Below are 288358 nucleotides of genomic sequence, written 5' to 3'. Positions count from 1 at the left end.
TCCCAACCTTTTTTTACTCAACGCCCCTTTTAAATTTTAAAAATCTCACCCCCCCCCCCCCCAAATCAATTTTTTAATAAGCTATTTAATTTAAGACAAAATATCATTTAACATTTTAACGCTACAATTTAGTTAATTTTAATTTTAAATTTAAAACCTAACCTAACGTCAAGTACCTGTCAAGATAATTATTTTGATATTATTTAAGTGTCTATAAATATTATACCTACATAATTCTGTGGATTACATTAGGTATTTTATTCTACGCAGTTATACATTTAATTACAATCAGTTATAAACAAAAAAAATTTAAATAATAGATGAGCGCCCCCCTCATAAAAACGCCCCCTTCAAAATAAAAAATGCCCACAAGGGGGCGGTAGCGCCCACGTTGGGAATCACTGATTTAGACAAATCGATATGTCATTCCTTCAAAAATATTATTTTCTATCTTTTTTGTAGTGGGAAGTTTTACTTTAAAATTACTTCAAGATATAGAAAAAATTATTCTGCGTATATGCGTTTTGTCTATGTTACGATTGAGCCAGAAAGAGAAAACAAATAGTGTGCTGACATCCTCTTAAAGATGATAAAGTTAAGATCCCAAGAAATGACTATGCTTTAAAGAAAGAGTCAAGTGAATTTAAATTAGTCATACAAAAATTATACAAGTGATGGGTAAACATAGTCATACCTATATTACCTTAAGAACCTAGCTAACTTCCAACGTATGCTCCACATACACAGGTATGCCCAACCATTGCCTACTCTCAAGTATCATAATATACTATAAATATACATAGTTATAGTATAATATAAAATATAATATAGTCTAATATATATTACGGTATATATTACATATATTTTTTTAACAGGTTTTTGTAAATTATATTTTTCTATGATAGCGGGAAAAAATTATCAGGAATAACTCTCAAGATTAAAGTCAGTTTTCGTCTAATATCTATAGCATATAAATGAGAAAAAAGTTAACTGTGGTACAGTTATCCGTGTTAACATATATAAATATTCTTATTAGCTATAATAAAATTGTAGTTAAGAGAATGTCAACGATATTGTTTTTATTGCTTGACCCACGCGTGACATATCAAATTATACGTTCGCAATAATGATTTAAATCATAATAATTTCTAAAATTAGAGTAACCTCTCATAAAACTTAAAGTAAGATTATTATATAAAGAATCTCATAGAAATTGTATTATATTTTAATTTTAAAGCGGGCTATGGGTATTTAGTAAAAATACTCATAACTCGATTTAAAATTAAGGTTAAAATATAATAAAGAGTGTATGAAATTCCCTTTATAATAATCTTAGCTACTTTAAAATTTATAAGAATACCTGTAATGACTATTGTCTATATATAACTGTTCATTTTTTTAGATATAGAGGAGAGTAGTCTACGGTGAGATATAATGTTTATTAATGAGAAGAAGTGAAATAATTTAGTGATATGGATAACGGTTTATATTTGAAGGGTAAATTTTAAATTTTAATCTTCAACGGATAATCATATTTTCGTCGGTTTCTACTGACAAAAGCACAAAGTTCGAAATAACGATAAAAATTGTGATTTTTGATAATGTAAAGTAATTTTTTCAAATATTTTAGTTTTAGTTTGTACAATGTTAATCAATTCATAATAAAATAATTATATACTCTACAACTAGGCAAGTTATCCATATTTAAATAAATATATGTATATGATAAATCACTATGTTAATGTTAAAGCTAAATATGTTATGAGATGTAAAAAAACCACATGGGTTTCAATGAGACAACATTTTTGGTGTACAAAGGGATGGATATCTAATTGCGATTAACTGAGGTACGTTACGGTGTTTCTGGTGCTTGGTTTAGGTTACGAATTCCAACTTCATGGTTACGAAATACGAATGGTAACTAATCGGTTACTAAATAATGGAACCAATTTAAAATACAAAAGCTTAGGTTGTGGTGCTGGTGTAACGTACCTGATTAACTGCTAGTTATTTCGTACAGCAATTATATTTAGCATTATTACTATTTACAACCTTATTCAATTAGTACAGTTCGATAGTATAAGCACTCCTATCATTATTCATTAATGAGATACAATAATATGAATTTTGTCTCCTTATATGAATTAAGTCTCACTATTGACAAAAGACTAACTTGGGCTAATTACATCAAAGTTACAAGAACTTCGCTTAATCTCGGGCTTCACAAATCCGGTCCAAAACCTCTCTTACTAAAAAAACAGTAATATATAAACAAATATTAGGTACGTCCGGTAATGACATACGGAATTCAACTGTGAGGTACCTCGAAAAACTCAAATCTAATCAAATTTCAAGCATTCCAATCAATATCTCTCCGACGTCTCCGTATCTTTTCTAATGCTCCCTGGTATGTCAGCAACCGCACACTACATCAAGACTTCAACATGCCATCGATATCCTCACTTACCTCTCATCATTATAATAAATTTCATGAAAACACCTTTACCCATCCAAACCAGAGAACAAAAACCATAGAAAAAAAACCAAAAGATAAATAACTATGAACATAAAAACCAAAATTTTATACTTTGCTATATCACGTAATATTTCATTAGATATAAGTTTTAACTATTTAGTTAACTGATCCAGCTACCCTGGTGTTTATCTGCTGAATATTCTAGAAACCGTATTTGTAAATTTTGAATAATCAAAAAAAAATGTATTTTATATATTTAAAAATATAAAAAAATTAGCTCAACTTTGTTATACTATGTTTTGTGAGTAGGATTTCAAATTAAAATCATATATAGTTATTTTTTATATCGTTGTACACTTATATTTCCGTATGGGCTGTATGGCTATAATATATGTACTAGTATATAATATGTCGACTGTCGACTGTAAAAATATAACAATAATTATAGTATAAATATTTTGTTTGGTATAGTGTAATATGATGTTAAATACCATATAATGAAATATTGAAATTACCGCGAATTTCTTTTGTTTCTTTTGTTTATCATTTCCAAAGACTCTATAGTACACTGTATAATTACAACATCTTTGATATAGGAGATTATAAGCATGTCGGTGTGATTACATGATGCATTTTATGCGTTTACCGACGTTCCGTTGTCCATTCCGTTGATCCGTTCTGTTTGTGTAAAGGTAAACTGTAAACTCGCATTATATTACTTTTTGTAATTCAACATTAATTTAGTATAATTGCATTATTTATACACAAATTCACAATCTATCATCTAATGTAAGATGTAATAATTTGTATCATTTGCGTCAACTCAACTTAAGAAGTAAGTCAATTTCTTTAATGTTTGTATAATTATACTATATACACTATAAATAATGAACAAATATTATATTAATTAAGCCATATTTTATACAACAAATATAATACATATTTTCAATTTTAAAAGGTTATGTCTATTCCACCTTTCATGTTGGGTGGAAACCCATGGGCTCAGATCATACAACAACAGCAACAAATTGCTGCCGTGCAAGCACAAGCTCAAGCCCAGGCTGCCCATGCACAGGCAGCAGCTGTACATGCTCATATGCATGTTGCTCAGCAAATGGTCATGCATCAGATGTCATCAGCTCCACCTCACAGAATACCTGAACCACTTAGTGATGAAAAGTTACAAGAAAAATGTAATTTTAATAAATTGTTTGTTATATTCAATTTAATAGTCCTGGTCAAACTATTATTAATTGTTAAATGTTTTAATGATATAGCACAAAAATGGCAACAAATTCAATCTAAAAGATTTGCGCCTAAACGTAAATTTGGTTTTGTCGATGCACAAAAAGAAGACATGCCCCCAGAACACATACGTAAAATAATCAGGGATCATGGTGACATGAGCAGTCGAAAATATCGTCATGATAAAAGAGTCTATTTAGGGTATGTACAACCAAGAAAGTAATGGCTTAAATCTTATATATTTCAAAAACAGTTTTTAAAAATTTATATTTATTTATTTTTTGATCATAATTTGATATTGATTCTACAATTTCTATAACTCCAAAAATATAATTTTAAATTCCCTTCATTTACTTCTCTTTTACCCTTCATACACATACAAAAAAAAAATAACATAATCACTTAAACTTTTACATGTTTTAAAAGATTCCGAATTTGTGAAGTGTGTAAGAAATAAAATTTTTTCATGCGAATAATTTTCTTTTTGTGATTAATTTTTATTGAGCATGAGTCATAATTTTTAAATTATAAGGAAAAATGAATATTAATATATGTATTAACATTTATATTTTAATTTAGAGCCCTGAAATATATGCCACATGCCGTTTTAAAATTATTGGAAAATATGCCCATGCCATGGGAACAGATTCGCGATGTCAAAGTTTTGTATCATATAACTGGTGCCATTACCTTTGTTAATGAAATTCCATGGGTTATTGAACCAGTTTATATTGCTCAATGGGGGTAAGCCAGTTTATTTTTTATGCTGTTTTAGTTAAATAAGTGTATTACGTTTTTATCATTAAAGAACTATGTGGATAATGATGAGAAGAGAAAAACGTGACAGGCGTCATTTTAAACGTATGCGTTTTCCTCCATTTGATGACGAAGAGCCACCCTTAGATTATGCTGACAATGTACTAGATGTTGAGCCTTTGGAAGCTATTCAAATTGACTTAGATACAGAAGAAGATGCTGCTGTAGCAAAATGGTTTTATGATCATAAACCACTTGTTAACACAAGGTATTTAAAAAATATTTCTAATTTATCCAATCATATGTTACCTAATCTAATCATTCATTCTTTCTTTGCAGCTAATATTAACAATTAATGAGTTGATTTTATAATTTTTTTAGGCATGTAAACGGATCTACATATCGTAAATGGAATTTAACTCTACCACAAATGGCTACATTATATAGATTAGCTAATCAACTTTTAACTGATCTTGTTGATGATAATTACTTTTATTTATTCGACCCAAAATCATTCTTTACTGCTAAAGCATTAAACATGGCTATTCCTGGAGGACCGAAATTTGAACCACTTATTAAGGATTCAAATCCATCGTAAGTTGTTAACTTTTATGTGTATTTAAATTTGTTTTAAAAATTAATTAATTTTTTAGTTTTGTCCGCGATGAAGATTGGAATGAATTTAACGACATCAATAAAATTATTATAAGACAACCTGTAAGAACTGAATATAGAATTGCATTTCCATATTTATACAATAATCTTCCGCATTATGTTCATTTATCTTGGTGAGTAACTATTTATATGTATGTTATAATACAATTTAATGCTTAACATTTTTTAAATTCACACACAAGTTTTGAAAATTTCATAAAAATATTTGTTGTTTTTACTAATGTGTGTAATATTAATTTCCATAATCGTTGTAGCAAACTAGATAAAAGGTAATCTAATTTAGCGCTGATAGTTATGAACAATTTATTTAATAGTTAAAAGAACTCCTATGTTTTACTTATATTAATATAGGACTTTCCATGTCGACATCTTTGGTCACTGTGTTAATAATAAGTTCATTATACGCAAAGTTTATCCTTTTTATAATTAATAGGTATCTCTAAAACTGTATGTTTAGGTTTTATTATATTTGTTGATACAAAAAAAAAAAAAAAATGTAGCTTGTAGTAAATTAGATAATATTTACATTATCTAAATGTGGGGTTGTCCTAAATAATGTAAATCTTTTTTTTAATAAATGAAATCTTTAAAAGCCGTGATGAATTGCGTAGGGGCTCTGATATTGGATGCAGAATGATGCCCAACTATTGTATTTTTAATAGATAATGTCCGTGATGTGTCTATTTTGAAACCAATAAGAAAATGCGCCCAACTGAGCATATTTTGTTGTGATGATTAGCACAGGGGTCTGATATATTCTATACTAATGAATATAGACAGATGACATTTATTTTTAACGTGGTCAGTGATCTGTTATTATAAATGTTGTTTGGACAAAACTATATCTGAACAAAGTTGACTTAATGGATCATTTTTAAGTATTATATTTATTTAAGTAAATTAGGATTATATTAAATTTATCAAAAGATTTTAGAGATTTTTATTAAATATAAATATCTTTGAGTACCAAAACAATGCTTTAGCCATTATAAGCAAAATTTTGTCATCATATTTGATTATAGTCAAATTTTAGCTCTTCAAATGGTAAATTAATCATATTTTATTAAATGTTCTTTTAAAGAATTATGGTGTGTTATATGTGTTCTTATAAAATGATTAAGAATATTGTATTAAATTTCAGGTATCATGCTCCAAATGTTGTGTACATTAAAACTGAAGATCCAGACTTGCCAGCATTTTATTTTGACCCCTTAATAAATCCGATATCTCACAGACATTCTGTCAAGGTATTTATTAAATATTTTATTTCTGTAGTAATTATATTTTGCTATCCATTAATGTTGCATTTTATTGTTTTAAATATAAGTTTGAAAATAGGTAGTTTTATTCAATAAAATAATAAAATAAAATAATTATATAGACATAGTATCTACTTACTGTTTGTGAAGTACTAGATTTTCTATTACATAATTAAGAATAATTAACTTTTTATTTGATGTATTCAGGTTATGACATGAAAATTCTTCTAACTTAACTAATGAAGTTACTCGTTCTATTCAATATTAATTTTAATTTTAGATTCTGAGCGGAGCGATGAATGTATTTTTTTTTTTGTGTCTGTCATCACGTTTTGGTGCAGTAAAAATGCTTCGATTTTTGACTTCAGTACCTCGTTTGATCAGAAAGTGAATCTAGTTGGTACTTTGGGGGATCTAAAGTGAAAAATTCTTAATAATTTTCTAAATAATCGAGAAAAACAAACTAAAAATTAAGGGAAAAACGGGAAATTTTACGCACACTCATTATTCAACAAAATCGATTTTGGTTTTTGATGTAACTTTAAAACAAATGACCATAGATACATGAAATTTTCACCGAATGTTTATATAAGTATATTCTATCCACCATGCAATTTTCAAAAAATTTCAACTTAAGTTGAACTATTCATAGGCATTTGAAATTTTCGATCATTATTTGTTTTTTTTTAATTAATATTGATAAAAATTTATTTGTTCGGCAGAAAAGCTTGAAAATTTAATACAAGGCTCTTAACATATTGTTACAATAGCAGTTGAAAAATAAAATAAATTCATAGGCACGATTTTTTTTTATAAGCATTTAAAGTTCAAATTTTGACTAAATACGTAAAAATTACGACAATGTTCAAATTATCTTTGATAGAAATTCATAAAAGTTTTTCTTTTTAATTCTAAGATTTGAAAATTTAATACAAGTCTCCTAACATAATTTTACAATAGCAGTTGCAAAATAAAAGAAATAGTTAATCACAATTTTTTTTTTAAGCATTCAAAGTTTGAGTATTGACAACATATTATGTAAAAATCTATAATATGTTCTAAACAGATAAACCGTCTTTGCTCAGAATCGTTTTTCGTATACAATGATATAATATCATTGGATTCAAATTTAATTCCATCCATTACAGTAACCCACTTGTAACCTATTGTACAGCAGAGCGACATCCACGACTTACCCGCCTTTTTTAATATTTTATTCATAGGCGCTTGTGCTACAATCACAGTGTTACATTTTTCATTTTTATTTTTAGTTAGCGAAATGAAAAAAAAAAAAATGAAATAACTTCATAAATTTGGGTTTAAGATTTTAGTTAATCTTTAAAAATTGTTGAAATCATTTTTTTTTTTTGGTATAGAAAGTTGTACCTGTCATTAAAAACATTTAAAATTATGTATGTATATATATATGTTACGGGCAAAGTAGGAAATCCGGGCATTGTTATACAATGCCCGAACATTTTTTAAAAAATGTTTAGTTGTAAAACCTATACTTTTATCAGAATTGAACTCTCGCTGTCAAGTGGATTTAATAGACATGCAAGCTCAGCCTGATGGCGATTACAAGTTCATAATGGTCTATCAAGATCACCTTACGAAGTTTGTAATTCTTAGACTGTTAACCCATAAACTGGCTGAAGAAGTAGCCTACGTGTTAATTGATATTTTTACAACATTTGGAGCCCCGGCAATTTTACAAAGTGATAATGAAAGGGAATTCGCCAATAAAGTTATTATTGAGTTGTGTAGTATGTGGGAAGAACTTAAGATTGTCCACGGAAAGCCTAGACACTCACAAAGTCAAGGGTCTGTTGAAACGGCCAACCAAGATATTCAAAATATTCTCACAATATGGTTAGCCGATAATAATTCAAGAAAGTGAAGCGAAGGTCTTAAATTTGTTCAATAATTGGAACAAACGAGGGCAGACTACATCAACTCTACAGTCGGAACCAATTCACAATATGTAAAGAAGTGTTCATCCAGGCTGATGATGTACCACCAAAACAAATTTCATTAAGAGAAGTGGCAAGAAAATCTTCTATTTTAGGTGGCCAAGGGTACGATAGGTGTAGGTACTTGCAATACATTGTGTAAGACCAACCGGTGTAAATGTAAAAGATCTGGTCGTCTTTGCAACTCAAAGTGTCATAATAGTGGTGTATGTGGTAATAAATAAAGCAAATACATTATAATTGTAATTTAATAATAAATTAATTAAATATTAAAGCTGTGCAACTTATTTATTTTTAATAATATTTTTAATATCTTTATTTTTAATTTTTTATATAATATTCAATATTTAATCTACTGTGCCCAAATCTAATTGGTAAATTACATTTTATATTTAATGCACAATAAATTAAATATATATATAAAAAAATAGTATAATATTGATTAGAACAAGTTATTTTATTCATTAGATCTTACAAGCATTTTTATTTTGTAATTATTGTTGATTTGTTAAGCTGAAATAATCAAAAATCATATTTGTCATATTAAATACCATATTGTAACAAACAGTATCATGTTGTTTGTAGGTTAATGAACCCGTTTTTGACGATGATGAAGAATTTGAACTACCGTTAGAAGTTCAACCATTTTTGCAAGAAACTCCTGTTTACACTGACAACACAGCAAATGGAATCGCATTACTTTGGGCTCCTAGACCTTTTAATATGCGTTCTGGTCAGAATATTTTCTTTATTGACACTAATTATTTTAAACATAATTAAATATAATATTTATATATATTTTGACTGTAGGTCGTTGTAGAAGAGCTATTGATGTACCTTTAGTAAAGAGTTGGTACAGAGAACATTGTCCACCTGGTCAACCTGTTAAAGTTCGTGTTAGTTATCAAAAACTTTTGAAATATTATGTTTTAAATGCTTTGAAACATCGACCTCCTAAACCACAGAAAAAAAGGTTTGTATCACAACATTTACAATTTTTTTATTCAGTTTCTCTGTAATACTCAACCCATCAATTATTTTTAGATATTTATTCCGATCATTTAAATTCACTAAGTTTTTCCAAACTACAACATTAGATTGGGTAGAAGCTGGTTTACAAGTATGCAGGCAAGGATATAATATGTTGAACCTTTTAATTCATCGTAAAAATCTTAATTACTTGCATCTGGATTATAATTTTAATCTTAAACCTGTGAAAACACTTACAACTAAAGAAAGAAAAAAATCTCGTTTTGGAAATGGTATATTTTCATAAAATTTTTTATATTTTTATATATAATTAAATGTTTTCATTTATTTTGTTAGCTTTTCATTTGTGTCGAGAGATTCTTCGTTTGACAAAACTGATAATAGATTCACATGTACAATATAGATTAAATAATATTGATGCATTTCAATTAGCTGATGGATTACAATATGTATTTGCACATGTTGGACAACTGACTGGCATGTATCGTTATAAGTACAAACTCATGAGACAAATACGGATGTGCAAAGACTTAAAACATCTTATTTACTATCGGTTTAATACTGTAAGTTGTTGTATAGGTTACAACTAAACTATTTTGTGTAAAAGTATTACATTTATAATTCAATTAAACAATGTTATATTTTAGGGACCGGTTGGTAAAGGTCCAGGTTGTGGATTTTGGGCACCAGGTTGGCGTGTATGGTTGTTTTTTATGCGAGGTATAACACCATTATTAGAAAGGTGGTTAGGTAATTTACTGTCTCGTCAATTTGAAGGAAGACATTCAAAAGGAGTTGCTAAAACTGTTACTAAACAACGTGTTGAGAGTCATTTTGATTTAGAACTTCGCGCTTCTGTAATTATTTTATTACTATATATTTTATTTTTTTAAATAATGTATTGTAAATTATATTTTATCTATTTAGGTCATGCATGATATTGTAGATATGATGCCAGAAGGTATTAAACAAAATAAAGCTAGGACAATTTTGCAGCATTTATCTGAAGCATGGAGATGTTGGAAAGCTAATATTCCGTGGAAGGTAAAATAATCTACAAGAATGAACTTCATTTTTATACTTCTAATGTATATTTTTTTACAGGTCCCAGGATTACCAACTCCAATTGAGAATATGATTCTTCGATATGTAAAAATGAAAGCTGATTGGTGGACAAATACAGCTCATTATAATAGAGAACGTATTCGTAGAGGAGCCACTGTTGATAAGACTGTTTGTAAAAAGAATTTAGGTCGTTTAACTAGATTATACTTAAAAGCTGAACAAGAACGTCAGCACAATTATCTTAAAGTATGATATCTTGATTTTCCTTTTTTTCTTCGTAAGTTTATATTTAATATATATTATTATATGTTTTAGGATGGACCTTACATTTCCCCCGAAGAAGCTGTTGCTATTTACACAACAACTGTTCATTGGTTAGAATCTCGACGATTTGCTCCAATACCATTTCCTCCTCTTTCATATAAACACGATACAAAATTATTAATTTTAGCTCTTGAACGTTTAAAAGAGGCTTATAGGTAATAACAAATTTACATAGCTATAATACATTTACAGAATAAAATAATTTGAATATTTTAATATTGATGACCCATAGTACAATTGTTATTCTACATTATAAAATATTTTTATAGTGTAAAGTCACGTTTGAATCAAAGCCAAAGAGAAGAATTAGGATTAATTGAACAAGCTTATGATAATCCTCATGAAGCACTTTCAAGAATAAAACGTCATTTGTTGACTCAAAGAACATTTAAAGAAGTTAGTAATGACATTAAAATGTTATAAAGTAACTCAGTTTATTTTCTATTTTAAGAGTATGGATTGAAATTTAAGTAAAATTAATAATTATTATTGAATTTATATAGTTCCATGACTATTACATCCTTAAAGAATGTTAAAGACCTTAGTATCATAGCTATTTTAAAATATGTAATCTTGTAAAATATGTTTCTGTCAAGAAATATTAACTGATCAAAAAAAGTGTAGCGCCTTCGTAAACATTTAGAATAATTTAAGTCTTCAATAAGTTACCTTTATAGATAAAGTAAAAATCAATTTTGGAACTTAAATAAAAAATCATTTAATACATTGAATCAAGAGGAAGTTATGCCTGCATGTGTTTTCTTCGTCTTACTAATGTACAAAAAATAAAAAACTTAAATTATACAAAAAAGTTATCATTTCAAATCCATTATTCAAGTGTTTTTCAAACTTCAATATATTGAAAAAATTAAAATAATATTTTATAGCCAATGTTCTTATTATGTGGTGAAAATTTCGTTTATCAGCTAGAACTATCCCTCTCAGTTATTTCTTGCACAAACAATATTTTTTATGTCTTATTTTTGAAAGACAAAGACAATACATGCGGTAGTAGTATCTTCTTAATTAATATTTTTTCAATAGCTATATGAATTAATATAACTAAAATATTTAAACTAAACCTTAAATAATAGAATGGTAGTATTAAATAAGCTGTGATGAATTGCGTAGGGGCTCTGATATTGGATGCAGAATGATGCCCAACTATTGTATTTTTAATAGATAATGTCCGTGATGTGTCTATTTTGAAACCAATAGGAAAATGCGCCCAACTGAGCATATTTTGTTGTGATGATTAGCACAGGGGTCTGATATATTCTGTACTAATGAATATAGACAGATGACATTTATTTTTAACGTGGTCAGTGATCTGTTATTATAAATGTTGTTTGGACAAAACTATATCTGAACAAATACATAAAATAATATTTTAATCTACTTTTATTTTAGATTATTAGATTAACATAAACAGAATTTATATCAATAGTAAATTTTATTGTTTTTGTTATAAATATATAAGAACTGCTAAACAACATGCTGCAGTCAGACAAAAATGTATTCTTTTGCACATCCCTACATGCTAATATGCCATATTGAAATCTGCATCAATGACTGACTGGGTATCCTGTTTCTATGTGTAACATCTGTGTTTTCTCTCACTGGATAGAATAGTCTTAAATTGGATAAAAATTGTTGTTACTTATTTTATTTTTTACATATTTTGTATGTGTATCTGTATAATACATAAATAACATTTATGTGTTGTTTGCCAAAAATATAATACTAATAAAATTTATTAACTCAATTTTTCAGGTTGGAATAGAGTTTATGGATTTATATTCTCACCTAGTACCTGTATATGATGTTGAACCATTAGAAAAAATAACTGATGCCTATTTAGATCAATATTTATGGTATGAAGCTGATAAACGACGTTTGTTCCCTCCATGGATTAAACCTTCTGACACTGAACCTCCACCATTACTTGTATATAAATGGTGTCAAGGTAAATAATACGCTACTTTTTGTATTTATTGTTCTACTTCTTTTTCTTTATTTTCTTTTTATTTCGATAGTTATATCAATTGTTTTAATTTAGGCGTAAATAATTTACAAGATGTATGGGATGTAAGTGAAGGTGAATGCAATGTATTACTTGAATCCAAATTCGAAAAAATCTATGAAAAGATTGATTTAACATTACTTAATAGATTGTTGAGATTAATTGTGGATCATAATATTGCTGATTATATGACTGCCAAAAGCAATGTTATAATTAATTATAAGGTTTGTTGTTTGATTTAAGATTAAAAGTATGATATGTTTTTACAAGTTTTGATATATGTACAAAATTGCAGGATATGAACCATACTAATAGTTATGGTATAGTTCGAGGTTTACAATTTTCATCATTTATTGTTCAGTACTATGGATTGGTTTTGGATTTGTTAGTTTTGGGATTACAAAGAGCCTCAGAAATGGCAGGACCCCCTCAAATGCCGAATGATTTCTTAACTTTCCAAGATGTTGTTACTGAAATAGCTCATCCAGTTCGTCTTTATTGTCGATATATTGATAGAGTACACATATTTTTAAGGTATTTATTTATAATTAATGTAGCTATGTGATGTATGATAACTGTTTCTAGATACATATAATTGAGTTTTTTAGTTAAAGTTTTAAAATATATAAAGTTGATATTTTTAATATACTAAAGGTTAAAAATAAACCATGATAACAATAAAAACAATCTATTTCCCTAGAAAAATATTGGTTTTTAATGATTTAAAATAATGTCAAAAAATATTTTTTTTTTAATAATAAGTATCTTATGTTAGTTTTTAAAGTTTTAACCAAAAATAATGTTTGAACTTCTTTTTGATAGATTCACTGCTGAAGAAGCAAAAGATCTTATTCAACGGTATTTGACAGAACATCCAGATCCAAACAATGAAAACATTGTTGGTTATAATAATAAAAAGTGTTGGCCTCGTGATGCTAGAATGCGTTTAATGAAACATGATGTCAATTTGTAAGTTATTTCAAAAAGGTTATAAGTTAATTTTTCCTAAACGTTTTAAATTTAACAGAGGGAGAGCTGTATTCTGGGACATTAAAAATAGATTACCCCGTTCTACAACTACTATTCAGTGGGAAAATAGTTTTGTGAGCGTTTATTCCAAAGATAATCCTAATTTGTTATTTAATATGAGTGGTTTTGAATGCCGAATTTTGCCAAAAGTAAGATGATTAATATACTAAATTGAAAATAATTATGAACTTCAATTTAACTTAAATAAATTTTAGTGTCGAACAATTCACGATGAACTTACTCATAGAGATGGCATATGGAACTTACAAAATGAGATCACTAAGGAAAGAACAGCTCAATCATTTTTAAGAGTTGATGATGAATCCTTGCAAAGATTCCATAATCGTGTTCGTCAAATTTTAATGGCTAGTGGATCAACAACATTTACTAAGGTTGAATTAAATTTTTATCATTAATTTATTTAAACATGCTATTATAATCGAGTTTTAATTATAGATTGTTAACAAATGGAATACAGCTTTGATAGGTCTTATGACTTATTTCCGAGAGGCAGTAGTAAATACTCAAGAACTTTTGGATCTATTAGTGAAATGTGAAAATAAAATTCAAACTCGTATTAAAATTGGTCTTAATTCTAAAATGCCCTCAAGATTCCCTCCTGTTGTTTTTTATACACCTAAAGAACTTGGTGGTTTAGGAATGTTATCTATGGGTCATGTTCTTATTCCTCAGGTAAATATTAATATAATTTTAATTTAAAAAATATTTTATATGGATTGTAATCAATTTTATTTCTAGTCTGATTTAAGATGGTCAAAACAAACAGATGTTGGCATTACTCATTTCCGTTCAGGTATGAGTCATGATGAAGATCAGTTAATTCCAAATTTATATCGTTACATTCAACCATGGGAATCAGAATTTATCGATTCCCAACGAGTGTGGGCTGAATATGCTTTAAAAAGACAAGAAGCAAATGCACAAAACAGGTTAAACTGAATGTATACATATGAATTGGTTTTAAATTTGATATATTTTTGTTTTGTAATTCTAGACGTTTAACCCTGGAAGATTTAGAAGACAGTTGGGACCGTGGAATACCAAGAATAAATACTCTGTTCCAAAAAGATAGACATACATTAGCTTATGATAAAGGCTGGAGAATTAGAACAGAATTCAAACAATATCAGGTAAAATATTGATAAAAAATTACAAATCGTGAAAGTAGTATATGTATAAGTAGTAATAAGTGTATTAAATTATTAGTATTAATATATAATTTATTATTATTTCAATTCAGGTTCTGAAACAGAATCCCTTCTGGTGGACTCATCAACGACACGATGGTAAATTATGGAATTTGAACAATTACCGAACTGATATGATTCAAGCATTAGGAGGTGTTGAGGGTATATTGGAACATACTTTATTCAAAGGAACTTATTTCCCCACTTGGGAAGGTCTATTTTGGTAAAAAAAAAAAAATATATATATATATTTTGTTATATTTCTCAATATCAGTTTCGTTATGTTGTATTGTATTTATTCGATATTTATACTCAGGGAGAAGGCATCTGGGTTTGAAGAATCGATGAAGTATAAAAAATTGACAAATGCTCAACGTTCTGGTTTGAATCAAATACCTAATCGTCGTTTTACATTATGGTGGTCACCAACTATTAACCGAGCTAATGTTTATGTTGGTTTCCAAGTTCAGCTTGATTTGACTGGAATATTTATGCATGGTAAAATTCCTACTCTCAAAATTTCCCTGATTCAAATTTTCAGGGCCCATTTGTGGCAAAAAGTCCATGAATCTATTGTTATGGATCTTTGTCAAGTTAGTATATTTTTGTACTAAACCACTTATAAAATTGTGTTTCTCTTAATAATTTATATTTGTATTATATGTAGGTTTTTGATCAAGAACTTGATGCATTAGAAATTGAAACTGTTCAAAAAGAAACTATTCATCCCCGAAAATCATACAAAATGAATTCATCTTGTGCCGATATCTTACTTTTTGCTGCTTATAAATGGAATGTTTCAAGACCGTCACTTCTGGCCGACTCAAAGTAATAAAATGATAATAATAATAAAAAAAACTATTTCAATCAATTTTGTGTAAACAATTTACTTTAGGGATACAATGGATAACACAACTACACAAAAATATTGGTTAGATGTTCAACTTAGATGGGGTGACTATGACTCGCATGATGTTGAACGTTATGCGAGAGCCAAATTTCTGGATTATACTACTGATAACATGTCTATTTATCCATCACCTACTGGTGTACTCATTGCAATTGATTTGGCATACAACTTACACAGGTAATTATGTGTGATATTTTACAAATAGTTTTTTATCCACTCAATAATATTAAACTATTTAAAAAAAAAATTGAATATGTAATTTTTTATACACTTAATTGTTTTAGTGCTTATGGAAATTGGTTCCCTGGTTGTAAGCCTTTAATTCAACAAGCTATGGCTAAAATTATGAAAGCAAATCCAGCTTTATATGTTTTGAGAGAACGTATTCGAAAAGCTTTACAATTGTATTCTTCTGAACCTACTGAACCATACTTATCAAGTCAGAATTATGGTGAATTGTTTTCTAATCAAATTATTTGGTAATTATATTATTAAATATTTATTAAAAATTGTAATGTATGAATATCATGTTTATGTTCATCATCAACAACAAGAATTAATATTTCTTTGAATATTTTTTAAATTATTTTATTTTATCTATCATCATATGTGTGTTGTTTGATTTAAGGTTTGTGGATGATACAAATGTCTACAGAGTAACAATTCATAAAACTTTTGAAGGAAATTTGACAACTAAACCCATTAATGGAGCCATTTTTATATTTAACCCACGTACTGGACAACTATTTTTGAAAATAATTCATACCTCAGTATGGGCTGGTCAGAAACGTTTAGGACAAGTAATTATTTTTTTTGTTGAAATATATTATTATTTCATATTTATTTAATCTGCTAATCAAAACTTTGATTCTTTAGTTAGCTAAATGGAAAACAGCTGAAGAAGTGGCTGCTTTGATTCGTTCATTGCCTGTTGAAGAACAGCCTAAACAAATTATTGTTACACGTAAAGGAATGTTGGATCCTCTTGAGGTAACTTTTTTTTGGTTAATATAACTCACGTCTTCAAAAATTTTTTTTTATTTTAGGTGCATCTTTTGGATTTCCCTAACATTGTAATCAAAGGATCAGAGTTACAACTTCCATTTCAAGCATGTTTGAAAGTGGAGAAGTTTGGTGACCTTATACTGAAAGCTACTGAACCTCAAATGGTTCTTTTCAATTTGTATGATGATTGGTTAAAAACAATCTCTTCTTACACGGTAAAAATTAAATATCTGATATATTTTATATTAAATTTATATAAAAATTTAATTTTTTATAGGCATTTTCTCGTTTAATATTGATATTAAGAGCTTTACATGTCAACACTGAACGTACCAAAGTTATATTAAAACCAGACAAAACAACTATAACTGAGCCACATCACATTTGGCCTACCCTCAGTGATGATGAATGGATTAAGGTTGAAGTACAACTAAAGGATTTGATTTTAGCTGACTATGGAAAAAAAAATAAGTATGTATTTATATATTTTATGACACTATTAGAAAATGTTGTAGATTAGCTAATTTAACTATTGTTTGTTTTATTTTTAAAGCGTGAATGTTGCATCTTTAACACAATCAGAAATCCGTGATATTATTTTGGGAATGGAGATTAGTGCTCCATCAGCACAAAGACAGCAAATTGCTGAGATTGAGAAACAAACTAAAGAGCAGTCACAATTAACAGCAACCACAACTAGAACAGTGAACAAACATGGAGATGATATTATTACTTCTACTACTTCTAATTATGAAACTCAAACTTTCAGGTATAGTGATATAGTTTATATATGATTTTTAATTTTTTAATTACGAATTGGTGATATTATGTTTAGCTCCAAGACTGAATGGAGAGTTCGTGCGATATCTGCAACAAATCTTCATTTACGTACCAATCATATATATGTATCGTCTGATGATATTAAAGAAACTGGTTACACATATATATTACCTAAGAACATACTCAAAAAGTTTGTCACCATTTCTGATCTCCGTGCCCAAGTATATTGAATTACTTAAGATAATACTGCACTCTCACTTACAGTATTTAACATCTTTATTTAATATTTCTTCACTATCTTAGATTTGTGCATACTTATATGGTGTGAGTCCTCCTGATAATCCTCAAGTGAAAGAAATCCGTTGCCTAGTAATGCCGCCCCAATGGGGAACACATCAAACTATACATGTACCATCACAATTACCCAATAACCATCACTATCTCAATGACATGGAACCACTTGGTTGGATACATACACAGCCTAATGAATTACCTCAATTATCACCACAAGTAAATTCATATCTTAAAAATATTTTTAACAGATTAATAATTACATAATTTATATTTTAGGATATAAGCACTCATGCCAAAATTATGTCTGATAACTCTGCATGGGATGGAGAAAAAACTGTTATAATAACTTGCAGTTTTACACCTGGCTCATGCTCATTGACAGCCTATAAATTGACTCCAAGGTAAAGATAATTATCTAATCCCCTAAACTTTTCTAACTTTGAAATTTATTTGAAATTTAGCGGTTTTGAATGGGGACGACAAAACACTGACAAAGGTAACAATCCTAAAGGCTACTTGCCTAGCCATTACGAAAAAGTGCAAATGCTGTTGTCAGACAGATTCCTTGGTTTCTTTATGGTACCAGCTCAAGGATCATGGAACTATAACTTTATGGGTAAATATAATAAATATTACAGTTAATAAAAGCCACTAAAACCCTTATGTTGCATTAGTAAATATGCTTGTGTATCATGAGTATTCATTATTTTACAAATGTTAATCCATTAATAAATATTTTTACACAAATGTTAGGCGTAAGACATGACGCAAACATGAAGTATGAATTGCAATTAGCCAATCCAAAAGAATTTTATCATGAGATTCATAGGCCTGCCCATTTCTTGAATTTCTCATCTTTAGAAGATGGAGACGGAGTTGGTGCTGACCGTGAAGACGTTTATGCTTAATGTGTATTATAATTATTTGTTTAAGTTAGTTTCTATTTTATACTGAAAAAAATCTGAATGCATTGTATACAATTATAGATTTTACACTCGCAATAGTCAAAATTGTATTAAACAAATTATTAATAAAAATATCAAGATTTTAATATTAACTAATCATTTTTTATTGGAAATTTATTTTAAATAATTACTTAAAAAGTGTCTTATCCACAATAAAATATTATTTACATGTATGTATCAAGATTTCAATATTTTTTACTTATAGCTTTTGGTGAATAAAATTAAATCAATGTCCAAAACATTAGGCTCATAAGAATTTGATTGATATAAACTTTTCCTGCTCATCTAGTTATTTAGCATAAGCTCATAAATAATTTATTCATAGCCCACTGGCCACTGGAATAAAGGAAACATGGTTTGGAATAACAGCTTTAGTTCCTTTAGTTGAAGTACTATTCTGACATCACCGTGTCCTGTTTGGTCTATTTAAAATTAACTTGTTATTTGTCAAATAATATAAAATGATAGATATTAATTAGGTAAAACTATTTCACCAGTCAAGTATGAAAGTTGAGCAAAAATGTAGTACCTAACCACACAGTAAAATGGTTTTCATCTATTTAGTGGTAACCTAACATACTTCAGGCACAAATATAACACATCCGAACAGCAGAAAGAGGTATAATTTCTCTCTGCAGTGACATGGCAAACCATAGGGGGATGCACCATTAACCTGTAGTCTCTGGGTGCGTCAAGGAGTAGTGTATTAATAATGTGTGGTGATTAGTGTCTAGTACCAAGCGTATAATGTCATACATTAGTTATGTCCCTCTTGTCATCACACCATGCTCTTGTAAAAACTTTTTAAATAAACCAACCATCGCAATTAGCATGAGATTAATTACCAAAAGATTAGTCATTATAAAATTTGAAGTTTTCAAAACAATTAAACTTTTATCTGTGAATTTGACATTAAAATTAACCCATACTAAAGAACTACCATAAACTAATTCAAGATATCTTGATCTTGATTGATTGTTGTAATAAACAATGTAATCGTTGTAAACTATGTGTATAGTGACATTAATGTCGATTATTAGAACATCACCAAAATTGCTTTGTTTACAGCTAAAGCATAATTAAAAAAATTAAAAAGTTAGACATTCCTATAGTATACAATTCGTTGAAAATGAATTAACTTTAAAACAAATATGCATGTTAAAAATACAACTTTTTTATATTGAACACAATAACAGAAAATAAAAATTTTAATATGTTAAAAATAAATTGACTCTGCCTTTAATTCAGTAACATTTTAACTGAAAATAAAATTTATTTTATTGAGCTTCTAAAGCAATCTTCTTTGTTGGCAATTTTTCTTTTTCTTTGGTCTCTAAATCATGAAATGTATATTTAAGTATGTTGTATTAAAATATATTAATGTATTAATTATAATAGTTAACTTATAATTACCTGGAACAGCTACTGGTAATTCATCTGATGGTACAGTTGGTAATATATCTACAGCTTTTTGATGTTCCACGGCAATTAATTCATTTAATTCAGCTTCAACTGCTTCTTCATCTTCAGTGGACAAGGATCCACTAAGTAAATCGGTTATTTCCTGTTTGAAAAAATTATTTTATAACAAGTTAATTATTTATGTAATATGTTTAAATATAATATCACTTACTTTTTGTTTATCGATTCCTTCTTTAGTTTCATCCAAGAGTTGCTCAATATGTTCGATATTAAACAATTCGTTTGCTTTTTTAAGCGCTAAATTTCCAACTTTAAGGCCTTCAATAACCTATATATAATTGATTGAATTTAATTTATTGTAATACTATAAAAAAATATTCCAAATAAGTACTTTGGATTCTATTTGAGTATATTCTAAATCTTGAATTAATTTTTCAATTGTATCCAAAGATGCTTCAGTACGCTCAAGCTGATCTGTTTGGTATTTCTTTTTTCTCAACAACAGCTTTGCTTTTCTATAACAATGAACATCATAATCATTAAGTTAAAGAAATTGTTAATGCAACCATCAGATGTGCTGTTCCCCTCCACCCTCATTATAAATAAATTAGTTTTTTGCCTCTAAATGAATAACTATTTTTAGACCAGCTATCATAAACCTTTTGGTTATACATTACATTAAAACCAATTAAAAATTCATTTGTTCAAGATATTTTTCAGTAACATTATCCAAACATTTATTTCAATAAATATTTCATCATATTATATGCATCTTAATTTTTAATGATTTTTATTTTTTTGAACTTTTCAAACTTGGATAAGCTGAAATTTAGTAATGAATCATCTCTGACATACTCTCTTTTGTTTTCGGACAGTAGTCTTTTAGCGAGTTCTCTTTCACTTTCTAGTAATTTTTCAACTCTTTGTTGATATCGCTTTAAGGTGTCTCTTTGCTGTTTCATTTGCTAAAAAATTAAATCAATAGCTTTAAAGACACTGTACATAAATGTTAAATACATTTTAATACATGCAGTAGATAAACAAAACAAAGACCAAATACATATTCATTAGTGAACAAGGAACATTACCAGAACTGCTCGATCGTGATCGGTAATACGAGAGACTTTGGGTTTTCCCAATAACATTCCCATATTGAAAAATAATTTTTGACAAGAGTAATCAGCATAAGGCAATCCAGTATCGATTAACGAAACGTAGAACAGTTGATTTCAATGTAAGAAATTCAAATAATAAATAAATATTAAATAATAATTAACTCATATATCTATGCCTAATCAAAATTCAAGGTTTTGAAATGGAATTCTTTTGTTAGGCAAAATATTAAATTTAGAATTATATTAGATAATTAATATTTAATACATGAAAAAAATAGTACAAATTTAATACAAATATTATCGAACAGACTGTTGAACGATTAAGGATAAAGATTTTTTTTTTATCGTGGTACGTGGTTTATTGACTGTAAGAGTAAGTAGTTATAGTTTCTGTTAAGTGTTAATCACAGTTAATTATTCACATATTAATTTTCTATATATCAAAATAAAATTTATCACATTATTATAATGCGTAATGACAATAATAATCACGAATAAATTAATATGCATAGATAATAATTTTATGATACATTATCTTTGGCTTTAAAAACCCGCGACTATGCAGGGTTACCATTTACTAGACTCTAATAAGATTAGATCACATTGTTATTGTTATTATTATTATTATATAGGTATTGTTATTCTACAAGTTTATGTTTATTTATATATATAACAGAGTACAACAATATATTATTATTATTGTATATAAAAAAAAAGCGCAGAATACAACGACATATTATTATGATACATGACGCATAATTATTGTTTATCAATAATTTCACAACTATAATTCAAGGAAACAAGGGCGCATGGCCGTAACTCGCCGAAACCTGCCAGAGTGCCAAGCCAGCCGGCAGCCACACAACCGGGGTACGCGGTCGCACTGTTATCGACATATCGTGGGCGTGTCTGCGCCGTATAGTTACTACGGCGGCGAATACCATGGACATGATATTTCAATATTTGTTTTTTTGTTGCCATAAGCTCGTGAATTAATATTAATAATATTATCGTAATTCGTGAAGTGTTTTGTTTGCCGTTTCCAATTTCCCATAGAAAAAAGAAGAACGTTCTGCGAAACGGTGCGGAAGGCCGACGGCCACGTCAGTTTCTCTCTCCGGACAAACGAACGAATCGCGTGGACGGTGCCAGCGCCGCGGCTCCCGGACACTGTCTGCCAATCACTGCGCAGTGTTGTTTCGGCGTTGTGGTATACCTACGCGTTTCTTGGTCCATTGCGGCGCACCACCGGTTGTCGTGTGGCACGCAGGGACGCTATTATTTTAGAATCATTATTTTTCCACCGTTGTTTACTCATTGTGTTGTTGTTGTTGTTCCAGTGTTTCAGTTTTGAATTATTTTAGACTACCCACGACGAAAACTCTCGCGAAATTATCGTATTGATTATATAGTTTAATATTAAATAGGTTATACGATAGTGTACTTTGTTTTCGTGTTCAACTGACGGTCGCCAAACCGTGTATCATGTAAGTACCTTTCGTATTTGTTCTCGAAACCCCGAGCTCTATATTATAATCATTTATTAATTTTAACCCGTGTACTATGTTGTGTGAAATGTGTGTGCATGTGTGTGTGATCGTTAGTTTGTGTGTTTACGCTTGGATTTATGTAGATTTATAGCATAATAATATTATGATGTCCACTTGCCAGACAAAGCGATCATAAGCCGTCGGTGACTCGTAAATTTACCTGCTCTTATCAAAAACGAATCGCGTGCTAGTGTAGTACCTATACAATTTACGTCGTTCGTTTACTAATTAGTAATTGCTGTCTACGAAGGATATAGTTTACAGTCATTGTTGTTGTTCAGTTACATTACAACAACAGCAGCGGTATATTTTACGTTATCGTGATCTGATATCTAGTTCACTTCGTTCGGACGAAATCTAAACTTGGACCTTGTCGACCCACTAATATTCTTTAATTTAATAGGTACTACATTATTATTAGTAAACATTGGTCGTCGCGTACAGGTACACCTTTGTCATTATGTTCATGATCATGATATGGAGTTTATAAATATAGAATGTAGATTATAGACACTAGACACCATGTTGTATAACTTGGTCTTGATTGAATTTAAAACTATTTTTGTAATTTTAATGAAAATAATTATTTATTTGGGTAATATTGATTTTTATTGAACCCTTATAATTTTTTAAGTAGTTAATATTATATTTCATAGTTAAGTGTAAATAAATAGGCGCCTATTTCAAACACATAATATTTTATGTAATGAATGTGATTTTGATTGTATGATTGTGTACTCACTAAAAAAATGTTTTTCCAAACTAACTTAATCATTAAAAAAAAAAATCTCCCTTCCTGAAAGAAAAAAAAAATGTTTGAATTTTTGGTTGATGATAACAATCTTAGTTAGTACTGCCAAAATTATCCTGTGTTGCAACTAAATATCAATAAAATTAATAGTTTAGTAAGACAAACAATTAATAAATTAATGTAGTTACTTACATTAAACAGTAGATAACTTGGTCAAATTTATCTTATTTTTACAATAGGTAAATTATATTATGATATACCATTGATAATAAATGCAGTTAAGCTCCCAAGAGATTTTTGTTTAAGAAAATTAATTATATTAACAAATTAAGAATAATGACGCAATAAGTTATTTTCAGTCAAAATTAGTTCCAAGGTTATACTATACTTTTAAAGTTTGTAATTTTGTGTATTTCCTTCCACCTTATTCCTCAACAATATTTTAAAAAAATAAACTCACATTAATACCAAAAAAATTATGTTTTTTGTCAATTACCTACCTATTTTTAATGTGACAAAACATTATTTTAAAGTATTTTGTCCACAACTTCTAGGAGAAAATTTGACTGATTTTTCATCAATTATTAAACATGCTAAAACACATATTTAAAAAAAAAAGGCATTGCATAACATAATATTAAAAAGTTATGTTCCTTATAATGCTATTTAACTATAGATTCATAGAAGGATACTTATGTTACCTTACACATTCTATAACAATTATCTAATATCATCATAGATATATTTTACCATCTAGAAAAATATATACCTACTTGTAACTTAAATACTTTATAAATTCATTAAATTCTTTAAACAATTTTAAAATTTGATTTTGGGCTCCAACAGTGCATTTTATTGAAAGGTAATTCTCAAATCCCCAATCTACACCTTGCCACAATCCAATTCCAGTATGACATGATATCATATGAAGATGCACAAAAAAACTGATTTTTGTCAAGCTATGGTATGTTGTCATGCTGGACAGAATATATGTTGGTTATTAAATTAAACTTTTTTTAATGTAAATATTTGACGGTTAAAAATTATGCAATTTTTTTAAAACTAACAAGTTATGCATTTCAAAGGTTTGTTTTTATTCTTGTCTTTGTACATTGTGGATTCTATCTAAGTTTTCTATAAATAAAAATCATTTAGACAAATATACAGCTAACTTTCAAACCATAGTTATGACTAAAGACCAGATTTAGTAGATATTCCAACTTTTTTTGCTGTTAAGATAACCCAAATTTGATCTAATCTATAGTCGATATATACTTAAGTATTATTCCTTTTAATTTTATAATGCAATTTGTTGCAATCTTACATGTTTTTTTTTCAATTTTTTACGATTTTGTATATTTAAATGAACAAAATATTAAACTCTACTAGGTTTTTTGTATAAAATCGTCGTTATTAGCGGATAGTCTGTATTTGTACCATAAAACCATAACTAAGAATTGTATTACAGTGGAACCTTGATTATCCGGGGTAATGATGGGGAGGGGGTCATACGGATAAATGAAAATCACGGTTAATCGAGACTTTTTATAATAATGAAATTTTTTTTTAATTTTGATTAGAAATACATAGGTACAATTTTATAATAATGAAATTTTAAAAATTTGATTCAATTATAATTAGAAATATACATAATGTACATACAATAATTTTATACAACAAGTTATTAGGGCTTAAAATATGAAGTTATCAGTCTTAGTTTTTTTTGGTTTGAAATAATTTTCCTTACTTCACTTTTAATTTTTCTTAAGCCAATAACGTCATGGAAGTCAAAATTTTCCTGTTCGCAGAAGTTCAAGAGGACATAAACTACTTCCATTGCTTGGCTTGTCAGTATTTTTTCAAAATGTTCTTCATTATCACTCTCAGAAGAAGAATCAGGGTGTTGTGAGGTAGATGGTGTGGTTACGCTGCCATAACAAACTGCTATGTCACTGTCACTCAAACGCTCAAATCCCTCTTCGTTAAGATCTTTTTGTTGCCAATCAACAATATCGTCTTCATCAACATTAGTGAAATCTGGAATAGATGTAGCTAGATCAAGACAAGCTTTTATATCCTTATCGACCGTATCTTCGATACTTTCTTCGTCATCATAGTCTTGATCCAAAATTTTCGCCCAAGAAAGTTTTAACGTAGTTGCAGGTACATTTCCCCAAGCATTACATACTGCAAAAATGGCATCTTTTATGGTCCATGTTTTCAAAAGTTCTTTCATCGAATCAAAACAATCTTCTTGCAAAAGATAACGGAGAAAAATCTTTTTGTACCTTCGTTTCAAACAGGAAATCACGCCTTGATCCATTGGTTGTATTATGGAAGTTACGTTTGGTGGTAGATAGTAGACAAAAATTTAACCATCCAGGGTTTTCAGGGTATTCTGAGGGGTGTGAAGGAGCATTATCAAGTAGAAGAACAGCTCTTTTTGGTACTCCTTTTTCATTCTGAAATTTTTGTACAGATGGTACAAAAACGTTAAAAAACCATTTACTAAAAATAACCTGGTTCATCCAAGCTTTTGGGTGGTGGTAATAGTCACATGGTAAATATTTCATTTCTGTCCCTTTTAAAGATCTTGGTTTCTTAGCTTTCCCAATAACAGTTAATTTGATCTTATGTGAACCGGTCGCATTTGAACAAGTCATAATAGTAAGTCGTTCTTTACTAGATTTATGTCCAGGAGCTGATTTTTCAGATTGCGCAGCAAGTGTTTTCGAAGGTAGCATTTTCCAGAATAGACCTGATTCATCTGCGTTGTACACTTGGTCAGGGGACAAGTTCAATTTTGAAAGGAATGAATTGAATTCGTCATAGTGTTGCAGCAGTTAAATCTCCACTCAGGCTTTTGCCTTGAATGTCCAGCTGTCTTATGCCATGGCTAGTTTTGAACCTAAATAACCAGCCTTGTGAAGCATTAAATGTTTTCTCAATTTTCAAATGTTCATGAAACCATTTTGCTTTTTCACAAACCATTGGCCCTGAAATCGGTATGCCTTCAATACGCTTCTGTTTAAACCATTCAAAAAGAGCAGATCCCATGTTAGATAATGATGACTTTTTCATAGTTTTTCTCTTCTTAGCTGATACTTCTGCACAAGATATGAACTTGAAAATTTCATTTTTTTTGTTTGATTAAGTCATGAACTGTCTGTTGACCCACGCCAAATTCATTTGCAAGTTTTTGAACACTTTCACCATTATCTACAGCCCGGTTAATAATCAACACCTTTTTCTCTAGAGAAAGAACGACACGTTTTCGTTTAGCACTCATTATAAGATTAATATGTTATACCACACGTTACATTCGGCGATAGCGAAGGAAAAAAGCAAACTGAAGGTGATTCGATAAATATAATAATCGATGTACAATATAAGAGTGAGCACGGTTAATCGCAAACACGGATAATCGAGGTTTACTGTATCATCTATAACCTATTGTTCAATATATATAACTATCATTGGTCTACCTACTACTTATGAAGTCATTTAAACTTTAAAAAAGGTTAATTTAAATGTAACACCTTATTGAATTGTTTTAAATATGCACCAATAACGTAAACTATGTAGTATAGACATAGAACACAGTTTTTTTTTTATATATACATATTTTAATTAATAGAAGATTTAATTTTAATGAATACGATTTGGAATTGTACCTAGTTATCAATTTTACTTCATAAAAGTAACTTAAACAACATTTGTTTTTTTAATTATGAGAATTTAAACTTTTGCATTTTTACTATACAGTTTTTACAATTTTTACAATTATACAATTTGAATATGCAATTTTTGTGTTTTAATGCAATTATATAATTATTTTCCATTGTATAATTATATATACTAATAAACTGAATGTGTATATCTATTTTTTATTTTTATTTTAGGACTTAATCAAGATATACTTATTGAATAATCAGATAAAAATAACTAAGTATCAAAAACCAGCATGCCCCAGAGTTCGTGAATAAAATAGGTATCTAGTATCTAAATAACTGTTACATTTTTACTTTAAACTATGCAATGTACTGACTTTTTTGATATCAGTATTTTGTATTAGACATTAAATCAAGAATTTATTTTATATATTAACTGGTAATTTAAACTATTAAAATAGTTTTTTTATTTTTAAATAGAGTATTCCTAAAATCTTTTTAAAATGTATGGAATGACATCGGCAATAAGTGATGCTCTTCCGACAGACATTGATATACAATTAACAAAATCATTAGATGATGCTCTTTCAAGAGAAAAAGTTATTACTACTGATGAAGATTTATCTCAAAGGCTTGAAGTATTATCAATGCTTAATAATTTGGCTAAAGAATGGATACGTGAAGTTAGTATGGAAAGGAATTTACCTGAAATAACTGCTGAAAATGTTGGAGGATTAGTATGCACATTTGGATCCTATCGTCTTGGTGTTTATCATAAAGGTGCAGATATTGATGCGATTGTCATTGTCCCAAGACATATAACCAGAGCTGATTACTTTGCAACTTTTTATAATAAGTTAAAAGAAAACCCTAGTATAAACAATGTTCGAGCTGTTGAAGAAGCTTTTGTCCCAGTTATCAAAATGATAATTCAAGGCATTGAAATTGATATGTTGTTTGCACGTCTTGCTTTAAAAGAAGTGCATGAAGATACTGATTTGCAACAGGACGATCTGCTGAGAAATTTGAATCCTAAATGTGTACGAAGTTTAAATGGCTGTCGTGTAACAGATTCTATTTTACGATTAGTTCCAAATCGAGAATCGTTCAAGAAAACATTAATCGCAATAAAATTATGGGCTAAACGTCATAGAGTGTACTCAAATGCTTTGGGATACCTTGGGGGGGTTTCTTGGGCAATGTTAGTTGCTAGAGTATGCCAGTTATATCCAAATGCAGCACCGGCAACTTTGATACATAAGTTTTTTTTAATTTTTTCTAAGTGGCAATGGCCTCAGCCTGTCTTATTAAAACCATCATATTTTATGGATCTCGGATATCCAGTGTGGGATCCAAGAGTTAACATGGCAGATCGTAATCATGTTATGCCTATTATAACTCCTGTTTACCCTCAACAAAATTCAACTTTTAATGTTTCTCATTCCACTCTAGCCATAATACAAGATGAATTTAAAACAAGTCTAGACATTATGGGAGAAATTTTAACCGGAGAATCAAGTTGGTCAAAAATTTTTCAACCATCTAAATTTTTCACAAAGTATAGATATTTCTTGGCTATAACTGTGTTTGCAAATTGTGATGAAGAATTACTTGAATGGAGAGGGTTAGTTGAATCAAGACTTCGTTTTTTGCCTACATCTTTAGAAGAAATTGAATGTGTCCAAAGATCTCATTTAAATCCTGACCAGTTTGTGCTACCTTATGATAAATCACAAGGAAGGCCATCATCAGTTTGGTTTGTTGGTCTAGAAATATCTAAGTCGAATGGCACTGTGGTTCAATTAGATTTTAGTTCTCATATCCGAGATTTCTGTTTATTGGTGAAAAGTAGAGCTCATGCTATTTTTAAAGATGGAATGGATATACAAGTTAATCATTTAAAAAGAAAAGACTTGAAGGATTATGTACCTGATGAGTTGAAAAAAGAAAAAGCCATTCCAAATACTGTTGGTAGTAAAATTATTGCACGGTTATCGACGGAGGGTAGACATTCTATTTCAGAATTAGAAAAAGAGTCACAAAAAAGTCCTACATCTAGAAAACGTAGTATTGAAGATGAAATTGATGACAATATAATTAAAAAAAGCCTATCGTTAAATGAAGAAATGTTTGTGTTGGGATCAGTAGAAACTCAAAGAAGTCCATCATCTGAAAACAAATCGAACAACCTAGTAAATACTCTACTATCATCTCCAAAAGAAAATCATTCTGTATCAACAGAAAATGAAACCAAAGAAAATATAAATTTTGTAAAAGAATCTCTATTGCTATCTGATGCCAAACATTCCACTATTGAATCAGGGAATTCTCTAACTAGTCCAGTATCAAATAAATGTTGTGCTGATGATGAAACTGATGAAAACGATCAAAAAAAATTAAGGCTTCTTCATCCAACTGTTGCCTAATTACCCATGTGTTCATATGATATTATTCTTCAAATAAATATATATATATATAAATAAATATATTAAATATACATACGAAAAAAAATTAAAAATACAAAAAAACAAAAAAATTCAAAAAAAAAAAATATTTAAAAAATGAACAAAATGCCAGTCATATAAAATTCATTTTTTTTTTTGTAAAATAGTAAATTATTTTATGTTCTGTTATATTGTAATGCTTTGCAATTTAACAACAGACTTAGATTCATATTTAAACAGCATCATGGGTATGTTTTGGTGCGGATTTAACGGGTTCAACCAATTGAACATTGAATCAAACGTCAACTTGGATTTTCATGCTTATTGCAACAAAGAAGATTATGGCGAAGTTCTACAAGTGGATTTTTCTTGGAGTACTGCTTCTATTTTGACAAGTATTCAATCTAATTCACTATTATTTTAATTATTATTTTATTTAATGAAAATTGTATATATTTAATTAAAGGTTCTGGTAAAATTCTTATGAGTGGTCTCATCAACAAAAAAATAATCAATTTTGAAGTATTGGATGATTTAAGATATGGTCCTTTTAAATCTGTAAGCGGATAATAATTATTAGTTTTGACTATTTAATTTATATTATACAATCTTTAGATTTCTTCATCTGAATCAAAAATATTAGCTATTGATTCAATTGGCAATTGTTGGTCTTATTCAAAATGCGATGGCAAGTGGAAAGATATTACTCAAATAATACAAAGGGAAAAGCAAGTCTCTGTGTCCAGAAATCAAAACCAACCATTAATAAATTTTGTATGCTGTAGTGATACAACCCATCTAGCAGCTACACATAATGGTATTTATTAATTTCAAATTGTTTTTTTATAAACATTTTAAAATAAATAAATATTTGAGAGTAAGTTGTTTTCATTTTAGAAATATATTCAATTCCTACTAAGATATTCAATTCGAAATTCAAAGTCACTCAAGTAGTGTGTGGGTTTGAGCATATTGTTATTTTAATGGAAACTGGGTGCTTATATACACAGGGATCCAGCAGGTAAGCTGTATTTACCACATAATCTTTAATATTTTGTATTCTATTGTACTTTTTTGTGTCTTTTGGTACTATATCAAATTCATCAAGCAATTATTCCCATATCATAAATAATGGTATATTAAAGATTTTAAAATGTACAAAAATACTTGCAGTCGAGGTCAATTAGGTCATGGTGAATTAAATGAAGAAGATCATCCACGGCTTTTGAAATCTTTAGATGGTATTCGAGTGATAAATACTTCTGCTGGTGGTTGGCATACTGCTGCAATCACAGAATATAATGATCTCTACATGTGGGGCTGGAATCATTCTGGGCTACTAGGAATTTCAAACTCCCCAGGTACTAAATATACAATAATTAAATCATAAAAATGAAAAGTTAATAATTGTAATTTTAATGTAAATGATATATAATATTATTTATTCAATCAATTATAATGTGTTATACTTGGGGCAGTGGTTCAAAACATCAGCTAAAATATGTTTATGTAATGCGTATTGTCACAGCTAAAATCTTAATGATTTATTATGTCATATTATTTTAGTACTTTGCCATCTTTAGAAAATAATATACAATGTATGTACAATTATTTGTTTAAACATTATAATCAGACTATTTTTAGCATTTTACTGTTTGATGTTGATAATAATTACCAACTAATTGAAGGTTGAATGTTTTGTATGACTTAATTAGGTTTACGGCACTAATAAACGTATTCAAAATAGTTAAAACAGGTGAAATATCATGTTGAATGCTTTTAATATTTTTTTAAAGTTAAAAATTAATTAATGACATTTTTACAGAAAGTGGTGGTATAATAATGGCTCCAGAACCAGTACTGATTAGTTGGACTGAAGAGACAGATATCGAACAAGTGAGTTTGGGGGCAAGACATTCGATGGTTCTATCTAAGAACAATATACTTTGGGGTTGTGGGTGGAATGCTCACAAACAGCTTGGTATTGAGACATACCAATTAACTTGTGACCGAATGATAAACTTAAGTGATTTATCTCCGTTGCTGAAAAACAATGTAAGAAAAATCGTCAAAGTAGTATGTGGCGCATGGAATAGTGCCTTGCTGTTAGGTAAATGACAATTTAATCCATAAAAATAAAATAATACTAAGATTTTTAATATTTATTTTAATGTGTGATTTAGTATTTGGTGTTTCTGGAAAACAGTTTTTAGGAATATAGGATTTGTTGTAAAGAGTTTTGTCCATGTTCATCTTATTACTTAAATTCTAAAACAAAAAAAAATTTTCAAGAGTGTAACAAGTTCGTTTTATTTTTAACAAAAGAGTTAATCTCGAGTAAAAATAAATATATTGTTTTCAAATTATTATCATTTATTAATTTTTATACTAAGCCTCAAATTTAATTGATTGATTCGAGATATCCTAAATATTTTAATTATTTGCTTCATAATATTTTTATTTATACCAACTATAATTTATAATTTGATGAAACATGTATTTATGTGGGTAAATTTTAGCTCATGAGGAAATTAATATTTGTAATATTTTAAATTATCTAGAAAATGAAAAAGAACAATAATTTTATTAAAAAATATATACTTCTTCATTGAACAAAATATGGCGTGGATGGAAATAAGCATTAAACAATTGGCAAGTTTAAATTGACTTATTTATGTATACACGTATTATTGTTATTTATTATTTGATTTTATTATTTTTGAAATAAATGATTTGAATATAATTTGCATAGTATTTTACATTATTAATCATAACCATGTGTCCATGTTAGTGTATAAATGCTAAAAAAAATTCTATTAAATGCATATTAATTTATTTTTGTTCATTATTTTATGTAATTTCTATCACTTTGTTCACTCTTGAAGTTCTATATTCACTCTACACAATAAAATGTTACTTGGAGTGACTAGACTTAGGTAAATGTTATGTGCTAAAAAATAAAAGTATTGACAAAAACTACAGTAGTCCTCAACTTTTAATGTTCTCAGTATATTTACTTTGTAGGCTTTAAAATAATTATACTTATAAATAATTTAACAAATTACTAAATTTTATAAACTATTTGTTATAGTGTATTATTATTTATTTTTTTATTTATGTCTATATACTATATATAGGTGCATCATATTATTTTGAGATAAGAATGATTTTCTATAGGTAACCTAATGTAACCTCAGTTTGTAGTAAAATATAATATCACAAAGAAAATTAATCAATGTGTGCAATGGAAAACTATTACATAGTGTCTTAAGAGGACGTGATACCCGCATGTGTTGTCTCCGTCTTACAAATGCGTAACATGGTACATTTTTCGCTCAGCAGAACACGTGTAGCTCCGTTAACTTAAAAATAAGAGTGAACTGACCTCTTATAAAATTTAAAGGTAAGATTATTATCTAGACAACCTCATATGCTTTTTATTTTATATCAAATTTAAAGCGAGTTATGAGTATTTTAAAATTGTGAATTTTTTGTGCATCTTAAAATACTCATAACTTCCTTTAAAATTTAAATATATTAAAAAGCATATGAGGTTGACTAGATAACAATCATACCTTTAAATTTTATAAGAGGTCAATTCACTCTAATTTTTAAGCAAACGGAGCTACACGTGTTCTGCTGAACGTAAAATTTACTATTTAATGCACTTGTAAGACAGAGACAACACATGCGGGTATCACGTCCTCTTAATGTGTATACATTAGTGATTCACAGGGTAGGCATTCCATATACTGATATGGATATCAACTATTTAGTTATCTGCAAAGATTAAAAACAAGAGTTTCTTGGAAAAAATTTAAATGTGTTTGCTTCATATAAGTTCAACTTTAAGCATTTATAATATGTATAGAAGAATCTATCAATGTGTATCGGACTCAGGCTTTGGTACGTAACTATTCTTTATTTAGGCGTTTGTATTGAATTTGTTTCTTGATAATCTAGGATCTAACTAGTGTTGTAGGTTGTGAGTGTGAACATTTTTGAAAATGAAAATAATATTGGCATGTAAATAGGTAGTTAGGTGTGTGCAGTAGAAATGAATATGTTCTTCATTTTACATTTATCCTGTTGGTGAGTGTATACACTTAATCATAGAACTACAGAAATTGAAGGGATTTGCAGCCATAAGGAAATGTTGCTACATAACCTATTAAAAAGTGGCTTATTGACAAAATAAAAAAATTAATATGTTGATAAAAAATGTCATAAGTTGAGTAATAAGTAATGACTAATGAGTATACTAAATCAATCGGAAAATGAAGCTACCAATATTAACTGTTGATACTCTATAGAAATGAGAAACTAGTAGTTCTTATGGAGCTCTAAAATTATGCATATTCCTATACCTATGTATTAACATTGAACTCAAAACATCCAAATTATCATGTGACGGTTTGTGCATAATGAGTCACGCAAAATGTGATCTTTAAAGAGGCAAAAAACGAGCAATTGTATTAAAAATTTGGCTATTCTCAAGAATCATAGCAATAACCAATTGAATAATGTATCATTTTATTAATTTAACAACTTTCCACAACAAAATAAGCCAACAACCTTAGTAAGTAGTTTAGGCTTTCATAAATATTAAAATGTGTTGGACATTTTTAAAAATATAGCCTATACGTAGCTAGCAGCTACTTTAAAAGACAACACAATTGTATTCAAATACAATTTTTATATTTATATTATGTACATGATATAGCTTTAAGTAATAAGTGTCGGTGGTATACCTTTTATATTCATTATAATTTAAGAACACTTGCCACTAAGGTAAGTAGGTGCCTACAAATAAATGATGCAAATTTGGAAATAGACGGAAAAAATTAGCCAAGTACCTATTTTTTACCAATTGTTCTGTGCTACAGATAGGTAGCCATTCTCTTGTAAGCTGTACCTAAACCTATATGGCTATATAGGTATGGACTATATTCATATTTGAAAAACAATTTTTCCTACAAAAGATGAAGATCATTCAATTTTTTAGTTAAGTACTGAAAATTAAAATTTTCACAAATGTTTACGTTTTTTTTCTTCATAATTTAAAAAACAGCACTGAGAAATATTTTCTTTATCATACTGAAGTACAAACTAGAACAAATTTTCTTTTCACTTTTCAGAGACCTTCCTCATAATTGACGATTGGAGAATTTATCTCAATTAGAAAACTATTAAAAAAACAACATAATTTTTCGCTCTGCCCAGAAATAAAAATATAAAAATTATAGCCAGTATGGTACCAAAAAATGATATGCACCTACGCGTCTACGCTATTTTCAATTATAAATATTTTTCAAAATTTCAAAGTTAAATTTGAATGGCCACTAAATAGACCGCCGATACCTGATGGTAAAATTGTTGAGTTCTTCTTCCAAATAATAACATGTTAAAATACAAATAATAATGTATTTAATTGTTTTTAAATCACACAGTTTTTTAAATATATCTTAAGCTTCTAAAATGAAATTATTTTGTTATTTATCATTTATGAGACATTGTCTTGTCACCTAAATTGTATTTAAAACGTATTTTATTGAGGAAAAAAAGGATTCGGAAAAAAAATTGTATTCCATGAAAATATTTTATAACCTTACTTTTATCTGCGGTCTGATAACGTCCTTGTCGTCGCGTATGGGTATTGGCCATGATTGAGTAATATGGTTTTAGTTTAACCTATTCCATTAAAATTAAAGTTCTCTGTTCTCTCATTGCTCTCCGTTCTAAATACCCCGTATCCGACAATTATTGTCATATTTTTTCTTACTTCACTATTGAAACTATCAGAGCCACTATCCAATCAAAATGGTAAGATGTCTTTATTGTTATTAAAACGTGTAATATGTTGAGATATTTCGTCCGACATTATTTTCAAAAGTTATTGCCAAGCGGCAAACATGTAGGTGTGTGTGGTTTCAACGTTTCGGTACGCCATAATAATATCATACTTGTCTTCAATCAATCGATGCTTCCCTTTGGCAAATCATTTCTTTTTACTCTGTAGCTGGACCTTCTCGTAATTATCATGATTTGTTTCATAAGTTCCATCCTTGGTCTTCCACTTCCAATCACACTTGTATACATATCATTAGAACACACTTAATAATGTAATGTTACACTTAATGTCGAATGTGTAGTGTCCCTTGCGGTTTTGTAATTTTATTTGTTGCATCTGTTGTCTAACTTTGATTTTGTTTGAACAGGCTTCAATTGCAACCAAGTTCCGTCCACTCTTTGATCGAGTTTTGGTCAAACGTTTGGACGCTGTTAAGCAAAGTAAAGGAGGTATAATGTTACCTGAAAGTGCTGCGAAAAAAATCCGTGAGGCAACTGTCATAGCTGTAGGTCCAGGAGCTAGAACTCAGGTACATCAACTATTTCATTAATGAGTACCTTTATTAATGAGAATCCTATGTGCATGATTAATTTTTATTAATTATTTTAATTTTAGGATGGAAAAACAGTACCAATTGATGTTAATGTTGGTGACCGAGTATTGTTACCAGAATATGGTGGTACTGCAATTCAATTAGATGATGACGACTCATACACAATTTTCAAAGAATCAGAATTATTAGCTAAAGTAGAGTAATTATGAAAATATAATTAGGTTACCAAATTATAATGAGACTGATTAATTTAGTGGGAGATAGTTATTTTCACCTTTGTTTAAAATTTAAAAAAATTCCAACATTTTACTTCTGATTGTGCTTAAGATAGCTCTGTACTCTTTTTTTCAAATTTAATTTTATCTGCTGTTTTTTATTATTTATATTTAAAATAAAATAGTTTTGAAAATTTAAGCATTATTTTATTATTATTACGAATATTCCTTATAAAAGTAGTGTCTAACTAATTCACTCATTAAAATATGCACCTACAAAAAAAAATGTATCAAATAAATTAATATGTTATTTTGTTAGATAAATAATATCTAGGCTTTCTTAATTTGTATTTAAGTACCAAATACCTAACGTATTTTATCTGTCTTAGGAAATGTTGTTTAAAAATATTACCAATGTACTAGTTCTAATTTTTCATCTTTTACTCAGACCATAAAATACATTTTAAAAATGAACAACTTCATTTTATTGACATATTATACAATGTTCACTTTAGTAAGTCATTATGTCATTATGAAGATCTATTACAAATTTTTGGTCAGTTATCCAACCTATCACTTGAAAATGTTAACATGACAAAATAATTGTACAAATAGTCAACCGATTTTGTCATGACATTAATATTATATTATTACAACAACATAACATCACAGATTATATTAAATAAAAATCAATACATGTTGTACCACGGCACCATAGTCTTCTAAGACTGCCTTTGGTGTTTGTATCCATGACTAATAAGTAACATATTAGTATACTTACTATACTATACTACAGTTTATTTAGTAGTTGAATGACATGCAAGGTGTTAAATATTGATTATTGGTACAATTAGTATGAAGTATTGATTTATTAAAATTCTTAAATAATTATGCCTATTAAGTTTTATTGAACAATAAAAAAAAATTGTTAAAAATAAACCCATAAATCGATCTGATTTTTTATTTATTCTTTTACTAACAATTGTTGTCTTACGTTAATTATTAAAAATCTACGCTCACATAACATAACGTATGGCAATCGCGTATAAGGTTAAGGGTATCTTTAGGCCAAAACATTTAAGCTCGAATTACCTATGGTAAATGGTGATTTTGGATAAAAAAAGGTACCCACGTGTGCACGCTCAAACAGACGATGCCAGCTTTTAATGTGGTAATATTAGTAATATTACATAGGCGTAATTCGAGATTTTTAGTTAGGGAAGAAGGCTAAACTTTTCAGAACTTCTTACTGATATTAATATTCTCTGTCTCTCTGACCTTAAATTAAAAAAATTCTTCAATTAATATCACACCTCACACAATTCATTCATCATGATTTTATGATTGGTAATATTAGATTAAAATAATAAATCGGGCTAACGTCGACCGCCAATCAAATTCGACGAGTATAAAGGGAACGCGGAAGCAACAAACATATTAATATATCATATAATATTAGTATCTTCTGCAGCTGATCATTGGTTGACATGGTGAATGGTGGGGTAAGCAGTTTCTAGAAGATTCTAACAATACGATAAACTCATTTGGAAGAAAATAATTAAATAACTATCAAAATAAATGACAAAATCAAAATTAATAATTAATTTATTATTTAAAATCAAATAGTAGATTAGTAGACGAGTATTAGTTGTTGGAATATGTGTTAACCGTAGTGGAAATAATTTTGATACATTTTAAATGGGATTTATTGACTTATTGTTGTATAAAACTATTAACGTTATATAAAATTGATAATGAATAGTTAATTATTATTTTAATTGATAACAATTTAATTTTTTTTTAATAACCGTGATGCTGGAGGGCCCATAAGTCCATCCTAGGGGTCTCCCCCAAATTGCACAACGTGCTTCCACCTTAATCATAGCACAGATTATAAGGATTACGCTAGGGGTGGACCCTGGCGATGGCCCACCTTGCGAACTGTACTGTACTTGTTATAAATATTGCGATCTGATAAATTTTCACCATGAAACTTTAATTATACAATTATAAATTACAATTTTCTAAGATAATAATTAGTTGAATACATTAAAAATTGAATTTATGAAATATTTTAAAGTATCTCTAAGTTTCAAAATCGTAATTAGTTTGGCCGACCCTGCCTAAAAGGACTGCGCCCCCTATGACTTTACTGAACCTCGGTCCAACCATGTTATTCTGTGACCAAACTAGGTACTAACAGCTATATAATATATAATATATATCAATGTATATCTCTTATTCCTATTGGCTACTTGCAGACCAGAGAGTTATATAGTTTTCATGTAGCCATCTAGGTATATGGATTAATGACATACTATAAAATATATTATTATTATAATAATATTATATTAATATAGTTTATGGAGATTTGTATTTAACGAGTATATTGTATATAGGCAAATAAATTGGATTGTCGCCGACTTTGGTTTGGAGATAAAATACTTGGATAACTGGGTTCGTTATGATTTTACATGTCTAGCTCTATACTATATTATAGTAAGTTGCTTTTTCTTCTTCGGTCTTCAACAACTTTAATGATTGGGAATTTTCAACCGTGAAATAGTAATGAACATAATATTAAAGTAATATATTTATAGATTTTTTTTATATTATTATATCTATTATCTCATACACCAATAGTCTCGCTGCCGTCGTCTAGATAACATAATTATTAATTGCATTTGTATGGGCCACCCCTAGCCTAGATAAAATGGGTATTGATTTTTGAGTATTAGAATAATAGTAATGGCTATTCACTATTTAGAACTTAATCATGATATTACAGTAAAGAAACCTCTTTGCTAATGAAAGTAGTAAAGTACCACGAAACAAACCCAAGGTCTATAAATAATCATAATTAATTGAATATCTCTCGCAATAAGCGTTGAAACTCTTGAAAGAACCCACGAATAATATTTATCTACAGTGGCGAATGAACTTATTTCCTGATTTCCTCACTTATGGCCAAATAAGATTTTAATATTTTTATTTTTATTTTTTTTTTTTGGGGGGGGGGGGGGGTACAAATTCACCGGATGGGAGATTTTGTGCATATAGACATATAAAACATTTTATATGTCTATGATTTTGTGATAGTAATTAGTATTATGTTGACGTTATTATCGTTATCACTTATCAAGGCAACGTGCGTGATCTACCATCTATTCTGACATCTTTCTACATATTCTACATCTGACTTGTTGACTATTCATTGACATAATCAAATTTGTATTTTATATTATATTATTATATATACGATATTCTACTAGTTAAATAGTTTAGACACATTACGTTTAGATTCCTTTACATAACAATATTATCTGTGCTTCTAACATGGTAATACAATATTGTAATATTATATATTTTGTTTCAGTTTAATTCCTACATGTCTTGTTGAATAGGCTTGTACCTAATACTTTGAGTTTTTTTTTTTTTTTAATTAATCTGTTTAGTAAATTATTTTCAACGTTCTTGATCTGTTATCTTCACTTATATAGTCTTATAATTTTATTTAAACTATGTCTTACTTTTAACATGAATTATAAACATGGATTGTAGACCTTGGTCAAGAGAATCAAAAAAGAAGTAAGTTATGCATTTAATTTTAAAATTGTAGAAGAATGTATTCTTCAAACTACTAGCACATATTATATGAAATATATAAATATAATATATAATTTTATATAATCTGTGCTACTAGTAAGAAGATATCTTAATTTGTTTGAACAATTATATTTGTATAAATCATAAATATCAATCTAGTATTTTATATTAAATGCTGGATATTGATAGTAATTATTGTCCTAAAAATCCTTAAAAAATTTCATTTTATAAATTGTTTTATTAAAGTGATAAATATGATCTATCATAATGTATGTGGTATATTATTATACATTTTGAATATAAAAATATTTTGTTTTTAAATATGAATTTAAAAAAAAAATGTGTTACACAATATGCCTAGTTGTATGTTTAAATTGAATAGCATGTTGTGAAAGTTGAATTTGAATTATTTCTGCATAATGATGTGTTATGAATTAAGTTATTTCTAAGTTTGTGTACTTATAGTATTAAACTTATCTATAAAATATATTTTTTTAACTGCATGACATTCAATAACCAGTAATCGTTCGTCTATTAATTTTTTATTTTATTGTCAAAATGTATTCCATGTGATATGTATGTATTGTAATATTTTAATTTTTCTAACATTACTTACATATTAATGAATATTAAAAAATATGAAAAGTGCAAAATATAATCATTATTATATTATTGAATACGATTGTTGCATTCAAAAGTTTGTATTAACACGTTCGCCGCCAAGTGTCACATATGTGTGACATGGGGTCTCTTTAAAAAAACCCATGTCATACATATGTGACACTCGGTATATGATTTTCAATTATTTATCGTGGGCTTGGGTTTCTTCAAACAAATATCACAGCATAATGGTTTTATTAAGCGCTACCTACGCCATCTAACGGTGTATTTGGTTTTTTGTTAGCGTCACGAGATAGTGAGATAATCGAAATAATATTAGGTTTGGGTTTGTCCTAAGATTTTCAAAAATGTCTTGGGCGGTGAACGTGTTAAACTCACAAAAAAATCTTATGTCTTAATATTAAGTTGAGCAGATAAATCACTAAATAACACATTAGGTAGGTAAATTTGATTATATTTTATATTATAAATTTTGTTTTTGCAGGTGGAAAGATTTAACTATAGATCGATTAAAAGCTAGTAAAACAATATGGCCTATTCCTCAAATAGAACAAGTTTTTTTGCCAGATTTTAAAATAAAATCTCAGATAAATGAATATTCATTTAAGGTACCTATCTAACTAAGAAATTTGTTTCATTTTAATTCTAAACTTCTGTTGCAATTTTAGATGATATTTTTTAAATATGTTTAATAGCTTTCGAATAACTTCAATCGATTTTAACAATTGACTTTCAACTTAATTAATTAGTATCATTGTTTAAACAGTTTAATCAGCCAATATTATAATCTAAACTATAGTTTAAATATGAGTATTGTTCTGTATTATATTTATTGAGTTTTTATAATTGGATGTATTTAACATGAATTATATTTTCAGAGCTTAGAATTAATTAGTAATGGTGCATTTGGCAAAGTCTACAAAGTTGAGAAATTAAACTCCAGTGGTGATATATATGCTATGAAAATATTGGAAAAATCATCGGTAATTAAACAACAATTTAATTATAATTTGTATAAACTCATGATTAGTAAAAAAATTCATCTGACTGCTGTTGTTCAGTACAAAACATGTATTTTGGAAAAGTTAAAAGTAATTCAATTTTTTCAGTATAATTTAAAATGTTTTGATTTTTACAAACAATAGGTTGTATGTGGAAATGGAATACAACAAGTTAAGAACGAAGTACAAATTCAATCATTATGTGGTCATCATCCATTTATTGTGAATTGTCCATTTTTTTGGCAAAATAGAAATCAATTGTTTATTGGTAAGTTAATTATTAATGATATTTTGCAATTGCAATTTATTGTTTTAGTTTTTTTGGTTTGTTACTTTCTGAATTTTTGTAATGTTTTTAAGTTTATTGTTACTAATTATTAATATTGATTTTTATAATTTTTAGTTAGTGAGTATGTTGGAGGTGGTGAATTATTGAAACTCATACAAAAATATGGACCACTACCTGAAGAATTATGTCGTTTATATTTTGCTGAAATAGTTGTTATAATAGGTATTATACATAGACTAATACATTTTTTTATACTATTACTAAATTGTGAACAATGTATTATCAACATTAAACAACATTTTTTGATTCATGTTGAAAACGTGGTTATATTATGATACTGTTTAGAACAGTGGTTCTCAATCGGGATGACTTGTCGTCCAATGGTGACATGGACCCAGTATAGGAGTGACATTAATTATTCAATAAAAAAGAAAGAAAAAGAGAATTATTAATTTTTAAAACGATTAAAATTATATTATTGCCACTGTTGTGTAATTGCTATCAACGTAACAACAAAATAAAATAATAATAAATATGTTAATGATTTAAACATAATATTCTAACACTTAATGTATTCATTATTATTTTTTTAATTTGTCAGTTTAAAGTGATAATCAAATATGGCAAGTCAGATAAAGTGTTTATTTTTCTTCTAAAATGTACAATTGTTATTGTTAAATATATTTATGTTGGGCAACAAAGTGTTGGATTCTAGTAGCTAATGGTTACATGGAATAAAAAAGATTGTGAACCACTGGTTTTGAAGTTTTGCATTCTGTAGAAATATTAATATACTTAACAGATAATATATCTCAGTGGTGTAGCAAATTAAAATTGTTAGCGGCTAACAATTAACATAATTTAAAATTAGTCACCGACTATTATCTTAATCATATAGTTAACTTAAAATTTGCAGGTCTTATAGTGTCATATGATTTACTTCTTTAATTTAGATTTTCTTCTCAATATTAATGTTATTTTAAATTTGTAAGGTTTATGAAAATATGGCAATAAAATCGATAAATAATTTATATATAAATAATAAATATATATTCAAATCCTATACAAATTATGAACCATTTATCTTCTTTATTAAATGATGTTATAAAACTTCATAACTATCATTTGTTTAGTGAAAGAAACATACAGATTCTGTACGCTCACTATTGATTCATTTTGTCAGTCTGCTTCAAACCAATTGCTTTATGGCAGGGTGTTGGGTGATAATGCCATAAGATCCGATTTTGGTTGGATCAGTGTGTGTTCTCTCGTTAAACAGCAAGTGTATCTAAACCTCCCTTCAATTATTTTTTATCAAAGTTTTCATGGTTTTTCTTAGCATCATGTATCTTTTTTTAAAGTTATTTTTTTTTATATTTACATTAAAGCATTTGTCATAGTATATATTATATATTATTACATTATAATATTGTATCATATTATGATGTTCCTTGAATTTTTGTGCAAAAAAAAATGTTCAGGGAGAATATTTGTAGATTAGTTAGCATAATAGCACCATATTTTGACCTTTTTAGCACAAACATATTGGCCTTCAAAAAACAAGTACCTATTTTGCCATACCACTAGACGTTGAACTACTGATAAATTTTTAATCACTTTTAAAGTAATGAAATCCAAATTCACATGTTACTTTATTTGGTACCTAGTTTATATATTTTATACCTACTCTTTAAGACATTAAAAATATTTCAGTATCTAGTTTTAAAAAGCCAGAATGGTAAATGCTCTATATTGCCTCTCTCTCCAGGCTCCTAAGTTAAATAAAACTTTTAAATTATTATCTGTTCTTCTCATTTAAATTGTACCTAATAATTAATATTTTTTTATGAATAAATTTAATAAAACATCCTATATTAATATCTAATTGTGTAAGGTTTTAAGAATGACTAAGAATTTTATAGATTACTTTGCCATTTTACTTTCATATATTATGTATCAATTTGATCGACTAAATGTTTTTATATTATATAATATAATTTTATTAGTATTTAAGAGTTAATTTTTTATCATTTACCTAACAAAATTATTGATATTAAAGTTTGTAAAACTCTTCATACCTATTATCATAACATAATAAAAATGTTTAATCATCTTAGTGTTTTAATATTAAAATTGATAAGATAGTTGTTATGTTAATATTATAGAGTTTAATAGAGGTTCACCAAACTTGCTCACCCAGAATTTTTATTTAACTAATAAATTTATTCTATATGATTTTTGGAATTTTGAAGTTAACTTAAGAAATTTATTTAGTAATTAAAAGTTATATTTGAATACTGTTTATTGATTGTCCTGTGGTAATAAGAACTTTTTTTAATGAGAATTAAAATATAATTGGTTAAATTTGTGTATTTTTTTTTGAAAATATTGATGTATTGATGCATCTGAATCAAAATTCAAAAGGTTAGTTGCTGAGTTATTGAAATTTAAATACTTAGTATACAACTTAAAGTATAGTCCTTAAGATTGGTTTTAAAAAAATACAAATATACTTAATATTATATGTAGTATTTGTTATACTCAAATAATCTTACAAATTATAAACTGTTAATTGATTTATGTTACTTGCTATAATTTTCAAATCATTGCTACCTTATCAATTGTCTTTATTCTTTAGTACAGAAAGTTAAATAACTTATTATTTACATTTCAAATTATATATATGAAAAAAGTAATTTACATTACAATTTATGGGTGAAAATATGGTGATTCTGATTTGAAACGACAAATTTTACAAGATACTTTTCTCAAACTGCATATAAAATATATTCATTTGATGACACGATCTTTAAGTATACTTTGTTATATAAATTAGTCATTCAATTAAAAAATTCGTGTGCACACCCTTTGTTCAAAAGACAAAATTATTTATTTTTATTTTGAAGGAACCTGTAGGTAATTTATTGTTCTAATAATACAATTAATTATCAACTTTAGGGTTTTTTTAATTCAAACATGAATGAAAAAAGAAAATAAGAACTGACATAATTTCAATTTTTTTAGTAAAAAAAAATACTAATAAAATGGGTTAGGTATATTATTTTTAATAAACTTAAGAATGTTTTATTACAGATTTTCTACATAATGCTGGAGTTATATACAGAGATATAAAACCAGAAAATATATTATTAGATGATTATGGGCATCTTCAATTGATTGACTTTGGTCTTTCTAAATGGCTTCCACAAGGCTGTCATACATCTACTATTTGTGGAACTACTCAGTATATGGGTTAGTTATTTTAAAAATATTTAAAATAATGTACATAATATATAGTTTTTTTTTATAGCTCCAGAAGTTTTAGATCCTGAACTATATTATAATCACGCTGTGGATTGGTGGTCCGCTGGAGTACTCTTATTTCAAATGCTAACAAATCAGGTAAGATTTAAAATATTAAAATGTTTGAGTAAAATAATACATTATAATATATTATATTTAGTGTATTCAATTTGTTGGCTATTTTTCCAGTTTTTAATAAATAATTTTATAAGAACGTTTTCTATATTATGTTATCACGAGATATTATTTTTCATTTGTATATGAATGGATGAACTGGTTTTTTTAAACTTGTATAATTTTTATTTGTATTTAAAGAGGCAAACGATAAACATTTTTTTAAATTTTATCGTCCATTATTGACTACTTGAGCCGACGCCAAGTGAAGCTCACGATCTCATTCATTATTTTTTCTTGTTGATAAAATCTCTGAACTAGAATCAAATTTATGATCGCACGTCGTAGATTTGCTACGGCAATAGACGACAGAAAAAAAAAATGACCATAAAGCTGATCCCGCTGTGATCTCATGGCAGTCGGCAACCTGCGGGCGGTGCACGCACAAAATTCCTTTAAAAAAAAAAACGCGACGGTGACTGCCAAGAGAGGTGAATAACCAGTTCTGAACTTGAAGTCCAATTTCAAAACCGGTCCGTTTGACCTCCGTTGTAGACGGCTGTTATCCTATGTTATTTTACAGCTATAATAAAATGTTTATTAAAACGCCTTACTCACTGATTTAACACACTTTGGTTAGTTTAACATAATTATGTTACATCAGCCGTCCGCGTGCTCCGTATATGAATAATATACATAGTATATATTTTTCACGCTCGTTCTTGAAATGTATTTCAAATATTTCAATAGGTACGTTCATACTATCGACTCTACTGGTAATAATATTATAATAGATACAGTTGTCTGAGACTAAAATACGAGTATCTACAAAATACTTATTACTATTGTTAAAAATAATATGATCTTAATATTATACATTTTCTATGGTAAATCACATAAGCTCTTATTATTATTATTATTATTATAACAGTAATGTTCATTTTAAGTAATGTATACACTATACCTACTGACGTAGTTACATAATATATTGTTTTATTTTGTTACTGAGGATACCTATTTTATTATTTGTTTATATTTTAAAAAGGCAAAAAGTTAACACCTCGGTGATCGATGTTTTATCATCATAATAATGTCCACAGTCAAATGTTTGAATATCGAAAAAGTTGTAGGGATAATTCATTTTTTTTCAATATAATATATAGGCATCAATTAAATTATAAAGGTACAAAGTTGATAAATGTTCATTGAACGTCCACGAGTTTTGTTTGTTTTTTTTTCACACATATCCAAGCAAAGAACAATCATTTTTAATTTAACATATAACCGTTCAGATTGTTGGAATGGTTTAACATATTATGATTGTTTTCATTGTATCTACCCCCGACGGATTAAAACAATAAAAACCAATTTATTAACCAATGTAGGTTATTTGTGAATTGTGTTATTCGTGTGCGCCCCGTGACCTGTGAAATTAATGTTGGTCACATTTTCATTATTTATTTGTTGTGATTTTACTCTTCGTTATTAGAACATAGACTATTGTTTTAATTGACGACATGGGTGCACCTAATTTGCCTATTCAAAACGCCTTCTTAAATCGTTTTCTAAGCAATTATAATTTGTTGAGTGTTATTTTAATATGTATTTATTATTATATTATTTATGCAACACGCATGCCCAAACTTGTGGCTGTTAAGTTATAACTGTTTAAGGTATAGTTTAATGGTTTTATAAGATGAATTTACAATCGTGGTTTTTATGTTTTGCTATGATAATATACAGCTAATCAAGTAATCATATATAGGTGCTAATTATTATCTTATCTGTTCATTATTTTTTTTTTTAAATCAATGTGATCAATCAAGGATCTATAAAAAACTAAAAAAAAGACACAATTTTAAGAAATCGCGTTTAATATTCTATTGTTGATATATGACAATCTGTCATTATATAATAAATTAGGTACATAATGTGTAAATAGTTAAATACTATTATTTAACAAACTAATAGCTAAATAGAGACTTAAAACTAACATAGTATTCATGTTTTTGTTCATTTAAATTATTATAAATAAGTTGCCTATAATTAAATTATTTATAAATTGATATCACACAGAAGAATGACTGAATAAATAGCAATTAATTTCACTACAAATTGTTTCCATTTGTGAAAATTTTTTATGATTTATATATATATATGTATATGTAAAAAAAGTTTTAATTAAGTCTAATTAGAAATGAACTTCTGTAGTTCATGATTTTTTTTTTTGGGGGGGGGGAAGGAATGGCACTATAGACGTACATGTTTTTTTTTTGTATTAAATGTGTATGACAAACATTGTTGATTATTTGTTCTGGACGTTATTCTGGTCCTTTTGGTGGCTGGCTCGTTTATATTGCTATTCAGTCTTGTCATTTTTGATTACCTAGTGGGATTTTTTTTGTTCTACTTTCTTTACATTAGGGTCAGTGGGCTTCCTTCCTTTGTTGGCGTTTCCTTTGTTTGAGTCCCCTTTGTTGGAGTCCCGTTTGTCTACGGAATGTTGTTCTTTCTTTTCGTCATTGGTAGATCCTGGTTTTGTTGGTTCTTCCGCGGCGCTTTGTTCTGTCGGTTTCGGTGCTTCAGATTTTGGTTGTTCGTCAGGTTTTGCGGCTTCGGCAGGTTTCTGTTCTTCAACTGGCTTTGGATTTTCTGCGGCTACCATAGCGCCTGATTTTTGGATATCTTCAGCAGGTTTAGATTCGGATTGAACAGCTGGTTCCGCGGAATTTGCTTCTTTGGCGGGTTCAGCGTTCTTTTCAGCTTCAGGTACAGCTACTGGATCGGCGACTGCAGGTACTGTAGGTGATGCAGGTACTCCGGGTACTGCAGGTGCTGCGGGTGCTGCGGGCAATACCTTGATCTCAGAAATTTCACTGGCAGCCGGTACAGTATCTTCCGCTGGCTTAGCAGGCTGTTGTTCAGCTGGCTTGGACGGTTCTTGAGCAGCTTTGTTTTCAGTTGATGGAGCAGATGCAGAGGGCTTGGCTTCTTCGGCAGCAACTGGGGTGGCAGCAGGAGCAGCAGCGGGAGCAGCAGCTGGATCTGCTTGTACAGCCGCAGGTGCTGCTTGTTCAACTTGATTGGTCTCGATGGATTGTTGAGTTGCTTTTGCGTCTTGTGTTTCAGTCGGGTTGAGTGGTAGAGCTACAGGCACCTCGCTGTTGGGCTTAGCTGCCTGTGGTTCAGCCTTCAAGTCACTGGTGGGTTTGGATTCTGGCTTAGCTTCAGCAATCGATTCAGTTTCGGCCTTGGGGTCAGTAGCTGGTTTGCTTTCACTCGCTGGGGCTGCGGCGTTTTCTGATTTAACTTCATCATTTGCGACTGGTACAACCGCGTCATTTTCTGGTTTAGACTCAACAACAGCTGCGGGTTTGGAGTCGCTTTCCGGTTTTGTCTCGCTGGCCACCACAGGCTTTGCGTCACTTTCGGGTTTTTGTTCACCCGAAGGTTTTGGCTCGCTTTCAGCCTTAACTTCGCTGACAGTTGGTTTGACTTCCGCATCTACAGGTTTCGAATCGCTTTCAGGCTTGGCATCGCTCACCGGCGAAGCTGCGTTAGTTTCTGGTTTAGCTTCTACGTGCTTTTCAGGCGCTGCTTCGGATGGTACTGCAGGTACTGCTGGTGCAACTTCACCCACAGGCATAGATTGAGTGCTCCAGAAGAGAGCTCCGAACAGGCATAGTCCCAAGATTACGGTTTTCATTCTGTAATAAATCGATTACAGCGTTAAACTTAAAGATTTTTACAAAATATATTTTAGTTAATTTTTCTAAAATAAAAAAATATTTAATTAGCATAAGTATAAATTCAAAAATGTATTTTTGTGATAGAAATTAATTGGAGGTTTTAATTATTTAAAGCTTATGATTTTAAACAATAAAAACGGATCATTTATATTTAGCTTACACCAAGAAACCCCACATTCTATGTAAATACGTCGAAATCAATTCACATTTTTTTTCAATTTTCTGTGTAGAACATTAGTTTTTAAAATCTCGATGGCATAAAAATTATTTATTCAACAGCGTTCTTTTAATTATTAGTTTTTAAATTATATTATGCACCTATATCAACTTTGTATATCCGCAGTATTAACATAATTTGTTGTGATTCCGAAATTTCAAAAATCGGCATTGAAAAAATATCAATGGATTATTTAGGTTAATAATAAATAATAATTAGTTATATTTGAACACAATTAATAATATTGTTTTAAAATTAGGTTGAGGACATTTTCTTTCAATTGGTTTATTATTAAAGAGTTACTTAATTTAAATTTAATTGTATTTTGTTTTTGATTACAGATTTTTTTTTGGTTTCATTGATAAAATATTTCAAGTATTAAAATTTGAAATGGTATTATAGTATAATTACATTTTAGATAGGTATAAGAGTTCATAAGAAATAAATTAAAATTTTATTTGATGATTTTATAGGAATATAATTTCTATAAAACTATCTATTATATACAACGTTTTATAGCGCTTATTAAAAAAAAAATGAAAAACTATTATTTGAAATTTACTTTTAGTATTCAACTTATTTATTTCTTATTTTATGACTTAAACCAATTGTTGATTATTTCCTTTTCTAGTAATACAAATTTAAAACATTAAACATCACATAGTTGAAATATATAAGTGTCCCAGAGAATATAATATCCTAAATAATGAATTTCAATACTATTTAGTATATTGAATTATATTTATGAATTTTAATATCTTACATACATACTTGTGCATGCAGTTATTAAGTTACATTTTTATTATTATTATTTGGTAGCTTTTACGTTCATTTCAACTACTTTATTTGAGAAAAATATAAATTCCGTTTTATTATAAAACTTATTAGTTTATTATAATAATTTTTTTTTTTTTTGAGCATTCATTCATAATTCGTTTTATTTTGACTATATTATATATAAATTATTGAATTCAGTTATTATTTTTTGCCAGATTAAATATTTACTATTTTTAAATAATATTTCTAAACAAAGTACAATATGTTGGTTTTTTATTACTAACTTGAATATTAAATGAACACAAAATAAAAATATTATTCATAAAAACAAAGACTCAAAAAAATCTACTATTACGCTTGTAAAATTATTTGTTCGTTTTTCAATTACATTTATTTGGTTGGTACAATCTCAAATTAAAATAAAGTTAAATATTGTAAATAGATATTTCGTGTGTTGATCGAATCGAGAAACGTATTTTATCGTATTCATAATCATTGGCGCCCTATTCGATATACCGGACGGGAAAAAACAAACACAAAAAATATAATATGATAGATATATTATACTATATCGGTATTAAAATAATTTTTTATTTTACCTGGCTATGGTTTGTGTGTAAGACGTTGGTCTAAAAAAATAAAAAATAAAAAAAACACGACACCGGAATATATACTATTGTATACGGAACGAAATCGTATTTATTCTATAAACCGCCGTGTTTCACCACTCACTGATCGTAATGTTCTGTCGGCGGAAAAAGTTGTGTCCAGGTTTGCGCGTGATACTTGTGTAACGTTGCGCATACAACGGGCTACCTCTTTATAAGTAGTACCTCGGCGCAACACGCGCACCCCCAGCAGCCTCGCTCATGGTGCACACTGCTGCCACCACTCGGTCGCTGCCTGTCCGAACGACGGAAAAAATTGGAAACCAATAGTTCGTCGCCGGTTTAACGCTAATAATAATAATAATAATAATGTCTATCTGTGCGCGCGTCTTTGTTTCTGATGAAATTACAATATTTGTTCGCCGTTCATCATAAATAATGTATATATATATATATATACTTAGTAGGTAGTACGTAAAATACGTTACATATTGTTATTATACAAAAAGATGTTTCGAATCAGACTTAATTCTCACCAAACGCTGTCAATATTATATATATAATAATATATAGGATCGCATTTCTCGAAATTCGAAAAAACTATATGTTAGTCTATGTGTATAAATTCGCTCGAGCTATTCTATATACTACGGTTTGCTGGTGTATAATAATAATAATAGAATAAACATTATTCCGTGTTTGTGATACTTAAAATGTTAGTGTATAGTAGTGTACGTGGGGTATGTGTAAATGAAGATCGTACAATATAGTAGGTATATTATATGGTCCTCCATCTCAGACGAGTAAAATATTTTGAAGTCATCGTTCAATCAATACATTATTATCATTTCGTTAAAATCATCTGTATGATTACAATAATATTTACCTTTTTTTTTTTTTTTTATGAAGAATCAATTCATTCATTCTGAAAAATTATATAGTCAACTCTAAAATAAATATGATCGGTTCGCATACAAATTGATATATTTATATATTATTTTAATTTTTACTCACGACTTTGCATGATCATTGTTTGAACACGAATTTAACTTGTAAAAGTATGTATGTACTTATAATCGCTTAGTGCAATTATATTTGTGTTGTAATATTATGAACATGAATTAGCTACGCCTTTGTAACCAAGATAACAACTTAGTAAACCAATAGACGCCAATATATCCGAAACATATACTTTGTATTTTGTAATAATCTTTCAAGTAAAAGTTCAGGGCTGTGTTGACCAACTATACCTATTAATGTTATTTTTTTCGATTGTCGTATGAAATATTACACGGCGGCTTTCGACTTTCCGCGATACTTATTTTTCAATCCATAAAATATTTCATCTAAGATGTCAAAACTTGCGGAATAATATAATTATACTGTATTAATGTATAGAATTCGTTTACAGAGTGCAATATTAAATTTAATTAAAGTCTTCAATAATTCAACATTTTACCGTGGACCTCAAATATCATAGTTAATAAATAATTTAGACGATTAAAGTATTAACTATAATATGTTTAAGTAACACTTATTTAACAAACGTATATTGTAACAATATGTTATTTTAAATGGTTTCTCAACCAATTAATTCGTTTACGCTATTATCGTATATAATTTGATCTATTCGTTAGTTTTTAATCAGGACAGCAGATGTGCAAAATATTTTACTAGACTTTGAGATGTTATTGCAATCAGTGTTATGAATATATAACCTCTGAATCGACAAATATCTTCATGTCTTTTCATTGAAATGCTATAATTTATGCGCACAATATAAGATAACTATACCCTGGTATCGAGTTACACGTTTATTTTACGTTTATTTTTACCGTTACCTTATTATTTTGTACCGAGTATAAGAACTCGAGAAGTTTTATTATAAATATTGTAGGCTGTAGCATAACAAAGGTCTGATATCATTATACTAATATATGAAAAGAAAAAAACCTTTAGAATCAAATGAAATCTTCAGCAGACTATATAGATTTCAGTATTTCACGATTTTACGTCGATAACAAGCAGAGTCTGACACATTCAACGGACGAGCGTACTTCAATTGAACAATATTGATATGAAGTTGTTATAAAATGTATATAATAAACTTCACAATAATAATAGAGCACTTGAATAAAAGTATACTTCCCTTAAGCTTGTATAGACGAAATCATCTTGAAAAGTTCTATGCCGCCCTCTGTGTACAATGATGTAGTACTTATGTACCTACTCGTTTTTTTTTTTTTTTTTTTTTAAACAACACTGCCCGTCTGCCCGATATCATTATTTTGAATAAAGTTGATTTAAATCATTTTTATTTTCTAAATGTAAGATCATTATAGAAAAACGTCAATTGAATCGAAATATGGTTTCATATTTTACATATAAATATTAACTTCATGTCTATACTTTCAGGTTGTTCTTAAATTTTAGTTGCATTATCAACATAAATCGTAATTTTCTTACAATACCTAATCGATTTGTTAGTTTAGGATATGAAATATGAAATTTGAAGTATTGTAATATATCATGTTCAATTAATATTCGTTTGTTTATTTTGAATGGGCGCAGCACGTTATATCAGATAGTTTTATGTAACGATAACTGAGTTTCCCTGGAGAGTTTATAGTTGCATGTTGTTTGTGGTTAATTAAATTAAAAAGGCCAGAAACAAAAAGTACCATTAAAATACATGAAAAAAAGAATACTGCAGCGTGTATGCTCAAACAAATTACAACATACACTCAGACAGAAAAAACTTTATAGCTTAACCATTTTGGAATTTTAATTTTTACAAACTCTACTGTAACATTGGCCTAGCTATTCCCCTAACCTGAGTTCAGTACTTTAAAATATTGATTTTCGGTCTTTCGGTGTATATAATTTATGGTTTGTCCCTTTTCTTCGTTGTTGGTCCAAAACCTAATACGTTATACGTTTGCGTGGTATGCTGTGTAAATGAATATAACTTTTATATTATAACTATAATCGACATATTTTTTCGGAACGCAATATAACCGGAAATTCGTTTCACATATTTTAATAATATATTCAATAGGTTATAGGTTAGGTATTATTTGCACTCGCAAAAAATTATATCTTTCTCTTTATAATAAGATAAAATCAACGATGGATATTAGAAATATTTAAGTTTATTGAGAACTGCATGCCAGCGTAAAAAACGTTTCAGCAAAAACAACAATTTCATTTAAAAAATTTCAGCGTTTTTATTTGTATTTACCTATACACTTTACTGATATTATTATTTATTATTTATTATTATTAGTCTTAAATTCAGCCTAGTTAGGTACATCAACGAGAATAATATTTTATATTAGTGTTTACTGTTTAAAAAAACCAATTAATATAATAAACAAATAATGGATTGAGCCTATTCATTATTGTTTTTTCATTTATTCCAAACCGGTTTTATATTTTCTTCATTTGACAACACATACGTTTATAATTGGTTGTAATAGAGAACAGCATTATAGTTCTTTACTATGATAATAAACTTTGAAACTGAACATAAAATACTTATTGACTAGTACCTAGTATAATATTATGATAAATATCTTGTTATAAGAGGAATATGCCATTAAAATATTGTTTTAAAATTCTATGTAACAAATAACTACAAAAGTACAAACAATATATTTTAAATAGTTATTACCACATTTCATAAAACAATTTTCAAATTTGCAATTAGTATTTAATAATAAATTGATAAACTGTCGACTGAGTTACCGTTTTTTGTCGTATAAGGTATAGTTAACATATATTATTGTATATTTGTATGTAACTAAAATTCGGTATTTTTTTTTAATAAAATCTATATCGTTGATTTTTGGAATAAACACATTATGCGCATAACTATTTTCTGTGAAAATGTCACACAATAACCTATTAATATTGCTGTATGCTTTTGTCCTATAACTTGTTTGTAGTCGTTGTGCTTGTAAACTAACGGTTATAAAATTGCATATTAACCGTTATAGTCTGAATTTGTAATTCCTGTATGAAGAGACAAAATTACGATGTAGAATTCAAAATCTGCATTTCAGTGGAACAAGCGAAACGATTCTTAAACCAATGCTTTACCTTTGAGTAGTGTTACCTACATAATAATTATTCACTGAATAAATTTGGGACACTATAGGTAGAGAAATACAAGTTTTACACCTATACAGCTGTCCAGACAAAAACCCATCCAATTTATTGCCTCCCATTAAATCTTGTTATCTTCCGGACCCATCAGACGGTTTTTGTTTTCGGTGTGTGTGTTGAAAAATTCAAAAAATAAACAGAGCTTGTATTCATGATAAATATGTCTTACACAGAAATTCAGCGCTTATGAATATTATATTTCGTTGTTATTATATAGTTCGCGAAGAGAGTGCAGAAACGATTTGATCTAGACACGTGTGTACTCCTATTTTCACTATAGTGGATATATTTTTTTTTTTATATACCTCATATTGTCTAGGTATACGTTCGTTCATATTAAGTTACTTATTTCACCTAACGTTATTTTCACGAATCCCATTAACCTTTGCAGCAAAGAATGCGTATAACGCTGCACACTCGGTAGTGCTACGACCATTCTATATAATATTATTATCATCATCGTCATAAGAACGCGTTATTATATTTACTTGGAGGAGATGGCGTGCACCTATATTGGAAAACATGCAAAACTGGTTTAGTCGGTCCAACTATTATCATTATTATTTATAAATAATTCGCCAGAAAGGTCAAAATTAAACGTAACGTGATCGCAGAATAATATTTTTAATCGGACTAACTATTTTTAGCTCCAACGATAAATTTGTTATTTATAGGCAGGTGGAGAAAATTGAACGTATCTTTTTACTGGTTTATGTTTAGTGGTTACAGTTGCAAGTAGTATCTCATATCATATTCAAAAGTAGCATTTTGCACTTCCGCACTTCCATTCTAAGTATAATTACATAAGTTATATATTATTATATGCCATGCAATTTGGTGCCTTCATTTTTATCAGTCGTGTACGGCTATTAATATTTATTTTATTTTCAAAGTTCAAAAATAATCTTAATGTTAAATTATAATAAATTTGAATTAGATTTCTTTATTTTACATAATGGATTTTGTATTAGCGTGGCCAAAATATTCTTTAACAATAGTTTTCACTATCAAATAAACTTCTATTTTTAAGGGAAAAATTATTTTTTTCCATTTTGTCAACTACTAAATAATGTTATGCATTATTTACATAATATAATATAATGTTTTTTGGGGGAATCGTACGTGATTTATTTTAATCTCCTGGCATTAAAAAAATCGTTACTAATACAATTTTTAAGATTTAAAAAGTGATTATTAAATAAACTATTTTGATTTTTATAAGAGTGATCATCACTGATGACTGATTGGTATTAAGATAACACTTTTTTTCTTTTTTTTTAATACGTTATGCTATTATATACTCATATACTTATACTTCGTCTATGTGACAAATATAATATATCATGTTCGATTTAAACTTATAATAACATTAAATAAACTTGAAAATGTTTTAATGAAATTTAAATCCGTTCTAAAAATTGAATTAGGTACAATACATTTTGTATTAATTTCATGACTAATGGACTATAATGTTTAGCAATCTCATACAACTGAATATCGCATAATAAAATTTATTTCGTATTTTGATTTCTTACAGTTTCGGCGATGATAACCTTAGTTATACATTATATTTTATCTTTTAGATTCTGAACGAAGTGATGAATGTATTGATTTTACAATGATGTGTGTTTTTTTTTTTTTTTTGTGTCTGTGTACAGCATAACTAGTCGAAATAATGCTTCGATTTCAAACTTTGGGGGTGGTTTCCGATGTGAAATTGAAGATGCTTGGTGCATTATAGAGGTCAAAAGTAAACATTTTCCAACAGTTTTCAAAAAAATCGAGAAAAACAAAAAAAAAATGACAGAAAAACGGGAATTTTTACGCAAAATCAGTTTTCGACCAAATCGATTTTTTTATATGGTTGTAATTCAAAAAATAATCACTTTAAATACTTGAAATTTTCACCAAATGTTTATGTTAGTGTTCTCTATATTATACAGTTTAATTTTCAAAAATGTTTGACTTTTTTTGAGTTATTTATAGACCACTGAAATTTACACTTTTTTTGAGAATTTTTTTTTGAAGTGTCGGTAAAAAAATGTAGGACGACCAAAAAAACTTGAAAATTTAATACAAGGTTCCTTATGAGTTTTTCTTATTGTAGCTAAAAAAAATTAAAAATCGTAAGTCACAATTTTTTTTAATAAGCTTTTATAGTTCAAAATTTTACGAAATCTGTCGAAAACGCGAAAATTTGCAAGTAATTTTGAAGTTGAAAAATCATAAAATTTTTTGCGTTTATAACTAAGGATTAAAAATACAACACTAAGTTCTCCATAAGTTTTCCTTCAAGTAGCTATAGAGAAAACTCGAAGTATCATTATAGAAAAAATTTTAAGTGTGTTTGAATTTTAAATTTTTACGAAATAGCGTAATGATAAACGATTTATCCTGAAACGATTTTAAATATTTGTTATTATTCAAAAAGTATGAGTCCTAGATACTTGAAAATTTTACCAGTTATTAATATTGGCATTTTCTTTACATGATTTAATTTTCAAAATATTTTGACTTTTTTTGAGATATTTATAGACAACTGAAATTTTCAATATTTCTGAAAATTTTTTTGGAAGGGTCGATAAAATTTTTTTGGCCCTATCAAAATACTTGAAAATTGAATACAAAGTTCCTCATAAGTTATTCTTATAGTAATCAAAAAATTATAAAAATACATAGGCACAATTTTTTTTATTAGCATTTGAAGTTCAAATATTGACTTAATACGTAAAATCTACGGAAATGTTCAAATTATCTTAGATAGAAATTCATAAAAATTTTTCTTTTTTGATCTAAGATTTGGAAATTTAATACAAGGCTCCTATCATATTTTTACAATAGCAGTTGAATAATAAAAGAAATGCGTAGTCACAAATTTTTTTTATAAGCATTTAAAATTCAAATTTTGACTAAATACGTAAAAATTACGGCAATGTTCAAATTATCTTAGATAGAAATTCATAAAAGTTTTTCTTTTTAAATCTAAGATTTGTGAATTTAATACAAGGCTCCTATCATATTTTTACAATAGCAGTTGAAAAATAAAAGAAATATATTGTCACAAATTTTTTTTATAAGATTTTACAGTTCAAATTTTGACTAAATATATAAAAATTACGGCAATGATCAAATTATCTTAGATAGAAATTCATAAAAGTTTTCCTTTTTAATTTTAAGATTTGAAAATTTAAGACAAGGCTCCTAATATATTTTTACAATAGCAGTTGCAAAATAAAAGGAATACATAGTCACAATTTTTTGTTTAAGCATTCAAAGTTTGAGTTTTGACAACATATTATGTAAAAATCACGAAAATACAGAAATTATTTTAAGCTAGAAATTCATAAAAAATTTTCTTTTTATATCTAAGATTTTAAAATTTAATACAAGGCTCATAATATATTTTTACAATAAAAATTGAATAATAAAAGAAATGCGTAGTCACAATTTTTTTTTTACAAGCATTCAAAGTTTGAATTTTGACAACATATGTAAAAATCACGAAAATTCGCATATTATTTCAAACTAGAAATTCATAAAAAATTTTCTTTTTAAATCTAAGATTTGAAAATTTTTAATAATCTATAATATATCCTAGACAGATAAACCGTCTTCGCTCAGAATCGTTTTTTGTATACAATGATATAATATCATTGGATTCAAAATTAATTCCATCCATTACAGTAACCTACACTTGTAACCTACTGTACAGCAGAGCGACATACACGACTTACCCGCTTTTTTTTTTTGTTTAATGATATTATTAGATTCTAAAGATTTTTATTTTTTTACTTTGGTAGACAGCATTCGTGAATTCATTGATAGACTGCAAACCATATGACAGCCACCTAATACTATAAGAGCTGAAAATACTAAGCATACCTATACTTAAAATTTCATTTTTGTTAATAAATTTCTTGAACAACTAGAAGTGTTATGTATTTTCTAGGTCTTTAATTTTATTATTCAAACATTAATTTAAAAAATGTTAACCTATCATATTGAAAATGTTACTCTTATCGTATTATTTTACATATCTGTAAATTAATGAATAAGTTCATACTATTTAAGAACATTTTTTTTTTTTTTTTTTTTTTTATTAACATAAAGGCTTCAATTACTAGGATTATTAGCCTATAATTACAAAATGATAGTTATACAATATAAAAGTTGACATTGTCTTTATAGATTATCTTATTATTATTATTATACAATGTAAAATATTCTAATATTTACAGTTTTTTGTCTAAATCTATTTGTTTGAAAAATTTAAGAATGTTGTCGGAGTTATGTTGATTGAGAGCTTCTTCGATTGACCTTGGATTGTTGAGAATAAAACGTGCGGTTGAAAATGTGGGGCAATCCATAACGATGTGTTCAATTGTAAGGTGGGTGTTGCATGAGTCGCACATTGGTTTAGGTTCCTTGGTGATTAAGTAGGAGTGGGTGATATTGGAGTGGCCTATTCTAGCTCTGTTGATAATTATTTGTTCTCTCCTTTAAGAACATTTTTATTTTTTAATAATAATTAGACCAAAAATATGCAGAAAATACCAATTTCTCAAATTACCATATTGTCCGTTAGGTACTACTTACTTTATTTTAATGTGGTTAAATATGACCCAATCGTTTTTAACCGTCTGTATATATTATAATATAATTAAACTTGATGATATTTATTCTTGTTTCTTTCGATATCACCTATAAGATTTAATGTCATGTGCCTAATCAGTAACTTGCCAGAATTAACCGTGAGATCTTCCATAATACATAAAAATTTATTTATCGAGTTTAATATAAAATTTGTTTTATGGTTGGTAAAGTAACTACAGTAAGAAAAATTCCCGAAAACCAATTCCCTGCAGCATTATCTAGGTTTTTTTTATTATCGTGCCTGGATTTGTATTGTTTATTGTTTTTTTTTACATTTTAAATAGGTACCGCTAATAATATATATTTTATCATATGGTGGGTTTTTTCTATTTCTTCATGCGGCTACTTCATTGATCAAGTTCATGAGTTACAATGTTAAAATTGCACTAGGAAGCACAAAGTCACGATCGTTCGAAAATTCCAGATAATTATTTATCGATTATATAAAATCGCACCGTCTTGGCGCCCATCGTATTCCTAACAAACAACCCGTTTTAATAGGCCAACACGTATGCAGCCGGTTCATGACTAAGATTATACTCCAAAATACACCTCAAGCCTTGAAACGTATTATTTACGAGTTTGTTAGACAAAAAAAAAAACACACACATTCATAATACATATTTTCTTTCTTCTCATCACAATAAAATTATTACGAAACGATATTATCTTCTGCAACCTTCGGCGATTTACAACACCCGTGATTTAAATGATCAATGCATTTGTACAAAAATCTAATTACCAGTTCTTGGACGAAACCCGATAAACTTGACCTTTGCTCAAAGTTTTCCAACCAAAGTAGGAAGTGTGTTTCTTGACCCATTTTATTTTTAATTATGCCATGTGTCTACAATTCTACATTTTCTTCGAACACTTTGAGTAAAAATTCCAAATATTTCATGTGACCTTGCCTAACAATTGGAAATTGAGCCTGGAAGTTAGTAATTTTCGAAGATGTTATTTTTTAATAGTTTTTGCAAATTTTAGATGCAATAAATAACTTTATAGTTACAATTTACAAACCATTAACAGAATAGATGTAAAAAAGTATGAGGAAATTAGTTTTAACCTTTTTATGAAGGAGTTATTTCAAAATGGTTTTTGCCTGTATTGTATTTTTGTGTTTTCGAATTTATGTACTTATAAAAGGTATTCGAAGTGTGTTACATATGTGAATACATGTGGTCATCAATCTATTTTTTTTAAGTCTCGACATCTGTGTTCATTCCATTTAATTCATTATGTGAAAATATAGCTCAGCTATAATTGTTGTGATAAAAAATTCTTATCCCATGATTAAAAAATTGTTAATAATTTTTTTTCCGTAGGTTTATTTGTTTAAGAAATATATAGGTTACACATGCCCTCCAAAGTGTTGCGGGTAGATAGTTTCTTCTGTATACGCACATTTCATGTTTGATATTTTAATACTTCTCAATATCAAGTTACATTTTTTTATCCGTGAATCATGATTCATGTTGTGAATATATTGTACACGTCAAATAAATTATAAAAACAATATGTGGTATTTAAATTAGTTTTAATAATTATTAATCCATGTTTTATATTATAACGAGCAAATATTAAACAAGTCCACGAAATGTAGATAAAATGTAAATAAACAACTTTTTATCGTTGTGTTTGTGTATTAATAACATTAATAATCATACAATATAAATGAATAATTACCATATTTAATCATATTTTTATGTTATGACAAAATAATTTAATTTTCTAAATATTAATAATGTACGTATTTCTAAAATATCTAAAATATTACTCGTTATGTAGTGTAACCTACCATATTGTATTTAATAATAATTAGTTCAATCGTTATTTGATGTATTGGATTAACTAAAATAAGGTTTGTACCTAATGTACCTATACTGATGTGTTATTATTTAAAATAGTTTTTTAATTTTCCATTTAATTATTAAAGTAACTTTGAAAATCCCGCACTCTTCAGTACAGACACTAGTGGCCACATTTTGGTTAGAAAGTAACTAGGTATTATGAAGTATAGCTAATAATTTTTAATATAATTGCTGTACCTTTGATCATACATTTTTCTTATGATGTTCTTAATAATAATTGCTCTAAACATAAATACACCAACCGGTATTTGCAAAAAAAAATGAGGATCACTGCACACTTGTTAAAATTTTTTTTTCTTCACTTATTTATAATCTCCCATTATATTCAATTAATTTACAAAAATTGAATATATAATTTGTAGAAAAATATCCATCGTTTTTAGATAAAAACGATTTTTTTGTAGATGGTCTAGTGTATACGGTCCACATTTTATGTTATAGGTATAGTGTATACCTATTGGTTATTAGTTTATTACAATACTACAATTGATAAGATATCTAAAAAAAAAACGTAATTTATATTACGTCTTTATTCGGAATAGTAATATGTTGGTTTATAATTTATTTCAAGTTGTTAACAATAATGCATCTATATATATATATACAGTATATTATAGACTATCCCATCATGTCAAGGAAGTAAGGAAATTGAATAAAGTATCAATAATAAGTTATGATTCGAAGTGGACACTTCATATATCCGGCCCAACACTTTTCAATTCTAATCTAATGATTTGTTTCGATTGTATTGTAATATAATGCAGCCAACAATAATATAGGTGGGCACCTATATTCGTATTGATACTTAGTGCAATTTGATTCGTAGTCTTTTGTTTGATGTATTCCTTCTAGAAAATTGCTTTTCCATATTAGAATGCACTTATATATATATTATCATGACTGGTGTATGCATGGACTAGATAGTGTATAATAATATACTGTTTATAATCTTTTAGATAACAAAATAATGAATAAGTATACATTTAAAATTCAATTATTTTACATGGTCAGTAACTTTTGGAAAATGAGTAAGGACAAAGTGTAAGAAGTTTTCCGGTCGTGGGGTATTGTTAATAATAATTATTAATATAATCAATCTTATAAATTAACTACCGAGAGGTCGGGCTCTGTTTATGAGTCTTAGATCCGGGTTAATAATATTTTTTTCACGTTTTACTTTTTGCAACGTCATAACACAGCTATTTATCTGAGAGTTTTTAAATAAAAATTATTTTCATATTTAAATAATATATCGTGTCAAAATTAACATAATATTACAACATATTGTATGACTTTACTTTGTATATATATTATAACAGTACTACCTTTATATCAATTATAAATACGCTACAAAGTGTAATATTATCTAATATATATATATGCATTATACCTACACACGAAGGCCCGGTAAAACTGAATGAATAAATGACCTTAAAGATTATATCATGAATTACTTTTAAAGTTCCGTGAGTTTTTTTTTACATTTTTATAATAATTTCTGAGATTCGAAAAATATGTAAGACCTATTGCAGCTAAAACGTGTTGATTCATATACAGTCATACTAATTTGTCTAAATCATAGGTATCTATTAACAACAATTTTAAGGTATAACATAATATGTAATACATATACTTGCTCATGCGTGTATTTTTTATAATATAGGTATTCTACATTTCTACAGAGAATTCAAACATATCATATATAATTTAATATACACCTACGTACAATAGTGTATGTAATGTTTGAATCGCAGTTTTTTGATACTCAAAAGTCGCAAGAGTTATATTATTGATAATTGTAATGACTTATATATAGTTATGATTTTGGAATAAGGCAAACCTTCATAAGACATAATTAATTTTTTTTTTAGATGTAAAATCCTCGTATATAGTAAATAAATCAACTTCAATTTTATCGTTTAAATACTCGTATATAATAAATCTAAAAGTTATATACATATATATATATATATATATATATATAATAGTGCGGTTTTATGGTCAGTTGTTTTTAATATAATTTAATCTTTAATGTTTATGTCGATTTGGTTCAATTAAATATTGGTATGACTTTAATAAATAAATAATTGTTGTTTAAATTGGATAAAATTCCTCAGTTAATTTGGTTGGTTTGGTTAATAATTTAACGCAGTTGTATAGACATTTTTATGCGATGTGCGGAATTGCAGGCAATAACCTTCAAATAGGTCTTAAACTTTACCGGGTTGGAAGTTGTACAGTTATAATGGCAAAGCTAATATCATATACCATATGGAAATAATCGTTTCACATTATTCCTGTGTAATTTAGTACACACACACAGCCCGTGATGTATACTATGACTATACATAGTGACATACCATACCTATTAACAGAATACCTACAAAATAATAACTTGTGTCAACCGTCAATATATTATATAGTATACAGTGTTTGTAAATTTGTTTAGATCGCGTTGTGCCGAGAAAATTGCCTGGGTATAGAAACGCGTGCGTACAAAAAGACTTGGTGCGTCATCGACGGGTACATTGATTTCGTCGGTGGTATATAATAATAAAATTTATGATTAAAAATATTCGAATAATAATGAATACGATGATGATGGTAATGATAATAATGGGTAAAAATTGCGACTCAGCCATCACACCGCGCTTGTATCAATTGTGTGTGTGTGTGTGTGTGTCCTATGATGTGCAAATTGTGTCGTTTTCGCTCGACTCAAAATCCATTGCTCTATACCATGATCGTCAAGTTGAACAACCTTCAATATTATATTATTGTGTTCCGTCGTCGTTCACGGCCGTCATCGTCTTCGTCTTGTAAGCATATGTCCTGCGCGAACGTAAATAATATTATTATGTAATACAATGATAATATCCCCAGTTCACAGTTTCCTCCCCCTCCCCCCTTTTTTACCTGCGTACACTTCTCTTCAGATATTTACTCGCAAAGGATTAAATTTAAAAAAAAAATCCGTATAACCATGATGCGCCATAAGGGACGATGCATGATCATGATTTATGATGGCGACGGTTGTACCCACATATACGTAATTAAATCGTATACACTGATCGATATGTCAACACGGCTGCGGAGCGGTAATATAATAATAACGCGTGTATATAGTTATTTTCCGGACACGATAAGAAGAAGAAGATGTAGTTATATTATATGACCGAGGTGGGATCGTCATGGCCATAAACGGAACTTGCAGAAAATACGGCGGCCGACAACGCGCATAATTATTATTGTTTTTGTATTATATAATAATATCATATTATTATACCATCCATTGCGATAGATCGGATCGAATGTATTACTTCTTTTGCAGCGCTCGAGAGGACAGCACAATGAATAACCGACGACGATTGTCCGTTGCGCGCTCGCAAAACGTATATTTCATTCCGAATGTTGTCCTATAATATTATAATGTATGTATGTGTATTGTGTATGTATATACTATGTACTTATGTATTTATAATATATTGTATCCTAATATCGTATGTAACAATATGCTAATTGTTGAGCAGTGACGTATTTATACGAGGGGAGGTGGGTCCACCACCCTCTAAAGACTTTACTTTGTTATAAAACAATCGTTTCGAAATCGTTTTACAAGAATATATTTTAATTTTAAGGCATTGCCTTATCATTAATTCACCTTAAGTTAACTTTTGAAATAGATGAAGTGATTGATGAATAAACGATGTTAGAGGAGTATAAAATATTATTATATTACTGCTTCCCTTTCTGACCTGTCTTCTGATAATTTACGCGTCAGTGCCTCTGTCCATCTCTTCAGACATTAATACCGTTACCGTTTGATGGTATACATAATAAATATATGGACAGACATCTCGTCGGATATTCCTGGGAGTTCTGCAATGCGGGAGTTTAAATCTTAACTTTGGGATTGTTTTTTTCTTTTTTACGATTCCGATTGCATATACGTATCAATGTTCGATTTGAACGTCTATACCTGCATAGTACAGATTATAGTGAGCAATATTAATTAATTAATTTTTTTTTTTACTAAAAACTTTCAGTATAAAACTATTATAATTCAGTGTGAGAAATATTAATTGTTTGTTAATAATTATAATATATATTATATATATACCAACCGTCGCGGGAGGACGAACGGCGATTAGAACATATTTTATAGATTGAATTTCCGTGTTGATATATACACACGTAGTAATATAATTTCGACTCTTGTAAGAAGAGACTCGTAAGCGGAGTATATATAGTAGTAATACAGCGTATTGTTAAATTAATCGATCTGGCGAGCGAAGGTCCAAAGCGTAAATGCATTTTACGGTTTCGCGTTCTATTATCGGATTACGTTTTTCTCATTTTCGGCGTTCGGTGCAACCCAGCAATTTGGGGAGTCAATATTATTGCCGTGTTTCGATCGTCCCGCCTATACGATTTCAAGTCGTAGGCTATAATTTTGGGATTTAATAAAACCTGTCATTATACCATTTTCAAAAACATCTGTTTTCGAATCAGCCTTTCGTTATTTCAAAAACCGTCTAGCTGATGCCGTCGTATTATTATTATCATTTATTAGTATATATAAAGCCTATACCCATATACGTGTTCTCTCCATTACAATATAAAATAATTGAAACGCATAATTGATTTTCCAGTCATTTTTTTTCCTTTAGTAAAAACCATTTTGCCTATAAATTGTGAAGGTAACTAAGAACTATATATATATAATAAAACTCAAACTCTGAATAAGAAATTGCGTGTAAAGAATATTTATACTGGTAATATTCTTGTTATTATCGAGTCATTACACCTATAATACGTTATTATACATTTTTTGGCTGTCGATTTTTATTGATGGGTTTTTTATTTTTATTTTTTTCTTTTTACGGAAAACCCATATTGTACTTATTATAATACAATTAAATTAGTATTTTTTTAATTTTTTTATCAATCATATAATTGATAAAACACCATCATGTTCTACTAAAAATCATTAGAATGCTAAGATTTACTCATATTATTTACTTGCCTCGAAATGAGGTGTATAACTCTGCAGTCTCGTATTATTCTTTCGGATAACAAAATGAATCTTGAATACAATTTGGAATTCTAACGTAGGCGAAAGAGGTATTTGTTTTATTAGGGTGTTTGAGTTTTTGTTTCGCATATTTTTTAGATAATAAACGGGCCAAAAATAGCTACATTTTCTACGCGGCTATAATATTATGTGTAGATTTAATAATATATTTTGTGGTAAACCTGCATTCTACATTTAAAATCGTTATTATAATCGATTAGTAATTAGTATGATTTCCGATTTCAAATCTAAAATAATAATACACCATTATCTTGAGTGGCCGAGGTGAGCGAATTTAAATGAACTTTCAATGTAGGAGTTACTGAACACTGACAAATATTGTTATTATAAAGTTATTATTATTAAATATAATATGTTTTTAAGTGTATATTAACGATATTATTAGAGGTCACTTTATTATAAAGTATCTGTTATGTGTATATATTATTGTTGAATGTTAATCATGCGAGTTATTAAGTAATTAAATAATGACTTAAAATTATCATCATTCATAAAATGACTCATAATATAATATCATAAAACATTATTCAAATATGCGTAGATTATATTTTGTCTCTTTATAATTGTAACGTATTTTAGTTTGTACTATTATTTATTGAGCTCCTTGATGTTTGACGTAGATCGAACAGGTAAATACTTAGGTGCAGGGGTAAACATGTTTTACTTATTTTTTATAATTTATAATTTGTGATTTACGATCTCTCCCTCTGAATCATTTTTCGGTGTATGAGACTGGTCCGCTGATGTCATGATGAGATTAGTATAGAATTGCATTTCACAAATCGCTGTCATATTTTGTTGCACCTTAAATCCTTGTTTTATAAACCATTGTCTCTTTTTCCAACATTACAACTTGGGAATTAAAAGCTTTAAAAGTAAATACGTTACGGTCACAGCCCTCGTAAATAGTTGATTCAACAATTATGCCTTTATACGAGTTTCGTTTAATTGTATTATAGTATCGTATTATGCTACGAATACGTAATAAAAATAAATTCATATTAACCATCGACTGCATAGTATTGCATTCCTAGCTATAGTGTATATATTTCTATGTACATATATCTAATAGACTTTTAAAAATTTTTATTCACATTATATTTCTATTTACTCTTGAAATTGAATTTCATGATAAATATAACGACAAAAGTAGTTATATATTACCATTGCATTAATAATAAAACTATTCGCACATAAAAAGTTTAAATCAAGTCTTTGTTTTTATGATATTCCCCTTAAGTGTAAAGTCGAGAAAATTAAATTGTTTTTTAGTTTTATAAGACATAGTTTTCTTACATAGAATAATCACGAAGTTAACTGAAATAATATTTTATACATTTATTTGGAAGATGATTTAAATATAGATAAAGAAATATTTATCTTATTTATTATTGTTCACTAAGAGATATATTAAATATTATAATTAGCGCAAATGTAGTGTAAAGTATTTATAATAAATATTTAAAAACTTTTTTGAACTTGACGTTTAAGCATACCCGAAATATATGAAGAGGTATATATTATCAAATGTCGGTGTCTAAGTATTTAAAACATTTTGTAATTTGTAACTTAACATTTTGGATATTGGAATATTCACAAAACATATTTAAGGTCGTAAAAAGTTTCAAGATAAAGATAATTGATTTTGAAAATCCCTTCCCACCATCCCACCTAACCTACACTTGAATTTGCTTATGAAATTTTGTGGGAATAATCAATTAAGGAATTTGTTCGTTATTTAATAGTTTACGATTACGATTTATTTTAAACGTAATTTAACGATTGCACTCGAATGCCTACTAGCAATAGGTATATGGTACTGATTGGTGATTGATGTTCTGCATGTTGGTGAAAATTACGCGATAGATATATCGCAAATATAATGTTGTGAACTAAAAAAAAATTCAATTAAAAATATATTCCGTGTGTCTATCTTTATACGTACGTAAGCTCGACATGCATTTTAAACTATTATACAGTATTATAAATTAAATACATTTTTATACATAAAATTGTATTTTGCGATGAAATGTAGCTTAATATACATATTGAAAAGGGTTATGGTTAGAATTTTAGTTGTATATTATGTTTTTTTCATAATAAAAAAATAATATGTAAATCTTCAAATATCAACATTCCTCATCACGTGTTTTGACTTTATGAAAAAAAAAACATTTACGTACATTTATATTCTTACATTACAAATATTGTCATATTGAGATTACAATAACCAGCATTTTGGGCGCAAATCTCTTATTTTATTAATTTCTTTTTATTGCAACACGGAAATACTCAAATCAATATTGAGATAGTAAATACATACAAAATAAAATACATAAAACGTACGTAATACACTCATAGAATTGATGGATCATTATTCATTAAAAAATTGGTTTTTTGAATAATTGGTGTAGCATATAAGCAAATAAAACAAGCGAGTACATATGGCGTGCATTATAAGTTTATACTTGAAAGGTAATTTGTGTCAATAGTTCATACAAGAATCAATAATATACGATCAATAAGACGTCTCAGAAATGCTTTCTGTCTGCAGCTATTGGCCTTAACGTATTAAGGCCAATATACGATTTATGACTAAAGAGTAGAAAATAGTAGTTATGGGTGATCAATATTTGATTTATATAAGTAAAAAAGTTGAGAAACTTTCGTTGAACACGTTCGATTTGGTTCATCTCACACGAGGTATTAAGATCATATACAGCATCAGCAATATTCCAAAATTGACCTCACCAAGAATACATAAAGATTTCATAGGAGTCCAGTCCACTAGTTATTTTTTTTTACAAAAACTAAGGCTTTTAATGCTTTATAACACATTTTATGTAATTAAGCATGACAATTTAACTCACGTTCGAATTCAATACCCTGCAAACCTGCAGTAATCTCATTATCCGCAAATAGCAATACATATCGCATACGAATAATCATAAATCAGCGCGTTCATGATGAGTTCTCCACGAAAAAGATATCGAACGACATTTTGAAATATTAAGTTCCAACCCACGACCATCATCATCAATGATGAATTGAAATCATTTTGTAAAAGCAAGCCAGTCACTTATTGAATTGATTTTTTCAAATAATTTCAAGTCATCGAATTTTTTTACCTCCCTTCACGTATTGAAATCCTGAATCACGCCTGCAGGTTATAGAAGTGGTAAAAACTATAATATAATATTTATATTATCCACCGACACTTTCAACGAACAATAAGTGCGGTGGATATGACATATTATATTCTATTTTAGGGGTTGGAGTGTTATGATGATGGCAAATAATAGGTACAGTTACCTATACGGTCGATAGGTGTATTGATAATGATATGGTTGTACAAATATTTGACACAGATATACAATATCATTCGTCGAGTGCGTGCGAATATCTCTATACATCATAAATGTCATATGTCGACATGTCATCATACAGGGTGATTGATTTATCATAAAACACTCATTATTTCAAAATGTATTGACTTTTTTCAAAATATTTTTTTACATGGTTTCAAGTTGTTAAAAAAACCTACGTTTTTATCAAAAAATTATATTTTTAAATATTTTTTATCCTTATCATTTTTTAAGTTTTTTTACTTTTTTGAATGACAACATAGAGTTTTAATTTCATATTCCAAAGCAGAATATTTTTCTAAGTATTTTGATACATAGAAATCGAATTTGGGGCTAGTAGTTTATGAGTTATAAGTATTTAAAGTTTTGATTGGCAGAGTGGTGTGGTACGGGGTTACCCCGCAAAATGTTTGTCCACTACTCCGCTTGTCTAAACTTTAAATACTTATAACTCAGAAATTACTAGCCCCAAATTCGATTTCTATGTATCAAAATACTTGGAAAAATATTCTGCTTTGGAATATGAAATTAAAACTCTATGTTGTCATTCAAAACAGTAAAAACTTAAAAAATGATAAGGATAAAAAATATAATTTTTTAATAAAAACGTTGGTTTTTTAACAAATTGAAACCATGTAAAAAAATATTTTGAAAAAAGTCAATACTTTTTGAAATAATGAGTGTTTTATGATAAATCATCACCCTGTGAGCATGCGCACTTATAGATTTTTTCTTTTTGTAATGTATTAACTATGATTTTTGGAATTTTTAAGTTCCTTTCATGGAGCAAAAAAATATTTTCAAATGCTTGCATTTTAATGCAACTTATTAAGAAATGTATTATGACAATACTGCAAACTTTTTATGTTCAAATTTGAACTGCATTTTTTGTTGTGTAATATTTTGAATCTTTAAGTATAGGTACAAAGGATTATTGTCAGCGTGAGAATAGAAGATAACAATATAATACGATGAATTGAAAATTATAGTAATCAATAGTCAATACTAGTTGATCAAAACTTGAATTTCGATTTAGGCTTGTCAATATTTTCGCAAATCATCTGATAAACGGACATATTAAAAGTAGAAAAGAGTGTTGGTCAGCATTCGGAAAAAAAAAGCTTACAATATTATCGGTACTAATAATACTGCTGCAAACTTGTTTTTTCTTTTGTGGCGTCAAATGGTACGAACAATCTAAAATATATAGATGGGTACTTATCCATCTATTTGAAAACACAGTTAAAAGTAACAACAAGATTTGAGGATACGCATTGAACGTTATTAAATATGTTAACGAGTAGTATATTATTATCAAAGAAATAGGGCATGTTTGCCGAATCACCCTGTTGGAACATAATATGCGTACATACACTCCGTCTCGCGTGCACAAAATAATACCTACGTAATTGTATATTAATATTATATCGCACACTCCGATTTGCGCATATCGCGTACGATAGTCGCGTCGACAATAGCAGGTCGGACACACACCCGGGCTCGATGATTAATCGCTATAATAATATCGCAAATTATATTATTATTATTATTATTATTATTATTATATGGTATAATATGTTTTATATATTATTATTATTGTGAATTCAACGGTGGCAATTGTTTCGGATAATAATATTGTACCTACTACAAGCGCACCGCATATATTATAATATGTATCAAATATTACACAGTACGTAGTTTGTGCGCATGCGCCGCACATAGCCGGAGCCCGTTCGACGGTCGCCCGCGGGGTGCACGTGCATTGTTCGCGATCCGCGCGTTGTCCCGGTGACTGCGTGTGCGTGTGCGTTTCCCTCGCCCTCGCCGTCCGATCGTCGTTCATCGCAGCCTCCCGTTTCAATTTTCAAAGTTTCACCAGCCGCCGGCAGTTCAACGCACTCAAAGGCGGAGCGAGCTATTATAATTTTATGTGCGTGTGCCGCCACCGCCGCCGAATGACTCGCGGAAAAAGGATGACTGTGCACTGCTCTCTATGCGATGATGTGCGCCTATGATATGATATTATATTATATGCCATTATTATGTATCGTTTTTGTGTGTGTACATGCAGGTACAATGCGCTAAATCTAAAGCCAGAGACACTGTGCAGTGTATTATTATTATAATAGTATAAATATTATATTCTTCAGTGACGTTTTCGCAGATTTTTCCAGAGTACTACACTATACGTACCTGCGTAATACGAGACAAAGAGAGAGAGAGAGAGAGTAAAATAAAAAAATAAATTGTTCGCATTATTCGTCATCGTCACGCTTCACCTATTCGCGCATACAAAGTTCCAAAGCGCATCTGCAAATCAAACGAATCAAGTCTACATTATAAAATCGGTGTCTATTGTATAGATACCTACCTATACTTGTTCCGCATCTATTTTTTCATGTTATTTCCAGCCATAGTTTTTGAACTTGTCGATAACAAGATACAGAACATCGTTATAACGCGGTTGTTGCCCAATCCTATAAACTATCATCGGTATATACGTTAACTGCAGTTTATTTTTATATGATGGCTACAGACTATTTTATAGAACGGGGGGGGGGGGGTGGAGGGGGGATTATGATCTAAGGGCTTAGAGCCTCTCAGATAAGCAACCGCTCGAGTTTCAATCGCTATGTGTGGTGCAGCCCTTAATGTCTTAAATTCTTTTCATACAACTTTTAATTGCTCATCATTATACAATTTATATTCAATTTCATTCGAGTTTGTTTTAAGAGGACATCGTAAAATCTTTACCGTTTTACTAGTTTTCGTCTTATCCGCAACGCATATCATGACAAATTATGTGTAATATCTTCAAAATAATCAATTTTAATCCTTTATTTTAGATTCTGAGCGGAGCGATGGATGTATTGATTTTACCATGATGTGTGTTTTTGTTTTTTATTTTATTTTTTTGTCTGTCATCCCGTTTTGAGGCAGTAAAAGTTCTTCGATTTTTGACTTCAGTACCCCGTTCGATCAAAAAGTGAATCTAGTTGGTTTTTAGGGGGGTCAAAAGTAAAAAATTCTTAATATTTTTCTAAATAATCGGGATAAACAAACTAAAAATTAAGGGAAAAACGGGAAATTTTACCCACAATCAGTTTTCGACAAAATCGATTTTGGTTTTTGATGTAACTTTAAAACAAATGACCATAGATACATACAATTTTCACCGAATGTTTATATAAGTATATTCTATCAATCATGCAATTTTCTAAAATTTCGAATTAAGTTGAACTATTCATAGGTATTTGCAATGTTCGATCATTATTAGTTTTTTTTTAAATTAATATCGATAAAAATTTATTTGTTGGGTAGAAAAGCTTGAAAATTGAATACAGTGCTCTTAACATATTGTTACAATCATAGTTGAAAAATAAAATAAATTCATAGTCACATTTTATTTTTATAAGCATTCAAAATTTGAATTTTGACAAAATACGTAAAAATCACAACAATTCGCAAATTATTTTAAGTTAGAAATTCATAAAAAATTTTCTTTTTAAATCTAAGATTTGAAAATTTTTAATAATCTATAATATATCCTAGACAATGCAGATAAACCGTCTCCGCTTAGAATAGTTTTTCGTATAAAAGGATATAATATCAATATAATATCATTGGATTCATATTTAATTCCATCCATTACAGTAACCCATTTGTAACCTACTACTGTACAGCAGAGCGACATCCACGACTTACCCGCTTTTTTTGTTGATATATTAGTGTGTCGCGGTATCCTGAAATTTTCTAAAATTTAAATTTTAGAAAATTATTTCGGGCACCGGTTGGACTTTAAAAAAAATATTTATTGACTTGTTTTTCGCGGAACTGCGGTAATCACCAAGAATCGAGATGAATGCTAATTCCGTTTCAAACGCGTCGGGAGATTCAGCGCGCAACAGTCACTTTCAAAATCTTGACACTATTGAGCACATTTGTCAAAGGTTATAGAAATACAAAAGAAAACCTATACACGATTGCAGAGCATAAAACCTCTGCAATGTTGTCGTTTTCAATTTTGAACTATATATTATTAAAAAAATATATATATATATATTTACTTTTAATAATAATAATTCAAATATGCAAATATGCAGGTAAGAGTTGAAAATCTCCAATAAAATTACCTATTGTTATAATATTTGGTAAATGATGGACATTTCACTTAATTTTTTTAAACATACTTTAGATACTTTTTTTTAATATAAATAAATGTATTTACAATCTGTAATATTATAAAACAATAAGTAAATTTGAGATTTTTTTTACAAGGTTTGGTGGCTTGAGTGAAGGGTGCGTCCATTGACTCTACCTACTTCAAACTGTTTTTTTTATTTAGCGAAGTAAATCAATTTCGTTTTAGTCGACACCGGGGAGGGTTATCCTGGAGAGTCTTAGAGAAAGGATTGGAGAAGATTTAGGTTTGAGTTTTTGGTTGAGCCCCAGATTTGAATACCGTATGTTAATGCAGGACGAATTAATTGTTTGTATATAGATACAAGAGTTTTGTCATTAATTAATATTTTAGAACGGAGAAGTTTATGAAGTTTATGTAGTTTTAGTTTCATTGATTTTCTTTTGGTTTTGATGTGCACATTATTACTGATTATTATTATTATTATTTTTATTAACCCAATAGCAAATTGAATACAATATTTTCTAAGTGCCAATGATCAAAAATGTACATCTATAATTTATTAATCAGTAGCATTATATTCGACAGAGCTGGGTTCAGCTCATGGGCGGATAGGCCATTTTTGACCTACCGGAAAATTTTTAAAAATGGGGGCCCCACGTGAAATTTTTTTTAATAATATATGATATTAAAGGGCCCCATGACCGAAATACGAAGGCGGGGGGGCCACCGGGAAATGCCCGGTTGCCCGGTAGGCCTATCCACCTATGGTTCAGCTCACTTAAGTTTGTATCTTAATAACTGATTGGTGAAACAATACGTGAAAATAATTAATTAAAAAATGTCGGCAATGTGAATGTGACAATATGCCGCACAAAATATCCTATACTCATTGCTCAATAATCGTGTTGCTAAAAAGTTATATGCTCAATCGGGTAAACGGACACTTTTTATTATATCTATCGCGATCGCGTTTAGTGATGGTCACAATAGATCAGACTAGCACATAATCTATACGTTCTAACCTAATCTCTTTATTTTTATTTAAGTATTTAACTTAGTATTAGACTTTTAACAAAAATTTAAAAAAAATTTAAATTAAATTATGTTTTAATTGTTATTTGAGATAATATTTAGACAAATTGATATGTCATTCATCCAAAAACATTAGTCTCTATCGATTTTGTAACGTATAATTTTACCTACTCTAATAAGATTATACAAACACATGAAAAACAATTTTTCTACGTAAATACGATTTGACTATGTTGCGCGTTGACCAGAGAAAACAAACAGTGCGCTGTCATTCTCTTAAGACGATATTTTCAAATTTACGGGCAACCTATATATACAGTTAAGAAGAGCGTTATGTGGCAAAAATAGTACTTATCTCAGAAAACACTCGTCGTCAATGCCGAATTTTGAATTAGACAATGCATCAACGTTTTCTAAAACATTTTATCTGCTTAATAATTTATTACAATGAAAAAGGATGGTTCTCGTTTGGAATCAATATAATATGGTATACAACATAATTAATGATGTAAAAAATCTCAGTTATTTAAAACAGTACAGTGTAATTATGATCCTTAAGTATATTATATACCTACTTACAAATTCTAATGATCTTCTGAATTCTAATAAATCATAAAGGATATGAAAAAATGGGGGTGAGCACACATGATGGATATCAGATTTATATTATAGGTATACTCGAAACGGTCGGTTTGCAAGGTCGCAAGCGCGCCCGCTTGTTTTAATTATAGAAAGGCATTATATAGTGCGAAGTGGAGGTAAAATATCATAATTTAATCGCGAAACCCACTAATAAGTCGTCTGGCTAGAGTTTTGCGGCCGAATATATTATTGTAATACACTCACGTATAGTAAAATTGTAATCAGGTGACCACCGATCATAATATAATATCGTATTAGATTTACGCATATAAAATACTTAATGCTGGTAATAATATTGTGTTTCGCACTGCGAGGATTAATATTGTATATTTATAACGAATACCGTCTGTACAATTTATTCTACATCCTCTCGCAAATTAAATGCATATTATAAAAGTAACTATCCGCATATTATTATATATGTATTGAAAGTGGGTCATCGTCATGATTTGGCGATTTTTCAAACGAACGCGAAATATATAATATACGCCAAATTTCAGGTATACTGGTACCTACATAAATTGTATTGCAGTTAATTATATATACATACACAATATTATTACATTGATCGTAATGACCGGTGACAATATTCTACAGGTCTATATATTATTATTATTATTATTACCATATCCGTCGGGTATTCGATCGTCGTTTACACGAACATTGTAGCTTTAACTTACTGATAGAGAGAGAGCTTCCGTCATAAAATACGATTCAACAATTACCAATTTCAATAATTATATTTTATGTAATATACTATATTGCTGTATTTCCCTGCTCCGCTTGCAGGATTAATGTTAATCCATCTTTATATACCGTTTTTCGTTTTGGTTTATAGTTGAATTATATTACCTATATAGTATAATATACAAACTCATGAACATAACTAAACATTATTGGTTAATGATTACTGCTATGCTATGATTTTGGACATATTTTTAATATGAACACGATACCGATGATATGGTTCAACGAAAGTTGAAAGGCCGATGTAAAAATATTCAATATACCATTCAGATTGATGGTCGTCTTGACATCAAGAATACAATGCATCCAGAATTAAAAAAGTTGCGAATCATAAAAGTTATCATTGTAATTGCAATATTGAATGTTCATATAGGTATTTGATCTTGATGATTTGACAATACTTACCATACTGCAGTTTATGATTTCTGTATTTTATTAAATTAAAAACAACCATCTTATCGTTTAGCGTATTAGTAGTATTTGAATTTTGAGTCGATATTAATTTTTAATTTTTTCGTAATAGAGCATAAATTGCATTCATATAAAATTACGATTAGTAAATATTTTCTGAAATTATTATTGGCTATATATTATGTTTATTGGAACACAGTATATTTGTTACAACAGTGATGCACATACAATGAATACTTTTTAAAAATATTTACTTTCCGAAATATACTAATTCTAATCATACCTAGCATGCGATTGAAAAAATCTAATAATGATATCTGAAACAATATCCAAAATAATATAATTAAAATTATATATAGGTATAGTACTGCTTTAATACGTTTATTATTTATAATACATTTTTATATAATTTTCGAAGTAAAAATCATACAATATCTTATATCACTAATATTGTACTTAAGTACCTACTTACTATTTACTAATTAAAATCATATACCGAACTATTTAATTAATTTTTTTCTTTAACCAATTGGTATAACCACATTTATTATGTAGTATATAAAAAAAAATATTCGATTTCCGTTTGTCAAAATGAAATGCCTGTATGAAGCTCATCTTAAATTTGTGACTTATTATAATACTAATCTCTTAGTTTATCCATTGTAGTATCAATGTATCATACAAAAGGACCATGTACAAATTTCAAGTCTCTATTTGTCATTGTTTTTGCTGATTGTTGTTTATTCAGTCAGTATATCTTCTCTTAGATACCTATTACCTATTACACAGATTTTTGCTTTTAACCTTTTTAAGTATGAAACTTTATATTATACTTCTCCATCGCGATCGTATAATATAATACATATCTATTTTATATCAATATAAAATGTTAAAATGTTTATTAATTAACACAATAACGCTTGCTTTCTATATATTTGGGTTTGTTTGAATTCGTTTGTTCAAAAATCTGTTGGATACCTACGTATAAATATTTTACCGCGTCATTTAAAATTTTTTTTCAATTGTCTTGATTTCAAAAGTGTAGAAAATCATATTGTCTTAGATTAAAGTACAGTCATACCTATTCTTGAAGTTCTCTCTGTTTTTAATTTAAATTCATAAAAGATATTTTGCTTTACTACCTATAAGTAATATATTTTTGTTTATTCAAAACAAATTAAATTATAATTTAGATTTATTAAATTGTATTTTAAATTCATTTTACTGATAATTTATTGAGCGGATTACGAAAAATACTACCTATATGTTTTATGACTTAGGACTGTATAAACTAAAACTAACTACAAATATTTACTTTAAATTAAACAAGTACCGATATTTAATTTTTCCCTCAATAAGTTCAGTATCAAAATAAAAATGTAAATAAAAAAGGAACAGCCTCTTTTCGATATACCTACCGAACTTATATTATCGTTTGCTAATATTTTGTAAGTTTCACATTTAGTCTCACTAATTTCATCTTGTGAAGTTCACATTTATACGGTTCTCGTATCTCGTAAACGGGCAAAACTTTTTGATCGATAATTCTCCGCAAAATTACCTTCACTTTGCGGAACGTTATTTAAATAATATCCACAACAATTTGGATAAACATTCCATCCATAAAGCATTAAACAAATTCCTCAGTGTTTACATATGTATTTAACATAAGTAATTGTGTACGTACGTATTGTTGTTGACGTAAAGATTTTTTTTATTTTTTTTTAATGACTATAGATAAAAGCTACATTTTATAATATAACCCAGTCATTCGTCTTTTATTTTTATTTTCTACTACGTACCTAGCAATCCATTCGTAGTTTTTATTATCTTTCCAATATTCGTCCATCACATTGCAGGCGTTTTCTATTATTTTTTTTAATATATATATTATGTATTGTGTTTTTGTGATTTCTAATACGGAGAACATAATTAGATATTGGATACCTACTACTTGATTGTTGATTGATTAAATAATTTATTTTTGTGTGACAAAATAAGTTTAAAAGTTTTATGAAAATTGATTTTTAGTGACGGTCCTCCACAATGAATACATGCTATTATTGTGTGTCATTAATAGTATTATATTTCATTACAACGTACATAATAAATCCATTAGAATTATAAATTAATCTGTTTGTATGGGTTACACAAGTTTGACAAACACAGACAATCTTCAATCTATTTTCACTATATTTAGTCATTTACTTTATCGATGGTAATATTATTTTGTTAATGAAATAGATTACTATAAGTGGATTTTAAATTTTAAATCATCTAGATATGTTTTACTTATAATGTTGTTTTAATGAACGGTAATATTTTTTAAGAACATTATTAAAATTTGAACCTTTTATTTATATTTTGAATAATTAATTTTAAATTTTAAACTAAGATATAGGTATATACTATATTGCATTATAAAGCATTTTATTATTATATTCTATTTTTAATAAAGTTTCAAAATATTGTACGCTCGCGTTCAACATTCTTTTACTATACCTACTATGTACATTGGCGCACATACGGGGGTGACAGGGAGTGCTTAGCACCCCCAAAATTCAAACATAGATTTTACAATTTTTACATAGTCTATGTACTATTATAGTGTTATTACTAATTTAAAAAAAAATCCTGTAAATTGTAAATATAAGAACATTATAGTAGCAAAAAATAAATAATATGTGTTTTATGTTAGATTTAAAAAATACTGTAAAGTTAAGGTTGCTTAGAATCTAATCTACTTGGTATAACTATTAAAATATATTATTAATGTGTGTGTTTTGTTTTGTGTGCTCAGCATAAATACAAAATATGCAAATTACAAATAATAATGAACGTGTGATATTAATTAAAATAGAAAAAATTATTTACAACTATCCTAAAAGTTTTCAATCAAACAAAAAATGTATTATAATTTTAATTATATTTCATAGAGTTAGCGTACGCCTCTTCTCTTGTTACATTGTCGCTTGTTAAATAATATTTAGATTCAATCGATAAAAGCTAACATTAATATTATAAATTCCATGTTTCAATCCGAAAAATAAGTAGTGTATTATAACGTGTTAATAGCCAAGAAACATATTTTATAGAACATTGTGTAACACAAAGAACTGGCATATTTAATTAATTAACTATGCCTATGTAACAATTTTTATTCTAATACATTTTTTTTTTTTTTAAATTTATATGTTACATGATATTATGGTTATTACTAAAATAAATATTGATAACAGACGTTATTGCACGGTTATTTAATTAGTAATTACATTTATCAGCTTTTTTATGTTACATTCCATATATTTTTACAATCTACATAATATTATGTAGATAATGTAACTATATAATTAAAATAATTAATTATAGTCACCATTCGTCATTTTTAATAGATGAATTGAAATAGACGTCATAAAAATTAGCTTTAAAATAATGCAATGAAATTAAATTATTCTGTCTATTATTATTTTTATCATATTATTACAATGTTATGACGTGGTGTACTATCGAAATTACATTAAAAGTCACCACAGTAATGTTTTGTTGCTATATAACCATTCAAAATGACAGAAACAAAGATTTAAATACCGCAGTGTAACTTAACAATGTAGCTTAATATTTGGCCTAATGTTTAAACTTTAGTTTTCACAATTTTAGTAAGCGCAGTTCCTTCTTATATAAAACCGATCAATAGCTTGGTTGTTGGAAAAAAATAAAACGAACTCGCATGTCTTTTGATAAATATTTATTTTGAAAGACTGTATTATTGCATTATTTTTCAATTTTTATTTCCATTCAAGTGGTTATAGTGCTTGTACTGAAAAAATATTTATTTTATTTGCGCATATAGAAGCGTTTTTATTTTCTAATAAGTAATTAAGAATATGTGTTGTGTTTAAACCTTAAATATTTGAACACCTTATGAGTTAATTTATTTCCCAAATAAGAATTTTTAAAACTTAAATGTTTTATGCGAGATAATTCGGGGATTGCAATATAAAATAAAACAATTTTAATATCATATTTTGTAAATATTAAAAGAACATTGAATTTTCATCATTAACACACTAAACATATTCGATATTGATTTTGTTATGAATTAAGGTGCAAACTCTCATGTTTAACGTTATTGTTTTGAAAACTGTTAATATATTTAGGTGAGTAGGTATAAATAATTAATATCAATCAAATAACTTTTCCCGCCATGTTATATTATAAACAACATTTTGGCATATTTTTAATCATCTAAATAATGTACCACTATATGTATAAATGTTTTACTAAAAATTTGGAATTATTTTTGCATATAATATGTTATTTTCAGCACATTCAATTATTTCGTATCGTTGCAGTATAGGTTCATAAGCAGATATAAATCGGAGTATTATTTTTATTTTTATTTCTTTCTTTCTTTCTGCAAACGTTATTTCTTATTGCCTGTAATCCGTCTCATAATGTCGGCCTAAGGCATTTCAAAATCTTTTTACTGCAGTATTTATCTTAATTCAAAAAAGAAAAAAAGAAATATTACCTTTTTACTACGGCGTATACCGCAGTTGTTGGTGTAACCGTTATTGGTGTAACCTTATTATAACATTCTGAGGGTAGTTCTTTATTATGACTGCACAGATTATAATTATTTCTGCAGTGAACAGCTAACCGTGTGGGGTTTCGTGTTTAAAACTTGCAGCACTGTATAATGCAGTCTGGTGAGTAAAAATCGTTTTATTTTTTTTTTTAAACCCAATAAGTGTGCTGCAGCTGTTCAAAGGGTCGCCCTGCACTATACAATACGCACAAAGATAAAATTATTATTATTATTATATTATATGTTATCTCGAACAGTACTACAACTACAATGATCGTCTATACTCTAATACACTGCACTGACACAGACACACACCAAGCTCACGACCTATGTAACAGACGCAAACCGTCGTCAACGACAGAGTTTCCGAACAAGCTGCAAACCTCGGTGGCATGTGCAACGACGGCCTGAGCCAACTGTGCGCGATGTATCCGTCAACGCGTATATAATATGATTTAAAGGCGGACGCGTATAATACCATTCCAGTGTACCAATACCACCAATATAGAGATAAAAATCCGCCGACGAGAGTATTATCACGACGATAAATTTATATGTATTTGTATTATGAATGTTGCTTTCGTAATCATTTACTAGCAGCTGATCCTGCCCGGGATGACAAATTAATAATTTTAATGATCCCAGTAGATATTTTGCCTAAACCAAAATGTACAGTTATTTGGGCGTTTTTAACTAAATAAAAAATTCAGGTCAACAATAATTTATCCTCGGTTATTGTAATAACTGTTTTAGTTACTGAAATAATTTGCAACCCTTATGATGGTGCCATATATATGCAACAGTACAATATGCAGTGACGTCGAATACGTACTTCAAGTACCCATAGTATAGTTTGTATAAATTGAACTGCCTTCAAAATTTAATGGTATATATAGATAAAATAATTGAGTATACTTCTTAATATTGCCGCGCTATACAATTTCACAAAACACACAGGAATGTCATTAAATTAGTATGTATATATATGATAAGTTATCATTGATAACTATTAAGCCTGTTTCACCAGTCGTTCGAAGGGATGATGGGTGTGGGCCAATCGAACAATATATTTGAACTGCCGGTTTCGATTTCATTCGGCGCCACTGCAGTGAGCAGGCGCATGTATATATTACGGACAAAAAGATATTCGTTTTTCGTAAGCCGGCAAATGTCAGCTCCACTTTGGAATGCCGAATTTCACCGAATCGACTTCGTGGTTCACACCCTCGGATATAAGTAGGGTCACTCATGTACCGAATTTCTAAACCATCATCCGTGTGATATATATATATACAGACATGGCTGCAGAGTGGATCGTCGCTTACGCGTCACTGCAATGTTTATGCGCGCACAAACATTGCCTTTTATTAGTACATATTATTATTATTGTTATAAGTATAACAAACGCTGCAAACTTCGGCGACGCGAACGGGTTATTTGGATATTCTCGGCCGGTCGCGTCGTGTCTCCCCCCGCTGTCGTCGTCGTCGCATTATCGATGCGCATATACGGTGGAGGCGGCCGCCGTCACTGCAAGATTAATCGTTTTTCACCAGTGGCGGCGACGGGGCTGACGAGGGTCGGTCGGCGACGAGGGGTGGCGGTGGCCGTGGCCGTAGGACATTATATTATTATTATTATTATTACAGTACCTAACTACGGCGCACATGTGCGCGGCGGCATCCGTCGTCGCAACGCTACTTTTTATCATAATTTTTTTTCTTCCTTTGAAAAACGGAATGCACACACAAAACCGCCGCGCCGCCGCCATGTGGTCGCCGGACGAGGGAAGAAACGCTGTCGCCGACGCCGCCGTCTCTTCCGACCGGTTCTATACGCGCGTCGTTGTCGTCATCGTCGTTAGTTTTAATATTATGCTTGCTATTTTACACACACACACTCGCCTACCGTACTGTAAGACCGATATATTTATATGTGCGTAAAAATAATAAACTATGATAAAAATAGCATTGAACTTGCGCGCCGTTTTGTCGTGCGGACGACGCGCTCAAACCTGCTCCGTCCGCGTATCGCTGCTGGTCCTCTCTCTCTCTCTCTCTCTCCGTCGTCTCCGATGGGTCGATGATCCCCGCGGCATGTCACGATCGACCCCGTCGATGACCGCTCGACTTTTTTTTCTACCTTTTTCGTTTCATTGCTCTGCTCTGCTGCGCCGATGAGATATTCGTTCGTTACCGGTCCCGGCCGACCGGCCGACCGCCGCGTGTCCGGCCTGCTGCGCGCTTCATGTCTCGCCGGCCGCCGCGTGCAGCGTGATGATGGTGGTCATCGGCGCTCCAATGGATGATAATATTATTATTATTATAATAATAACACGTTCGTACACGTATCATTATATCGTTGCCCTAAGCGTGTGCGCAGTGGTTGTGCGCGCAGGTGGTGCATTCCTTCCCGCGATCTGTTATACATATTTATATAATATGGTAAATCTGCAAACATTCCTCTGTTCGAATCAAAAATTTGGGCAATTTTTTTTCCGTTCAAAATCTCCGCTGTCAGAACAACAATACCTAATTATTGTTACGACGTTATAAAACGATAGTTACCTAACCGCGTTTAGTGGTGTGAGTTATTTTTCAAAACAAATCCGTTACCTCACACCTAACTATAACAGTAAAATGCCTAAAATAATCTAAGACCTGCAACCTTAAAGTGCGTGTTATAAGTAATTACTAATTACTAATTGAAATAGTTCATATATAGTCCAACTACGATGAAGCCGCACAAGCGCATACCGTGCACGCCCGTTACTTGTATGTATATACGAATTCCACCTAAAAAACCACCTGTATTAGTGCAGATAGCTTGTATTAAGTGATATTTTCTTATAATGATACTTAACAAAATGTTTTTTTCATATTTTTTTTTTATCGATATTATAAGTATATAATATTCTTACAGTATTACACGCGTCTTATATCATGGTCTTAACATTACTTCAGTATATATTATTGCCTAAATACGAATCACTACGAAAAACGAAATAGCTTGAATATTTTCACCAGCCTCCAATTTTTATTTTTTTTTTCAATACTCCGAAAAAAACGCCATATTTATACTTTATATGCAGACCTTATATGTTCAACAAGCAGCACACTGTGTGCGGCGGTACGTATGCTGTAATAATATACCTATACATATATAGTTTTTATTACATACCTATTTGATATAACTTACATGGACTCGAACAAACTGCAGTTCGGTCTTCGATGTATATGTGGTATATAGGAATGTTTTACAATGTCTATATACGATGATCACGTTCGATATTATATTAATTAATATATTATATTACGATATAACGTTTGCGTATAAAATGTATATATTAGCTATACTTACGTCCTCCCGGGTCATCGTGCTCGTGACCGGCGGCCATGCACTGCTGCCGTATTATATAATATATTTATATCTGATGAAAAAATCCCTTTTTTTTAAACTATATATGCAATCGAGATGATTATTATTGTACCGTTCCACCGTTCCGCCGAAACGTCGACGACCTTATAAATACACAACCCAATAACTCATCGATCACTGTAGTGCAACAGCAATCCAGCTGTCTGTATTCTGCCTTATGCAGTATGTGTTTTGTTTTTTTTTTTTACAAGCGATGCACTAATTTAAATAATACGAGTATAATATCAATAGCATTGGCGTAATTCCATTAAATTTCAGCAGGTGCAACATTTTATTTGTACAATAATCGTAATGATAAATTAAGTCATATTATTCATATTTAAAACTAATTGCATTGTAGTTGCATTGGTCGCGTGTACTATAGGTATCTTTTTATATTTGATAACAATATAACATAAACAAATTTCAAAATCTGTATGTACCTATATTTTAAATACTATATGTGCTGTGTCTGTACTCTATGATACATTATACATATAAAAATATAATAGGTATTTATATGAAATTAATTAAAGTGATAACAAAATTTTTAAATATAAGTTAAGAAAAAAATCAACAAATCAATGAAATTTAGTTGGTATTGTATTTCAATAGGTAGGTATAAAGTTCAGCATCTGCAGGTGCAAAAGCATATCTTTGCACCTGCTACATAATACCAGGGGGTTCAAATGCACCGTCGCGCATCCCCGTAATTACGCCACTGATCAATAGATTCTACGAGTGTGTGGGCTAAACATTTTTTACCCGGGATTAAATCCTCGAAAACGATATTTCGCGTATACAATTATTGTCCCTAAGGCCTAAATCCCGCGTTCTCGGAAAATTTAAAAATGAAATAGAAATTTGCGTATACGTACACACACCCGTGACCCGTTGCCGTCCAGTTTTTACATTATTGGATTTTTTCGAAATCATTTTGCATGCCGCGGACCACTTGATATTTACCTATATAGTAATAAAAATCTATGTTCATATATTTGTCCGGACTGAGGTACATCATCATAAACCGATTTTTTCATCAAGTTCTAAGTATTTCACTCCCATTTTTCACCTTCATCGGATTTGTATACAAAACTAAGTGCAGGTGAATCCAGCTACTATAGTCCCGTTCTGGAGTAGTCACCCAAAAACCTCTATATTATTATTTTGGCACACATTGTATTAGAGTATCGACGAGTGCTAACAAATATTACATGAAAATTGGGAAAAGTCTTGTGGTATCTAAATATCTTGTATAAAAACGTTTGTCAACTTTATTAACAGATAAAAATATGTAGTATCACAATTTTACTTACAACTGTATACATGATTTATACGACTTATATAATGTTTGACGTATCCCTGGTTGCATGAACAATCGCTAAACATTTCATGAATCCATATACGAGAAGATGTGGCAATGTGGCTATAATATTATAGCTCCTTATATATAGATATGATTTTATTGTGTCCAATGATCGGTAGGCATATATTTTAAACTTTATAATGAACAATTAAATTGTTACATTTTTTATGCGATTCGACTGTAATCAATTATATTATTTTGATTAAGTCAAACGATAACTATTGTGTTTCGTATAGTTGCTCGACAAAAAAAAATATGCGAATAACGCGGTTTTCGTGTACTTATACAAATTGCAGGTAAAATGTAAATTAGTATAAATCAATCTCTGCAGTCCACTCTGGCTGCAAAGCCGGGTAATTGAGCTATATATTATAGTGTATTATATTATAATATACAATATAAAATAGTTTTTAGATTTTATTGTGGTGTACGCGTCATTTGCAGTCGAGAGAACCACTATACAAAGTATTATTTTTTTTTTTTAACTCGTCTACGATTTTCGTGATTATTATTATTAATATGTATTGTACGAGTATATATATACGATAATGTAGCCGGAGGAATCGGAACGTATAAAGTCCATATAATAATATTAGATCGATAAACGGGTTTATGACCGCGCGTACCTTTATAAATATAATATAATATTAATATGATATGAAATGTAGTACGTTTTGGCGCGGTTGACGTGAAATTTTCTCAATAATTTCAATCGTTTTAATAGAATGCATTATATACATTACGAGCGTTATTGTGCTGTTTGTAATAGGATGATGTGTATTAAATATCATTTCTACCTTCCGTGCCCTAAGGCTTTTCTGTCTAAGTGTTTTTACTGCGCAACAACCATCACGCTACTATTACGTTGCCGCGTATTATCGTCGTTATTTTCCTACCCGATGTGTAAGTGCGTATATTATAATATTATGCACCTACATTGCCGCCGTATACCTATCAGTGAAGTGTGCCCACGCTTTTTATTATTATTTTTTAAATTCCACTTATATAATAGGCTATAGCGTCTCAACACTCTCAACGACATCATTTACATATTATTATAATCATCCGCGATGGTAATTTATTATATATATCACGCATAAACGCTACGAAGAAATGCCATTTAGCGCATATAATAATAATGCACACCATGCACAATATTTTAGACAGTATATTATTATATTTGATGAGAATTATACGATAACAATATAACATTAATATAACTTATTATAGTATGTGTGGCGAATAATCGATGTTGTTAATCTCTATACACTTTTACCGATGTTTAATTATATATTTTATTATTATAGTATACGGAACATCCGCCATTGTACAGTCTCATTATGATTGTTAGTTCGCATTACTATATATATATTTTTTTCGGTGTTGTTTTCAAACGTTCGAATATAATAATTATTAATTATATTACTCGTATATTATATCATTATTATTATTATTATTATCATCATCATACCCGCTGTAGTCATTATACTAACTATACATTTTTACAGCAACGCGACAATGATCTATATTGTTTTAGAGTCCTATTTATGTACGTATGCATATCTATATCTTCCCATCTAATAATTTTCGGATTGAAGACGTTTTGATTTTTAGGTAGTAATACTATGGTTTACATATTATCAGTAGGTACACCTAGGTATACGTATGTACATAGGGATGTCCAGTGTATAACATTCTCGCCAAAAAAAATTATTACCACCGTAAATATTTTCTTTGGATTTTGGATTAAACATTTTGTCCATATAAATGGGTTTTTTTGGAAAGTGAAAAGTAGAATTGTCGAAGTACACATGTTTATAAAAAATCAAATGTTGAACTTTTTATTGGGGTGAGCAAAATAACTTACTTTTTTTTGAAAAATAACAACATCAATTTTATTTCAATAGATTTTAATAGACTCGTTAAACATTTTTTGAATTGAAACGAATTTTTTCAAAAAAAAATTTTAAATATTGAATTTCATGAATAATTTGTTGTTGTTTTTTATGAAGGTTTACGCTATTATGATCAAATAACCATAAATGTACGCGAGTTATCCCCGAGATTGTTTAATTAATACAAATTAATGTAACTTTATAAATCTACCAAAATCTAAATAAAAAAATGTTGTAATTTTTATGATTTCTATTTCCTTAAATTAGTATTTATATCCCATATTTTTAATTGGTATTTCTTGTAGGTATATGCGAACGCGAGTATGCAATTAGCTCAAAGTGCGAAAACAAAAAAAAAATTGTTAAAAACCCATTACTCGATCGATTGTATCCTAACTTACTTATACTTTTATAATTTTGTAATTAGAAAAAAACTTTTTATACAAAAATTGTTTAAATTAAAACATCCATCCGAATCTGCGTAGAAATAAATCTTCGTCGCTATATATAAAAAAAAATAAGTAATTTGTAATGCGTATGCGCTTACCAAAAGTTTTAAAAAAAATGCTCAACACTATTGCATTCTGATACTCCCGACTTATATATATTTACTTCATTTCGATTTTATAATGTAGTCATTAAGTAAAATATTTAGTAATAGTAGCTCTTAGCGTGCTATGTGCAGATTACATTTAGTCGAATGATAACGAACACGAATTTAGGGGCGTAGTCCGTTTGGAACATTAGTGACCCATTTGTTTGTCAAATGGAATTCAAATATCGACGGAAAATAGATGTTTTAAAAAAAAATAATAAACACGATAATTATATATTGTTGCCGATTTGACCAATTTTACGGCCAAAGTCATTGTTTTGTTGGCCGTCGTAAACCAGGTTTTAGTTTTTCCGGCGTGAAAAAAAAATAATAATAAATAATAACCGTAAATATTGTATCGTTTTATGACGTTTGCGTAAATTACATTCGCTCGCGCCGCCACAAACTATAAATATTTTAATAATATCACTTCCGACGTTAATTAAAGTTTCAAACATTCATGCTGTAATTTTTCATCACAAATCCGGCGGACGAAATCGATGTTGAAGTTATTTATTTATTTTTACATGTATATATAAATTTTTTTTTTTGTTGCAAGTTTTCACTTGGCCTGCTGTGTATATATTATTAATATAGGGAAAAAGTTTTTTTTCGCGCGTATATAGAGACTTTTTTTGTCCTGGACTGTTATATTATATTGATTTAACTAACTCGAGCTAATTCGGCCGGGAAGTCTCAGTTTTTGGACACGTCCCAAAATCCTCGGACAAGGTCTTAAAACTGAGTATAAGCAATTTCGCCCGAATGTTTCATCTATATACGGTGCACTAATATAGACAGGGCCTTAAATCGAATAACGCGTTCCACCAAGTTCGATCACGTTTATCAATTAGCGCGGATAGTGTGACGTGCACGCATGTGTGTGTGTGTGTGTGTGTGTGTGTGTGTGCACATCACGTTCATTCGGCGAAGGATTTGCGAATTATTTTTTTTTTTCGATTTTAAAACCCGATGGATTTCATCTATACAATATATAATATAATCCATACAATATATATATGTGCCGTGTGTAGGGGAATATATATGCGCGCTCAGCTGCAGCGCTCCACGACGTCCGGCCGGCCGGTTCGTGACAGGTATATTATATTACGATGATATTTTGCATTATAAAATGTGTTTTTCGTGATAACTGCGCGATGGAATTGGTTTGCAGAAACCCCATCTATTATTCGAGTAAAAAAAAAAAAAAACAATTTACTATTGTGCACGTGCGTGACAATTTAGTTTTGTTTTAGCCGAAAGCGACTTGCTGCGGCACATATGTTTTTCGTTATAGTCGCGACAGTCATCGCATGTGCAGTGTGCTTTTTGAGACCCCAAAGCGATGATAAACACACGTGAAACTCCGTGCGATGTATCCCTGTGGGGTGTTTAATATGTACGGGAAAATATTTTCGACCCTCTGCAGAGTGTGATGGTGATAAGGCTAATCGAGTGTCACGTTTTTACTATTTTTGGTGTCTATATAATATATAGAATGTGCACGGCGTACAGACGCCACGTGTTTCTAAAAATTCGAAATCCAAATCAACGCTCGAGTGTTTCCACGGCAACGGCTAACGAGGCTGCGTAGGTACTATATAATAAAGTGATGTATATAAATACAACTGTACGAAAATAATATGACCATAATATATTAATTGTGGCCCTGGGTTTCTCATGTTAACCTATCCGAGCTGTGACTCGAGGGGCCGATCAATATTTACCATTTTAAGATGTGTATAATATACTTTGGTATACCTACCAGATAATTCACTGTTGAGAATCTTAAAATATTACCTTTGTATCGTATTATTATTTTAATGTTTTGTTATTCATCGTTTTCAGACTTTATACTCGTCCGTTCAATGCCACACTATTAATTTAAAAAAAAAAAACATGTATAATATGTGACAAAATAAAAACCGTAAAACAACATTTTTAACCTATCTATACCTGTAGCAATAATGCTGTACAGACAGTCTGTGTAAAAATGGAAAAGAAAATATAAAGTTCCATAATAATAGACACTGGCCCCTACCCCCTTATAAACAAGTGTTGTTAAAAACAATACCTTAAACGGGGTGGATTGGCCTATAGGCTTAGCCCCTAATGGTCATTAGGACCTTAAAGCTGCTCATATAACGTAGATAGTATAATATTATAAAAATAACCTTCACATTTTAGCAACAGCATATTTTTAACAATGGCGGATTTGGTTTGAATATTTTTGGTGCCACTGATAATAGATATTATAAAGGTTATCATATTTATTTATATATTATGCAGACAATTCTACCACGCAGGGCGCAGCAATCATTTAGCGCATCCGTTTTTGATCTCGAACCACTACACTCTTTACCATCCTCGCCGGCATCATTCAAATTAGTCTCGATGGTTCGATATTATAATATCATCGTTCATCGGCGTATTATTATAACAACAATACGACGTTTATATCACTTGTTATATTGCATTCGCTCTTTGCGTGCACCTGCAACGGGGTCATCAACTGCATCGGTAGCTGGAGCACCGCATCGCCCCCCCTCGCCCCCCTCCCACCGAGAATGCAGATCGTCAACTTTTGATACAGGAAAAATCGCCAACGATGACCAATACAGTTCGTGCATCGAAAACCGGTATACAGTATATCGTATTGTCGGGCTTTATACGATGATGTCTATTATAACGCATAATAATATTATATTATACGGACGTATATTTAATCTTTTCTATACTAATAAAATATTAAGAAAAAACATTGTAGGTTTGTTCGGGGTATAATCACTAGAACTACTTAACCGATCTAAAAAAAATTGTTTCCATCAAAGTTACACTATCACAGGGGTCAATTGGCCATCACATATTTTATCCCGATAATGAGTGATCCTTATTTTTTCCTAATTTTCTATAGAAATAATAATATATTTTTGTTTATCGCTATTATTTACAAAATTTAGTATATAGATAAATAAGAAATTATCAATTGGTTATTAAGTTCCGAATTTCAAAATTATTCCAACTACGCAAAGCTAAAAATACGAGAAAAATAAGTAGTTACGGTTGGATATTATTTTAGACCTGGTATTTTATATGACTGCAATGTTAGACATCTGTAATGGAGATTAAGGTGAGATAAATCCACGGGAATTTTTCAGTTGTCACGTTAAGTTTTGAACAGACTGGAGAAAAAACCATTGCTAATATTAAGAAGATTGTCTATGTGAACTGTTAACAAAACCCTAAATTGTTACCTTGTAATAATAATGTTTTTAGCCCAAAGAAAAATGATATTAATTTGATTATAAGTAATGGCATTAGTTATTATGATAATCAGTGTACTGTTTGTTAAGATATTGACGACAGATTTTTGAAACTGTTATACTGATCTTGTTATTTTCGTGGACATAAAATATAACATTGTATACGTTATATTATGATATAATAATATGTCTATGATTACTTTAGGTCACGTACAGTTTCGATATAAAGTCTGGATTTTGCCAGAAAACAACTGCAGCGTCTTGTCATCGTGATAATGGCTTATGAAAATATTATCACAGACTGTAAAAAATATTATGTATGCCGTTCTACAATTCACGACTGTTCATCTATACTGCACTCCAATATACGCGGGCTGTTATCATTTTTGAGCGTTTTATCGTTCTCTGCTATTTACTGTTTAGTCGTGTCGCTGTGTTATCACGTTAAACGGTTAGACCATAATTTTTTACGACTTAAGAAGACGCTTCATCCGCATGTGTTGTCCTTGTCCTTGTCTCCGTCTTATACATTTGACAACATACCAAAAACCATTTTGCGCAGTTTAGAACCTGCACTTAAGCTGTAGTGATAGCACAGAATAGATTTAATATATTCCATGGTGATAGCTAGGACTCCGAATTGATATAAAATACATCTATTTGAGAACATAATCTGCGAGATATCGTTTTTATTTATTATTATTATTTTATGTTTTGATATCACTTATACGAAAAAAGTTCTTATCGTTTCAAAATCCTTTATTTTTCAAACTTTTATTAAAACTTTTATTGCAGTTCCGATATCGAAAAAATAAAAACGATATTACACAGCCAAAATTCTCCTTTTTATGTGAAGGAAATTTCCTTTTTTTAGTTATGTTTCGGTTTTTTTCCGCGCAAAACATTTTCCACTGTTTTACATATTTTGTTAGACGAAGACAACACATATACTAATAATATCTACCAATATAATATAATAATAATGTAATATCACATAATGGTGCGAGTATTTAATATAGAAATGAGTTATACTTAGCCATAGATTCGTACAGTGGCTTATATTGAAATTAATTTCGGGGGGGGGGGGGGGGGGGGGAGATTATAGGTATAACTGGATACGTACAATCGTGCGCGGGATTAGGGATCTCATCGTTTTCACAAGTTCAGTTGCTGCAATGGGGTATTGACCAGTTGCCCTCACATGTATATATAAATACTAGATTTCAATATAAAGTTCGTAAAATAGGCGAGGTAAATACATAAAAATAATAAATAATATATAATATTATTTTTACAATTAGGTAATGCAAAACGGTATAAAAAAATTAAAAAAAAATTCTAACGCTGAATGAATACAATAATTAATAAAGTAATAAATATTGTAATCATGTGGCATTCATTCCATAATAGGTACTATTATACTTTATTTTATATCTTATTTATCATTTGTACCTTCCCCTATTTTACGGGCTATATATTGTAATCGTGTATGTATATATTAACATATGTGGGCGACTACTGGTACATTCGGTTGGAGACCACCGATTTGGTTGAGGGAAACCGGTGCATTTTGCTCTAGATAGGTTTTTTTTTTTTGGGGGGGGGGTGGAATCGGTATAAAAAGGTTGTTTTGGAGAGCAACTGCAGCTACTGCAGGTATATGCCCGCTGCAGCGTATGCATGTATAAGATTAGAATATTATCTTACGATGCATAAATTCGCGTTTTTGTGGTCATACACGTATTGCCGTATTGGACGATTTACGAGGCATATTTTATAATGTTATTACCTATTATGTATATATATATACGTTTCGCGCTGCCACGTGTGTAGGTTAGGTAGGTAGGTCTATTACGTTATATAGGTTGAAACGCCTCTGCACCGTTCGACGTTAATAAAAATATAAGTTCGTAATACGATACACAAGTGCATAATATAATATTTTAATATGCGTCTGCGATACGTGTGTTCGATATATATAGTATCATAACGATCATTATATACCTAAGAGTAGGTAATAGGTATTTACGCTGCGCGCGTTCCCCGAATATTTAAAAACGTTTTCCGTTAATATCTCGGTTTTTTTTTCCATCGATACCATGACTTTAACGATGAGCAGCGCTCGCGACTTTAATATTACAGGTATCGATGATGATGATGGTTGTAAAGAAAAAAATAATAATAATAACGGTCCTCTCTCCGATGGCCATTATAATAATATTATTATTATTATTATTACGGGCAATGGGTATAGTACTTATATATTATATTATATTATCATAATATATTGCACTTCGTATTAACAGTGCGCGTTAACTGTACGCCAAGTGGTTTTTTCCTCTTCAAACGACTACGATAATAATAGTAATAATATGTGAAATGTAAAATATATTAATATAATAATGTATAATACTTAACGCTTATTGAGACGACTGCGTTCGGTTTTTATGTACGGCGACCACAATTTACCCAGACCTTACCACACTGATGCATATTTTGGTCGCCAGTATATTATTATTATTATTAGATGGTGGAAAAAAGAGACGCCACTACGTGCCCCGTTACACCGGTTAGAATTGAATAAAAAACCACACCAAGACCGTATTATAAGTTGTAGTCTCATAACGTCATATGAGTTACAGGGTATATCCGGAGGATTTAACGGGACACAAATTCAACCCTCTCCGAGTAAATAGATAATGTATTTAAGTCTGACAGATTTACACTGAAAAAGCATTAAAAATGATTTTAAATCTTCGAAATACTCACTCTGTATGGCGCACAGTGACGCGCCCCTCACACAGCCACTCGTTTCTATAAACGTATATATATATGTATGTATATGATGTTGCACAGTCTTTTGTGCGTTCATATATATATCATATACTTATATATACAGCTGCTACACTTGAACGCAAGTGTTTTTTTTCGTCTTTAACACTTATATACTGCACTATATTTTATAAATCATTACTATTGTTGTTATTATTATTTATATAAATAAATATATATTATTCGATCGGTATTAGGTATTTCTTTCTCCCCCTCCCCCCCGTCCCTCCAAGGATGTCGTGTGTATGACACTGTAACGCACGTTAACGTTGTAAACAAGATTTAAAATTCTATATACATACAGCTATAGTCCGCTTTTGTAAGTAAAGTATATACGTTGTGGGCGAAACATTATCCGCTGTCATAAGAGTGTATAAAATACTATTTCCCTTTTTCCTTTTGCTGTCAGATTCGTATCGGCGGTCGCCGCCGCTGTTTTTGTCGTCGCCGCCGTATTCGACTCGTATATATATGAAACACACACACACTCACTTTATACAAGTCCTATATTATTATATCGTGAGACGAATGACAGCAACAACAACTGGTAAATATTAAAGCAAATAACAGTCGCGGCTCACAGACGACAGACGACCGGATGGGTGCGGGTGTTGCTTAAGGGCGTGTGTGTCGCTGACATGTGTCGTATACGCCACGCAAAGGCTTGACGTATATAACAGATATATTTTCAGTTTCCAATTCTCAGAACAAGTAAATTATCGACACCTGCTGTATGAGTTTTATTTAAGTTATTTTGGTGACCACGATAACGAGTGCTGCGCAAAAGATAATTAAATAGAAGTCCAACAGGATTTACACTATACAACTCTATAAGGTAGTAAGGTTCTTAACTCCCGAACAACTGACCACGATAACGAGTACTGGATGTTCGAGGGTGAGATATCTTAAACCTAGACAAAGTTTTACTCTTTCTCGACTGACCACGATAACGAGTGCTGGACGAGAACATAACTACTGCAGTGTCTTACTACCTGTTTTTAAAAGTGTTATTCACCACAACGTCTCCGTGTCCACTCGTAAGATAAAATATTCTAAAAAAAAGGAGTAAAGAAAAACAGTGACACTTGGTTTTAAAAAAAAAAAAGGAATTAAATATAATGGAATATATCAAAAAAACAAATAATCAAATGAAATTTAAAAATACTGCTCGTTGACTATGACAATAATAAGCGAAACAAAACAAAAAGCCTCGTTCCCGCCGCAGACGTCGCCTTATGTAGTGGTAGCAATTTTGATGACTCGGCTTGATTGCAGACTTCTGCTTCGAATGTTATTTTAATATTTATAATTTTGTTATATATACAACACATGTTTTTACATTTTGAGAATAAGCATGCAGTTTACGCATTTAGAGACACCAAACTGGTATAACAAGAAAATTTGTTTAATATCAAATTGTATATCACGCGCCTCTAGCGCATCTATCATCGGGATGATGAGGTGAGCAGCGGCCGTGCCAGGGAGACCTCAACAAATCTCCTTAAACACGCGTAGATTATATTTTTTGAAATGTGTTTCATTAAAATTATATTATTCTATGACGTGTATAAGTACAGTCGGTTGTAACTTTTGACATTGTAAATGTCGTAGCTATTAGTTCTCCTTCAATACTTTTGTCATTTTTAAATTTTGGCTCGAAAAATTATCTATTAATGTGCAGTATGATGATTGTGCGTGTGAAAGGTGAGTTGGAGGTATACTCCCATTATTACCATCCCATACAGAGTTCTGTTATCCGCCAATACTATGGAAGTTATCTAAAAATTTCGAGTTCTTAGAAATTTGAACACTAAGGCTGATTGTGATGGCTGGGGTGTCGGCAAATTGGGTTTCGGCGACGTGGGAAGACACGGATTGTGATTATTATACGGATACCGCCAGCCCATCTGCACAATGGTATTATATGACCTGTAGGTCACCTCTGAAGGCGATACAACGCCGTTGTTCGACCAATATATATATATAAACGTCGCTCAGTTCTGCTCGCAAATTGAAAGACATATAATTTACTGTTTTTTAATATATTATAATATTTTAGCACACAGTAGTATACTTATATGTATATTATGTCTCTATATAGGAGAAAAATTCAAAGTGCTCGGAGACGACTAATAAATGTATATAGTACATATACATATAGTGGCGCCACGTTTTGGCGTCGTAACTAGGGTGTCTCGCCTATATATATATATATATATAATCTTATATTTTGATCGAAGTTAAGCAAAAAAAAAAAAAATCAAAAACTGTTATCGCGAATTCCGGTTTTTCGTGTTTGCAAATATATAATATTCACCTCCGCGGTCGCTTTGTTTTGCTCGCACTGCACGTCATTATTATTATTATTATTATTATTATTATTACTATTATTATACTGTACAATCGGGCCCGCGTGCGAAATGTGTGTCAAAGGAAAGGAAACCGGGTCTGCTCGGTCAAAGTCGTCGTCGTCGTTGCAATAATAATAATAATAATAACTAGGTGTATTATATACTAGGTACACGCAGGCGCCTTTATTTTTTCATTTTCTCACTCCGGCCATCGTCATCATCATAATAATATTATAATAATATCGCCACAATAATGATAAGATACGATAAGGAAGGTACCGCCGTCGCCAGGCCAGAGCAGCTATTGTGCATACTATTCCACACCACCGATCGTGCCGGAGTTCGAGTCCTGCCGCTGGTGGTATTACTGTTGTGCGCGCATTGTATGTATTATATCTATATATTATACCTAATAATATTATGTAGGTAGGTTAGGACACGCGAAAATGGTTTTAAATGGCTGATGTGTGTGTGTGTGTGTGCGCGCACGCTCAGAGAATATGCCGTTATGTTTTTTATAATGCAATTATTATTTATTTATATATATGTATATATATGCATATTATTAAATATAGGCACTCGCGAGCGAGCGCGCTCACACACACATGAGTCGAGTTCTTTGACAGGATTGACCTCGTTATGTCCTCGAAATGGAGCTGCGGAAGGAAGGAACGATGAGGGAAATGGTTGAGAGAGGGGAGAAAAGAAAGAATGAAAGAAAGAAAGGAAAAAAAAAAAATATATATATATATATCAACTATACCGAGCTGGGTCAACAGCCCCCTCGTGGTATATATATATATGTATATGTGTGTGTGTGTGTGCGTTACATACAGTAGGCGCGCCTAAGTCTACTTGTATATATATTGTATAGTACTCGCATATCGTTGTTTTTATAAATCTCAGCGCCGAATAACGGGATGAGTTGTTTGGGGCGGAAAAAAGTTTATTTTTTTATTTTATCTTGAATAACAAAACGCCGCCCGCTCTCCTCCTACCCACCCCGTCACCGTTCCACGACTCGAGATCGTTGCTGTTTGCGGCCGCCTAGTGCGCCGAATATATATATATATATATATATACACCAAGTATACGGCGAAATGATTTATGGCGTCAAATGAAAAATGACTACGAAAATACAAGAAAAACTATATACACACATAAACCAGCGGCGCCCAATGTGGGTGTGTGTGTGTACAGCACATGAGAAACACTCAAGCTTATAAAATATTTAATATATATATATGAGTTTTAATTAAATTAAACTTAATGTGTATGACGCTGTACAATGTATATTTATACATCGTCATCGTGGCATATAATGTTTTGTACAGCGTGATGTTTATTTTTATTTTTTTTTTGCGAGCTTCTTTTAGTAATATTAAAAATTAAATATTATTAAGCGCCCTGAAATTCTGCGGTTACTCGGATGAGGAACAAATGGCTTTCCAGACTCAATAACGGGGTGTATGCACAACGCATGGTCATGTGCAGGTGGGGGGAGGGGGGTTCGGGTATGCCATGCAAGCGTCCCATGCAGAGTTATCACAATCAAATAGTTATTAGTTGACAATTTTTTGATCAGAATCATTTATTATGTACTAGGTTAGTTCATCATATCGACTCATATAGTATCTTAGTTCATGATTTGAAATTGCATATTTTTTCGATTTTTCCTTTCGGAAATATTGGGTGTCGATAGAAGAATTAATCGAAGTATTTCATAATTATATTTTAATCTAGAGTCATGTTCGCATTATGAGACGAGTGTTATTTTATATTGATACCTGTTGCAGGTTTTGGGAAGTTATTTTCTTGTATTGAGTTTCCTAAGTATGTTTAAAAACACTGATATACCCTGCGAAAGAAATCTCCGCACGTAACCGGGTGGCGTCATTTAGTCGGCGCCATCTCCGCGTACATTATTCGTGTATATAGGTATTTAAAATCTGATACAATTGCGATGTGGCCCACTTTTTAAATCGGCTGGCCTAAAATAGTGCTACATATTCTATACGGGGCTCGTGGCCTTCGTATACACGAATATTACACGTTGGATCGATATTGATAAAAAAACAAAACAAAAATATTTAATGACTCCGCCGCAGTGGGCTGTGCCAGTGTATATAGCGCCGACAAGTGTGGGGCTTGTTTGGCGTAGGAATATAAATAATCATGATACATATGTGTACTCAAGTACTTAGCATTCCTAGCTGTATATATGTATAGTAGCTTACATGGTATAAATAATATGTGTCCTCATAACTTAAGAGTCCTCCAGTGGTCACGGTACTGTTTGTTTTTGTAGGTATAGTATACGCCAACGTTGCTTACCCGGAAAAATAGAACCTCTTGCTACCGTTAACTTTTTTTTTTTTAACGTAGGTAGTACGCTAAATTTTTGACAATTTTTTTTTGTTAATGTTCTTCTTTGCTTATATTCGCCAATTTTTTTATTATTATTATTATTGGTTGAGCATCAACTACATAAGTTATTAGCTTTAACAAAATTATTATTACATGTTTACATTATTATGTGTTAATGTACAATTCAATTTTCTTTTAGACATAAAATTATGTTATAATAGTTAGAAAATGGATCATAATTGCTTCGCACAGGTTATCAGAGATGTTGAAGTCTTTCCTAATTTCATTGAAGTTTGGGCAGTGGACGATGATGTGTTTGATAGAGTAGTTTTTATTGCATGATAGGCATAGAGGTGGATTTGTCTTTGTCATAAGGTGTCCATGTGTGAATTTTGTGTGGCCTATTCTAAGTCGATTAAGAATTACCTCATTTTTTCTGTTTAGGTCAGTGTATTTCGGCCAAAGTTCAACAGAGAGCTTAATTTCTCTTAACTTATTTTCCGTGGTAGTGTCCCTATTCGCTTATTATATCGATTATCATCAGTTTATTTTCTCGCAGTTTTAGTCGGTGATAGGCTACTATTCCGTGTATCTCATATATGTATAATTATGTCACCATATTGTATTTTTTATATAAAATTAAAAAAAAAAAATTAACATTGCTGTCATCTGCAGTTGCGGTACTGCAGATATCTGCTGCAGGTCACTGCAGGAACCGGATGTGACCAGTGAAGTGATTAGAAAAGAATTGTGAGTTGTTCGTCATGCTTTTATTTTAAGTTGATAGGCCATCATATCATCGTACGATAATAAGACGTAAAAAAAAAATTTTGATTTAATGATGCTTGATACGATATTATAAGAGGGTTATTATTGGAATAGCGGACAAATTACATTTTTCCGTTAAACGCAAATCGTATACATTTCTAGCGCTCTGTTTAGTATTTCCCTTACATATATATATATAGTGATTTACCTATTTACAAATTATGTGTTGGTACTGCTCATCCCGACCACTGCCTTTCATCTTTGTATAATATGCTAATTTCGTGTGCAATTTGTGCGGTGCGTGTGAACCTTGCAGGTAAACGAAAAACGTATGAGCATATAATTCGTGCGTAATTATAATATAATATTATAATATATAGGTATAGTGGTAATTAGCGCCGCTTTTTATTACCCCTACGCCGTCATTGGCGGTACCTTCGAGTTTTTAAATAAATTACTGTTATACTTGCACCCAACTCTAACATTTTAGTGACTAAAAAATCTGATCTGTCCGCAACAGATGCATATATATGTTATATATATACAGGATGGTTCATTTAACGTAAAACCTAATTTTTTTCTTTTCAAATAACGTTTTTAATGGCATTGCGCATTTGTAATTGCTTACTACAGCAGAACAGCACTTCAAGCAGTACCTACTCCGATGTATGCAAATCGAATTTCGGACGATTAGCTTACGAGTAAGGTATAAGTAGATATTTAATTTTTGATGTGGTGTAGTGGAGTGATACAATAGGGTTGACTGAAAAATATTGGTCCATTACTACTCTCATCTAAATTGTAAATATACCTATAATACTTACATATACCTAATAAATTACTTGTCCGAAATTTTATTTGTTTTAATCGAAATACTTCAATACTTGGGTAATATTCTGCTTCAGGATAAAAAAAAAACAAATGTATATATGGTTTTTTCTAGGATCACTTGCAGTACAATATAATTTAATACCATCCTATTCAATTATTTGTATTCAAATATACATTATATTATATTAATATACTTTTTCTTTGTGTACTGTTCAAACAAAAAATAACAAAATATAGTCCGCGCGCCTTTTGTGTTCGTATTGTACGATTCTCATCATTTATTCATATCAGGTTTAGATTTTCAGACAAACGCATAATTATTTTTATATTATAATCAGCGTCGGATTTCCCATATGGTTTACGCTTAATCGAGTAATCTAAGGCATCGCTGCAATACATACAAAATCTGAAAGAAATAACTGATTATTTGTGGCGGTTTGGGGGTAGTTGAATTGAGATTTGAGTGTAGTCAGTATATATACGTCAAATGTTTGAAGTGTGGTCAACGCCTTATTATCATCCCTTAAGTATTCTCGAGGCAGAATACTTGTGGGGTTATAGATTAGGTTATTAGGTTAGTCCCTGGAATCTTCGGAGAGGTGTCGTATAATTTTCAGCACTGATTAAAACTGCACCCCTCAGAAACAATTATTATTAATGTTACTAGTTTATGCGATTCATTTAGCCGCATCATAAAATTATTAGATATTGTGATTGTTCAAAGTTTACCTCTCAAAATGTCGTTCGATTGTGTGAATTTGTCAAAAAAAATATGCATAATATGCATAATATGCTTATAGTGCATAATGCCTGAGTTTTTACTTTTTAATTTTGTGAATTTTCAAAACCATCATAGGTACTCGAGTTATGATATAAATACTAATTATTATTATTTCATCGCGTTACGATAATGCTAGTCGTAATATGTTAATAATGATAATATAAGTACGTAGGTATAATTATACCGTCACACGTAGTATAATTATATATGTTTTTCTGTTAATGTCCGCAATTGGTGAATGTTGACAGTCATCAGGCGAATGTGTTAACATACACCTAATAAATTGGCGAATGTTGAAAAATTAAAATAATACTGACATTTACGTTAGAATTTTGGTCAATGTTGACATACACAGCAAAGTTTTGGTTAATGTTGACATAGGTAGGTTCGTATTCGCACATATAATATTATAGTATTATAGTATTATATAGAATATATCATATATCATAAAATAGAAACGACATATTATGTTTAATTAAATCAAAAAATTATTATTATATTTGTATTATTATACGGTATTTAAATTATGATTATTTTATATTATTATTTATTACATCATTACTAACTGTCATGACAAAATGTACTACATAAAATCGCAACATTTCCACAGCTACACTTTTTTGTAGGTATAATTTTTTATCTAGATATAATAAGAGTAGTTGGGTAAGGTAATAAAACATTTTATCGAAATTATCAACTTGTACAATACTTTATACTGCATATAGGTAGGTACTAGATAGTAGATAGTATATGTAACAAAACATTTTATCAAAATTATCAATTTGTACAATACCTTTAACTGCAGCATAGGTACTATAGATAGTATAAGATACTATTTTTGAATTGCGACCATTCCGTTATTCCTAAATTAGATTAAATAATATCGGAATTACCAATATTCACCAATATCAATGTCGACAGTCACTAGTGAACGTTTACTAAAATTTTAACAAACTTTGAAAATTGTTCAAAAACCAATGATGTAACCAAATTAAAAGTTTTATACGCCAAAATTGTTTTTAAATACTTATTTATAAAATAGCCATCTTGGATTAAAAGAAAAAAAATTAAATTATTAAATTTTAGTAGTAAAACAATAAAATAAAATATAACATAATAATTATAAAGCAGAGCTCTAGAAATCATAACAAAAAAAAAAAACCATTGGATGGGAAAAAAGTGATAGCATATTAGTCAAATAAACCTTTGTATGGTCAACGAATACTGACTTATAAGTGTATTTAATGGCATATGATGCAATTATACGAACAATTAAAAATTCAAATTTAATAAGATTTTTAAATTGTACCTATAGCTCCAATTTAGTCAATTCATATGATTTTATACAACAAAATAGGTTGATTCATTAAAATGTCATGGAAAAATCGATCAATCCAAAAATGATGTATTTTAAAATGGCGGTAGCCACTTTAAAAAAATGAAGCTTTGTTGCGTGTGCGTAAAATACATGAATTAAAAAAATTTGAAGTCATGTAGGAATTTTTTATTGATCATTCTATAGTTTAATGTCCCGCAAACAGAATTGAAAGATATTTGCACAGGGTAATGAGTGATAAAGTGTACCCAGTTTTTTGGGACACGCGGTTTAATCAATGTCATTACGCACCATCATAAAACCATAATTATTATTATTTTTCATATTTCGCTTTGTTCTTTTGCTATATTATATTATGTATAATATATGTGTAAAATTGTTGTCTTGTTATTATATAATTTTCGAAGGTTGTACGTGAGATCGTAATCGAGCCGTTTGTACCATCATCATCGCCATCGCGTGTGTGAGTGTTCGCGTACACAGTCTGCAGTGTACGTCTTGCTCGAAATTCGACTTCAACCTTGAAACTATGATAGACACGGTCCTTTTTTTCACGTGGAATACAAAAACAACGCAATTACTATGACTGATAACCCATCATTTACTCAAAGTCAGAAAAAATCAATCATTCAACTTCGTATATAATATATTATAATATATTAAATAGGTATAGTCTCTGTTTTCGGATCATCTTTATTTCCCTAGCATCGATGGCGTCATTTTTTTTTTTTTTTTTGTCTTCTGTTAGACGCTATAAAAACGACGAGTGTAGGAATATATAATTATACCTGCAGGTACTTGTTTCGAAATTAATTTTAACTAACCTGCAATTCGTTTTCAAATCTATTTTTAAAGCATTCGTTTACATCAATTATGGGTATATTATTATATTTATTATCGAAAATTGTTGCACGCAGATTGTTCTACTCGTTTGCATACTGAACACTACATCACTATACTCTCGAATCGTATATGATGTACCTACGCCTGTCCCAGATGTAACGCATCTGCCTAATATGGTTGTCAGAATAAACATATTTTATCCTGTGATAATAAAATATTACCTCAAAATAATAACAATAATAATAATAAGCAATAGAACTTTTATGTTTCAAACCTGCAGCACTGCTGCAGTTGTACATTTTTATCCGAAGCTCATTTTTGTTGGAACATAATTATTACATAAACACTAAGAATAATGTGTTATTCAATAAATATATACATATATAGGTTATATATAAACTCGTTTCCCGCGTTATTGATACATTTATATTGCTTAAGAATTTAAACTTATACGTTTTATACTGTGTGAAATATATTCAAAACTTAAAGCTCATCTATACATTTTTTTTATCTAAATTTATCGTGTGCGATGAAACATCTTTGTACATTTTTTTTTTTTTTATATCATAATATCTTTGCACGCATTACAAAGCTTCGCTGTATTGATATATTTATAGACGAGTGCAGCTATTAACGAATTTTGATTCGTGGTTGATAAATTAATATATATATATATAAAATATTATATGCATTATATTTTATTTGAAGCGGAAAAAAATAAAAATCAATACTTTTGAAAACTGAGGGTTGTGTTTTTTTTTTAGAAAGTTGAAAAATAAACTTTGTTCAAAACTTATGGCTCAACTGTATATATTATTACGTAAAAATGTAAAATAAAGTTTTCGACATTTGTACGATGATAAGAATTTTATTTGCATATAAGATAGGATGGTGATGTAAACTTTAGATAACACATTCATTTCGAGAGAAAAATATATACCTAATAATATTCAAAATTATTTACATATCCGTTGCTTTGATTAATATTCTAATTTGAAAAAGTTGCATAATGATTTACTACACAGGATGGTCGTCAAAGTTTTTCATTACATTATAGACATGTCTTAAGGATTAAAATGATAAATTGATAACCATATAGAAAAGACATCCGGCAGATTTATAAACGTATATAATAATAATATTTATATTTTATATGTGTGTGCGCACGCGCTCGTGTGTATTGCTATTTGTATCTATATTGCTAAATATAAAATTATATGAAATTATAAAGATGATTGAATTTTATTGATTTTTTTACGATTTTTAATATTCATTTCTTACGCGTATATTTCTTATAATATTATGTTATAAGTGTTATTAATTTTTTGTTTTTCATTTATCTAACGGAATTCGACATTTCCTCAGACAGACTATATACATATTCCGTTTTAATAGTTTTTCCCGTTTTAATTAACATATTTTAGGTTGTACATAATAATATACTAAAACCCTACACATAAAAGTGGTCTAAAAGTGCTTAAATAAGCGTATTATATAATTTTGTTCGGTTTAATGTTTTTTTTTTTTTTTTAATCCCATTAAACAAGGCCGAGTATTATATTATGACTGTTATGTGGATAGTCATGCAATTCATTATTTTATTACGGGCGAAATAACGGATGTTCATAAATTGATGTTTTGTTTTCAGTATCCGCCGAAGTCACACGATGAAATCAATATCATGTTGGAAAATGTCAGTAAAGGCGCCACTGATATGGTGTTAAAGCTTTTGGAAACGAATCAGCAATACCGACTTAAATCCTTTCATCAGATTAAAATCCAGTCATTTTTTCATAATTTTAATTTCTCAGACATAACATTAAAAAAGGTTGGTATTTACACGTGTGTTTTTTATGTGTCTGATGTTCTTGTTTTCTTGTTTGTAATAATATATTTAGTAATAATATTATTTAATTATAATTTCCAGCACAAACCAAACGAATTACTAAAAAAACTGTTTGACGAAACAACTACAGGAAACAATCAAGTGTTATCTCATTTTGACGAATTTGACGATTAATTTATGAGATAAATAATTATATGTAACAAACAGTGTATTAAATATTATAATCTTTTTAGTTAAGTACCTATAAAATTGTTATGTATATTAAGACGTTATTAATTTTTTTTTCATCATGAAAGTTGTGTTAAGTACCTATCGTTTTTATTTCGTTGTTCTCGAAAACACAGATATTTGATGAAATACCAAAGATGTTAAAAAATAATATATAATATATATTGTTAATTGTGCCTTTTAATAATAATTTATATTGCATTTAATTTACTGCGGTCTACATTTTGAGATATTATAAAAAACTTTTGCTTACGTTAAATGTTTATAAATTATAACACCATCATGTTACATCGATATACATGTATAGGTCCATCGCTATAGGGCACAAGCAAGGTGCTCTAGGGTGGCACACAATTTTAGGTAAATCAAAGGCCACAAAATTCAACAAATATCGGTGAAGAAAAGTGACGTGTTAATATTTTCGCTTTATTGCGAAAAACATCTAATGACGGGCCTAGCTGGCTCTATGTGTATTCGTTCTATCGTCGTCCATATAATATAGTTATGAATAGGGCCTTGATTTAAATGCACTCGAAACCATACAAATATGCTCTAAAAAATTGCCAAAAATGTAATTTAAATTTTTTTATACAATTTGGTATTTTAATTTGGAATTTATTGTTAAAATATTTTTAATATTTATGTTACTAAAAAAAATTGGAAAAATTGACTTGATGCTATGATGTTAACACGCGTATGTTTTGGGGCAATATTATTCTTTCTAAACATAAATACTAAAATACATATTAATAAATACACTAAATTTGTATAATACCTATATTGGATATATGTGTATGCATTAAAAACTATAAAAAATGACCCAATGATCCTGAGATAAAAAAAAAAAAACGCCGAAATATGGAAAAATAAAATTTTTATCTTTGAAACAATCGTTACACGAAACGAATTATATACTTGGAAAGCGTTGTCTATGATCAACTAAAAAAAAAAAATGCACTTTGCATTGGAATCCGGGCCCTAGTTATGAGATATTATTAATTTATCCATCGTATATCTAAAAAAAATAAATCCAATTAATATGATATAAATTTTATATGTTTGTCGAGTGTTTGTGCTCATAATCGGATATAATATTGTAACAAATTGAATAGGTAACCGAGATTTTAGTTATTCGTATATCTATTGTCTACACATGACACTCATCAGATGTCAATGATCTCAAAACGTTTAAACAAGTTCGAATATTTAGACGACTTGAAAAGAGCTCCAGAAAATATGAATATATAAGATAGGTATATGAGATGATAGATGATGGAATTTATAACTATCCAGCTGAAATTAAATCGACATACACGACACAGCAGCGAGACTGTAGGTAATCAATTTAGGTCAATCTTGAATGTCACATCTGAATAAACTGACCCACCCAAGGCAAAACAACATTTTATAAAACAGTTACAATATCTGAATATTTTTTATTACCATATAGTACCGCACGAACGTATAATTAAATACACTCATTCGTGTGTACCTAAACAATAAACATATAATATATTATACACATTTATGATACACAACGAACACCAAAAAAATAGAATTTACATAGATTATTTTTCATTGAACCTAATAATAAACAACAAACGGCTGTGACCAAATTAGATGTGATAGGTACAGACGATGTCTATTATATATTTATATACCTAATGATAATTTTTTTATTTTTTTTTCAAAAACCACAGAATTATTTTAATACATACAACAACGCGTTTTTTAACAACCACACTGGTACACTTTCAACTGAAATATATTTTTTTTTTATTGATCATATAAACTCGGCAACTATGACCATTAGTTAAAATTTAAATTAAGTTATGGTATTTACAGTTTTAACAAATATTTTTCTCTTTTAAATAGTACAAAATTAAAAGTAAAATATGATTAAAAATCGTATCCACGAATGTTTTACATATATTGTTTTTAGATTAGATTGCAGTAAAGATCTGTCGCTTTCGAAAATTGCATCATCTGACTATATTCTCCTCGGCGCGGTGTAAGGCCTCAGTGCAACGTCGAGGTTCCTGTCCAGCCCGTTGATTTGTCGATATCTTTCGCATTCATTTGTGTTTTACTGTTAGTTGGACTCCAGCTGATATATTATTATGTGCGTTGATGTATGTTATCCTGTTCGAGTCATGTGACTGTTCTAAGGTGATATTTGTTCTGCGTACTTTTACCTATATAATGTATATATAATATGTTATAAACACTTGGAAAATTTTACCATAGGTATCAAGCGCCAGCTCTGCAGATCAATCGAATTCGGTTGACTCGTAGAGGAGATGCAAGTGGGACAGTATGGTACTGATAATTATTTAAATCTGCAGCTATGGTATTATAGTGTACGATTGGTGCCTTACTGCATTATATTTATACGACGTTTCCTGTTGACATTACAGATACGTTACATTAAACCGCGGGTACTGAGTGCATGTGCTGCAGTAATAGTAAACTGAGCAAAGAAAGTGAGAGAGATTATTGCGGGAAACGAAACTGCCGTGGGATTTGTAACTGCAACTTAACATTTCTAAAAGAAAAATACAATATTAAGCGTAAAAAGTTAATTCTAATATAGCTAAGGAATCGAATCGATATAAGAAATGTGTCACAAATTACCGTTTCGTGATTGTGTATAATATTAAATTACGTAAGTACCTACGGGTGTTTGACACAAACATTATAAATTAAATGTAATTTCTGTAGTTTTTCACCATGGAGGCAAACATTTACAGTCGTCAATCTCTATTTATAGGCAAGTCGTAGGGTTTATTAGGAATTGCAGACTACTTCTATTAGTTAAATACTCGATAACGCGTTTTACTTATATTAAGGACCACGACGATACCACTTTATTACCATCGGATAAATGATTATTTCATGGTTGGACGGCGTTCGATTCTTATAAGAAAAAAATTGGCATTAATTCGGTTTAAAAGCATCAGAAATATAATTGCGTTATTCGCGAATATAATAATATGATTTAAACGGGACAGACATCATTCAAGAAAATTAGAATCCAAAAGAATACGAAATAAAATTATGATCCAACTATTCTGAGTCATTCAAAATTTCAAACCACACTTTTGCGTATGATATTTAAAATATATAGGTAATCATATCATAGAACGTATAGGTAATAACTATATAATAACTTTTTAATAACTTATAAAAACGATGAATAGCAATTTGCTTACATACAATTTTCTTATTTGATGGATTATGTTTTTTTTAATAATTGTAAAGGTATCTTATTATAATTATAATTAATAATACGAATAAAGCCTCGATGGCGTGACCATTGCATGGCTTTTTAACATATTATGGTACTTAAATATTTAAAACTAGATTGCACAATTTAATAGTTTTCATAGATAATAATATAGGATGTAAAGGTATCTGTTAACGTTGGTATTTTCAAACAATTTAAAGGTGAAAATTGTAATTAAATAGGAAAACTATAGAGATAATAATATGTGATTCATACTATTTATTATTGTTGGGAAATTATCTGTACGTAAGCTGTTGTGTATACATATTTTCCGTACATAAAGACTATTATTAAAAGTGTATACTAAAATAATATGTACCTAATATAATGAATTGTAATGATGAAAAAAAAATCAAAAGTATAATTTATATTTATATTAATTTAATTTTAATTTTTGAAAATGTTTAAACTTTTTTTTTGTCTAACTTTTAAAGTTATAAATATGGATTAATTTTTTCAATTCTATCTTATTAATTTTATTTTTTTTTAAAAGACCACCTACATTTAATAACTATGTCAACATTGTCAACAAATCATAAAGCCATCTTTTCCAATTAAAAAAATCCAATTTGTTTGTTCAGACGATGCCGTATATCAATATCAATTAATATTTTCTGTAAAATAACTGAGGTTTGCGAAAACATTATCACAATGGCCGTGGAACAGCAATCATGTAACTTATTATATCCACTACATGAATGTCTGAATCACTGCACATTATTACTAAACATAATACGTCGTATGAAATGTATACAAATAAGTGTTCCGCGTTTGTCTTTCTATATACACATTATCACCAGTTACCAGTTATTACTGCATATGACGTACCGCAATATGTCGCATACAATAATATGTGATATTTTTATAAAAATTGAATTAAATACGTATTATTTATTAAATAATCGACTTTAAAAAAAATTTCGGAACATGAATATTAATTGCGGTTAGAATTTCATGTTGGCAAAAAAAAAGTCATAAAAAAATGTGTTATCTGTGCGTTAACTATAATCAAAAGAATCGCTCGGATGTTGATAATAATGATAATAAATCTCTTCCTCGTTTCCGACTTCATTTAATTAATCATGACGATATATTGTTTCGTTAATCGTGAAGCTTTTCTGTTGAAAGGAAAGCTTAAATATATGTGGCGACTCTATTGGGGAGAGACACGATATATATATATATATATATATACATATTATAGGTATAATTAATTATATAGATAAATATGGCTTGCTCTTTTAAATTCTTTGCTTCTATTCACGCGAGCGCTGTTTAAAATATTAGGATTCAGCCGATTTAAGAACAAAATAAAAGTTTTAATTTCCAAAGGGTACCTACAGTAAAATATCTAAAAATATTTTTATTTCATTTTTTTTAATGTAATAATGTAATATCCTCCATCCACTTTGGGTGTACGGAGTAGTAATATGGAATTATGCTTCAAAAATCCAATAAAAGAACTTAAAGAACTATTCAAGCGTTCCAAAATATCTGCGGTCGCATAGTCACTGGAGCGCCCTGCAGGTATATCTCCGACAATGCATTAAAATCTGACCTAAAAATCTGCCCTGTCAACGAAACTGCTACCCTACACACTAAATATATATATATACAAACGTTTCCATGCATCACTACAATCCAACCCCAACCAGCTCATCGTGAATGGTCTTGCCATACCAGAACTACCCGGAAACCCAGCCAGACGACTCAAGCTATTATACATATAGGCTTGGGGTGTTTACGAGCCAAAAAAAATAATGAAATATTTCTTTTAATTTTTAGATAGTGGGCTTTACCGATGAAGATTTTTGCAATATGTATGCACGTGTGCGTTAAAAAATATGCATAGAAATCATAATAACTGGAAAATTAAAATTAATGACAATAAATCCCCTCAGGTAAATTTTTCCCTTAAGAAAAAAGAATGTCCCTCACTCAAATTTAATAACGAACCAATTCCTCTTCATCAATCAACTAAATACCTAGGTATCACTCTAGACAAAAGGCTAACCTGGGCAAATCATACAAAAAATAAACGTAAACAACTTAACTCCCGCCTCCATTTACTCCGACCTCTTCTAAAATCAAAAATAAAATATTAATTTACAAATCTATCATAAGACCAATATGGACCTATGGTATTCAAATATGGGGCCCAGCGAAACCAGCTAACATCCGTCCCATCCAAGCCTTCCAATCCATCTCATTAAGACTCTTAACCGGTGCTCCGTGGTATAACACAAATTCAGCTCTCCATAACGACCTAAAACTTCCAACAGTTAATGAACTTGCTAAAAGCTACTATAAAAAATTCCATTCCAAATTGATTAATCATTCTAACCCCTTTATCAAAAACATGTCTTCTCTCACACTACCTCTTAATATTCCTCGAAGGTTAAAAAGAAATTGGGCTAGAGACCTTCTAATCTAATAAAAAAATAATAAAATAAATTTCAAAGCCCGAACTCAAATTTTCTGAGGTTCTGTCACTGGACAGTCTCCTCTTCATGTGTGACATATCTTCCTTAAATCACTCATCATTGTGTAAACAGATTGTAATATATTTTTAATAAAAAAAAAAAAAAAAAGAAATCATATGTTATTAATTCTTATTATATATACGCAATATTTTAGCTATTCGTTATTGGTTTTAAAAAAAATGAATTACAATCTATTCAAAGTGTATTGATTAATTATTATTATTTGGAGATATGATATGAGTATCAAACATAATTAGCAGCTGGATATATAAGCATTGTGAGTAACAATTTGCAATTTCTGACAGTAAAGATCATTTTTAAACTCCAATCTACATCAATTTAGGTATTTGAAATCAGATTCATATTCAATTATTTAATAAAAATATAAAATAACTTTTTTTTCCTTTATCAGTTTGTACTGTGAAACCTCTAAAATAAGTGTATAAAAAAAAAGCAAAATTAAGCAAAAATTTGCAAAATATCAAAAAATATGCAAATACTATATAATCTATACATGTAAATTAAAATGTTTGTGCTTATTTTGAATAAGTATATTAACCATATTTTTATACGATTTCGGGATTTCTATCAAACAATGCTTTCAGCAAAAGACCAACTAAAAAAAAAAAAAAAGATCATGCTAATTCATATAAATAGGTACCCTATATAATCGTAGTCATAACTCAATTATTATAGATAATAAGTGAAATAATTAAAAACTGAAAATTACTTTAATCACTGTCATGTTAAATATATCTACCAGTCAAACGCTTGAAATTAATTACATGAATTATTAATTGACGTAATCATATAATTATAAATTATGTATGATAATATCTACGAGTAGATTTTGAGATATTATGAGACAGAATCGGGTCTAGATCACGTCCGGGCGATACTTAACACACATATTATGGACAGTATGCTATAAATAATATTATTATTCGTATTCAAGTGCGGCGTGCCTTCACTCTTCAGCTTGTCCATAATAATAATACAATATAATACTTATACACGACGAACACGATGACGCGCATTTTCGGCAAAATGGGAGCCGACCTTTTCGGCTTAATTATTTTTCAATCGCCGACCGACGTAATAATATTATCCGCATAATATATACCGCCCTACAGTGACTTGGCAAAAGCGTTCACACACGATTATGTTTTTTTTACAGGACGTGAGTCGCAAGCAATAACTAGGTACCTATGCCTATATTATACAATGTGAAACGGATAGAATTGACTTTTGGAATAACTTCTGTTCAAATTAATATTTTTCATTTTTTTTTTTTTTCATTAAGTGATCCTAGTGGTACATATATATTAAATTTTGTTTATGTTTATGTTTATTTTTTAGTACTAAAAATAAAATAATTTATATTTGATTCAGATAAATTCAAAAACGCCCATTTGTGAATCAGTTTGTAAGAAGAATTTTGATGGTAAAAACATTCATCTAAGTCAAATAGTTATTTTTTAAAATTCTTTTAAGATTCAATATTTTTTTGGTTAAATTAATTTAGAACGTATAATAACGTTTTTTTAAATATGATTTTTTATGAAATTTGTTGTCATGAGTACATTTCTTAAATTATTTAGTTATCATATAGGCGTATAGTATTAACAATTTTTGCCATACGTTTAATTAGCATAGTTCAGGTCATTCTGTGACACTCTGTATACAATATATGCGTTTCAAAAATTTATATTTATTTTAAAAATGAAGATAATATAAGGGTAAAATAAAGTAAAATATATTCTTAAAATAGTCGAGTTTTAATTAGGTTCTTTGGTTACAGATATTCAATATGGCACCACCGGCCGCCCGACATAGGTAGACATCAATAACGTGGTATTTAAATTCCTCCCGAACGTCGCTGATCATCATATCTGGTGAATGCCAATTCATAACATCTGTGATTTTGATTTTAAGCTCTTCGAAGTTTGTATAATATGTAATAGTGGTGTATACAATTTATATTTTACGTAGCCCCCCCCCCCCAAAAAAAAAAAAAAAAATCACACACACTGTGATGAGATCTGTTGCAGTGGATGAACGTGGTGGCCTGCAGGGATGAATCGCCAAATCGTCGTGTCTTCTACGCCCAACCCACCGCTGAAGCAGTTCTCTGTAGTATACCTATAAACTAATGAATAATGATTATACGGTGCCAAATATTTATCAATTATCAGCTAGATAACCGAAAAGTATAAACTTGGTTGTCTTTCCTTTCCATTGCCTAACACATGGGTCGTCTGCAACGTGCGATTAACCGTTACCTGCAGCAAAAACTATATCAGTTTATCGGCAGCTTTTTCTTGACCTTTGTGCCCAGCTGTACGTTCTTCGTGTATTGCATTATTTGTTTTGCACAAAATAATTAATTAAATACATTGGGAAATTGAAAAATTGATTAAATATCTTTAAGTACCTATCTATTTAAGCACCCATGTCTAAAACATAACTTGGTTTGACCAAAAAGAAAGGTTTGCGCACGCCTATATGATCAGTTCGTAATCGGACGAAGACTTTTGAAACACCGCGCGAACATGCTGATCGTTTGCCGGCTGTTGAAGTCTCTGATCTCATCGTCTGTCGTCCGCCGGACCTATAGCTTTCCACGAGTGCACTACAGCTATAGACGATCGCTTCCGATATTATTATACGTATATCGTAACAGTGCGCGGTGTCGCATCATTACCTGCCGGTGAAACACGATTGCGCCCGTCCTACCTTTTTACATGCCAAAAACGTAACACGATTGCGCCCAGCAAATTAGCACGATTGCGCCCGTTTTACCTTTTTACCTACAAAAAACGCAACACGATTGCGCTCTGTGAAATATATGTCTCGCCCTCAAAAAATATTGGTCTTTGTCCAATACAATTTTTAAAAATACAGTAGAAGTAGTAAACTCAAAGTTGAAGTTAAAAGTTCGAGTTAACCAAGTTCGACTGTATTAATACATGACAAACATTGTTATGACATTATTATTTTTTCATAAACGTATTTTTCCAATGTCTATGCAAGTATAAAACTAATACACAGGAAAATTTAGCTACATGGAATATTTGAAAGCAATGGGACCACAATTTTGTGCCATAAAATGTAATTTGTAATTCTATTGGGTTTTTTTTATGGTACATATTTGGACATATTATAATTTAAAAAAAATATATATTATTAGTGTATACTAATGTGGACACATAATATCAATATATGAAATATGATATAATATTATAACTAATGAAAAAAAAAATGTAATTCGTATTTTTCGTAATTTTTTTTTTTTTTTAATTTGCCTTTTATTAAAAAATAATTATAGCAAAGCAATTATAAACAGTACCTATTTTTCGTAATTGTATTGAGTTATTTTAGACATATTGTAAAAAAATGTATAAGAAACAATTTTTAACCAAACCAACAATTTAATTTTGTTGCCTAAAAAATTAAGAAGAAAAATTGTTAAACTTGTCGAACTTGAATAACTCGAACTTCTAAGTTCAACTTTGAGTTACTACTTCGACTGTATTTTTAAAAAGTGTATTGAGCAAAGACCGATATTTATAAGGGCAAGACATATATTGCATGGAGCGCAATCATGTAGCGTAAAAAGGTAAAACGGACATAATCGTGCTAATTTGCTGGGCGCAATCGTGTTACGTTTTTTGAATGTAAAAAGGTAAGATGGGCGCAATCGTGTTACAGCCTTACCTGCAATAGAATATACCTATGACACATCTACTGACATATACCTATAAACGCCTGCCGCCGCCCGGTAGGTAATTGACGTTAAGTGCACGAGACGGCAATTAAATACTGTGAGAAACGGTGTCCTTGACCTAGGCTGTCGTTACAATCGTTATAATTCCATCCACGAGGTATATAAAGTACACTTGGCCAGAGTTCAACATCTCGCACGGGTAGGTATCTTTCAGGCCGAGTGCGATCGATTCCGGTTTGGTTGCTCCTATATGTCGTATATACCATATTCTACCTCTCTTGCTCCACTTTAGCTCTTTTATTGTCAACAACTCGTCTATCTCTTTATCGACATATAATAATGGTAATGTTCGTGGTCGGATCAACTCTATAATAAAAAAAAAAATAAGTTAAAAACAAGTTTTGGTTCGTCATTGGCGGTGGTACACGACCAGTTTGGGCACCGAAAGTTATTTTTAGCTCGTACCCCATACCTTTTAATAGATATACATACAACAGTGCTTAAGTACTAAAACATGTCGTTCTCCGTATACGTGCAGGTATACTGACTAGTAACAACTTAAAAAAAAAAACACTCAAGAGCGTATATATCACTGTATCGGATTGTCGTAGGCCAAGATGTATAATGATAATAATTATATATTTAGGAATGGCCTACAATTTAACATGATATTCTAACAAAAAATAATAATTATATGTTTGCTTAATCTAATATTTTATTAAAACATTGTTGGTTCAAGGTCAATAAGTATAATAATCATTACAGACTTGACACATATTAAAATACAAATTAAATATAATTCGTTTAAATTCTTAAGAGATGTTATACATAGTAACCTATAATTTATTATAATTTTTTTAATATTATTATTATGTATTATTAATTACACACGATTTAAATCTTATTTAATACAAAATTAAATGCGAAGAAATCACTTACCTATTCATTTTAAATTTTTTAGAGTTATACTAACGAAGTTAATTATTAGTTCAATAGGTGCCTACTCAAGTTCTGAACCACTACTGAAAAACTTAAGAAACAATCAAGCAAATAAAAATTTCAATATTTCAGTTTGGTTTACATATTTAATACGAATATAATATAAATATAATCATTAATCAACTAATCAAGCGAGTATTTAATTCATTTAAAACCAGTGCACAAAAATAATGCTGCATATAATATCTTCTTGAAATATTGTTTTCGTCTCGATGTGGAATGATTAGTTTTTTTTAAATAAAAACAATATTTTAACTCGAAAGGTTAAATCAAATACTTATAAAAAAATTATAAGCATTTACTAAACAAGAGAAAAATAATGCTTTATTAATATTATATTTTCACTTTTCGAAAAGTATCGCACTTTATCCACTTTGTGATATGCCTACTCAAAACTAATTAACAACATATTATAAAAGCTACCTATATAATTGTTATTGACGTATAATTAACTGAACAATTAATAGCACTTGGCAGTAGGTACATTGTGAAAACGATACGTTAAAATTTAACACTAAAACCCCTTCAAAATGTTCAGCTCTTTTTTTAACTATACTCAAAGCCTTTCAAGCATTCAACAATTTAACGAATGAAACATGAAAATAAAGATAAACGTTTTCGGTTAATTATTTTATACTTTATAACGACGTGCTTAGTATTTTTATAATTATCGTACTTTTCGTCATCAATGAAAAATTAACTTGTTCAATTTGAAGAAAAAAAAAACCTCTCCGTAATGGATCATTTTTTGTATACACATATATAAAGGTAATAAGGTGGATATTTCATATCACAAACAAACATAAAATATTGATTAATAACTCAGAAATATTCGTTTTTGTAATACAGTCAATATCAATATTACTTTTATCTTTTAATTTGTCTCATTTTATTTTTTATTTCGCAGTAACATATATAATAACTAATTGTGGTTGTGTTTATTATAAACAATAATTTCATTTTTTTAAACTTACATCGTTAACTTTATCTTGCTGTAAACTTTAATTAAATTAACACATTTTTTTTTGTGAGTTAAAGATAACTAACATAAATAATTGAAAAATATAAGCTCGAAAATGAGTTGAAGATGGTCCTTATGGTTTATATTTTAAATTATTAAAACATCTGTTCCAGTATTCTCTATGTAATTAAGTAAATTAGTTGAAACTGACAGTAAATTTAAATTAAAAGCTGAAAACCAAAAAAAAAAAAAAATGTATTTATTTTGAAAAGTAAGTGCCTGTATAATATTACCTTGACATTTTGTAATATGTAAATAGCATACTTCAGAAATAAAAATAATTATTCATATAATTATAGCATTAAGTATAAAACCTAAACATAAAGTAATCAGTAATCACTAATTACTTATTTAATAACTAATTACACCATACAAATTTTATTACAAATTTATTATTTAAATAAACTAAACTTTGTTTCCAATTGTTTATTATAAAAATTCAAAGAGTATACAAAAACTAGGCATATATATGAAAGCAATGATATATTATTATAAGTTACTGTAAAATAAAATAAAAATAAATTAAAAGATTAAAGTAATACAGTCGGTGTTACAAAAACGTAAATCGCTGAGTATTATTAATCAACTTTTTGTTTATTAATGATATAAAATATTCACCTTCTATATTTATATAATATAATAGTATAATTACTAATTAGTACCTGTATTAATGCATCGTTATAAATTTCTAAATCGCCTTTGATCTTTATTGTGGTAATATTTTTCGATTACATTAGCTAGGTACTTGCATTGTATTACAAAAAATAAAATACATTTTTAATATTTAACAAAGTGTCTTCACTGGAAGGCTTCTCAAATCTGTTATTTATCCAAGCCATCTTTTATTCATTCATCCCTTTTACTTATTGTTCAATTTCATTATGTAACAGATTGTAAATATAAAAAGATAATTAAATACATTTTTAATATTAAAATTGTTTTCAAATATAATAATATACTCAGGTATGTATGATAAATTAATGTTTTTAATATAATTCAAATAATTTTTCATTTGTGGCTCAAAAATGGTTAGAACCTAGGTAGTAGATTTAAATGTATCTAATTTGTTTATCGTATATTTCGTTTGTATTTATAAAGTTGGTTTGATATTTTTTTTTTTTAAGAAAAAGCGCTTATTGAATTTTTACAAGACGTAAAATTGTAGTGACAAGCTTCAATTATCGACTTTTAAAGAAGATTCACATCAGAGTCATTACAATAAAGAGATTAAGAGGACGTCATACTTCGTCTTAACGCAATTAGTTTAACGTTGTTTTAATATAAGAATAACTTTACCAATTAAACAATTTAAAAATGAGAATATTAGCGCTCGGCCCATCAAGGTTTTTTTTTTTTGTATTTTAATTATCCTTAAGAGAGTTATATGCATTTTAAAACCAACAAAAAATTTACAATTTCATAACGTTCATAACTTGCTTCAAGATTAATGTTCCATAAAGTATGCTCACGTGAGGCCCTGGATAATATTTTTATCTATCACTAATTATATTACATACTGTATAGTGTATACAATATTAATTTTTACTACTAGATGGCCAAATAATAGAATCTCCTACAGTCCTACAAGTCTTGACCTGCGGGATACAAATATGCAATTCATATAACAAAACATAATATAACTATTTTATATATAGGTACCTATATTAACTTAACTGAATGTCGTAAATATTAAGTACAGAAAAAAAAATATAATATATATAACCAATCAACTATATACACGAAACCCATGATCACAAATTGAACACAATAAATAAAATAACAATTTTTTAAGACTAACCATATTAATCTATATGTATAAAATATAATACCTATATAATAATATATAGTAACTTAAATTTAACACTGATAACCGATTAATGTAAGTCGAAGCTTAAGAATAAATAAAAAAAATAATACTTTTATAGGGTTCGGGTATAAAATGTTTACTAATTCAGTATTATAGGTATATAAATTAAATAATATGTGCTAGGTAACTGGTAAGTAGTACATTATACATAATAATTTATATATATAGAATTGGTAATGGTTGCAAACTGACTTATAATAAATAATAAAATTAGATTAGAATTAGGTGATGCGCAAACAACATATTTTTAACTAAAGTACAACAGCCCCTGTCTTATCATACTACTTAAAGATTATATTGGAGATCAACATTTACACGGTAACGAAGATTTAAGTAATACAATAAAATCAGGCCAAAAAGAATTCTGGACCTATAAAATTTCCACATTTAGGAAAATCTTCAGGTACCTGAGGAAAACTTCCATCACTGGGATTTATCACTCTAAAAATTAATGACAAGCCACTGGACCATTCGGAAGTTTTTTCACTCCTGAATAACCAATATCCTGAAACACACAATTAATTTATTCAAACATTTTTTCTAGTTTTAGTTAATATTTATCGACGGTCTAAACTGAATTCAGGAAAATCTTGTATTTATTATTATGTTAGAGTTTTGTTATTTCACCTATATGTACCTATGTCATTTGGTATATATGTAACTTTTTAAAATCTCATTGATTGGTATTTTTATAAAATATTAGACTTAAATCTTAGTTAAGGGTTATCAGGTTGATTTAATCTCAGACCTAATTAAAATCACTTTTTATTTTTTTTTATTTTAAGTGGTTTATTATATAAACGATTGTAGGACTGTAGGTATTACCGAAATTACTCGTACAATAAAAAATTTTTTTCATACATAAGTAAATATTTTTTTTATAAATTGACGAATCGTTAATAATTTAAACACAAGAAAAGAAGTTAAAATGTAATTTATAACCGATGGTGTTGATCGGAATTAAGAGTGCCATTACTAACTAATTGAAAATAATAAAGCCTAACACATTATTTCAAATTTTCTCATAGACAGTGAACTGATGTAAATACAAAATAGATTAAAAAAAAAAAATAATTCCATAAATATTTATTTTACAAGATAGATTAATATAAACAAGATTAAGGTACGTTAAAATTAGTTTTTTTTAATCGTTAATTTAAACTTTAAATTGAATATTTGAAATAGCTGATCATAAATGATAAATTATAATTTGGACTTTCCCTTTGTTAATATGGAAAAATATAATTATCAAATAAATTATTACCATTAATTTTTTAACAATTGTTTTATCTGACAATAAAACATAACAGTAAAACTTTTTTTAAAGATATGATGACATTTTATATATTTTTTTTTTTATACGAGATATTTTAAGTTTATAAAAGTGAAGATAAATACATAAAACTTTGAAACAATGATGAAACCAATCTAAAAAAATTTTAACTCATATTTTTAATCTAAATGTGTTTAATGTTTAAAAGTTAAACGGCTAAAGTTTCGCACATTTCCTTGATTCTCTCGAAGTTATGGAGTAAAAACTTACAAGTAAACTGTATACATATATGTACGTAAAATGTATACATTTATTTGGAGACATTATTTAAAATAAGTTTTTAAAATTTTTAATAAAATAAAAAAATCTTAGATGGAATATAACTCTGCATGTATAGGATATATATATATATGTGTGTCAACGTTTTTAAAACTACTTTTCATTTTATAACTGTTTACAAATATAAAACGTAAAAATACTTTTTTTTTCATAAGTATTCCTCGTGATAAATTAACGCATAATACCTATAGCGTAAAATATATCTAGTTTAAAATGATGAAAATAACTCACTGTAGGTACTTCTTATTAATCTAAAGAAAAATTAATATGTTTTTAATGAATTCTTTCATAAATGTAAAGTGCACTTTTTATAAAATTGTCGTCTTTGGCAACTCAATGATATGACACAAAAGCGTTTATATAAATACAGGGTTTTCAACCCTTTCGAGTTTCTATAAATTTACAAAAGATCTGTTTGTGTAAAGACCCCTATTGCGTATTGATATTAACATGAATGTTTCTACTCAGGACACGGTTTCCTTATTTCATAAGATTGGAGTCTTAGGTACTATTGAGGTTGGGGTTAGGTTAATGGTAGATCATTACCGGGATTGTCAGCGATAAATCGCACGACTGATACACCTGCTGCTGGCACGACAACGGTGTTCTTCAGCACCGATCTATCGAGTTTCCTTTGCACTAAGTGCGAATCACTGTCTAATTTCTTCGCATGATCTGCTGACTTGACGAATGCTTTGCTTTTCTGACCGACCACGTAGAAACTGTGTCCATGCAGATAAAACGAATGAGATCTGTCCGTTTTGAACAGCGTGTGCTCTAAGAAAAAATATTATCACTTTATAGAACGATTATCAGCATAGTTTAGCAGTTTAATTCTGAGATAATCAAGGGAAAATATTATGATGTTGAAAACTGAGCATAAAATATGCATAACATAAATGCAACTATAAGCGGGCTGTGGAGAGCTTATTCTTTTTTAAAACTTGTAAAAGCTCTTCCAAAATATATTATTAAATTGCTTCCTAAAATATTAATAAGCCTTTTAAAATTCTATACTGTAGTTCATTTTTTTTTTTTAAATTTTTTTAATTTAATAATACAATAATTTCATTTTTTTTTTCAAAAGTTTATACCTAACCATTTTTTATTGGTTTAGATTAAATAAATATATGGTAATTAACTGTATATATGTATTCGTTTTTAAGGAAACGATTTATGTCGATATATCGGTACGATATTATACACTTCATTTTAAAACGTATACACTGCAGGGCTATAATATACAGTCAGTACATTATTGGTATCGTGAAAAATTAAATTTGACAAAAAAATTTTTTTTTTAATTTTTAAATGAAAATAAATGGAGTTGTTACTTTTTATATAATATCAGTTGGGATTAAAGTTCAGAAGCAATAAGAAAAAATTCTGAAGTAATATTATTAAAAAAAAAATGTTTACTTTTAAATGATTGAACACATTTTTTTTAACTTAATATTTATTCGCATGTTTTTAGTATTTCTAGCGTATATTTAAGCGTTTGAATGACTATTATTGTGCTTAACAAGATTTCTTAGACCTATAAGTTATGAAATCTACGCCTTATTATAACATAACAAACAAAATATAACTATGTTGCGTCGCACCACATGTGTTAAATATGTGTTTTTTTTTTAAATTAATAACGATCTATAGCAATATGCGATTTATACAAATAAATTTCAGGAATGATTCGATTTTGATAACATAATATTCTATATGTGTGAGTATACTGTGATATATATATACCTGTATCGAAAATAACTAACTCCGTAGCAGAGCCCAACGGCAAGTCGATGACATGTGTACACTCGCAAGACGTAATACTAGACCGACATTTGAGTGGCACATTTTCCGCACTACACAGTATCACGTCTTCGGGCTGTCGCAATAGCAGCGGGGCGGACGGTAACACCATCGACATGTTGTTGAAATTCGGCAATGACCAGCTTCCCTCTGTAAACGTTCGTATAAGTATTATTGACAGTTATATGCCGACCGCCTGATGCTATTGTGTTTTTATTGTTTCGTTTACCGCTGAGTTGATATTTAATCGAAGAAAATCCCAAATAAATGGTATTTTTCAACTTGACTGCAGACAACTCGTAGGGCAAGCTATCAAGACTTGTAATGGACAAATGTCGATCCCCGTATTCGGTCTTTTTAAAAATTCAAAAACATTAAAAATTATTAATATAAAATTGTAAGTTATTATATTTCAAGATGATATATAGGTATTAATTTACTATAAGTATATATCAATGGCTATAGCTGAAAGACTCAATTTTGAAGCAGCTGCGTCAACTTTTCAAAGGAGGTTAGGTTAGGTAACTTATCAAATAGCCCCACGGATTTGTAAGGTTAGACATTCGGGGGTGGTGGTGGTGGTAGTGTTAAGTACTTAAATATAAAAATGCGTCATTTAAAATTTAAATTCAGTCCGCCACTGCTATATACCCTAAATTTTGGACAAGATATCCAACGCTCATCGTGAGTATAACAATCATAGTAAATTATACCTATAAGGTTAATAATTAACTCTACAGTCACAAGTCCACACAAAGAAATAAAATTAACTAAAACAGTGTTTGTGTTTCTAAAAACAATTTCGACAGTCTCGTCTTTGATGAGAAAATTGAGTTTTTATTTGAACATGTTTTTGCAATGTATTATTTTATTATATGTGATGATGTGATGATGTGAACCCGCGGACAACTATTCAAATTTATAACAATAATTACAACAACAAAATTCAATAAATGGAATATAGATACTTTTTAATTATAATAATTCAAAAAGTATATAGTGTTTGATTTAGGTCTTGTAACATTTATTAATTATTTGATGTTTATTAAATTGAAAATTGTACAGTACGATAATTCCATTGTTTATCCAGCTATAGAAATTAATAACTATCATCGACTGATATGAAAGTGCACAATCAGCCGAGAATAATACGTATTATATTCACACTCGCAAGCGAAATTGAATGGACTAATAGTCTGTAAATGTAATTTGGAAGAACTCCAACATATAATAATATAACGAAGAGAGATTCCTGTCTATGGTGAGCGTTCTTTTTTAACGATTTAGCTTATTTGTTTATCCAGAGTATAATAAACTCGTAGTTTGAATTACAACGGATGTTCATTAACCTACAATTTTCAAAACACTATAGACGATAAAAAAACTAAAACTGATTGTTAAAAAAAATGTTAATAATTACATATTATAACTGCATTAAATGGAATAATACATATCACACAGAATATTTTACATCTATAATAATATATAGAATAAACTTATAGAATAAGTACTTAAAATTTCTTAAAATTTAAAGTTTATAAAAATGATTTAATGTTTATATTATATTTACGAACTTATAATGAGTCTATAATTCAAAATTAAGAACATACGAGATACATTATATTAAGTATTTTTTATAATGCTTAATTTATAGAGTATATTAAAGTGTAAATTGTTATATAATCATACAATTTAGTATAATACAATATATATTTTTAATCTATAAATAAACATGACGTATGATAATTGTTTGAACTTAAAAATGTTTTATTTATCATAGTTTTTTCATATATGAACTCAACATGTTATATACTCACCGGTTTTACAAGATTTTCTGTGTCTGAGATAGAGTTATATAATGTCGAGTTGTATTGTATGTACAATGTGTGTGGGATGTGATTGGAATCTTTACAGTGACCCTCCGAGCTGACCGTCATGTCATAAATTCCTTGGTTTCTGTTTGTCGTTAAAATGAAGTCTATCGTTTCACCTTTAAACAAATAGAATAATGGAGATTTGAGACGATTGCATTTTACGAATTGGTGAACATGTTCATTTAACACTTAACCTGGTTCAACTTGAATAACATCGACTGGTTTAGGTTCGATCGCATGACCGTCTATTGATATAACTGTTAAACGATGTTTATGTACTTTTATCTCGATTGGACATTGCGAAACTCCTCCTGTATTTATTGTTCTGAATCTATACCTGCTATTGTTTTGTACTGTGATTGACTGAAATCAACAAAATAAAAATTAATATATTATTTTTTAATTTATAGTTTTGCAATTATTTAGATATAATAGTCGTAAGTCGTATTTAATTTTTCAAGGTTTTTCGATAAATCGTGTTTTATTTTGATCACTGGCGGCCAAGTGTTGAGACGAGCTAATTTTACGGTGCAAATACTGCTTATAATTTACTAAATTTAAAAGTGATTGCGAGTGCAGCATGTATGCACATATATACTATGTGTTCTTGGAATATAAGTTTGCCGTTCACTAGAAATGTTTGTTATAAATATCATAATATTGAATCGTGTTTGGTATGAAAATATATATAGGTTTTTACGTTTTATTTATCGGATATTGGGTGATAACCTCCAACCACGGTAAAAGTGCGTTATAATTTTAATATTTTTTATTACGTGTATAGTAAAAATTTACTATAACGTCGCCACTGATAATACGAATTTTTAATTTAACCCTAAACATGTCTTTCAGTTATACAACCTCTATAGATTCCACTCATCATATTACACTAAATAATAAATTACAATATGTTTTGTATATCGTTCATTCTTATTAGATAGGTAATTTATTTAATTATAGATATCTTGAAAAGTTTCGTTTACCGAGTTCGATTCCATTCCATTTACACGCATTTCTTTGATACCTCTTTGAAAGATTGTCGTGTGTTCTACGAGTAAAACGTGAGGAATTTCATCATAGTCATAAATGGAAGCATGCGGTTCTTTGCGTTTCGACTGCTTTACTATAAATGCTCCGAATACTCCATCGGACAACTCGTCGCCTGTTTATATAAAAATATGATCACAATATAAATGTGCGACGTGTATTGCAAAAGTTTTATATATTGTAATGGCCAAGTGTGAAAACTATAATATACAGTGCACAAAATAAATAAATACATTCGCAATGTGACTCTTACATGCTTTTAACGACTTGTCTAACGAGTAAATTCAATATTACGTAATACGTATATAGTGTACTTGTAAAATATTGTAAAAGCAGCAGTGACGTAGTGAAATGAATTATTTCATGGAACAATTCTTGTTTTGAACGACCTGCCATCCCTTGATAGGTTAATATAATATACTTATTATTATTGCATTCTAATTGATATCATATTCAGATGAAGTTGTTGATCTTGTACTACAATTTCTCATTAAAAATTAAATCTAGTATATTCACCCAACCACCAAATTATCGGGCAACTGCCCTTCAAAATCATGGTTAACATGCCACCGCCGCGTGTACAAGAATAATATAATAATCACGCAATTATTAAAAACAAACGTTCAAATAAGAATTACTGTTATTTTTTCGTCTAATTGAATATCCTGCAGGATATAAATCAATCTTGTTACGTAGTTTTAACCCGAAAATTCTTTCGATCAGTCTATATAATAAGTAACTACCGAAATAAATTATGCACTCTAACTATAGGTTTCTGTAGCTTATTGATTTCAGTATATATTTTACCCGATAATATCTGCCACCAGTGAGTTCCTGCTTGAGCGGCTCTAAATTTATATTGAAATGTAGTGTGCGGTAGTATTGGACATTGTGTTACCATAGGTGCTCCATCCATTACCGGTGTCTCTTTTTGCCATTGACCTCTCCAGTGTACCGAAATACTATGACCGGGTATTCGATTAACAATGTCTATTACCATTATGTCATTTTCACATACCTATATAATAAAATAATAATTTTTATTATTTAATATTAACAGTTACAAATCTATACTAATATAATGATATATCATATTTTTTTATCAAGAACTATTTATAAACAACACGTTTTATAATTACATTTGATAACAAAACAGTGGTCTTCTTAGAAAAAAAGATTAAATCATCTACGCCATATTATTATGTTATATACTCATATCGTATATTTATATTCGTGTGATAATTATATTATACGAGTATATATATACAGTAGAAATCACTACAACGAGTACCGGTTTGAACGGGTTATTTTTTGAAATGTTAAAACGAACAAAACTATAGGACCGGCCACAAACCCATGTTTACATATCGAGTGTGAATATAACGAGTAAAATAATACGAAATTGCTAACTAACGACCTTCCCTGTTACTACGAACACGTACCTGAAATATATGAAGTTTTGGCCATTATTTAGGTCGATTAATCATTGACATAATATTATCTTTAGTTATGTAAATATGGATTATTTATTAACAATAAACACGATTCCTAATCATTCCAAATTTTGGTGTTTTCGAGTTAATAAAAATTACAAATAGCATCAGTTCACAGTTTTGTGAGGACGCTCACCGTGTCACGTCGTCAGTTTACATTGGACAAAAAAATCGGAATAATCGAAAGTTTAGAAAATGCTGAGAAAAACAGCGTAATCACAAAAGAATTTGGCACCTCTACGTCGACGATTTCAATCATATTTAAGAATTGGGATACGTTAAAAAATATGTTTTAAGCCACTTCGCTTAAAGCAAAACGACTGCGCACTGCACAACATAAGGACCTTGAAGAAGCTGTACTAGTATATGGTTCAAACAACAGCGGTTATTTAATGTGCCTACGAGTGGTCCTATTTTGCAAGCAAAAACTGACCAAATGGCTGAAAAAATAAAAATAGAAAATTTCAAATGCAATGCATCTTGAATTCAGCGTTTCCGACCACGGCACGATATCGGTTTCGACATGAGTTCAGGTTAGTAATTTGCAGTTAACACTGAAATGTGTTCAAATTGGTTTATGGTTAATAACATCGATGAGGACTACGTCCAGATTGATGACAATCTCATAACGTCAGAAATTTCAACGGATGAAGATATAGTCAAAAATTTCATGGCCAGCCAACAAGTTGAGGCAAATAATGATACTGATATCGATAAGTTTGATGATGAGTTTGAAACTATTGCGTAAATACCCAAAGTCCGTGCTGAATTAAGGACACTATAGAAAAATTTAATTATACAAAATATAAAGGTATATACAGAGTGATCATTTTATCAAACAACACTCATTATTTCAAAAACTATTGACTTTTTTCAATTTTTTTTTTTTTTTTTAATTTTGGATCCATCTTGTTCTAGAACTATATATTTTTTTAAATATTTTCACCCTTATATTTATCAGGTAAACCATTATCAACTTTTGATTTTCAAATTACAACCTAGCTATACCTACTTAAAATGTCATAAACTAAAAAGGCTATTTTTTCAAAGAATTTTCACGTTTAAATTTTCAATTTTCGTTAATCCGTTTACGAGATATAGCCTCACAAAGTTGGGTGGTTTTGGATGGTGTTTGTGTGTTATAGGTGTATGTTAGGTGGTATTACACACGAACACCATATAAGTGTTGTTTGATAAAAGAATCACCCTGTATATATGTGTATTAGAAACATCGATCAACACTAAATACATGAAGCGTTCGATCAAAGATTATTTTAAGAAATTAAATTCAAGTGTTTTATAATTATGTTTAAGTAATATGTATTGATAAATAAAGTATTAAATCTCCAATCATAATAATTAATAAAAATAATTCGTTATAACCAATTTCTACTGTATGTAAAATATAATATAATATGATATATGTTTCAGAAAGATCCGAAAAAAATATGCTAATTAAACGTATGACAAAAATTGTGAATACTATATAATAAGTAAATAATAAATTTAATAAATACTCATATTAGAAAATTCTCAAAAATCATATTTTTAAAAGTGATTTGGTTCCAAATTAATTTAATTAAAAAATATTGAAGTTAAAAAAAAAAAATCTAAAAAATAAACTACTTGACTAACATAAATCTTTATACCATCAAGATTGTCCTTATAATCAGATTCAGAAATAGGCTATTTTGAATTATCCAAAAATATTTTTTATCAATTTTTAAGTTTTTTATTTTCAGTATTGAAAATAAAAATTAAAAATTTAGCACAAGTGTCTATGAATTATATACGAAAAAAAAATGTTTAAATATTGTATGCAACAAAAGTTATTGCATAATGTCAGATCATCGTAAGACAACCTATACAACAGGTATTTAACGTATATTAGTGTGTTGTATTTACTTCACGACAGATATGTCTTATATAGTTATAGTTATTATGTATAATACAATTATTTAATAAATTAGATAAGTAATAAAATCATTAAACATACTCTTATTGGTGGACCAGTAATTTGTCTATTAGCAGTAATAATTTTTTCTGAATATCTGTCACAATAAATTTCATGTTGGCATTCCGTTTGATTGTTGGAGGAACACTTTTGACAATTGCTAAAATGTGATTATTTTATCATCAGTTAATTTATAGCTAATTATAAGTGACAATAATTTCGAGGCATGTATAATAATATATTTTATGCATACCGTATACTTCATGTAAGAGATACCTACTATATAATATCTAAAAATTAATGTAATTTGCAGTTAAATAAAAATGTATTGGCTTTATGTGAATCTAAGTATTATGTTCAAAAAGGCGCAACATTAGCATGTGTCGTATACGTCTTACAAATATTCAACCTAAAAATTTGCATTTAGCAAAACCAATCTCGTTTACCCTTTTTTATATCGAGTCCATCATGCTTGAACGTGTTCAACAAAGACTCTTATAATTTGTTTCGCACTCTCTGAAAGTCTGAATATACCTTGTCCTCCATGGCCCAACACATTCATACTCTGTTCTTACACATTTATAATCTACCTTTGCTGACCTCATAAAGATAGCTAATTTCAAATTTATTTCCAAATGTATACAAAATTAATTCACCAAAATCGTTATTTAAAATGAATTTCATAGTCCCTCCACATGATCCATGTTGCACAAGATATATTCTTTACCATTTTCTATTCTGGTTTCCAGCTGCAACTGCTTATAGCCAATGCTACGTCTCATGAGCATAATAAATGAAAAACCTAACTTTTGTTTTTAATTTTTGCTCCTCTTCCTAATTAGCAATAATTTAATTGTATGTTTTATCTTCTTCAATTATAATTTATTATCTTTCTTATTAGGTACCTACTTAACTCTCATATTCACTTTATTATTGTTATTGCTATCTATTTGTTGATCATATTGTTATTTTCTTTTGGGCCTTGGCCTAGCTTGTAATAAAAATAAAATGTTGTAAGTTATAATTGCTCTACTATCAAACTTAATGTAGATATTAGAACATTATTTATGTGTCTAAATTGGTTTTATTTTGTTATATTTTAATTTTTACACAAGTTAAATAATAATTTGTATATCATAATATTTTACATATCTCATATATAACCACTCATAATTAATAAGTGGCAAGTGATAGACATTTTAATATAAAAAAACAATGTACAAGCCCACTACACAGATAATAATTTTTTTTTTTACAATAAAGTTTGATAATAGGTCAATTTACTTTGATGACTAATAAGTTAACAACACATAAAATGATTATATTCAAACATTTTTACTTTTGAATTTTTTGAGTCTCCAGCACAATTTTGTATCTGCAAATTAACGGCCAATCCAGTTCATGACATTCTCTATCACAATTTTGTTTTGATGCTTCTAAAAAATATATAAATATTATCATTATGATTTTATTTAACTGCCGTTATCACTTTAAAACTATATACTAAATTTTCGAAACAAATACCTATAAGCCCGATATCGTTAAATGTACCTTTATTTCGTAATTCTTTAATTGTATAATCATTTAATTCTTATGGAAACACTAACAAGTGGTTGTAAGTACTCACTTGGTAACTCAGTATTCCATAGAACTATCCCAGTAATCATAACTACGCCTAACACCGCTGAAATTCTACTTTTAAGACTTTTTAACTGCCTTACTGAAGCCATATTTCACTGCACTATTATAGCTCTTACACGTGTATAGTGTGCTATCCTCGGAATGCGACTATTGCCGTTGCACACAATTTCCACGATAGTAAGAATAGTACCTATCTAATACATAAGTATACTACTCTATTGATGCATTGTTAAGTCTTAACTTTCTCCCACTGATTATATTACTTTTTTCAAATCACAATAACGCAAATAAATAACTGTTGCACCTATTGTACATATTGCATTGTACTTTGTACGGTTATTTTGTGGACTTATAATACAAATGCGAATTATGCACAAATTAGCATTATATTGTAACCTATAATTACACAAGAAAAGTAATTGTCACTCTTCCATTAAAAATACAAAGGTCCTATGCTCGCACATTTGATTAAATAAGTTTTATAATATTTATATTATTTATATTCTTTCTTGTTACCATATAACAAACACGGTAATAATTACAGTACCTATATCAGTTTACCCAAATGATTGATTCGTGGCGATTACAACACTCCTGACAGATCATCTTTTATAATTTACAAAATTAATGAAAACATTAATTATAATAGCTATAGTTCTCATTAAGGTCACACGTGTGTGTTAAGAAAAAAAAAATATTATTTAACCTTGAATATCTCAGGCTGCCGCCATAACATAATGTATTGTATAACTACACATCTGCCACCCTCTGACAAATAAGAGTTCCATAGTCGTTAGGTGGTGTGAAATAAGTACTTATATAATATGTTCACACCCCAAATCTCAATATTCTTAATCCTTAAAAAGTATGATGAAAAATCGTTTCAGACGCTTATTTGTACCTACGTGATATTCATCAGAAAAAATATTATTTTTCAATACCAATAATATAAATTTTACTCTGTTGTAATTGGCTAATTTAAAATGAAAATCCTAATAGTACCGGTCATCTGAATTATGTTAGAGAAAAAATAAATATAATTTCATTTTTAGTTATTCAATAACATTTATAATATAAGTAACTTAAAAAATTATTATATTGTCTGATCAAATAAAGTCATCACATGTAAAGCGCGTAATTGGTATACATATAGTAATTTAATAGTAATATGTAAACAATATACTGCAATTAATATTCAATGGTGAAAATATGATGGTACATTTTTTTTTTAAATCTTGTTGATGTGTACCCACTATTATAAAATAATTATAAATTAAGCATAAATGTATAGGAAACGTCCAATATGGCTGTTAAAGTATATCATGATTTATAAAATCAACATAACATATTATTTTGTATTGTGAAAATATTATAAGTTATCTTACTTTTTAAATTTCATTAAAATATCCATTAATCGTCAAGATATTATCCGATTTTTCATTCATCCATTATTGGCTGTCAAAAGTAGCCCTTTGAACCGTATTCACGTACATAAAATAACCAAATATAAAATATAATTCTTACTGATTTTGAGTTTTTTTTTTAATCATAAAACAAATTCGATATTGTATAATGTTTAATATCATATTAATATCTTATGTAACTGGTTACAACTTACTGTAAACTTAATATTATTCAAACACTATGTATATGTATAATATGGTTCTCGTATACTTTTGTATTTTAAATGTACTGAAGCAGTGTAGCCTTCACACTGTATACACATATCTCTACACAAAAAATACCTATATTGAAATTTCAACCTAGGAAAGAAAGTTTTTATAACATAATATATCATATCAACTAGATTAATACATTCAATTATGTCGGAAAAATGGTAACTCAAACAAGAAAAACCATATAGCAAATTAACTTATGTTAAGGATATGAATATGTATATTAATTTTGAGCCAGAGGGATTCCAAAATAAAGGATTGCGTTGAGTAATAATTTAATTTTGGTATAAAAAAAAGATTCAAAAAATGTATAAAATACTATTTATTTTTAGTGCACTGGCTCATTCATATGCAATTGTTTTTAATTAATTAGATTAATGTACCTACAACTAAATCGAACCATTAATTATTATTTTTTATATAAATGTGGGGTATTTTTATCACTGTTCTCGAATACTTGAGCAATTTTAATAGGATTGTACAACCAAATAATAATTTTATACTTAGTAAATTTAAGTACCTTCGAATACTGCAATCTTTAGTAGATTCTATAAAAAAATAATGATGCTGAGAATCCGTAACAATCTATGATTGATTCTAAAATAAATAAGTCCATCTCTTAGCTCTTTTCCACACACAGACACGGATTACGCCGTACGGCTGTTAACACGCAATATCTACGCGTAAATCTTTCATTAATGACTTCAACATTAAAGTGAATATTCATCTAATCAAAATAATAATATTTTTTTTTTTTTTATTGACGATAAAAGTTTATTTACAATCTATACATACAGTGTATAATAAGTAAGTGTGGTGACTTAAAAAAAAAATATATAACATTAGTTACAGAGAAGGAAGGCTCCCAGCAGTGCCACCTGACAAGAAGTTAGGGTTTGAGTTTATTTATTTTATTTTTTATAATTAGGGTTTTTAGTTTTTTTTTTTTTTTTTTTTTTATTAGGTATTGGGCAGATCTCTTGGCCATTGCCTTTTTAACCTTATAAAAATAATAATATTATAATTAAAATAATATTCATCTAATCAAAAAATGAATGTAGATTTTCTGTAACTGTGTGGTCTCTGTTTTAATTTCTATTGGACCCATACCACGGTTAAAAAATCGTATATACAGGGTGATCCTTTTAACGTAAGACACTTATTATTTTGAAAAGTTTTAACTTTTAAATTTTTTTTTTTTTGAAATGTTGAAATTTAATTAAATATGAATCATTTTTGGATTTTTAAATGGCAACACCTAATATATATACTCATGCCAACAAATTATAAAACTATTTTTTTTAAGAACTTCTGCATTTGAATTTTTTGTTTCAATTTAATAGATTTTGAGATATAGTCAATTCAAAATACGACATGGGAGAAACTTTTCGTGTTTTTTTACACTTGTCCTTAAAATCAATAATCTTTAAATTAGAGTTATCAGGACAGCTTATAAACACTTATTACATTACACACATAGATATTATTAGATAATAGTCATGGACATGATCGCGATATATCCTCTTATTTTATAATTTATAATTATTTATTATAGTATGAAAATAAATATTTATTTTAAATACCTACTATGGTTATCTATTAACTTAATTGGACATAATAATATGTTAACTTCTGGTCTTTACTAACGAAAATCACAATACCACCTAAAAAAACACGTAACTTTGAGGAGCTATACCAACGGATTATTCAAAATTATGATTCATAAGAAAAATAGTTTTGTTGATAGTGGTTTCACCTAAAAAATAAGGGTTAAGATATTAGGAGCCTAGGAGGTATGGAAAATGTTAGACTATTATAACATTTTGATATTTAAAAAAATTTTAATACTTTTTGAAATAGTGAGTGTTTTACGTTAAATGGATCACCCTGAAATATTATGTGTTAACATTTTAATACCATAGTATAATATTCTTTACCATTATACGATATTGTGACTATTTAGGCATAGATGTCACGTAGTATATGTATTGTATTTTTGATGAGCGATTCTCATTGCAATCGTTAGGTAAGGCTTTCTCTCGTTTATATATTGATACGACACTATGATTGTATTTTCACCAGCTAGACTTCAATAGTTAAGAATTAATATAATTCGTAATAATAATATCTAATATTTTTTTGTCACTGTCACTTTCTCAATATTCATTACTCATCAATCTATCTATACAACTATAGAATAAATACTAAAAATACTATTTAAGCTTAAATTTTTACTATTTAAGTTTATTTTATTTTTACCATATAATTTATTTTTAATTTAAGCTAATATATAGATTAATAACTGTTTAAGTCCCAGAAACTAACAATGTTCACATAACCCTGCAATTATGTAATGTCTGTTTGTTTACTGTGTCACTATAGGCAACCTATTCGACAAGCAGTCTTGTACTTTTATTTTTTCTTAAATAAAGTTGTACTCTCTCTAGTATACAACACACAAAATCGAAACCTTGCTCTCTATCAAAAAATAATAGAAACGAAACGAACACGGACCAGCTTGTAGTATAATATAATTATTGAAAAATAGTCATAGTCATCCATAATAAATTATTAAACACCATATTATAACATCGACGACCATCTATGGTACCTACCAAAGTATTGACATTAAAGAAGAACTTCAAACGTGAATGACCAAGCGTTTAAGTCTCTGTATATTTTACCTTGACGAAATTATCAAATTGGTACCTATAGTTAGTTTGAAAATATGTATTCAAAGAAAATCATGTATATAGTTGTATGATAGTATAAATCGTATAAATTGTATACGAAATGTAGCCAAGCGTATAATATATAAAGATAATCTTAACTATTATCAAACGCTGTCAATTACAATAATTGTGTTTTATTTTCTTTGAACTTAAATACTCATCATAATATAATATTATATCACATCAAAACGTCTGGATATAATATCCAAGTTAGTTAGGCATTGCAGTATAAGTGATTTTTATTTTAATATTTGCAGATGCATAATATAGTATACTAGATACATACTGTATGCATACATTTATAATTATAGCTACTTATCTATATTTAAAACACGTAGACATGTGATAATATGAATTTAACTTTTAGTTTTTACACTTAAGATATTAGCAAACATAATATCATACTCTAATATTGTGTTAATTAAACATTATTAATTATGTTATGCATAACGCACATAATGATTATTTAAAAATATATAGGTACATATAATGCGTATAATTACCAAAATCGGGAACAGGCGTATAATAGATTATAGTGACCACCACTGATAGAAGACCGACTAGAATAGATAACCGTAGCATGCAAGCGCACAGAAGATTACTTTCGGTCATTTTTAAAATTTTTGATTCGCAGTCTGATTAAAATCTATAAGTGTTAGTTTAACAGCACTACCTTACTTTAATTTTACTTTTATTCGTATAAGTCACCATTTATTAATTCTCAAGTACATAATATCAATTTTGTTACGAACGGTCGTATTTGTTATTACATTACTTGTTAACGCGTTGAGCAAGAGCAACTCACTAGTGAAACTTCAACGTGATGCATAAAGACTGGACGGTGCTATAGGTACACAATAATATAAAAGTAGGCCAACCGTACAAACAACAGTCTATTACAGTATTACATCAATATCCAATGATATAACACTAAATTATACACCAACTACCGAATACATTTCAAGGGTGATGTTTACAACATGTAACTTATTTTTATTAGGCCAAAACAAGCATGTGTTAATTATTGTAGGCGTATAAGCCAGTGTGGTTACGAGGGGGGCGGTAGGGCAATCACCCCTCCCCTTGGGCCGTATTATTTTCATAATTTTTAAACCACAAAATTGGGATAAAAACTGATATCATTTAATATGTAGAAAAAAAATAAGAAAATAGGAATGAATTTTCTTTTTATATTTAAAAAATACAATTAAAGACTTTTTTAATGGCTTTCATAGACCACTAAAATAATTTTTAAGTTTTCTCACCATTTCGAGGGGGTAGGAGGGCTGCAGCCCCCTCAACCCTCTTCTTAGCTACACCTCTGATTAACAAAATAATATTTGATTTGATAGTTGATACTTGATACCAAAGTTCATAAATGATTAGCTGCTGCTGATCTATGATAGATACAACAGCAAACCATAGACATGCGGTTTCAATTCGCGATAATCACTGATGAGAACGGAATTTTAAAAAACTACAAACGTTAACATTTTACAGTCACAAACACTCAAATATTTTATAATTTATTTATCAGTTGTGGATTGTGATATTATGGTGTTCTGACATGAACATTTTTTTAAATTGCTTATCAAGTTCTTTATATAACTTTATAATAGACATTATGGTACTATAGTCTATACTCTATATAGAAGGATAAATTAATTTTTATCGAAAAAATTGCATTTAAAAATCTCATTGCAGTGTACATAAAAAATATGATATCTACTCTAAAAGTGTCAAATACCCACGAATCCTTACAAGCAGAACTGACTATGGGACGGTTTAACCTTGGAGGACCCTCTCAATCCAAGAGAGCACTGCTAATTTCTGTAGTGAACAGCATGCTCCTGTACGCAGCGGTAGGGTTCTAGGGTTCTGACCCCCCCTGAAATTTTTCATTTTACAAAAAAACCTTATTTACCACCATTTCAATACACATAGTCGATACATTGTTGGTAGTTTTTAATAGATATAAATTAAATTGTTACCTTATTATTAATTATAGTTTGTATATTATCATAACTAATTATACAAAAACTGTTAAATAAATTATTTAAATTATTTACTCATGCAAAACCCTAACTGAACTAAAATTCTGCGTACGTTACTGACTGTACGCCTCTCCAACGTGCAGGGCGGAAAGAGCAAATAAGAGCAAATTGTTATCAAAAAAGTTAAGCCTGCGGCGACGGCGAATTTCGGTAGGTGTAGGTATCCCAAACCATAAACCCGGTTTAAGTCGACTTACGTGGCGCGTTTCAGTCACTCATCAATTTGTTTATTATAAACAGTGGCGTATCCAGAATTTTTTTAAGCCCCCCCCCCCCCCGCACATACTGTCTAAAATTTTACCATATACAACCTACTACCAAAAACAAAAAACAAAATAAACCAAATATTTAATGTTTTTAATGCAAATAATATATTTATATTTTCAGTCAGTCATTAAGTTAATATTATATATATATATACATAATAATAAATAGTAATTTAATAATAAAAAAGGATTAGTCCAAACAAAATTAAGTGTATAAAAAAAAGTAACAATTGTATAAAATTATTTTGACCAATCTACGAATTGCAATTTTCATGGTGTTTTTTGTTTTTGGAAAATCCTCAATTATTTCAGATTTTGAAATGACCTCTTTTTTATTTACGTTTATTGTTTACTAAAGCTAATCCATTTAGGTAGTCTATTTTCAATCAACGTTGATCTTATAAGTATGTTTTCAGTCGTTTTAAGGTATAAAATGTACGTTCTGGCGTAGCTGTTGGAACAGGAAGAGTCGTGAATATTTGTAAAAGCAATTTAATATTAGGCACAATATCTATACAATAAAGGGTAAAGTCTCATTGGCGATTTGAGGTTTATTCACTGTGCTATTTTCAATTTTGCCCATCGTCTTTCCATCGATTTTGCCATATACATAACTCAGCCTAGGTTAGAATTAACGGAAGATCATTATCGTACATTTTTGCAGCCTCTAAAATAGTTTTAGTATCATATTTATTGAAATGTGATGGGATTAACCCTTCAAGTGGATTAATTTCTCTTTGATGAAATCGTGTCCTTAATTCACATATAATTTGGTCAAGAAATGGAATGACTTTATTTTGTAATATAACTGTAATGTTAACTCTTTTATTTTGTTTTCCATAAACTCGAGGTATTTTAATATCGACGTCTATTTTAGAAACAATCTTAAGTACTTCACTAAATGTATTTCTGAAATGACTATCAACATCTTTACAAATAGATTCTAAAGATATTAGTGATTACTGAATACTGGTATACCCACAGAGTTTCATTGGTATAAGCATGTTATTGTAGTATGCGTTCGTGTATACGAATAAATTTAAATCTTTAAAGCAAAATCTAGTAAATATGACCAACGAGGGAGGCATGGCCCCTGTGACCTCCCCGCTGGATACACCACTGATTTTAAATTTATACACATACCAGTTAAAATCACAATCAATTCATCTCTTCAATCTTATCAGTTTAATAATTCACTAATTAAAGGTAAACCAAATTGGGATATATTCTCTAATCAAATTAAAACAAATTTAAAAATACCAAATAGTATACCTTCTATCCAAGCGTCGGAACAAACGGCCGAACATCTAATTACAGTCATTACAGAAGCCGCACAAACCTGCTCCAAACCCACGACATATAATAATATCCAAAGTATCGGTTTTTTACCTCACCATATACTATCTATAATCCGACAAAAACACATTGTTAGACGGAAATGGCAAAACCAAAGAAACCCGGCAACTAAAAAACTATTAAATCAACTCACCAAAGACGTAAAAATAGCGCTACAGAACCACCGGGTATCATCTTATAATAATTATTTGTTTAATATGCGACCGGGTGACACCAATCTATGGAAAGCTACGAAAAGATTGCTAAACCAAGAAATAAACACTACCCCCCTCTTCGTACAGACAATCATCTCGCGATATCCGATGCTGAAAAATGTAACGTCTTCTCTGAATTGTTATGTAACACATTTTCTGATAACCAAATCATTAATATAAATAACGACCGTCGAGTTGCTGAATTATTAGAACTACCCGATTACTCTGTTCAAAAACATATGGTTGATGTAACACCTAATGAAATCAAACTAATTATAAAAAAATTACCAAATAAGAAAGCACCAGGGCACGATCGCATCACTAATTTAATGTTCAAAAAGTTACCCAATATAGGACTAGTCTATATGACAGCATTATTTAATTCTCTGTTAAGACTTGAACATTTTCCACTGAAGTGGAAAATAGCAACAGTCATACTTATCAAAAAACCTGGTAAGGATAAATCAAATCCGGACAGCTATAGACCAATAAGTCTTTTAACCACCTTATCCAAAATATTTGAAAAGGTTATTCACACTAGGTTACAAGATTTTATAAATAGCACAGACACTATTCCTAAATTTCAATTTGGGTTTAGATCGAACCATTCAACAGTTCAACAACTATTACGTATAACGGAGCATATAAGCACTTCCTTTGAAAAGCAATGTCATACTGGTGCCGTATTTGTTGATATCTCAAAGGCTTTCGACAAAGTATGGCACGCAGGTCTTATGTTCAAACTAAAAAGTATAAACACACCAAAATACTTATTTTATATTATTAAATCCTTTCTTTCAAAGTGTTCAAACAGACAATTTTCAGTAAAAATAAATGATAACTTCTCTGATCTTCAGCCTATTACAGCAGGTGTACCTCAAGGCTCTAAGCTGGCCCCTATCTTATTTAACATTTACATATCCGATATTCCACAGTCACCACGTACCAACATTGCCCTTTTCGCTGATGATACGACCATTTATACTGAATCCCGTAATATAGAAGCTATAATTCATAACTTACAAAGCCACTTAAATATATTAACAGCATGGTGTAAAAACTGGAAGATACAAATAAACGCATCAAAAAACACGGCAATTATTTTCAGCCTCCGTCGTTACTCTACTCCACTACCTCTAAAATTCGACAACGAGCCCATACCTTGGAAACCGTCAGTCAAATACCTGGGAGTCACTCTCGATAAGAGGCTGACCTGGGGGCCTCACATATCATCAAAACTACAACTAGCATACCAACGTCTATCAATGCTATTTCCAATAATAAACAAAAAATCAGTAATTCAAAAAAAATGTTCAATACTAATATATAAGCAATTACTACTACCAATAATTACTTATGCATGCCCAATCTGGGGAAACTGTTCAGCTATACACTTAAAAAAAATCCAAATTTTTCAAAACAAAGTGTTAAGAATTATTACAAATGCTCCGTGGTTCATTCGAAATGATAATATACATAAAGACCTCCAAATTGCTAAAACTGCAGACCTCATACGCGCCTTATCAAGAAATTTCCATAACTCTTTACTCAACTCAACAGGCTCGCTTCACTACGATCTTCATATCCATCCACCACTTCAACGACATCTAAAACGCGGCCGCCCCCACGACCTAATTAGTTAAACTCAACCTCCAATCTTTACCTGTATACGGTTATGTTTATATAATTTGTATTAGTTAGTAATCATGTAATTACCTTATACTTAGTTTAGTTCTCTCATCTGTCTATCTGTGTAAATTTGTTCAATTACTAATATTTTATTTATATTTATATTTAATTATCATTTTAAAATAGCCAAAAAAAAAAAAAATTATGTTCATTTAACTATAGATGTAGATAGCCATAGGCTAGGAACGTTTTATAATTATTTAAGTTAATAATAAAAAAAAAAAAAAAAATTATAAAAATAAATGTCTCGGCTGACATTCAAGTACGGTGAACACCTGGTGGTTCGTTATCGCGCCGCCACCACGCACCCAATTTTTTGGCAACGACTGTACGCCATTTGTTGGAACCTCATGATCAGTGGCGGCGCTAGGCGTGGGCGGTGTGGGCCATTGCCCACGGCCTCACACCTCAAAGGGCCTCGCGTTCCATAGGGCTTTATAATTAACCATAGAGAAATATGACAGAAGTTAAAAAAATTTTTAAAAGGGCCTCTTTAAGTCCACTTCGCCCACATGTAACTTTTACCTCGCCACGCCACTGCTCATGATTCGGGCACAAAGGATTGCGGCTCTTACATACTCACGAGAGCGTACCGCACAGTCTCGGCCGAGGTCGATTTATTGCTAGGTAAAATATACCATTTCGATTTTAAAAACTGTTCTTTATTCAATTGAGTAATTGTACCTATGGTTATTTAGATAAGTGCTTCGTTCTTTTTAATTTAATATAAATATAAGTTTGTAACCTACAGGTGGTTGGATACAATTTGGAAGTGCTCAAGAAAAACCTGGGTCGCGATTTAAGTAATATACCCACTGACTATGATATTATGAACTGATAAAAGCAGCTTATCACGTAGGTATTTGTAGATATTTTAACTTCAAAGTCTAATATGAATCCATTATTATAACTGTTTATACGTCTTCATAGCGTTCTTTAACAGTATTATTTTGAGTTGTTGAGCTTATTGGTTGAGATACATCATTAAGTTTTACATAAGCAAGACATTAACACTGTTGGAGTTTCCATTAAATATTTCCATTACTTATCTTTTTATCTTTCCGGTATTTCGACAATCATCCAGTATTTTTGTTTATTCCGTTCATGAAGGTAGTGAAAATTATTTTTCTTATTCCCAAAGATTACGCCACTGACAGTCTGATACGTCTCCGGAAAAGTTTTTGGAGGTTCGATGGTCCGAATTTTCATCGGGCCACGTGGCGCCGCACCCCAGTTGTGGAATGTCGGAATGTGGTCAAGTGGATCAGTGGCAAGTGCAGCTTGCTTAAAATTCGTTGTGCGTTGGTAACAAGTAAGTGGTTATTTACCATTTGCATTCCCTTATATGGGAGTGGGGCGAATCAGTCGTACCACACTTAGTTATACGTGTTGCGTAAGGTGTTACCAACTAAGCGTTCTTGAAGTTGCTATTGTAGTATTCCATCATAGGTTTAAATTAACCATGTTATAAGTAATTTCCATAGATAATTTATACATGGATAGGACATACCATGTATTCAAGACTTAGTGTGATCGAAGAGCATACTAGTAACTAAAATGGTTAATTAAAATTAAGGTGTGGTATCAACCATAGGTGATAACGAAAACTCAATTTTTGGCGCACATCGAAGGGAAAAATCTGGAAAGAGATATTATTTATTATTTGTATTTTGTATTAAGTTGCTCATAAGCTATAACATGTTCGATAGTTTACATTTAATTGGTCAAAGAAATATTAAATAACTCAATGGTAAAAAATATTATTGGTGTATAAATAAAATTAATTTGGTGAACTTTGATCTAATTTTTGATTGTTCGTTTATTTTTTTTATTTCGTGAAACATTCTGATATCCAAGTATTTGTATATCACTAACTGGTCTCTATGAGTATTTTAAATAAATAAATAAATAATGAATTAAAATGAAATTAATTATTGTATTGATTCAAAAATTGGCACAAATCAGATTGATAAAAATGTTATTTATCATAAACCAGTATCTGTAACCGCATATAACCAATATGGTAACCAGAAGACTCTTCGCTCACAGCATACCGTGTATAATAGGTATAGGGATGTCCTATCCATGTATATATTATCTGTGGTAATTTTACAGGTTTGGTTAGGTGTTTTTCCCCTTCCACCAGTCAACTAACCTAACATACGTTGTCATCTGAGAGTTGCGCGTCGTCTGACGGAAAATGGATGCGCCTAGTATATTTTCTTATTTCTGTTTCGAATATTTTAAGTAAACCTACTTCCTACGTCGAATACGTGCGTTTATCTGGGAGAGTACTTGAGTAAGCTTTATTCTGGACGAACCGAAGACAACAGGTATGTATTTTTATTTTTATTATCATATAAGCATATCGAAATTTCAGGACCTGCGGCCTGTATTAAAAAAATAATGTTGAAAATTTTTTTAACAATTTCACTGCATTGATTCCGTATTCGCAACCGTTATTATGATTTATGAATTAAGAGGCTGTCAGCGCACTATTTGTTTTCTCTCTGACCGACGCTCAAGAATCAACATAGCCAAACCACGTTTACGCAGAATCATTTATCTAAGTTTTTAAGTAACCCTAGAGTAAAATCACCCATTATAAGAGATAAAGAAAAATATTTATGAGTGAATGGCTCATTGAATATTGTCTCACAACAATTTAAACATCATTTAAATTAACAAAATTTTTTTGTTTATTTTGAAAGTTGAATACAAAATCAAATAACAATAAAATATAATATCGATATGTCATTCCCTCAAAAATATTATATTCCATCTTTTTTGTAAAGAATGAGATTACTTAAAAAAAATAGGAAAAATGATAAATGTGTTTTGTCTATGTCGAGCGCGTGTCGCGTAAGCCATAGAAGAAAACAAATAGAGCGCTGACATCCTCTTAATGTTTTATCTTGAACCGTCATTATTACTGTATTCGTTATTAATTAATTTATATTATTGATTATTGATTAGCTGTTTTACTTGAGTAAACTTCCATTGAAATAATATAAACGAGGCAAGTATTTTTTAGGTTAAGTTTTTGTATGCTTTTAACAAGTTAAATTATAATTTAATAAATTGCTGTATCTGGTTTGAGGCGGCCATCATAATAAAATAAATCCACAGACTGTATTTGGTCCCCGTTGTAAACGCTTTCTTGCATAACTTTATACATTATTATACTGTTATTTATAAATTATAATTATTTACTTTGTCGTGGAGACCACCGATATGTTTCGAATCTTTCCACGTAAATGACAAATGTGCTTCTCGCTTACTGATGTATAGTAATAATATTAATATTATATTATTGTATAACTATTACTATTTAATAATGGCGTACCATATCGAAGAAACCCTGCTGCTGGTAGTCGTGGACAAGAATCAGTAATCAGTTGTATATTCCTGTAATCGTTTATCGTCAGTCTGTGCGGGCGGCCCACCTAAAATATTATATACGTTTGATAAGGGAAAACAAAACATGTGCACTAAATTGCCGAATATTTTTGTATTTGGTGTACGATAATAATATATTAATTATTATTAATTTGGTTCTTACAAGTTACAAAAATACCTACGTTTATTTATTATTTTATTGTCACGTTTCTACCTCCTACCCAGACACCCACTTCCACCATTTACCACCGTTTGTGCATTAATCTTGGTTTACTGGCGAACTGTTGGTGTCAATAGTTTCTATTGGGAATTGGGATATATTTTTATACGATTTGGATTTATAAATGTTTCATGTAACATAGTGAAGTTTTTATTACGTATAATGTTACTGTTATAATCAGAGCTATTTTACAATGCCAACCGCCGACGACGTTTATCAATGATTTGAATTAACAGCAGTTGTCGGTTTGTAGTATTTCTATGGGCAAACGTCACTACTTATCGTTCCTGTCGATGTCCTGATCAAACGCTGTCGTCTGCGATTTGCTTATCCTCCAAAACCTTCAATACTACTGTGTCGATACCCAAATTCGATTTGGGTTCAGTAATTGGCAGTATACACACTGCACTGATTTAAGATCTGATTCCATCTTCGTTGAGTTCAATCCGTCCAACTATAGTAAGTTTAATGATGTAGTTTTTAAAAGTTAAATTAAGTTTAGGAATTATAGTTGTCAGGCCTTTGATTTGAAATCGTAAGACTTTCCCCGTTATATTCTTGCATTGTTTCACGACAACCAACTAGATAATAGTTGGTTATAATAACAATAATAATAATTTTTTTTAATATCTTCAAGTGACTTCTTCTATAATATAATTAAATTTTAATTAACTTAGATTAAAAAAAAATATCCACTACCAAATCACTAATTTTGTATTGATAGTATTAACTGATGTTTTCATTACAATATTCTGTTGCAACGAAATGTTTGCAACATTTGATTATTAATACCTTTTACCATTAAAAGTTTCCAGTTGCCAACAGATCACTTGGTTGTAAAAATTAGCACTAGTACCTTCCTTAATTATGTACCACTAAACGTATTTAACTTTTCCAACAATTTCATATTAATTTTTTGCTTTCTAACTGTTTTAACGTCATTATTCTCAGTTGAAATATTATATTGACCTTTGATATAATTTACATAACATACTTAAATTACAAATTTTATTTTTATCTTTTAATTGTACAAATTAAATAAAAGTTGTTTTTTATTAACCTATGTTAAAAGAACTAACAAAATGTATTAAGAAATATTTTCAATCAAGTGTTATGCGTTGTAAATGAATGCTTAAACCCTGTTCCAATAAAAATAAGTATAACTGTGTAATAGAAACTTCTAATTGTAATATTGTACTTATCCATATATTTAAAGAATGTTTGAAAGATATTTATCATAACATGACGTTTTAATCAAAGCATAGAATTATTAATGGTATCAATTGAATAAAAATAAAATATTTATTTTCTGTATTACCTATAAAAGTTTGGTGTTTATTAAATTTAAATATGCTCAATAACATACTATAATTGTTTTTCTAGGCTGAAGTTGTCACAATGTGTGACACAGAATTTACACTAGCCAAATGTGTTGCATATCCAAGCTTTGAAGATTATGGCTGGCACACTATGTATAGAAGGCATATGTCAAATGTTATTAAAGTACTCAACATTCACAGTGATATAAGCCGTTTGTATTTGCTCATCAAACTTAATGAATCAGTGAATAACTTCGATAAATTTCTTCATAAACTACGATTTGAAAACAAATTAATCATATCTCCTGACTCAGTACAATTGACTAAAAATTTAAAAGATATTATACCAGATGCCGACCCCATTTACTTGGATATAGTTGGAGAATTTTATACCAATGATGACAATAAACTGTATGAATTCATTGAGCAAATTACTACCAACAAAATAAACTATCCTAGACTAAAAGAGTACAATGAACTTGTTAATCATTTGACTTTTATAAAGAAATTAAGAGAAGGTTTCTCAGTTCAAGAGTTTTTAAAGATGTGTCCTGATCCAGTTAATTACTTCAAAAATAAAATTAATTCAGCTTCCGAAAATTATAGTGAATCAATATCTTATTTGAGCAACAGGTGAGTTACTTGTAGCAATTTTGAATATATTTAATAGGCACAATTTAAAAAAAAAATTTTCTTAGGTTTAATCTTCTGCCATTGCCAAAGATACGTGTTGAGTTTTTGAAACAGAAATTCAATTTATCAAATACTGTTGAAGCTTTAAATGCTGATCCTAGACCAGTTTATTTAAAGAATAAAAGAAAATCATCTCTTTATAGTGAAATATCAAATCACAATGAATCAGAAAATGTTGAATTTTTAAAAGAAGTAATTATAAAATTGAATTTATTGAACTTTTTGGTACTTTTATCAAGTAATTAAAAATTATTATAGATAGCATACCTTGATCATAAAGATGAAATTATTAATCATATAGAGTCTGTAAAAACTGTACATAGAATTCAAGTTGAACAGGTAAATTATTTAAGGTAATATATCTTTGAATATATCTTTGCTATGATATTTAAATTATGTTGATAGGCTAAGTCTATTGGCAGCTTAAACACTTGCGGATGCTGTTTTGATAATGAACTATTAAGCAGTGAAGTTTTTTCTTGTCCAGCTGGACATATGTTTTGTTCAGCATGTATAAAAAAGTAAATCTTAATATTTTTATTTAACAGTCAAATATTGAAAATTATTAGAATTTTCAAACAAAATTATTTTTATATTATTTTAGAGGTACAGAGGTTGCAGTTGGTGGAAGTAAGGTAGAAATTAAATGCTTTGCAGAGTGTGGTGAAGAATTTAATTTAACATTGATAAAAGTAAGTATTTATTTATTATTGCTCTGTTGGTAGTTGATTGATTTTCAAATTTTTATATTTTCAGAGTATTGTAGATGACAAACTATACCAACGTATAATGAGGTTGAAGCAAGCACAAGAAATTAAATCAGCCGATATTGAAGGACTCGAAACATGCGCATTTTGTGATTACTCTGTTATTTTGTCTCCTGATCTCAAAATTATTAACTGTTTAAATCCTGAGTGCAAAAAAGAAACTTGCAGGTATGAACATTATTTTATTTTAAACACTTAATCAGAATTTCATATTATTACTGATAAATATTTTTGTAATGTTACTACGGTAGGTTAAGTAGGGACAAATTATTGGATGCGTTTTCCTTGCAATGTCTCAGCTTCTAGAGTTATAGCCTTTAGTTGCTCTTGCTATGGATCCCACAGGCACGTGTGATTGTTCTGGTAGCATACTTTAGCCTAACTAAAATATTGATATAAATGAATTTTTATTATATATTATTGTTTCCATAGTTCTATCAAAATATTTAGTTAGTATATTTAATAATATTATCGAAATAAACTACATAAACTAAATTCTATAAAAAAGGTATCTTTATTTTTTTCCAAAATTAAAAAATAAAATACATTTAGCCTTTGTCTAAGTGGGTCTAATAAAACAACAGATTTATGATATATTTATTATCTCAGGAGATATCGCAATGAGTAAATCCTTGTGGGACAGCATGTAGATAAATAACGGTTAAAATATACTAACTAATAATCGTACAATGATATTCAATTTAGTTTATCATTATGTAATTTTATTCGTTTTAATGAGAAAAGTCTGACAATTCAAGTATTCAATGGAATGATGTTTATTGAAGTGCCATTTAGATACACTATATTTTTTGTTCTTTCTACTGATGCGTACACAAATAAATAAGAAGGGTTTTTGATGGGTGATCATGCCACATAGTGCTGTCCATGTGAGAAGAATGAATTTTCCAAATTCAGTCCAAACACTCGTAGCGATAGTCCTTATGCTTTGTTGATTGTCATCTTTTTTAGGAGGCATAACTACTTAGAAATGGTATTATTTTAACAAAAAAAAACACTAAATATCAATAAAAACTATTAATGCCACAGAAACAAATAATAACAAATCTGGGTATAATAACTTCTTTTGCTCTAATTATTATTATTATTATATTGAAATTAATAGCAACCATCTATATAAAAAAAACTTCCTTCGTAAATTTCAAAATGTCGGTTTGAGCACCTCCAGGTGTTGGTCCTATCACTTTTTATGTTAGCCTATCTTCTTCCCATAGGTCTAATATATCTCTGTACTAAATTTTGTCCCAATCGGCTTAGCCATTTAGGAATGCATAAAGGAAAAACAAACAGACAGAAATCCATTTTTATAAATATAGAAGGTAGAAGATGTATTTTCAAAATTTTGATCAGTTATTTTAGCTCTTTTTTCTGTACAAAAATCTCCTGCTACACTAAAGAGCCTTTCGACTGAAGCACTTGAGAGGGTGACATGTTAAACTTCACAAAATATTTTTTCATCATTGATAAACTGTTTAAAATTTTTAAATCACCTGAACAAAATATTTTATAATAACGCTCCACTTTACCATTGCCTTGATCAAAAAATAATTTACTCTTCACATAGACTGTAATCAATATTTATAATCAATTAAATTCAAAATAATATTCACACAAAATTGTTTATAATAATGTTTATGATTTACTGGATTCGTCAGTCTTTTATCGTCTACGTTTTCATAATTTTATTATTATTAAATATTTATAGCATCATATTACACATACCACATAAGAGTGTTTTAAAAATTATTTTTAAATATAATACAAGTGTTAAGTTGAATTTTAAACCTACAGAAAAGAGAAGTAGTAATTAACCTCTTTATCAATCAACCATCCTCCATCTCACTTCTTGATAATGTAGAAGTTGTAAAAGACTCAAAAGATGGTGTCATAGAGACCTACTAAAATAAAAATAAAACAATGCTGATTACAGAATCCATGATCTTCCACTGTCCACCTATTGTTTATCAATTTATTATATTAATTTTGCATATATTATATCTATAGTACAAATTAATCAGAGTTTTTTGAGATGACGACAATTTAAAAACTATTTATAACTATTTATAACTTATTTATCAAAATAATTGTTTATCTATGGTATAAACACATTACTATTCAATTTGGTAGACGTTAAAACATGTATATTGTATACATATAGTATGAATATCTTAAATACAAACCATTTGTATTTTTTCTTAAGTCAAAAATTAATAATTTTTAAATAACAACCAAATAATTTAAGTTTCTGAGTGAAAATGCCTTAACTGTTTGAATGATATTCAAAATATGACCCTTATTATTTGTACATTTAAGATTTTGGTATAGTTTGGTTTTAAACCCTAACAATTATTATTATAGATCATTACTTTTTTTCATCAAAATAAAATATTTATATAGGCAATGTCGGGAAGAAAGTCATTTCCCATACAGATGTGATCAAATAGAAAAAGCTCCAGAAGTAAAAGTCAGAACCATGATTGAAAACAAAATGACTGAAGTACTCATAAGGTTGGTCTTGTATTTTTTGTTTAGCTTTGGACTTTGATTATCATAATAACATCATAGTATTAATTTATTAATTGTATTGCTTGATGTTCAATGTAGAATTTGTTATAATTGTAAACGTAAGTTTGTCAAGGAAGACGGATGCAACAAAATGACTTGCAGTTGTGGTAAACAAATGTGTTACATATGTAGGCAGCCAGTCGATTCAAATTATGCCCATTTTTATCACCAACAAGTGATGGAAAACAAGTGTGTTTTATTAACAGTCAATAATTTGTTTACTAAATCTTATAGTTATATATTTCAATCATAAAATAAAACATAAAAAAATATATGCATGATTGGTTATTAGATGCCCGTTATACACAGATGAAAATGTTGTACATGCTACTGCTGTAGAAGCTGCTGCTAGATTAATAATCAATGAACTGAAAATAAAAAAACCGGATTTGTTAAGAACTATTGATTTAAATAAGATTTTGCCAGCCTTAAAAAAATCAAATAACTCGTCTAACACTCAGGAATCTGCTTTAGATATAAATAAAGTAGTCGCTACAGTAATTGGTCAAAATGTAGAAGATATTAATAATCTCAAAGATATGAGTGAGTTTTTTCCTAAGTTATAAAATCATATTATTATTAAAGTATTATAATTTAATTGTTTTATAGGATCATTGGAACCTAAAGTCAAAAAACCAAGATATTAAATCACATTGTATCAATAGATTTGTAAATTTAAAATGTTTATAGATGTTAATAATTATTAAGTGTGATTATTTTGAGATCAGAGTTCTTAATTTTTATTTTCATACTTCCAAGTTAACTGTGTTATTTATTTTTAATTACGTCATAGGCATTCCTTATCATATATAATATAGTTAAAAGAAAAATGTCCGTATGCAATGTAATCAAATTTAAATTGTATGTATAAATATAATAAAAATATCATTACATTCACGATTTGTTATCTTAACTACTCAATAAATTTTTTTTTATATTTTACCAGTTTAAGCTTAATTTGAGATTTAAAAAAGTATGTTTGTGTGCTAAATCTTTCAATAAAAGTTAACGCTGCATTACTTGACGAATGTATAACATACATTTTTGGCACATTTTGAGCAAAACAAGAAAAAACAACAATCACGTCAGAATTAGGACTTTTGTTTTGATCTTCAGTGAATACTAAGGTTTAACTAATATCTATAGTGTTATTTAGGTAAAAAGTGCTTTTTAGAAATCAGAAGTTGCTTGTTATTGATACTGCATATTTCATATAATAAGATAACTTAAGAGACATCATCTTATATTTTAATTAGCAAATTCACAACCCAATGAGGAAAGTTTTTAAATCTAGATATTATATAAATCAAAAATCAAAACCACTAAACATTTTAGATGATGTATCTTTAATTGTGTATACAAAATTCAATGTAAAAATAGATAATAGTGAAGGAAGATTAGGGTATTATGTGGATAAAATTAAGTTTTTTTTATACAAGTCAGCTTTTTTTTTTTTTTAATGTTTAAATTTTACTAAAAAAAACTAATTCAGTACATTTAAAAATAGCATTTCGAAATTCTCAATATTTACCTTAATTTATTACTTACATAATAAAGTAACGAAGTTCATTTATATAAATATTGGATAGTTGATTATTGCTTCATTAGTTTAAATAAATATAGTTTGAAACGACAATTAATGTTCATGCAAATGTGGGTATACATTTTTTTTATCACATACATTATTTTCTAAAATATAATAAAATAGTACAATTTATTTTTCATAAACCATTATTACAAGTTATAACAATTAGTAATATTTATGTACACAGCCTTAATAATTTAAAACAATTGATATATTTTGTGTATATTATATGTTATTTAAAAAAATTAAAACTTTTAAAAAAACTGACTAAAGATGAGATGGCAACTTAATGGTAATTTCTCATTGAAATGTAAAAAAAAAGATTTAAAAAGTATTTTCTGGGTGCAACAAATCTTTTAACTTTGTTAATATTCTTTACACCATTGTACAAATTGTTAATACCTAAAAAAAATTTATACATTGGTACATCGATCATGTGAGGAATGCATCAATACTGAAATTGAGTCTTTAACTGCATGAAACACAATATTTTTGATCTGTAACTTGTCTTCGTGATTAGTATGACTGTCAGTTAGATGTCGAAACTCTTGAGTCATACGAAATGAATGATGGACGTTTTCTGGTGATACAAAATCTTCAGCAACTTTTATACAATTGTGTAAATTTCTGACCTAAAAGAAGAAAATCAAAATATTTAAAGGAAATAAAAAATAGTAACATAAATATATTATAAATCATTTTTAATGAAAATCTTAAAATTAAAATAAATTAATTCTATGCAATTTACAGATGTATTTTGTACCTGGTGAGGAGCTCCTGCTGGAATGAACACTGCATCGCCATAATACTGAACAATTGCGTATCCTTTGACCCCGTATTCTCTATACAAGCGCTCCCTAAGGTATTCGTCTAGATAGTGGGACTGATCGTGTATTGGATCGCTGAATTGTTCGAGAGGTGTTCCATGTTCAACTGCGACTTTAATTAACAAATCTCTAATCGAGTCAGCATCTGATGCATGGTAAATATGCCACAGGGCGCCAGGAGTTTCTCCGTGCTCATAAATCCGTTTTAATGTCAAGTCATCACAGCCGGCTTCTTCGATGACTTGTAATGCTTCCCTCACATGCCAATCATAATCATATTCTTTGCAATTTTTTGTGATTGCAACATAAACCATTACATTAACAGCATCTGATATGTCTAAATGCAGGTTTGTGGTGCCTACTTGTTTATGCTTTGTACCTGCATTACCATAAGCTGTATACATTTTTGGCCCCAAATCTGGTCGAACATAGCAATCTGGCAGACGAGAAGCCAAATTGTATTTACCATTACGGTGTGTATACTCTTTTAGTGGTAAGCAATTCATCAAATCTTGAAATCTATTAGGCAACGTTTCTGCAAAATCTGCCGAAGGTGGCCAATCTTTTAATTTCAATAGCATTACATTTCCCATTTTATCACACAATCTTTCCTCAGAATTTTCAAAACCATTCCAAAACTTGCTCATTGGTTGGTCAGATATCACATTACCGGTGGTACAGTCAATCAGGTCATTAATTTGATTGCCAAAATCACGAGAAAATGATTTTGGATGCCATAACGAGGAGTTTAATTTATTGCCAACATCACTCACTAATACTGGTTGTCCACGCCTCCATTGTTCCTAAAAAATAGAATTCACATCAAATTTTAACTTATTTGATATTAATTTTACACACTGCTAGCTGCATGTAAAGTACACCACCTGATTATTTATTTATATTTAAATATTTTTCTTTTCGAACAGTTTTCAAATTCATCAATACTCTAACTTTTTAATTTATATTATTTCAGATGCTCTCATGGTACAACATAGTTATTTTAACAAATCTTACCTAATCTTAATAGTGCACAGTATAAATTAAAAAAACATGATATCAACTATAACCTACTTTCCAAACATTTAATTTCTTTATATAATTATATTGATCTATAAACTAGAGCTGCCGGTTTTTTCAGTATACCGGTAATTAGTATTTTAAAATACCACTATACTATGATTAAGTAATCACTGTTTTTACTGAAAATATTTCATACACTTATAACTTATAATAAGATAATAAATTCATAACTAAAAACATAATTTTTTAAAGAGATGTAAAAAAATTTTGGAATTAAAATACTTCTAAATTTATCGAAAATACCAATTACTGATATACAGTATTTTCTGTATTCACCAAGAAATTAACTTTTTGATAATTATCGAGAATAATGGAAACCAGTGTCAATTTTTAAAATACTGCCACCCTTATTAAAAGTGATGATTCTTTCAACCATTCTAACTGTTATTTACAGAATTTGATTTTTTTTTTTTAAATTTAATTGATTTATACAACCAAATTTAACTTCAAAACAAAACAATTCATTATTTTTCAACTTAATAATAATGTATTTTCAACATCAAAATCATTTGCTTTTTTTTATAAATTTACTACGGATTTAATTTGTTAACAACATTTTTCTTTTACTCCAGAGCAAGCTTATAAAATCTTATTTCTCTGAATGGTAGACTAATTTCCTCAGCATTGTCATAATTAAAGAGCCTTAATTATTACCCCCCAAGTTCTAATTAAACACTATCAAAACTAAGTTATCATTTTTTTTGGTTATTATTATAGTGAAATACCATTAATTTTATAGGTATTCATTTAGTATGTGACCTACTGTATTGGGTATTTGTTCAGTATTTTTAATCAAATTAAGAATCATAAAATTATGCTGTATATTATCATTAATTTGCATTACAAATAAAAAGTAATACAAGAACACACTTAATAATGTCAAAATCAGTAAAAACACAATGTATAAAAATATTGAAGACCTATTATGTACTTATTGTCAAAATCATTTGAAAAATGTCCTAAAATTATTTTATTATAAAAAAATGTAGTAATACACTTTATGTATATCATTTAAAAAAAATTCAAAAATGTATTTTTCCTGTTAATAGATCAGTACTCGCACATTTTCCATACATAATATAGTTTTGTGAATTGATAGGTCACATACTAAACTTACACAATTTTGTTTTTAAATCATAAAATATTTACTGAAAAATAATTAAAACAATTTTGGTCATAACAATGACTTAAGTCACAATATAAATTTGTTATTAATTATTATATGCTCCTATAATTATTAAATGTTGAGGTTAAGATACATATTATGAGAAATCAGTTGATACAAGTAATTTTTTACCATTGGGTTACACCAAAAAGCACCTTACGCGGTATGCTATCATAGACTACGCATTACTTTATACTGATAAATACTACAAGAATTTTAAATTAATTATTAATGTATTATCGATCAATATGTATTGCAATATTTTAATATATCTTTTATTTTTTCATTTAGTTATTAATAATTATTTGTTTGTGCCATCAAAAAAATTATGACAGATTCTTACCTATGTGTTGTGGAATTTTGATAATTTTATAATAAATAATGAGGGGTCCTGCATTGTCCCGCGCAAGTACAGATTTTACTATGTTCTTCGTTTGTAAAACAGAGACAATGTATGTGAATGTGGCATCCTCATAAGAGGATTTCAACCACATGTAACTAAGTAAATTTTATTTTACCAGTTTTAATAGTGTTCAGTTAGTTTTTATATAATAGTGAATTATGACATATTATAAAATTCAAAGGTAAAATTATTATTGAGGGCAAAACTTTTATTGACATTATTATTTTTTAAGTAAGTTACGATCGTAAAATTAAAATATAGTTTCAAAAAGGTCATAATACACTTAAACATAATATCAATCGAAATTTACGAAGATACTAGAAAATAATTTAACTTAAAATTTGATAATAGGTCAATTCACTATTACATAAAAACTAACAGCACACTATTTTAACTGGTGAACAAAAATTATGTATGTCATATGTCTGTAAGATAGATAACACACTTAGGTGCAAATAATATATTGTTAACAAAAAGAGTATTTTAAGTTTATACTGTGTTTTTATCATTATTATGGTATGTTTTAAGTATACAAGAGCATGTAATTGTTAGTGGGTATTGAAGGGAGAGGGCACAGCTTTGAAAATCATTTAAAATTATAGCACCCATCCCATTCCATTTTAGGAGACTTGTGCTTACGATTAGGTATATTAGACTCAATTGTAAAAATAAATAATAAATTTCTCTAGAAACTTGTTATTTTTTTTTGCATATTTTGCTTTCCTAGGTCATGCATATTAATCAGTGCCAGTGCATTTCTTAAAAACTTTAAAATAATACTAACAAAACTTGGAAGTATTAAAAAAAGTATTTTTAAGTACCTGAAAAATTGTATAGTTAATGTCACTTTTGGGATCTAATAAACGTAACAGATGTCCTTCACACAACCACATATGAGGTGCATTGGATTTATCATCTGACAACAATGATAATTTTGGTGGAAACCATTCTTTTGTTTTGATATGTTCAACAGCATTAATTGAATTTTCAACATTTTCTCTAGGACTACTATTATTGCAATCATTAACTTCAGATTTAATTTCAGATTCAACTTCAGATGTAACTTCAGATTCAACTTCAGATGTAACTTCAGATTCAACCCCAGATGTAACTTCAAATCTAACTTCAGATGTAACTTCAAATTCAAATTCAGATGTAACTTCAAATTCAACTTCAGATTCATTTTCTGATACAAATTCTTCAGTTCCTTTATTTAAATCATCATCGCAAAACTCCAAATATTCTTCATATTGTTTATCTATTAAAGACTTTAGATCTAAGGTATCTTCTTCATTACTACTTGTATCAACATAGTTAGGTTGTTCATAGATATTAAAAAGATCATCAAAAATAGGATCAATAGAATTAAGAGGTAAAATCTTTTCCAATTTATCATTGCAACTACAATCTAAAGGTATGTTACGAGAGTTACATGTTTCATGCATGAGGTCTGAAATACGTTTTAAAGCATCCCCAGCCAGTATTTGGGTTATAAAAAGTTTTTCAATCTGATGCTCTTTTTCGTTCGAACAAAGTAACCAATTTTTTTTGTTGAAATCGCTTTGTACAATGGTTTGATTTTCAGTCAGTCCAGTATCTTTGAGTTTGGTCTTAAAGCAATCAACACAGACTACAAATCCACACTTACGACAACTCCAGTGGTGATTGAATATTGTCGTTCTACAAACATCACACATTTCTCTAATTCCTTTTACACATTTTTTCCATAGTATCTTTCGTGGTTTCCCATTATATGACAAGTTTAATTTTAATGCGTTTATTTCATCCTTAACAAACATACAAAACTGACCACCTGCATCTTCTAAAATTTTTGTTGATGCTTGAATATTAAAATCACAAGGATCAGATGCATGTTTTTTAGGTAGCCACATACTAAAATCAGTTTGTTCCATATTTTTAAAAGGATCTGGATATCCAGCAACAGCTAGTAATCCAGATTTTCGAAATCTTAATTGGCGAAATGCATAAAACCTACATGCAATATTATCATATTCACGTTTGGTCAAATTACTTTTCATTTGGTAAATACGACATTCAATACATTTATCAATCGTTGGTGGTAAATTAAGACAAATACATTTTTGTAAAAATCTCTTATTAGTCTTTTTAAGGTATTCAATTTCAGATTCTGTTTCTTCGTAAAAAATATCATGATGAATTACTTCACAAGATTTCAGATCAGATTCTGCTGAAATGTCAATTATTCCATCATCTATTCTTTTTTTTTTAGTGTTTTCATTATAGCCACAGGTACAATTACTATTATTATCATTATCAGTTTCAGTAGCATTTAATTCATCTGAATGTAAAATTTTTCTTTTGTGATAGGTTTCTGTTGATGAACCATTTTCATTTAATTGTTTTAAAATATTATCAAAATTATAATTGTCATCGGACAAGTAACTATTCATTTCAGTTAAACATTGTCTGAAAGCATCGTCCAAGCTTAATTCTGCTTTTATATGTTGTTTATTTTCTTCATATGATGTATCATCAATCACACATTCAATTAAATGATCCAAACTGGAATTTTCATTTTCTACTTTAAGCACATGATTAGTATTACATGATGACGATAACTCTTCTACAGACATTTTACATCTTGAAATGGAATTTTGATTATTATTATAATATGTACCATCAGATAATATTTGATCAGTATAACCTAAACGACACACAAAATGCATTAATAAAATAATTTGAAAAAACGCTGTGGCTAGAGACCCGGACACCGGGTATATAATGCGTAAAAATTATATCCTCGGACATGATATGCGCATGCGCGGGGACTTAGATTTCTGCACAGAATATAATAATTTCTTCGCGACGTTATCACTGTTATCAGTTATCAGATTTAAATAAATTTAATTGATATTAAATACCCAATTATTAATTTACAACTCAATTTAAGATATCTTGGATAACCTAACCTATGCGACTGTCTTGCAAAATTCAAGATGCATACCTATACGATAATATATTAAAATAATAAATGCATGCTTTGGCGCTTTGCCATCTTTTAACGGAACAAATAACAAGACGTAAGACTTTTACAATTGTTACCCAAGCGTAGGTATGGTAAACCTAAAAAGGTGAATTGATTTTGTTCTCAATGTTGTATATTGTGTTATGTGTAAACTGTAATGCAATGTGATTATTGTGATTATGTACATAAAAATGAATTATCAATATGAAAATGACGAAAATGACGTGTAAAGTACTGACAAACATTATAATAAAATAGAATAATAGACCATACCTACGCTTGGGTAACAATTGTAAGTCTTACGTCTTGTTATTTGTTCCGTTAAAAGATGGCAAAGCGCCAAAGCATGCATTTATTATTTTAATATATTATCGTATAGGTATGCATCTTGAATTTTGCAAGACAGTCGCATAGGTTAGGTTATCCAAGATATCTTAAATTGAGTTGTAAATTAATAATTGGGTATTTAATATCAATTAAATTTATTTAAATCTGATAACTGATAACAGTGATAACGTCGCGAAGAAATTATTATATTCTGTGCAGAAATGTAAGTCCCCGCGCATGCGCAGATCATGTCCGGGGATATAATTTTTACGCATTATATACCCGGTGTCCTGGTCTCTAGCCACAGCGTTGAAAAAATTATCGGTTTTTTAAATTTTGTATTACTTGTCAGTGATATATTTTCTATAGACATTTGGTATCTTGAAATAGAGTCTTGATCATCATTATATAAATCATTTGGTATACAATTTTCAAAATTTGTAAATGTTCTATCTTCTAACTCTCCAACAGTTATTATTTCATCTATATCAACAAATTCAAAAACCAATTAGTACCAATTGAAAACTATTTTAAAGTTATTTGGAAACAATATCTGTCAATAAAAATACTTTTCAATTATGTTAGTTATTACCGGTTGGTGAGATAGCTCCGAGTCTCAGGTTTAAGTTAGATTCAAACCACACCGTGTCATATCATACGCCATACATTAATAATGTAAAAAAAAAATAATGTTTAAAACATGTTACCTAAAAGTTAAATATATTTTACTCTACACAGCACGGTATGGTATGGACCTAGCATTAGATAGCTTTAGTAAATGATTTTTTTTTTTTTTAATTTGATAAAACCAAAAATTTATGTTTGCATAAAGTTACTAATAATCATTTAAAATTGAACTTTTTTTTTACCTTATGATTTTATAATCAAAATTTGCTACCAAACATAATTTGAGAAAATTTCAATTAATTAGAGTGATATTGAGGCTTCTTATAACACTAAGTAATAACAGACACTATTTCCGACTGAATAAATATGACAATAAATACATTACACTTACATTCAATAATTTTATCTGCATCAGAAGAGCTGATCACTTCCGTATATTCACTTATGACTTTCATTCTAAAAGTGAAATTAATATTAGGTAACTAATAAGTGATACATATTTTCTTTAAATAATGTATATACTATTAACTTTTGGTTTTAATATGAATAATATTTCAAATCTTTCAGATTATAAGGGCTGTTATAAAGTTAATTTATTTAAAATGAGAAAAGTACTAAAATCATTCCAAGATGTAATAGCTTGGTTTGCAACTAAATAGAAAAATATCTACAAATAAAAAATGTTTAAGACAATTTGAAAATGAAAAGACAGAAAATTTAGAGTTAGTAGTGTAATTAATCTATCAAAATGTACACAATATTTAAGTCAGTGCTCAGGTGTCAAGTGAGACGCCTGGGAAAGTGAAAAGTCTACAATTATCACTAGTGTCTGTCACTACTCTACTGCAAGGCACGGTCTACAGGAATATTGCTGAGGCATCGCATACAATGGTATTATCGAAATTCTTACTCGACGTCTTTTTGTAACTGCAAATCGTTACCCTGAGCTTTGTTCAGTGGTAACGTACAGTTGCTGGGGCCGAACATGATTACGGCGATTCGCAAAACAAGCAAAACCTACTTCACCAGACACGGTCAACCGGCATTACTTTCACGGACGGGCCACATAATAATATGAGGCTGTGGACGGACACAGAAATGCCAAACAACGGTCTGTGTGGCCTGCGGTGCTCTTAATGCGCGAGAAACGTCAAACTCGCAGCCGTCCGCAGGTCGCTGAGCAGTAGGTCACACGACGGCGGATCGGTGGCGATTTACGACGAGGAGATTTTCCAAAACAAATGAATTTTCCTACTCCAACAACGTCCACTCGAATGGTCAATCTGGTCGTTATCAACAACACCGAACATTGTGTACAATATTATTATAGAAAGTCTGCAGCAGCAGCTGTACACATTCCCGTCCCGTCGGCCATCGGTCGCCATACGGATACGATACGTCACAGCGCGATCTGTTATCAACAAACATCGGGAAACGGGAGTTTGCAGGTAGGTACATGGAGTTGGAATGGGAATGTTATGGGATCTCGGTCTTGTCGAGGAGTCTGCGCGTCTGCGGCACTCTGCAGGCTATTCTGATGATAGTGTAATCACAGAGTTAAATGTGATAATAATAATAACACGGTCGTGGTTACCGGTCAGGTAATATATCAGCTGCTGTGGTAAAAACACTAAAAAAGGACATTTAATAATTATTGATTATTTCTCATCACGATAGTTTCTTCAAAATTCTAATGTTTTATCTTAATTCGTGTTTCTCATAAAGTGTATTTAATATTTATTACTTATTTCTTTCAGGTGGCATTTCGGCATTTACTGACCATTAATTGCATAACTTCATATTTTTTATAACATTTGACATATTATTATGTCGTCATCGTGTCATGTAACGCATAACGTTTTTAGGTTAACTAATCTATTTTTATAACTAAAACAAAAAATAAAATTCAACATATAAATTATAATTATAAATACAAATATTTTAGTAAACCCATGATATAACTCACTAACAGTTGGTTATATCATGACTAAAACGACATAAGGTATTTTGGTTTTTAATTATTAGGTTTAACAAATTTATCTTAATTTCTGTAGGAAAATTTAATCAATTTCGTTAAATTTTAGTTTTTTATATCATACATTTTTCGATATTTTCATTGGCATTTAAATCCCAGGCCTAGACTAAGTTTTAATTTTATAATTTAAAAATTGAAATTAACAGTATAATTCACCAGGTGTCTTGTCTGTTGTATACTATATATAGTAACCAAATATAAATACAACATAAAACCAGACACAAAAAAATAAAAACAAAACACAAATCATGGTAAGATCAATACATTCATTGCTCCACTCAGAATCTAAAAATTGAATCAAAAATAATATGCAACAAAATACCAATACCATATGACAAAAATTATCATTCCATTTCAACGGAACCTTAAAAAATCCAGGCTTTGACTCCAGGTATAATATAAATATATGCATATATCTACAAAATACATTATACATATATATAATATTTGTAAATTATTTCACATATCTCCCAACATGCCGTCTACAGTCACTTTGTTTCTAGATAAGTTTCTTACTATAAGATTTAAATAATTAATGTAATGTATTTTTTACATAATTTTTACTTCATCTTATCTAACCAACTATTAGGCGCAAGAAATTTAAAAAAATTATTAATCAATTACGCAATGTGGAGAAATTTTGTATAATTTTATTGTTTTTGACATAAATTACAATTTCCAATTGGCATCTCGCTGTTCTATATTACGAACAAATATTTTAACATTATGAAGGAAAAAAAAAATAATAATCTTCAGTCAATAAGGAAAAATATATAGCAGTGTAAGTTAATATTTGATTTAGAATGAGAAAACATCATTAACTGGGATAATCTTTTAACATAAAAATGAAATGTGATAAAAAAAAAAAATAAATAATACAGAAACATAATTTTTATTTCAGGTTGAAAGATATCGATTAAAATGATAAATGTTTATCAAAAAATTACAAATTAAATCCAATAAGTCTTATAAATTAAAGATCTCCAAGGTCAACACTTTCAACAAAGGCATTTGAATTATCCTGTTTGTCATTTGTTCCAGAATTAAAAGTTAGTTTCGTACCATTTTGAAATATAGGCTTTCGATATTCCAATGTACCCCACGATATTGCTTCTGCCTTTTTAAGTTTTATTTCAACTTTAGTGGGCAACATGGACACACAGCTTGTATTAACATCGACAATCTAAAAATTAAATTAGCGTAAATTAAATATTTACTTTTGTAACTGAAAATGGCAAATACATACCCCATAGAGTTCCATGTTTTTAGAAAACACTGAATTATCAAAAGGGAAGTATAGTTCCACCGACAGTTTTACTGGAGACAGTTTCACAAAAGAAGTGTTTGGGTCATATTTCTTGCCAAAGATTGATATTACAATCCAGGGTCCAGTCTGATGCCAGTCTAAACGGCAATTAGTCTGCCCTTGAATTTTCTAAAACACAACAATAATCATTGAATAATTTTTATCTTAAAAAACAAAAACAATAATTACAAGAAATTACCGTTTCTTTAATCCAACAATGTTTTCCTTGAGAACACCCAACTTGTTCTAAAAATGCATTAAAATCCGATGTCTTTTTATTACAACAAGACCAATATTTCATACCCTCGTGGAAAACAGGTACACCGGGATGATAGTCACATGAAGGATTCCCTTTTCCAGCACCTTCATACGCCTATAATATTTTAACATAGCTAATAAAGACCGTGTTCATATATTTTTTAAATAAAACATTAACTAATAAGACCTGTTTGCATCCATTGTTTTTACACATAGTACCAACTGAAATTTCTGTTAAGCTAATGGTCTCATTTTCATTGGCATTGCTTGTAGAAGCAGCAGCTATTTGTTGTAAGAGAGCAGAAGATATGGTCGGCTTAATATTTATCAATGGCAAATCAGCTGATGGTCTCGGTAACAAAACTGGTTTTGGGGCATGATATTCAATAACATCAGCCTTGTTATCTTTATCTGGAACATATTTTTCAGGCTCTATTGGCTTTTTACCGTTGTGGTAACCTTTTGTGCAGCCCTAAAACATTTAAATATTTAAACACATACTAATAATGTAATTAAGTACAATTATCGTTTTAAGTATAAGAATTACCTTAATATTAAGAAATTCGGTAAAATCTGTACATTTCTTTTTACAGCACGACCATCCCTTGTAGGCGTCATGAAAAAAAGGGTCGCCTGGATGATATACGCAGGAATCTAATGGTTAAAAAAAAATTTGTTAATAAATTATCAAACTGTTAAATTACATTGAATTAACAGAGGAAATTGTCTATGAACATTTTATCAAATATTCAATATCAACTTATCAACTTTTTATAAGATGTATAACTAGTAACATTACCACTTTAAGTGGCAAGACTACAAACACACAACTACAATTTTATATTACAGTATTGAAGTCACCAAAAAATTTGGAACTTGTAAGTAGGCAATTTAGTAGTTGTTCTACTTATTGATCCAATGGGTTATACTGTTGTACTAACCAAATAGTTTGAATTAATTTCTTGGTCGTGCCAACCGATAGTTTTAAGATTTATGCTTCTTAGTAATTTTAAGATTTTTGTTTGAGCATAACCTCTCAACTAATTTTCAGTTAAAATAAAACTGGTACAACATACCTTCAGTATTATTTGCTTGATCAAACTTCGCAGCACATCCGCGGTTATAGCATAACATCAAATTTGAATCGTCACACATTATAGATTTTGATCAGTATTAATTTTTAATTGTATAATAAAAGATTGTGAAATAATAATATACTTTATACAATAGTAGCAATATTTAAGCAGTGGCAAAAAGGGAGTAGGGACATGCACACAAATACTAAATGTCTAAATAGGCAATGCCTATTATTGCCTAGTAAGTAGTAGCCAGTAAGTAATTGAATTTATTGAGATACGGTCGATACGGAATAATTCAAATAATCGCCAAAGGAACGCTAGTCATAAGGTTTATAATCACACAAAGCCGAAAGGAAAAAATGACAGTGTGGCCAAAAACCAAATAATAAACTCAAAAAATGAACTGTTTATTCCCGCATTTACTCGAAAACAATATTTATTTTAAAAAAAAAAATCTAAAACATAATATAATTTACTTAGGATGTTTATGTATTTATCATAAATGAGTGGAACATAAAACTAAAAAAGCATACTGGTTACACTTAATATTATACACTAACAATATAATATATAAATATAAAAACCAAGTTAATTTAATTTAAAAAAATAACCTTTTCATCAACTTGAAATTACATACATGCTTGTAAAATATATTAAATCTAATAAACTTGAACTATAATTAAACTTGTTTTCTTTTACAGGTCTTTTTGATTCTTTTTTAGATAACTGGAAATAAATTATATTATTTAGTATTTATGATTTCTTAATAATAATATGTAGTTATATTTACTCATGTCTTAATGAATTTAACTGTAAGTTATTAATCGTAGGCATGTACTTTTCACTGTGAATTTCTTGGAAAGGACTAAAATATATATATAGAATGTTAATTAATATGGGATGCTGAAGCTGTTCAATGATCCATCAAGAATCAATAATACCTCATTTGAATTATTTTAAGTGTGGTTAGTAATAACTTATTTGTTTTTATTATGTTATTTCAATTTAATTTTCTTAGAAATTTTTTTTAATGTTACTAACAACAAATTTTCAATTTATTAAATTTTAGTTTGTATATTTAGCTTAAGCAGATTTTTAGTGGGTTAATTATAAATTTTGTTATTGAAACTTAAAAAAAAAAATAAATACCAGTAATGTAAGTATAAATGTGAAAATGTAATAATGTTGGGCCTTAAGACACAGTTGGAGAAGGTTAGGGAGTTCATTCCTCACCCATTACAAAATTTAAAATATTTAAATGTGTTTACAAAAATTTACAACTATTTACTCACATATTTTAAAGTACTTTATATAATAATATGCAAATATTCAGATATTAAAATACCATCTCAATCATGTTTAATTTCTGTCTATGGTATTGTAAAAAAGAATAATAAGGGTGAAATAAGTGAAAGGGTTAATAAAAATGTATTAATATGTTAATAATAAACATATCAATTTTATAAGATTAATGGATAAATAAATAATAAACTCAATTAAGTGAATAATTTTACAACCAACAATTTAGATCTTAGGTATATTAAAAAGTTTGAACCATATATTTAAAATGTTTAATCTTGAATATTACAATACACTAAATTATAGGTTCATTATTCATTAGTTCACTTATCATTACTATTAATATGTAATAATCATATAAAACAACTATAAAAAAAAAAAGCTATGTCACCTTTGATAAACTGAAGACCCTGGTGTAGATACTCCAGATAAATTACTTCCCGTAGATAAAATTGATAACTCATTTCGAAATGATTGTTTCCTTTTTTTTAAAATTATACACTTAATAAAATATATACATTATGTTGTAACAAAAATAAAATATTTAATTATTCTAGTAGTTACCTATGTCTCATATCAGGCATTTTAGGTTTCATATTTGCAGGAGTATTGTGAATTTTTGCTTCTGCATTTATCATATTAAATGGCGTTGAATTTTGGGGAAAAATTGGCGACGAAATAGATCGGGTATCTGTTATGCTTTGAGAATTTTGTGGTGTATTTCGCAATGCACTTAAAATTAAAATATTATATTAGTATTAACTATTATTAAATATTTAATACATATTTTAAGTAGGAGTGAAGTAATTAACATTGTGTTAATAATGTCTATAATTATTATATATTATTTAAGATATACATACTTTTTAGCAATCTTAAGTTCACTCTCCAGTTTTTTAATATATAGTTTTGCTCTATTGTATTTCGATATCTACACAAATTATAGGATGAAAAAATTTCTTATGATAGAATTAACTAGGACACTAATTATGAATATTAAAAAAATGAGTATTTTACAATATACTGATGATGTCCAACTAATTTAATACGATGAGCTTTTTGGAATTTCATCACTTTGAGTAATTTTGCATAGACTTCTTCTGGTTCTTGAAAATATTCTAAAACTTGTGGGTTCGTTTTAAACGACTAAAATATTTTTATTAACATATTAAATTTGGGATTGAGTAATAACCTGATAAATTATTATTAATAGTAAACATCCACATTTATAGTTTTTAAAAAGAATGTTCTTTTTATTTATTTATTAATTACTTTTTCTCCTATCACAGTTGATGAACATTTATTCCTACAATATCTGCAGCAATCTGAAGTCCCTGGAAATTAATTTGTATAATTTTATAAACAAAAACAGCCAAATTCTATTACTAATTACTAAATAAATATAAATAAATAATAATATTATTAAATAAATTTAGTTGTAAAATTGTAATATTTTCTTATATTTAAAATAAAAACAAACTTTAAAAATATTACAACCAAAGATAAAAATTGAAAAACTACATTACTTTTTTATAAACTATGGTGCTTAAAATATCGCTATTACATTTCTATTTACACAGTTATTGAATAAGTATTACTATTTAGTACATGTTATTATTATCTTTTTGGTTTTTAAATTATATAAACATATACCCTCGGCAACTATCTTTGTATTGATGTATTAATTATATCTTTAACCACACGATCATCAAAATAAGGATTATATATTTATATGAATTCATAACTTATGAATTATAAGGTGTAATAAACCTATAATTATTGGTGTTTGGTGTAAATGTGTAATAAATAATAATACGGGAAAATAATAAATTACAGCATTTCGACTATGTCGCAAAAAATATTCTACATTCAATCATGTTGCTAAAAAGGTATTTATTATACAAAATCACTTTATAATGAATTGAGCATTACCCACCGTCCGCAAAACAAGTGCAGTTATCGCAAAATATATGGCCGCAGCTGGTCAAGTGAAATTGTTTTTTTTGCTCGTTTTCTTTGCCAGGTTGAACAAAACACGAGTTGCAATGAATCCAATCCATATTTATTCGTGAACTGAAGGCTATAGGGCACGGAAATACAACAGAACCACCGACAAACGGATAGATTATAAATTTGAAAGATGACGCATTGAAACGAAATCACCCAAAAACTGCAAAAGGCCAAAAAAGGCAAATACTTCAGCCTCACAGTCTTCTCTGTGTAGTTCTGTGCGCCAACAAATGGGAACGGCGGCGGACGTAACGAAATTGTCTTTTGGCGCCTTCGATTTACAGTGTAGGCAACATTTCAGTCGCCCGAATATTTTTCCCCAAGAATAATATGAATAATTTTAATTAAAATAATATTTTAATTATTACCGTATTGTTTATCTCACTCGAAAAATAATCAAATCTCTTTAAATTTAAATCAATTCTATTTGTTGAATTAAAGATAATTGAAAAAAAATATTTATCTGTAATAAATGTAATTAATTTAGTACTTTTGATGCTGATTACAGCACTTATGCAGGAATAACTGTGTGGAAACAAGTCCAAAAGTTACAGTTGTTTAATAATACATTTTCATATATTCAATATTCAATTTTATCGATCAATCTGATGAAAAGTCGTGTTTAAGTGTTATCATTAAAATATGGAAATTTGCACAATTTTTCAATTGGCCATTTAACACAACCATGCGAATTTCATTGAAACTACACTTGTATATGAAAATTTTTACACAAAATGCCGGTGAAACGCTATTTACAAATTGGTTGGTGGTCCCTCCTAGATTGTTATCGGTTTGTACTGCACCCTTAATCGAAAGCACACTGCAAATGAAGTCAGGGGCGTCATTTCAGGTTTTTTTTCGGGTGTGCGAAGTTTCAAGCAGGCCATTTTGAAATTTCACCAGGCCATATAAAAATAGATATACATACGTATATGTATATTATCCTGCATTCAATTGTTTTCATACATTATAGACCGGTTATTACAATTTGATTTTAATTATAAAAAATAATTGTGCATTCGCGGCTCGTGCATTATTTTAGGCTTCAGCAAGGTGCAGGCCAATTGTAACATTCTAAAAGTAAGAGGTGCAACCGCACACCCTGCCAACCCCCAAATGACGCCCCTGAATGAAGTCAAGAGTACTCAAGTAAGTAATAACATTTTTTTATTACAACCAAATAGAATCGCGATTACAACTCATACTGAATTCATAGTAATTAATACTTAAATATGACCACGTCGAAGAGTTTATCACGAAAACTTAACTGCAGTGTAGTTAATTAACACAAATAACAAAAATTCAATCACCGAAATCCGTGAATGATCTGTCGTTCATTATCAAAAAAAAGTCACGGGTTGTCTCTACTCGGGTTCTCGGGTTTCAGTGTTACTTTTCACGTTGTTTTCGCAGCAACGCATTTATTAATAATTTGGTTGTTGTGTGTTGTTGTGTCTCGACAAATTTGTTTTTATAGAAAAATAGCGTGGGATACTCTCCGTAGCCTATTTACACCAAGTTGTACCGAAATTTCCTATACACTGTGCCGGCCGACTGATATTATGAATAATAATAAAAAATCAATAACATTAAATTAGATTAAGAGGACACTACACAACCATTTGTCGTCTCCATCTTACAAGTTCATAACATATATTAACATAGCGAATTTACGTTCATCAGATCACGTTTAGCTCCGTTAGTTTAAAAATTAGAGTAAATAGACCTATTATTATGAAACTTGTTGTTGAGAACATTATAATTTATAATAATCTATATTTGTACGCGGGTTTCTTTCGATAGTTAAATTTTGTAGCAAGTTATGCGTACATAAAAAGCATAAATTAAAAATGCTCATAACTCACTTAAAAACTAAGTTATCGTAAAAAATCCACATCCAAACACAGATAATGTTTTTACCACAAAGTTTCATAATAGGGCAATTTACTCTAGTTTTTAAGCTAATGGAATTAAACGTGACCTAGCTGTTAAGTGTACACTTACCATGTTACGCACTTGTAAGACGAAGACAACAAATATGTGTGTTGCGTCCTCTTAACACGTAGTTGACAACAGTGGTGTTGCCTTTATCATATGCTAATTTATAAAGATTTATGTTTAAAAATTACCAATATAGGCAAGAAAACTAAACAATTTTAATGACTGTGGTGACAGCTATAAATAATATTTATTTTCATACACACAAATAAACAATAAATTACAATTCTAAATTTCGATTATAACTCTTAAATATCGACGCTTACTATGTTTATTTTTTAAGTTAACTAATAAGTAATTGTTATAAATATCTCTATTCTACTTTGAATAAAATATTACAATTATTGAATATTTACTGGATTCTGATACAATCTTATAGTATTATAAACACATAATCATGTTTAAAAAATATATATATAATCTATACTCTATGAATAATAGTATGTATAATATATTATGACTACGTTGTACTATGTTAAATCTAACAATCTATTGATTGGATACTGTATGTCTACATATTATCATTATTAATTATTATTTACTAACAGAGTATATAGTTTCGTATTTAATAAGAAAATAACAAACGTGAATTCAACATCATTAACCATAACTTATAAATAGTTGATAACAAAAATGTATTTTTATGTATTTTGAATAATATATTATCAAATATTTATAAAAAAGTATAAAACTTAAAATTTGGAATTTTCAAATGGCCTTTATTAATATTTTTTATTATTTAATCGTTTTCTATGAGATACAAGTGTGATTGTGTATACTAGATAAAAAGTGACAATAAAAAAATGTAAAATATTATAATATTCAAGAAAAAAATTGACAGGTTGGAAGAATACATAGTTACCAGTCGGAGGCATTAGGCAGTGATATGATTATAGTATAATTATTGTATAAATAATTCAATAATATCAATTGTCAATCCATATATATTTACATAGCGTACATTTAATATTTAAATTCTTTAGAATAGTGCTGTTCTCAACATCATTATATCAACGTGAAATAATTTAATATATAGTAATATAATATCCTAACCTTAAAAGCTCACGAGTTAAACATAGATAAAATATTTTTAAGCTTATAAAATATTAAATTTAATACATTTAAATATAGCAATCATTTGCACATTTATAAAAATAATAATTGAATATTTTACTTTGGTTATATGGAATTACCTCTTTACATAATTTTTGCGGTTTTTTAAATTATTTAGTTCGTGATGAAATATGTAAATTTAATTATAAAAATTAAAAATCTAAGTGCATTTTAGTTAAAGTTACATAAGTCAACATTTGTATGTATAGTACTAAAGATGGATAGATACAAAGATGTTGAGAATCACATATATAGAATACTATTGAAAATATCTCATTTAAATACACTTATATCCTATAGTCAGGGACGGCGCGAGGTAGGGGACAATCAGGGCAGTTGCCCCGGGCCCCGCGATCTTAAAATTATAATCAAGGCCCCGCAGTTCTTAAATGATATTTTATACTGTTCAGACTTTCAGAGATTAGTTTGTTTGAATAATATGTAATGTGACTGTTATTTATTTTGCCCGGGGCCCCGCAAATCCTAGCGCCGTTCCTGCCTATAGTATATAGCATTGTGTATAATACTGAAATTCAATGCACCGTAGGTTATTCGACCATTGCATGTAGGTAATTCACAGTCATATCTAAGATATATCATAATAAGTAATAACTGATAAAAAATATAAATTATCTTTTATCTTTATCCAATTAAAAGAAAATAACGATATTTTTTTTAAAATTTAAACCATCCGGTATTCTCGTCTTTGATCTTTAATAACTCTTCCAGAGCAAACGATCCTTTGCGTTGATCACCGTCGTGTGGAGAATTTCTAATAATTATAATAAAGATAAATAAAAATAATGCAACCAAACAAATGATATTGTATGTATACATAGTTACGCGTTTATGAAAAAAACTTACATGGAAACTCTTGCGGAAGACACGGTCAATCTGTTCATGGGATAACTGCGTCTGATGGTCTTCGCGTGTTTCTTCAGCTGTTTCTTTTGTTGCAACCATTTGTAGAAATTTTTTTCGTTTTCTGCCCTCTTTTTCTCCTCTTCTTCGTGTTTCTTCTGCCTTAACTCTTTCCTCCGTCTCTCTTTTTCCATTCTTGTGTTGCGTCTCTCTAACAGCTGTTCAGCCGACAGTCCGTACTCGGATCGAAGGCCGTTATAACCTGGCAAACGAGGGCGATCGCCGCTGCCAACAGCAGAAGATTTCTTGGTGGTACCTCCAATTGGGCTGTGTTCCAACTCTTCCCCGGCTGTAGACTGCTTCTTTTTTATCACTAGCTTCGCTCCCTTGTTGTTGCCGGACTTGTCCGTCTGAAATTCCAGAAACAAATCCGCGTTCGGCGTCTTGGTGATCCGGGGCTTGGCGTTATCCCCTTTTTTCGCCGCCCTCAGATTTATGTGGAAGAATCTATTCGCAGACTTGTCATTGGAATTGTTCGAAGAACACGTTTCATCGTTTGCATGCCGGTTGTTCTTATTGTTCAGTGGTTTGAGTTTACCCTTTGGGTCCATTTCAAAGTAATATGTTACGCGAGCCTTGTTATTTTTATTAATATTACGGTTGTTGTTGTTGTTGTTATTGTTACTGCAGTGAATTATCGGCTGTTGCATCTGGGCAGATGACGGTTGGATCTTTTTCTCGGTTGTTTTTATATTTTGCTTGATTTTTTTTTGCACGTTCTGCAGCGAAGTGAAACAACCGACTTTTTTCATGGGCCTGCAGTCGATTTTTTTGTCATTCAACGCCCCTGCTACCTGCACCGCACGTTTACGCTCTCCGGTGATTTCCTTTAGTTTGTTTCTTAGCTCCTCTGCATCCAATTTCTTGGGTACGTATATATTTACGTCACTGTCTTCCAATGGTCTTTCCGCACAATTTTCGTACATCTTGTATTGCGTATGAGTAAACAGTTCCGGGAAGTACGTAACTTGCTCGTCAATCGCCGATCCTTGGCGCGTTTTATTGTTCCGATCCATGATCGTTTTGAACTCATCCCCGGACTCTATGACGTTTATGAACAATGGGTCGTCGGAATCGGACGAAAAACTCCTGCTGAAGGAAGTGCTTGAATAAGCTTTATCATCTGTGTCAGTGTCCTGCGTCCTATCGGTAGTAGAACTGCACACCACATCATTTTGGTCGTCTGCATCATCGTCTCTTAACAAATCAATTTTGGCCAAAATGTCTTTATCCTCAGAGTCATCAATCGGAAGATCGGAAACAATAACTTCGGCGCCTTGAAGTGTTTCCGTGCCGATCGACACTGTACCTATAAATATTATTAAGATGTCTTATAGTAACAGTGCAAATTTATCATCTATTTAAGTTCATCAATAGACCCACGTGAATAATATTTTACTAAAATATTAAATAAATATTTAAGACGAGGGGACGTTAAAATTTTTTTTTTGAAAATTAATTGTTAATGAAAATGTTGTTATTATTTAAATATTTTCGGGGGAATACAACACCAAACACTACCCCCTCTCCCCACACTAACACCCCCTTGGGTATGTCATTGGCAGCATGGTTTGATATACTCGTATAAGCCATAAGGTCTAATAGAAAACGATTAAACATAATATTATTTAATAAATTTAAATCTAAATTTTAGATGGTAAAAACTGATAAACTAATAATACCATAGTATTACTAGCTACTATACTACACTGTCAAAATATAAAAACCAGGAGTATAAAAAAAGTAATTTATTATATTTATAGATTTCAGATGACATTTAAAATAATGTGTAATACGTACACCCTGCACCCAATGACCCAATTAATAAAAATATAAAAATAATAAATGACTTTAGTAAGTTAAAAACAAATATAAATAACACTCGTCGTCTCCCCAATTAACCTGCAGGGCTCATGTGTAGCGTGTAGATGGATTTTAATGTGGATATTGGCTGTACATATAAATATATAGGCAATAGCCTTGCCAAATGCATATTATATTAAACTTATTAAGAACTATAGTGTCAACGCTAACACAAACAACACCATACCAATATCTTCGAAACTGTCCAATACCACGACAGTGTTGTCAAACTTGACTTTTCCGGGCACGTTCACAAATTTGTTCTCACTGTCATTTGCCAATTCTCGGTTTGCTTCGTAGATTTTCGAACGCAGATCGTACGGTTTGTCTGACGGCTTCAGTACAGTGCCTGATGCGAAGTACACTTCTAAAGAGTCACACCGTATACACATTAAAAACTAAAATGAGGGAATAGGTCATAAATTAAATACTAAACAAAACTGTTCAAACAAATGCATCGTATTTGTTTTTTCAATATATTTGAAAAAGTAGTTTATGTTTTTAACGACTTAATTTTTAATAATAAATAACAAGTTATATACTTACTTATAAAGTCTTCGTCGTCTACATTGTATTCGTCCAATGCAGTTTCAATGGTATTCGACGCGTTACGTACTGGCAATTTTGGGTCCATAAAATAACTACTGTTGTTTTTGGAAGGAATAGTTTTAGTTGGGTAATTCGAATCGTAAATATCGAATGGTAAGTTTTCATCGCTTTCATTTTCAATGGTTTTAATTTTTTTCCCCGAACTCATTTCCTTCAATAATAATATTTAATTCGCTAAAAAAAATATGAATATCAGTTTGTCTTAGATCTGTAATCTATAACGATTAACTTCAACAATGATAATTATAATATAAACTAAAATGCAGTAGAAATTGAATTGTTTTAATTTTGTAACTCGAAAAATGTTGGTATATAGTTATACATTTCTTTTGTTTTTATAAGTATGAAGAATATACAACATTCAAAGATATAATATATAGTTATTATTCACATTTTATATTAAATTGCTGATAATTTCGTAAATCTTAATATTCCATATGAATAATTGGAATTATTTACCAGTATTATTGTGATCTAATGCGTTATTCAATGACTAATTTCATCAATTTTTATTTACAAATCAAATATAATTTAATTTTTTTTTTTATTGTACATAATAATTTGTTACTTAAGCAAAAAAAGTGTTAATATATTATCTTCGATGACGATTCTATGTCTAAATAGGTATATTACAAATTACAATTAACATTTAGGGAATTTAGTTTTATTTTTTTATGAAAACCGATTGCAGTGTATTATATTACCTAACCTGTATAAGACTTTATGAAATACAAATTTTTTATATTTTGACTACTTCAAAAATAAATGTTGCTGAGTACCTACGAGAAGATAATTTATTTAAAAATGTTTTTTTTTTTTTACAATACAATTTACCAATTTTTATTCATGTATTCATAACAGAAGCATTTAAATATTTTCCAAATATACCATATTACATAGTACATAGGATTTTTCAATTAATAAACTTATACATATTTCACTTGGTATTATAAACTTTAGAGCAGGGGCTTTCAACCTGTGTGTTACGGCTCCCAGGGGCGTCATCGATTATTATCAAAGAAGCCGCATCTTCTGTAGAAGATCAAAAATTTGTGTATTTTATTATTATCACAAGTATGGGAGCCATATAAATTGTTTTCAAAATCAGAAAAATCGTGAACCCAAAAGGTTGAAAACCCCTGAACTATATTATTCAACTTCCAAGCCTCATTTCAGGTTCACAGGTTTATAGTAATATTTAAACATTATTAATTATCATTATCAGTTGTCAGTATTCGCTGTATAGGTATATTATTCAAACGGTGACTAAAATATAAAAGTCGATGATACGATTTCATTACGATTTACGAATATGCATAAACTTACAAACATTAATATACATTAATCGTTGTGTTCATAAAAGTAGAATAAAATAGGTCGTGAGCGTGCGTTCATATAATATTATCTATGTGCGTATACGAACGGTGCCTATGCAATTGTTTGTGCGTACCTTTACAAATTAGATAATGCACATTGTATACCTAAACCAACAAAAGTAATGATTTTTTTTTTCAATTCGTGAAACCAAAAAAATAAACCTAAAATAACAATTATTATTTCTCTACTTATACCCCACCGCGGCTTATATAGGAAAATATCATAAGTATTCCATAAAACGTCTGCAGATCAATACGGTTCATCATCTCAAAATTACAAATTGGATCTATGATTAAAAACTAAAAAGTAGACTCCGTAGTTTTCGTGTAAATTTAAAACATAATAACGAACATTAATAGCGCGCTATTACCGCGGTAATAATAATAAGTGGATACAAAAACATCATAATTTGATCTCAATGAAATGAATATCTTATAAAAGATATACCATGCAAATCAAAATTAGTTTAAGTTTCAGCATATATTATATAAATGTACGCAAAAACTTATTTGAAAATTTGAACTGTCTTAAAAAATTTACATTCTTAAATATTATTTGAAGTTAAAAATTGTATATATTTTAGGTGATTCTCTCACTATGACCATCTCTAATTTACTCTTATAAAGGAATTTATTGAAATTTTGATTGTGGAATGTTTGCGTCGGTTTGGTAGTTTATTATTATTTAGAGATTTAGACCATAATATATTTTTAATCAATTGAATTTCTATGCAATCAAATTTATGGCAAAACAAACTGAATTTTTAGAAATAAGGATCACTTTTTTAAATTTTAAATTGTTAATCAATATGATTATTTTTAATTCTTAAAGGACTAAAATTGTAATATTTATCCCAACAATAATTTTCCTCAGACAATTTTCAATTCTTTTATTATTATTATTATATAATATAATAATAATTATTATTTTACGTACTTGTAAAATGTTATTAGATAAAAGTACTATACTAATGGATGATTTGGATGTGTGCTCTAGTAGCAACCAGCAGGACGTATTCTACAATAATAATAATAGGTAATAATAATAGGTACTAGTAATTATTACTATTACTAATAATTGGTAATAGTAGGTATAATAATAATAAAAATAATTTAAATTTACCTACATACCTGTATAATATTATTACATCCAAAATCTGGTTACGAAAATCGCATGTACCTAGTTGTTGTTCAGATTTTTTTCAAGTCCAATCAATCGTTTGCGTTTACGTTTGAGTCTATATAATAACAATAATAATAAATTATAATATTACACACCTCCAACGGATCGGTTCGGTGTAATACGCGTATATATAGGTAATCAAACATACGCAATACTGCAATAGTGTAATGTTATCGAACTTCCGAACGAAAAAGATGCCGTGGCAGTTGCATTATACTATAATGATTATAGTATAAATAGTATAATATAAGACATTGCGGTTTAGTTGTAATGATGATGAGACCGGATATGACTCTTCAGCGAAAAGGCGTCGGGACACTAAAAAATTAAATTATTATAGCAGAAGAAAATACACACAAAATATCATTGTTTAATTATATTATGTGCACTTAACTATATTATAGTGCCAGTGAAATTATGGTAACTATACTATATAATATAATATAGGAACACGTCTGCGCCTTACGGAATTCAAACGATCGTCCCAATCGGTAAATATGTTTATCGGTGTTGCTTAGGCAACTTCCACCCCATCACGTGATTTTTTTTAATGTTCAGTCGCGGTTGGTTCGTGTGTATCATTATTTAACTATAGAATGCGATGACATAACACTGTTACGATGATATTGATATTAAATACACTCGGTCACTCATGGCATACTCAAATGGTCTTATAATATTACAGCTCTTTGGTATAGGTCCATTAAAATCCATTGATTACCTGAAACTTCAAGGGGGGGGGGCTAATATTTTTAAGATCAGTCTAAGACTCTCCCCCCGCCCCTAAGCATCCTATTAACGCCAATGGATTGTTACTGTAATAATACAGTGCTTCTCAAACTTTTTTGTCGTGGCCCCTTTCCCTATAATGATTTAATGTAGAACTGTCAAGGCCCTCTAAATCAAAATCATTAATTATTTTTCTTAATTACCTATGTACTAAAATAACATGTATTATTTCACTCAAATAAATTATCAAAATATATAGTAAATTAATGTTTTTAAAACAATTTTTTAATAATATTAAAATTAAACTTTAAACAGTTTAAACATGTATACACACAAAATCAATGAACAAAAAATTAAAATATGAATTGGTAATTACAATTGGTAAAAACAAAATATTCTGTAATAATATTAATAATGATTATTAATGTGACGGGTGGGCTTGTCGCTTGTACCTATATTTTTGCATAACATATTTTTGTCCGGTGTGATATGAAACTCAAATACGCAAGTTTGCTTCAAATGATTTTTGAGAAATTTATGATCTATGTTTGTTTTTTATAATTTGAAGTTATGAAAGTGCAGTTTACCAAGATATATCGATGCAATAGGCATTAATATAAGTTAAGCCGCTTTCGAAATTACTGGATATACTTGCTGTTATCTTAACCGAAAGTTCTTTTTCATTTAATTGGATTTCAAGGTTGAGTCTTCTCTATAGAGAAATAATAGAGAACTCTTTCTAAGTAAATGTTTATTGAGAGATGGGTGAGTGGCTCGTGTGGGTGAGACCTTAGAGGTTTAGAATTACATTTTTTGTAATTTATCTCTAAAAAAAAAACTTAGAATTGGTAGGTCGTTATAGGTGAGTACTGAGTAGTGTAATGCGTACAACCTATGCAGGATCTGCTTATGCATACCTAAAATTGATCAAGATTGCATTTTGCCAGCTTGACGTTAATTTTTCTGCGTTGGCCAAAAACAATATGGCAAGATGGCAACTCACCTATTGTCATGGCTCATGTGATATTATTGTTATTGTATTATTTAAATGAAATGTAAAAATGTTTGATTTATATTAAACATAGTTGATGTGTGACCGAAAATACTAAAATCTGTTCCATATAAAATATAGGTACCTAGTAAAATTTTTAAATTTTTTGCCCTAACTCTTTACCCATAATAATAATAACTATATATATTAAATTGGCCTACCTAGTGTTAACATAACTTTTAAAAAGTTGAAATGATTAATGATATCTAAATAATATAATTCATAAAAATAATAAAATAATATTTTCTGGGTATTTGATCATAATTTTACAAATCATAAATATATTTTAGTATTTATTAGTATTAATTACTGTCTATAAATATTTTTAGGATAAATAATATGTTTCAATAGTGCTATCTTAGTTAGCTATCTAGTTATTGTATATATCTGTGGTCTGGCTACCCTACGGCATGCTATTTGATCCCGTTAGTGTTAACACTGTTGTAGCTTGGCGCCGAATTTAATAATGGTATTTACCCGATGTACCTCAATAATGAGTGTGGTTATTACCATGAACGTTCCTGCGTTTTTTTCTTTTCTGCCTACTTTTGTTATCACGTGGTCAACACAAATTGCGGCTGATAACGGTACAAAGTAAGAAATTGTTTTTAAAAATACCAAACAAAAACAAGCACTTGACAACGATAAACGGTTGTCGACAACTGAGTACTGACAATACGCGAAAACAGATTAAATATTAGCTGTTGCACTGTAGTAACATTGAACAGTAGACAGTAATATTAAGTATTATTATTAGTTGTTATAACTCGAGCAAATCCTGAAAATCTATAATATTTATTTTTACGTCATTTTCATTATGTTCCCGAACGGTGTTTTATAGATTTTAGATTTTTAATACCAACTACAGACAAGAGATTCGCATACTCAGCCGAGGAGACATGATGATTGCTAACTTCGTTTTTGCATATTTGGCTTTGAATAGCATCGGGACTGGCAATGCGGATGAGTTCAAATGCCAGAAGTTTGCTGATGGATCGGTCTATCCATCTAGCACCATTGAATCCACCAATCACAAATTGCAGTATACCAAAGCATTGAGTGAGTAATAACTAATGCATGTCTGCTCTAAGGAAGTCTTGCTGACTAATATTAGTATGATATACTCATATCAGTCATAGGCTGTTTTTAATGGCTCTCTGTGTTTTTAGTATCAAAACCAGCGCCTGATTGGAAGAGCACAGCTGTCATTAATGGCTCGTTGCAAGAGCTGAAGCTAAAAGATTTTCGTGGGAAGTATTTAGTGTTCTTCTTTTACCCATTGGACTTGTAAGTGCACAAATTTGACCCTGCACCTTCCTTGTGTGGTAATCATTTATATTGGTTTGCAGCACATTTGTTTGCCCAACAGAAATATTAGCTTTCAACGATCGCATTGAGGAATTTAGGAGAATCGATGCCGAAGTAGTTGCAGCATCAGTGGATTCACATTTTACCCATTTGGCTTGGGTGAACACACCACGAAAAGATGGTGGTTTGGGTAACTTATCAATACCACTGTTGTCTGACATGACTCATAAAATATCCAAAGATTATGGGGTTTATTTGAGCGATGTTGGTCATTCCCTGAGGTAAAATCTAGACAAATACTACTGTTGACTACAAAATTATCTATTTATTTTTGTTTGTTCGCATTTGTATTAGGGGACTGTTTATTATAGACAATAGAGGTATTCTCAGACAAATTACAATGAATGACTTGCCAGTTGGCCGAAGTGTAGATGAAACTCTAAGACTAGTACAAGCATTTCAATACACTGATATGCACGGAGAAGTATGCCCTGCTAATTGGAAACCCGGTGAACAAACGGTAAAATAAATGATCTATTATGTTCATAGAATAGTTGAAATCCATTTCAACTTAAATATTCTTGTTAATTCTAACATTTATTTTAAAATCAGAAATTCATAAAAGAATCTTGATTAATTTTGTTCCTAACTTTAATATTTACTCTCGAGATATACTTTTAGGGCACATTTTAACTTAATTGTTTTGACAAAAATGAATTAAATTCTTCTGAACTTGCAAACTGTGAAAATAATTTACTCATTTCATATACTCGTGTTTCTGATTTAAATTTGGTATATATTTTTGTTAAATATTATTTTTTAATCTCAGTAAAATATAATATTTGATTTAATATTATGTTTAAACAGTATAGTTTTCATAACTCATCAGTCATCACAGATATTTAAAAAAAAAATGTTTTTATAAAAAAAAAAAAACAACATGTCCTAAATAGTGTGTATAAAGTACACTGCACTTATATTTCAGTGTTAAAAAAATATTTGTATGCAATTTTGTTTTTTTATACACACTATTATTAGCAAATGTAAATTCAAATATTATTAGTAAATTAATGTGTATGTTTCAGATAATTCCTGACCCTATTAAGAAGAAGGAATATTTTGATAGACTGGTCGAATTATAACCCATCTGTGTGGAGATCTCTTAACTGCCAAGACATAATTATTTATAACTTATTAAGCATCACAAAGACACAAATATTAAATCATATTTTTTTTATTTTAACACAATGTTTTATTTGTTTTGTTTTTGTTAAAATACGTCAACACCAAGTATTGATGATTTAAATAATTCAAATAAATTATTATTTGAAATAATACACACCGGCATTTCATGACACATACAATATATATTATTTGTAAGTATAAAAAATGCCTTTATTTACACAATAACGTAGCATTTATAACGTCTACAGTATAATATTATAATATATTGAACAGAAACGTTACTAGTAACATAATAAAATACTGAAATACTGTTAATTCGATAGTTGCAGAAATTTTTAATGGATACATGTAAAATCAATTGACTACAGCATCAATTAATAATTATTATTAAAACACACAGAAGTACATACATAAATGTGTATAGTTTAATATAATATAATATATATTATATTATGCAGTGTAGTTAGGTTGAGTACATGAAAACATTGGTAACACACGAATGTGTATTATCACTATTTTCAAATGGTACAGAAAAAAAAATTGCAACGAGGAGTGTGACAATAATAAAATAGGGTTTTTTGACATAATAAATATTATAAATTACCAACTCACACTTTTCAATTTCCATTCAAATTGATAGTGTCATAATATTTACATCTCACACCAACGTAATTCGGATCTCGGTAAATGGTTTGCACATTTGACAACGCTTCCTGTATACGATTTAGCTGTCGATATTAACAGATAATTATAGTTAACAACAAATCTAATATGATACTATTAGATACTAATAAGTAATAATCCTTGTACATCACTTGTACGATTATATTATAATATTATATACATTGACAAAAAAAAAAAAATTGACATTCATATGTTCTTTAAATACTAAAATATGATCCGTGCACACCTGAAGATGTCTCCGTAGACTATTCATATAAAACATTGAATAATCACGTGGCACTAGGTGTGTGTGTGAGTCAGGTATGCCGATTAATTAATTGTTTAAAATGTATTTAATAATAATTGATATAATTGTTGTACAGAATAGTTTTTTTTTTTAAATTAAATGTATTTTATAAAAGCTACAATAATAATACATGACGTACAGTAACACTGACAATACTTATAATAATAATAATACATTGAGTTAATGAAACATAATCGTTCAAAATACTTTGATTCATGAGATCAAAAAGAGAGAGAGAGAGAGAGAGAATGAGTGAGCGGCGGTAGTGAGGAGATTCTGCGAGGGATGGAATATTCGACTTCCGAGTAACCTGAAAAATACTTGAAAATAATTCGTCGATCAGCTTTTCGTGGACTTTTGCGTACGAATAGCAAGTCATTGACATACAACAATAATTGTCGTGCTTCGTAATCATCGAAACTTTGCCGCCGCCGCCGGAAGTTCCCCGCAGACAGACTCATCAGTATACGCATGACGAATCGGTGGGTAAGTATGATTTTCGTTGTTTTTTTTTCTACCGAAAGTCCAAAAGGGCGAAAAATTTGTTCTCACGCACAAGAAACGCGAATCGTTCATTTATAAATATTTTTTTTTTTTGTTTTTGCACATTCAGTCGTCGTCGTCGGTATATATAAGACACGCGGTTTGCTTCTCTCAAAACCGAATCATCGGCTTTCCGAAGAATTTTGTATTTACCGCGCACAATAACGGGCCAAAACGGTGCCATCTTTTGAATGATGCCGCGTTTTTGGACCATCGACGACCGGGTAGGTTAAGTTAGGTCATCGACAGACTCCTATCCCGCACGAAATTCGTCGAGTTCGACGATAGGACGCACATATCGCGATGACGTACGCTTTCGCCGTATTATTGTATCGGCTTCTCCTCGTCGCCCATCATCCGCGGAACGGAAACGGACGTCACACGAGTCCTGCCATCGCCGCCATTTAAATCTATAATATTTTACACGTCGTCACAGCAACAGATATTGTACCAAAAACCTGCGGCGATTTTGTTATTATCGTATTTTATGATGCTATTGACGACGACGACGACGTGGACGACTCTTCGAAGGCAGTGGTAACAAAATCGCGACCTGCGAGGACGTGAGCGGTGGTGTGGTGGGGATGGGTGGCGGTGGAACTCGAGGGGAATTTTTTTTATATTTTGTTTATCGTCTATTTTGTTTTTTTTTTTTTTTTGATTTTTCTATTTTCGATTTTTCTCTCTACATCTTCTTTTTCTTCGCGTACGTGTTCACAGCGTGAGCGTCGTGTTCGGAGCGCCCGCAGCGGTGGCCGTGTCGGCGGACGCCCACGCGGGTCATATGCTCAGCGACGGCCGCTTCTTCCGGTCGCGTTTGCTGCTGTTCTTGCCGAATATCGTGCCCAGCACCTTGGACACGCTGTTCACGCCCAGCTTGCGCCTGATCGGCAGCCCGCGGAGCAGCTGGACCGCGCGCGTCTCGCGCAACAGCGAGTGAAACGCCAGCGACACGCCAGCGAAGTTCTCGGCCGCGCTCACCTCGTAGAACTGACAGCCGAACCGCAGCGACAGCTCTTGTCCCGCGTCCACGGCCACTATCCTGCAACAGTGGAAAATTGCCATTTTTTAGTTATCATACGCGTAAACTATAATATAATAATATGTGTAGAGGTACCTCGCTACTATAATATAATATTAACATTTTTTTTTTTTTTATCGTGAACGATAAATGTATAATAATAAACGTGTGCGACATAAAGTTAATAGGTTAATACTTGTGAATTATGATACATATATTATATTAAGTCTATAATTAATATATAGACCGGTTTATATTATTATACTGCAGGCGGTGATTCTTTTATCAAAAAACACTCGTTATTTCAAAAACCATCATTGACTTTTTTCAAAATTTTTTGATCCATCTTGTCCTAGAACTATATATTTTTGGCTACAGCCTATTTGCGCCCTATTATAGAGTAGTACATTTGCGCACCGAGGGATATGGACAGACAGGGGCGGATCTAGGATTTTCTTTTGGCGGGTGCTAATTTGCGTATAATGATCATAAGACATTTTTATTAGTTATTATGGGAAAAAAATTAATAATGTGAAGCTTAAAAGGCTAGGAAAATTAGTCTTGCAATGTGCATTTGTTTTGGATATTATACATAGAGAGTTTGACTTATAATTATTAATGAAGATACGTAATTCAATAATTGAATCAAAACATTAAATAACCACTTTATTTTTTATTTTTTAATTTGTAGATATATAATACAATGTATGAATTTTAAAATTTAGATTGGCCAGTCCTCTAAATGCATCCTCCTTTTTTTTTCTAGCAAATTCATTCACAACCAAGTCGATATCTATATGTTTGTCTGTATGAACATATTTAATAGAGCTAAGCCATTCAACCTAGAGTCAGTCATTGTTGTGCGCATGTAATTTTTTAGTCTCCTTAAGTTCGAGAATGACCTCTCAGCAGTTGCTGTCGATACTGGGAGCGTAGCCAATAATTGTAAAAGGATTTTGATATTTGGAAAAAATTCTTCACAATATGGGAGAGATGTATATAACAGCAGTATGAGGAACATTTGTTTCTATTTTATTCCAATTGGCATTCCAAAGATTTATTTCTGCTTTTAATATTAATTCTGGACTTGAATGTAAATCTTGGGCATAGATAACATTCCAGCTTTTACTATAGCCTCAGACATAGGCGGTACTACGGGAGGGGCAGAGTATGCAACTGCCCCTCCTGTGGACCGTACCTCGGGCTTACAATAATAACATTCATATATTATTACATTGTAATATTTTATTAATGCTACAAGACTGCTATCATTTCTTGATTACCTAGTAATTAGTATAGTAGTATAGTTAGTTGTATGCTGGCACTGAGATAAGATTCTTATCTATTATCTCAGTGTATGTGTTACGGGCAAACGTCGAAATCGGGCAAACCTCAGAAATGCCCGGTGAAAACGCGAACTGCCCCCAAATCCTTGGGCAAAATGTCATATTTCGGCTTTTGACCAGGAAATCTGATCTAACCAACCTCATTTGGGCAAAACTGTATACTGACTTTTATCGTAAGGGCAAAACCAAATAATCATAACATAAATATTATTGAACAAAATATATAATTGAATACATTTAAATAACAATAAAAATATAACGATATTAAGTACTCCTATAAAAATTAACGTATTAAAGTACTAAAAAAATTAATTTAAATATTAAACTTCATCTCAGCAAACCCATAGCGTCTTAAATAACTTTACTAATATTAAATACAAATAAATAATTATCATAAAATATTGTAAAAATATAATTGAATACACATAAATAATAATAAAAAAATAATATTTTTGTTTATTGGCGCATTTATAATCGTAATAAAATCGTACGATAAAAATCACTATTTGTATTTAATATTGGCGAACGTATATTATAAAGCACTACAGTTTTGCCCTTGAGGCCTTGAGATAAAAGTCCGTATACAGTTTTGCCCAAATGAGGTTGGTCATAACTAGGTTTGCCCGGTCAAAAGCCGAAATATGAAGTTTTGCCCAAGGATTATGGCCAGTTCGCGTTTTGACCGGACATTTCTGAGGTTTGTCCGATTTCGACTTTTGCTCGTAATATATGCATAATGCAGCTGCTTGCTGGTAACTGAATCCTGATAAAGTGATTTGCGCGAAAAATATAATAATATGTACCCATATAGATAATATATTATCTATGTATGTACCACGATTTCATAGATAATAGATAGTATCTTAATTTGTGATATGTACTAATCACGATTGTATACCTAACTTAACGGTATAGTTAAACTGTTTTCTGCCCCCCCCCCCTGTCAAGAGAGCCTAGTACCGCCGATGACCTCAGAGCTGTATCTATGCATCTTTGTGGATTGAAATGAGCCCTTCAAGTGGAATAATTTTAGAAAATTTATCACTGAATCTAGATTTTTATTCTTCAATAATGTGGTCTAAAAAAGGTATAAAAATTTATATTTTAAACCACTGCAGATAACTGTGCACGAACATGCTGCCGGCGAAATCACGGTAAGCCCTACGAACAATTGTACCTCAAAATGCTACGCCATCGCCACGGCCCACATGAGGCCGTACAAAAAATAATACCTTTCTAATTTTCAATAATTATTAATTAATAATGCGCGGGACGGTGGGTTTTACCTGCCGTTTTAAACGATTCATATTATTATAGATTATATTTATCTTGATAAAGACTTAAATCAAGTAAATTAATAGATTATATTACAATCTGTTATTTATACAATTATTAGTACTTTAATAATTATAATTGTCTTTTTTAATATAATTTAAATTTTATAAATTTTTCAACAATTTGGGTTTAAAAAAATAAGTCAATATAACAATAACCAACATTAAATTTAGGAATTCTAAGTTATAAACAACACTTAATTAATTCACGCTAAGGGAATACACAGAGAGAAGTGAGAGTGGTCACTCGTCATTAAGTCCAATTAAGATAAAATGGACCGATATTCGATAATATGGATAAAAGTATAAAAATTTTAAATAGTTAAAACAGGAAAAATAATATGTACAATAGTTTTAACTTTATAAGGTAATAACTATAATAAGTAGTATTGCTTGTATTCCAGAATACAGTTTGGCAACGTCGCACGGGTTTCACACATTTTTATTAAAAATATTTCGGGCGCAAGTTGGTTATAAAAAAGGTGTGATGGGCGCAAATGGTTTGCACCGATATTTTTTAAATATTTTCACCCTCATACTTATAAGGTAAACCATTATCAACTTTTGATTTTTAAATGACAACCTATACTTAAAATTTCATAAACTAAAAAGGCCATTTTTTCAATGAATTTTCATTTTTCGTTAATCCGTTTACAAGATATAACCTCCCAAAGTTGAGTGGTGTTTGTCGTTTGTGTGTTATAGGGTGTATGTTAGGTGGTATTTAAACACAAACACCACATAAGTGTAGTTTGATAAAAGAATCACCCTGTATATATGCGCGTCGTTGATCGCATCTATAATTACCATAGCTAGTTGTAACAGAAAGATCTGACGAAAAACAAAAAAAAAAAAAACATTTTCTCGCTACCTATAGTTAAACGCAAGTCAAAAATATTATTTTGATGTTTTAGAAAGTCTTAAAAAATATTCTAATGCCGGCTTGTGTATAGGGTGCAGGCCAAAACAAGTGGTAGGGCAGTCATACTACTATATACAGACGATGTACTTCAAATAGGTATATAATATAAGCTAAATATAAAATTAATTTTAAAATGTTTTACTTTCATTATCATTAAAACGAGAAAATATTTTGTTCGACGACCTGGTTGGCATTCGAGCAAAACCGAAAAATTCAAATTGATTTTAAAAATTTAAAATATAAAAAAAAAGGTTTTTAATTGTTTATCTCCAATTTATATTTATCCCAAAGATAAATTATTGAAATTTGAAAACGTCTATGGAAATGTTGAACATTTTTTTGCTCTCATAGTATATTATATTATTTTTTTCGATTTAAAGTTTTAGTCACGATAGTATAAAATCAAGGACACGCGGCGTTCCGGATAGGCTATTCAGGTACACTACTGTCGTGACTCGTGATCCGTTTCCTTATGCGTTATATAAGCGTGCGCGTTGGTTATCAAAGTACGTTATTTTATAATAATTCAGTTATATAAGCAGAATGATGTTGGTATATAATTAATTCTTTAAGGACTAAATGCAATTATTAATGTGCAACTCCTGATGATGAGATAATATTAATTATGCAAAGTAGGCATTAGGTAAAAGTATATTATATTATACTATATATTATGTCGTAGGCATATTATTTTAGTCAGATTAAATTCTTAATTTTGCCTAGGCAAATAGTCAACGAATTTAATTTTAATGCGATTCCACCACCCCCCTAGACATTTAGTTAAATGTTTATTTCAAGTTGGACAAATACTAAAAATGAAATATTTCGTATTATTTTAAAAATTTAAGTATAGATATATTTTCTATAAATTATTTATTGCTATTTTATATAAAAAAAAAATTGTATTATTTATGATTATGTACAATTCGTAATTATATGAAATATTTTTAATTTCGTGTCCATCGATAAAAAAAAAGTTTTATTATAATTACAAATTTTCTTTAATTTTTAGTCATTAGTACTCATTACTATTGTTGTAACATGTTATTGTTTGCTCGAACATTTAAAATTTTTTGAAATTAATTTAATGATTTCAGCCATGTGTCACGCGCATAAAGATTATATGTTTTGTATTTAATCAGCACCTTTTTTTTTTTTTCGTTTAAACCGACAGCAGAGCAGGATCTGAATGAACACTACTACTCCTCTGCTGCCATCGTTTATTAATGTTTAATAAAAACGCTAGCACCTTACCTAACATAAGTACGAATGTACGATGTACATACTTGCATATATGTACATCGTATATTATTATAGAGAGTGATTTTTTAAGCGTACTCATCATGTTTTATGGTTAAACTACACATGTATTAAAATTCATATTTTTTGTATCTTTAAATACACTTGAAGACCATTTATCGAATCATTGACATTTTATGTGGTGCTACTTAAGGATGATCCTGTGACAATTACAGATTTCAGTTTTTCAAAAAAGTACTTCCCTTTTTTATTTTTTTATAATTTTTATAAACAGATTTTTTGCTAGAGTTTTTGAGCTACGTAACTTTGTTTTTTAAGGATAATATGTCTATGATGATGATGGGTTAAATAGATAGGGAGCTTAGACGATTTTAAAAAGTTAACAATTATCGTTATTATTGATTTATCAATATAAATAATTTGTAAAAATGATACAAGTATATCACATCTAACATGATTACAAATATTTTTTATTTTTATAAAACCATTTTTAAAGATTATCATCCACAGTATTAACATTGTGCTAACTCAGAAACTATACTCATTAGAATTTTTATTTAGATAAACCGGTTAGATAGAAAAAAAAAATTATCCGCTAAATAATTTTCAGTAAAAAATAAGGCTCTTCTCATTTGAAAAATAGAAGTTAGTATCGCCACAAGACACTCACCCTTAGGCAGTGCAAAAAATATCAGAAATTTTAGGATATATGGTCTTTATAAATCTATACATAAACATTCTCATATCAGAATTTGAATAAATGTATTAAAGGGAAAAATGGGAGTGAGCATGCCTAAAAAATCACCCTGTATATAATATTAAACGAGAGTTCGAAAAAGCCTTTTATCGGGCTGTTGACCCGAGTTAACGTCATCAACACGGTTGTGTACGGTTATTTCCGTTTATATATTTATATTAATATAAAAAAAGTTTTATATTAAACAAGTTTCGCGATTATTTTTAGATTTATTTTCGTAGAAGGACGATGTAGGGCGATCGGTACACAGCAACATCTCTTCGAGGCGATGCGAGAAGGGTGTGCTGCACGAATAGGTCGATTCTATTTCGAAACCCTTCCAGTGGAATATATATATACATATAGGTACTCTATGAGCCGTACGCGGTCCATGCAACTATATTCGTAGTGAGTATAACTGAAGCAGGGGGTGGGAAATTATCCGGAAAATTAAATTAATAAATAAATGAGGCACACAAAAATCTTTATCAATTATTCAAATTATTGGTATATTTTTGTAATATTTGAAGACAAAAAAAAAAAAAATTGTAAATATGTATAATTATATACGTCATGAACACCTAACCTAACCTAACGAGCGGGTGTGCTGATAATATACAGGTATACTCACTAACAGACCAAATTAAAAACAACCTGTTGTTAGAAACTCCGAGACAACGGCGGTGGTTGGACCGAGTGAAGGACGACTTATTGAAGAGTTTACATAATTATGTGGAGCAAGTATTGAGGATGACGCAGAGGATCGGGAAATTTGGAGAGCTCTGATAGATGCAGCGTAACCTCTAAATGGCACGTGAGCGAAAAATAAAAAATAATAATTGGTCATGATGAATGCGAGCGATGTAATTGTTTAATTTTTTATTTCGTAACGTATATTTTTGTGAAACGCTTCAAAAAAGCGTTGTATTCCTCCGTATGGTCTTAAATAGTTATACATGTGCCTCGGTGGCTGATATTTATAATTTTGACGACGAATCTAAGTGCGAGAGATTGCGTGTCCATCCGGTTGATAGTTATAGAATTATACGCTCATCCAGATTTTCCACCCGTCGTATATACATTAGCTATACATATATTATATATATGCTATTTTTTCAAGTTGAGCAACGTACCTATATAGTCGGCCGGGCTGCAGTCAGACAATAACACCCGTTTGTCGCGCCCACCCGGTCAATTATATCTGCTATAGCCTAACCTCGGCATTTACTCGCAGCCGTCACGCATCTGCACACAATAGTCGGCCGCCGACTATACGTTTCTCAACTTGAACAGAACATTTTAATAATGATACATATAATAAACTAATTACATTATATTCCGGTGATTTTAACACACATTTTTGACGCTGTAAAGTTTAAATTCTCTCTCGAAAAAAAATCGTTTTTTTCATGCGGACTGCAATAACGGACTGTTTGAGGAAATCGCTGTGCCATCATTGTATATAGTATATGCGTAGAGAGGAACACCGACTAAAATAATTATTTATTTGGATATTATGTTTTTATTTTTGTCGCGGTAATAATACGGACAATATTGATATGCGAACGTGCAGAACTATTCGAACTAATAAATATACAGTTTAATCCTTATCTACCAATATTAAAGTGAAAATGTTTATGTTGATTTTATGTCGTAATAATCCTAATTTTTTTCGATTAAATCATCACTGACTAAAACAAAATCGGTCTGACAAATATTTGAGATCGTCTTTTTTGTTTACCATCCGACGATGCGTTATTTTAGTCTCGTATAATCGAAAGGCCTTGTGTAATGTTTTTTTTTTTTTTAACTTGTTTAAATAGGTACGTAACTTAGGTGAAAATAATGAATTCAATATTTGAAACTCGAATACGAAAAAAAAACAAAAAGGACCGACGAAATTCGTGATGTTTGTCTTGAGAGTATATTATATGTATAATATATATATATTTAGGCGCACTTCCGAATGTGTATTAGAAATTTAAGAGCAATATAAAGATGATGGAATGTAACATACAGCGGCAAACGTACAGTTTCCGTGCCAATGTTTGTTCAAAAAAAAAATAAACTCTCATTCCTGCGCGCATCCGTTTGTAAAATTTAAATAAATAAATATACAGTCACATAATGTATACATAGGGTTGGGCAATTTCCGGGTATACGTTATTTGACGAGAATTCTCGATGGTATATATATATATATATATATATATGTACATCGAAAAATTCACGGCATTTACTTTTTGTAATTATTATCGAAAAAATCAGTTGCCAACATTTCGTTAAACATTATATAGTTACCTATCATTGTTGTTTAAAATAGTATATTATAATATGTCTCAGTTACCTGTATATATATGTTGTTTAATAGCTGAGAACAAATCTTTAATAAAAAAGACTGACGATTTAAGTGGACTGTATAAGACTTTATTAAACACGAATAGCTGTAGGGTCGCTCGCTGTGCTCGGTACAAGTTTCGATACGCGACTGCTTATAACACAAATTATCGCAATTACAATATAAAGATAATAATATAATATGGCTGAGATAGCGAGCGACGACAACTAATAAAATAATAATAATAATATAATACCATTCGAGCGCTAACATATGTATTTAGATTTTAAAAATGCCTATGAAAATAATTTTTAATAATCTTCTTTACGTACATACTATTATTTTTCAAATCTTTACATTTAACAGTGTTTTTTTTTAAACCCAAAGGTAATAAGAAATCGTAAAAAATTGGACCTAAGTAATCTACAAATTTTTTACCAAATTCTTTATTCGTGTAAAGTATAGTGGTGACATGCTAAAAAATCTCTTTTATTTACTTGCTTAGTTCAATTACATGTGTTGGAGACCAATAAAATACTAGATAACTTATACTGCAGTTTTCTAACTGGCAGTACTTTAAAAGCTTTGTATTATAATGAATTAAATAATAAAATAAAATAATTAATTATATAATGAATTTAATAACCTAACATGTATTTCTTTTTTATCCATACATATTCTAATAGTTAGGTTTTGTTGAACAAATAGTGGATTTATTGCGTTACCTGCACATCCGCCAATAGGTTATAATAATTGTAGATCACCAACTACACCTTGTACAATAAAGATGGTCACCTATAGCTGATACACCTAAAAAGAGTCCGTAGATCACCTGCTACACCGCAAATGCCGACTACACGAAAATTACTCAAATCTATTTTTAGAATTCTTATTGTTTCATATATTAGATCAATCGGTATATATAATATTATGTTGGGTCGAGAACACGTCTAAATTCTTATGTTTTTCATGTGTAGTATAGACAAAGACAGAAAATTAAATCAGTAAAACTGTTAAGACCTGTTAACCTAACTTCCGTATAAGAAGAGACCGCGCGAGTACAACACGATTCCTAATGGTTCTAATCTGAAGCAAACGGAAGTGCACTCTTTAACACACGCACACACACACACACGCGCACGCTTCCGTACGTTTTTTTTTTTACCTAAGATTTCAAAAAGGTACGTGTTATTTTGACTTGGTTATAAAGTTTCGTGCATTGCGATTGCGAATTAAATATTTCCTATAGTTGACGAAACTAAAATGATTACATAAACATATTATTTCCCAAAAAGAAAACACGTAAGGTGTCCAGTATAATTTATTTAGGGGACCAACCATGCGCTACTACTCTCAGTTCAAAAATAATTTACTAAATTGGGTGGCTTATTATTGGTCGCTCAACTGCAGAAACGCTCCGAGTGTACGCACCTACTGTTGTTGATAATTCCCGGATGGGTGACCACCCGAGTCTTAGCAACAAATCTTTGCCACATATATACAACACGTGTTCCAAACCAACCGTTACCCCCTCCCCTACAAAGTCTTTAATGTCCATAGTTTCCGGGCTTATGATGAATATAAAAAATTGTTAATAATAATAATTATTATACATACTGAGACATAGCAACTATTTACATTCACTTGATTTGCTGACTAATATTTATTGCGGCGTGGCTACCATGTCGTTACTGTACTGTATGCGAGTATTATTATAATATATTGTGATAGGTACAATATTTTAAAACATCATTTCAAAAACTGATAAACTATAAAGAAAAAAAAAAAACAATACTCATAAAAATATACGTTCTAATTTGTTCTTTTGTATTCCCGGGAGTGCCGAGCCTCATAGCATAATATAATTGCATTCTCGTTATAATAATATCGGTCAACGATATATTATGTGAGCGTCGCATTTTCTTTTGTCATTTCCCCGCCGTGCCAATTCATAAAAAAATTTTAAAAAAACCGATACACATTACGCGGTAATTTGTACGCGATAAGCGTTATTCCCCCCCCCACCCCTCCAACCCATTACTACCACTGTAGATTAAAAATATTCTCAGAACGAGCTGATCTGCAAACGAGAAAACCTAAAGCGTATACGCAGTGATAATATTTAAACGACCCGAAGGTCGGATGGTAACATATATTATGTATAACGACTGCACGCTTATTGATATACAATAAGTCAATAACATATTATAAATATCGCACTAGAGACGATATATTACATATTTTTTTTTTTTTTGCGGTTGGGTTAGAATATTTTTTTATTATTGTTATTGGCAATCAGACCCGTCGTCGATATCACCGCGAACGGAGGACGCGGAAAATTGTCACGAAAATAAGAAAAAACCGCTCGTACGTCATCATTGTTGTTACGAAATTAGCATATTATTATTTCAAATAATATCTCCTCCTAAACAGCCAACCACCCACGATGCAGAGGGTTATCGTCTGATTGGCAAAAAAAAAAAAGAAAAAGGAAAAAGAAAGAAATATCAGAATATATTTTAGTTACCTATTATATATTATGTAACAATAACGAAGTGCACGTCTTCGGCTGTATATATAATATATAGGCTGCACTTGTCATTCGCACGATAAATATCAGCGAACGGCTCACTGACTTCGTTCGTAGGTATAATACATAATATTATAATATCGCGTATAGCTAGGTAATAATTATATCAATATAACGCGCCGCGGCATGATCACGATGATGAATGATGATGATGACGATGATTAGGAATATTATTGATTTACTTGATTTTTTTACGTTTACCGGTGCGAGCCGTAGTAGTTGCATGTTATATCATAATAAAACATTCGCATTTGGATTATTATTATTTTTAGCGGAGCAACGCGCACGTGGACAAGAAACGTGATTTGGATGAACACCACATGGTTAGTTTTGGTTGAAAGGAGCAGGGAAAGGTGAAAAGCGTGGAGTAGACAAAATATCATCAAGGTACCTCAATAATAACTTGTCCGCCAGTAATTGTTGTAGACATATACCTCAGGTCAGTGAACCGGAAAGTTTATCAATAATATAATATATACATATATATAATTAACCGGACGTAAAATTTAAATATCTATATTATTGCGAGACTTTGCAATTTTCACACTAAACGTCTGAATTTCCAATATATATATATATTAATATATTAATATATATATGTGTGTATATACGCATGTGTTGTCTCCGTCTTACACGCGTACTACATAGCAAATTTTCGTTCGCTAGATTCAATAGTGTGCTGTTAGTTTTGATATTAGAGTGAATTGACCCATTATCAAACTTTTAGGCAAGACCATTATCTGTGTTCTCGTGTTGGTTTTTTACGATATTTTAATTTTTAAATGAGTTATGAGCGTGTTAAGTGTGAATATTTGAAAATTCACATCACTCATTTAAACATTAAAATAACGTAAAAAACCAACACGGGAACACAGATAATGTTCTTAGTGTTCTTACATAAAAGTTTGATAATGGGTCAATTCACTCTAATATCAAAACTAACAGCACACTATTGAATCTACAGCGAACGAAAATTTGCCATGTAGTACGCGTGTAAGACGGAGACAACACGTCATGCGGGTGTAGCGTTCTCTTGAAAGTCAAAGATTTTTCAAACACTAAAAGTATGATGATGACTTATGAACAATTTTTTTTTACCGTTATGGACTATATTGTACAATATTATGGTATCTACACAATTTAATGATGTTTTGAAATACAAAAAATAACGATAAGAACTGATGCAGACGGCAAGATTTACATATTGTCTCTCAACGAGTATTTTATCACGTATCTATTTAAAAAAAAATAAAAAAACTGTTTTCCTACAATCCTTATTATATTATACAACGTCCATTTAGTAATCCGCATTTGTTTTATTTTTCATTTACTATATCTCGTTAAGCAAACTCCTCGTACAACCTTAAAAACAAATTTAGAACTATAAATTTTAATTACAATATTAGTTAATCATATCACACTTTTTGTGTTCTATTGCATCAAACGTATACATTTGCAGTAATAATTTGTTTACATTTGAAAAATAAATAAATTTATAACCTAATGGACGCGCGTTATTCATTTAGGGTTTTTCAAACACTACTTAACAACTTGAGAGTTTGATGCTGTGAATTCAAATTTATTAAATTATATGGTCAAATAATCAACGCGAAGAAGTTTAAAATATTTATCATTCATATTTTAGATCAATGTGACGTAATTTGTGTCCACACTATAGGAATGCAGGATAACCGTTTGCTTATTTACCATTTACCAGTAGATATAATGTCTAGACTTAAGTAAAATTCATAATTTTGATTTAATCTCAATTCCTGTTCTAATAGCTGAAAACTTGTACATTCCTAATTTAAATATTTGAGGTATTGTTATGCATAAATATTGTATTCCGTCATTCTTTACTATATTTTCTGATTTATATTTCATATAAGTGTTTAATAATTTTGTTTTTCATTTATCACACCTATTACTCTTATACCCTGCAGAGGGTGTTTTATATTTATTTAATAAATATCTAAAATTATAATTTTGTTGGTGTTATTCTTTAAGTGCACGCCATTCCTCCCCCCCCTCCCCAAGTGTCCACATTACGAGAGCTATGTACTGCAGTACCTATATATAAAGGTAACCTACTATATAATTAAATTCGAGTTAACCGTACCATAAAATACGAACTTTCAGATCAAAGTACTTTTTACTGGACTACGCTACAAGTGACTGCGGAGCTAACTTAAAGTCTATCGTTTTTTAGAAGATTAGTCAATATATACGTAGGGTGAATGGAATATTAATAATTGTATATATATGGGTAGGTAGCAGAAATTTAAGAAAAACAAAATGTGTTCGGCTCCTGTGGTGTGCATCGTAAGTCGTACAAAAACGTGGAAAACACGTGCGCGGCGAGTAAACGACAGATTATAAACAAACAAACCGGAAACGTGGCAAGTCGCACAGCGTTTGTGTGTGTATATTTATACCTATATAAATATATATATAATGCACGAACAGGAAGTCGTGGGAACGGTGGCGGCGACGGCAGTTGTTGTTTTTGACGTAATTATAATTATTGTCATACGACACGCGAAGAAACTATATAATGTAGAAAATAAAGAGAGATAAAAATAATATTTTATATAACGCTCTTCGTGTACGAATATGATAAAAAAAAAAAAAACTAGAACAATGAGACACGCTGTAGTTGGTCGTCGCGTAACGCGGAGAAACATACCTATTATGGAGCAGACGAGACGGTGCCAGTGATTTTGGTTTCACCACCCACACGCGTAATTATTATATTTTATTGTTTACACGCAGGTAAATAATATGATATCTATATATATATATCTATATCGTTTAATGTCTCAAATAGAGCTCACGTATCGTCTTACGGCTATTAAATTTGTATGTGTTATACCTATATATGATTGCAATATAACGAGGATCACGCGCGCGCAACATCACAGAGCGTGGTTTACGGTAAATAACAAAACAAGACCTATGTGTATACCTAAGTAAAAACATATATCATATACTTTTGTGTTTTTGCTTATAGTTCCGACACACTCCAATACGATTTCTTTCCCTATCGCCACATCCATCTCTCTCTCTCCATCACTATCTCTCCCTCTCCCACTCTATCTATACCACCACCCACTAAGCTCTGTTCACATTATGAGTACGCGCACGCAGCAATCGCCCCGCAACAATTATTAATATAAACCTACACTATATACCTGCACTATATATTTATAGCTATGTGTTATACAACTATACACACACATATATTATTGTACGAGATTCTCGCGGGCTTTACCTGGAATGGTCCAAGTCCCTCTTGTTGCCCAGCAACAGCGTAGCGAAGTACGATGGCAATTTGTGTTTGCTCAACTCGTCCAGAAGGTATTGAGCTTCGTTAAAACTCGACAGGTCCACCACGCTGTAGACGATCACGAATGCGTCGGCCCATCTTATGTGATCGTACAAACAAGTGGTCTAAATCACAAAAAAAAAAAAAAATTATTAAAAACCAAAACGCTATTTTTACATATCATAATATCAATTGTACAATCATCAATTTATTCCATTCCATTTTTTTTTTTTTTATTGGTTAAGCATTAATTACATCATAGGCTTTAAACACAAGTATTGCGGTTATTACAATTTTACACGTTATTATTGTACAATTCGATTTTTTCAAGGCGCCAATAAAACTACAGGTTGTCACGGACTGTTGTATAAGTTACTTGAACGAAATAATATTGACAAACGTCATAAAATTATATAGGTTACACATCGACAGCGTACGTAAACTTGTGTAATACTTGTAATACTATGTACCTATATAAACAATCGTGTTCATATCGACACGCGTCGGATGCATTTTTTTGTAATTTTCCGAGGCAGATGATTCAGAGATAAGAGAATTTTTTAATGACTGACAAAAATTAGCGATCAGATGAGAGAAATGACCTATATACATATATTTGTCGAATAAGATGCATAACTCTGAGTATTTCCACGATTGCATCAACTAAAAATTGCATCTTGCGTCTATTGTGCACGTCATATTTTAATTTTTTCTCGCATATTTCTTATTTTTGTGTTTGTTCTTCAGGAAGATATAAGTGCGATAGTCGTACCATTTAAGAATAGAATACACATTTTCGAGGGACACGTTGTATATATATGCATTTATAGTGCTTCACGATCTAATATCATCGAATTGAATAAATGTTATTGTAATATATAGTCATATATGTGGACATTGTAATTATTATTTTTTTTAACGCAAATTCATATTTTTTCGTATTTCAAAAATTCAAACCAAGGCCGAACACATTTCAACCAATTTTCCCGATGGCATTGTGATATTTACTTATAAATTATAGCGCGTATTATATAGACTCTATATAAATAGGTACAGATGAATTTATAACATTAATGATAATATATGAGTTATTGGTCCTATATAGATATGTTTCGGATTTATCAATTCCAACTGTGCCTGTGAAACTCTCTAAATACTGCAGCGACGTCCATACGTCGCCGCCTTAAAGCTGTTCACTGAACCGCAAAGCATATATTATAATATAGGTATCAAAATACTCTGTTTATATATGTCACATAGGTATATGTGCACGGGAGCAGGTGGAGCAGAAAAATATGTGTAAAAACGGAATTTTTTTTAGAGTAGAAGGGACACTATTCTAGTTTTAGATTTCTAAAAAAAAAAAAAAAATGTTGTCATTTATTTGTAACCACTGCACTTTCACGGAATTTGAATGGACTACGTGCAGATATTACTATTTTAGGTACATTTAAAAAGAATGAATATACATGTAAATAATATATTTTTAAATTAAAAAAAATATGAACTCGATTAACAAACAGAGAAATTAGGGATCTGTTTGATATAAGATTTAAAAACTAGAGGAATAAATCGATATAGGAATAAGTCGGTTACAAGTTTAATATGACAAAAATTAATATTTTTACCGCTTCGTGCATGTATTTTTTATTATTTTCTTAGAAAATATGAAAACGTTTTTATTTTAGCAACTGTATTTGTAGAAAAAATTAAAAATCGATCAATTCGTTTATTTTTTATTTTTTTTTGTTACTGTTAATCATTAAATAATGTATTATTATACAATATTTCCTAAAATCCATTAAAATGTACTTCAATATATCAATTGCGCTGCTTGTACATTTTAATACAATTATATGTGTACTAACCTATAGTAACTAGGTGAAGTGTAGAATAATATTATAACGGTAATTTATTGAATTTGTATTAATTACTATCGACGTTCATTTTGCAATTATATAATTTTTTTATCGACTGAAAAATCTATTTTTATTATTTATTAATACACATTTTTATAAAATTATTTACTATATGTAATGTAAAATAATATTATAATAGTAATTTATTAATTTAATTATATATGTATGTAGTGTATTATTAGGTATATATTTATAATTTACAAATATTATTGACCTAAAACTAAAAACAATAGCTGAGGAATCCAAATGCTTCTATAAAAGATTCTTCAACCACCTAAACGACCATTCGAATCCACTCATCAAAAAATTCAAAAAATTGACATCCGCTACCATATCAAGTAATCCCCCAAAACGTCTTAAGCGCAAGTGGTGACGTGATTTGTTATAAAAAAAAAAAATAAAAATAAAATAAAAATAAAAAAAATACTTTAAAAATAATTAAGTAACCATAGAAAGTGTCATCAATGGGTGGCTCCTTTTATCACATTATTTTTTTCCCTGTGAATGTACTCTTAGCACAAATTCTTATTGTATTAATGAAATAGATTGTATATTACTTGTGAAAAAAAAAAACAAATATTATTAATAATAATGTTTGTTGAATATTTTTTAATTTATTGAGTGCAAGAAATTAGTGTATCGACCCGAAAAAGACCGAGCGCAATCGATCGATCGATTTGTCAATATATTATTATATAGATGTATACAATATATATTATTATGAATCGCGAGGCATAAAAAATGATTAGAATGGGTAGGCAAGTGTACATGATATTATTATATTATAATATACACGTCGCGCATATCCCCACAATAACGCGACAACGGACAAAACGGACAAAACGAATAATATGATTATTTATTATCATAATCACAATACAAAATTAACAACGAGAAAAATGCTGAGTGCAGATAAAAAAAAAAATTAAAATTAAAATTAAAATCAAAATACGAATCATGCCGTAGGGTCTCGGCGTCTCGCTGCTGCAGCCATCGAGGATCGCTAATGAAACGCGAGACATCGAGCGGGTGTATAATTTTTTTTTTATCCTTCTCGTTTCGTTTGTTTATTTTAATCAGCGAAATAATAATAAATATTATTTTATCAAATTATATTATTATTTTCATTATATAATATCATATTATTTAATTGTATGCGTTCACTCGGCGGCGGCGACAATAGCAGTTCGGTGGAACTATATACATAATAGGTGTGTACATAATAATATAATAATATATTATATATTATGCGCGCACAGAGGACCGGAACAAATCGAAAGGAATAATAATAAAAAAAAAATCGATTTTCAGTTTATACGTACTGTGTACGTACACAGGTAAAACGATGCGGAGGTGGATGCGATGACAATGACGACGACGACAATCAAAAGCGATATGTTTTATATTTTACTACGAAATCATATATGTTGATATACATATATCGACCTTGACTTAGAGCGTATAATATACACATCAGTTTTTGATACCATCATTACCTCATATATGATATATATTATACATTTTTTATTAGAATATTATACAAGGCGTGTAACAGATAGAACTGATAATTTTGGAATAACTTTTGTTCAATATTTTTCATTAAGTGACCCTAGCGCTACATGTATAATACATTTTTTTCATGTTAATTTTTTAGTACCTACTGAAAATAAAAAAAAGTTTAAATTTAATAAGAAACTTTTTGGATAAATTCAAAATAGTCTATTTGTTAATCTGATAATAGAAACAATTTTTATGATAGAAAGATTTATCTCAGTTTTTTTTTTAATTCAAAACTTTTTTCGTCATACATTAATCTGGAACGTACAAACTTTTTAAAAAATAAGATTTTTTGAGAATTTGCTGACATGAGTATATTTTTTAAATTAATTACTTATCTGTTATCATATAATATTAACCACTTATTTTTGTCATACGTTTGATTAGCATAATTTTTGTCAGGTCTTTCTGTTACATCCTGTATATATAAATGTCGGTCGTGTCGTTTATGATGTGATGCATTTGACGAGCGGATGATGATAGTCTCGCTCACGATTTCTCGATCGAAGTGTTTATCCTCACCACTGAGTCACCTGCAGTCACCACATTATGATAATATAATATAATAATACGTGTTACAATATCGCCTCAACTCTTGAGTATTCCTCGTCTAATTGTATCATATTATAACGCTTTTTTTAATCTTTACGATTTTTCGTTTTCGTTTTTTTATTCGTTTTACTGCTATTACTATTATTATTATTATTTTAATTCCGGATTCTCTGGAGCGGCGAACGAAATTCAAGAACATGATGATGGACGAAAGCGTCTCGGCAGAGCGCCAGACAGAGAGAGATTCCATTTTAAACATGGAATGTTATAGAGCGGATAGTATGATGGGTTATAACATCATTATTCCCGAATTCCATAACGCCGGTTTAAAAAAAAAAAGAAGTGTTTTCTCTCGTTATTATTCGCGAAATTTCTGCAACCATATAATATTATAAACGTAAAATTGGCCTTTTCAAAACGCATCCTGCAGATAACAGTTTCCGGTCTATATATATTCTGCAACAGATATATAAGTTTTTTTAGGCATATACATATTATATCATTATATAGGTCAAATAATATTATATGTTTTGTGAGCCCATGCAATATATATAGTCACTTCTCATCTCCATTCCACTCGAAATATTTAAAAGGACATGAAAGTTGTTAAATTAGTATAATATATTATGATAAACAATACTTGCAGAGATGGAGAAAATGCGGTTTTTTTTCTACTAAATAATGATTATGTAGTGCTGTAGTCATGGACCATGGCATTATATAATTATCACTTGAAACGAGAAAAAAACGAAAATCATTGGACGAATGTGAAAACCACAAATGCACGACGTCGAACGCGATCACAGATCAGGATTAATAAAATATGTATAAATATTGAATTTATTATAGTATTATACACCTGCAAGTCTGCAACCGTCGGCAATAATTGTCATAATATTTATTTTTCACATTTGATTTTGTCACCGCGTATAACATGCTGTATATAATGTATATAAAATATAAATACATTATACATGTTTTATCGCCGATCGTCTGTGTCCGGTCGTCATTCCGCGATTCGACATTACTAATGTTACTCGTCACACGATACATCCATTATATAATATATTATCATAGTGTTATTATTAATATTAAATCCGATCGTTTTTACGCGGCGACGGTCGTCTCGTCCGATTTAGCCGAAAGGTACGAAATATATATATGTATAGTATTATTAATATTGGTATAATATTATATTATCGTGCAGTATAAGACCGGAGAGAGACAGCAGTCGATCGTCATGATAATATATCAAAAAACAGTAATAAGATTATAATATTATATACTGCCATCGCTATATATATACAGCACACGCGGTAATATTATATCACCCGCCGTGAAGGGGTTCGATGAGGAATTCGAGTTTTAGATTTTAAATTTCAGCAATGGCGACGGGGAAAAAAACCACCAATACTCTTGCAGTGGAATATTAAAATATTATCTCGAATATGCTACGACCAAATTTGGCGCTTTCTCCCAAGTCGACATATATATATATATATAGTTGCAGCTCGCAGATGATGACACTGCACCAGCCGCTGCAGGTGCTATTGCACGTCTCCGCATTATTATGACTTGTAATTTTTTTTTTTTCGTACATGATAAATTGCAGTTTTATACGAGCCGCGTGGCTCATACTTTTTTTTCATCCTTCGATTTGCGGAGAAATGTTTTTAAATGTTGTCCCGTTGGTACATAAATTCAAAATTTTAGTTACGTAATCCCGTTCGTTGGTGGGGCCGACTTGTCGTAATATATATATATTATATATACACAATAAATATGCAAATTCTCTGCAGTCGCTGCAACAAGTGCAGTGCACAGGTGGGTGATGCATTTATATCGCAGACACAAAACCGCCGCGGCATAATAGTTTTTTAAATGCAATTATTCTCGAATTTGCATTCCATCTGCTATTTTGTCGTATAATTAGCTGATAGAGCTGCAGGTCTCGACGACATGCCAAAATTTTAGGAGTTTCTATAACATTCAATCTCAGATTTAAACTCGCCTGATTTGACCGGTATTACGCGTTCTCCCGGACACAAAGCTGCAATTCCTATAGTGTCCCTGCAACTGCAGTCATCAATACATCATACTAACCAACGGTAAAATGTAACAAGTCGATTTCCTTGCTATACCAATCTCACTGCAGATCTTGCCACGAACGCCTCAAGTGTCGCATCATAATATATAATACGTTAACTCGGTAGTTTAATGAACTCGAGATCATAATATGATACATGATATGATATTTGCAGGTTTTTATTTAGTATTACTGACATGGGAAATTGCTTAGGTATGAATAAATCAATAATCTCGAAAAATGTGAGTGTAATAATAACTGCACGATGATAATCGAATCGAAATTGGCAAGTAAAATATATAAATAAATAGTGATGTTTACAGCGCAATGATTTATATATAATATAGCTTTATTACACGTATCACATATGATACGTAAGACAGTCCATCTTGCTATATAAACTTCGCGAGAACTCGTGCTTTGCCAGAGGTTTAAAAACAATTCATTCAAATAATGAATATTATATTAATAGTATATTTATGTGTACCAGTAAAACATATCATAACTGATGAGTGTAACTAAAGTGTGCATATATATTCAATGATTCTACATAATATTATGTTTTAATATTAAGATCAGGCGTTAAGCTAAAGTTATATATATTGTATTATTATGAACAATTATTATGTCCTGCGGTGTAGGAAATGAAATAGTTATCAAACTATGTCTGGCTCACGAAGCTTCTTAAATTGTTCTGGGACAGTACGTCAAATAAGAGATTATTGATTTAAATTTCAGTGTGTGCATCAGCTGAGACCGTATCGCATAATGTGGATAGAGCGATAATATGCATATAATAGGTATTATAGTCCTAATATTGCAGATAGCAAATCTGTTCGTGATTTAGTTATTATCGTGACAAATGAAGAAAATATAATCGTAAGAGATATAACATGTATACATGGGTCGAATTGAGCGACAACTGCACATTGATGACCTTCTGCCGAGTCCTGATCATGTTACAGACATAATATGACTATGGTCCTGATGATGGATGCAGATCGCGCGGATAAGCCTTATTCGTAGGTACACACCGAAATTCGATTAGATTTTTCGATTGGAAATCATATTGTGACATATCTTTTGATCTTAAACCGAAACGTCTTAGAGGTTTTAACGGTAGGTCTGCTGCAGTATATATTATTATCAATATAGCGGTGATGTCCACAATAATATATATATAACAGTAGGCTATAAATGTATCTATACCCATATTATTTTCCGATCTTAAAAATATTATTATGTAGGATTTTCAATCGTTCAAATTGTAATCACAGCAATTTACAGTATAATATTGTCGATGACGATCCCGCGTCATCTAATATGAACCATTAAGTGCTGATCACTCTGTATTAAACGATGACGAAGAGAAAAACGTCTGTAACATTTCCCATATTTATTATAAGTAGGTATAATAATATATTATAGTTATTAAATATAGACATATCACTATAAAACCACTGCAGCTAGAGCTCAATGTCAACATTATACGTATATATACGCTTAAAAAACTTAATAGTTTACGATGTAAGTCGTATTTTTATTATTAAGTGTTCCTAACATGTACATGGTCATCAAACTTATTGATAAAATTATACCAATATTTAACATTAATTACACAATTGGTAAAGGCGTAATTAAATACAATATTTACAACGAATTACGTCAAATATATATTATTATATATACCTTTTTTTTATAAAGTATGATGAAGTCTATTTCCGACGTTTTGGTTATGTTATTATTATGTTTTACGGAAGCCGCTCATCAATGCTATATATATATATATATATATGGTAAATATTTATATTGTGTAGTATATTAATTTACCACGGACGAAAAACTTTTTGTAAAACTGTAACAAATCCAAAGACATATCATACTAATAATTATGAAGGCGACCTGTAATATACTGACGCCACAGTATTATAAAAATAACGTCATAATATTATTTGCGTAACGCGATAAATATTACGCTGCATGTCAAATTGAAAATGACAATTTGCGTCTTCGAAATGCACCGGATCAGCGTATTATAATAAAATATATAATATAGTAATCAACACTTTTCAACACTCTGCAGTATATTATATATAGTATGTTACATTTTCTCATTAAATTGTCATCATAATGATTTTACAACTATCGCTATATATATATATATTATATTACTCGTATTATTACTCTTCGCGATCGCACACGCTATATTATACAATGTACGCGCAATGTATATATATATATATATATATATATATATGGGCAATTATTATAATTTTATGTACAGATAAAAAATACGCGAAAATTACGACCGGCTCTGCAGTTTCGGAATCCGCCACGTTATCACTTATCTGAGTTATCATCTAATGTTTATGTGTCAAACATTAACATTTATTTATTATATATTATACAAATTTTAATACCTGCAGCTATAACACGAACTCTTTCGACTATACGTGTGGAGGTCTGCCGTATATATTATAATACTACAAAAGGGATATACGCCGCTTATTTTATTATTATTAATAACGATTTTTGTTCCGTCTGTAAACCTTCAAACTTTCTCCAGCATCGCAGAGGCCTATACACACGCGCACACACACGGATGAGATGATGGTGGGGATCTATATTATCGTGGATGTGACGAGTGCGGCTTTCAAAAACACACACACGCGCGCGCCGCCGTCACACACGGGTCTGTCATCAGTCATATGTTATAACATCCATAATAGGTTATATACTATATATTGTTACGTCTTCATATATAATATAATATTAATAAATAAATATTGTTATTATTATTGTAATAATAATATATGACACCCGCTGGCCGCTGCTCGCACACAATAATAATATATTATATGATGTATATACACGCGCGGACGGGCAATCGATCATATTCAAATGTGTAGGAGCTTGTTGAAGTTCAATCTAATAATCGTTCGTCCACATCAAAACTACACATATTTTATATTATTTATGTGTGCACGGCGTGTACGTCATACCACTGTAGAAATACACAGTACTTGCTCATAATCTATACCGATAAATGATGGAAAACAAAATCCGCACGAATAATAATAAAAATAATAACAATAATATAATAATACGCTCGAGTGACTTGTAATACTATATATTATAATATATACGATGTATGATATACATACTTATAGTATGAAATGTTAATATTTGTGATTATAATATATATGTTACAATAACATTCCAACCAACATGAATAATTGAGCATCAGGATGACCTGCAGGCATCGAAAACATCGCAAATATGTTAGCTTTCCTATATTAAGAAAAACCTATACTTCTGATAACCATAATATTAATGCTGGTGGAAATCGCACAAAATTAACACCGTATTGATTGTACACATTTTAGTTCTAGAAATCACTCATTATGTATACAACATAAAAAACTAGTAACCTTTGCTGTTGATTTTTTTTAAGTTCAATAAAAATATTTATATATTTATAATTTATATATATATATATAATTTATATATCAGCACAAAAAAATAATTTAATATTGTAATATAATATATAAGAGTTTTAATAACAAGAGATATACATACAACATTATATGAGATATCTATAGAGATTTAATTTTTATATTTTTTAAATTTTATATGAATATAATAATATTGTAAACGTATCTTATTTAGAGTTAACTAAATTGTTTAATGTATCATAAATCATTTTAACCTCTTAGTGCATAATTTCATGTGCCAATAATTATTATTGTTGCTCAGTCTTAAAAAAAAAATTAATTTTAAATATATACCTATATATTATGTATTTTTACAAAACTTTCACATTTATTGATCGGAAGATATTATTATTATTATTATTATTATTATTATTATTATTATTATTATTATTATTATTATTATTATTATTATTATTATATAGAGACTTAAAAATATTTCGTACTATTTAAATCGTTGACTATTACCGCATTTTACTGAAAAGAATTTACGAGAAGATTATGCATTTTTAATTATTTACACAATACATCATCTAAATACAATATTATAATTATAATAATACGTAGGTAACATCGAATCTTGTCGTCGAGAATATAATATTATCGACTTATTATCGTTATAATGTTTATTAATTTGAAATAATAATTAAACTGTAATTGCATGTATTATTGCATCATAAATCATATATTGTTTACTGAAAAATTGTAACCGATAATCACTGCTGCTGCAGTGGCACGCGCTGCAATGCGTCGCACGTGCATCATCTCTATGCATAGTTCAGTTTCAGCGTGCATATAATACGTATAGTGTGTGTGTAAAACATAATAATATGGACAATATGGTACAACGTGCGCAAGTGTTACATTATAATGTGTATACCGCTGTAGAAAAATTGCCAATAAAAAGCTTACGATAAATGTGTTTTTTTTCTTTTGTTTTTTGTCGTCGAATTATTGGTCAAGTCGTACTCGCTGTTTTGAAACAACCCTTTGCGCGAGACACGCTCCGTATGCGAGAGTAATAATATGACGTCGTAAACAAGCACGCGGACAATCGAAATTCCTAAACGATTGCGTTTTCGGCTTTGGAAATCGCGACGTATACACTTGATATTATATAGCTCTGTTTCATAAAAACTGCAATATTGTACGTTTTCTGTATTATATAGTTATTCAAAAGCGGGTTTTGCGGCTCTGCAACAGCAACAATTATTACTGTAATAGTTGAAATGTTAATTTCTGTTATAGTTCAATCCAAAAATTACCAAACATCAAAATAAATAATAACAATATAATATTATATTATCAACGAAAGATGGATATAACCTATATGTAATACGGCGTAATCGCGGTCCAAGCTATAATATGGTCTTTAAATTACTGAAATTTTCCCAAAACGAGTAGAAAGTCTATAACAAACAACCCCGATTTGAATTTGAACTTATATAAATTAAACGTTCAAATAATGAAAAAAAAACGCACTTTTCAAACATAATAATATACCTATGATAGGTATATGACGGTAAGTTTTTTTTCCCCGAGCATCATCATCACTCGTCGACCGCATTATATCACATAATTTTAATACCGAGAGCTAGTATTGTAAAATATAAATAATTATATTATGTAAAGGCGCGCGTATCACGTCGCATTATAGCGTCAATATGAGATATTGTACACGACGATACCTATAATAAAATATATAATATTATATTGACGATATTGTAATGAGCTGCAGACAACAATGGGGGCGGGGGTGTTGAACCTAATCAATAGACAGTTTGGAGTTCAACGAATTTATACTATACGACGGTGATGTACGTCCGTGCAGAGTGAGAGTGTGTGTGTGTGTGTGTGTTTGCACCGTGCAGTGTATATATATATATATAGATAGGTATTGATGAGGAACTATGTAATATACGTATTTGTTATAACGCGTACATCGTTATAATAATATATATGACATTACACCTAGCTATTACCACGGTAGTGGTGCCCGGAGGTCCCGCATGCAGCATCCCGCGAAATTAATAAATAACTGTATAAGGACGAGCGCGTGGAATCGAGTCGGATCGGTTTTTGGACCGAAGGCCATTTTTTTTTTTTTATCGAGAGCATTGTCATCGGCCTCCGCCGCCGCTATCTTTCTTTCTTTTCACTATATATACATATAGGTACCTACCTCTACACCTATATTATACTTATAATATTCACGTTATACATACATCACTTGTGGTATGATGATAAAAAAATTAATAAAAAATACGGCGCACGCGTAATATGTATATGTATATATGTATTCAGTATTATTGTCATCGCACGAAGACGGTCAAACGAAAAAACGTAAAAAAAAAATGATGAAACGGAAAAAGGTACCTAATATTTTATCATATATATTTGTATATGCATCAATGATGCGCGTCGCCAATCAAGAAATGCATTATATATTAAGTATTATATTCGTAAAGTCAACATATTATATTATATATTATAGGTTATGTGCAGCAATTGTGCAACACCATAATATGATGTTAACTTTAGGTTCCAAACACGAAATGTACTTAGGTAGATGACGTTCGGACCGTTCGGTATTTTGTCAGATTAAAAAGTGAGATAATGTCCATGATAATATTTTAAAAATAATTTATTGAAAATTGTAAACGAAATAATAATTGACGTTGTTTTATGTGTGTATTGCAGCGCAAATCATATTATTTAGGTTGTTTCATAAAGAACGCAGTTTTTGAAATCTTGATTAATTTGTTATTGTCAGGAAGGTTATAATTTCTGATATTTGTGGTTGTTTAGGATTTTAGAGAATATATAATCAATATATTGTGTACTTTGTTTATTCGTGGTCATGGAGCGGTATACAATCGAACAACGAGCAACATGTTTTGTTTATTAAAACTCATTATTATATATATGGCGAGTGTGTTGCTGTTAAGAAACTATACGATATACGATCCTCAAACATCGTGAAGCGATGACCGCATCAACAATAGTGAGGCTGGTCAGTAAATTCAAAGAATCGATTTCGAACATTAAAACTTCTGCATGGCCGCAAACGAGCCCAAAGTTCAATGTTTCGCTATGTTGTTGACGACTCATCCTGCGGAGAGGGTCATATGCGCATAATATCACAAACCCCAACTAATAATGGAACAATACATGTATCATTATTAATGTATATTTCTTAGAAAATAAAATTGGTTTATAGCAAATTTAAAAATTTCGTTCTCTATATTATGAAACACCTTATATCCTATACACAGTGGCGAAACGACCGTGGTCGTTGACAAACGATTTCTTCTCGATTTTTTTTAAGGTTTGGTGATGGGTGGGTGCCGTGGGTCGTGGGTGAAAATATGAAATCTAATAACTAATAGCAGTATACCTATTAGTATTGGTTTATTTATTGCAATTTATAGACGTATTAAAGTATAATATAGACACTATATATATGAATAATAGCGCTAAATGTGGGTTAGGTGATGGGCGGGTGTGTACATTGTATGTTTGCTTATGGGTTACTTTAGGTTCGTTTCGCCACTGATCCTACATAATATAATATATAATAATATGCACTTTCATAGTCACGCCGCCGTGTTGGGCGAAAATGGTTCGCGGGTAAGTCGGTGTCGCATCAGCTGCAGGTGTCTTTTGAAACAAGACACGGTGATGGCGATTGGTGACGGTGGTAATGATGTTGATGATCACCGCGGTAGTGAAAAGCGGATGCAGTGCCTTCATGGTCGGGGGCAGCCGCGGTGGTGACCTGCAGCAGACGACGTCCCTGCAAGATAGGATTTGCCCCATCACAGATAGGTGCAGTGATTTTTGGCCATTTTCCGGCGATGGCGGATTAACATTTGCGCGTCGCGTAATTTATCATTTTTCAACTCGCCAGCAATATATTATTATTGCCGTCTTTATGTATATTATGTTATTATAATAACGACGGTCGCAGAATTTCGATGCGCTTGGACCGCGATGCGAATGTGCCTGCACCCTATACTGCGGTACTTCAATTCGGAGATGCCACCGCCGTCAACTGACCATAATCTTCGACCAAATCGTAGAAACATAAACATACAATATATACCTACCATATCGTAGTACCGTCGACCGGGTTGCCAGTTTCTTGGTCGACCTATACTAGCTATAAGGTTCGTTTTAAATCAACGAAAAAAAGCAATTCGTTGCGAATATATTATATATAATATGTCATAATATAGCTGTATAATATTGACCTAGTGAACTTTTACACGTTTCGATATTTGAAAATTGAATGTTTTTCGGGGTAACCCTGTGATGGGCTATGACTGCAGCAGGCGTATATCAAGTATTTATTTCTAACACATAACTTAATAATGCACAATATATTATATTATGTATATACTGTAACCGCGATATCATATATAGTACACACCGCGTACAATCAAATTTCTGCAATTGATATTCGAATTAGTAATGCTAACTTAACAAATATAAAACAAAAGTTGTAAATATTAATTCGTGCAGTGAGTAAATAATTATGACAAATTATAACGTAATCTACATAATTCTAGGCATGATGATGTTAAGAAAACACACACTGCACACTTTTACCATTTTACCTGTATAATAGGTATGTAGTGTGTGTACGCGGGCAATTACTTAAAATATCATTTTAATTTTTGTTAAACTTGCATATATATAGATGTAGAAATTGTTAATTGTACCTATCTGTTTAAAATCTAACATAGAATATTTATCTATAATTATTTTAACCACTATTTATTTACTAATATTATATACTATAAATAATTTATTATGATTGTCATTGCAGTGCTGCATTGTATTGTAAAAAGTGTTTAAAAAAACGTTTATTATTATTCATTATTAGTTCATTACGTACTATATTGGAAGGATTTATATTATTTTATTTCAATCTTATCCATATATGACTACATCTATAGTAACTGCTGTGTTGCAATGGTGCAATCAACGCCATATACGTGACGGTCATCGGACATTTTCCTCTCAAAAGTCAAAAAAGTGGAAAATTTTTTTCACACGCATCATACACCGACATTTTCTCCTCTGTTCCTATCACACATAATATATATATTTAATTTTTTTGTGTTTGGTATACATTTTTCATTTTAATTGACCCGTATAACATGTTTATTGAACTTTATAGGAGTTTCGGTAGGTACCTATATATCAAATGTATTTATTATAGTATATATTATATATAGGTATAGTAATGCGTTAATATTATATGTTTTATTACTTGCGGATATTCACTGTGAGAATTTAGAATTCGTAAACTTGCAGGTAGGTCCAATAAAAATAAGAATAATGTGTATAATGTATTTATGTGCACGCGAATCATATGTTAAATATAGCTATAGTGCTATACACACATATATATAGGCTAAAGTCTAAAACATGTATTGATACAATTCAACATTAATAATGCGTAGAGATATTAGAAACATTTTCAGACTTTTATTGGGTTAAATAAGTCATCATGATGGGTTTAAGCTATATAGAATCAAACATATGACGAGAGTTCAACGCCCTATAGTGAACATATATCATGACAAATATTATGTATAAATTATATCATACAAATGTATGAATATCGTTTGACATTTAATTGAATGTATATTGAAATGAGTAATAGCACTTTTACGATGACACTGATAATTGCAACCATCTATATCAAAAAAAAAAACCTCATCATATTATTGAATTCGATTAAAACACATTATATATTTAAAACATGTACCTACCTAAGTGATTATTATATAGTTGTTGAAAATTGCACAGGTAATATGATGTATCATTACTCATTAGTTAATTACATAATATTTAATAAGAATCTATATTTTTTTATTGGAATAGATTTTGTTAAAATTTAAAATTATATAATATAATAATTCACCTCTTACAGGTTTGTAGTAGGAAATCTGAATGAATCGCATCATTACGCGTGTATATATCAAGCATAATATTATTATATATTCACATACGGTATCGTGTACCGGGTTACTGGTATAAAACTGGGAATTCGAGTGATGCGGCTTATAAATATTGTAGATACGTAGGTATACCTATATATTATAGTGGGTCCAGAAACCGACAAACGCGTTTAGTATATAATATATAGTTCTCATCAACCACGCGCGTTCAATAGTACGAGTATAATTCATATATATATATATAATATCATAATAATAATATGGGTAGGTGTAATATGGTTATAGTTGGGTTACACACACGCGTACATTATCACCTCGTCTGCAGTCGCGTTATTACAATAATATTATATAATATTGTTATGCTGGATCGTCATTGGTCGTCATCGATAGGTGTCGACGGAGGCTGTGGTCGTATATATAACAAGGGACTGCGTGATTAGTGACGATGTACATCATAAACACAATACAAAACGGATATGCGTGGCACGTATACACGTCCGATGATAATAATAATAATATATTCTTGGCGGCGGTCATTAGTGCGTTATTATTTTTCATTCCTCAAAATGTAAAAACGTATATAAAGAATGTGACGCGCGCCGCCTGCACACAATAATAACAATATTATAATACCAATACATATATATATATATATATATATATATATATATAGAGTTGCTGGTATACGTAAACGGGTATATATGATAAAAGGCCGAAAAAAACGAATACCGCAACGAACAGTGCAGCAGTATAATATTGGTTACCGGGTTACGGGTCGTCGGTATTATTGACTGAAAAATCCGACTGAAAATTGTACAAAGTCACAATATATGTATTATGTATACCAGGGGTGACCACAACGAGGCTCGCGGGCCGCATATATGTGATGGCTGTACAAAGTTTAGAGTAAAATTAATTAATATACCAAAGAAAAAGAAAAATTGTATTCATCGGAGTGAACCTGAATAGTAATGATCTGCGTTGATCTAATGTTAATTTAATTTTGTATATGAAATAAAAATGTGTCGATTTTACGAATTTATCTTAACAATTAATATCGCTTCGTATTAGCTTCTATGATTTGTGGGTCCCAAAATTTAGATCAGTGGCCACCCTTGACATATAGATAATACACGATTAATATATTTTAATTATCATATAATTATTACGCGCACTCAGATCACGAAAAACACGACTAATGTATATGATTCACGAAAACCTACTCAATAAAAGTCTATATCTACCATAGAGGTACGCTGTCCCGATATGTCACAGGTAAGATAAGAAAACGATTTTGTCAAATTACACGGACTAAAAATTTCGTTATATTAATTATAATATTAGCAAAATACCCCACTTTTCTCTTTTATAGCTAATAGTTAAATATATTTCACTATTATTGTATCTTATTAGTTACCTATTATTATTACTCATATATTAATATTATTCACTTTGTTATATCACACTTAAACACTTTCGTGTATCCTTCTCTATAACTCATGTATGTATATATATGGTAGGTATATGTTTTTTTCCTCTCTTTCTCTGTTTCTTTGTAAACTATTATACCTGTCTCTGTTATGTACAAAAGGGTCCTGCCCGTAATATTCTAAAAAATATATAAATAAAATATTACATAACATAACGTATTTAAAACCCGTATATTATGCTATAAAAAACTTGTAAAATACAGAAATATGCAGTACCTACATGTCAAAAAATGACTACGAAATATGCAAAAATATATGAAAAGTAAAACTTTTACATTTCGGATAGCTATTGCAGATTATAATTAAAACTTGTAGCTATAGTTATTTTTCGGACTGTTTAGTAAAAACATGTAAACGCATATATTAAATCCAGGCACTATGTGTAAATTATAATACACTCTTCACGCACACAGCATAGCTATAGGTATCTATCTATCTATGTATAGATCATATTATGTTAAGATGAATACTAACCGATCGGAAGCACATTTTATCGTCGTTTCCTCATACAGCACTCTCTCGTTTACCTGTTTGCGGTTCATGCGTGACACTTATTAATTAGATATTTTACAGCACGAAAACGAGTGAGATAGTGCCCATTGCTCCGGAGCCGCGTGTGGCTCTTTGAAAAATACATCAATATATATCGCGACCTACCCGTAAAATATAGAATTTTATCACTAAAAACAAAAATGGCAAAATACTGCGACTGCAAAACAAACAAAAAAAAAGCTGTTTGGTTCCTGGACCGAGCAACCCGTGCGGGTCTCTAATAGACATCGTGGTTTACTAACTTTTATAAAAAGAAATGGCTGTTTGCTACGAAAACGTTCCTGACCTATATGTAAGTACATATTATATACGAACGCCGCGGACAGAGTGTATAATATATTATAACGACGAAAATGTTACGGTCCGATTACAGCTTTACGGGACACTACTCGTATATATTTGACGTCATTAAATTCGAGCCGACGAGGGCTAAGAACTATACACTGAACACGTCGCGGGTGCAACACAGTACGATGTTTTTTATTATTGTGTGCCATATTATTATAATATTATATATACGAGTGCCGAGGTCAGTATATAACATCACACGTCAAGCAGATATCGGAATAATCGATTCATTATGAAATATTATACATTAATGTCAGACCTACTCATCGTCGTCGTGTCGTCGCGGTGTGTACTATTATTTCATAATATAACAACAACATTATACTACATAAAATACACAACGAGTGCGGAGTGGGCCGGTCCGTGTAAATGGGTGTACAATACGCGATTAAATTATATTTTCGGGCACCTCATCGCGAGTACCGATGATAGTTATTACACGAGAATTAAATCTCAGTGAAACACATTATATATATATATATATAGGTAATAATAATATATTTTTGTAGGTCAAGTCGTACCAACGTGTAATATTATTGTTGTCTGTTGATGCGCGATAAAAAATGTTTCGTTCACGAATTATACGACGTCGTTATATATTGTTATTTAAACCTATTAGTTATTGTTATTATTAAGGTATAGGTGCACCTATATATATATATATATAGTCTACACGCATAACAACAATATTATACACTCATAAGTATATATCTTAGTGTATAAGAAGTATATAATATATAGTATCTTCAGAGCACACATTTTATTAAATTATTCTTGTTATTATTATATTATTACTACGATAATGTTTTCGTTTTGTAACAACGCACTTACTTTTAGTGGGTATAGGTATTAGGTACCTATATACGTACAATGTTAGGATAAAAAAAAAAAAATCGGCTTTTCACACGGTTAGCGTACGTATTATTTAATAACACGACGTTCCCCACATTTTATAATATTTCATTATACGTTCATGGCGTGTGATGCAGCGCTGTATACTACATACGCGACAAACCTGTCCGAATATTATACATTTTATTGTGTTTGTGTTGTTAGCTGCATGTAACAATAGCAGCGTTTTTTTTTTAATTTCATACGATACACCGCGTGCCCTTTTCATGCTTCGATACAGAATATTTTTAAATTTATGTTTGCCGATTGTCTGTCGTCCGCACAAAAAACAATCCGGACGTCGCCAAATCGGATATTATATTAAATCGTCGTCGCATAATCCGTTGCTGCAGTATTAGTCTGTTATTGTAATCGCGTAATACCAGTAATACCGTATCGTCCGTATCTCTCTATATATGTATATATATATACATACGCGCGAGGTATTATTTATTTTTTTATAGCGCAATAGCTGTAGCCTGTTTTAGTGTTTATACATATGTTGTGATTAAATCAAACTTGTCTTACGGGTGTTTTACAACGACAATATTATTATGAATAAAATACACACATTATAGTAAAATCGTCTTTTTCGTGTCTATACCTACGTATATTATATACATTTTGTAAAACATATTTATTTTTTTCAACCGCGATAAAATTCGTTTTGTATAATAACTATTTATAATATATAAGTATTAAGTACATATATATATATATATATATATTATATGCTCGAAACGTATATTCATCGCATACACCGTCTACACAAAATATATTCAAAAACTGCTTTCTAATGTATAGCATACATGGGATATATATAGGTACTAATGTATTATAATAATAAAAATCCAAGCGCCATGTGCAGCATGCAGTAAAGTGATGTACAGACCATTTTCAATTATCTTTTATTGTTGCGGACGCATCGACGTGGACTCTGCTGCAGAGCCGAGAGATTTCAATGCTGTTATTATTATTTTTTAATGTTGACGATAAAAAAAAATTTAAAAAAAAATACGTTCTAAGGCGACTATACCATATAAAATTATAAAGGTCTGCAGCGATGCTAATGCGCGTATGCCTCACATCATCAGCACCTATTCAGTTTTCAATGAAACCGACGACCAATCTCCGTTTTCTGAACGAGTCCCATAACACGCGATCGTATACCCACAACCATCATCACGATGACCGGATCTTAGACCAAAAATAACCGCATCGCTCACGGCTACGGCTCTCGAAAAAATTCTGCCCACAAAACGGTTTATGCGTATTTAAAAAAAAAAATATACAACATTATTTGGGTCGGTCGTCGAACGTTAATTGTCCAAAAATCGGCACGCGTTCGCATGAAAGTTATAAATGCATGCTGCAGCAATCGTGTATTTTTATATTTCGTGTGTTGATCGGTGGTGTCTTTTGGATTTAAACTTTCCGAGTTTGGCTTCGTTATTTGAAATCAGTCAACCTGACAGCATATATATACACAAACGAGCATAAATTATTTAAAAATGTTTAGCTATCAACACACGCGTTTAGGATTCAGACGGTAATCGATTCAAATGTAACACGAAAATTTTCAAAATGTCCAAAAATATCATCATAATATACCATGCAATTCCGGTACAGAGTATTATATAACAACTGGTTCCGGTTCATCCGCGCAGCGAAATCATTGCAGATTTAATAAGAAGTAAAACGTCTAACAATTTTGCTTTCATCGAGGGCGTAATACCCTTGGGTTTTTCAAGGGATAGGGGGAGTTTACAAGAGCAAGGGAGACCGATAAGAAGGAGAGTTATTGAAGCGACAACCAAAGGATTTTTACCGCGTACAGTCACATTCTGAATACGTCAATCAATTATTTTACAATCAGTAACGCACCTTAAGAATTTAAAGCTCTGTCAACCAATCAAGACGAGCGGTCCAGACTTCAAAACCCTCCATTGACCTCATGTATAGTATTTGTATAGGTTGACAGATAGGTAATGTTATTATTATACTTGCAAGCAGTTCGGGCAATTTTTTAGTGATTATCCACTATAATACGCGTGGCCATTCCTCCTCCCATAAAAGTTATTAAAAAGTTTCACCAGTAGAAAACCCCCTCCCCATAACTTGGTGACCTCTCCACAGTTGGTCCCTTTCACAATCGAAGTAACGGAGCGTTGAATATTTATGCTTAGAATATAATATATGAATAGAATAATCTAAAAAATAATGATTATCTATAAATATATTATATATAGTTACTAAACCTGCTATTAATTCTCGCGGACACGAAGTTAACAAAATCTTATTCCAATATGGTGACCATTGTACTTCAGTAAGTGTCCTAAAACATCCTTAAAAAATGGTATGTTGAAGTTAAGTGTAGCTGCGTGTTAACAAAAAAAAAAAAATGTGTGTATTCATTATTCGAGATCCACGTGGTATATAAGACAAATCGTCTGGAATAACGGTGTAGGTAAATATTATAAATAAAAACGAAAAGGGCAATATATATTTTTTAAGTGCGCGTTTAAAAGAAATTGGTCGTGCGGAACGCGAATATGGAGATCGCGCGAGAGGTATATACATATATAATATTCTAATAATACGCACGCGTCGCAGATATTATAATAATATATTAATATTTTATGAGCACGATAGTGCGATTTTCGTTTTTCTCGCCGATTGTTATTGTCAAAATGACCAATACGATATTCTATCATAAATTATAATATAAATATATAGATCGCTATATTTTTAATACGGCGACGTAGTATTTCACGTGGTCTATATAATATCATAAATTGTAATATGCCGACGATTGTTTGCAGTTAACGATTGCAGTGGTCTGCGAATGGGAAATTGTTGAAAAAAATAATATGATATTAGATTGTAATAATATTATTGTTGTCGTATCGGTAGTAGCGTGCGCGCAGGTGACTGCAGCCGAGGAGACCTGAAACGATTGTGCGGCTCTGCGTACAAGCACAACACCGCAATGAGACACTCTGCGTGGAATGTTTGAGTGTTTGACGTTTTACGATTGAGAGTCCGCGCACGCGCATGCGTGAGAGTATGAAATATACAGCGTAAACTATTGTATATTTTACCGTCATTATTTATTATATCGTCCGCGATGTGTTTTTCTTTCGGATGTGTGTGTGTGTGTGTGTATGCGCGCACTTGACATTGAAAATCTAGCGGATAAGACCTTTTGTCTATCGGAAATTGTGCGCCTCGGGATCACCGGAGCTGCAGTTGTTTGTTAATATAAAAACAGACTTTGTACACCGCGAAATCGAACTCGTATATTATTAAAAAATACTTTGATATACATCACTATTATATTATTATTATTATTATTATAGAACCGGATCGATTACAGTAACAATACCAACAAAATAATGATTAGATATAAATTATAATAATGAGGACGACGATATTACGATGACGATGATGACTATATATAAATTATTATATTATAATATAAAACGCGGTCGCCTGCACTCGAGGGCGTCCGTGACATTGGCGCGTTGTTCTATTTGACACCGTCGTGTATCAATCAAACTCGTCTTGACAGTAGCCAAGAGCTAAACAGCAAATCTCGTATTGTTCGCAGTTTGTATAATAAAATAAGGACGATATTATTGTGTTAATATTATCTATACATACACGGGTTGATTGTTTGAGCATGCTCACCCCCATTTTTCCCTTTAACAGCATACGTTTATTTAAATCCTGATTTTTAGATTAAGACCATAATTTCAAATCTCTGACATTTTTTGTGCTACACTATTATGGAGTAACCTGTTTTGCGTACCCGCAACTTCTGTTTTTTAAATGAGAATCACCATTTTTTTACTAAAAATAGTAAAAATTATTTAGTGAATAATTTTTTTTGAAAATGTTGATGTATCTAAATTAAAATTCTAAAGAGTAGTTTCTAAGATACTAAAATGTTCATACAAAGGATTAATTATAATCCTTAAACATGGATTTATAAAAATAAAAACTATACCTACATACGTAATGTTAGATATAGTATTTAATATTTATCACGGTTGGATCATTTTACAAATTATTTATATTTTAGATAGTAAATATTGTCAACTTTTTCAAATCGCCTAAACCCATTACCATAGACATAAAATTATTATCCTTAAAAAACAAAGTCACACAACTCACAAACTACCAGCTTGCATTTCGATTTAGATAATATTAGAATACATATGTATTGTCACAGCTCACAGGATCACCTTCAAGTGGTACAAAATAACGATGAAGTGTATTTAAAAATTCCAAAAATCTGAATATTTTTAATGTGTGCATAATTTAACCACAAAAATAGGATGAGCATGCTTTAAAAGTCACCCTTTTTAATCGCGAGCATATGCGACACGCGAACGTGCTACGTGAGAAAACCGCATGGACCTCCTCATCTATAATATTATGACACATATATTATATATGTATGTACCATTTGACAGAGTTTATAATTATTCTCGTTGTTATAATATAGCCCTCCGAGCTAGTCATTACTATTATTGTAAAATATGTGTGTAGGAGGCACCTAAATATTATGATGTACCTCTGGTGTAAACAAAAAATATTATTTATGCATGGCTATAAAGTTTCAGACTTATTATTATGAGTGTATAAGTAGGTATGCTTGCGCGGACGTACACCATATAGTCCAAACCGACACATTTTATTGACATGTGCAGCGGTGTGCGATGCTAAAGAACTATATATATTTCCCGATCGTAAATCAAACGTTACACAATACTTACGGACGTCAAACGTTTGTTTTTTATAGTGCAGGATAATATGAACGATTTCCTATAAGTTCGAAAATATGATTATTCATTGTCCGTAAAGTCTTTGGTCGGTTTCTGTATTATATGAATTATGACATGGTGATATAACATTGTATATCGTATTGTAATTCTCTTATTTTATTTGAATACTTATTTGACGTTTTAAAAAAAAATATATATATACATTAATTAGTTATGCATATAAATAGTTGTCTTCTACTCCGGTCAAATTGCTTTAAATAATCCATATTTTTAAATCCAAATCACGGATAATACCGCTGGCATTTAAGAACGACTGAAAATACCGAAAAACGTATGTGGAAAGAAAGAAAAATCTACCTACGTAAAATTGAAAATAATAACAATTAAATCGACAAAATCATCGTTAACATTGGGCTAACGACGCGTTCGTTGATTTCGAAATTTAAACTTTGTTAATTACTTGGCTAACAAACTGTATTATTAATTTGCTGTCTTGCTGAAATTCCCGTTTAGTTCAACAAAATAATTTGCTAATTTTTAATCTCCAAACCTAATGCAATTTGTTAAATTAACAACAATTTTTGTTATAAGTTTAATAATACTCGTGAGTTATAATATATCATATGAAATAAAATAAAAGTTTCAAATTACGTTATATATAAGGCACGTATGAAATTGGTAAAAAAAAATTGTATTATTTATAAATACATTTGACAATCGATTCAAGCGATCATTTATGAAAAATTATTATTTATTGCGGTTGAAGAGATAACCCTATTTGCGACAGACATCATCACCACAACTACTGTTTTAGTTAAATTCTATAAACCGATTTCGACAAATCATGTGTGTGTGTGTGTGTGTGTATACCTATACATAATATTTCGTTCGCATAAACGCCATCGTATTCATAAACTGCTGAAGATGTATTATTATAAATCATTATATATACGTCGCAGACCACGCACGGTGTTGTTATCCTTATATACGGAATTACGGCGCTGAATTAAAATTATGCGACCCATTGTGTTGCAGACTCACGAAAAGAACATAATAGTAATAATAATAATCGTCTATATAGAATTATTGACGGCGGCGGCGGCGATAATATCGCGACCTCCTCTGTATGTTCTCTCCAAATCGCCGATAATCTTAATTATATATATATAACATCATTATAACTGCCATACGCGAGCTAATATTATTATATATATATACATGAATACTGTATAGGTACATCGATCGCACAGGTACGCCTCCCTCATTGTCATTTCCTTCCGATCGTTTTTTGGTTTTATTTTTCGCGTTGGCACGACTCGACCATATTATATATAGTGTCCGCCTCGTTTTACCCGTAACTCATTATATTATGTTTTGACATGTTACATTATCATAATATACCTAGGCACGTCGTGCTCCGTCGTATCGCGCCCGTTGGTTTCGATATCGTTATACTCTGAATTTTCCCTGTGCGGTTACAGAGTGCTTCTAACTTTCATGGATATATATTATAATTTAGTTGGCGATAAAACGAAAAAGTGAAAGCACGCGAGCAAATAAGGAATAGGCATCGAACATATATACGTATGGCTGTATATATATATATATTATATGGACTAACCTAACCTAACCGTCAAACCGAAATCATTCCCGAAATGAATATCTGCATAAACACACCCACTGCAGCTGCTGCAGTATTATGATATAATATATATTTGTAAATTGCAATGCATTGCAAACCGATCGCGAATTGGACATAAAAAAATACACGCATCGACAAGGTGTACGATATTTACGATTAATCGAAAGAGAATGCGTTAAGAGAATGCGAGCGATAGTGTTATAATATATTGTATATATAATATTGGCTGGTATATATTATGTTTTCCGAAAGCGTTTCAACAACACTTGACCACAGGTTTGTCCAGGCGTCATTCGCAGGTGTCATAACATAGACATAACATACATAACACTAAAAATAAAAAATTCTGTTTGGGTTTGGGGATATGACCAACGAATTTAAAGATTTTAAATTTTGATCAAATTTCGCTGGTCATGTCCGTGTATGACACAGGCAAAACCCGTGGACATGCCTAATATGATACATTTGACCCACTGTCGACTTTTTGAGTGTACCTGGATACCTACTTTACATCGCACCACTGCAGCATACGATAGGTATATTCCATATAAATGTACCAATAGTTTGGCGGCACATAGTCTATATTTGAAATTATATATGACATATATAATATATACATATTATATATGAAATTATATAATTTATAATATTATATATAAAGTGTTAATATAGATTAACACTTTGACGGACAGTCATATGAATACAAGATATATATATAACCTATACATAGTTCTAATACTGCTATAGTGTTATACACACAAAACCCAATGAAAACGAACATTACTTGCGGTATAGCACTTCAATTAGTATTATTTCACCATAATATGACAGGCCAAGTCTTTTTGTCACCATCATACAGGATGTATACAGCACAAAGAGATATAGCAGGACATCAAGTATATTATAGAAATCTCATTAACACTGTATTGATAATCATATATTTTCCATACGCTTCAAAATATATCTATATCGTATCATAACGATAAACGTGATGTGTATAAATCTGTATTATTGCAATACGTATAATACTAACATTACTAACTATACTAATATTATTAATTAACCATAGATTTAATAATATAATACGTACAGTATAAGGTCTATGATTACAACCGCGTACGACGTAAAAACGATAGGTATAGCATGATATATATTGGAGATATAACAGTATATACCTGCAGCAGAACTCCGATGCAGAATAGCAATTAAATGCTATGTAGAACATCGATTAAATTTGATCACGAATTTTTGTAATTTCAATAATTCTCACTACCTGTCAATAAGCATTATAACTTTTAAGTAATATAATATATATTGATTATATAATTAGATTTACCGAATAAATTGTAATACACGAATATGCCTTCGTGGCGAATTGTCCAGTAATTTCGGATTATAGATTTTCGTGAACTCGCGAAAGCGTGATGTATTCACGTGTTTTACAACTTGTGACCTAATAACCTTATGCTAATCATATTTTAATAACATTTTAATATCATTTGCCCAAAACTGATTCCCACGCACTTCCGAATCGAACGATGTGCGGACTACATATAATAATATTAAAGTATAAAAAGCTTCGTCTAAGCAAAAATCTGCAAAAGTGGACACGCGCTTATGTCGACGGAGGTCTGTCTTGCAGCACAATTTAATATATTTTCTGAATATAATAATATTATATTATGCCACTCGACATGTTTCGATGACGAGTAGGTTCTCCGAGTTGTTTACTTTATAATACACCACACGCGTTTCCGGTTTTGGCGTCCTGTCGTCAACTCAAATAGTGGGCCGAAGCGTTTTTTTTTTTTATAAGAATATCTATATATGCGAGCGGTTAAAATATTATAATATTTTCATCAGTCACTTGAACGTTCAATTAAAAAACGCAATCGTTCTGTGAAACGTTCAGCAATGTTATATTCATATACTATTATACAGGTATATTGGTATATATGATATATGGTTATTGTGATAAGCGACATCACGTTCAGTGAAATGCAATAAATGCAATACACTCTGAACACCGACGTTGCATTTTATATTTAAATGTATATAACTCATATATGTACCTATGTACATGATGCGTAATTAAATCTACTCGGAAAAACTAAACATGTCACAGCACATCATAATAATTATACGGTAATTCGCATATTTACAATGAAAGACCTAACCAAGAATTTATTACACCGTATTTTTATGCGTGTAAATAGATAAATTTGAATACGATCATCATGCACATTATACTGATGATTATATCACCATGCTGATATTATATGACCCGATTTTCACTAATCTGCTGCAGCCGTGTTTGAGCCATTTAAGTTGCATCTAGACATCATCATTGATGCTCATTCCCAGGTATCACGAATGGTTTAGTATAATACTATAAAGGAGTATATATAGTGTTCTACGATAATGCCATCATAAAATAGGTCGTATCAGCTTTAAAATTTTAATTTTAAAGCGCTAATTATATATAGGTACATTTATTTAAAAATTTCTAGTTGTACCCTAATGGTAATAATTTCGTATCGTTTTATATTATTAATATAGTTGTCTACCGTAAGATATTTTTCTATCAAACTCAACACTCAAGTGTAACAAAGATCAACTTTAAATTAATACTAAAATTGTCCATTAACTTATATCAACTGCACGAAAACATCATTATCACTGCAGACTGCAATATCACAGACTAATATTGTAATTAGTAATTATTGTAATTTATAATTTGTAATTAGAACATAAACAAACTTGAAATAGCATAAAATATGTTGAGATATTTTAATTTTAATAACTTAAATTAAAAAAAAAATATATTAATAGTTGAATTATCGGATAGGGGCTTCTTTACCTCCTGCAGCAATAAGACAATAATTATAAATGTAATTAGTAACTATATATACATCACACATCTGAATTGAATTAATATCGTTTAGAGGGGATTTAGATAGCTACAACGACACATCATTATTAATTTTTATTTATTAAAGTTTTGAGCTAGTTCATCACAACATATCGTTAAAATAACAGTCATATAGGTACCTTGTTACCTATTGTTACCACAATATACGAGGGCATTGATCCTTCATCATGAAAATATGGCTGTATTAGTAGGTATTATTCGTGATGCTTCGATTGTAATATATATATCAATTATCGCGAAAAATCGCATGACTATAGGCGACTATTATTATGTAAATATATCGATACGACCAACGCAGGACTGATCGCAATAACGGCAATATTATTTTAAAATCGTAATAATTTAAGAATAAATTAAATTAAAAATGTTGGCGACTTATGTGATCCTATTGTATCACGTTGGATCAATTGAATGCGATGACATTCTGATTTGTTACTTCATAAATCATATTAGGTATTATATAATATATATTATATATTATATATTATATATTATATATTATATATTGTTATATATTAGTATGTGACCAACGATAAAATTATAAAACTCATTTAATTTATATCATTTCGTTTTTATTATAAGTTATAGATACTTATTTTTTGTATACTTTTAGTTTTGTTTGTATAATTGAAATATTAAATAATTAATTAAATATACGTTTATAGTACTAATTTAAGAATCTTACGATCATAATAAAATAAAATATGCTTCTCGTCCAAGAATTTGACACATGATATAATAATACATTGTTCACCATAATTTAATATGATATCATGCATGGTTAAAAATGTTTTAAGTTTAAAGTTCTTCAAATTATTTGATTAAAAAATAAATTACAAAATGTAAGGTTATAAACAATGAATGTTTATTAATATTTAATTATTGTATAAATATATATAGGTCAACACGTCGTGTTTATTAATATTGTTCAATCGATATTTGCATTTTGTAAATTTTTGTTACGAAGGTATAATATACCCAACCTATAAAGGTTGGTATAAGAATCACAACAAAACAAATTACGTTACAAATTGAGTTGCTATGTATCTTGCTCATTAATAAATAAGAGTGAATTATAATTATGTTGTCTATTGAGTACTATATATACCTAATAGTCTATAAGTAAAAATCGTCGAACTCTGACATTTCGAAATAGAAAATTGTGCACGATTTTATTCTATTTTTTTTTTTTAGAAACTTTGCAAACACGTGAACGTATAGAGCCTGTACATAATATATTATAATCGTTACCGGAGTATTAATTTTAAATAACGATGTATATATCTTAATAATCTTAAACACTACTAATATTGTTTCTCGTTAAACTGACTGGCCACTATATATATTATTGCGGTTATACTGCGGAACTCTCACCGTCGTAAACCAAAAATTAAAAAACATATCCGCATTGTCAGGATATATATTATAATATACTACAGAATACGCGTAGGTATATTCGATTTGAAATAATTACCCATGTATAGAATATACAGTATATATTATATAATGATATAATTTACGATCGTCGTTATGGTGTGTATTTATCGAGTGAACAATAAAAAAATATGTGAACATCGAAAGTATCGAACGGTATAGGTATAGTGCAGTGTTTATATTATAATATACAAGTACCCATCATATAGGTAAATACTGAAAGACGAGAGAGTGAATCAACCGAGAAGTCATATCGTTATTGTAGATCATGATAAAATAATAATAATAACAATAATATTAAGTAATAATTTGTAATAGGTATTATATTAACAGCGACCAGACCCGAAATTTAAGCCATTGAAAAATCTTTTAATTCTTTTTTTAGTGCCGAATTTGATAATTTGGGGCACAGATGATATGTGTTTATGATGGCCGACCATGCGTGAAATTATTAAGTTGCGTCCCGGCTAACAAATTTTGTTCATTTATACGTTTTTTTTACAGGTTATTTTTTGTGTCCCTGCCAACTTAAGACGCAAGTTAATATTTTATATCTGATGATTTTATTATATGCTCGTCATCATGCCATATTGTTATTCAATAGGTCATCGTATACGAGCTTTTCATCACGAAAGTGTTCCATCGTTTTAACAACTTCATTATAAACTTTCATTACGTATTTGTTACATTATTAGGCTAATATTATGGTAATTAAATTTAATAATAACAAAAAAGATTTTTAATGCGTGGGACGAGGCTACAGTAATAGTGCTCACTAATAAAAAGTCACTTTCAAATACGTTGGACCCAACAACCACATTATAAGTTATAGCCTATTTGCCATTTAAATTAATTAATTTAAATTGCCGACAATTATTGTTCGATTTCAAACACTATACCTACTGCAGTAATAATGATATATAATAAGGGTTCTCAACTTTCTAGAAAAGCGAGTTGAATGATGTAGTATTCTCCGGCCCGAGGCCCTTTCACACGAACACACACACAAATCATTCACATTCGGCTACACACGCCGAATCCATAAGTTTCTGCAAAAATTGAAGGCTATATACGCTTTTTTGTTATAAAACCTACATTTGTAATAACTGAAATAAACGTATCGAGAATTTCAAATTTTATGTTACAAATTATCGTTGATTGGTACATCCTATATAATTTTTAAAAGGAGTATTTTATTGGTGAGAAAAATTTCGAAACGAAAAAGCAGGGCGTCACAATATTATCGGGTTCTGCGATGACTATAAGCAGCATTCACTATATATATATATATGTATATAATATATGTACATATCGCTTCAAATGCTTGTAACCCGAGTCCTTTGACCTCGTTGCGTGTAATGGTTTCGTATACCACGGTTGCGGTTTTCCGTTTTATTATTTATATATATAGTACACATCAAAAGTGGCATTTTAATTGAAAATCGTTGTTCGAAATACGCGCGGTGAATCGGCAACGCACGTGGGGGTTGACGTTTTTGTCACGTCACCGCCGCCGCCGCCCGCGAACACAAATTATAATATTATTAATGTATAGTATTATGTTATATTATTATGTAATCCACCAAATTAATTTGTTCAAACATTATAATAATACAATGTAAAACAGGCCCCGCGGGGATCGGTCGGCGTTTCAGTTTTATCATCGAACGGGGTCAAAGGTCGCCGATGTGGCGGAGTCAGGTCGATGGCATCGGACATTTTACATATTTTGTAGTCTATACGGCTCTATTATGTCGCGTTTATGTTTATTGTTCTCGTGTTTAAATCGTAGACACATATATAGGTAGCCCATCATTCTAACTGCGACCATAATAAACAGTTTTTCTTTGTCAGTTTTTGTGATTTTCATTTCAAGTATTCGCAACACTTAAGTTTTACCGAAATATTAAAAAATGTATGCTATTTTATAATTTTGAACATCGTAACGATATTATATGGAAGAAATCAATGACTAGGTATAGGTACTTGTATAATTTTGATTTTATTATCTGAAGCGATTATGTGATTTTTTAATGATATTTTTTAATTACCCTATAATTAATTTCGAAATTATACTGGACAAAAATATAAACTTTTGAAGTTTATACGAACGTAGTTAGACCATATATAATATATACATATTTTCCAGAGTATATAATGTACCCTTTCCACATTATCCTCCACTCGTCTAAAAGTTTAAACAGTATTGTTTATAAATTTATAATTAACTATTTGTTCGATAACATAGAGTCGATAATTAAATATAGGTACGTCGACATTTTCAGTAAAGTCTTATTCCATCTGCGATAGCATTTAAGCCATGATAAAGTTTTGCTATGATTTAATGACACAAAAAAAAATCGGTATGACCACCGGCCCGCCGTGGCAACCTTAAAATAATATGCATCAACTCTTCGTGGGTACCCATTATAACATTAATAACGATAATAAACGCAAAGGTATTCGAACTACATTTCATCCCATTTGGGTGTTCACAATATTTCAACGGCTACCAAATTGTTATGGAAAAATTGACTACGCACACAATATGGCCATGGCCAATATATGGGTGACTATAGTACTAGAAATAAAACTCCAAATGATGGTGGCGTGATGTGTACAAATAAAATGTATAAAAATAATTATACAATACCTATATAATATAACCTATACTCACTATAGCTAGGTATAATAATGTTGGTTCCCGGAACTTTGACGGAACTCGCCCTTCGCAAACTCTCGCGACGCCGCTGGGATGATAGTTTGAAAACTTCTGCAGATAATATATTATAATGATTTTATTCATTTTTAACACCCAGTCATCGTGGGTAAGTCATCGTCGATAATAACCATCATGATCAACAATATATGTTATAGTTATATATTATATGTACTCGGTGGAGTTATTGCCAGTTATTGGTATACTTATTCAATCGCGTTTTGGCCCGCTGCTCCGTTCACGGCGGATAGACGTCGATGAGACTTTTCAATTTTTTTCACCCGAGATCCGTGTGGGCGGAATCCGTGAATTATTGCATGCGTATAGGACATAGGTATACCTATACTATACACGACGTATCTTCGGATCGAGAGATAAAAACCCACCACCACACATCACAAAAAAATAAATGTGATATTGCATATATAGGTATACTTCTATAGGTTCACGCGGGGACGATGTGGGACGCCGCGGGCGAGTCCGGATTTAGGGTGCGGCGGCGCATGATGGGAGGGCAATAGAACATATACAACGACAACAATATTATTATTATATATTGTGACTGCAGCCATATAGCTATATTATATAGGTACTTATATAGATAGACATATAATTTACTAATGTCTTACACGCGACGACGTTTCAACAACCCTTTCGCGGGCGGCGTCCGTGCGGCGGCTTGTCGTGTCGCGCGTCAAAAATAAATCGTGCGGACTATAATATGATATATTATGCCCTCGGACCCCGCTGCACCCCCCTCACTTGGTCCTAAACTCCTTTCGCCCGTCCGTCGGCGACGAGTGCGATCCGACATAGCAGAACGTACGCATAACGCGTACGCACTGCAGGTACATGCCAACCTACCCATACCTAGGTACCCATTTTTACGATTTCGCGTTGTTTTTTTCACGACAACGCACACGTCACACGACTCTGCAGGACGACGACGTCGCCGCCGCAGTGTCGCGTATATATTATAGTTGCAGTTGCTGCAGTCGCAACTCGCATTCGATTATATTATTCGCCTTTCTAGATAAATATTTTATCATAATACCGTCACATTATATAGGTACCTACATGTCATAATATTATACGTCGCTGCTATATAGTACGGTGACAATACATATACGACGCTACTTATGTTATATGTGTATATATACAATCCGGAGAAAGAAATAATATATCATTGCGTTTGCAGAGATCCGTTTTTTAGGAGCGCTATATGTATATGCCTATATAATAATATATATACCTATACGGCTGACCGCCTACTCGTATTATGCGTGTGTGTGTGCAGGTTTTAATTGCGTTTCTCCGTTAAAATACCAATATTATAATAATCACCCGCGCTACAATAATAAAAAAATATATACACGTCATATCATTATGTTATCTGGTTATAGCCGTATCTCTATAATTTATATAATATTGTGACACTACGATGACTGTAGTATAATAATGCAAACCGACTTGGAAATTTATTGAGATTAATACCGGTTTTAAAATTATTAAAATATCTAGCTGCTGTATATGTATATGAATACATAATATATAGTTATGTATAGTATACACTTAATTTGTTATAAAATTAAAATTTTTAAGTTACGCGCGCGCACAATTTGGTTTCATCGACTAATTTAAATAAATAATATACGGATCTATAAATTAATCAATATAATATTTCATATCCACACAACAATTCTATAATATTATATGAAATCGAAAATTAAAACGTTAAGTAGAAATGTATCACTTCCTAAAAACCAAATAAAACATAGCGTGTATGTGTAATAAATTTTAACGATCACCTTGTAATACACAACATACCAAACGGTACATAAATCACGGTTATGTGTCGTAAAAAAACACGAGTAGGTAGAGTAAATTACGATCAAATTTGTCGGTTAGAATGCATAAACTTTTGCATTTACTGCACCGAATACAAAATGCCGCAGACAACTACTACATATTATACAATATATATAGAATATAGTAAAAAATAGAACAGTTGTATTAGAATAGCGTAGATAGTGGGCCCTTAAAGTGTATAGGTACTTAAATACCAACATAGGTACGTCATGTATTATATAATAATATACAAATGAGCGATATATTGTTTCGTATACGTACTTAAACATAAAAGCACTTACATTAGAGTATATATTATTATAGATTATAAATTAAAAAGAATAAAATGTAAAGAATAAAACAAAAAAAATCCTCAGTTCATTAAAAATAATAATAATGGGTTTTCTTTGTATTTTATGTGCTATTCCGTTCCTGTGAGTAACGTGACTTCTCGTATATATGTATATATATATACCTATCAGCATCCGAGGATATCGGAGGATCGAGAAAAAATCGTTTATATATCATATAGTATATATATATATATATTATATATGTAAGTATATATTGTTAACACGCGGCCACGCATCGACTGAAGGCACATATATATATATATGGCTAGATAATATTATTATACACTTTCTTACACACACACACACACATATATATATATATATATACATGCGTTGAAGTGATTCACTGGACTCCAAATACACAAACACAGATATATACTAAAATATATCTCGAGACATTCATTATTATTATCCAGCGCCAGCAGAACTAATTGGATACGACGTGATGCCGTGTACCTTGTTATACACACCTTATAAACCTTCGTAAAATAATAATATTTCTCTTTTTCCCGATACTCTTGTAATATAATGTATAATATGTGTGTATATTACGAGCAGCGATAAATCCCCTAGCAAAGATATGGACACAGTATAAAAAAAAAAAAAAAAACAATTCATGAAAGGTACATAATAATAATCTACTATTATTGTGATCATAATATAACATATTACAATATATACAGGCATTGTTATGATTGAATATTTCGAAGTGTTTTGACTTGTAGGTATAATATATTATTATAAGCACATTACTTGGGCATATTATTACATTAAATTAAGTACGTTTATCCCCAAAAAATAATATTAAAATTAAACCACAGCAGCACCTAGAGATGATGATACGTTTTTTAAATGTTGTGCACAGCGCGTACGAACAAAATAACTTCTCGGCCACTGATCACAATGTGATCAAACACGTGTGTCTATGTGTCTGTGTATATTATATGTTACAAGAAAATGTATCCAATGTTGAAATTATTTGTATGCATATTATGTTATTAAATGGTTTTCAATAACACAATTTTAAAAAAATGCAGTCCGATCGCATCAGTGGAGGTGATAGTCAAACGTCGGATATAGGTTTCCTCGCACCATGATCATTTAACAAGCTGATATATTAAATTATACACGTCAACGGTCAACTGGTTAATTATTATTATGATTAAATGCATTTGTCTCGTAGGTACTAATCGGAAACATTGATTACATATAATCAAATATTTATTTAATCATTATAAATTAAACTTCCCAACAACATTTTGATCAATTAGTAAATCATAACTTCCAGCTATAAATCATGTTATAAATTATGTTAATCACATAATATTAAAATATAATTTAAAAGTAGATACAAATGTATATATTATACAGGATGACATCAAGCATGCTGACAGATCCACCTCCATTTTTTTCATTTAATAATATTATTAATATGTTATCATTATTATTAAAATTCTGATTTTTTGATCATATTTTCAAATACTTAGATATTTTGCACCATTTGAGGGATGTAACTGTAGAGGAGTGTTCAAATTTCATTTTTCAAATAATAGTAAACTCATTAATGTGATTTATTTATTTTTTGTTTTGATTTGAAAGTGTATATAGATGACATTTGAGGTTATGGAAACATAAATATGATTAATATAAGATTAAAGAGTATGTACTTAAGATAACGGTCTTTAAAAGTAGTTTTACAAAACTATAAAATAAATGTAAATTAAATCTAGTACTATATTATTATTTATTTATATGATTAGGTATAGATACCTACTCTATATATTATATTGAATATAAATTATTTAAAAATACATTTATTATTGAATGGGACAATGAAGGTGAGCTTGTTTGGCAAATCACCCAGTACATAGAAACTAATTGAAACTATACGATCAAACTCTAAGATAATAAATTGTTATTAATCCATGACGGAGAGAAATGCATTTTAGTATGGCGTAGGTAGGTCGGCAGGTATAGGTACATACATTATAATCGACACGACATGTCTGTCGAAATACTAAAAATTATGATCGAATTACAACATTATTAGCGGCAAGTGCCAACACCTTCACAATAAATAATTTAACAAGTATATAGGTAAGTAACAATAACGACCATTCGCCAAAGATCACTGTATATCAGGGCCGTAGCTAAGGGGAGGGTTTAGAGGGTTAACCCCCCTTTAACAAAGTAGAAAATGTAAAAATGTGTAGTATATACTAAAGTCTAAAATGTTTATTTTTTAACTGAATAAATACTTAATATAATGACATAGTAAATTTATAGTATACATAGAGCCTATAAGGTGTATTTTAGTGCCTGTAGTGCATTGTGATAATTGATAAGAGTTAAGTAGTAAAACAAAATAAAGACAAATTAATTCCAATCATTGGATACACTATGTGGTTACTATAGGAAATTCCTTTAAGAGGCAGTATGAAAGAGGTATGGACCCTGATGTATATAACACGCATAACACCTATTAAAATTTCTATTCAGTATTATCATTATATTATTATTATTTATATACTATTAGGATACACGATTGCGACGAGATGTCTAGTTGATGATAATATTTTTGATACATAAGTCGTGTCCTGTGTTTATGGTATAATATTATGTACGATTTCGGTATAGGATTTACCGTTTTCCGTTGGACGGAGGGCAATTGACCGCGAGCCGGCAAATCGACTTACTTATGAACGAAACAATCATAAACTAAATTGTATAGCGCGTGGTACAGCAAGTTGTGAACAAGTAATAATGTGTAATAATAATAATAACAACATCGAACTCGCAGCGTGACAATTCGATCGATAAACAGCCTACAATAAGTAATATGATACAATAACGACGACGACGACAACACAACAATAATATAATATTATTATATGAACCGTAATGTAATTATTTCACGATTCTCCGATGCTGCAGCTAGTCGACGGCGGTGGCGCTCGGATATTATACGCTGAACATGCAGGAGGCATGATAATAAAAAAATAATAATATCACAGAAGTTGAAGCGTAGTAGTAGATATTAATATCATATTATTTATTATATTGATGTGGATGTCTATATATGAATGAACCTTATTATCCATCTGCACGTCCATTGAGACGGTCACGCCATTATAATATATAATACGTATTGCGTTTTGATAATTGTAGAGGTATACGGTTTTATACCATCATTATTATACCGCATAGTGTTATTATTGTCACACCTAATAATAAAACCGTTTGTTATTAATGTAATAAATTGTCGTCGTCCGACATCGTCCGCCCGTCTCCCGTTCATCATCTAACGATTCGCACGCATTATAATAATATTATTATACACACTTACAATTTATATTTTATTAGAATAGACATATCGATTTATTATTATTATTATTTTATTTTTATAATTTATATTTTACTTTTTTACCACGTCTGAACGCCTCTGTATTTTTTGATCACTGATCTTATATTTTATAGCAAGTACGTATATTGTTGCAATTCAAAACTACGGACTGAGTTGCGACAATATTACAGTAATTCCAAAATATATTATATACACTTTTTATTGTGTACATGTTAAAAATGTGTTTGGGAATCGATACTTCTATGTTATTATTATTATTATTATGTATTCTCTAATGGTTGTTTACGGATGAGCGAATTTTCTGGTCGTACGTTTGAATAATACATTTGCCCGGATAATTGAGTAACAATGTTTTTTAACGATTTAACGTTCGACGACAATTCATTTACTTATACATACTATATTATACATACCTATATAATGTATATTATAAACTGCTTACAGTTTCACTTCACTCTCTAAACGCACGACACTGGGCATTATATTATTATTATTATAACCCTGGGGTGGAAAAAAACGAGTAATATGGTCGCCACAATAATAATAAAATATAAATTCATAATATTCTAATAACCAGTTCAACTGTACCTATCATATTAATATGTATTATGGTGGTGACTAAAAATAACGCATCGGAGATGGTAAACTATTCATAACAATTCATAATATTATTTTTAATATTTAACTACATACAAAACATAATATTATAGTAGTTAAAAAGTTTTTTCCACGACGAAGAACTTTAAAATTATAATACGGTATTTCATGACGTTTAAATCATGTTAAAGCTCTGTCAAATTGACAAAATAAAATAATTTTTGACATACGATATAAATTGCCATATATTGCACAATATTATTATTCTTAATCACGACAAATGACAATTTATAATAAAATCAAATAGCGACTGTTGTAAAAATATAATAATATACTCGCGCGGTGTATATTATAACACAAGAAATAAAATCAACGGACGAATCTGATTTATGGTAATCAATTGTCTCTTTAAGATGAGTTCAAGTTATAATGTAAAAACTAGAAGTGCTCCGTTATATGATTATAAAATTTAAAGCAAAATAAAAAAAAAATTTTTAGCGGGATGGGGGGGCTAGAATAAATTGTATATCAGCAATACAAATCCTGATAGTTAATATTTAAAAAAAAAAACTAATTATTAAAAAACTGGGTAAACTACGGAAAAGCCTTGGGGGCTTATCCTACCAACACCTCCCAAGTTAGACCTGTGCTAATAATCTGTTATAAAAAAAAATATTGATGTAGCAGAAATGAAATGAAATTTTAATCGAAATTCAAATTTCGTTTAATCTCTTTTCTCAGAATTCATCGTTATACATTTTAATTGTACTTATTGTTCATTACAGTTTATGCGTTTAATATACCTATACTATTGACTATTGTCGTGAATTATAAATTATTGAGATACATTTGGGATGATGCAAGTGTGCAACACCTTAAAATCAAAATTAGGAATACAATTACAAGAATTATGTGTTAGCTAATATAAATTAGGTATTATTGCACAATATTTTAAATTTGTATAATATTGTATAAAATATGACATATTCGATGTTTGTTTATTTTGTTTATCAATGAAAGTAAAGTATTTGTCAACACGTGAAACGAGTTTTCTCATCGATATGTTATACCAAATTGTATTACTATACGTGCGATTGAATGTAATCCTAAATAAATACAGTATGAAAGTTTTAAAAGAAATACCTAAGTCTTGATAATAGTACTATGTTATTGGTATAGTCTAATAATAAATAATATTTAAAAAAAAAATTGAATTTTCCGTTCCCATTTATATTGTATCTATAGTAAAAGTTTCGAGAAAGTAACGCTAACGCTGAATAAACAAACAAATCGAGGTATTTTGTAATAAATCATTAGATCATGACATGCGTATAGTATTTCTAGATGAAAAATGTATTCTATAAAATATAGAAAAGAAAATATTTTAAAGTCTATTTCGACATTTGGAGAAATCATATTATGAAAATATGAACGCTTCCCTTTATGCTTTTGTTTATTACAATTATATGCTAAACTTCTGGAAATGATTATACCAATAAAAAGGATACTACGCGTTGTAGTTGTGTAATATAATTGCTGTTAAAACTGATAAATAATATTACATAATGTTCTCGTTCATTTGTAATACAAGTAGTATAGAGAAAAACCAGCTGCTGAAAGTTTCGATTTCAATAAGAAGTTTTTATTCATATTTATATTTTCATTTGCATAAGTTAAATAATTTATGGTTGTAATTATGAGTTTTTCGAAAATTAATGATCTCAACTCTCGACAAAAATATGTTTAATAACGATAGAAAAACTAGTTTAAACGAGTCGATTGTAGTCAATTAAAATAAATATTTGACAACATCAGGGCTTTCTGAACTATAACAAATCGTAGGCAGGAAATTGATTTGCGAAAAAAATTTCTCGTCAGTATCGTCATCGCGTGCGAGGTTAAAAAAATATAATAATACATTGCATATTTTTTACACCTTATTATACCCCAATCGTTGTTATTAATTATCCTCAAATTCATATACGTACTAGTAAAATTCTACAAATTATTATTCATTACCCAGAAAGACACCTCCGTTCTAAACGTATATATTATATGATATTGATTTAGGTAATATGATAAATAATACATCGATCGATTTTATTTTCGGTAGTACCCACTTATAATAATATTACCATAACAGTGTCACTTTTGCCCGAAGCTACGAAATCCGTTGCAAAAAATACATAATCGTCTTCACTTGGCGTTTCTAAATTTTCTCGTTTCTGCACTCTCGCGATTTACCTACACATATATTATAGCGTATATATAGGTACCTATTGGCTAGACGGGTTTTCAATCATTATATGTATAATATAATACTTGCGCGTCCGTCTATCGGAATAATCGGCAGTCACTCATAAAATTATTTGTGAACGCTGTACAGTTATTAGATCGTTAAAAATAATATTTATTACCACTGCAGAATGATGTGCGGTCTAGTAAACACGATATATTACGCGTGTTCATTACACCACACATATATAATATAATATACGTCATGTAAATATGAAATAATAATATTATATATCTACCGATCGGAAGTGTTGTAAGTTGTAACTGAATATTAAAAATTATTATAATATCGTTGTGGTGGGCTGCTACGATATTCTATAGGTGCCCGAGCTATTGGATCGCCTAACTGACGTGAATTTGATGTTCCCAAGATGACGACTCGCACGCCAAACACGCGTCATACTAACTAACATTGATTATAATATTATAGATTGTAATGATACTAATAGTCAATGCAGATAATATTATCGGAAAGCGATTTATTACATTATATATATTATGCTACACGAGGAAATCAATCGTGATGGACCGTCGTCGAACCGAATAAGAATAAACCGTATACCAACACCGCGCTTAGTGATAAAATATATAATAATTATACGCGTATTTGACAACCGTTACCTAGGTATAAGTATATATATACAGGGTGATACTTTTATCACCGAACACTGTTTGTTTCGAAAAGTATAAATGGTTTTTTAAAATAGTTTTGCACATTTTGCAGTTTTAATTTCATATTCTAAAACAGAACATTATTACTCTGGGTATTTCGTCTAGTAAAAATCGAATTCAGGACGAGTTGTAGGCTGTAGTCATGATATACTCAAAACAATATTCTGCGTTTGGGGGTGAAATTCAAACTGTATATGTTGTAATTAAAAAGAGTAAAAACTTAAGAAAATATAAGGATACAAAATATGATTTTTTTTAATAAAAACGTTCGTTTTGTAACGACTTGCAACCATTTAACATTTTCAAAAACATTAATACGATTTTTGAGTAATGAGTGCTTTATTCGTTGAATGAATTATCCACAGTGTAAATATATAGCTGATCGACATATATACGGAGGAAGACGCGCGCCGCCGCGTCACAATATAACATAATACTATACATAGATAATATGTTTTTAAGTAGGCATTGCTTTCAATAAAACACACACACACATATTATGTATATTGTATTACTATTACTGTGGGCAGAGATATTATATGGGTATTATAGGCACGTATAATAATAATATGATGGTTAACCACCATCACCTGTTGCCTATAACCGTATCATTATGGGCGCGGCGGATAAATTAGTGTTTTATGGAGGTATAGAGTCTGAAAAATAAATACGATTTCGTCCACACCGAGTATTATTATTATTATTACATTTTATACACGACGGTCTTGGGCGCATCCTCGAGATCGAGCCATTACATATACTATATGTGTATACTATTATATATATAATATAATGTGTATATACATATTACAATATATACGACGTACCTATTCCACCACCACCCGCGTGCCTATATAATATATAATATTATTTTGTGCCCATATACACGACCGACACGACAATAACAATAACTCTTTATTCAAACTCTATGTATAATTATTATTATGCACAGGTAATACATATAATAATAATAATAATAATATAATACGAACACCGTTTGGAAATTGTTTTCAAACCGAAACGTGACGTTACGTTATAATCGGTTGTATTGTATTGCTGCTGCAGCTATATTTATATAAATTTATGGTATACATATAATATATAGATAAAGTGTCACTACAGATATAGTAGTGTGTGTGTGTGTGTGTGTGTGGTGGTATACTTATGGTATTATAATAGTGGTTGTAAATATATTGTAACCGCAACAGTGGTGGTTAGGTAGGCCGCAGCTGCAATAGTATTGCATATTATAGTAGACGCGCGCGGACACGTTGCATTTGTGTTGCGCAATAGAACAATATGAGATGACTCGCGCGGGAGACGATTTGCCGGCGTTGGGCGCGCGAGCTGCACGCGGAATGGAAGTCGCGCGCGCATTGTTGTCCAGATCACATATCTCTCTCTCTATATATATTTATGTATTGTATGTTTTATTTCTCTCTCTTTTTTTTTATCTTTCGAACGCGTACACGACTGTTATATAGTGCTGTGTGCGGGAGGTTTACCTACCCATCATGTATATATACGACGCTGCATCAGTACATAACTATATACAATACTATATACATATATAGGTATATATTATATTATAATATAATGTAATAATGTGTGTACATGCGCTTGGTGCAGTACTTACCGAATATTTGCATGTGTCGAGTATTTCCACTTCTGTGAGAACGCTATCGAACGTCACGTCGTGTCTGTACAACAGGTCTATACGTAACAAAACAAAACAAAAAAGGATTAATTAAAAGTGCGTTATGCAAACGGCGTGATAAATGTTATCTATTTTTAGATCAGAAAATGTACTATATATTATATACTATACGCTCTCGTACTGCTGTATAGTTCGTATAGGCGCATATACCTGCAGCAGTATACTTGGAGGTATACACCATATACGCTGCACACATACCTACCCGTGTATATGTTTATACATAGGATACAGACAGACAAGACTTGGGCATTTATATATACATCTACCTACCAATAACACTTCAGAGTTAAATTTCTATAAATCAATACTTATAGTCCAAACATTTACTATACAGGTACGTGACAGGGACTTACACGTTTCACGATTGATCACGTATTGTTTATATAAAAATAATCGTTTACACGTAAATATAATGTTATATTATAATCGATACGATTTTACTTTTATATTTCAAGAAGTCTTTATTATAATATTGACATGTATTATGCAGATGTCTTATGGCTGACTGGGGGTCATTTTACAAATTTGTGCGACACCTGCAAGAGTGTTATACCATTACGTGATCGCGTGTTGAGGTCGGGAAAGTATAATATTGTTGTATTTTTCCAATTAGAATTATTACGTCACCATATATAACATTATAACAATAACCTGCTCGTCGTAGTTTTTAGATTCTGAGGGTAGCAATATAATTATTCATAATTTATAATCGTATTACTTCCAATGTCGAATGAATAATCAGTAGTCGCATGGGGCATGGCATATATACATGTACCTATGTATTTGCAAGAAGTGTATGGTTACTCTCTCTCTCTCTCTCTCTCTTTCTCTCTAATTATGTAGAGCTCGTAATCATTACATGAGCAATAATATATAATATAATATAAGTACTAAGCTAGTTACATATTATTAAATTATAAATAATTATATATTAGGTACACCAGCTATAAACATAGCGACAAATTTAATTAAATTTTATTTTCGTGTTCAAGGTAGGTTTTTAGCCAAATATATACTAGAACGATTATAGTGGCAAAAATTCGGATGTTCAAAATTAATTTTTACTAACACTTTTTACTTTAAGATTGCAGACCTATAACCTACAAAGGGTTTAGGGTTAACGCGATAAAAAAAAAAGTGATATTATGTGTGCATGCGTTATTTTGATACCAATTTGAATATATTAAATTAATATTTTACTTATTATCATTTAATCATTTTTGTAAAATGAGTGAACACTAAATTTCATTATTTTTAACCACACATAAAATACTTTGTTGTAAAAATATTATATTGTTTGTTTGTTTGCAGGAATAAAAATAAAAATTGCAGTATATTATCTGGAGCGAAAACTCATTGTAAAAATGTAATTTTCCTCACTGGTTCACCTTGCTTAAAATAAGACCTTGAAAATTCTATGGCATCCTTAAATACTTATTCAAATCAATTATTACAATACCCTTATGGTTTGCTAAACTATATATATTTTTCACCACGACATTTAAAATTACGTAGGTGCATATTATAGGTACAATACTGAAAAGCACGCTCATTCGTACGCCATCTGCAAGTTGATGTACCGTGAAAAATTAAAATATAATATGCTAACTGCGAAGATACTTTAAAATATTATCGTCGTTGACTGTAAAAAATTAAATTAGTTGAACTCACGAGTAAACCACTTAAACGAAGAAAAAAAATTTAAAAATTACAATATATAGAATAGTCAGATTTTGATTTTTAGTAAAAAAAAATCATACATAGGTAATATATATATTATATGTATAACCAAAACGTGTACGTAATATTTATTTATTAAACTCGAAAACATATGTATATATTTACAAGTCAATTCATATGGTTGCGTTATTCTGGCACCATAACCTTAACTATATTTATTCGAAATCGATACCGTGATTTAGTAAACAATTCGTAACCTGCACAAATTTGGTATTCGATCGAAACCTAAACCACCCGTACGCCAGGAAACCCGTTTTGCGCATGTCTCACTTAAATTTTTGAAAAATCTACATCTCAAATTTTTAGATAAATTTCCCAATTAATTTCTACACCCTACAAATAGTGTCCACGGTCAATATTCACTAACAACACTTATCATTACTGATATAAATTTATAATTAGGTGTTACTATACATATACATTATATTATCATTATAATAGTTATTACCTCTGCAGGTTTTATTATCTTGTATAATTTCATTTGCGTATTTGTATTAAATTATTGAAATTACCTACATGCTATTTTATTATGTTTTAACTGTTGTATCAGCCCGTTAATAAGATATAAATAAATTGATAGATATTATATTACCAGTATAATATGCGTTCAGTTAATTTCAGAGTTCCTATACTTAATATGTTCCAGACTCTATTTCCCGTTCCGTTTTCCTTTCAGGCGCTGTCATTCTAATCGTCCTATTATGAAATTGGCCAACGAGGACCCACAATTCCTCAGTACTTAGTGTGACCAATATTGTCTGTTCATCGTTAAATATATTTGTAATTTCTCTTGTTAATTTATTGTTTTTCAACACAAAACAATGTAATATTATTGGGCTCGTCCCGTATTTAATATAAATAAACAAATACCATCACCGTAAAAAATGCAGTCCGCGGAATACGAAAACCAAACAATAACGGGATAACAGTAAGTTGTACAGCCGGCTATGGACCAATTGCGCCTAAAACAAAATTTGTATTTAAGGGTCAATATACCAATTGCGCTGCATATATTTTTGGGTCAGTGTACCAATTGCGCTGCATATATTTTTGGGTCAGTGTACCAATTGCGCTTCTTATATTTTACGGTCAATATACCAATTGCGCTTGTATTAAAATTTGCCTGATATTTATTGATCAATTGATTACTAGCTAAAGTGACTGGTTTTAATATATTTTATACCAGTATCGGGAATTTTATGAAACATTATTATTATCACGCACATATTTTGATCACGGAAGTATGCATTTGAGTGATGTACGAAAATTGTATTATATATTTTTTTAAATTAGCATATTATTATTATACCTCGTGGTGACTAAATGAATTATTTTAATATCTTAATGTAGGCAATTGTTCTTTTATACTTATGATGATTATATTCTCCTTTCCTCGTAGTGAAAAAATGTATTATTGAACAAATATATTATTCTGTAAACTAACCAAATTATATTATTCTAAATTGTAATGCCATGTTCAAATTATAATTAAAAAAAAATATTATTATTATTAAAGCATGCAAAATACAAATATCATGTAAACATCATATAAACTCAAAATCTTATTACTTTATGATTTAACCACCTATTCTCTGATTATTATTAATATTATTTTATTTTAGATTTCATTGACTAAACTGCATAAACCTTGTAAAACTGTATAATACATGTAAAAAATGTATAGAGCGCAATTGGTCTATCGACCCTAACATTTTTAGAGCGCAATTGGTCTATCGACCCTAAAATTTTTAGAGCGCAATTGGTATATCGACCCTTAAATGTTTAGAGTCCCGCCACACCATGCGTTTTGGCGGGTCCGGGTAAAACGCATCCGGTCGACCGGAACAACAACTTGCATTGTTTCTAATCATAGGTGCTATATTAGAGCGTTTTGTCGGGACCGGTCGATTCCTGCCGCGAACCGACCGCAACATGTTGCGGTCGGGCGGGAAACGAATCGGCAGGACAAGTCATCAAAACACATTATTTTAAATCGTGTATGCCACACTGTGCGTTTTATCCGCTGCGTTTTTTGAATATTTTACCTGGACATATTTTTTAAATATTTAAATAAATATTTATATTTTGAAAAATGGTTTTTGATACCGATAAATTTATATCATGTATCCAAAATAACCCTTCCATATGGGAAATTGGATCCAAAGATTATATGGATAAGCATATAAAACAAAAAAGTTGGAATACGATTGGTGAGTACATGTTTGAAGATTGGAGTGAGCTTGAAGAACATGCAAAAGAAAGTAAAGGTAAGGATTCTAAGTTATATTTATATTTATTAAATTGCAGTATACAATTATTATATTATGATGTCATGTAAATTACATTATTTAATACATTTATTAAAATATTTTTAAATTTAAAAATAATTTTATTCTAAAACTTATATTTTTATTTAAAAATCAAATCATGTCATATTGAAAATCTACTGCTCCTGGGCCCATAAAGTAGTTGGCAAAGTAATCCCTCACTTCAACACCATGCGAACGAGTCCCTGTTCCACGAGCTTCAATATCTTCTAAGTTGTGCGTTTCAGCATCTTCATAATTTATACCATCTCTTTTACGAACAAAGTTGTGCAGTATGCAACATGCTTTTATAATGTCATCCGTGAAATCTGGCTCCACCTGAATGGCCGTATGTAAAACACGCCATTTATTCGCGAGTATTCCAAATGCACATTCGACTGTGCGCCTTGCTCTGGATAATCGGTAGTTGAACACTCTTCGGGAATCAGTAAGGTTACGTCCAGGGTACGGTCTAAGTAAGTTTGTATGTAAAGCAAACGCTTCATCCCCAATAAACACATATGGTTGTGGGTTGGAACTTGTATTTGGTAAAGTAACTGGTTCTGGTATGTTCAATTTACCTTCATATAATTGTTTACCAAATGCACACTCCTTGAACACATTGGAGTCCCCTTCACGACCATATGAACCAACATCGATTACAACAAAATTCAAATTTGCATCAACTATTGCCATCAAAACGATAGAGAAATACTTCTTATAATTAAAGTAGAACGAACCGGAGTTGTTGGGATTTCTACACCTAATATGTTTGCCGTCTATTGCTCCTAGACAATTTGGAAAATTTGTTTTAGAATAAAATATATTTGATATTTCCACCCAATCTTCTTTGGTCGGTTTAGGCATCTCTTTAGAATTTAAAATTGACCATATCACCTTACAAGTGTCTTTTACGATCACTCCAATCGTACTTCTTCCCACACAAAAATCAAATTTTAATGCAGCGAAGCACGTACCAGTAGATAAATATCTAATAAACAAAAAATACATTATTAACAAATACATTTTGATGGGTCGCTTTTTTTAGTTTTTACATTCTAGCGTAGCAATGAATGCATTAATTTTACAATGTGTATGTTTTTTTTTATTATTTTTTTTTTTTTTGTGTCAGTGTACACGATAAGATTTCGAAATAATGATTCCATATTTTCAACTTAAGTATTTTAGATTATTAATATTTTTTTTTTTTAAATGTATGTCGATAAAAAACTTTAAAATGTGTAATACAATAGGTTCCTTGCAAGGTTTACAAGGTTTCTAAATTTTGTTAGCTAAAATTAAAAAGAAAGTTGAACGTAAATCCACAATAACGTATATGAGCGTCTGAAGTTATGATTTTGACAAAATACGTAAAAATTACGAATATTTAATTTTTTAGATTCTATAAGCCGGAGCGATGAATGTATTGATTTTAAATAATGTGTATTTTTTTATATACCTATATTATATTTTATACTTTTATTCTTTTTTGTGTCTGTCATCACTTTTTAGGATAGTAAAAGTGCTTAGATTTTCTTCAACAGTATTTTTTCTGATAAAAAAGTGAATCTAGTTAATACTTTAGGGGGTCAAAAGTAAACATTTTCCAGTAGTTTTTAAAAGCGCTGTGAAAAACAAAAGAAAAATTAAGGAATAACGGGAATTTTTACTCAAAATCGATTTTGGTTTTTGGTGTAACTCTGACTGAATGTTTATATTAGCATTTTCTATACAGCATAATATTTTTAAAACATTTTGACTTATTTTGAGCTGTTTACGGATATTTGTAGTTTTTTATTCTATAAATATCAATACAATTTTTTTATTTGTTGGGTAAAAATGCGTGAAAATATAATACTAAGCTCTGGATATATTGTTACAATAGCAATTGAAAAATATTAAAAATACATAGGCTCAATTTTTTTTTATAAGCATTTAAACTTAGAATTTTGACAAAATTTATGAAATTTAAAATTTAATAATTATTTTGTAGTTAAAAATTTATAAAATGTTCAACATTTTTATCTAAGGATGAAAAATTTTAAACAAGGCTCCACGTAAATATTCAATTTTATACTGATTTGATTAATTATTTATAATATTATAAATTAATATTATTATAGTGACCGATCTGAAAGCCAAATGGAGACATATTAGAGACCACTATTCAAAATTTATGAATCAGGGTAAAAGTGGCGATAGTGCTAAAAGAAAAAAATATGTATACGCAGAATCACTTACGTTCTTGCAGCACATAATTAAAAAAAGAAGGTAATGAATATATAAATCTAAATTATAATCTTAAGTATATTTAATATAATAAAGATATTTATTACAAACATATTTATAATGCAATCAAACTCAAAAATTTTAGATTTTTAAAAATACTTTGAAACACAAAAATAATTTTTGAGTTTTGAATTTGAATTCAAAAATAATCACAGTTTTTGTTAAAAATTACCAAAAAAATTATTCCCCTAGATCAGACCACTGCGCTGTGACACATTTTGTACCTACATAATTTTTTTTTATAAATATTTCCGGTTACGCCCCTGCAGAGTACCTAGTTAGTTTTATTTGATAAGAAATTATAAAATTTTCATAATTTTCTAATTTTTAAAAATGATCATAACACAAAATATTCATAAAAACGTACATCACTATTCACTAGTAATGACAACTAGATGAATTATTTTTTATTTGCTCATAGGACGACAGGTAATTTCGATGAAAGTGTACAAGAACAAGTGGAAAATACCGGTGGAGAAGATTCATCCTACGAGTTGGTTTTAGATAGTGAAATGATACCACCTCAATCTGACAGATATTCAACTCCAAAAAGTAAAAAACAAAATAGTTCCAAGGTACAAAAGATGACACCATTTCAAAAAGAGTTACTAAGCAATTTAGCTACTTCCGAAGAAGATGTAACTTCTGATCCTGATAAGGCATTTTTATATTCCTTATTACCCGATTATAAAAGACTAAACTATGATCAAAAAACAGATTTTCGTCTCATGGCTCTACAATATTTTAGGAACGTATCATTAGGATCTAATCAAGTACCATCAACTCCACCATATTTTAACATTAGTCAAAACACTAGTCAGAATGTCTCTATTCCAACTCAATATTCAAATATATGTCCTTCATTCAATCCCGGCATGGGGAACAATGAAAATCATAATCTTATGCCACAACCCTTGCCAATATATTCATCTAATTTCAATCCAAATGCTAAACATTCCACACCATATCCTAAAAGCTCATATACTTATATATCTGATCAATCCCAACAACCTACTACTAGTGGAGAATTGTTTGAAAAATTTTAACAGTATATGATTAATAAGTAAAATTTAAATTATACTTATTGCAATAAGGTGCGTCATTTCAGTTTTTAAATTCAAACATGACATTTTTATTTTTTTTTTATAAATATTAAAATAACAAGGTTTTATTATACAGTAAAATATTATATGTCGCTTATTATGTATTAATGACGTTAAAAAAGAATGTAATTTTTAATTTTTTAAGAACAAGAAATTGTTTCATTTTTTATATTTTATAATTAAATAACGAAGATTGTTATATTTTAATGTTATAATTTATACTATACTGTTAAATATTATTTGATCTTTGAATAAAAATAAAGTATTACATTTTTTTTTCTTATAATATATACTGTTTGTCTGTGTATTTTCATAACCTAATACAGAAATTATTTTAAAAAATAAAAATTATTATTTTTAATTTTTGATAACAAATGATTAGTGATAACTTATTAACTATTAATAATCATATACATATATCACGTTGAAAAACTTAACTTTTATACGTAATATAAAAAAAAAACTTACCTTAAAGTAATTGTTAGACGTTCCTCAGCAGATATCGGATTACGAAATTCTGTGGTATTTTTCGTTATATGTGGCCGTAGAGTTTTTAGCAACTCATCAAAACTTGAAATTGACATACGGTAATACTCATAGAATTTATCAGGATATTGTCTAATATTTTCAAAAAATGTCGTAAACTGGCCTATTTTCTCACGATCCATATTTAATGGGTGTACCCAATACCTTCGTTTTGCTTTCGGTGGATCTAATAAGCCTAATGCTTCGGCTACAGCAACAACTTTAATTTTTTGACGATTCATTTTATCTATATTTAAATGTATTTAATATAAACTAATTATATAACTACGATTGAACACATTTATAAAATACAAGTATAGTATACTTATTTATGGAGTGTTCAAAAAATAAATTAAAAATACAAAAATGTAATAATTTTGACACACTTTAATTAGGTAGGTACCTATTTAAATATTATACTCGTACCTATAACGTTATAACTGACAAGTAATATAATAAAATACTTCTGCATAAATTACGTAAGTAATCTAGGTCTACCTCAGAGAGCGTAGAGACGTTGAATGTAATGACAATTTTGGCCGTAGGTGATTGACGAATTTGGGGACTAGTGGTGGCGTTTGGAACTTGGAATGCAGTGGCGGGAACAAAAACGCATAGATGTGACATAGGCAAAATCATCCGGTCAAAACGCATCCGGTTTACCCGGACCCGCTGAAACGCATGGTGTGGCGAGGCCCTTAGAGCGCAATTGGTATATGAAAAGGTAATTTTAAGCGCAATTGGTAAACTCCCGTACAGCCGTACAAATAGTGACGGTTTACCGACGACACCCAGACGGCGGCGGCGGTTTGTGGCATAGCGCGCGGTCGGTGGTCTTCCATTTGCGCGCCGTATAAATATAGCGAAACCGCGCGCGGGTGAAAGATGCGAGTCGAAATAATATTATGTCCGCCGCCCACGGTTTCGCGTTAAAATAATAATTATTTAGTAACGCCACACGAGGTGGACCGCCGTCAAAACCAACTATAGCGAAGGAGAAGAAAAATTTGATTCCGGTGACGGGGCCGCAATAGAGTTTAATAATATATTCACATGTATCTAATATTTACAATGTTTACACGTATCCTCAATCAACGTATAATATGATAATAGGAAGCGCCCGTCGCGTTTTTTTTTTTTATTAATTAGGTATGTCACGCATACAAATTAATCGTTTTTGAAAACATTTGATCGTTTTCAATTAATAATCGAGTGGGCGGACTTTGACTATTATTGGGACCGCTGTATACGCCTTGTAATGGTATATCATAAATAATACGCTGCACCGTACACCACAACGGAGACGTAAATTTCCGCCCCCCCACCCCGCCAATTTCAAAATTGTTCTTGAGATCATTACTGCGTTTATATAGGATTGTAAGTAGGGAGGGAAATGGACGTGTGGCGAAACTTATTATAATATTAAATATTAATATATAAATAAAAGTAGTAGACGGACAAGGCGCAGTTGTGGTGCAGCCTACACGCACCCAATAAGACCAATATGCCGCGATATATTATTGTGATGTTTATTGAACTTGCGCACGTGTGTAGGTCACGTCGCACACGTGGCCTCGCGTAACCGTATAGCGACGACTACCGCAAAAACCATAAATCGGCGGCGGGTCAAAGGTCCCGGAGAACCATATTATATGTATATATAGATTAACCTAATCTAACCGGCTAATATTAATATAATACTTATAATATGTACGTAACGTTAAAAATATTATAACTCTGTATTGTATAGTCGGTGGTGGACTGGGTGTCAAGAGGCCCTGCAGAAAGTTAATCACTTATCAGCAATTATAGGACCCTGGATTTAACCTACAGTCGACTCTCGATAATTCAAACCTTCGATAATTCGAAACCTCTTCGGTAATTCGAAGTAAATACTCGGTTCCTTGAAAATCATGCGGTAATTCGAACAAAAACAATGCATTTAAGTACACTCGGTAATTCGAAATTTTTCGCTCCAGTCAAAAGTCACTGTTAAGGTTTTTGATGCTTTGTTTACAATAGAAAATACTATTGAAAAAATGAAACTAAATTCAATGAAGCAGAAAACCATTGCAGATTTCTTCAAAAAATAATAATCTTTTATAATAATAATAAATAATTAAAAATGTTAAAATTAATAATAAATAACTCTATCATGTATCACCTAATTTACTGAAATAATTAATATGTATGTATTATGTACAATGGTCAATAATAAAAAACTTTTAATAAAAAATTTTTTTCTCAACTCTCTATAATTCGAATTTTTTTGCCCTCTCGTTATTTCGAACTACTCGACAATTCGAATTCTCGGTAATCCGAAGTTATTCAACAGTCCCGTCAATTTCGAATTATCGAGAGTCGACTGTATTAGGTATTTTACCCAAACCTAACCTACCTACAGGGACGGCACTAGGATTTGCGGGACCCCGGACAAAATAAATAACAGTCACATTACATATTATCCAAACTAACGAATCTCTGAACATTATAAAATATCATTTAAGAACTGCGGGGCCTTAATTATAATTTTAAAATCATGGGGTCTAGAGCAACTGCTCCGATTGCCCCCATCGCGCAGTTCCTGCCTACCTATATGGTTATATAGTTTATACATATGTATATGTATAATATTTTAGATGATAAATGTTTTAAGAAAATAGTTATTTACTACAATAATTATATAAATTTAGCTGCTGTTTTACCATTTTATTTAAAATTATAAATAATTTTTATCAATAATAAATAATGACATATTGCGATTGCCCCCTCGTTTCCCAGGCCAGTCCACCCTTAGCTTTTTTTGGGTTCCATCGTATAATACTGCGAAAACAAAAAATCGGGGGAAAAACGAAAATCATCGCTTTTGATTGAGATTTATTGTCGCCGTGTACACACGCGTGTAGACGTATCTCATCGGTAGCAGCGCGCGTGTGTGACCACCAGCGGCGGGGCACTAACCGTGTATAGTGCGGTAACGGACCGAAGGACACGAATTTTTCGCGTCACGAGTCGAGTACCTATATACATAAACGCTTATATTTATAATAATAATAATAAAACGAGGGAAGAAGTACATAATAATAATAATAATAAAAGTTGGTATATTTTTATAAGTAGGTATAGGCATATACGCGTGTATAAGTGTAAGACGTTTCTACGATTACTTTTTTTCTCCTCTCCGCGGCGATATATATAATATGACGATGCCTACACCAAGAGGACATCGTTTATTTCATTATTATTATTTTTTTTTTTAATAGGGTTTTACTCGAGACCTGCACGCGTATATATATATAATAGACGGCTGCAGGATGCACAGTCTGCGGTGATGGTGACGGTTATTCCCCGTGGAGGTGGTCACGATGAGATTTTTATACAACATTATTATTATAATATTATAATATATACATAATATTATGCTTATCAGATCGGCTGTGGCTCGCAAATGAACACGTTACGTGTCACTGGTGGAAATCTGTGGATATAATATACAATAATTTACGGTGTGATCCATTTAACAACGTTTTATAATACTCATTCATTATTATTTCATATTACACAAACGGTTTTAAAAATACTGCACTTTTACATAACATTATATAAGTCGTTACAGGACAACGTTTTATTTTTAAATACTTATTTCCGTTATCTATTTTTATTTTACTCTGTATTTTAAATGATAACATACATTTTTTAGTTCATATAATTTCAAAGCTAAGTATAATACACAGAGTATTTTGATCTTATTTATGAGCTAGGTTATTAATCAAATTTTGGACAAAATGTATCAATTAATTCAATTTATTATAAGTATTCAAAGTTTAAATTAGTGGGGTTTTCTAGTGGGACTTTAAATGCTTTAATTATTATCTATCATTAAATAAGACAAAATATATACGAGCGATGGTTACGCATTCCAGCCAGTGTGTCAACGTGCAGTGTGTTTACTCGCGGTTTTTGACGATAATATTAGCAACATTTATAACACCTACAACAGCTATAATTATCTGGTCGGTAAACTGCATATAGAGGGTATTAAATAAAAAAAAAAATATATATATATAAAATCATACGTGTCACAACATTATTTGTTTTTGATATTTGTGTTGATATTGCAGCCGTATTGGTATATAGAGGTCGAAGACCACCGTAGGTGGGATATATAGTGCACCGCTCTTTGAAGGTTAAAGTGCACAATATTGTTGCACCGGCGTTTAAATAGTATTAACGTCGTCCATGCGGTTAACGGAATCGGACGACCACGCAAATACACAAACAACCGAGCGTGCCGAATCGGCGGTGGTGTCGCTTAAACAGTAACAATAATAATTAATAATAATAAAATTAACACGCATTATAATATTTGGTCGCAGTAAATACAAAAACGGAGTCGATAAACTTTATAGGTGGCTATAATGGTAATTGAACGGATTCTGTTTTTTTCGTCTGCAAAGGGCACATTTCTACGGGTTACTGCGACTATGATTTTCCGCTAGACTGTATAAACACGCTTTCGACCGTGCATTATAAGTATTTATATTTTAATTTATTTTTTAATTTAGTGTTTAGACGAAAACGAATCATTATAACAAAAACTAATAATATAAAATACGATATTTTGCGTTCGCAGAAAAAATACTAATACACGCCAAAAGACTTCACGGGAAATCGCATTTCAGTGTTTCATCCAAACCGTGAGTGTTTCAAAAAATACGACGTCATTAAATCTGTGGTACCTACGTCTGAGATCAGTGGCGACATTATTAGCAACTTTTGATAAGTAACTATAGTATCCCGAGTGTTCGGCCACTTCGTCAGAGCTTGTCGAGTTTGTTACGTTCCGGTTCCGAGTTTGTTATGTGCCAGTTCCGAGCTGGTATGCACGATGAGCTGCTCGTCGCTGACATGTTTCTGTATAATATTCGTTCAAACGTCCGATGATGTCATCTCCATGAAAATGTAATCGCATCGATTGTTGCGATGATTAAATTTATCATTATTAAATCATAATAAGAACACACAATCGACATGTAACGCAGTTAGGTACTTTCTGCAGGGTTCGTGTCACACGAAACGTTTTCAATTCCAATCGAACAGCATCGCGCGTGGGCGCAGTATATGCATATTTGTACCATTACAATATTGCTTATCTTATAAGAATTATATTTAAACGTGAAATTAAAAATGTCAAACAACGTAATATTTCGATAAAATATAAAATAAAAGGAGAAAATATAAGTTTCTATACGCTACGGTTTAAGTTTTACTCAAACAATGCGTTCACTATACGACAACAATAATTATAATTTTATTTGATATTTTGTCGTTCCGAATCTATTTATATACCGTTGAAACATACTTAACAGACTGTAAATATCGAAAAAAAAAGGTCAGGGGTTCGTTGAACACGTAAACAGCAAGGGCATTTAAAACACGAATAGCAACATACTGTTGCTACTATATATGCTACTGCAGCCTGCAGTATTATTGAAACGTAAATATGAGGCGATAGGTTCGTTGTGCTTTAGCAGTGTTGTTTGTACATATCATAGTAAACAAAAGGCTTATGCGAATAAGCGATTATTTTATATTAATTATATTATTTATTCTATACTATTGTCTATTATTATTATGTAACCTTGCCAAACGCATGGTTAACCAAGAGTGGGTCAAGCAAATAATATACAATAGATATTATTATGGATTATCGAACTTAATGCATTTATGCTTAATAAATTACGGTATTTATAGTATACCTATTTTTATATCCATTATGCTTAAAATTGTAAATGTTCAAGTAAGTTCAAAAGTTCGAGAAAAAAAATTAAATTCGAGTGAATGAAAACTTAAGTTCGAACCCATCCTTAAAATAATATTATATATACGAGCTGCACGAATGAGGTAGGTATTAATATTTAAGGCATGTGCAATGAAGGAGGGATTAAAAATATATTTTGTGTAGTCATATATGTAGCTTATATATTACGAAAACCGAACACTATAATACGATGCGATCTCCAAATTTATATATAAGTAACGGGTCTCAGTAAGACTCGTTGAGGAGAATAAATTTTTGTTCGTCGCATTTCAAACTTTGTATGATCGTATATATTATATAGTATATCATAACTGCAGTTGGTTTAACGTCGACCCAACCAAAACGCAAAAATATACGGTCTAACAGTTTAATGTTCCTACTCATCGTTGATCCGTGATCCTGCTGCAATGACACAATTGTATAAAGATCACTTATTATACCTTGTCGAATCTCGTTAAGTACTTTATATAATTATATGTAATGGCGTACGCATATTATATTATCATGATTGTATCATATAATTGTATATAAAACTATATAGATGAATCAGCGCCAGTTAAGTAATAATAAGTTATCGACCCACCGAATTTTAAGATTTCTAACGCGTATGACTATTATGTTTTCTACTAATGTTTGTACTAATTTCTCATCATCGTATAAAAATGAATATTGCGATCAGACGCTTACGTCTGGAAAACATTTCGAATGGCCCGACGAGATTATCTCTAGGTATCCCGATCTGACAGCGGTTCTCAACCTTTTTGTGTGTAGGTATAGCGTATTATACACAGTTTAAAAATGCTCGCGTGTACCATTTGGTCAAATAATGTTTTATTTTTTTTGCTCATTAAATACGTTTTCACAAGTATGGAATATTATTTCTCTAAGAACTACAAATTTATGATAGTTTAAGAGTTTTATGTACGCCGCAATTAATATATATATATATGTATATAAAATGAAATATTTACAATTATTATTGACATAATCAAACGAAGCGAGTAACATTTAATGCGAATAATGATTAATGATCCATAATTTCATTTTCTTTTCATAAAACGAGATTTTTCTTAGGGTACCACATATTACGAGTTTTCCACGTACCACTAGCAGGTCCACGCTGCAGGTACGCTATAATACGACATAATTATATACGAATTCGCGAGGAAGTGATCCGTCACAAAATCGTTGTGCGTTTCCCGTCGAATACACATTTGACTTGTTCAATATTCATATTATAATACTGCCGCGAGAGAGAATACGTGTGGCCGTTGACCGCGACGGCAAGCGGAATAACGCGCGATAAATTTGTTTGCGCCGCGAAAACGGGAAGGCGGCTGCGGCGGCGATTTCACGCATTTCGGGAACGCGTCCAAGTTTGAACGCGGCGCGCGCCGTACGATATAATATAAACGTATATATATAACGCACAATAATGTTACAATATAGCAATAATAGAGTGTCGCCGCTTCAGAGATTCCTGGCGTGCCCACGGGAAATCTTACCTCAAGTTATGAGGTCAATGCGCGCTACAAGGATTGAGTAACGCACGACGAAGCCATTATTATTATACATAGCCGCGAAATATATACGGAGACGGACTAACGCGGTCCGCCATAAGTCGTTTGTAAACTATATAATCTTAGGGTCCCTCGACATCATGTTATATTATTGCTGCAGAGTTTGGAAAATTCAAGAATTTCGTCCCGACGAAGGTTGTAAAAATGTCCGCAAGACCATAAAAAAATATACACCTAAACGCGCCGTAGTTGGTGAAAAAAATATACTTTGATAATAGTAAAAATACCATATGATGATTATTCTTATATCAGAACTTTCAAATCATTGTATTATCAATAACATAATTATATATGCTCATGCTTTTATACCAATCTCCTGTATCTACCCCATCTTTAAACGCGCGTGTACAATATAATGTATAATACATAATTGTAGTGTTTTAAACGTGTTTGAAATTTAAATTTTTCACGGAAAAACAGTGCAAAATTTTAGCCACTGGGAGCCAAATGTATAATAAAAATAGATTCCAGCACTGTACATAATATCATATCTATTACACTTACCTATACATAATATATTGGCTGCATAATATTATTATAGCGATTTCGTAAACACAATCCGAAATGGACGTGCGTGGGTCGACGTTTGATGGATCGAGATGATGACTATATTATAGTATTATAATATATTGGGTATATCGTATTATTAATATGTATAGGAGAAAAACGAACCGTCCACACGCGATGGAAAACATAATATCATCCGATGTGACTATAATAACAAAAATATAATAATGATGATGATAATCTAAAATCTAAAAATCGTGGCGACTTTTGCGGCCGAGTCGTCCGCACGATATCCGTAGGTTTTTATTGTACACGTCTATTAAACCGTACAAATAGCTATATTAAAATATTGTACGGTGTGTATCATAACACTTTCAGGAGATGAACCGACTAGATACGTAATACATCATAATATTGTACCTGTTATGATGGGCATAATGTTATATAGCTGTTGCCGCGATGGATATTATGTATACCTGTTGAGCTGAAGTGCGCGGGACAATCTCAGATGAGTTTCGGTTTCCCCCCAGGTGATGAACTGATGACGGGGTGCTAAAGGTCGGGCCCATCCGAACGCGGTCGCATAGATCAATTAATCGGATAATCGTATTACCACGTGAATAATATTATAAATATTTTATTATTATAATATTATTATACCTACACGATGAGTATTATATTTCCGTTGCGGACGTATCGCTGCGCTCAGGTACGGCACATCGCGATATTATACGACCTATACGCGCGTTGTATTCTTACACGCGATGCGACTTTGTTATGGTATAATATTATATTATGCTAAATACATTTCAAACTCGTGCGATTATGTTGCAGTGCTGTTATACGAATGGCCGTGCATGTTTAGAGGTAATACGGTAATCGGCAGATCATATTATATACCTATATATATATATTAACGTAATAAATTGTACTTACATCAAATATCAAAATATTATATTACTATATTTGTAATATCAGTGCAGAGCTTGAGGGGGGGGGGTCAAGGGTTATATCCCCATCACATTGTCATTTTTGCCGACCTACAGAAAACAACTATTATTAGTTATAAGAGCTGTTATATAGAATCATTACTTAATACTTTTTATTAGTTATTAGCAAAAAGTTATTGTTAATAGCATTATTATCTATAACATTCCTCATTGCAAATTTCTGGGCACGCCACTGTACAATAAGATAATGATGTGTGGCAGACGCCAGATGGACGTGAGTTTAAATGCCATGTGTGGAGGAGAGTGGAAAGCTCGAACAAATATCGTACAAGTAGTATTATATTTTATATTGTGCACATTTATTGGCCCGGGTAGATTGTAATATACGTCACAGATATAATAATATAAAGTTACTCTTACAATCTAGGTATTATATACACAATGAGCATTTATCCAAAAGGGTGTAAAGTCAAATCAAAAAGTTAATTTTTTTAATTCTCTATAATTTAAAATGTGAATGGTTATAGTTCATTTTCGAATTAAACAAATATATCTTGAATTAGTTAACTTTTTTCTGTTAATTTGAAAAATATTAAATAAAATTAAAACTTAAAATCGTGTTTATTCATTACTAGGAAAAATACAATTGTTAAAACGAATTATGTGCATTAACAAGGAATAGTACCTATATGGCTACTACCTATAGAATGGACTTTGAATAATAAATATTAAGTTATCATACTTAAAAATTGAAAGTCACCATTATGTGTGACCCAGGAATCAGGACGATAGTAAATAAACCAAATATAAACATACATATTAATATGAATTTAAAAATATATATTATAAACATGAAACATATTAGCTTACAGCTGAACGTTCTTAACTTTGACTAAATAACTAACTCCAGTGATTCTTTTTTCATTAAATTACCCCCCTTCCCTAGTATTTAACTACTAAACTACCGCTATATAATACCTACGTGTACTTATATGCGAAATGCGTAAATCATCGATCTCGCCGGAACATCGTAAAACAATGTAATATATCGTTTTAAACACTAGTGGTACGCACAGTTCAAGTTCTAAGAAATCACGATAGAGATTATAATATTATACAGAGCGCTGTTATTATATGATTTATTGTATTCTCGTTCTAAACGTTAAGTCGCCGTGAAATTTATACCGCATGTCTATGCGAGAAATTTTAATAACATCAAATATATCGACAGCAATATAATACACGGATCTGAATAATAATAAACATCACGAGTACCACAGTGTGTTATACATATTATAATGTATAATAGATATTAGATAGTAAATAGGAAAAAAATAGTTATTTCAAATTCAAACCATAGTAGATGTACCATGTACCATACTACCATGTACGATTTATCATACTAAAACATTTGTTATTAAAGGATTACCTAATTAGATGTTTTTTATGTGTTATTTTTATATTATAAATTATAATCTATTTTTACGAGCACAGGAATTGAGCCGATTGTACATTAAAAAAAAAACTTTGCTAGTTTTAATTAATCCGTTAAAAAATCACTATAAACCACGTATTTCTGACTAACAATAATAATTTTCATTTCGAGAAATGTATTTTTATAATTTCACACAAAAAACGTATATAATATGTGAATGAGTATAATATATAACATAATATAGGTACAGAATTCATTCTGTCAATACAATTTTATTAGTTTAATTATTTTTACGAGTTAAATTTTATTTTCGTACAAACATATAATAATTGAATATTAATTATTATATTACTTTAAAAAGATGCTCTGCTATTATGAAACTATATTGAAATAATGTATACTCATTTCTTAGTCATGTGATTAATTTATTGATAAACGAAATTCACGAATATGTTTCAATTTAATTTAATTATTTTTTACTTATACACATTCAACTGTATAAATGCACTTTACAAATAACAAAATTATATGATAACAAATGTTTAGTACATTAATTAATTAGTTAATATTAATATAATAATAACTGCGTAAATATTTCATCATAAACATAGACATTTAAAATATCTTCTATAATATTTGCTACTACTTATATAATTAATTTAATAAAGCTTATTTTTAATCCTAGATTAATATATGTTATATATATAGCTTGCAAGACGTACAGACATATTATATTATATAAACCCTATTTCAGTTTTAATTAATTGTCGTCTCTAAAAGTTTGTCACTTCGACTAACTGGTGTCCGTTTTAACTTGCAATTTGTTATTAATTTTGTTTTTTAGACCGAGTAATTAACAACGTTTAAAAAACAAATCATTCTCCAAGGAATTGACCGAGTAAAAAGACGTTATGACGACGGTAATTTTAAAAAAAAACTTATTTAAATATAATATATTATTCCTCATTCCGAAAGAAAATCATCGTTACCATCATCCTGTTGTATTGCAACGATAAAGTTAATCAAATTAACAGGGATTATAATATAAATTATTAATTATTAAAGAAGTCATAACCACAACAGACACCCATTTAGACACCCCGAAATCGTAGAATCATATAAATACGGAACACGCACCTATATAATTGGACACATCGCAACGGTCCATCTATAATAGTGCCGTAATGAACATAATAATAATGTTACGTGTTATTATTAGAATATATATTTATTTCGAACGTCTAGAGGTATTTGGATCATTTGGAATGGCTTTAATGGTATGTAAAAAATCATACTACGGGTTAGCGCCATAAAGCAATGTGCGGGACAAATGAGATTTATGGATCTTTGGTGTTCGGGGGACACACGAATAGTTCACCAACATTGGATGCTAAATGTGTCCTAACAACAATATTATTAATATATCACTATGTTGTGATCTCAAATAAAATTGTTTAAATATTCTAGAAAGACCGTGAGAGCGCAATAATTATACTTCGTTATTTTAATTATAATAAAATCAAGATAACAGCGTGTCTGCTACCAACATGTGTTTTATGGGCTTATTGATGTGTATATGGGATACGGTGGTTAATTATTACTCTAAGAAACCAACTTATGTAAAAGTCCATAAAACAAAAGTGAAAGCCTTAAATCGTAAGTCTTTTTTTCGAACAAATCTCAATACCATAAAACAGTTTATCAGAACTTTATGAATACCGTTAATGTCACGTACTTACATAACGCCGCAAACAACCAACAAATATAATAGTAAGTCTACCCATATAATTAACTAATAAGACAAGTAAAATAAAAACATAAATATGATATGCAATATTGCATTAAAAAAATCACTAAAATTCTGAATTAATTCTAATAAATATTTATTATAATGCGTGTTGTAATGACTATAGGTATATATTATATTATAAATTAATAATATTTATGTATAACAAAAAAAAATGTTTAGTTTATTGATGTTGAAAAACAAAATGTATACCTACTAAATTAAATTGTATATTCAATTAATGTGCTATATACGAGAACTTGGGTATATATTTAATTAGGGTTTTGTTTTGAATTAGGCCGGAGTTTAATAGTCATAAAATAGAAAAATAATTTTGTAATCAATACAACGACAAACAAGAATAAAATATCAATTTACAGCTTAAAAAATACCACTTACACCCTTTAAAACGTATAAATATTCTGCTTGAAATATTAACTTAGTTATATAGTAAATAATTTATATGAGACTTTCACGTTGGGCTTTCTTAGGTGTTATGTATCATGTTAAATGAAATTTAATACTTATTAGTTATTCATAAATAATTTGGCGATATTTTCCAGTAGTATCCCAAGAATTTTTTAATCCAAATATATTCATTATATTTCATTTAGTCTCCACAAACGACCATAGTTTACCTCATATAACTAACAGATTAACTATAATTCATGATAGTAAAAAGTTGGGATAAAATGCTATAAAATATTAAGTATTAAATGATAACTTATTAAATAGGTATATTATATTTAAGTAGGTATAGATAATATATTAACGAAATAATGTTTTTCTTAATCATTAAATATATAATATACTGTTATAACCAGTGCACATCAGTGAACTTATTACTCACTAGTACTAATATAATATATCATGACTAATTCATTTTATTACTAATAATTAATAAATAATAATATTCGAGTGATAGATTATCGAATTTAAATGTAGGATATTATCCATGTACGCATAGAAATTTTTCCATATTTAAATGTCTTAAAGCAAATTTATCAACATTATTTATTTGTCAGACTAAATTGTATGGAAATATTTTTGTTTTCTGACTTTCTGAGCGATTCCATTGGTTGTATTGGTTTTACATTTATGTAAAGTCTTACATTTATTCACAGTCTTCAATTTCAGTTCAATTTTCAACTTTCTCAAGGTGGTTTCTAGTGGAAAATTGGATTTAATTGATACTTTGGAAGGGGCAATATTTTAAGTTCTTACGGGTACGAGTTCAACCCCCTTGTCCCCTAGGCGGACATCAATAATGTCTACCAGCAACTGTAAGTCTATAATATATAACGGATAAATTCGATTACACCAAGCATTATTAATCATTGTTCATTTATTATTATTTATTATTAAAATAAAAAATAATAATCAATGGTTGATTAATTGAAAATATAGTGATAATAATACCTAATAGTAATAATAATAATAGTATACATATTTACTTAGCGGGTGTTCTAAATATCTTTATTAACTATAGGAATATCGTCATCTTAATATAAGGACGAGATTCTTATAGAAAATATATAATGGGGCGAGGTCGAGCCTTTTTTTTTTTTTTGATTGCTCGTTTATACCGAATTACCCGCGGCGGCTGTGGCACGAGATTGCCACCGGTAATATTATATTGTAATAACTACACTACGGAGAACAGAACACACGCGATATTTACAACGGTCGAACGATATATTAAATAATATACTACAGATTGAATAATAATATTATAGATAGATGGGACGGGGACGGGGATGGGGTATCGGGGACGTGGGTCGGTATAGTTAACGGTGGCATATTATTATAATGGACCACGCAAGAATAGGGAATATAATATAATTATATGTATACCTAGTCAACTATTAAAACATGATATTTTTTTTGTCATAATAATTTAAACGCTGATGAACTGCTTGAGCACGTATATTATTATTATTTTGACATAAGTCATATTGGATAATAGAACCACTAAATTTTAGAGCTTAACAAACAGAATATACATTATATAATATATAGCATTATAATATAGTTACTAGGAAATCGCTTCTCCAACTGCAGACTTTATTATTATTATAAACAATAAATGTCCGAAAGTATACATAAACGCACGGCTGTAGTATAGCAACAGGTGGCAGGTGTGTAGTGCAAGTACTAAAATATGCCGCCACCGCCGTATCGGTACAGTAACACGTGTTTTTATGATTTAAGTACTGCCGCGCGCGTGAATTGTATACAATAATAATATAATCCGCCATTAATCCACATACTAAATACAGTGGTGCAATTAGGAGAGATGGGAAACGCTAAAATACAGATACAAACAAATAAACTTGAAACGTATGTTGAGATATATTCAAAAAAGTCTCCCGAAATCTTGAAAAGTTATTAACAAATAAATATTCAGTAGAGGAGATGACTGATTTGAAGATTAAAAAAAAACTGCTCTATTCAATCACTAGTTGGTTTTGTTAATTAATTGTATATGTACCTACATATTGTAAATATACATTATTATTAATTTAAATGGCGTTATGAATAAAGTCGTGTGATTTAAAACTCGATGGCCATAAGTTGTCGATAGAATTATTCAATAATAATAATAAATCAATAAATTCAATCGCTCGCGGCGCGTTTAAATATAATTTCTATCATACCAATTTATACATATATCATAATAATACAATATTATATTGCAACGGTCATGCGTGTTACCTTTATAATATACTATATTAGTTATATTTATAAACATTTATATCGTTCTCTACCTCCGCTGTCATTCTACATTTCTACATATTATTATATTATATGTACGTAATAAAGATGACGGTTTAAACGGCGAAGGGTACGAACGTGGACCTGACTTGAGTACATAACGCGTCTTGTCGACCGTGGCCAACACGTCCTATCGCTAGTGTTTATACGTTAGCGGCTCGTTGTAGTGTGTGTCAATCCACCGATCGGAGTTCTTCATCAAAGTCCGATGCACGCGCGTTATATAGTATATTATCATAATAAATAATAATACACATTTATATCCAATACATTATTCACGTTTAATACGCTGCACTACTGCAAGTATTATGACGTTAACTCTTCCATTTTGACGGTCATCTTCATACATAGTATTGTATTATGATATTATACAATATTATAGCGTTTTCGTGTTATATAATACGTACGGTATACGTCATATGCTGCCGAGGCATCATCGTCACACGGTGGCGACGTCAACTAACGAGTTCGGCATTGAACTCGCGGAGATATTTTTTCCTTTTTGTACAAGTTATAATCGACCTACATTCGACGGGCATGCTCTTATCTGTAATATATTATTATGTATTTATAAATGTTTACATAGGTACCTGAACCTGATCATGCACATCGGATATAGTGAACAATACGCGTAATATAAAGTAACTAGTAAGTATACTATAGAAAGGATAACGATCGAAACCCGACGCGGATACTGATTTCATCTAATTTATCCTATATGGAGTATGCGTTCCCTCGCGGCCAAGTCATAATGATGGTATCCTGAGTCGACGTTGGGCAAGAAAACTATATAATTTAACCATTTAAACCGATGATTGAAGGTTACAAAGTATATATTAAATCTAAGATTTGATAAAAATTCATATAATTCAATAAATATGCGCTAATTGGATTTGATAATAGTAAAGAATTATAACTTTAACATACATATTTGTTTATTTGCAAGAAAAAAGAAAAAATAGTATGAAAAAAAAATAGTAATACCTAGAAAGTAGTGAAATGTGAAATTAATCAAACTCCATTGTTAATTGTTAGATTTTATATTAATAAAATATATATTTTAGATATTGTTTACACATAGATGTGTACAGTAAAGATCCATATAAATACGAAAAATAAAAAAATCTTTGCGAGCTATATTGTTACTATTTAATCATATTGAATTAGTGACACATTTTAGAATTTTAAAGTTTTTCACCCAACATTGGGTGCAGGGTTTTTAGTCTAGGATATTGAGATTTGTGTTAATAGTAGTTCGTTATGTTAATATATTATTATTAGTGATAAATACGTCTCAATAGTTAACATCACATAACGACAGAGTACAGACGATGAAGGTCTAAAGGAAGAGGAGTAGGCGTTTCCAAAAACAACCTCAAAAATACATTTAAATTCTATGAAAAAAGAACTAGTATAGCTATACCACTGTGTATAAAAATATATAATATTTATTGCTTTTTAAAACGGTGTGTCCACGACTCGGGTATAAATTGTGTATACCTAATATGTGTAGCAATAATATACCTACTGAATAAAAGTTCGACACGATGCAAATCGAATAGAGAAAAAAAATCAATCTTGATCACAATAATGAACTAGATCTACCGTATGTAGATACCTAGCTAGCTATATATGTATAATTTATACATATATTATTATATACATTGAATGTGTTCGCGTGGACACCCATTCAAAAGCGTAATATTATTGTGCTGCAGTGAAAAATATTTTTATAAATCATGTATGTATATACGTCGTGTATATGAATAATATGTGTGTATGTTATGACTGCTTATGAGGAATCGCGAGCACGCGGGCGTGATAGCCGCTGGCTTTGCTTGCGTCGAGAAATCCAATACGTGTATTCTATGAGTATGCTACATATAGGTACACAACAGTGTACGGTATACGAATACGCGCGACCGCTCATTGTTTTTGAAAAGTGATATCGAAGTAGACGTTTGAAACGCTCCGTATATATGCATAATAATGATGGTAATAATTTATCCGCAGGGTGTTCGGTAGAATGAGTATGTAGGGTAATTTAGTAATTATGTAAAAGGAATATCAAGATCGAGAGGTGTCATAAACATAATAATAATATTAATAATAATAATATTTGAATATCTGTATGCCCGCCGCCCGGTGCATTTGCTACAGAAGAGGAAGGAAAAATATCTTCTAACCGCGTAGGCGCGCATAATCAGGAGAGTGAGGATTTAAGCGATTTTACAACGCCGACTTTTTACGACCCCGTGTCGTATATATAAATGCATATGCATATACGACTATTGTGTACGACAACCCTAGCTGTACTGCAGACCAGTTATATTATATTAATTCTCGGTTCTTGTGCATACAAATATAACAGTAAAACTCAGAGATAAAACTGTCGAAACCCAAATAATTAGTGCGTTGGCATCAAGAAGTAAAAATAATTATTTTAGGTTTAAACCTATTTGATTTTGAATAAAATTATCCACTGACAACTATATAAGATGGGTACTGCGGTCACTGCGCAGAAGTGCCTATTTATTTTTGAATTTTCGAAGAAATGCGTGGATGGTAGACGTAAGCTATATAAAAGGTAAATAACTCGTTAACGCATATCTATAAATCTAGTAGTTTCTATGGTGTAAACTTTTTTTTAATCAGAGAAGTTTTAGTTTAATGATCATAAAATCAACTAGGTATATGGTGTCGAACATAATGGATTTCCGTCACCTGTTATCTAATATATCGATTATTGTCTTAAAACGTATTGAAGTCAACCGTTTCATTATAATATTATATATCTAACATAATAATCAGAAACGACAACAAGAATGTTGAGAATTTCATTATTCACTTGAAGTTATAAACAATAATACATTAAATAGTATAATATATGCATTATACATAATAATAGATATATCTTGTTAGAATAATATAGTCATCACTCATCATTACGATATATTAAAGATGCCTTATCCAGTGGCCAGTACCCAATTATATCCAAAACTAATTTCCTCTCCGCTTATAATATAATATCACATTATATGTCAATATAGATGTAATTAAATTTTACCTGTGTTTGAACTATATTCTCCGATGTATCTCTTTGTCAGGTATCGAACCGTAACAGCTGTAACAAAATAAATATTAATTAGTTAACTCATCGAGTTCAACATATTTAAATAATGTCGTAATAAATCAAAACAAATACTTTACAATTTACTATTTTACTGTTATATACTGCTACTAGTAGTATTACAAAATATAGTGATAATTTATAATAATGTATTGTAGACTAGGTATTATATTCATTTATGAACAACTATAATAATAATATAGCATCTTTCTACCTACAGTAAATATCGATAATTGAGAAAATTATGATTCAAGTTTTTGAACAATGATAATTTATGAGTATAATGACTTGATTGTTTACTGCTATTATTTCCAATCAAATAAAGTGTGTGAATTTGTTTTTGAATAATAATTATCAATACTCATTTCCTTATTTGTATGTTTGTGCATTTCCTATGATATATTTAGTTACAACTGAGTAGTTTGTTTTACTACTCTATAGACCAGTTATTGTGTGTCCATTAATAAACATAAATATTAAATACATAATAATATAATATATCTATACGTAAAACAAGCCATAATTTTTCATTTATGGCTTCATATTAATTACCAATGGTATTCAATCTTAAGATACAACTGTTATTTAAATTAAAATATGTCAGCATATTTATTTATCTAAATTACTTTAATTGATTTAGATTAAATCAATACACGAAGTAATTAATATAAATACTATTATATCTGTATTATAATTTATACCTATTACGAGTATACAATTAATGGTTTAATGTATTTTTAAATCACGCAGTAGTAAAAACAAGATTCAAATAATTAGTTACGACTAGCACAGTTCATCGACACACGAACAAAAGGTTAGGTTAACCTATCCAAGGACCCGGATGAATCGATTTCGATTCGGTGACGCTGGAAAGCTTATTTTAGTATAACTTGAACAGCACCAAAGACACATGGAAACCCGTCATCGTTTAGCTGTATTGTGCAATGTTTTCAAACAATTTGAACACCGAAAATTAACATGAAGGATACCGTGCTCAGGATACTTAGAGCGTGTTTCTCAACTTTTTTACTGTGGCGATACTGCGATATCCTTTTTGAATTGCAGTTTTTTAGTGACCCCCAACATATATTTTTTTTATATACTCACAAAAATATAAATTAATTTTAATATATTTTTTGTGATTGAATATTTAAATCATACGCGCGAACCTAAATAATCAGTTGGCGACTCCCGGATTGAGAAACACTGCTCTAGAGGGGCGCGTATACTGCATGGTGATTTTTTGTGAACACTCACGGGTCTTACAATTTTTGTATTAAATTATGCATGTAATATACATATTATGTATATTCAAATTCTGATTTTTGGAATTTTTAAGTGTATTAGCCTGTTACTATAGGCTATATATATATATATATGGTTGTTTTCAAACACTCATAGATTTTCACCATGTATAGAGCGGAAAAAATTGAGCTGTACAAACAGTAAATACGCACAAGCGTATGTGCCTCAATAATAATGTAATAATAAAGTATTAATGTGTGATAAAAAAAAAAAATTAAAACATATTATATATTGTTGCGTTGACATTATATCTACGGCGGGATCTGACATTGAACACAATATGCTTGCGGTTTGCCGGGTCGCATCAGTCACCACAACCTTCTATATATTTATTAAAACGACAATCCAATAAAATGATTACCTATTAATGTTTAACGTGTATTTGTATAGGTACGGCATACCTGTACGGCGATGACGTTGTGTATACTATATGAATAATAATAATAATGCGAGTAGAAATTTTCATTCAACAATTTTTTTACAGTTTGTCTGTGTGCACGTTGCAATTGAATCAGTTTTCGTATTTCGATACTTTTGTACTGCGATCGAATGTTGTAAGAGAAAAAAAATATGATTTTTTTTCATTTAACAAATTATTATTATTTATGATTATGCTGCTATATTAGCTATAATAGTTACCCATCCTCCATAATAATGCACTAAGCATTAATCGTTAGATACAGAGGTGGCCTGGCCTGCATATCGTCGAGAAGGCGATCGCCGACTGGGCCCTCTTACAATTTCTCGGAAAAATATGTTTAATGCTTCCTTCCCCAGTTCCCTAATTGTACCTAAATAGAGGGGCCCTTTTTTATTTAGCCGACCAAGTAATCTGTTCCCAGGCCACCATCACTGGTTAGATAATATAAATTATTGTACCAACAAATTGTTAAAAATATATCATAAATTCGAACGACGCCGCGCACAATAGGTTTAACTTATTATACGTCTTGTTATACATTCACAAAAATAAATACAGAAATTAGCGAAACGACATTTTTGTTTCAAATTAATATCTAGTTTTCATTACAAGCTAAATTGTATGACGTATAACGTATGTTCAAGTCAAATGTGAAACTTCGATACGATTATAATAGGTATATGTATAGTGTAGTATACTGTATATACTGTATAGGTGATGATGAGTACATATTATATTATCATGGTTACACGGTGAATTATTGAAAACAACTATATAATGCTGTCCAGATAAACCGAGAGAGTAGTGACCACTGACCACCTAACCACTTCTTAATATTTCGAGAAAATACTCTAGTTCTTGTTTTAAAATAATATTAATTAAAACAGCAAAATATAATATATTTTATTATAATTTAGTTATTTATTAAGTTTCACAAATTACAGTAGTCGTTACTTTGGTAGGTATTTAATAATTTTCGTTAATTTGTTATTTTTCATTCGAATAAAAGACAAAAATAAAACCAGTTTGGGATCGTTCCCATATGTATACTTATTTTTAATTAATTAATTTAAAATATGAGTGCGCGTTATTTATATCTACATATTATAAATGAATATTTTGTTTTATAAATTCAACTTAATTTCATACTATGCGTCTTACAGCATTGAATATTACAAGACGACATTTATAATACTACTCTTGTATATGTAAAGTCATACGTTAAACATGTCAACAATAATGCACACTTATAAATTACTTCTATAATATAATATTTTGTATCAAATTTACTAATTGTGAACATAGCCACATATAGGTTTATACAAATATCATTGTTAAAGAAATAATAAACAAAACACGAATTGCATGAATGTTTTTTTAAACAAATATCAGTAAAATAATTTGATTGACGTAAATGAAAATTTGATTAATGAATCAAATTGTTGGGTACATATAATATTGTGTACATTCTGGTTTTTAAATTTGTAATCGATAGACGACTATTGCCTTTAAAAAAACAAATGAATTATAAAGACGTTTTTATCAATTAAAAAGGTCAACCACTTATTTGAATTTATTTATAACAGGGAAAGATTTGAAAATCCCAACAAGTTTCCTTGTATATATATATATATAATATTAGAATATAAATAATAAATATAAGAAGGTAATTAGTACTTATATAATATGATTGATACCCTTTTTCAAAAAGGTATTTTGTGTACCTTTCGTTGCATTTATTCTATTAAATGTCGATTAATTAATGTTTAGTAAACCAAGAAATACATTTTTATAGTTCAAATTAATATTTTTTTACTTGAACTATTACTCGAAGTCATACATTTCGACCATACCTAGAAATATTGACCGATTGTTGTTATTGAAGGAAATAATAATGTTTAATTTAAAAAACATTTAAAACTTATAAACGAAATTTGGAATTTAACGACAATATTAAAAAATATGTAAAAACGTGCATTTAATTTTAATTTATTGTAATGTAATATACCTACTTTTAGTTGTATTGTAGTATAGTGCATTGCAAAATTTGAGAAATTTTAGGCACTGTAATAAGGTATAAACACTTATATTGTTGTAAAGTAATATAAGACAGTATAAAAACAATTAAAATAGTTGTAAGAAATTAAACAAAAAATAAAAATAAACCCCGAAATGAATAATATGGTGTTAAAATATTATAAAAAGCTGGCAACCTGCAGACATATGAATTTATAATTATAGCTTAATTATTTGTGGTGGTAGTACTACCTACTAAATGCTTAATGTTAAGTCATACGCTGAACAAAAACCAGGTCATTTCAGTTACTGACCTTGTACTATATTGTATTATGCATCCTAGATTTTCATAATCTTCAAAAGTTTTCATAAACTCGGTCATCCTTTATTATTACATCCAAATATCACCTTTCGCCTAAGGGAGGCTATACATATATGTTGTATAAATATATTATATATACATATTATTTCCTAGTCTCCCTTCAAACACAATATCACCCACATCTATATAGTTGGCTGAGAACTAAACGGGTCAAGGATCTAAAAGGTCTGGGTCGGAAAAAATACTATATTGCAGTGTGAATACTGGTAGAAAAAAAGATATCACTTTCTATATATTATATTATAATATTATTATTATTATACTGTCAGGCTATAATAGTTGTTTATCAAAAGTGTATTTGACAGATAATTGAATATCAACTATAATAATGTAATGGTAAAAGTAAAATAATTTTCTTTTTTTTATACTTCTCGCACCTAATGATAAGTATGTTGTTTTGAAATTTCATAGAATAAGAAAGACCATACGGACAAGTGTTAGGTACAAATGAAAAATCAGTAGATACCTACATTACAAAATAATATATAATATTCCAATGGATATTTTTAATATAATATACATACATATATGTATAGATGTTGAATATATACATAAACCATTATTGTCCAGACGTCAGAGGTAAGATTTCTTTATTCTTCATAAAATGTCATTTTAAGCTTGATAATACCCAATGGGGCTATTGGTTGATTATATAGGTATGGACATTTACTTCGATGGTAATTTATGTCGAGAGTTGAAACTCAAGACCGTTATTGGATTCGTTAAAAAAAAAATAGAGACGACGCTATTATATAGGTAAGTAATAAGCGCCATTGACTGAAAGCAACGACTTGATCTAAATAAACTTTCATAAACCATGCAAAATTAAACATAGGTAAGCGATAAATAATATTACAATAATATACTATATTATATAAATACTTAATGATAGTACAGTTTACAAAGTGATCCATCAACTATAAAAATGTTTAGTTTAATAGATTATATATATTATAATGTTTACTTAATCCTTGTACTGGGCTTATATACCTGCTATGTAAGAGCTTATTTTATAATAGGCTTATAAAAATCCATATTATACGAACTAGCCTATGTTTTATGAAGTTTCTCAAAACTATTTACCTTGTTTTACTCTGACGCGTTCATAAAAATCACAATATCATCGTAAGTATACAACCTTATTAAAAATAATCGATTATATAGGAACCATAATATGCTTATAATAATTTAAAACATCGATCTAGAATTAAATGTTAAAAGTATATGACTATTAAATTGTTACGTTATTAATTTACATTTAATAAAATAAATATGACGCGTGTAATATTATACGATAAATATTTAAAAATATATTAATCATTACTTTCTTCGATGTTGTATGTACATATTACGTGTATTGTTTGAGTAAAATCTATACAACTGCAATATTAATTACTTGGCAAATTTAAATAAAAATAATAATTTATACTACAAACTTAAAAAACCAACAAAAAAAGATATATTATTGATATATTTCAAGCATATGATGCCAAAAACATATGGTTCAGCATATTTAAAATTATACATTTACGTGTTAAAATTATTTGACGAGTAAATATTTATTAATTTCAACTTTTATTAAGTTTAAAAAAAGTATAATATATGCATTCTATAGGTAGTTGCTATAAAATAAATTTGAGACAATAAAATAATTTTTTAATGAGAATTTTGTCAGGTTATTATTTTGTTTACATAGGAATATTTATGCTGTGAAATAAACTTCATATACAGAGCGATTTCATCTTCAGTCGCTGAGTATCTAAATATCTATATTGGAGAAAAATAACATAAGTGAAGAATACGTGATAGAATTTCTAAATAGCTAATAGTATAATATTATGTTGGACTGATTTCTGAACAAAATTAAGAAGCAATAAGACATTTATAATATACCTGATATATAGACAATTATTTAGCACAGAACATAAAAATTACTTATACCTATTATATTAAAATTATATATTTCATATTAAAACTGTTACTATAATTATTTTAATATAAGCAATAATTGTGGACTATATGGTTTGCTGCATAACAAACATTTCGATTTACATATAATTTTTGTGTTTAAATATTATATAAATAGTATGTAAATATTATAACACTGGAAACAATAATGAATAGTTGTATATACGATGTCTATAAATACAAGAGGTCAGGTTAGCATAATTTGTATACATATATACATATATATATATATTTTTTTTTATTTACTTTTAAGTATAACACAATGAATAATTTTTATTTTATTTTGTACTTAGTCTATTCTACGGTTGCGTGATTGTTTACTCCTCGTCCTTTAAAATTTCGCAGTATCCCATTGTTTTATTAACAGATAATAAAATATTTATTGTTTACGTTTTCAGATCGTGTTCACTTTTCTGCAGACACAATAATACAGGGATTTTGCTCAACAGCAGTTTTTCACTTCTACAACTCCCCACTATTCAGTTGTATTACCAAATGTTAGATGCTAATGAGGAATATATATTATTATTTTATTGATATAATTATCTTTTTTTATTTCTTAGGTATAGGTCCTCTAAGACAATGGGTACCGATAATTATTAAGAAATGTTGATGAAATATCAGTTAACGAGCAGCGTGGCTTAATCCCAACCTCCACTCGAAAACGCTTTATTATGTAGGTATCATCGCATTAAAAATAATATTTAATATTATTTCACATCATCATCTCATATCGAGACGAGTGATATCCGACAACTGTAGGTCTTTGCGTAGACCGCGCTATTCTATTATTTAAAAAAAAATTTAAACAAGTGAATATACCTATTTTATCAAATTTACAAATTGGCTATATCAATATTTCTAAAAAAAATTTATCAATTTTTAAGTTTTTTATTTTCAGTATTAAAAAATAAAAAATGTATTCTAAACATGTAGCGCAAGTGTCTATGGATTATATTTAAAAGAAATTTTTTAAAAATATTGATTAGAACAAAAGTTATTTCATTTGTCAGAATGTCAGATCTCTGTGGGCACCCTGAATATATAGCTAAAAATAGACAATACTATTACTTTTTGAAATTCTATAAAATAATATTATGTATCGTTTGTTTTATAAAGTTATAATATAATGTAATATATGTATGTAAATAATTTCTAATAAATTCAGATTGTTAAATTTATTTACAACAACTATTTACTGTTATTATTTCAACTTAATTTCAGAAAAATTATGGTGCATACCAATGTTTTTGTCGTAAAAGATATTAGTAGTTTTGTACTTGAATAAAAAAAAAAATAGTATGATATTAATAATATATATTAAAGAATAGTAAAATATTCAGTCAAAAAACATTTTAAAATAGGTTTTGATCGAATTTTAAATTATATACGATATTTAAGGTATTAAGTACTCAAATATTAAAATTAAAACATATTAAAGTAGTAATTAACATGTGACTATTAATTAATTTAATAATTCAAAACCTGCGGTTTTTACATAAGTGTCACATGAAAATTTAATAGTGTACCTACCTAAAAAAAACACAAACTTAATTATATGTATAGATAGTAATTCACTGTCTACTCTGATCATAAAAACATTATTTTATAGTATTTATCATCGATGTTAAGATGTATAGTAAATAATATATTAGTAAAGTGAGTGATATTTAAATTAGATTCAAAGGCAACATTTTAACTTTAAGTATTTCAGTGTAAGTTCGGATAAGCATATCCATTATTCTTTAGCTAGTTTAAATAACAATTTAAGTAAAATTACTCATATTCTATAGTAAATGACTTAATAGTATGATATTTATTACATTTCAATTTAATTATAGTAAAAATTTTAGTTATAGCTAATGCAACTACCTACCTATATTACATAATTAAAATAACCATACTGCATCAACCGAATTCATATAGTAACTTTACCTAAGATGTGTGCCTGTCACTATACCACACCAAAATTTTGGAGTCGAATAACCAATTAAATGGTTATTTTAACCACATTTTTTTCCATACGGTATCTTAGCTATAACTGCGATCAAAGATTGTATAAAAACAATAACATTGTGAGAAGTACGAGTACATTCATCTACAGTATAGAAACTAAATTTGATATGACTATGAATTTTTGTTTAAAATAAATTAAGGTACCTGTATTCAAATATTGTGGCCTGTGGGCTGTAATATATAATATAAATATATTTATTTTTTGGCTGCTAACATAAAAAAAGTGGCCGATCCCTGATATACTAATACCACAAGGTGAAATCATTTTGATCAAATGGCATACTATATTATACAATAAAGAGCAGTTCCTCCTTTGAATTTCATTATAATTTTCAGTTTAAACATTAATTATGGCCTGTACAGAAGCACTAAATGTAATGAGTCCACCTGGAGTAATCATAAGTGACAATAATACCATCAATTATATAATTTCGAGAATTAATTATATAGTGTTGATGTTCAGGTAATAATGAATTAATTTATGGCATAAATATAGACCATCAAAGCCTTGTTACATAACATATGTGTGAAGTGTGGAATATTAGTATAATAATGTCGTATTATAATATTTTTAATTAATAAATTATTAACATTCACTTATTTATACAAAGTAATTGACTTCAAAGGAATAATATTGACAAACTATCTATAACCGACATTCAAATCACTAGAGACTAATCACGTAACTAATCAACACTAGATGTATTAAATAAAAGTATTACATATAATAATAACATAATATATTATATACCTAGTATTACTCATAAGTATACCTATAAAATACATGCACAATAATGTACATGCCTAAATGTTTTATAAATTATAATACATTCTAGTGCTGTTTCTATATTTCATCTATTTAAAGTGTTTGTAAAAGGGGAATACTGACATTTATTTATTCAAATTTAAATTTTTAAGAATATACAAATAGATAGTTCACATTTGTTAAAAATATTATTTTTGCTTAATTTTGTAATTATAAAATGTTTAATTTATAATTTATACATAATATATGTATGCATAATTTATATATATATATATACACGATATTAAAATTTAATTAAGTAAATTTTGTGCTATTGAATTCCACGAAATTAACATATATTTCTCAGCATTCCAAGGTATACAAAGCAGATGTTATTATAAATTATTAACCTATATACATTTAAGTCATCCTAATTTCTAACGAATTATTTTAATAATTTATAGTGAAATGAATAAGAAAAATCACAATAGTGTTTAGGAATGTAAACGAATTGAAGAAAATGTAGTATCTACTGGAATAGTTAAACTAATCTATTGCATATATAGGTGCTGATAAAAAATGTTAATAATGCTGTATCGACACTATTTATGTACACATTTAAGATATTATATATGAATAATTTTAAATCGGCTTTACGTGTCTGGAGATTTATATAAACGAATATAGGTTGGATAAAACCGCAAGAAATTATAATTATAAAGGAAGCAGAAACTTTCAAATAATAAACGTTTTGAAAAAATAATTACTTAATTACATCAATATATCTCCCACAACATATCGCAGGCGACGATCGCACGTCAATAATAATATAGGAAAAAAAAATTCAAAAAAATTTATAGTATATAAATGAATATGAGTTTGTGTAAACATGATATAATTTAAGTGACTTATGCGTTCGGTGATTTTTACCCTAAATCGTAATTTTATTATGTAATATAACTTCGTCAAAATGTACACAGTCAAGTCATATGCGTGAGAAATCAATGAGTTATACATAAATATGTATACTATTAATATACACATTTATACATTCGAAAAAAATAAAAATAAAAAATCAGCAAACCGGTCCTTGCCGTTCGTCAACAGCGAAAAACGGGACTGACCGAGGACGTACGAAATAGGAAATCGGTCGATTTTTATCTTTCGCCGAGTACCTACCTAGGCTATTACAGCGGCAGAGATATATAAAAAAACAGAACTCTCGGGCGATTATCATCTTCTCTCACTCGAGTGTATGCGGTTTTGCAACAATCGATTATTATTACTATTATTATTATCATTATTATTTTTATTATTATGATCATTTATCGTTATACCAGCGTACGGTGGCGTGGCTAATGACTGGATTATTATTATTATTTTTATTCGTGCCATATGCAAATCGCGGCTTCAGGTGACGTTTAGACCCTATAGGCGATCGCTGTAAAGCCGCAGCTACTGCAGCCGGTTCCCCACTCTGTCGCCGTCGCTTCTCTTTCATATTATTATTATTATTCTTTACATTACATATTTGATACCACATATAGATATTGCCGCCGGAAGCCGGTTGCAAGCGTGCGACGCGTCATTTCGCACATTTTAGATTTGTGCACACGCACAATATGTTATAATATATAGCTAGATATCTACCTATGGTAACCGTACACTCATAATATATTACACACGTATATAATATTAAATATTATGATAACGCTTCATTCGATCCAAGTACCAACTCATAATTAAAGCGGCCGTTTATTAATAATATATTTATATATAACATTCACCGCAATTCGAAGTATACGTGCAGTATAAGCGGGCGTGGGATACTACATCACGAGTTATAATATATTTATCAACACGGAGCCATATAAAATAAGGGATTTTCCAGAGAAGGGGGGGGGGGGGTGTGGGATGTTTACCCCTCTCAAGTCTGACCAGTCCCCCCAAATTAAAGGATGGGTTGATCACATTTTTATGAATCGTATAATATATTATTAATATACCTGATATAAGTACGAAAAGTCGATAATATATATATTTATGTATATGAATATGATATGATATATATGACATGTATACATTTTACACATTTTATCTTAATATTATAACATATTATTTTAGTATAAGGCGCTAATGCGCTGTGCATTGTGCATATGTACCTATATATACATATTGTGTCCTCAATTCAAACGCCAGACACCGAAAAAAAAAACGAATAAAATCAGTGTGCTATTGCGACTGCCCACACGTATAGGTAAATTCCTGCACTCGCGACGAGATAAAATGTCAACATCCTTTTTTCGGTTTGTTGAGCAATAAGTATACATACCTACGCAAACGATATTTTATATAATATATATTGTTTGCTTTACCCCACCAGTTTGTGCGACGAGAATTGTGTATATTTATACTTAATACTGGCTTAGGTGCCAAACGGTGTGTACGAAACACTCAATTTGAAAATACAAGAATACCTATACCGCATACCACCACTATACATTTATAATATATTCTGAACGGAAATTGTTTACGTGCTATATAAAAATTAAATAGGTATCATACTTGTATAAAAAGTTATACAAGTATACAAGTATGATGCCTATTGATGAACGCAAACTTACCTACACGATAAATAATTATATATTCGTATATGATATTATAATACATCAATAAAAAACACAAAAATCACCGTAATTATTCGACCGGTAGATAATTATTATTAATAGGGTCATTACTGTAACAATATGTTGAGGTACACCTTATTCAAAAGTACACGATTCTCGACAATTTAATAATAATAATACCTTAAAGACGTGGTATTCAGTTATTTTAAATTCGCATACCTCAGTGCGTACGATTGTTCGATATAGTAATTTAATTATAGTAGCTAGTATAGCCGCATATAGATAAAATATAATATAATTTATATGTTTTGGAAAAAGCTTATAATTTTTAAATACATTTTTCGATATAACTACTACACAATAACTTTCTTTTAGGGATATATTGTATAAATAAATATATATATTTTTTTTTTATAGTAAAAAATAATAAAACCGATGCATAAAAAAAATTAATAACACCGAACGAATACAATATGAAATTCATTATTTTAAATTTCCAGCTATCGAATTAATCTGTATACATATTACATATCTTCGTTATATAGGTACGTTGATGGGAAAATTATTCTAACCGCGATATCGTCATAGAATCGTACCTATACATCATACTGATTCGTATTTCCTTTCACGGTTTCACGCATGGGCGTCACATTCACACACACACACTTTTCTTAATATCAAAATACAATCGGTTTTGATCACACACGCTCGTAGTTTGAATGACATAGTAATCGAATAGTACCTAGCTGTAATAGTATTACATGCATAAAATATAATATAATATTATGGTTTTATAATAAATTATTCAGAACACGCGCAAACGTATATAATAATAATAATACTATTGTACCTATATGAAATTATGAAGTGATCGTAATATAAAAACATATATATTTATCATTTTATTATTCAACTCTATATAATACTACTATTTAGAAAATGCATACTAATAAGTTATAATATATGTTACGCTACGAAATAATTGACGAAGAACGTGGCAAGTGTGTCGTGAACTCGAGCGTATTAATTTTATTACATCACAGATGAAAATTTCAATAAAAAAAAAACTATAGTAATGTTATAAGGCTTTCCTCCTCCCTAGAGTAACTCTATTCCCAGCTTGAACTCTATACAGCTACGAGATTGAACCCATTACATCATATTTGACAGATACTTAGAAATGATTAAAAGTAGGTTAATAGTTGATGAATAAACTACCTACGCAAATTTACATTGACATCGTCTTTAATCAAGTGACAATGCTGATAACATCTCAATATATAGTATTAGTTGACTCTCGATAATTCAAACCTTCAATAATTCGAAACCTTTAGTAATTCAAAGTAAATGCTTGGTTCCTCAAAAATCCCTTGGTAATTCAAATAAAAACAATACATTAAAGTACATTTGGTAATTCGAAATTAAATTTGGAAAAACTGGACATTAACACATGACAATTCGAAGTATCATCTGCTCGGTAATTCGAAGTATATTCACCAAATTTAAAAAATGTTATAAAATTTTTTCTTAACTCAGTAGGTAATTAGAATTTTTTTATGCTGTCTCATCATTACTCTGAACTACTCAACAATTCGAAGTCTCGATAATTCGAAGTTTTTCAACAGTCCCGTCAACTTCGAATTATCGAGAGTTGACTGTGTATATAAAATAATAATTTTCCCCACGAACCCGAATGGTTGTAGCGTTAATCGCGCGATGCTTTCATCAGACGCGAAAAACGTTCACGCGATACCGCGGTTTATGAAAACAATTTTGTATCTACGTTTTCCTCTATGCAAAACAAATTTCGCAAATGGCATGACGGACGTCTCGAAATCCATGCCGCCGTCACACTGCCAATGTCAGAATTAGCAATTTACTGCAGCCGGTGCTGTATAATATACAACAAGTTTATTATATATACAATATATATATATACATACATAGTACATACTATATTATATATTATACTTCTATCGATATACATCATAATATATATTGTAAGGTATAAAGACGACGACGACGAGACGGGTGTAGCGGGGCGGGTTCCCACAACCTCCTATCAACGCGGTAATTATTAGGTTATCTAACACGCGGTATCGCGGAACTCTTTGGCACGACGGTGACCAGCTCCGCGGCAGCGTTCTGAAGCAGGCGCCTCGTAATTATAGGTATATACGAGCGTCGTATAATGATTTGACCCATATTTTTCGAGAGCCTCTTCGAGTCACTCTATCTAATTTAATCATACCCATGCATATTATAATTCATGCGATACATGTTTCTCGCGATACACTAACACGTCGCGCGTCTATCAAATGCATTTAATATTATTATGTTCCCGTGAAAAAAGGGATCTTTTTTTTCTTCTCAAAGACGAGGTGAGGTTAAAGTTTTAATAAATAGTTCAATAGTTGACGCGATTGAATTCGAACATATAATAATGGGCGCAGCTGGTACAACGAGCTACGACAACCGCGGAACGAGCACACTTCAAGAGCATAGATCCCTGCGGTCATCCAACGGACGGTTTGAAACGCGTGTCGGCCTCGCGCGACTCGCAGTATTCGTTGCCAACCAATCAGCAGCTGGCTGACATATGTAATAAATAATAATAATATTATTATATGTAGGTGGTCAGACAATGATGGTGATTATTAAATAAGAATCAATAATACATAATATATGTGTGTGCGTGCGTGCTAGGTACTTATATGTAATTGTGTTCGCACGCGTCGGTCATCCGATGCCGATTTGATTGACATCGCATTCATCGTGCGTTGCAGATAATATTATGCTGGGACAGTAAATTTAACATACGAGTATATATATATATATATAATATTACCTACCTTTATAACGATATAGGTATGACACGTGCACTTTGTAGACACCGTCATAATTGCCCATATCGCAAGTTTATAATGATACCGCGTGGGTTTTCGAAAGCACTATTATTTATTATAATATAATTATTAATTACTGTCAGCGGCGAGATTGAATTTAATAGTAATTAAACATAATTACAATAAATTATTAACTACCAACTAAATTTTTTATTCGAACCATTAAAATCCGAAGATCTTCCAATTGAAAATATAATCTAATCTTGTAATCGTTGTTGTCTCCATAATTTCCCAGTTTATATTATAAATGTATAGTATATAGTAATATTAAGGTCACAGATTAAGTACCTAATAGATGCGCATTGTCTATACCCCTATATATAGAAACTATTATACTGTTAGACGTTAATATAACTATTCCCTATATATTATATTGTAATGACTAATTAGAGTACATAATATACCAGCTATGTATTCATGTGCCTATCATATATGTGCATGCGGTTTTCACAGCCTATATTTACAACCCTGCAGGGAGGTCAATCTTGAATATAAAAATACAGTTGTAATTTGTGCGTTTATTTAGTTATATGTATGAAAATGTCTAGTAAAATATTGGATATTTCTTCAGTCAGTATACAAATCACAACTCCCATGGTAAATTTATGATACACTTAAAAAATAACTCGTGTAAAGTTACCAGTAAACCACCTAATAATATTAAATTTGATTGTAATAAATAAAATTTTTATATGGTCCATAAAATTTTTTTAATTAAAATTTGATATTTATATTTTATGAATTAAAACCAGTTTAACTAATCAAGTATAGTGGTTGTCCCAAATTGCAGCTTAATTCTTGGTAATCTATGATCATTATATTCATATCCGAATCATGTGTTATAACTTAAAATTATCCAATATTCTATCGAAAATGCTTTTACAAATAGGTATTTGAAAGCACCTACACGTTGTTAATTTTCCTCTCTATATCCTTGAGTAACTTTTCAATTATGATTTATAATAATTTTATTTTAATGAATTCCACTAAATAAAAATATTAACCCAATTTTTATTATATTAAACAATTAAAAATACTAATAGTTTATAGGAGGTTAATCTATGGAAAAGAATGGAACGTATATTCTAAACATTAAAAATAATTTTTTAAATAATTTTTACGTATCTTCAATATTTATTTTATTTTATTTTTTTGCATAAGCTGTAGGTCAAAAATACTAACACGACGTAAAAACATTGACCTCGTTCTCTTTTTTATGGTTTGCAATCTGCCCGTTGTCTAAAATGAAATTGGCACAGCATCACACATAAGTATCTGTCAGATATTCGGACATTCATATAATTGTTATAACGTCATATAGGTATAACCTAAACCTAATAGTTCAATTTTATAACTCTCGGGTTTTTAAAAATAACCTCTAACTATTGGTTATTACAGATTTAACCATGGTGAAACCCATAAAAAACCGTATATATTACCTGAAGTGTACCTACGTATTATGTATTTTACAATTTAGTATTGTTATAATAATGTATATTATTATACAGCATTTATTACCACCAAAAGTTTAGATCGGATCAAATATGATGAACTGATAAATAAGATAAATCATTGAAACTTCAAGAATGCCATACAATAGGTAATTTAATGTTGCATATAGAAAAGTATGGGTTACCCGATACCGACTATCTACTTACAGTTTGCAATATTTTATAATAATTATTAAGTTGATGAAACTTACTACGGAAAGATAGGTATATAAATTTAGATAATAATTATCAATACACCTTGTTTGACAAGGATGCCCAAATGGAGCAAATTTCAAAACAATATACCGTCGTTATTATCCTGTAAATGCAGTGAAATTTAATTCTGACGATGGGAATGGAATAATTGCATTTCGCATTATACAGTATTCACTGTATAATATAATATGTCTACGCTGCAGTACGACGTAAATACAATTTGATTGCAAACACACAAATGCCAGGGAATAAAATTCTACACAATATGCTAATTTCTATAGTCACGCGGTTCATTCGATTATGGCAGATTTTCAGTTTTCATAACAATGATCGATTGACTTTGTTATTGTCGATGAAAATAAAAAACCCTTCCATAATAGTAATAACTAATAACTTACAATATATAATTCCAATTTTTATTAATATGATCTTCTCAACCAAAATTACAAACTACCGTTGATCGTTACCATTTTATTACCACAAAATATGTTGAAATATTACGTATCGTCATTGTTTCCATATTAGGCTCCGGCACGGCGGCACGTATAAACGCATGCACGCAGTAAGAATTCTAACCAATAGTCTAGACGTCTTAGTCTCTCTCTCTATATGACTATATATATATAGGTATATATAGCCTATAAGTAATTGTTTATAAGTATATAGTACACATTAATAACTAGTTATTCAGGTGATGCAGTAATTATTAGTTATAATGAAATACATTTCACACTTGGATATTTTAATAATTATTATTATTGTAAGTAGTAACACAGTTGCATTAACGATTAACTTTATTGCACTTAATTTTCTACACACTATCTATGTGGTTATGTGTGAATTTAAAATACAGCTACCTATAAATTATAATACTAGGTATATCATATTTGTATAGGTATTATAAACAACAATACAAAATAATATTTTATCATACTTTTTATGTAAGTATATATCATAACGACTATTCTTATTCGTATTTGATACAATAGTTTTTTTTAAATACATAATTATCGCAAGAGACCCATCAACAGCTTAAATAATTAATAATTGAATAGGGTTATGATTAAAAATAAAACTATTTAAATTAAAATACAATTTACATTGCACCTACATGCAGTGATGTATCTAGAATGTTTTTTTTTTTTTTTTTTTTTTTTTGGGGGGGGGGGGTAAAGTGGGTTAGAAAAAATATAAAATAAAATTGTTTTGAATCTTGTGTTTTTATTATAGTCAAAAATTATACATTAAACATTGAAAAATTTTCGGGAAGGATTACAACACCCTACCTCTCCATATCCACTGCCTACATGTATAACAAGAATTTTAATGTTTTTATTAGTAACCTTTATTGAGGCTGTAACTACGACTCTAGCTAAAACCATTAATAACTGTACTTCAATCAAATTTTGATATAATAAAAATAACTTTTATTTTTGTTATTTTAATAGAACTTTTTATTTTATGAATTTAGTTGATTAAATTAAAATATCTTACCGGATTTGCCAACGCGAGAACTTCCTAATACTACAGTCCGGATACGTCCAATATTCGTCATGTTTATGTCAGTGGGAAGTATAGTTTAACTGAAATATAAATGAAAAAATTATTATTTTTAAAATTCTATAGGTATATGTTTTATACAACAATAAATTGTACATAAATACTATAGTGTATATATATTATATTTATATATATTTGTCATAATTCATAATTTATTAAATACATGTCTAATTATCATATTTATAATAATAATTAATAATATATTTAAATATAGGTACAATTTGTGTTATTAGTTAAACTGATATTATCGCAGTTTTAATCGCCTTTACATAAAATTACAGTATATTTGAGAGTCACGTGTTTAATACTTAAACATTATATTTTTTGTTTTTTATGATCAGCTATTATTTTTAAATATAAATACAATATGAGCACTATGTAATTTAAATGTTAGAAATATTTTAATATGTGTTTAGCTTACTGCAGGATAACATATTTTTAAGTTTTTTTTCAAATAGTTAATGTACGTAAAAATATTATTATATAAATATAAAATAAAAACAATCGTATCTATATTTTAATATATCTTCTTTAAGACAATATTGAAGTTAATTAAATAAATGGTTTAGTTTAATTGGTACCTATTTGTTATCGTAAAACCTAAAAAATAAAGCGGGCCCTATATTCGTCTATCGTATCACAACAATCTTATACCTATAGCATATCGGGGACTACCATAATATGCAATAGCCAACATTCAAACATTTATTTACTAAAATAGTAAAATGTATATAACTGTAAATTAACTAAACTGTATAATCCTCGACGGTTCTGACCCTCCCCCCATTTGATCATTAGGGACAACCTCCCAATTAAATATCTTGTTCAACGCCACTGTATCAGATATTAAACTATAAATTCAATGAAAGTCGAAAATGTTAAATATTGAATCATTATAAAACGGAATAAGAGGTCAAATCAATTTTGAACATTATACATGGATGGTGTACCTATGTATATAATGCCATAGGATATACAATTAATCATAATTATTTCTCTATAGACAAATCTAAAAATAATTTATCATTCATAGCTAGTAGACAGATTTAAAAGCACCTAGGTATTATATAAGTGTTTAATAAATTTATTTATTTTGAAGTGAACAATATTAATTTATCACATGGTAACTATAATAGTGAAGAAAAAAGTAATTACATAGGTATGTTAGGCTTCATCAAATATATTTAATATATATACAATTTTTAAAACTAATACCTAACTAAATAATATTTTATAACTATTATATACATTTAAAATTAGTGATTTTTTCCGCAGATATTACTGTGGTAGATAAATAGGTAATTACTAATTAGTTTCTTTTTACAATTTTAGAAAAATTTTAATTGTAGTACCTAAGTACTAATTTTGTTATTTAAAGTTGTTTTTTACTCCGTTGTAATTAAATTTATTTTGATCAGTTTAAAATTCAAAATTTATCTAAACCTAACAATGTAATAGATAATAACATGATAATATATTGATTACAAGCTAGTAAAATCCATCTAGTTTATCTGGATACACTAATTTAATAAGTAGGTTTTTTTTAATTGTACCTATATTGTTTGAAGTACCTATACCTACCTATCCTTATATTTAAATATTATATTCTTATCATAGTTAGTATAATATTAAAATATTTAATTAATCTAATGAATATTTAATTAAAAAAAGGTATATTTTTAATTTCATAAGCAGACGCGGAATGATATTTTAACTTTTTGATGTATAATTATCGAATATTGAACATATTATAAATGGGTAGTTTTAGCGAGATTTCTAAAATCGTATGAAACTGCTATCTTCACCGTACCGTGACTGTAGACTAATAATTTACTTCAAATTATGAAACAATAAAATAATCTGTCATTAAGAAAATAAATAAAAATCAGTATACATATAATGGAAAAGATATAGGTAATAAAATACCAGTTATATTTTATACTAAATTATAATTCTAAAAAATGACTAAAAAATTTTTTGCATAAGATGTAGGAATGTATAGGTAATATATTTTAATACATATATCTCACATAAAACGATATTATGTGAAAATGGTTAGAAATTAAAAACCCTTAACTCAATAAAAATAAATAGGTATTGTGTTAGTTTTTTTTTATATTATAATTGCCTATATTTTAATGATAACAAAACACCGATTAGCAAGAAATAAATTTTAATATTAACAAACTTTGAAAATTGCTTAAAAATCGATGACGTAACCAAAATAAAAGTTTTAAACGCCAAAATTGTTTTTAAATACTTATTTATATCTTGGGTTATGAGAAAAAAATTTAATACAATTTAAATTATTTAATTTCAGTAGTGAAAAAATAAAATAAAATATAACATACAAAAATTATAGCGCAGAGCTCTAGAAATCATTAAAAAAAAAACTTAAAAATATTGAATAGAAAAAAAGTTATAGCATTAATCAAATATACCTGTTACGCGCTCTGTATAATATACATATTATATTAAAATTATTTAATATATTATTATAGAAATTAAAGTGCTCACTTCGGTTATTTACTATGTGGACAAATCAATGCGATGTGGTAATACGTTTGTACTGGATCAACCGCGAATCAATCTTTTCCACGAAAACAATGACATTTTTGGCGGCTAATAAGAGGTGGTGTGGCGGTGAAAATTCGCCATGCGTTTTACAAAATTAAACACTTCGACTTTTTTTTTTCAAAAACTGTAGCGAAAACTATGAAATACAAAACGACTATTCTTCTGATGTCGAATCAGTATATCGTCTGCGGCTGTGATAACGAAAACGACTAATTAATAATGTTACAATGTTATCACCGACGTCTACACCTGCACACACGCACACTCTAAACGGGCGAACGAACGTTACGGCGAACACGTTGCGACTGATCACGTCGGCGGTCGGCGGCGGCGGTAACGTCTCGGGAGCGCAACGTTGCCCGTCGGGGCCAATCGCATCCGTCCGCGGACGACGAATGTGCAACGGCGGTCCGCCCCTCGACAATTTTCCCGCGCGCGACACTTACGTCAAATTATTTTAATACTATGATAAGGACAGAGGACATAGCAATACAGCTCTAAAAAAGCATAACATCTGCAAGCACTCGTACAATAAAAAAAACACTCATTATTATATTTTTTTTTACTATTAACAGCTGCTTATATAATAAACATTAAAAATATAAATAGCATCATCTATTATTTTTATTAATTATTTAATCTTACGAATAGATCGAAAAGTGTTATTTTGTCTCAGTGGCGGCTCAGAGGGAGTATATTTGAATCATGTGATTCATAAAAATATTAATGGGTGAGTGGGTGGGTCTTATGATTGGAAAAGGTAGACTGGACCATTTATGCAGGTTGGTAATTTAAGTATTAAATTATAAATAATAAATGTAATATATAGCCGTAATGTATACTCAGAAGATAATGTACTGCAGTAATAAGTAATAAGTAATAACCAATAACTTTATTTTAGGGTGGGTGGTGTAAAAATATTAAACGTGATTCGAGGGAAAAAAGTTCAAGCCGCCACTGTTTTGTCTAAATTATCTGTATCATAAACGAAGTAAAAAAAATCAATCGAAATCACTTAAAGATTCATTTTCACTATAGCGCTATATGCATATTCGGGTATATATTACCTGGTACCGATTTGTTTGCAACGTCCAACGAATAGAAAACTTTTGGAGGTAATAATTTAGTCAGAGATTTTTCAAAGTCAGTTCTTCGAATTGTTATTTTAGGATCAGATGTTATTAAAAGAAAACTGAAAATGTACGTATTGCAGCCTGCAGGTAGATATTTACGCGTGGATTTCGACAGAATTCTCTGACACGACTGATGAACGAGAATCTGATCGTGTACGTGTAAACAATTAAACATGGCCGATTAAGGACTAAGGTACGTATGACAAAGCATTTAAAATTTAAAGAAGGTTTGACTTTTGCGGCGGATGACAGTGATGTTAGTTGTCACTTGTTGATTACTAATATTCCCTTGCGCCTTATAAAAATCTCCCTTTTTTCTCCTTTACATAATTTTCCCCGCACGGAGGGAAATTCCTCGTAATCTATATAACGTCACTGGACCAGTTGGTATGGGTGAAGGGGCGACGGAGTTCCCTGGACTCTTAGAAAAGTTTAAAATCCGTGAATATAATCACAATAAATTGTATTTTTGTTCCTAAATATATAATATTATCAATTACCATTGTCCTTAGTCAAATCGTGTATTCTTAGGCAAGACTGTGTGATAAGGTCCACACTATTTTAATTTATTTTTGTTCATGACTTTTTATTTAGATGAGTGAAGGTTCAAAATGCAACATCCTACTTTATACAAAATAAATAGCTAAATATATTATTTATATATTATTTCAAATATACATTTAATAAAATTGTTTGTCCATATTACTCATTTAATGAATTATATATATTTGTCATTTTTAAACTAAATAAATTTAATTGACATGCATTTTTGATTGCATATTTGAATGAAAATCAATGCATAAATGCATGCATATTATAATATAATAAAATATAATTATTAATTACATACATATAATTAATTTAATTTTAAATTCCGGGACGCAATTCATATGTAACTCAAAAAAACTCGAGCCGCAATTCGTATGCATCCCAAAAAAACTGGGGCCGCAATTCGGAAGAAATTTTTACCGCGGGACGCAACTAGTAGCCACCCAGTTGACGAGCCGGCTAAGATAACAAATTGGTTTTGTATTTCTAAGAAATATATACCACAATCCAGTTCTCGACTTGACA

General features: G+C 29.7%; 16 protein-coding genes and 1 long non-coding RNA gene across 27 annotated transcripts; 8 read left to right on the top strand and 9 right to left on the bottom strand.

Annotated features, from left to right (window-relative positions):
• Positions 1 to 3126: 3126 nt before the first annotated feature.
• Prp8 (pre-mRNA processing factor 8) lies at positions 3127 to 19069 on the top strand. The gene is made up of 41 exons (XM_015508738.2): positions 3127 to 3311; positions 3435 to 3669; positions 3754 to 3922; positions 4301 to 4465; positions 4530 to 4745; positions 4859 to 5071; positions 5131 to 5265; positions 6294 to 6399; positions 8970 to 9117; positions 9195 to 9357; positions 9429 to 9646; positions 9711 to 9937; positions 10022 to 10231; positions 10302 to 10418; positions 10479 to 10685; positions 10755 to 10918; positions 11033 to 11159; positions 12537 to 12729; positions 12823 to 13010; positions 13082 to 13320; positions 13609 to 13755; positions 13814 to 13964; positions 14031 to 14207; positions 14272 to 14508; positions 14575 to 14765; positions 14831 to 14966; positions 15077 to 15246; positions 15340 to 15616; positions 15691 to 15851; positions 15919 to 16110; positions 16218 to 16412; positions 16562 to 16733; positions 16810 to 16923; positions 16980 to 17153; positions 17216 to 17409; positions 17492 to 17707; positions 17774 to 17939; positions 18022 to 18228; positions 18289 to 18413; positions 18474 to 18628; positions 18766 to 19069. The coding sequence occupies exons 2-41, from the start codon at positions 3438 to 3440 to the stop codon at positions 18918 to 18920; spliced, it is 7149 nt and encodes a 2382-aa protein (XP_015364224.2). The 5' UTR covers positions 3127 to 3311; positions 3435 to 3437; the 3' UTR covers positions 18921 to 19069.
• Positions 19070 to 20129: 1060 nt separating this feature from the next.
• Positions 20130 to 21950, bottom strand: Vps20 (vacuolar protein sorting 20). The gene is made up of 6 exons (XM_015508721.2): positions 21488 to 21950; positions 21255 to 21364; positions 20791 to 20914; positions 20611 to 20727; positions 20391 to 20541; positions 20130 to 20310 (listed from the first exon to the last, which is right to left on the bottom strand). Exons 1-6 carry the CDS (start codon positions 21548 to 21550, stop codon positions 20255 to 20257), a joined length of 621 nt encoding a protein of 206 aa, XP_015364207.2. The 5' UTR covers positions 21551 to 21950; the 3' UTR covers positions 20130 to 20254.
• A 475-nt stretch (positions 21951 to 22425) lies between these two features.
• On the top strand, positions 22426 to 30057 carry hrg (poly(A) polymerase hiiragi). 2 transcript variants are annotated; one of them, XM_015508749.2, is made up of 3 exons: positions 22426 to 23001; positions 27718 to 27806; positions 27967 to 30057. In XM_015508749.2, exon 3 carries the CDS (start codon positions 27990 to 27992, stop codon positions 29910 to 29912), a length of 1923 nt encoding a protein of 640 aa, XP_015364235.1. In that variant the 5' UTR covers positions 22426 to 23001; positions 27718 to 27806; positions 27967 to 27989; the 3' UTR covers positions 29913 to 30057. The 2 variants fall into 2 exon arrangements, with proteins under 2 accessions (XP_015364235.1, XP_015364234.1); XM_015508748.2 differs by having other exon boundaries at positions 27718 to 30057.
• LOC107162051 (RCC1 domain-containing protein 1-like) lies at positions 29897 to 32673 on the top strand. 3 transcript variants are annotated; one of them, XM_089229042.1, is made up of 7 exons: positions 29897 to 30325; positions 30397 to 30488; positions 30546 to 30747; positions 30828 to 30951; positions 31104 to 31291; positions 31756 to 31826; positions 32492 to 32673. In XM_089229042.1, exons 1-7 carry the CDS (start codon positions 30109 to 30111, stop codon positions 32540 to 32542), a joined length of 945 nt encoding a protein of 314 aa, XP_089085168.1. In that variant the 5' UTR covers positions 29897 to 30108; the 3' UTR covers positions 32543 to 32673. The 3 variants fall into 3 exon arrangements, with proteins under 3 accessions (XP_089085168.1, XP_089085167.1, XP_015364237.2); XM_089229041.1 differs by having other exon boundaries at positions 31756 to 32040; XM_015508751.2 differs by lacking the exon at positions 32492 to 32673 and having other exon boundaries at positions 31756 to 32091.
• A 2898-nt stretch (positions 32674 to 35571) lies between these two features.
• LOC107162038 (10 kDa heat shock protein, mitochondrial-like) lies at positions 35572 to 36748 on the top strand. The gene is made up of 3 exons (XM_015508729.2): positions 35572 to 35753; positions 36149 to 36310; positions 36397 to 36748. Exons 1-3 carry the CDS (start codon positions 35751 to 35753, stop codon positions 36535 to 36537), a joined length of 306 nt encoding a protein of 101 aa, XP_015364215.2. The 5' UTR covers positions 35572 to 35750; the 3' UTR covers positions 36538 to 36748.
• Positions 36749 to 39719: 2971 nt separating this feature from the next.
• LOC107162015 (serine/threonine-protein kinase S6KL-like) lies at positions 39720 to 106338 on the top strand. 3 transcript variants are annotated; one of them, XM_089229325.1, is made up of 9 exons: positions 39720 to 39888; positions 40111 to 40137; positions 41655 to 41759; positions 41922 to 42045; positions 42181 to 42288; positions 45160 to 45318; positions 45377 to 45468; positions 105846 to 106025; positions 106125 to 106338. In XM_089229325.1, the coding sequence occupies exons 1-9, from the start codon at positions 39886 to 39888 to the stop codon at positions 106215 to 106217; spliced, it is 891 nt and encodes a 296-aa protein (XP_089085451.1). In that variant the 5' UTR covers positions 39720 to 39885; the 3' UTR covers positions 106218 to 106338. The 3 variants fall into 3 exon arrangements, with proteins under 3 accessions (XP_089085451.1, XP_089085452.1, XP_089085450.1); XM_089229324.1 differs by lacking the exon at positions 39720 to 39888 and adding an exon at positions 41261 to 41384 and having other exon boundaries at positions 39905 to 40137; XM_089229326.1 differs by lacking the exons at positions 39720 to 39888; positions 105846 to 106025; positions 106125 to 106338 and adding exons at positions 41261 to 41384; positions 63978 to 64094 and having other exon boundaries at positions 39901 to 40137.
• Positions 47340 to 51037, bottom strand: LOC107162061 (uncharacterized). The gene is made up of 2 exons (XM_015508772.2): positions 50826 to 51037; positions 47340 to 49190 (listed from the first exon to the last, which is right to left on the bottom strand). The coding sequence occupies exon 2, from the start codon at positions 49187 to 49189 to the stop codon at positions 47870 to 47872; it is 1320 nt and encodes a 439-aa protein (XP_015364258.1). The 5' UTR covers position 49190; positions 50826 to 51037; the 3' UTR covers positions 47340 to 47869.
• A 7461-nt stretch (positions 106339 to 113799) lies between the features above and the next one.
• On the bottom strand, positions 113800 to 116378 carry LOC149055032 (uncharacterized). The gene is made up of 2 exons (XR_016192022.1): positions 115758 to 116378; positions 113800 to 114744 (listed from the first exon to the last, which is right to left on the bottom strand). It is a non-coding gene; the product is annotated as an uncharacterized LOC149055032 (long non-coding RNA).
• Positions 116379 to 119714: 3336 nt separating this feature from the next.
• On the bottom strand, positions 119715 to 136332 carry LOC107162027 (multicopper oxidase 3-like). Of its 3 annotated transcripts, none has more exons than XM_015508710.2 (11): positions 135990 to 136332; positions 130777 to 130873; positions 129480 to 129597; positions 126798 to 127008; positions 125927 to 126105; positions 125138 to 125306; positions 124887 to 125059; positions 123299 to 123422; positions 123013 to 123219; positions 121813 to 122043; positions 119715 to 120159 (listed from the first exon to the last, which is right to left on the bottom strand). In XM_015508710.2, the coding sequence occupies exons 1-11, from the start codon at positions 136096 to 136098 to the stop codon at positions 120002 to 120004; spliced, it is 1776 nt and encodes a 591-aa protein (XP_015364196.2). In that variant the 5' UTR covers positions 136099 to 136332; the 3' UTR covers positions 119715 to 120001. The 3 variants fall into 3 exon arrangements, with proteins under 3 accessions (XP_015364196.2, XP_015364198.2, XP_015364199.2); XM_015508712.2 differs by having other exon boundaries at positions 130777 to 130870; XM_015508713.2 differs by lacking the exon at positions 135990 to 136332 and adding an exon at positions 131065 to 131214.
• An 8172-nt stretch (positions 136333 to 144504) lies between these two features.
• On the top strand, positions 144505 to 151045 carry LOC107162029 (uncharacterized). The gene is made up of 11 exons (XM_015508716.2): positions 144505 to 145123; positions 146048 to 146616; positions 146682 to 146868; positions 146935 to 147015; positions 147082 to 147197; positions 147281 to 147368; positions 147433 to 147611; positions 149859 to 149969; positions 150066 to 150215; positions 150319 to 150569; positions 150636 to 151045. The coding sequence occupies exons 2-11, from the start codon at positions 146063 to 146065 to the stop codon at positions 150671 to 150673; spliced, it is 1755 nt and encodes a 584-aa protein (XP_015364202.2). The 5' UTR covers positions 144505 to 145123; positions 146048 to 146062; the 3' UTR covers positions 150674 to 151045.
• Positions 151046 to 151708: 663 nt separating this feature from the next.
• Positions 151709 to 160487, bottom strand: LOC107162056 (lysine-specific demethylase 3-like). Of its 3 annotated transcripts, XM_089228174.1 has the most exons (6): positions 159958 to 160487; positions 159439 to 159503; positions 158766 to 158903; positions 155908 to 157772; positions 152375 to 153241; positions 151709 to 152243 (listed from the first exon to the last, which is right to left on the bottom strand). In XM_089228174.1, exons 1-6 carry the CDS (start codon positions 160032 to 160034, stop codon positions 152025 to 152027), a joined length of 3231 nt encoding a protein of 1076 aa, XP_089084300.1. In that variant the 5' UTR covers positions 160035 to 160487; the 3' UTR covers positions 151709 to 152024. The 3 variants fall into 3 exon arrangements, with proteins under 3 accessions (XP_089084300.1, XP_089084301.1, XP_089084302.1); XM_089228175.1 differs by lacking the exon at positions 159439 to 159503 and having other exon boundaries at positions 159958 to 160486; XM_089228176.1 differs by lacking the exons at positions 159439 to 159503; positions 159958 to 160487 and adding an exon at positions 159013 to 159317.
• Positions 160488 to 161955: 1468 nt separating this feature from the next.
• On the bottom strand, positions 161956 to 163963 carry mora (cysteine and histidine rich domain containing protein). Its single transcript, XM_015508718.2, has 6 exons — positions 163723 to 163963; positions 163194 to 163300; positions 162834 to 163118; positions 162588 to 162761; positions 162329 to 162517; positions 161956 to 162265 (listed from the first exon to the last, which is right to left on the bottom strand). Exons 1-6 carry the CDS (start codon positions 163799 to 163801, stop codon positions 162056 to 162058), a joined length of 1044 nt encoding a protein of 347 aa, XP_015364204.1. The 5' UTR covers positions 163802 to 163963; the 3' UTR covers positions 161956 to 162055.
• A 171-nt stretch (positions 163964 to 164134) lies between these two features.
• On the bottom strand, positions 164135 to 167249 carry nenya (RING finger protein nenya). The gene is made up of 8 exons (XM_015508730.2): positions 166961 to 167249; positions 166297 to 166358; positions 166042 to 166170; positions 165888 to 165955; positions 165589 to 165756; positions 165416 to 165505; positions 164516 to 164590; positions 164135 to 164451 (listed from the first exon to the last, which is right to left on the bottom strand). The coding sequence occupies exons 1-8, from the start codon at positions 167082 to 167084 to the stop codon at positions 164421 to 164423; spliced, it is 747 nt and encodes a 248-aa protein (XP_015364216.1). The 5' UTR covers positions 167085 to 167249; the 3' UTR covers positions 164135 to 164420.
• Positions 167250 to 169283: 2034 nt separating this feature from the next.
• LOC107162016 (uncharacterized) lies at positions 169284 to 176710 on the bottom strand. Of its 2 annotated transcripts, XM_015508696.2 has the most exons (6): positions 176246 to 176710; positions 176046 to 176152; positions 173476 to 173712; positions 173117 to 173296; positions 171010 to 172375; positions 169284 to 170917 (listed from the first exon to the last, which is right to left on the bottom strand). In XM_015508696.2, the coding sequence occupies exons 3-6, from the start codon at positions 173684 to 173686 to the stop codon at positions 170821 to 170823; spliced, it is 1854 nt and encodes a 617-aa protein (XP_015364182.2). In that variant the 5' UTR covers positions 173687 to 173712; positions 176046 to 176152; positions 176246 to 176710; the 3' UTR covers positions 169284 to 170820. The 2 variants fall into 2 exon arrangements, with proteins under 2 accessions (XP_015364182.2, XP_089084160.1); XM_089228034.1 differs by lacking the exons at positions 176046 to 176152; positions 176246 to 176710 and having other exon boundaries at positions 173117 to 173327; positions 173476 to 173615.
• On the top strand, positions 173492 to 180433 carry LOC107162058 (peroxiredoxin-2-like). Its single transcript, XM_015508768.2, has 6 exons — positions 173492 to 173631; positions 178719 to 178936; positions 179047 to 179164; positions 179227 to 179466; positions 179540 to 179705; positions 180271 to 180433. Exons 2-6 carry the CDS (start codon positions 178777 to 178779, stop codon positions 180325 to 180327), a joined length of 741 nt encoding a protein of 246 aa, XP_015364254.2. The 5' UTR covers positions 173492 to 173631; positions 178719 to 178776; the 3' UTR covers positions 180328 to 180433.
• Positions 180434 to 182521: 2088 nt separating this feature from the next.
• LOC107162017 (ras-related and estrogen-regulated growth inhibitor-like) lies at positions 182522 to 286472 on the bottom strand. The gene is made up of 6 exons (XM_089228036.1): positions 286092 to 286472; positions 283509 to 283597; positions 265860 to 265916; positions 239895 to 239971; positions 196701 to 196879; positions 182522 to 182925 (listed from the first exon to the last, which is right to left on the bottom strand). Exons 2-6 carry the CDS (start codon positions 283567 to 283569, stop codon positions 182664 to 182666), a joined length of 636 nt encoding a protein of 211 aa, XP_089084162.1. The 5' UTR covers positions 283570 to 283597; positions 286092 to 286472; the 3' UTR covers positions 182522 to 182663.
• Positions 243574 to 247699, top strand: LOC149055031 (uncharacterized). Its single transcript, XM_089228035.1, has 3 exons — positions 243574 to 243982; positions 246145 to 246292; positions 246732 to 247699. The coding sequence occupies exons 1-3, from the start codon at positions 243808 to 243810 to the stop codon at positions 247354 to 247356; spliced, it is 948 nt and encodes a 315-aa protein (XP_089084161.1). The 5' UTR covers positions 243574 to 243807; the 3' UTR covers positions 247357 to 247699.
• Positions 286473 to 288358: the final 1886 nt, after the last annotated feature.

Source organism: Diuraphis noxia, unplaced genomic scaffold (assembly GCF_037042655.1).
Source record: "Diuraphis noxia isolate RWA-SAM2 unplaced genomic scaffold, SU_Dnox_SAM2 contig0005, whole genome shotgun sequence".
Classification (NCBI taxonomy): Eukaryota; Metazoa; Arthropoda; class Insecta; order Hemiptera; family Aphididae; genus Diuraphis; species Diuraphis noxia.
This window is presented reverse-complemented; position numbering and strand designations above follow the sequence as displayed.

Excerpts from the sequence above, each read along its gene's own strand:
- LOC107162015 (XM_089229324.1), top strand. The coding sequence starts at position 40,100 with ATGGATTGTAGACCTTGGTCAAGAGAATCAAAAAAGAA. Across the intron at positions 40,138-41,260 it reads TCAAGAGAATCAAAAAAGAA|GTGGAAAGATTTAACTATAG; the intron begins GTAAGTTATGCA and ends TTGTTTTTGCAG. Across the intron at positions 41,385-41,654 it reads TAAATGAATATTCATTTAAG|AGCTTAGAATTAATTAGTAA; the intron begins GTACCTATCTAA and ends TTATATTTTCAG.
- LOC107162056 (XM_089228174.1), bottom strand. The coding sequence starts at position 160,034 with ATGTTCGGCCCCAGCAACTGTACGTTACCACTGAACAAAGCTCAGGGT. Across the intron at positions 157,773-158,765 it reads AGAAAATATATCACTGACAA|GTTATACTGATCAAATATTA; the intron begins GTAATACAAAAT and ends TGTGTCGTTTAG. Across the intron at positions 153,242-155,907 it reads TTAACTATACAATTTTTCAG|GAACAATGGAGGCGTGGACA; the intron begins GTACTTAAAAAT and ends TCTATTTTTTAG.
- Vps20 (XM_015508721.2), bottom strand. The coding sequence starts at position 21,550 with ATGGGAATGTTATTGGGAAAACCCAAAGTCTCTCGTATTACCGATCAC. Across the intron at positions 21,365-21,487 it reads ATCACGATCGAGCAGTTCTG|CAAATGAAACAGCAAAGAGA; the intron begins GTAATGTTCCTT and ends TTAATTTTTTAG. Across the intron at positions 20,915-21,254 it reads CTGTCCGAAAACAAAAGAGA|AAAAGCAAAGCTGTTGTTGA; the intron begins GTATGTCAGAGA and ends TCATTGTTATAG.
- hrg (XM_015508749.2), top strand. The coding sequence starts at position 27,990 with ATGTATGGAATGACATCGGCAATAAGTGATGCTCTTCCGACAGACATT.
- mora (XM_015508718.2), bottom strand. The coding sequence starts at position 163,801 with ATGTGTGACGATTCAAATTTGATGTTATGCTATAACCGCGGATGTGCT. Across the intron at positions 163,119-163,193 it reads CCGAATTTCTTAATATTAAG|GGCTGCACAAAAGGTTACCA; the intron begins GTAATTCTTATA and ends TAAATGTTTTAG. Across the intron at positions 162,518-162,587 it reads ATTGTTGGATTAAAGAAACG|AAAATTCAAGGGCAGACTAA; the intron begins GTAATTTCTTGT and ends GTTGTGTTTTAG.
- nenya (XM_015508730.2), bottom strand. The coding sequence starts at position 167,084 with ATGGATTGGATTCATTGCAACTCGTGTTTTGTTCAACCTGGCAAAGAA. Across the intron at positions 165,956-166,041 it reads TTGGACATCATCAGTATATT|ATATCGAAATACAATAGAGC; the intron begins GTAAAATACTCA and ends TAATTTGTGTAG. Across the intron at positions 165,506-165,588 it reads ATGCCTGATATGAGACATAG|GAAACAATCATTTCGAAATG; the intron begins GTAACTACTAGA and ends TTTAAAAAAAAG.
- LOC149055031 (XM_089228035.1), top strand. The coding sequence starts at position 243,808 with ATGGTTTTTGATACCGATAAATTTATATCATGTATCCAAAATAACCCT. Across the intron at positions 243,983-246,144 it reads ACATGCAAAAGAAAGTAAAG|TGACCGATCTGAAAGCCAAA; the intron begins GTAAGGATTCTA and ends ATATTATTATAG. Across the intron at positions 246,293-246,731 it reads CACATAATTAAAAAAAGAAG|GACGACAGGTAATTTCGATG; the intron begins GTAATGAATATA and ends ATTTGCTCATAG.
- LOC107162029 (XM_015508716.2), top strand. The coding sequence starts at position 146,063 with ATGTGTGACACAGAATTTACACTAGCCAAATGTGTTGCATATCCAAGC. Across the intron at positions 147,198-147,280 it reads TGTTCAGCATGTATAAAAAA|AGGTACAGAGGTTGCAGTTG; the intron begins GTAAATCTTAAT and ends ATATTATTTTAG. Across the intron at positions 149,970-150,065 it reads ATGACTGAAGTACTCATAAG|AATTTGTTATAATTGTAAAC; the intron begins GTTGGTCTTGTA and ends TGTTCAATGTAG.
- LOC107162027 (XM_015508710.2), bottom strand. The coding sequence starts at position 136,098 with ATGACCGAAAGTAATCTTCTGTGCGCTTGCATGCTACGGTTATCTATT. Across the intron at positions 127,009-129,479 it reads TTACTGGTCCACCAATAAGA|GTATGTGAAAATGACATAAT; the intron begins GTATGTTTAATG and ends TTTATTATATAG. Across the intron at positions 126,106-126,797 it reads CTGGTGGCAGATATTATCGG|GCGACGAGTTGTCCGATGGA; the intron begins GTAAAATATATA and ends TTATATAAACAG.
- LOC107162038 (XM_015508729.2), top strand. Across the intron at positions 36,311-36,396 it reads GTCCAGGAGCTAGAACTCAG|GATGGAAAAACAGTACCAAT; the intron begins GTACATCAACTA and ends TTTTAATTTTAG.
- LOC107162017 (XM_089228036.1), bottom strand. The coding sequence starts at position 283,569 with ATGACGAATATTGGACGTATCCGGACTGTAGTATTAGGAAGTTCTCGC. Across the intron at positions 265,917-283,508 it reads TTCTCGCGTTGGCAAATCCG|CTGTTACGGTTCGATACCTG; the intron begins GTAAGATATTTT and ends ATTTTGTTACAG. Across the intron at positions 196,880-239,894 it reads TCGACACATGCAAATATTCG|ACCACTTGTTTGTACGATCA; the intron begins GTAAGTACTGCA and ends TTTGTGATTTAG.
- LOC107162016 (XM_015508696.2), bottom strand. The coding sequence starts at position 173,686 with ATGAGTTCGGGGAAAAAAATTAAAACCATTGAAAATGAAAGCGATGAA. Across the intron at positions 172,376-173,116 it reads GGACAGTTTCGAAGATATTG|GTACAGTGTCGATCGGCACG; the intron begins GTATGGTGTTGT and ends TAATATTTATAG. Across the intron at positions 170,918-171,009 it reads TCTTCCGCAAGAGTTTCCAT|AAATTCTCCACACGACGGTG; the intron begins GTAAGTTTTTTT and ends TATAATTATTAG.
- LOC107162051 (XM_089229041.1), top strand. The coding sequence starts at position 30,109 with ATGTTCTGTTATATTGTAATGCTTTGCAATTTAACAACAGACTTAGAT. Across the intron at positions 30,326-30,396 it reads TACTGCTTCTATTTTGACAA|GTTCTGGTAAAATTCTTATG; the intron begins GTATTCAATCTA and ends ATTTAATTAAAG. Across the intron at positions 30,489-30,545 it reads GATATGGTCCTTTTAAATCT|ATTTCTTCATCTGAATCAAA; the intron begins GTAAGCGGATAA and ends TACAATCTTTAG.
- LOC107162058 (XM_015508768.2), top strand. The coding sequence starts at position 178,777 with ATGATGATTGCTAACTTCGTTTTTGCATATTTGGCTTTGAATAGCATC. Across the intron at positions 179,165-179,226 it reads TTCTTTTACCCATTGGACTT|CACATTTGTTTGCCCAACAG; the intron begins GTAAGTGCACAA and ends ATTGGTTTGCAG. Across the intron at positions 179,467-179,539 it reads GATGTTGGTCATTCCCTGAG|GGGACTGTTTATTATAGACA; the intron begins GTAAAATCTAGA and ends CATTTGTATTAG.
- LOC107162061 (XM_015508772.2), bottom strand. The coding sequence starts at position 49,189 with ATGAAAACCGTAATCTTGGGACTATGCCTGTTCGGAGCTCTCTTCTGG.
- Prp8 (XM_015508738.2), top strand. The coding sequence starts at position 3,438 with ATGTCTATTCCACCTTTCATGTTGGGTGGAAACCCATGGGCTCAGATC. Across the intron at positions 13,011-13,081 it reads ATGTTATAATTAATTATAAG|GATATGAACCATACTAATAG; the intron begins GTTTGTTGTTTG and ends ACAAAATTGCAG. Across the intron at positions 13,965-14,030 it reads AATGCCGAATTTTGCCAAAA|TGTCGAACAATTCACGATGA; the intron begins GTAAGATGATTA and ends AATAAATTTTAG.